This window comes from Petromyzon marinus, chromosome 22, assembly GCF_048934315.1.
Source record: "Petromyzon marinus isolate PM22_M1 ecotype Great Lakes invasive population chromosome 22, UKy_Petmar_22M1.pri1.0, whole genome shotgun sequence".
Lineage (NCBI taxonomy): Eukaryota > Metazoa > Chordata > Hyperoartia > Petromyzontiformes > Petromyzontidae > Petromyzon > Petromyzon marinus.
In genome coordinates this window covers 18,023,228-18,311,585 of record NC_133688.1, presented here as the reverse complement: position 1 = coordinate 18,311,585, position 288,358 = coordinate 18,023,228, and the positions used below count along the sequence as shown (strand labels likewise).

At 45.2% G+C, this 288,358-nt stretch overlaps 3 protein-coding genes across 6 annotated transcripts; 1 reads left to right on the top strand and 2 right to left on the bottom strand.

Annotated features, from left to right (window-relative positions):
- Positions 1–50,695: 50,695 nt before the first annotated feature.
- Positions 50,696–227,344, bottom strand: LOC116944881 (collagen alpha-1(XI) chain-like). 4 transcript variants are annotated; one of them, XM_076068804.1, is made up of 67 exons: positions 226,809–227,344; positions 204,127–204,339; positions 201,839–202,052; positions 194,836–194,998; positions 173,605–173,733; positions 171,407–171,529; positions 169,843–170,010; positions 167,313–167,540; positions 166,160–166,216; positions 165,931–165,972; positions 164,680–164,742; positions 158,708–158,782; positions 153,864–153,950; positions 153,396–153,452; positions 152,659–152,712; positions 152,071–152,124; positions 151,868–151,921; positions 149,920–149,973; positions 148,826–148,879; positions 147,888–147,932; positions 147,154–147,207; positions 146,971–147,015; positions 144,645–144,698; positions 142,941–142,985; positions 140,824–140,877; positions 140,031–140,075; positions 139,395–139,448; positions 137,486–137,530; positions 137,115–137,168; positions 130,260–130,367; positions 126,732–126,785; positions 125,976–126,029; positions 122,932–122,976; positions 121,769–121,822; positions 119,667–119,711; positions 117,133–117,186; positions 115,824–115,877; positions 113,062–113,115; positions 110,706–110,813; positions 107,947–108,036; positions 106,804–106,857; positions 106,572–106,679; positions 104,992–105,099; positions 103,068–103,121; positions 102,476–102,529; positions 100,213–100,320; positions 99,346–99,399; positions 96,132–96,185; positions 95,830–95,883; positions 94,435–94,488; positions 93,184–93,291; positions 91,093–91,146; positions 90,559–90,612; positions 90,067–90,120; positions 88,332–88,385; positions 86,464–86,571; positions 79,179–79,232; positions 78,697–78,750; positions 76,084–76,191; positions 72,489–72,542; positions 71,636–71,671; positions 71,395–71,448; positions 66,181–66,430; positions 65,523–65,635; positions 65,262–65,330; positions 62,957–63,190; positions 50,696–54,102 (listed from the first exon to the last, which is right to left on the bottom strand). In XM_076068804.1, exons 1-67 carry the CDS (start codon positions 226,912–226,914, stop codon positions 53,956–53,958), a joined length of 5,517 nt encoding a protein of 1,838 aa, XP_075924919.1. In that variant the 5' UTR covers positions 226,915–227,344; the 3' UTR covers positions 50,696–53,955. The 4 variants fall into 4 exon arrangements, with proteins under 4 accessions (XP_075924919.1, XP_032814628.2, XP_075924920.1 ...); XM_032958737.2 differs by having other exon boundaries at positions 204,172–204,339; XM_076068805.1 differs by lacking the exon at positions 171,407–171,529 and having other exon boundaries at positions 226,809–227,343.
- Positions 227,345–236,153: 8,809 nt separating this feature from the next.
- On the top strand, positions 236,154–275,428 carry LOC116944882 (uncharacterized protein C05D11.1-like). The gene is made up of 25 exons (XM_032958739.2): positions 236,154–236,352; positions 238,094–238,176; positions 238,856–239,014; positions 239,846–240,001; positions 240,102–240,155; positions 240,246–240,368; positions 241,009–241,149; positions 241,649–241,759; positions 246,835–246,926; positions 248,852–248,954; positions 252,501–252,575; positions 254,937–255,047; positions 256,231–256,374; positions 257,146–257,337; positions 259,660–259,762; positions 260,603–260,733; positions 262,966–263,146; positions 263,928–264,013; positions 265,126–265,289; positions 267,826–268,006; positions 268,252–268,301; positions 268,791–268,884; positions 271,038–271,189; positions 273,339–273,491; positions 274,160–275,428. Exons 1-25 carry the CDS (start codon positions 236,202–236,204, stop codon positions 274,209–274,211), a joined length of 3,042 nt encoding a protein of 1,013 aa, XP_032814630.1. The 5' UTR covers positions 236,154–236,201; the 3' UTR covers positions 274,212–275,428.
- Positions 275,429–275,636: 208 nt separating this feature from the next.
- On the bottom strand, positions 275,637–287,195 carry LOC116944883 (V-type proton ATPase subunit G 2-like). Its single transcript, XM_032958740.2, has 3 exons — positions 286,965–287,195; positions 276,589–276,689; positions 275,637–276,171 (listed from the first exon to the last, which is right to left on the bottom strand). Exons 1-3 carry the CDS (start codon positions 287,044–287,046, stop codon positions 276,004–276,006), a joined length of 351 nt encoding a protein of 116 aa, XP_032814631.1. The 5' UTR covers positions 287,047–287,195; the 3' UTR covers positions 275,637–276,003.
- Positions 287,196–288,358: the final 1,163 nt, after the last annotated feature.

Genomic DNA, 288,358 nt, shown 5'->3' with positions numbered 1-288,358 from the left:
TTGCATTATCGGTAACTAAATTTTTAAAAAACTGGTAAAACCGGTGATGGGTTTGACGCACATATGCAGATGTCTGTGGCAATACTCGTAAGAGTTTAACCATATCATAGGACCTTTTTGGCAGTATTAAAGTATGAAAACGAAGGATAGGTTTTAACCTTTCCAAATAGACACCTATCTGGTGTTTGAACATCTTAACACCTGTGTTATTGCCAGACAGGGTAAAACCTATTCTTATTTTCCATACTTTTGATTCTGGAAAAATAGGTCCCATGACATAGCTGCTCAACCCGAGCTGTAAATGCTCTGATACGTGCATTGTCTTTGTATTGTTTGCCTTTGGGCGTTCTGTGGTCTGACACTGGTAAGACGAGGCCATAAAGAACAAGGCTGTCTCTGGTGCAGGCCAATCAGTTTCAAAGACAATGTATATATTATCAGAGCGTGTTTGTTTACATGTTCACGTCTACGTGTGGTTAACGCAGACTCCGTTCCTTGCAAAAAGGTATCTATTTGGTGTTTGAACGTCTGAACGCCAGTTTTATTGCCGGAAAGGGTAAATGTATTTTTACGTTTCGTAATTATTATTTTTACGTTTCGTAATTATTATTTTTACCATTTTGACCGAGAAACGAACGGAGCCACCGTGATGCAATGGCGATCGCAATGGGCGTGCAGCGGTCACCCGTTCGCATCTATCTCCTGGCGCGGCAGTTGATACAATGGGCCAAGTTTTTTTTATTGTATTCAACGTATCCCGCCCCCTGCCATACTTCCCACTATAAATGGGTCCACCACAGTCGGCGAATCTGCACGTCGCGCGTGGTGGGCGTAACGTGTGAGTAAACTCCCGACAACTTCCAAGATGACTTGGTCAATGTGGAAGAGGAGACCGACGACCCCCTATAGTGGCCTGCGGTGGGCCGCACGTCCACCAGCAGTGGCATTGAGCCGGCAAAAAGAACTACCGCGGGGGTTGTTCATGTTTAGCCAAGCACGGCTCGTGCCATTTCACGCGGCAGCTTGGCACGCTCGTCGCTAAAATTCCGCAAAAAAATTCCCGTGACTTTCGGAGCCGCTAATCGATTCTCAAGTACGGTTACGAGCTTAACGGTTGTCATTTAACAACCCTTAACATGCACGATGCGTAAATAAAATGAAACAGAACATATCACGATGTGGGGCAAATAAACAAATACACGCCCTGCGCAACTCGCGACACCATCTTAACGTTTAATTCAGAATGAGTTGCATGCATTTGTATAAATCACACAGCTATTACTTAGCTCAATTTTAAAAAGCACTTCTCGATTCACTTAATTAGGCACAACGAAATTAATGTACTCGTGACGGCTCTGCGGCCATTAATAAATGGCTTGGCAGGCATGCATATTCATTAAGACCACGTAGCTCTGCTAAATGGCCCTAATAGAGAGTGCATATTGTGATCAATAAAACCTTCAGAGCGACGGAATAATTAAATGCTCGCAGGCAATTTTGTCGGAATATGGGAATCATCATTTTTTTCATGACTCGCATTGGCATGCCGCATGACGTAATGCGAGGAAGCCGTGCGGTTTACGATACTCCCTGAATCTGCCAGGTAGGCAGGACAAGAAGGTGAAAACAACTAAATAAAGATTTTTTGTATTTTATTTTACCAGGTAAGGTCACACTGAGCTATATAGTTGTTGTTTTTTTTCAGATGTCACCTACCAACAAATGATAGCTCAGCGAGAAGTGGCTTATGTGGATATTTATAGCAGTCAAACACTCTAAACGCATGTTGATTGTAAATGTGGAGAGAAAATCCGGAGGACTCGGGAAAAAAAAAATCCACGTGACCGCGGTGAGAGAGACAGCAAACTCCAAATACTGTATACAGGCGTCAGGATCGAATCTACGACCTCCTGTATACCAGGCGAGGTAGTTAACATCTCATAGCCACTGCGAAGCGGTGATGGGATGAGAGAATGGACTTCCTGGGGACGAACCGGACACGGAGTGTTTACGCTACTGCGAGAACGATAACAAAAAAAATACCCCGGGGGGGGGTGGGAGCCGAGTGAGCCCAATGGTGGCCCAGTCTAAATGCAGATCTCAGGCTGCTGTTAATGCACCGTCAGTTATTTCATTATTTTCTTGTGCTCGGCAGACGCTCAGTCATGGTCGCACGCTTGGATGTGTGATTATGATCACCTGTGGGCGAAGCGATGCACTGCAAACACGCGAGTGTATGCCAGCAGCTGTAACATTCGCATTGTAGTTGGTTCCAATGTGCAGGTTGTCGCTGTTGTGCTGTACGGCTCTCTCGCGCGGTTTTCTTTCCGCAGTTGTCCCCTGCGATGTCCCGACGTTTTGCGCCTCTTGCTGACAGCTCCAATCAAGCACACGTGGTTGCCACCGTGCTGAACAACACGTAGTAGTCGTAAGTCGTTGAGGCTGCAAACATCGTTTGCAAAACTGACCTGGGTCCAATAATTGACAAGAGTAAAAAAAAAACTTTACAATTACGTTAGAGGAGCAGTGGGCCAGCTGTTAAGTGTGTAGGCGGTGCAACTGCACCAGGTCCCAGGCTCGTGGGCTTTTAAGAGGGGGGTGTAAATTAGACAGAGGGGGTCCCCATTTCCCTTCCTTGCACAAGGACCCATGCCAAGCATACAGTAGGCATAGGTAGGGAGACGGCATGAACAACGCCATAGCAGAGCAAAGATAATAAAACGAGCTGACCCACCAGGTAATGGGGTTTGTGTTTTGTCCTTGGGGTGATTCTCACGGTGAGGGTCCACTCGGTAAGGTTTCACATCGATTCATTGTAAAGTCTGCGTAAAAAAATCTAAAAAAACGTAAGATGTGGGGAATTGAGGCAGCACACAAACCTCTATCTCGTCTCCATTAGACTTCCATTAATACAATTCCGCTTGTGGATAGACCACTCTCACGATGCTCATTCTTCACCGATGAAATAATTCTATATTATTTTATTTTAGAACGGTCAGGCTGGGTGGGCTTGGACAGCACAACATCGTTCGACAGGATGATGGAAAGAAGGTGAAGAGTCGTGCCGGAGTGGCTGCCAAGGAATGGAACGCGTCCGAGAGGACATCCACCACCCTCGCGATGAGCCACTGTACGTGCATCCACCAGGGCGATGGAACTCGTGCTCAGATTCGAGTTGAGCCGTGGCGAGGCCTGGAGAGACCACGAGGGGGGGGGGTGGGGGTATCTTAACGTACACAGCACCGCAGGGCGGCCGCTGGATTAGAACCAAGGGGCCTCTCTGTAACAGGTGAGGATTGCAGGTCCTCGGTGAGTATTGTAGCATTGCGAGATCGTGAGAGGCGACGGAGGCTTGGCGGAGACCTTCACTCTGCAGTGAATGTATCATGGCTTCTCTGCTTTTTACTTCTCCTGCGGGGAATACATCATATTCCGTTTTTGCGAATGATGGCACGATTTTCAGGAGCTCGATGCCAATGCGGAGGTCTCCTTGCCACGACGAGAGAGCTTCAGGAGAGTTATTGATTCGTTTTGCTCTTCCTCTGCTGTGTTTGAAGGAGCGCAGACTACAGTGCTTCACGATACGGTTCGTCATCGTGACTAAATATGGGTGAGAGACGGTCGCCTTCTCGTGGCCCACCTGTTACGTGTTTTTTAGTGTTACCTTGAACACAGCGAATACCACCATCGAGGCAAAATGGACGTCGTTAATTCGACTCCAGATCAACGGAGCTAAATGCCGATTTTTTTTTAAAATGCCATTAACGGGCAGACATTGACCGGACGAGGTGGTCGAGTGGACCATCTAAACTTGTGTTCTTCACTTCAAGGCCCCCGATGCCCTTCAGTGCGGCTCCTGACATGCCGCCCCCAACATTACATAACACATGGACACACTCCACCCATCACCGTGCTGCTGTCAAACCCCCAATGGTTTCAAATGTGTGGCGGCCCTCACGCTGATGAAGTCTTGTCGGGGAAAGTGCCTCCCCCCCCCCCCCCACAAATGGGAAGGGTTCCACACATCTGCGACATATCGTGCAGCAGCAGCGTGCATGTGTGCATGTGAACCCGGCGACCCGAGTTCGATTTCCGCTCACGGCCAACACCAGTGGCGATTATTTGAACCGGTCCTGGGCCACCCCTAGGTCAACTCGGCCCCAAATGAGTACCTGGTGCGGTGTGTAAAAGCATCGCCACTGGGGAGACAAAGGCGGTCGGGCGTGGTGCTGGGCACCCACCCCCCTCGTGTACCGTACAGGCCTTCATATGTGCCTACAAACAGCACTTGCCCCCAGAAGTATGTTAAGGCTATACCGGAGGGAAGGGGTCTTTGTCGTCGTGTGAGAAAGCCACATGGCCTCAAAGTGCACCTGGCCTGGCACAGGTGGGGGGGGGGGGGGCTGGAGACGTCAACACCACTTAGTGGCAAATGTTTTTTGTTGTTGTGTGCGAGAGTGGCAGACAATGGTTTTAAAAGGGGCCGTCCCTGGCGTAGCAGTAGTAGTCATTTAACATTCCGCCCCCATCTGCAGCCGTGGCCGCTGCATATTTGTGTATAAATTGCCGTCGTATGTTAGTGCGAGCGGTGGGGAATTCAGATTAATGCGACCGCTCATAGCAGCACCGAACGCGTTTGCGCCGAGCGTGGCTCGCACACCGCCGTTCATTAGGCTCTACTCCCTGCTTATTGATGGCAGCAAGGGGAGGGGTCGAGTGAGCCCTAATCAAAGCCAACCAAAACATGGTCCGGGATAGTCTCGCCCATGGGGTATATTAGGATGGACCAGGGTGTTGTTTCCCCCGAGATGGGAGTGCATTTGCACACGCAGTCGCTTAGAAGTGCGCGCGATGAATGTGTGTATCTACGGTGAATGTGTGTATCTACGGTGAATGTGTGTATCTATGGTGAATGTGTGTATCTACGGTGAATGTGTGTATCTACGGTGAATGTGTGTATCTACGGTGAAAGTGTGTATCTACGGTGAATGTGTGTATCTACGGTGAATGTGTGTATCTACGGTGAATGTGTGTATCTACGGTGAATGTGTGTATCTACGGTGAATGTGTGTATCTACGGTGAATGTGTGTATCTAGAGTGAATGTGTGTATCTACGGTGAATGTGTGTATCTACGGCGAATGTGTGTATCTACGGTGAAAGTGTGTATCTACGGTGAATGTGTGTATCTACGGTGAATGTGTGTATCTACGGTGAATGTGTGTATCTACGGTGAATGTGTGTATCTACGGTGAATGTGCGTATCTACAGTGAATGTGCGTATCTGCAGTGAATGTGCGCATCTACAGTGAATGTGTGTATCTACAGTGAATGTGTGTATCTACAGTGAATGTGTGTATCTGCGGTTAATGTGTGTATCTAGAGTGAATGTGTGTATCTGCAGTGAATGTGTGTATCTACGGTGAATGTGTGTATCTAGAGTGAAAGTGTGTATCTGCAGTGAATGTGTGTATCTACGGTGAATGTGTGTATCTACGGTGAATGTGTGTATCTAGAGTGAATGTGTGTATCTACGGTGAATGTGTGTATCTACAGTGAATGTGTGTATCTGCAGTGAATGTGCGCATCTACAGTGAATGTGTGTATCTACAGTGAATGTGTGTATCTACGGTGAATGTGTGTATCTACGGTGAATGTGTGTATCTACGGTGAATGTGTGTATCTAGAGTGAAAGTGTGTATCTGCAGTGAATGTGTGTATCTACGGTGAATGTGTGTATCTACGGTGAATGTGTGTATCTAGAGTGAATGTGTGTATCTACGGTGAATGTGTGTATCTACGGTGAATGTGTGTATCTACGGTGAATGTGTGTATCTACGGTGAATGTGTGTATCTACGGTGAATGTGTGTATCTACGGTGAATGTGTGTACGGCGAATGCGTGTATCTTCTTCTTTTTCGCACCGTACGTAGCCAACCCTGCTAATCGGAGGCGCAGGATTGTGCAGCAATTGCATGTAAGCTATCGAGTGTGCAGGCGGTTAGACTACTACGTGCAGCGGCGTAACCACATGATCATCTTGGTGGGGGGGGGGCAATCGGTCAGGTGGAGCCTCAATATTTGATTTGTCTCGCACGGTTGTACCCAGGCTATTACATATTGCGGGCTCCTCTTGCCTAATAACATCGTTACGCTCATGGTTTCGAAACATTTAATGCTGTAGGGGCCCTCCGTCTTGGCAAAATAAGTGCCGTTCTTTGACGCTGTTGTTGAAAATAAATCTCATGGTGGTTGTGAAGGGGGCCCCAACTCGTAGCTTGGGCCACCGGGCGGTGGGGGGGGGCAAAGCACCTCTCTGCCCCCACGCTCGTTGCACTATTGGTCATGTGGCCATCGCACCATCGCACATGTCCGCCGGGAGCCAGGCACTGGGCCAAGAAGATGGGGGGCCGGAATTGAAGAGGAGGGGAGCCCCCAATTCAGTTCTTGCACGAAGGTCCATGCCAACGGAGCGTCAACGCCTGTTGGCTTGCACATCAGCGCGTCCTGTTGGCTTGCACATCAGCGCGTCTTGTTGGCTTGCACATCAGCGCGTCCTGTTGGCTTGCACATCAGCGCGTCTTGTTGGCTTGCACATCAGCGCGTCTTGTTGGCTTGCACATCAGCGCGTCTTGTTGGCTTGCACATCAGCGCGTCCGTGTGCAGTCGTTCAACTGCGCGTTTTTTGTTTTGTTTTGGCCGGAGTTGAGTTGCGAGTGGCGTTGATCTCTGCAGCCGGTGACTGCTCCGGTCATTTCTCAATGTTAATTTCATTACATCTCGGTAATCGGGTCACGATCGATATGCAGTTGCTTTCCAGCGGAGCCGGCGCTGTTAATGAAACGCATCCATTGAATGGTAATGTTGGAACTGTGCAGAGTAAACTATTCGATTCACATTTCATTAACCCCATGACACGTTCAGAAGTCCGATAAATGGTTTGTACTTTTCGGGGTATAAGCATACATAGTGTACACTAATCACTGATTTGTTGATGCTGAATTGCCTGCTGGTATTGATTTCGATTAAATTTGGTGGTATACTGTATTTGAATTGTTTTGAAAGTGTGATTGCATCGAGGGAATATATACGCGTGCGTACAGACTAATTGTCGCTGTTAATTCAAATGGGAAAATAGTAAAAACGTGACTTTCGATTTTTGCGCTTGCTGTGTTCTGCTAATTGTAATAAAGGGGGGGGGGGAGGAAACAGCTTGTTTATTAATTTATTCTGCGTACGAGTTAATGGGAAGCGGACACTGAAAGTAAAGATCACACGGCGCGATGGAACAATCGCCGCGATGGTGTCAACACCAGCCTTCCGTTCTCACATCTCAGAATATTTAAAGGCAGCCCCGACTCCCTTTCATCTGCTGCTCCTCCGACGCGGTCAATCCCGCCCCCCGGCTTCTATTAACGATCTGTCTCATTCCCCTACGTTGTCCCGTTTTCGTTGGGGTTACAGAACAAACCCATTTCAAACGTGACGGTAAGTGCTCCTCCCTCCCCCTTATATATATAAATAACCAGGGAGACGAGAGGGCGAGAAAAAGTGCGGACAGAGTGTCCGAGCAATGCGCGCAGTGCTTTAAGGAGATGTCTTATGGTGCAGAATGTCACCCAAGGGGCTAAGCAGCTTACAGCCTCTCCTCTGTCACGGCCAGCCCTGCCGTTTGACAGCCGATGAACTGGGCTTGCGGATTAGGAGCGGGTTGGGTTGGGAGGGCTTCTACTTTTAGCCGTGCGAAACTGCAGCCAGCGGAGCGTGGCCATCGGTCGGACCGAGACCTCCCCAGGTGGCCTGGGGACATTTATTTACTGATAAAGGGCAGTGTCACCACCATGCGACTCCTGGGGTCCAGTGGAAGCCCGCAACGTCCCTGGGGCACTTCTATGCGGTGGGGGCGTCGCACGAGCCCCGTGGACTGCCCCGTTCGCCGGCGCGAGTGTTCTTTGCTGGTCCATCTCCACGCTTGCCTGCTTCTCGCAAATTTCTAAGCGCTGGCGATGAGTTTCTTCCGTCTGACGGGTTTCTTCTGTCAGTGCAATGCATTGCATTCGGAGGCGAAGGTGCCTGGATGACGTCGATTTGTTGACAGTGCCTTAATCCGCTGGGCTAGGGGGCGGGTAAAATATGGCAGTAGAGCAAGTGTGTTCTTGATTCGATCTGTTCTTGGAATCTACCACAGTGTGGTGATGCTCGGACAACCTCTACGACGTACGTGTGTTGAACTTCTTTCCCGCCGTACATAGCAAATCCTGGAGAGGCATACATCCAGCGGTACATTAGCACAGGGCATTTAATTACTGTCATTTAAATTACGTACGTTTTGCATTAACGTGTGCACATTTTTCAATTGTGATTATGACACGTAAATAATATTATTTTCACTGATGATTTTCACATAGCAAGAGTAATTATTTTTTTAATGCAGCTTCCATTGTCTCTCTTCTTGTTTGGGTGCTGTAAAGAGGGCAAGTAAACATGCAGCCGTGCTCGCTAACATCCCTGTTGGCAGAATCGGGCCTCCACTCGCGGGCTATTTGTCCACCTCTTCCATGCTGCCCAGACCTCATTGGAGAGGTGGGAGGCACCCACACTTCACTCCACCACACTTGACCTGCCCATCGGTTAACTGTGTGCCCATTTATACTGCTGGGTGGACAGAAGCGGAGGGGGGAGGGGAGTGTGAAACTTGCCCCATTGTTTGGTATCGTTCACCTCCTGGATTGCAAGTCCAGTGTGATGACTTTTACACCACGACAGAAATCCCCCACAGGAAGCACCATTTCACTAAAATATCAGTCATCAAGATGTGTCCTGCAAATGCAGTAATACCCTCGTGTACGTCGGGGACGCGATGCTTGAAAGGTGCAACGACGAATATCGAAACGACGTCAAACCAAAGCGATGTACGGGGGTAGTGGGTGATGGTGGTGGAGGCGACAGCTGAGAGCCGACGGATAACGAGAAATGATGGAAGATGCTGTCAGTGACGTAAGTGTGGGTGCGGGTTGAGGCGACGGAAAATCGAGTAGTGGCGTTAATAATAACGTTGACGACGTATTTGCGAAATGACGTGAAAGGGGCAGACGTAAATCAGTATCATCGGTATCACATTCTATTATGGCAGTGGTGATAATGGCATGCGCCGGGCCTGCATATTCACACTGGCTGTCAAGGGGATATGGAATACTCACACTCTGAATATAAAACTCCCTAAATAGTGGGACACTTATGAAATAAGGAGCTTATCAATCACCCTTATCGGTCCGAAACTGGTAGGCACACAAGGGGCGCTTCCCTTGGCAGCGCTAAACTTGTCAGCAAGGCAGCCCTCGCGTAATGGGGATGATAGTAAGAGACTCTTCACTGCTGAGAAGTGACAGCGCTCTGTCATATGTTAGGGGGGAGCTCAATGTGCTTCTTTTTTTTTATTTCCGCTTAGCTGGGCCGGCCCGGGGCTATGAACGAACTCAGTGTCACCGTCAGTGTCGGGGACAAACGGAGCGGAGATCGCCCGCCCGCCCGCCCGCCCGGTCATTGTGTCCGGTCAGTGTGTCCGGCCGGGGGTAAGTGACACCAGCGCTCCACAGGACATTCACTGGGAAGAAACTCGCCCCTTTTTTCTGCTTCGCTGTACCCTAGAAAATGATACGGATGGCAAATAGAATAATAAAGAGTACATTTTGGTATTCGTGCCATTCCTATCGCGCAAAGGCGCTTTGCTTTACAGACGAGTATTTATTTTGCCAGCAGTTGGTGATGTTACCGTGCAATTTTATCCAATCAAGGAATTTGCTGGCTCATTTTTCCAAATTTTGCCATTTTGGACCGTGACTCCGGCACACATTGGCCGCTGTTCTTTCGAACGACATTTTCCGTATGTTTGACGTCGACTGTCAAGCAGACGCTCGCGCCGTATTGATGGATAAATCAACCGCGGTATTAACCAGGGCCACCACTGGGATCGAACCGTGGACCTCCGCAACAAGCAGGGTATGCGCTACCGCCCGGCCATATCACCGCCCCGAGACGTTTGTGGCAGCTGTCCACCCGCAATAACCAGATGTGGTGTGGTTTGACCACATTGCGTTTAACCCAATGAGAATCGTTGCAAAACTTACAAACGCAGCTTACTAGTGCCCCGGATGTATACTTTTTGGGCAAGATTGGAATCAATACGGTACTTAAAAAAAACACATTTAAAAAGAACCCAACATGCTGTGCACCAGCAGGGATTACCTCCCTTAATATGTTTGTCTCGTCAGCTTCTTGTTATTATTTTCATGGCTGACAACAGATCGCTTCATACTGTACTTGAAAAAGTGTTGGTGGATTTTTATTTCATCATAGGTTCACACGTTTTTCACGTCGCTAGCACTCGGTACAATTTGACTGGCATTTTATCCCATATGCTGGCATCAGGGCTGCACAAATGTAGCAATTCAATTGCAAAGTTCTTCTGAGTGTGTCCTAATGCAAGTTTTTAATCGCTATACTTCACCTGCTATGATAGATGGAGCAGAAACATGGACATTGACAAAGTTAGTGGAACGTAAGCCGAAAAGTTCGCGAATGCGTTGATTTATTGAGCGAATGCTGCTACACGTGACTGCACAGTTACGTGGCATATATGAAGAAATGCCTTCTGAGTAGACGATAGCAACTCAGAGCCACATGACAGCCTCCTCCTCCTCCTCCCTGTTCCCTCCTCCCCCCTCCTCCTTCACAAAGAAGCGTGGAAAGGTTCATGCTGGGATCAGATGATACACGCAAGTTAGAGATGTCATTCTGACTGTTAAGGAAAGTATTGGGCTTTCGGTAAGGACATGTTGATAGGAGGGATGATGGCAAGTGGTTGACATTCAAGATGGAGTGGCAGCAAAGGGAGAAAACACGCTTGAGATTACGTCCACCACGGATGGAGCGATGAAATCAGCTGATGGAAAGGTGCGCTAGATGGGTGAGAGATGGAAAGGGATGACAATAGCTTGCAGATGCATTAATCCAACAGTGGATTGACCATGGCTGATGACAATGATGTGTTAGAACTATGCCAACATCGAATTGTAACACTCAAAACACAACCCAGAAGTACAATAATCCACCCATCTCTTCCTTCCAGGTCCCTGCCACATAAATACAAGTGGACACCAACATTTCCGAGCACAATAAACAGGACTTTACGATGTGGCAGAAACCCATTTACTGAGAGGAATTTACGGGGCTATCATTTTATTTCACATCAATGCTACATCGTATTGTTTTTTTATATATATGAAAAAGAAAACGCCGCAACATATATCAACACACACGATGATGATGCGAGAACCTGAACTCCACCAACCATTGTTCCATCACTTATCCAACGCAATTAAAATTAAATCTCTCACCGTTAATTCCTCATGTGTACCAAATAAGCGTTGTTATGGATTTGTGCAGAATTTCTTGTGTGGGATTATCCTGCCGTCAATTATTTCTAATTAAAAACAATTAAAGCTTCCCTTGTGCCACTTTGTGTGAAATATAACATCTCGTTGAGGCCGGCACTTTAGGGGATCGTGACCCCAAAGCGCGCGTTAAGATTGCGAAACTGCGATGCCTGTAAAAAGAATAACCCAGCGGACAGACTGCTGGTGCTCCTCCTTGAGTGGATTGTATTTAGGATGCAAGATGTGGGTGTTGGGAAGGCTTTCAGAAGGTGCTCGCTATGAATGTACAATTCTGCGGAGGCGGGATTGAATGCATTGGCGGAAGGGAAATCCCTCTTGCAATGGAAAGATGAATTGTTATAGACGATGGGAATGTCCTTCTGGCTCAGATTAATGACCTTAATATCACCCTTGTGTGTGACTTTGGGGAGTGGTGGAAATGACATTGAGTTTCCCACGCAAAGTGCTAAAATTAGATTTGGTGAGTCATTCATTATGACCTTTTATATTTCTATATACTGCATATATATTTTTTATGTTTTGTAGACATATACGTGTTGACAGAGACTGTTTTTTTTTGTAAAAAAAAATCGGCCAAAAATATGTCGCTAATGGCGTTGAGACTTTTCGAATCTGTAACGGGGACATGTCGTTGCGAGACTTGCGATTTGTGCTAAAAATGAGCATGCTTTACATTTGTGCGCTCGTATATAATTACCACTAATGGTGCTATTATCTCATCACCCAGAATGTCCATTCTTTTATATACATATGTAAAACAAATCAACATTTTGCGCCCCCACATTCTGTGTGGCTGCAAGTTATTGCACATGCAGACATCGTGTACTGTTTCTCATCGGGAATGCAATATCATTTTGTGGCGATATTTTTTTCCCATACGGCCGTGATGAAATAATTACATCTACATTTTTTTTTTTATAAAAGTCAGTTTAATTTATTACTTTGTCAAGACCTTTGTATAATCTCCAGGTGTCGTGAATAGCTTGGAAATTTAAAGATATGCATGTAACCCCATATGTACATCAAATGGAGCACTTAATTTCCATACTTGATTTCTACATTTTAAAACTGCAGCCCTTTGTCATTCAATTAAAAGCTGTGTTGCCGCGCAAATAAATGTCGCAGGGCTGAGCCTGGATAGTCTTTGAACGGGTGATTTCCAGGCATAAACGCGGGCATGTTGGGTGCTGTGGGGTAGATATGAGGTAATGCTTGAAATCTTATCGTCGTTCTAGCCTTCCCCAACCTTCACCAACTCACGTTGACCGGGGTGGTGAAGTATGGTCAAATATTCGTCACGGTCCGCCATACCTAAGGTGGGGCGGTGGGCGGGGAGGTTCCTGATCCAGCAGTGGATTGACCGAAACACATTATACGTGCGTCCCATTTTTTGCCTGCTTTCGGCGAACGAGGGATACGATATTTTCTTGCAGCGAGTTTTTTCATTATTTTATCTGCCCGAAGGCGTGAGTGCACTCCCACTGGGTGACTTGTGCTCTGGCATTTCTAAGTAAGGGTACATGCGCCAAACCCTTCGACTTTTTGATGTGGGATTTCGCTGTGGGCCCTGCTGGGAGAAGGCTAAGTGGTGGAACTTTTGTAGGCTGTCAGCTGACCTTCAGTGTAAAGGAAACATCTTTTGGCAGCCCGCTTTTGAAAACTGACATTTATCTCTGCGTGGCATTTTTTAAATATATAAAGGAAATACCACTTTGTGGCTGCTGTGTCTTGAGAAGCCTCCATGATAATGTATTTTGTTTATAAATACAACATAGTTAACTCATAACGGCAAGGCCCATCGCCTGTAGGCATACACGTGGGTGTGTTGTCGTGGGGCATTGTAAAAACAGCACAACATGCATCATCATACTATAATGGAGCAGGTGTGAGTTTGTCTGTTACTGTTTGTCTGTCTGTCTGGACTTTCTTGTGAAGCCCATTTTTCTGAGCGCATAGCATTTGTCAAACCTTTATTCAATTACATATTGACTATGTATTTTTAAATGTCAGTAAAAATGTTGACTTAAAACATTGGCAAACATTATATCCGTTTTGTGACAGCCAAATTTGCGACAAACGTTTACGATGTCTATATAAGGCCACCGTGGATAGATGCATGACACGGACAATTATTTTACGACCCATCTTCCAACACAACAGAACTCATTTGAACGCCAATGTTTCTACTTTGAAATGTTCTAGAAAGTCGGTGAGGGCTTTTCTTTCTCAAAAGGTCAAGCCACTTAACCAGAGGAAGGAGGAAGACGAGAAAATAAGTATTTTAAACATAAAAAAATGCGTTGTCAATTTTGGTATTAAAAACAATCATATTTATTACTGTACTACACACTTCACACTCTTGGCCTATCTCAATAGCAGGAAGGGATGGTTTATAACATGTTAAGAATGGTTAATACAATGTTTTTTTAATAGAATAGAAAAAAAATCTTAATGTTATTGTCTATTCGTTACTTACACTCTTGAGTAGTTTAGATTTGATTAATTCTAACCTAATGAAGACTAAACATAGGAGATGAGGGTCCCTTAGGTGTCCCTGTCGGGGGGGGGGGGGAGTGGCGCTGTTCAACCCTAGCACATGGGCGAGAAGCCGTGCATGTGTGACGAGTGCGGCAAGACGTTTCTTTTTTCTTTTCCGCTTGTGTGTAAATTTGTGTTTACCCCGGATATTTTAAAGATGGCAATTCTCCTGCTGTGTATCCTACTGCCAGCCATATCTAGTGCCACACTCAACTCTACAAACAGCTACCCTCGATACTTTGCGTCCATACTTGTTGCTCGATTTGCCACTACACCTGCTAATGAAACAGCTCATAGACACTTCTACACTCCATCATTGTATCCTTTTAAACCGTATCTTTGTCCCATTACTTCACCAGCACTCCTTCCAAACTTCATTCTGCTCTTAAAAATAACACCATCTGCGAGCTGCTGCTATTCGTCCAAAGTTCGCCGCTCTTCATCCTTTCACAGAAAATACTTGTGCAAACTATTAATTCTACTTTTCTTATTTCTGGGTGGTATTGAGCTTCATCCTGGCCCAAATGAAAATAATTCGTATAATTCTGTAGATTTTTCTGGCAGGAAAGGTGTTCGTGTTCTACATGTCAACATCAGAGGGCTTGTGATTAAATTAAGTCAACTAAAACTAGAAGTGGCAAATCTTGACCCGGACATTTTTTGCCTAACAGAAACATTTCTCACTCCTGCCGTCAATGACTTGCAGATTGCGATTGACAACTACAACCTTTTTCGGCTTGACCGAGGATCTAAAGGAGGTGGAATTGCCATCTATGTTCGTAATACTATTGCATGTTCACTAGCTCACTCCTAGTTTAAAAAATGTTGCTTTGAAGGTCTGGCTCTCAGAATAACTCTCCAAAATAATCAACAGATATTGGTAGTGTGCTGCTATCGACCGCCTAGTGGGAAGGATGTTGAAGCTGCATCTGCACTGAGAGAGCTTTTTCGGGGCCTCCCTAAAGGTGAAATAGTTTTAGTGGGTGATCTAAATTGGAATTGGCTAAACCCGCCGGTCGTGGCCACAAATTTTTGCAGATGAATTTAATCTGTTTCAATTAATAAATGTCCCCACAAGACCCAACCTAAAAAATCCGGGACAGTCATCTCTGCTTGGCGTCCTATTGACAAATGCCCCTCAAAATTTCACACTGACTGGTGTTCTGGGTAATATCCTTAGTGAGCACTCCTTCATTTTTGGGGTGAGATCATCAGCCAGACCCAAAGCCCCCCTAAATTGGTTGAGAAGCACTCTATGAGACACTTCACTTGGATATTGACAAGGTCTGTGATATCCCCAACCTGACTACGGCTTGGGAGACGTTCAGGTACACGTTTCTCCGAATTCTGAACAAACATGCTCCGTTGGTTAGATTTTAAACTAAAGGCAACCGCCCAACACGGTTTGATCCTTTGATTACAAAGCTCATGAAAACTAGGGACAAGGCTTGGGCATGTGCTCAGAAAAGTAATTTGGTCAATGACTGGCTAGAATACAGGATTTTAAGAAATAGATGCGTCAAAAAAATACGGCATGCAAAAAATACCTACTTTTCCTCCACTCTCCTGGAATCACATGGAAATGGCAGGATTTTCTGGAAAACAATCAAATGCATCGAAAAGGCATCCAAAACAGACAATCTGCCCGTTGAGCTTAACCGAAATGGGGAATATTTTTCAGATCCGAAAAAAATAGTTGACAATTTTAATCTTCCATTTTTCTGAAGCTGATAATCTTTTTGATAATGTATTGGGAGTCACCGCTGCTCATGCAATTCCTACACCCCTGTCCAAACATTAAACAAATTTAGTTTCCAGCGAATCCACGAAAGTAATGTTCTGAAACAACTGTCCTACCTCAAAGGGTCCTCCTCTACCGGAGCAGATAGTATTCCCGTCTTTGCTCTACAAACTGTTGGTCACCTAATATACAAACCTATAGCCCATATTTTCAACCTGTTCATCAAAGAAGCATCAGTTCCTCTAGAATGGAAACATTCCTATGTCCGTCCACTTCACAAAGGGGGCCCTAAAGATGATCCAACTATCGACCTATCTCAATTTTGTAACCCGTTGATGACATTTTTTGAAAAATTATTGACCTACCAAATTAGCAGTTTCCTGTCCACCAACAATCTACTACATCTAAAACAATCTGGGTTCTGAAAAGAATACAGCACCACATCTGCTGCATTAGACTCTCTGAATCACATTTACAGTAGCTTTGATAATAAGCAGTGCGGTGCCTGTCTTTTTCTAGACCTGTCCAAAGCTTTTGATACAGTAGACCACAACACCGTGCTTAGTAAACTAAGTTGCCTCGGTTTTTCCGAAAGCGCAGTAAAATGGTTACAAAATTACCTCTTTTCTCGTACCCAAACTGTATTCACAGATGGTTGGAGGTCAAACAGTGTTAAGATAACAAAAGGGGTTCCACAGGGTTCCATTCTCAGCCCCCTTTTGTTCTCTCTTTATGTCAATGACTTGGGCACTGACCTGGATCATTTCAGGGAACATCTTTTTGCAGATGACACGATACTGATTACTCCTGGCCGCTCTCCGTATGACGTGATTGCTAAGCTACAGAGTGATTTCAACAAACTACAACATCAGCTAGTTGCTCTTAAACTAGTCCTTAATACCTCCAAAACCAAGGTGCTATGCTTCTCACCAGGACCAAAGCAGGAAGTAATTTTTCCCCAAATAAATTCCTTAAATAATTATCAAATAGAGCAAGTCAAGATCTATAAGTATCTTGGGGTCATCCTGGATTCAAAACTGAATTTTGAAGATCACATTGATTATATTGGTTTTCTGTATCGACACAAGAACTGCATCCCCCCAATGTTCCGTTTGGAATTGATAAAAGCTACCATACTGCCTCTACTTGACTACTGTGACATCGTGTATAAATCAGCCCCAAGTACTGTACTGAAGAAGCCCATATAGGACTCACCACTGTGATCTCTATATTGGGTCAAACTTAACATCTCTTAATGTTCAACGGCTTGTGCACCAGATCTTATTTATTCACGATGTACTTACAAAAAAATCCGCAGGATACCTGCTGGATCTCCTCTCTGTTTCAAAGAACAAATTCGACCTCAGATCTTCGCTCATTTACCAGCTTCACATTCCCTATTGCCGTACAGAAACTGGAAGAAGGGCTTTTGCTATTGATGCCCCCAGGGTCTGGAATGCTATTGCCAATAAACTGCAACTTGAAACGCCACCAATGAGATCTTCTCTCAAAACTGCTCTAGAGGAGTTGTACACCCCTAACTGCCACTGCTATTCATTGGCGTCAAATAAAATAAAATGTTTCGCTCCGGATGACGCTGCAAAGTATTATCTGTATTTTGATTTAGCGTGCTGATCTTAAAAGGTGCATTCAAAAATTTGATACTCCGACTGATGCTTCTGTTGTTGTGGAGTAACTCATGCAGCCAGCTATGGCTCTAGGATTTGGTGTTACATGTTATTTATGTAGTTTATTTTTTAAAATTCTGTCACAGTCCCTGTGATCACTGTTACGTTGTTATATATGCCGGGTCTTGAAAATTTAATGAAAAAATAAAAATTTAATTAAATTTAAAAAAATGCGAAATGATCCTAAAGTATGTTATTTGGTGTAATTATGCGCATAAATTATGCTAATTTGGGAGGTGTAATCGTATTAAGTTATGCAATTGCATGCGGTTATGCTAATGTAAGCCATTATGATAATTAGGCCCTGCCTCGCTGACGAGGGTAGTATTATCAATCTGGATCGTACAATTAATTGTATGAAGTTATGCAGGTGTGCTGTAAGTATTCTAGATTAAGCTCAGCTTCGTTGTCTAGGTTTGTATTATCAATCGGTATAATACAATTATTCTCACTTTAACATTTACTGATTATGTATTAGTGTTTATGTCAGGTCTCCAAATTCAAATCTCATCGCAGGATACAGTTCTTATTATTAAGATTATTATGCATGAACTTAGGAAGGCACCACGCAGACACTTCTTGTGTTAAGCAATTTTAATTTCTAAACAAAACCTTAACACCCCAATATGCAAACTCTTACGCTTGGAATTGTAAACACAGTACTCCTGGAGATGTTCCCCTCATTGATCCATACATTTAACCTTCAATGATCACGTTTGTTAACTTGGTAACAGAAACAATCGATTATTCCTCAGAGTACGCGAGTAACATATGGCGATAGGAACGTGCCGATATTCATACGAAGGCAATAAAGAAACGTTTCCCGAAGACAAGAGTAGTTATCAATTAATTCATTGGTAAGATTATGCAATTAAAAAAACCGAACAACTAAAATACTTCTAAATGACCGTATCCACGTAACTCAATGGGCAGCAATGTTCTTCACGATCAGTTGATATTTAACGCACCACCTTGGAATGGCAACCCTTCTTGAAACACAAACATAACTTTTTGGAACACTATTATTTGTCCCGATATGCGTGTTGTGTGTCTCCTTTGCCACTTGTTCAATTCTTTGCGTAAAGCAGACGCCGGGCGATGCGTCGTGAGGCTGTGAGTGTGGGGGAGGGTCGTACAAACGGCTTCGTTCTCTCTCTTGCTCGGGGGCGGCCACAGTTTCTGTCCACAGCTGGCTGGAAGAGTCGGCACGACCCTCGCCGTCTGTGCGCGATGATCCCGTCGTCAGGTAGCGCCCGCAGCTCGTCCGCTGGCTGCAGTTCCTCACTCTTGTCATGGTTCCCAGCTGGTGCTGGTCGGTGCGAGTGTGGGTCGAACCCACGGCGCGCTCGCTGGCGCCGACACTCTTGCTCACGGGCGGCTGGTCAGGCTCTTTCCCCTGCTGGATGAGCCGAGTCGGCACAACGCTCGTCCGCTGGCAGCTGTCACCCTTGCTTGGTGGCGCTGGTGGCGCTGCCGGGATAATCGTCACCGGTGTTGGCCTGAGTGGGAATCAAACCCGGGGCCGCAGGGATTCGGAGCGCAGCGCGCTAACCGCTCCCCACATTATGTAAACACATTAGCGCAAGACAGGTCCCTGTGGCGTTCCTCCGTGCTTCACGATGGCGTCGAACCATTTGCAAGGCGACTCCGCGACAGCAGAGAAATTAGGGCAGCATGGAAAGGCACCGCTCCCCACGTGGCAATTGGCAGGCCGCATCCTTCACAGCTTCCCCCCCCCCCCCGTTGATCCATACAGAGACGCACACATATGTAGTGATGTACTACACTCTTAGCTTTTCTCCTGTGTTACTTTATTTACCTCGCATCCAGTGTGGATGCTCCTCACTTAAACTAGCACACATACACACCCTTGGTTCCGAACTTCTCGCTGTACTCAACTATCTTTCTCACTCTATACTCCACTTGCCTGTCCTGCTTCCCTCACACCTCCGCCCTCATCCCTGCCCCCCAGCAGGGGATCAGCCAACACCGCCGGGGAGGACGAGGTGAGGAGGGCGAGATCCCAGGCGTCTTCTCCCCGACTCTCATGTTCTTTACCCCTTGAGCACCAACCAACTCCCCGTGTTGCTCCGCACACTCCCTTGTATCTCCCTCCTCATTAGGGGTCCTCACCCCCAATTAAGCTGGCACCTCCAGCACGTGCTCTCTCACTCTTATCGCCTCCATCTCCCGCCTCTCCGGCGTCTACCCGTGTTCCCACGCGCTGCACCTGCTCGTCTCCAGATGCACCCGCTCGATTGATGCTTCTCCCCCTAATTGCTGCCACCTCTCCGGCGCCTACTTCATGTCTCGACGCTTGCACCTGTTCGTCCCCAATTGCACCCGCTCAATCGCTGCTTCTCCCCATAATTGCTGCCGCCTCTCCGACGCCAATCCATGTCTCCCCGCTTACACCTGCGCGACCTCAGTTGCACCCTCTCTTTGCTAACCCCGCGCGTTACGCCACTACTCATGTAATAACTAACCTTCTCCCGGGCGATCACCGTCGATCCGACGTGACATCCGTGGCACGCGAGCACGTACGTGCGCGCGTGCCACTGTGTGTATGTTGTGTTGTCCCATCGTGCTGCGTCGCTTGCCACTTCTGCGCAAAAGCCGTCCGCGGGTGATATCACGGGCTCCCCCATCCATTGCCCCCCCCCGCCGCCGCTTTTTGTAGTCGCCAGCAAAGGTGCGGGCGTCTCTTCGCTTTTCAATGACTTTATTTCCACACCGCTACCTCCCCTGCCTGTCTGCCTGCATGCATGCATCAACGACATCTCCCCCAGACAAGAGAATGCACGCTCCACCCGCTAACGAACTCTTGCCCACACCCGACACGCGTGTTCTCGGGACCGCGTGAATCTCACGCTTGGGTCGCACAGCAAACACCCTCCCACATAATAGACCGTAATATAGGTTTTTTTTGGGTTAAATCACGTAAATATATAAATGTGTCGTTAAAACCCGCCACCACTCGACACAGCCAACTAGTAAGGGTTGTCACGTAAACAGAACATGCCAATTCGTCACTAGTACAGCATTACACCGGTGTGTTGGAGTTGCGTGTAAACCTCGTGCCATTACAATCCCAGTCTTACTCCACTCGATATACGAATCCCGTATATCAACATTCATCATACAAACCAAATGCTATTCACTATATAATTTGTGTGCTATCTGCAACATGACCCCTAAACTGTTCACAACCCAAACCTTATTCGTCACACAACCATATACTATTTTTTTTTTACTTAAAACTTCAGTGACTGCAGGAATTCATATTCTTTGGTTCTTTCGGTAAAGTCACGTAGAAAGAAAAAATAATAATACTAAAAATAAAAACCACGACGTTTCGATCACAACACAAGTGATCGTCTTCTTGAAGATCACCATATACTATGTGCTACTCGCAACTTGTACGAGCAACGCATGGACTTTACTCGGGCTACACAAGTAATACTGACGCTAAGAGAATTCTACTCACGAACATGACCACGCGCGTGTGCCAGGAGACCTCTTGGCTGCAGCTGCTATTTATTATCCGCGGTGTACAAAATACATGAGCGTACATAAAATACGTATACAGACGTGTGATATAGCCATACAATGTGTGTGCCGGTTAGAGTGGTGGCGCAGTGGTTAGCACACTATCCACGGCCAACGTCAGTGACGAGTGATAGTTGAACTCCCTTCACCAACCGGCACTGACCAGTATGGCGAAGCATGGTCAAACAACATCTATGACTGACAAGGCCTTCATCCACAAGTGGTGTTATTGACAGAGGGTTGTAAGTGCTTGGGTTTATAAATGTTTACGCATTTAGCATTTTACGCGCTACAACATAAAACATTTTAGCACTCGGCAATGTAAGCCATTTTAAAGTGACAATGCATTTAAAAGTATTTATTTAAATAGTTCGCTCGTAAGATTAAGTTTATGTGGACACCGAAAAATAAGTAATTTCTTTAAAACATAATTCTAAAAGTATTTTTTCACGCATATATCAACAACAGCGATCTAATTACAGAATTGTATCGTTTTTAATGCACATGTACATTCGTTATCGTGTTTTCTGTCACTCTTTGAGGTACTATTAACATTGCTGCTGGAACGTTTAAGCATCACATTTTTCAAAGTAACATTTGAAAAATATAAGAGCGCCGCAAAACCAAGAGGCCGCACAATTGTCAGAGTACGTACAAAACGTAGATTTTGCTCACTTATCCTTCACAAGCCCGCTGTTGAGCCAGATCATTCAGTCGGGAGCAGTGGAGTGTATCGCCGAGATGATGCAACTCCGTTCTGTTTTTTTTTAATCGGGCGTAAGAGTCGTTTTGTATTCCATTAGTTATATTCTGGGTGACCACAGGCGCTTCACACTTCCAGAGGTTTTTTTTTTAATTTTCAATTTGTGCATCATCATCATCATCAAGCCATCCCACATCTGCTGCTGCTGCTGCCACGATTTGTGTCGATGCGGTTTTGGCCTGGCTGTTCTCCATGGGCGTGTATAGCGTATTAAAGCAGTTGTAAATTTAGCGAAAAAATGAAAATAAAAATGAAATAGTAAAGAAATGAAAATTCCCACACGCACGCACGCACGTACGCCTGCGATCGTTGTGGAAGGGTTTTATGAGCGTGACACATTCCATGCTATCAGGATAAAAAAAAAGTGTCACCTTGCTAGTACATCGATTTGTCAAGTGAACAATCTCGTAGCTTTATTAATCCCATTCCTTGCCTTCTTACCCTCCTAAGTATGTTAAAAAGGACAATCGATTCCTTTCTCACAGCAAAATCAATTTGCTCTCCCACTCCTGGCGCGTTCAAGCTAGAAAGTTTAGCCAGACATTGGCCTGCACCAAACAAAGCCTCCAGCAAAAAACCAACAGCATCATGTGTATCCACGCACGCGATACACCTGGATGTCCCAATTTTCGCAGTGTCAAGCGGCGAAGCTATGAACGCATCAAGGTTGCATCCAGCCAGGGGCAGGGCCTTTCTCGATGAACTAAAAGTTATTATAAAATAAGGGCTCGCCCGGGAAATTGTGAATAATCCAGTCCATGACAGGGCAAGCTGACGCGATGATCGATGCACTGGGCACATACTTGGAATAAAACTCGCAGTGCTAAAAGTTGTTTGGGGCGTCTTTGATGATGATAATGATGATGATGACCACCGCCACTACCGCCATCGTCACCGGTACTAACACCAATCACCATCGTCACCGGTACTAACACCAACCACAACTACCGTCGTCACCGGTACTAACACCAACCACAACTACCATCATCACCAGTACTAAGACCAACCACAACTACCATCGTCACCGGTACTAACACCAACCACAATCACCATCGTCACCGGTACTAACACCAATCACTACCGACATCGTTACCCGTACTAACACCGACCACTACCACCATGGCCAAGCAGCTTTGCCAGGGCCTCGCCGCTATCGCGAAGCTCTTTCATGATTGCCAGCAGAGAATCAAGAATTCCGAAAGCATCAGGGACAACCTAAGTCCGAGTCCCTTGATTTTACAGTCGAATTCCACCACCACGTCCACCACGACCAGCACCCCCACCACTTGGGGTTTATCTACACCCCCCTTTCGCCAAGGGGGAATGTTTACCCCCGCTAGAAATACATCATCCCTCTAAGACAGCTTAGGGGCGTGAATGCATTAAAATGATTGCATTTTGTTTCCAATTCTTGCACGCCACCCACCCACATTCAACGTTTTAAATCCTGGATAAAGCACTGACCTCCACCATTACCACCACCAATTCTCGATCCATTACCACCTTTTATAGCCTTAAAGACTGTTGGGGCAATTGCTCTTTGCGAGCACCTATGAAGGCCAGCACGGTACATGAGGGGGTGGGTAGCCAGCACCACTGATACAATAATGACAATCGCTGACGCCACCACCATCATCAACAACAACAGCAGCAGCCTCGCCAATTGCCTCGACGTGACGGTGGTGTCACACCACGGCGGTGTGCCAAGCGAGTTGCACATTGAGGCCACGTAGATACGCCAGCATTATCACCACCAATACCAACACAGCCGCCATTCGCCACTAAGTGACGGTGACGACACCACCGCGCCTGTGCCATGCCAGGTGCACTTTGAGACCACGTGAAGTGTCGAAGGTTCGCTGGCAGGAGGTCTTGGGAGAGACCCAGGTGCCGTGGGTTGACTGACTGAGATGTCTGGCAGATGCAGTCATCTCAGTCAAACTTTATCACCACCACCACCACCACTTCTCACGACCACCACAAGCACGGCACTAGGAGGGGCCCTGTTTCAGATGAGCAGATGTTAAACCTGAGATCTCACCACGCAGGTGGCTCTCACGTCACCAGCCCCACGGGGGCGTGAAGCTAAGTTGATGCGAATGGGGATTAAAATTTAGAATATTAACGATCGTAGCCCAACAGGTGCATCTTTGTCCCGACCTCATTATCACTCGCTTTTCTCAAATCAAATCTGTTTGATAATTTCTGAGTGCGATATTTAAATATTGTCACGCTCGTATGAGCTAGGCCCAATACAGCCAACAAAAAAACACATTCATTAAGTTTATAAATAATGGATGTTAATTCAGGATAAAAGCATGAGGCACACTTGACATTCGACTATGTGCCGAGTATTTGGCTGTGTATCACCGCGTGTTTCTGACACTTGGCGTGCAGGATGAGGAGGAGGGCGAGAAGACATTTTGTGGGAACACTCCGCTATGCATCTGGTCCAAAGATAAAATAATTGAGTGCTTGGACTTGCCTGAATGCCTGCTACAAATCATTGGGATTGGAGCCCACAAGCGGCCGAAACAAGGCAGATACTCCAGCCAACCGGAGCATTGATTGGTTCTGTAAAAAAAAAATCTACAGTTGATATATTGCATTCGCAAGGACATAGGTTCAGCCGGAGATGTATAAATGAATGACATCTACACAACTGCTTTATTACATTTTAAACCAGTGGAGAAAGACATCACGTTAGAGACTTTGCAAAGTGCCTGGGTGTCCAAATATGGAAAAAAAATGTTCTGGCCCTGCAAATGAGAGATTGGCGTCAAGATGCTAATTTCCGTCGCCGGTCAGAGTATGGGCTGCCAGCGTGCACGGTAATAATATAATTGAACAATAATTTCACGACAACCTTTGGAGTCAATTAAAGGCAACGTCTGGAGGAGTTACTGGGTTATAGGCATTTAATGTGACGTGTAAGTTTTATACCACACCGCCAGTGTCAATGCGGGTGCATGGGGGATAATGGCATTTAAAATAGAAAAAAAATCTCTATATGAAAGGTACGGAATCAAAAAAGCAGAGTGGACATGGACGCAATTTAAAATAGACCGGTGGAAGAAAGGGAAGTGGGGGTAAATAACAAATAAAGCAGGGCGAAAGGGGAGAAAATGAAATGGGTAAGAGTAATCGTGCGGAACCCTTTGTCAATCGACTGTGCTTGCTTTGAATTACACTGGGAGAGAGAGAGAGAGGAACGAATCGACCGGAGAGCATCACCAAGTTAGAGACATCGCATTGACTGTTTAGAAAAGTAAGCGGGCTTGTTGCAGGAGCACGTCGCGATAAGGGATGACGGCCACTTGCTCGAGACTGACCCACGAAGTGGCCACCCCCGCGAGGGAATTCGCTCGAGAGACGTCCACGTAGGGAGCGATGGCATCGGCCGGCGTGAAGGAGCTGGATGGACTGAGGGGAATGGCGATGACTTGGGAAGCTCTCCATGCAGCAATTTGTCGGGTCATCCTTTTTTGTTTCACTTTTTTCAGGCGATGGGGGTTGATGGTGTAGGGCGGCGAGGAGGGAGGGGGGGGGGTGTCGCGCAGTGGTTCACCTCCCGCCATACAAACTCGGCGTCCTGGGTTTAATTCCTCGCCGTGGCGAACGTGTCGATATGTGATCCGGGGGGCCAACCTACAACCGAACGGCAGAGAGCTGTCGGCACCGGCTCGAGTGCAGCCGCAGGGCGACGAATCGCCGTCGCGTTCACTGGGGCCAGGAAGCATCGGGCGGCGGATTTGTGGGACGCTTTCGTCCAGTGGCGGGTAGACCATGTCCGATGATTTCGACGAAACCGGAGGCGTCGCCCTTGCGCTCGGCGTGTCGGTGAGTGACCCGCAAAAAGCGCCCCCCCACCACCCCCCCCCCCCGCGCGTGCTCGGTGACCTTTCCCAGCGGAGGTCGTGGTCTATTCATAGCGGCAAGCTTCAGGCTGCGGCACGTGACCAAGGTGGTTAAAAAAAACACATTACAAGACGGATCGTCGTGGGTTCGCGCTCGTCCGATTGTTTGTTTAACACTCAGGTTTTCGGGTTTTTTTCTTAATGCATGCTAATTGTGCGATGGCTCACGTAAGCAGTTGCGGCGTACGCGGATTGAAGGCGCAATGGAAGCAGGTTTTGTTTGCTTGTTTTAATGCTCCTGGCACGTAGTGAAACAGGAAGATCACGAATGACAATTTGGCGAACTGGCCCACCTCTGCAAATGTTGAGGTTGACAGCACACACCGATTTGAAGAGTGCTCATAGAAACATGGAAAGATGCATACTTGAATTCCATTTAGAGACACAACTAAGAAAGCATGGACGAGTGAAAGTGCGCAGTTTAAAGACACAATTCAGCCTGTTAAATAAAAGCAAGTTGGTTTTTAGCAGAACACGTGACGGCTACAGGTGAATGATAACCGCTGTTCAGAAAACTGTTATAGAAAGGCAACCGAGAACACGTCCACTGAGGAGACAGTGGATTGTTAAATCACAGAAGCATGATATTTGACTCTGGCTTGAGGAGGCCTTCATCCAGCAGCTGATTGACGATGGTCGATAGTGATGATGACGTAGTCTAACATCGTTCTGCTTAACGTTTTTTTTATATCCACGAACTTAATTGGTTTTTAATCTCCCCCTTGCTTTAGTCTTTGTTCGGCAGCACTTGAATTGTCCTTTCAGTCGAGGCCCAATAAATTAAATCTTTAATCCTCCCGTCTCTTTTCATGTACGATTTGATCTTGCGTGTTTTTTTTTACATTTAATGATTTTTTTTTATTTTTTTTAGTTTTTATTTTATTTTGTTATGTTTTATTTTTATTATTGTATTATTTCCCTTCTACGTGACTTTACCGAAAGAACCAAGAAGATTCATTAAATTTGTTGTGCTTTTAAGAATTGCTGCAGTCTATAATTGTTATGTTCTCATTTGCTCCAGGTCTTCTTTGAAAGAATATAAATTTAGTCTCCAGGGGCTCTCACCTGGTCATAAATAAAGGATCTTACCGTATAATTAATATTAATTCTGAAAGTGGCCGCTGATATGATTGTGAAGCGATGTCGTGAAGCCACCACATTGTGTTCGTGTGTGCATCCTTTGTGAGATTGGGAAGGAGTGTGCCTCTTCTGTCGTAGCAACGTCTCCGTTTTTTTCCTTCCAAACGGCACAAATCCCTGCGGGTTTTGCTTAGTGGCTAGCCTGCCTTGCTGGAGAACAATCAGAGAAATCAATATGCTGCCGAGGTAAATAAATAATGTTACAATTTAATAAAAGGGCAAAATGAAAAAGCCCGTTCCAGAAGCCATCAACACAATTCAGGGGTCAAGATTTTCATTTAAGTCAACAATCAATTGCATATTTAATGTCTCGTTTGCGTCATTTTCAATTTCTTTCTTTTCTTTCATACAGTTTTTTCTCCTCTTATTTCTCTACTTCAGATTAGCATACGATGTGCATACATTTGCACGAAACCACGTAGAGTCGTGAGCGAAGCGTATGAGTCGGTCTCAATCCAGTTGAATCGATAAATCGACGCGCCGTTACAATCCTGTACGGGTAAGCCGGTGGCAGATGTTGGCTGCACTTTTTTTTTAACTGCGTGAAATATAATTTAAGGCATATGCCCAACTGTTTCATCCTTTTTCTGAGCGTTGTGGGCCCTCTTTCAAGCTTTATAGCACCGTGCTGAGCCGGGCATGCTAATTGGGCGAGATGAAACGGCCGTCAACGACACGTGGCATTTTCCTTCCGCGTTGCGTCTCGCCGTTAAACTCGTCAGATGTTAATTGGACTGCGCGTGCGCTCGCATGCAGACAGCTGAACTATTCCGGCGCCAACAGTCGTCTGCCTTTCAGCACCCTTCAGGATGGCTGCATGTGCAATTATTTCGAGGAACTGTTAACAGTGCGGAATACGTTGCTGCGATAGTTTGTTTTGAGGGTCGCTCGTTGGAGTGATATACAGTACAGGAAAAAAAAGATATATTAATTTGCAAATATAGACAATGTCAACGGATGAGATGGCAGATTTTTCACGGAAAATGTTTTATGACCAGAAAAAAATCAAATGTATATTTTGTTATGTTTGTGAAGCTCTCAGATGTTTTTTTTGGTTCGGGTTGGACAAGCGTTTTTTTCCGGCACGACGTCCTCTGCAGGAACTGAATTTGAAACATCGGACATCGTCACCACCTAACAACACGCGGTACAAACCGAAAACACATCGAAGAACCGCACAGCACAATCGCAATCGAAACAAATCCATGCAGTAGTCGTGCGTTTTCCCCATATCGGACACAGCTTTACCGCAGGCAACATTTACAGAAATAAAAAAAATCCCAATCATCAGAATATTTAGATTGGAGGAATCTGATGAGCTATGAAGCTCTTTTTCACAGATGTCCAGTATGGGCGGGTTGCTAACTTAAACTATAAACTATCCAAATGTTTTTTTCCCCCCAGTTAACGCAACACGTATCCGGTGAGGAACGTCTTCGGATTTGGCTTCGTGATTGGGATTCCTCGTTGGCTATTACGCGCAAGATACTGCAAATGCGATCGTGACAGAGAAGAATGGCTCCGATTCACAACGCTGATAATGCGAAGGTCCCCTTACTTGGCTGCAGAGGAAGGCTCACGGTGTGGCCAGCCTTACAAATAGCTACATCGGGAAGACAAATCATCCGAGTCCGGCACAGCTTCCTTTAAATAGATCGGCCCACTCTATGCCGCCCCTTCGTAAAAGCTTTCCATTCTCTCAAACTTCGCTGGGATTATTTGCTGCCCACCCCCAACCCAACGCATAGCTCCCCGCCCATGCCAACCCCTCTACTCGTTGGAAGACCTCTTTCAGGAGGGATTCTGCACTGCAGTGTCAATGTTTACGGATTAAGTCATCCCACGCCGACCGCTTGGTAATCGTAGACGGACAACAACAAAGACTGTCAAGTGCTACATTATGGTTGGCTGATTATAACCTGGGTTGGTGCGCGTGCCAATGTGGTTCTTGAGAGCTAAGGGGGGGGGATCCCTGGACTATGCGAAGACAACGTGATTTCCCGTTAAAATGCGCGTGGTGGTGGAGTGAATCTCTTGTTTTGCAGTCCTGAAGCAGTGATGGAAATTCCCACGTTCCCATGGCAAGGGGTGAGTCTATACATAGCACGGGCCACTGTTGACTTTCCCGCAAAAGCAGCGCTCATTTCGCGCAATTCTGGAGGCATGATGGGTCGAGTCAATTCCCAACCGCGATTTGAACTCGTGACCTTGTGATTGCTAGACGCTCGTTCTACCGCCGAGCCACCTGGCAAAATCTGGACTAGTGGGTGAGTAGCTATTAGTCCCCCCCCCCGCCTCAAGAATAAAAAACCAGTTTTTATATTCTTTGGTTCTTTCGGTAAAGTCACGTAGAATTAGGATAAATAATAAAATAAAATAAGACAATAAAATTCTCACGACGTTTCGGCCACAACACAAGCAGCCTTCATCAGGTGAAAGAACAGAACTGTCGGGACGACAGTGCTCCAATGAGCGTTGTTAAGATTTGTGGCCGAAACGTCGTGAGAATGTTTGTCTTATTTTGTTTTATTATTTTATTCTCATTCTACGTGACTTTACCGAAAGAACCAAAGAAGATTAATCCTTGCAGTCACGAAAGCTTTAAATCGAAACCTGTTTTTATTCCTATTTTTCATAGTTTTTTTATTATTATATTCATGGAGGAGGTACAAACATAGGGCCCGAACTCTGCTCCTGGGTTTAGAGGAGGGAGGAGATTTGGCTCACCGCCCCACCCAGGTGGGGAATCGCGAGCGGTGCGGGGGGGGGTATCTGTACTTTTATGTGGGGAAGGGGCAATATAAGGGAGGAAGAGGGAGCGGGGAGCAGGAGGGAGTGGGGAGAAGGGAAGTTGGGGGGGGGGAATGTAAAAATAAGGTGAGGAACACTTCGGAAGGAATAACTTACACACGCATGATGCACTTATCAACTCGTCGAAGGCCGGCAGAGCAGTGCTTAACTCCTGTCCATCCCCGGAGGAGGGGTACCTCTTGAACCAATCCCCGACCTCCTCGCGTGTGCGCCTCACATCAGTCGGACTGTAGGAATGGGGGTTGGGGGGGGGCATTTAATTGATGTATTTAAGAGTTGCCGATCACAGGCTCGACGGCGCACAATGCCAAGTGGCGAGCCCACAAACAGCACGGTTTGAATGCGCTTCACCCACGTGTCGTGTGGAGGGCTTCTCCGTGAGCTTCAGCAAACTGACGTCGCGTAGTGTAATCAACGTGTTGCTTTTACAAATAGCATCTAAGATTAGAACTGTTTGTGTTTTTTTGATGCGATATCCGTTACGTGGAGCTAACTTCAGCTCAGGTATGCGTTGCCTGTGGCCTGAATGTAAATGTGGGTTTATATTTTGACGGCATTTTAAAGAGCAATATGTACGGTTTTTTTTCATAGGGCAATGTTTATTTTTCTTTCCAAATAAGTAACATAACAATTAACCTCGTCCCCCAAAATACAATGCCATTTAATACGCATGAGAGTATACTGGGGAAACTCAGCCAGGTTCTAAATTTGCACCAGAACTGACTACGGTTCTATTGAAAATGTTCACTAACCTCTGAGTGGTGGCAATCGGTCACCTCCACCAATGGACTCGAGCGATGAGCTAGGAAACCCATTGACAGCGTGGCGAAGTACGCTCAGGCAATCTCCATTGCCAAAATGATGCGAGGAGATCTTCATCCAACAGTGCGTCGACAAAGGGATGTGAATTATACTTCATTTGTTTCATATTCGAACTGTGTAAAAGTATAGATTACTATGCTGTGGAATATTAATTGGTGACATCTGCTGATTCTTTTAAAAATATAAATAAGGAATAGATGTAAAACTGCCATACCTCCATAACCCCTTGGAAATTAAATAGGCGCAAGGGTTTATTCTGGCATGAAATAAGAATGCTAGAGAACTAAACAATGGACCATTTAAAAGCCAGATTTGAAGCTTTCGTGACAGCAAGGATTCATACTCTTTGTTTTTTTCGGTAAAGTCACGTAGGTAAAAAATATAATCGCGTGTCTCTAAACAGCTCTCTTTATTCACTACAGTGATTTTTGCTGTGGCGTGTTCCACCTGAAGATGGATGCTTGTGTTGCTTCCGAAACGTCGTGATTTAATTTAGTTTTCATTTATTTTATTTTATTTTTTACCTACGTGACTTTTACCGAATAAACCAAAGAGTATTTAAAAGCCAACCAACTGAGCCATCCGAACTCATTAAAAATGTTTTTCGACCATTAGCCACACGCCATCAATTAAATTCCATAAAATACGTATCAAAAACGCAACCAGAAATGTTTTTTTTTTTTAAATCCATGACATTGTCATGGATTGAAAGCACCAAAGCAGTGCTGTGGCACATTGGACACATTTTGAATCTCGTATTAACGAGTGATAAAGCTCCAATTAGCTATCACATTAATCCAAATCGTATCGTATCATTTCAAACCGCTCCTAAATGACGCATGCTGGTCTAATCGGTCTGACACCCTATTGCGATCACCTTCCCGACTGCTCTTCATTGCAAGGCCCGCGGGCCCCTGGTGGCCTTTAGTTGCACCTCCTGGCGTGCGGCCCCCGACAGTACGCAACGCGTGACAACACCCTCCCCCTTCTCCATCATCGTGCTGCTGTCAAACCCCCAATGGTTTCGAATGTGTGGCGGCCCTCACGCTGATGATGTCTTATCGACGAAAGAGTCACCCCCCCACACACACACACACAAACCCCCTCTGAAAATGAGTGCAGAGCACTGACCTAACCTTGATTTGAAGCTTTCGTGACTGCGGGAATCTATACTCTTTGGCTCTTTCGGTAAAGTCACAACGTGACTCTACCGAAATAACCAAAGAGTACTGACCTAACCGATCCCACTCAAAGAGTGGCCCTCGTGTAAGACGGAGACTCCCACGGCCTAAGATCGGCTCGGCAGAGAAACCTGTGACCCGAGGGGAGACACGGAGGCTGTTTTACCAAACAACACCTGTGCGGGCTCATCCCGACCGCCCTTATCACGGCACGCTCATTTACTATGCACACATCCCGTGTCGCCAATGCCGGTTCTGATTGCAATTGCCCAGCCGTATCCGCGGCGAAGAGCGTTGCCATTGTGGTTGCCGTTATATCGTAGATTACGGCCGTTTAGATATGCATGACCTTTAATATCTGGAGCACCGGTTATTACCCTACTTAAATATATTTAAATCCAGTGTTTGTAATAATTTTTTTTGCACCGGTGGGAATGGGGTTAATGTACAACGCTCTCACGCGCCAAGGCGCATACCTAGTGCCCTCGTCTAGCTTTGCATTATCAATGCAGATAACTAATTACGTACTGCAACGAATGAACGGTGTGAATATTGTACGCACGCTGATGTAGATTGTACTGCACCGTGTAGATATGCGTATACAATGTGAATTACAACAATGTCAAACGCGCATGTGCTTGATGTTCAGGTTCGGACCGGTGGTTCTGTGGTTCCGTGTATTGCGCTACGAACCCGGCAGTCCGAGTTCGATTCCCGCCTAAGGCTCACTTTAAGAGGTGATAGTGATGTCCGAATCGATCGTGAGCCTCTTCCTTTACAAATCCAAACTGACCTGCACGGTCAAGCGTGGTCAATCAACTGCCATGACCGACGGCAGCAGTGGGTCGACACAAGGGACACAAACACGGGCAAGTTCTGCTCGCGTGGACACATGGAGGTCTGTGTGGTGGGCTATGGGGTGGTGTGATGAACAAGCTCGCTCGCTCACACACACACACACACGCCCATTCATGGGTCCAATGCAAGACCCTCCTGTAAACGAGTATTGAGACTCGGTGAGACTTGCTTGGGTAAATTAAAATCTCGATTTAAAGAGTCACTAGCTAATCACTCAGTTATTTCAATGCTAAATTCGCCTAGTTATTTCAATGCTAAATTCTCCTGTTTGATTTGTACTAAGTGCCTCGGTGAATGTGTATGCTCTGACTTTAACGTAGCTATTTCTGTGACCAGTTACAAGCTAATCACTCAGCTATTTCAATGCTAAATTCTATGCTAATTCCCTTGTCAAGGGGTGCCTCTGCGGATGTGTATGCTTTAACGTAGCTATTTCAATGCTAAATTCTATGCTAATTCCTTTATCAAGGGGTGCCTCTGCGGATGTGTATGCTTTAACTTTTAACATAGCTATTTCTGTGACCAGTCACAAGCTAATCATTCAGCCATTTCAATGCTAAATTATATGCTAATTCCTTTGTCAAGGCGCTTTGTTTCCTCTCACACAGCTTAAAGGTCGTGATCTGAACGTGGCTCTTTCACTCCAGCGCTGTCCTACCAGACAGTCTCGTCCCTTCACCTGATGAAGGCCGCTTGTGTTGTGGCCGAAACGTCGTGAGAATATTATTGTGTTATGTTATTTTATTTTATCAATTTATTATTTTATTCTCATTCTACGTGACTTTACCGAAAGAACCAAAGAAGATAAATTAAAATCATTTCGCCATGCCACAGCATGCATATTACTCACTTTAAACAGAGACACATACAGTTTCAAATTCCAAATGGTTCACACGGCGGAGCCTAAACAGACTGAGAGTGGATTTCGGCAGATGCAACTCTCCTCATTAAATCATGGGGGGTGGGGGGGGAGACTTCTGCACAAGCGACCAACAATGTGTGCTTGGTCAGGAGAAGTGAACCTTGGACCATCTCCCGAGATGCCCTGCGGCACCACAATTCTGCAACTCCTCAACATTTGACAATGCCAACAGCAGAAGCGGTGGCCTGTGCAGAATATTTGGCAAAGCCCCGAGATGTTGGATGTAAGACACGATGAAAGCAGACAGGGCTCGGTGCACGTCATCGCCTTCCGCTCTCATCACCATCGATGCGCCTCTTCTTGTCGGGTCTTGGAAGCTAAGCAGGACATTTTTTTGAGCCTGGATAGAAATGCCCCGATCCATGGATGCGAAGGAGACGTCGCTGCGATGCACTCTCCGCTGCTCCTGACGACGTCGTCTGGCTTGTCCACCTGATTGTGAAATTGTAACTGTTGCTCTGCATCTCTACATCAGCCGTACGAAAGACGAAGAAGAGCAGCACTTGGATGGAACACTGTCTGGATATACCAGATCATTGTTAGTTTTGGCTGAGAGGAGGTCAGGGTTATGGCAGTACAGGAATGGATGTGTTAAGGTGTGGGCAATTTTGAGTGTTACCTCCCCCTCTCCTCTCATTCTGCAGTGTCCACCCCCCCCCCCCCAGACAAAGCCAACAACGCCCATTCATCGGTCCAATGCAAGACCCTCCTGTAAACGAGTATTGAGACTCGGTGAGACTTGCTTGGGTAAATTAAAATCATTTCGCCACCTTTGTCTCACCAATGCTGAGTTGACACCATGCCACAGCATGCACATTACTCACTTTAAACAGAGACACATACAGTTTTACACCAAGAGTATGCATGGCCTCTCGTGAATACAGCATGCATGCATTACATGAATATGTACATAACTATATGCGATTATTTGGCATACAGGGTCTGCACAGTACTCACTGTGTGTTTTTTTTTTAATCCACAATGTCAGCTCCCCCTCTATTCCCTCTGGGCACGATGTACTCGCCTACAGAGAGAGCGTTTACATGGGGCACAAGCCTAGCCCGCGTGGAAGACAACCCTCTCAATACTCGGCAGGAGCCTGCAGATGTTGACCTCTTGACGACATGCGATCGTGGCAGGGAGAGCTGTCGCACGAGTTGAGCGCTATCCGCGTCTACGTTCACTCTCTTTAACAATTGCGTTCGCTTTTCTTATCATTCAAGAGTTGGTACCAAAACGTTTGCCAACTAGAGACTTTTTTTGGTGTGATTTGGCTCAAATCTCACGGTATTCTGGTTGCATCCCATGTGATCCAACCGAGTGTGGGTTTCCAAGCTCGTTTGCACGTTGAACGTTTATTCCCTTCAGCTTTTGTTTTGTTTGCCACGCACTCTTGCGGGTATCTTGAGGAGTTAACTTGGGCAATCCGGCCGAGAGGTATAAGGGGCCGTCAATAAATGACGTCACGCACCTAGGGGGGGGGGGGGTCAGACATTTATGACGATGTGTGACGAGAGGGGGGGGGGTTTGAGAAATGTTACGTCACATCAAAATGCGCAACTTTAAATAAATATAGAATTGTTATAACAACACTAATTGTTATAACAACACTCCTACAACATCAGAGTGCAGCGCCACATTAAATACGCACTACAATGACAATAGTTTAAAGTGATTTGAAGCATATTTTATTTTCAAAATGGAATTTTTTTTTTTGGGGGGGGAAGGGGGCAGAGATTTGTGACGTCATATTTGAGGGGGGTGTCTGACTTTTTATGACGCCGTGTGACGAGGGGGGTCAAAAATCCTCCAAAATCGCGTGACGTAATTTATGAACAGTCCCTTACCAGAGCGTTTTTATACACGCGGCAGTGCTGTCCTCTCACCTCCGTTCAGCGCGGTTGGCATTGTACGGTGCGAACGAAGTTCAACAGACGTTCGTATATGGTGAGCGCACTGGACTTGCCATTCGGAGGTCACCCGATTCCATTTGATTTCCCGGAGCGACAGAAACATTGAGGAAAGTTTCGTAAATCCACCCCCCCCCCCCACCTCTCTTCAGCCAGCAGTATGGACACATTTACTCGATTGGAAACTCGTGTGCGGTGGGGTAAAGTGTGGGTACACTCATCCCCTCCCAAGATGTCCGGCCATCGTGGAAGAGTAGGACGGATAACCTCCATATGGGCTCTCTTGAGCTCCCTCTAGTTAGAGGCCCCTTCGCGCCAGCAGTGGTGCGAAGGGGCTGTGCCTTTACCTTCATCCCTTGGATGTGCAGACTTGGGAGGAATCGGAGTACATTTGCATACGAGTGCAGAGCACGTTTCGGAAGGGATGCAATTACCTGCCACGCACAATTATTGCAAGAGAATAGGACGCGCCCGAGAACGTCGCGATCTGGACACCGAGCGATATGGAGCACTTTTCGGTTGCACATTTGTTGAAACAGTTGTCTTGGGACGTGTGTGTCTGCACGGCACCTTTGTGTGTACGTCACCTTTGTTTGTCAAAATTGTCACGCGAAAATAACTGCACGCCCGAGACTCCCATTAAATATATAGCTGTTTTTTCATTATACCAGATAAGGCCCGCTGAGCTATGGAGATCTTTTTCAGAAGCGACCTGGCTATCACAAATGTTAGCTCAACGAAGCGGCTCATTGTGTGGAAATGTATAGCGGCCAAATATTCTCAGCGCATGTTTCTGCACATGGAGGGGAAACACCGGAGGACCCGGAGAAAATTCCCCGCGCCCACGGGGAGAGAGAGAACACACGCAGACTCAAAATATACAGCAGCAGCAGCAGGCGTCATGGTCGGGATCGAACCCACGACCTCCTGCATACCAGGCGATGTAGTTAACATATTTTAGCCACCGTGATGATGATGAGAGACACGCAGACTCAAAATATACAGCAGCAGCAGGCGTCATGGTCGGGATCGAACCCACGACCTCCTGCATACCAGGCGATGTAGTTAACATCTTGCCACCGCGGAGAATCATAATGGACAGGCAGCTAAAGGAGTAGAATGTGTCAGAAAGGACCTCGGACCGAGATGGCGGGATGATATCGGACTCTGGTGCAGGTGCCAGACGTAGCTAACCGGTGCTCATCGGAGGTACGGGGCTGAATGTCACACCGCAGGATCGCTAGAAGCGTGCAGCGGCTAGGCAGGGTGGGGAGGGGCAGGAAGCTTTCGTCCAGCAGTGGAGTGGCCACGGTTGAGGGTAATGATGATAATGACGACACGTTTAGAGCTCTGAACGTTGTTTAAACATCGCGCACGACTCCGCTATAGGAACATTGCATGCCCATTCCTTTTTATCGCGTATATAAAGTTGTATTGCGTGGGGAGGGGAGGGTGGGCAAAGTAATTTTTTTGTGGATGGGAAATCATTCAAGCGGCACCTTAATTAGGACTAACACAAATCTTATCTCGTATCGCGAGTAACAAACCTTCACCGGCTGTGAGAGCCCCATGCTCGTGATGGGTTTTAATTAGACGCATTTGCATTTCGTGCACAGCGTTTATGCGCGGTGTGCAATTACGCTGGCAGGGATCCTTGAATAATAATAACCTGCTGCCTCACCGCCCAGTGTGCGATGCCTGCGCTATATTCTGGACCTGACGTTTCGTTTTCTCGAGCGCAAAGCACTCTGGGTGTAATCAATGGGAAGAGTCACCGGTGGGTTTTTGCCGACTTGGGGAGTTTTATTGGGAGCGGCGGTGGGTGCAGGGTTTAGCGCGCTGCGCTCATGAGCCCGGCCGACCCGAGTTCGAATCCCGCTCACGGACAACGCCGGTGGACGGCACTCTGAACCGCCTCCCCTCGGTCGACTCAGCCTCAAATCAGTACCTGGTGCGGTGCGTAAACATCGTCACTCGGGAGACAAAGACGGCCGGGTATGGTGGTGGCCACCCACCTCCTCATGTACCGTGCCAGCCTTCGTAGGTGCTGTCTAACAGCATTTGCCCTAAAAAAGTCTGTTATGGCTATTAGGGAGGTCTTTGTCTTGTAGTTGTTTAGGTGCTGTCGAGCTTGACTGTTTCTATAAAGCAGAACAAATTTGGCATTCGGGTTCTTCCGTGTGTGTTGTGGGCCACGCCACGCATTGGTTGGCACGATGTCTGACGTTTCGCCCAACACCTTCAATTGCTGAAGAAGCTCTCCCAGCACGTGAAACTAGCTTGTCTATCGCCCTTGAGTTCGCATGCTTAAACAAATGCGGCTCAATAATTGTTTGTCTGGAAAGGCAAAAGCCCGATGGACTAAAACGTTCAACAAATTTGTATTTGGAAGTGAAAACAGAATGGAGTTCAGCTTAATGCTGATATATAATTGCATTCTTATTAGGACTCGTCGTCATTACCGACTGCCAAAACAAATAACAAGTATAAAATAATCACAGCCTTGAACGGAAGAGGTAAATTCAAGAGTTTGTGAAGGATTTGCGTGCAGCCCAGACACACATTAATTCATGAAACAAAGGTTCCTTTAACAGCGAACCATTTTGGGAACAACACGAATGTAATGATAATATCCATAATAGAGGTTTTTTGGTTAGCTCGCGTAAATGTATAAATGTGTCGTTAAAACCCGCCACCACCCGACACAGCCAGCTAATCAGGGTTGTCACGTAAACAGAACATGCAAATTCGTCACTAGTACAGCACACCGGTGTGTTGTAGAGCCAAGCAACAACATTTACAATTTGTATATATTTACGAGATATAACCCAAAAACCTCTATTATGGATGATATTGGCCGCGAAAGCCTACGTGTTATAATGATAATAATAATAATTACCACTTGCACAACATTTTCAAATACAGCATATTTGCAATAACAACGATAAACGCATTGCATTTAATTCACCTTCCAGTGATGCAGAATTTACCCCGGCGTGTTGTAGCGTTCGCGTGTTTACGTTTATGAACAAATTGTTGTATGTGTTATATATCCCGCCGAGAAGCAAGTATGTGTGTAGCGTGCATAATTTATGCATTTTTAAACAGCCTCGGGAAGAAAGCACGGCTACAAATTAATACTATTACAACCGCACGGTATATTTACGACAAGGTAAAATTGGATTTTGAGTCTGTTTCACCTCGCTCGGCATTAATGATGAAAGGGATGGCAGGGGAAACAATATATAAAGGCGATAAAGACGCCACCGTGAAGGCAGTCATTGTATTCTCAGTACAGCCAAATTAATAAGGTCATCAAACTTTTTTGATCAAAAGACACTTTAAAAAAATACGTCGCTATATAATTCTACATATCTTACAGCACGTGTACATGTTATGGGGATGCCATCGCTTGCTCCCGCAAGTGATCAAACACGGGTTGGTGGATCGCACAGAGATTTGTGAAACTCCCGTTCCCACAGGGCTGCAAGCTTGGCGAGGAGAAAGCTTTAAATCAAAGCAAGTGGGTTCTTGAATCTGTCTGTGCGCAGCTTTGAACTTTTTAATTTCGGACACGTGGGTTGTCTCTCAAACAAAGGCAAACACTCACGGATGGAATTGGCCACAACATCCCAATGTGGGACATTATAATCATCATTATCGTTCTCCAAAGTGTTTTCGGGTTGTTCCGTGCGATGGTCGGCACGATGTCCAACATTTCATCCCACGTGCTGGGAGCTTCTTCAGCAGCTGAATGATTTGGCCAATTCACTTGCGGAATGACGCTCCCAGCACCTGGAGCGAAACGTCGGACATCACGGCGAAGAAGGCGAAGTGCAGCCCGAATGAAACAGTGGAGGGAAAAGCCTTGAGCCTGGACTGGGGGCGGCCAGAGGAAGGGAATTCCAAGACGGCGAGAGTATCCACAGCAGAGAGAGAGAGTGGGCAATGTGGTGTGGTGGTTGTATGTGCTGGTGGTGGTGGTGGTGGAAAATGTCGCTGGGGAGTGTCAGTCGAAGTGATGGCAGTCGTGAAGCAGGAGGGCAGCGGAGCATGCACAGATTCATGTTGTTCTTCCATGGCATAATTTACTCCCCCCCCCAAAAAAAACCCAGCCTTGATTACACCAATAGATAAAAAAAAATTACATGAATAAAAGTCATCACTGTCAGTCATGCACAAATGAAACGTGCAAAAATAAAAACGAAACGTGCCGCAACATGTAATTTGCACCGTGTCACGGCTGCTGTAAATAGTTTTAGACGTAAATCACTCTCCGTGTCCGCACCTCCACTCTACCTTCTTCTCCTGCAGGTTCTACCGTTGTGCAATCTCGATTCGTGTTGCGGCTTGTGCGATTCAAAAGGCAGATCATATTAACGTAGCCCAACGTAATATTGGCTTTCTGTGACGCGTCGCTGTGGGTGAGAAAACCAACATTTTCTTAATACATATAAAGTTAAAACATAAAAATGATATGTGCTGCTCAGACCCAATACCCCTACGATCCCTCCCTTACTAAACAATGACGCTTCTGCGGCCATCTGGAACGCTCTTCCTTCCAATATTAAGAAGCCACTGGAGCTGTGCACTTTTAAATCATCGAGGTTGAAAACTCATTTCTTTAGAACTGCCTTTTAGTGTTTAGTTTGTTGTCCTTCCCCCGCACCTCCGATGAGCACGGTTGGCTACGTACGGTGCAAAAGAAGTTAAATGTACATTCATCCATGCCCCCCAACACCCTCCCCGCCGCCTACGTTCCCCGATAAGTTTACAACAATAGACTCTGAGATGAAATCAACGATACGAACGATGTTGTAATTTTGAGCAAAATTTTGATTGTCGGAAGTGTACCACGTGTTGGAAAATGTGAATTAAAAAAACTGAATTTTGCAAACAAAAATCTAAGATGTGGGGCGCCAATTTTGCGCTTTCACTTTTAATTCGCTTATTGCAAAAATGATCATTCGATGAATAACCCGTTAAGGCAAAATAAAATATTCCCGCTAGAATGGTTGCCTCTTTGAGTAATGATCAATTTAAAGCTTTGGGAAAAGGGAAGAAAACTATTTATAACAACTTGACAATAACGTAATTGGATCGTAATTTTTCATTTAATATTACCAACTTGTTTCCCCCACTCAGCAAAATAACATTTGCATTTTTTACCAATAGCTACACATTCATCCTCATTGCAACATCAACCAAAATAATGAAACATTTTTTATTAATTACTCACTGCACATGGAGTATATTAAGCATATTAATGCGTTCTTAATTATATTCAGTTTATTATTGCTTACCAAATGTGTTGTCCTTGTTATTATTTATTCCCGTGTTTTTTTTCCTGAGTGCGTAATGATGGCATCACATCGTGAGATGGAAAAATCATCCGGATCTCTTGCAAAGCGGTGCAGACCCTTCGTGCTGGACAGCCGCCCACGGAAGTGGATATCACAGAGCTACCACTGAGATCTCATCAAGTCACATCAGCTTCACCACAGTAGGAGGACAGCACTTTTCCACCCGGCATGTTATTACTATTTCAAATACACCCAACTCGCCACCTCTTCTCTCCTGCCCATTTTTCCCCTCCCTCTAACCCCTCCACTCTCCTCCATCCCTCCCCTATCCTTCTGTGATCCCTGAGTACCCTCTATTGCACACCCCTGACGTCAAAACCATTCCCTTCTGTCACCGCGTTTTAAACTATGTTCAGGTGCCTCGAGTGAAGGTGCTCTACAAATATGTAATTAGATTGTGCAATTATTCAACCCTTGACCTTCCCCTGAAATTTGAGTAATTGTCGCGAATCGTGGTGTTCATTCAATTCGGTCATAATAATATGTTCTCATATAGAGAGTGGGCGGAATAGTCCTGTCCACTCGTTTGTGGACCAGCAGTGACTTGAAAAAAGAGCTTCAAAGCTCATCGGATTCCTCCTCTAGTCGAAATGAAAATTCTTGATTCTGTGTGAGGAAAGGCTGCAATGGATACCCACCACTCATCGTCCTTCGTCTAGATGATGATCTGGTGGTGGGTGAGTCTTCAGCACCGGATTCATCCTCCTAACCCAAAACTATTTTATGATTAAGAATATTGGTCGTGGAAGCTTACGTGTTAAATCAGCATGGGGACTCTGTACCCTTTAGCCCCCCCCCCCCAACACTCGGGTGTTGGATGCAAGCCCCATGAGTTGCAACAGAAACTGCACAAAACGAACTTCCCAGATGCAAACTTCGAGCGGCTGGCAACCGACCTCAGCGCGTGGCTCGGCGCCGATAAAGCGAAGGGCGCAGGGGATAGAGGGGGGTGGTCCAAGATTTTGAAAGGCATCGCGTTGCGCAACTGGCGAAGCGGCGCCAGGAATTGAACGGCGCTCACCCCGCTCGGTCCAACCAGCAGAATGTCTCTGTGCATCCAACGTGGCCACCACGCTCTATCTACCCACCCACCCCACCCCACGTGTTGGTGTGTGGAGCCACGTGAAGAAGACCACCCAGGGGGGACAGCTGACGATTGTCGGCATCAACCTCGGACCCGACGGGTAGGAGAGGTCTTGAGCGTAAAAGTCAACGAATCGATTGTTTTGGTGCATTTCTGCACGGCTACAATTCGTGGTATTGTTTTGTTTTGCAAACAATCGCTGTAGAGTAGCGGTGCCCAACCTTTTTGGCACCAGGGGCCGGTTTCGTGGAAGACAATATTTTCACGGACCGGGTGGGGGGGGGGTCATCATTGGATCTTTCCCCCTTTTCAAAGACGCTATCCAGCGACGTTTGGTTTTTACTCATTTTGGCTAGGGTTAGCTTGTGGGCTTACCAAAACTGTGACTGAGACCAGTACCGGTCCGCGGCCCGGGGGTTGGGGACCCCTGCTATAGAGGACCACTCAAGAGGCAGACTCATAATATTGTCCTGCACGATGTCATGTTTTAATAAGATGATACCTTGGGCAGAAACAGCCCCAATGTTTATGCGTGGCACGTTGAAACCTTCATTAAGGCCGATTCCTGTCGAAAGTAACTCTCCACACCTCCACTGTCGTGCTCTTACGTTTTGGCCGTGATGACGAGGTGTGGTCAATTCCCGCAGCCCCCTGCGGCCGAGGAGGTGGATACACTGCGAGTGAAACCTCGTCGAAGATTAAATTAAAATTAACAAAAAATATTGAATATTTGAGCTTCCGTTCTCCGTCTGTGATTTGCATTTTCCCTCCGATTCGCGTGTTCCTCTTTGCTTTTGGTTTCATTCCGAAGCGTTCGTATCGCCACCCTCCTTCAAATGCGGTGGCGGCTACGCACATGGCCTGTAACCCAGCGCTGTGGAGGCAAGCGAGGGTTGGTGGATTACCGCACAGATGTTGTGAAACTCCCTTCCCCCTGGGGGTCTTCCAAAACGTCTGTCCAGCATGCATGAGTAGGATGAATGCTCTATCTTTCTCTCTCTCGAGGGGTCTCTCTAGGGCTCCCCTCCAGCGGAGGCCCTTCTGCCAGCAGTGTCCGTGACCATGCACTTTGCAGGGCTGCACCTTTACCAATTTCCTTGGCAATACGATGCAACGGTGTTTAAAAAAAACTTTTAAGAGGGGGGCCACTTTTGCCGATATTGTCCGGGGGTCGCACGTCAGGGGCCGCACTAAAGGCCACCAGAGGGCCGCCAGTCGTCCGCGGGCCTTGCAGTGAAGAACACAGCAGCACAGTGTACGTGACCAACACAGCACGGGGAAGACGCGAATCACATGGCACGTCGACGCTTGATCCTACGGCAACCGTTGAAGTTAAACTCAGAGCCTCGATGAGCTTTGTATCAACCGCAGACGTCGTTGCGTGGCAGCGGACAGCAGAGATGACGTGCACGCGGATCAATGCCCTTTGCGTGTGGATGCGAAGGGTAATTGCACAGCAAATATGAGATCAAATACTATTTGGAACATTTGCAAATACGGATATCTCCAGGGACGATAGGAACCTGTTAATGACATTATTAATTAAGCAGAACAACAATTAATGTGATGTGACTATTTGGACCAATTACGGTTCATGATTGCATTGGGCTGTAACGAATCTAATTGAAGGAGCTCACGAGTAACAAATTAACTCTCGTGTTTCATAATCAATGCTTGCATTAAAATAACACACAGAGGTCAAAGGGTGTTTTTTTTTACTTCGTTTGCCCTTTGAGGCGCGTCCATGCAAACATCATCGCGGTCGCCGCTGATGTTTGAGTGACATTTCCCAAAAGCCTGGTCTTGAATGCGGTTCGCATTATTCTCGTTCGTCCTTGTCTCCTGTCCCCACCCCCACCACCCCACCGCCACTTTGCCCTCCCACCCCTTCGCCGATGATGCATTCGGGTCCTTGTGGTGCGACGTGATATTAACACGGCCACATCCTCGCGTGACCCTCCCGTCAACGGCAACGTCAAGTCGACGTGAAAGCCCTCCTGGGCGCGTCCAATGCTTCTCTCCGTCGCGCGAGTCATCTCGATGCCGTCTGTATCCGTGGCCGTGAATCGAACCTGGGTCGCTGGGTTCAAAACGCAGTTGTGTCAACCGGGTTCCACCATCGGCGCCCCTCTTCGATGAATTTCGCGTTCCCCTAACATCCTCTCTCCGTCGGGGAGAGTAGTGCTGAACGATTAATCGATTTCAAATCGAAATCGCAAATTGAAACAATGCGATTACCAAATCGCAAAGGCTGCGATTTTTTGCGATTTGAAAAGTTCTATTACGTTCTTATTGGAATTGTTTTATTTTTAATTATCATAACTTTATTTTTTTAAGTTAACAATTGTTCTATGTTTGATTGTTCTATTTCCATTTTAATAAATACATATTGGAACCAATTAATATATATTTAAGTTCTCATCCTTGCATTAGAATGAAAAGAGCAATTCATATTTTGATGGTATCATGTGGTAATGCTCCGTCACATGTTTTAAATCTATTACACAGTGAATATTGAACTGAAGCTTGACTTAAAAAAAATGTAATCGCGAATCAAATCGCAATCGCAATATCTGTCAGAAAAATCGCAATTAGATGTTTTCCCCAAATCTAGCGGAGAGTATTCAGCTCTTGCACCGTGCGTTGTTCGGCAAGGGTTGGTCCGACGTTTCACTCCGTGTGCCTCGGGAGCTTCTGCGAGTGGCTGAGCTGCTCTCAATGGCTCCATCTTCCGTGGCGCACCTCCTCTCAAGGGAGCCCCCTCTTCTTACTCAACGCTCACGGACACCGAATGCGACGTTCGTGTGAGCGATACATTTCGAAGCCAATCTTAACCAACCCTAAATGAGAGTGTCATCATTTTCTGTTGAAAATTACTATGTAAGTGGTTCATCATGAAATGCAATGTTGCCATAAAATATTTCCACATTGACACAGACTGTTAAAAAGTGCTGAATATTATTTTCCTGCCTCCGCATTATGCATTAGTCGTATATATATCTGAATACTATGCAGCCTGCATGTGATATAAATTGATGGTTCTGTAAATTAATTTTAATGGATTTCTGGAGCGCCATAAAGTTACATTTAATGTTCCGGGCAATTCCAAGCTTGTGTTTGTTCCTGCATTTCTTTTGACACATACAGTGAGGGAAAAAAGTATTTGATCCCCTGCTGATTGTGTACGTTTGCCCACTGACAAAGAAATGATCAGTCTATAATTTTAATGGTAGGTTTATTTGAACAGTGTGAAACAGAATAACAACCAAAAAATCCAGAAAAACGCATGTCAAATATGTTATAAATGTATTTGCATTTTAATGAGGGAAATAAGTATTTGTCCCCCTCTCAATCAGAAAGATTTCTGTCTCCCAGGTGTCTTTTATACAGGTAACGAGCTGAGATTAGGAACACTCCCTTTTATACAGGTAACGAGCTGAGATTAGGAGCACACTCTTAAAGGGAGTGCTCCTAATCTCAGCTTGTTACCTGTATAAAAGACACCTGTCCACAGAAGCAATCAATCAATCAGATTCCAAACTCTCCACCATGGCCAAGACCAAAGAGCTCTCCAAGGATGTCAGGGACAAGATTGTAGACCTAGACAAGGCTGGAATGGGCTACAAGACCATTGCCAAGCAGCTTGGTGAGAAGGTGACAACAGTTGGTGCGATTATTCGCAAATGGAAGAAACACAAAAGAACTGTCAATCTCCCTCGGCCTGGGGCTCCATGCAAGATCTCACCTCGTGGAGTTGCAATAATCATGAGAACGATGAGGAATCAGCCCAGAACTACACGGGAGGATCTTGTCAATGATCTCAAGGCAGCTGGGACCATAGTCACCAAGAAAACAATTGGTAACACACTATGCCGTGAAGGACTGAAATCCTGCAGCGCCTGCAAGGTCCCCCTGCTCAAGAAAGCACATATACATGCCTGTCTGAAGTTTGCCAATGAACATCTGAATGATTCAGAGGACAACTGGGTGAAAGTGTTGTGGTCAGATGAGAACAAAATGGAGCTCTTTGGCATCAACTCAACTCGCCGTGTTTTGAGGAGGAGGAATGCTGCCTATGACCCCAAGAACACCATCCCCACCGTCAAACATGGAGGTGGAAACATTATGCTTTGGGGGTGTTTTTCTGCTAAGGGGATAGGACAACTTCACCGCATCAAAGGGACGATGGAAGGGGCCATTTACCGTCAAATCTTGGGTGAAAATCTCCTTCCCTCAGCCAGGGCATTGAAAATGGGTCGTGGATGGGTATTCCAACATGACAATGACCCAAAACACACGGCCAAGGCAACAAAGGAGTGGCTCAAGAAGAAGCACATTAAGGTCCTGGAGTGGCCTAGCCAGTCTCCAGACCTTAATTCCATAGAAAATCTGTGGAGGGAGCTGAAGGTTCGAGTTGCCAAACGTCAGCCTCGAAACCTTAATGACTTGGAGAAGATCTGCAAAGAGGAGTGAGACAAAATCCCTCCTGAGGTGTGTGCAAACCTGGTGGACAACTACAAGAAACGTCTGACCTCTGTGATTGCCAACAAGGGTTTTGCCACCAAGTACTATGTCATGTTTTGCAGAGAGGTCAAATACTCATTTACCTCATTGAAATGCAAATCAATTTATAACATTTTTGACATGCGTTTTTCTGGATTGTTTTGTTGTTAGTCTGTCTCTCACTGTTCAAATAAACCTACCATTAAAATTATAGACTGATCATTTCTTTGTCAGTGGGCAAACGTACAAAATCAGCAGAGAATCAAATACTTTTTTCCCTCACTGTAGATACACCAGCATAATCATATAATTATCAGCCGTGATCTCTCCACTGCTGGATGTGGTTATCCCCCCCCTCCCTCCAAGCTGTTATCATCCCTCGCAGTGTAGCGATGTCGTGGTCAATCAAGCTCCGGTACATGAGGTGATCTCATTACTCCATCTCTGCGGTGGACGTACTTTAAAACGTTGCCACCTCCCCTCTCCGTTTGGCTGCCACTGCATTGTTAGTCTGCGGCTTTCTGTCCCATACGGGATGAAGAGGATTAACTAACTAAGTTATTAGTTTCCACCAGTGGCCATCATCTCTTCCAGCCATGCGTCAATTTGACGTCTCTGCCTGGCACACATTCTTCCGATCAGCGTGTTCCTCCGTCTGCTACTTCGTGAGACTCCCGGGCGTGCGGCTCTCGGTGCTTCCACATCATCAACATCGCACGAAATTTGTCTTTAAATATACGTAATATATGTAACAAAAATTGGGAGAACATAATCTTCAGATGGGTATTAATACGGCATCTGATTATTGCATTGTATTCCCATAAAATATACGTCACAGTGCACCGGTGTCATGGTTCTAAATTTGGCAAGTAAAAAAAAACTTTGTAAATCCAATTTTCAGACCAGGTGCTGTGCCACCTTGCGCCCCCTACAAGCAGAGCTGAGAGTGGGGGTGTGCCCCCTTTCAAACGTGTCGAGGTGCGATGCGATGTCAGTTTGGAGAGCGATCTGAGACTCCCGAACAACCAAATCGTCGTTGCTAACATGAACGAGTCATGGCCGGGGCTTGCAGCAGTGACTTTGTCAAGCCACGCGGTGAGCGGACCTGGCAGGGGTGATATAATGGCAGGGTGCCAGATTCCCCAATCAGAAGGTCATTCATCCGCACGCTGGCAAGTGTCCCCCTCTCCTCAGGAAGATGTGTAAGGACATTGGGAGAAGTCAATAGTGGATGTTCTGTGGTCTACAGTACCTTGGCTCCTGCCATTGGATTGTGGAATTGTTATCACTCTCTCTCGATCTCCCAAGGGGGATAAGCACTGCCCCCCCCCCCCCCCCCGATGCACGCGTGGTCGTTTAGTGCAGAGTAAGTGTCGTTTCCTGAGATTCTTTGCCGAAAAACTAAATCTCCATTTTAATTTTGCAAAAAACGCAAAGTGAAGTCTACGTTTAACCGCTAACGGAAATGTATGTGTCTACATAAAACAAATTCTACTTGAAAAAAATCATAAGGTGTGAAGGTGCAGCCCTTGCTCATGCCACTTTGAGTGACAGTGCCAGAAAGATGCTACATGACTCGTGCCAATGCTGGCAGAAGGGCCTCCACAAGATGGAACTATACTGGTAGGAAACGTAGTGGACCGGAAGCCCAACCGGGATTAATTCACAGGAGGCAGGGGATTAATTGTGTATGTCTGTGGATATCTGTCCACGTGTATCCGTACACCCGGATAAAATGGGAGGGATGGGGCTGGGTGGAGAGGGGAGGGTGGGGAGGGGCTGGGTAGGGAGGGGAGGGTGGGGAGGGGCTGGGGAGGGTGGGGAGGGGAGGGTGGGGATGGGCTGGGTGGGGAGGGTGGGGAGGGGCTGGGTGGGGAGGGTGGGGCTGGGTGGGGGGTGGGGAGGGTGGGGCTGTGTGGGGGGTGGGAGGGGTGGGGCTGGGTGGGGAGGGGCTGGTCACCCCGTGGTGCCCTTATAAAACTCAACGTTTAACCTACTCACGCCGGCTTGTGCCCGCCCTCACAGTCGGGCATATTTGCGGAACACACCACGTGGTGCCGCCGTTGACCCTGGCCATTGACCGAGCAACCCAACGTTCCTCCCAGCTCCCTCCGCAGGAATGTGTTAGAGAGCCCCTCTATAAGTGGTAACGGTTAGATTTTGGCCCACACTTGGTCACACATCTTTGCAGTACCCGCACTTTAAACCACCGCAAACGATTGACTGTGGTGTACCCATTTATACTGCTGGGTGGACATGGGTTCAAACAGAAAGAAGAACCTTGCACCGTTGCTTCAAGTGCTCCAACGGTAGGTTGAATAACACCAGCGACCTCCGGATTGCAGATCCAGCGTGCTTACCATTACACTCTGGCAGAAAAAAATTGGGTAAATGCACCAATAAAATATTTGAGGGAAAGACATTGTACACAGTGTGACCGGCTGCCAGATGTGTGTGCCGTATGATATAAATTCAGCCCGAGGCAGAGTTTAAATAAATCGCGCTCTCCCTAGCGATTCAGGGATAAGGCTTGTGCTGCTGGACTTCAAGGAGGGTGGGCTTTTCTCAGGAGTGGGATGATTCGCGTCACACCTGGGGCGGTGACAGGTCAGCAGCACGGGCAGCTGCAGTGTGACCTTACCAGGGGGCCTCAAACGTCAACAGTCCCCGATAACCTTCGACGGGCTGAGCACATTATTGCCACCTTCTCAGCACGTAGAGAAACAATAACCTGAATCGTCAATGCATCGCGGCCACCGATGGGAACGGTAAAGGGTAGTGGCAAATGCGCAGCGCTGCATTTGCTTGCTCACGCGACCCATGGCGGAAGAGCCTCCGAAAGAGGGCCTCTCTAGAGGGGCATTTGGCCTATTCTTATGGGCTGGCCAGACCTCTTGGAGAGGTAGGAGTACCCACATTTCACCCCAGCACGGTCACTGCATCGCATGCTTTGAGATGGGCTTCAGCAGCCGTCTGGAACGCTCTTCCAATATTAGGAAGCCACTGGAGATATATATGCACGTTTTAATCTATATTGAAAACTCATTTTTGCAGAACTGTTTTTTTGTCTTTAGTTTGTTGTCCTTCCCCCGCACCGCCGATTATAATTTGAACATACATACACGCTACATGGCAATTGACTGCGGGAAAATAATTTTACACTGCTGGGTAGGAAACATATGGGGGGATTACAAAAAAAAGTGCGCATTGTTTCGACTGCCTAGCCCGGGAAATCAAATGCATTACCTCTCCATTGCAAGTCTCGTGTGCTAACCACCCCGCTATGGCAGCTTCCCCGACAATGAAACCAATACTGTGGTCTGCTATAGATCCGTGTTTGTTGAACAGGAAGATAAACATTCGCTTGAGAAAAGTGGGTGCGCTTGTGCAGGACATCTATCTCAAATGGACAATGGCCGATGGTGAAGAATTCTAACTGAGCGGCAGCGCCCGGAGAGAATACACCCACAAGGTCGTACACCACGGAGACGGAGCGATGAAGTCGAATCGTTGTGCAGGTGCTTAGATGCATTGTTGCATTGCGAGACTGTGGGCGATGGCAACGGCTTGGTGAGGCTTTCATGATGATGATGAGGAAGCTCCGTCAAGATGGTGATGCATTTGCACAGGAATTGTCAAGGTTGCTTGCAGGACAAATTCAGGAATATATTGCACAACATTTCATCTCATTTGGTGCTCCTTTGGGCCCAGAGCACTACGGTATCTTCATGAAATGGTTTGACTGAAAGCATATCTCTTGTATAGTGAAAAATCAATTACATGGGGGGAAAAACTCGGAGAAACAAAGCAAAGCACAAAGCAAAACCTGTTACGTTCATGTAACGTATTTCGTAACGGGATTATGAAGAAAAGAATACGCGAGCACAATCTGCGGATTGTAGATAAGTGATTAAAATTCTCATCTGAATTCCATAGACAAAGCTTTAATGATCATGGCAAGCTGTGGCAATGCGGTCGAAATAACGTATCGCGGATATTACAGCCGGGAGATTTCTGCAGGAATTGTAATTGATTCCCAGGACTTACAGTCTTACACCATGGACAATTCCTGCAAGAATCAATTATTTTGAAGGCGATTCCCTTGCAACTCCATTGCGAACTCAACTTAGCTGCGCTTCAACGGCACGGTGGACGGTGGAGTGAGCGTGTGATCGCAGGGCTGTGCCCTCGCCTTGTTTGGCGAGCACCATTGTCAAGAGATAGAATTCCTCAGCGACGACCATGAACCCAGGAGAAATAAAACGACGGGCCAACGTTTTGGTGCAACGGTTCCAACCACGTGCTACCCTTGGCCCTTCGTCGGCACATTCACTGGAGGCGTGTAGAGAACCACCTCACAAAACAAATGTCTGAGAAACCCAGGGCTCTCGGCCAGGACAAATAAGATTTGAAGCGCACGCCACGACCAACTAGGGAAGCCAGACAAGCACGCAGTGCATCTTTTTAATAATAATAACAAAATACATGCTTCAAATCAATAGAGCATGCACCATGTTCATGATGAAAAATGCCAGCATTGCATTTTTTTCCTTTTTTTCCCCCTACACCGCCGTTAAGGTTAAATTATATTATCGACTTGAAACTTATTTTTGTTGTTATTATTTTAGTTCCATCCAGAAACCGCAGTAACAGTAATACAATGTAAAATAACAAGTATTGTAATAGTAATTATAATATGGGTGGCTTTTACTTTCCTTTGCTTTCTAATTGATACAAAAAATAACCACGGTCTTTGAAAAAAAAGCCAGGATTGATGCTATGCATGAAATATTTTCACTGCAGATTATATTATCTTTGGTAAAGGTGCAGACCTGCGACTTCTGTTCTCACACCACCGCTGGTAGAAGGGACCAACGAAAGTGGGGAGCCGTAACGTGGCCCTGTTATAGAGGGTGTTTTTAGCCTACTCTTCCATGCTGGCCAGAAATCTTGGAAGAGGTCGGAGTTCCCCCACTTTACCCCACCATAGTCAAACTGCCGATTGACACTGCCAGGTGGGCCAGAGGCGGTGGAGGATTGAAGAAACTTGTGCCAATTGTTGCAACTGCCGTGCTGAGAGATCGAACTGAACCCGCGACCTCTAGATTGTCAGTCCAGTGCGCTGACTGTCAGATCACGGGCAGCATCCCCTCCTATTTTGGGTGACATTATCAATTAAATTCCACCCATTAATGACATTTAAAACCTTTTTTTTGTTTATTAGATGCATTAAAAGTATAGCGAGGATGGTTATAAATGTAAATTCCATTTTATTGGGTTCACAACTCCAAAAGTCACAGATTACACGTATTGCTCACCTGACACCAACCAAAAAAAAAAGTGGACCCCCTTTTAATCTCCAAAAGTGGAAGACAACTGCTTAAAGATGCTTAATCCGACTTTGCGAAACACGCCCGTTCGAGCATAACTTATCACGCGCCACGTTGGAGCACGTTGTTCAGCCGGGCGAAGGTGCGGGCGGGGGGGGGGAGGGTGAGAGGCACTCGGTGAAGTTGTGGAATAGGGTCTGAGACCGTGCATCTCGAAGAATTCACGCACGTAGCTTTTCCCGCAACGGAAATGCATCGTCTCACCTCGTTCTCCAAAGTCGCTATGAAATACTGTGGAGTGTAATTGAAGCACCTCGGGTATCTTTGATAGAAGAAAGGTTTTTATTTAAGTAGTTTGAATTTAATGCTTTATAACGTGCTTACAAGAAACACTTGTTGCAGTGAAACATCGGTGATGGTGGTCTCACGTCGAAAGTCCAAACCAAATTTTTTTTAAAAAGATATTTGGCTTCATAAAGGATTAAGCATCTTTATGGGAGAACAATGTTCGTGGTTCTCAAAGTTTACATTGCGATGTTGCAAAAATACAAACATTTTACAGAATACCCTTTCCGAATCACGTCACATTTATATACCAGTAATAAAAAATGTAAAAAAAAAGACGAAAAAAATGGCAAAAACGGGGAAATGCATGCTAGGCGGCACAACAATAAATCTAAAGTGTTTATTAAAAACACTTATTTTAAAAGCAAAAAATTGCATGCAGGTTTATGCAGCTCAGAATTAGACGAAATGAAACACTTTAAATATTAAGCATTAAAGACTTCTGAGCACCATGATAATCAGTTGAACAGACAGCACCATCAAGTTTTATTTTAATGAGTTTAAAATACAATGCACAGTAAATATTAAAATGCGTATGATCAAGTAATTGCAGTGATATTATTATTATTCATATTCCAGCAAAGATACATGCATGTGCTTTGAACCCAGTGACCTGAGTTCGACTTCTGGTCATGGCTAACACTGGCAGATAGGGTTATTATAACCAGCCTAACCACACTGCACTGACCGGCATGGTGAAGTATGGTCAAACAACCCCCCTCCCCCCACCCCTCCCCCCCCTCCGGACCAACAGTCAGTGGCGAGGATTTCACACAACAGCGGATTGGAAACGTAAATTACGACTTTATATTTTTTTATATATAGTTGCTGGATTATTGTGTAAAGGACTCTGTTCGGCCATTCCCTTAAATGGTATGTTAATCTTCTTACAGAAATTATATATCGTCTTTAAAATGCCATGCACACTAAACTGTGCTCTATAATACATCAGATCACCACATTGTGAGAAAAATATTAGTTTCACCCAGCTTGCATAGCAATAACTATTGTGCCATGTCAAACGATGCCTGCTTTATTGCAAAGCTCTCCCTCCAATAAGTTTTTATAGCTTTGTCATTCGGTTTCAAACTGGTGTAACAGCCGTTTAGATTACATTACAGATTATGTCTTTCAAAGTGTACTGAAGCGATATATAAACTGCAATATCAGCTACTTTAAGAATAAAATTAAAAAAATCATTCCAGAAAAATGCGTACTGTATTAGGCTCGGACGCTTTAATAAAAATCGAATATTTCAGCGGTTCGATTGAACTGTGGCACTGACTATGTGGCCGTCATAGAGACCTTTAACGTTGGGGGGGAGGCATTTACACAACGCAGCTTCCACGTTGCTCAAATACCGCAACGCTTGCTCAACATCACATCCCACAGCTCATGGCCCAACAGACTGAAGCACCAACAAGTTTCACAGACCGAAAACATAAAAAATGACCAGAACATTGTAATGTATTTCCCAACGTCACAATGACTATTCTCCTTCCTGCTTATGGCTAATATGCCTTTTGGAGAGACACCAAAATCGTCACCTTTCAGGGAAGCTGTTCGTGATTCGGGATTTTATTTTAACTTTGGAATGTCAAAGGTAGGTCCATTTAACGTGCCCTAGCAATTTTAGTTGAGCCTGATTTTACTTGTAACATCTTTTGAAAAGAAAATATCACTCTGTGCTAATTCCAGCAACAAAACAGACGCATGTCATGGGAACTGTTCACAGGATTATTTTTGTACGTATTTATCGGAGCCACTATTTAATTCACTACAAAGAGCCCACAGTTGTGGTCAATCACTTGCGCTCACCGTTTTGTTAATCTCTGAAACCGCCTCACCACGACACGACCTGCAGTGTAAAGCCACACGGCTGCTTCGCCCCTTCGACCTCGAGAGATGACAGCGCACAACGACATTTTTATATTTGCTCGTTAGTTTTTTGTTTTTTTTTGGAATCTTTCTGTCGCTGGTGGGTCAACAGTTCAGTGTGTTCGGCGCTTGCTAAGGAGCAGGTGGGTGGGTCACCTCAGCCCTTGAAGCAGACTGGGCCCACCTCAAAGCCAAACTTCTGGTGGGGATCCCCAAAGTCACTCACCAGGACGTCCACAATTGGCATCTGCTGCACCTTGTGCGTGTGAATTTCAAGTACGGTCTTCTCGTAACCTCTCCTCATCTGGAAAAAAAGAAGAAGTTTAGTTTCATTTAGAATGTAGAGGTTTTCCCAGCAACTTACAATGTCAGTGTGGTCTTCTTGGTTAGGCCGTGTGTGGCCTACATACATACAAGTCTTCATCACGCACTACTGCAGGCACCTTCTGGAAGATGTCCGCAGTAGTGCAAGGTGAAAAGGCTCTAAGAGAATTATTTTTCTTGGGAAAATCTACATGCTCCAGCATACTTTTCTACCATGATAAATGGTGATAGTGGGGTTGTGAAGATGCATTGAGTCGTTGCTTAATATCGATTCTCAGGTTCGCGATACAATTGTCAAATCTCGTGCGGTAGAATACACATTTTATTCAATTCGTAAATGTCGAATCTGAGAGTTAGTGACAGCTTGGTGAGGCCTTCACCCAGTAGAAGATAGAACACGGCTGATCATGATCATATGCTTCGTCTCAAAGAGATGGCGACGGATTGGGGAGGCCTTCATCCAGCAGTGGATAGTTCGTGGACGATGACGATGATCACATGTTGAATGTAATGGGCTCACGTTACCCCTGCAGCAACTAGAGGCACTACCATTCACAACAATGCAAAGCATACGATGCTTGGAGCAAAGCGCGACATTGAATCGTGACTTTCATCAAACGCTGGGAAGAAGAAAGTAATTGATACACCACGAGTTGCGTGCGTACCAGCAAGGCCCATGTGCTTTGTTGTATACATTTACACACAGCACCTCCGTTGTGCTTAAAATAAAAAAATGTCGTTGCGACCAGATGACGCCAGGTGACGGATTCATGCAGACATGAATCCTTGTAAAAAAGGTTTCAGTTTTGTTGCCAGAAAAAAGGGGAAAAACCCTATTATTACATTTTGGTACTGGCAAAGGAGGTCTAATGATGTAGATGCTCACCCCGAGCCCTCATTACTTTGATAGTGCATTGTCTTTGAGCTGTACGCTTTTTGGCGTCATCTGGTCGAGCACCAATTGGGTCGAGGCTCAAAAGAAAGCCGTTCCTTGGTGTGGACCAATCAGTTTCAAGGACAATGCATACATTATCATAATGTTTTTTGTTTGCATTTTGACTGCAGGTATTGTGGTTAATGCAGACATGAATCCTTGTAAAAAAAAGGTTTCAGTTTTGTTGCCAGAAAAAAAGGGGAAATACCCTATTATTACATTTTGGTACTGTCAAAGGAGGTCTAATGAAGTGTAAGTTTTATAGAAAATCTTTACACAAGGTAGCTTCATTGTGCTGTATTGCATTCCATTGTGTCTATTTGTGTCCCGAAAGCACCCTAATTTATAGGTTGGTCCATTTTGCCAAAGCAGAGATGTATAACCGCACAGCCTCGTAAGCCATTCTTAAAGCATCACGTGATTTTAATGTGACCGCAAACAGAGCCAGCAAAAGGGTTGCACATGGTATTACAAGGCAATGTAAGATATTTGAAGCAATTTTTGGAGGCTGATGGTGATCATGCAAAAAAATGTGAAATATAATGTAACTTTCTGTTCTTTTCTGTCAGCCTTATGGGAACGGTGGTGTGGAGGTTTGCGAACTGCACTATGAATTAGGCGGCCTGATTTAATTCCGCACCACGGCCAACATCAATGCCGAGTGATGGTCAGCTGAACCAGCCTGGGGGAACCCCCTCCTTCACAAACCCGCACTGCCCAGCGTGGCTGGCACAGGGAAGGCCTTCATCCAGCAGTGGATTTGTTCTAAATATTCCATTTATTTAACAGTTACACGTCATTCACGTGCGTGGGGGAATGCAACATTGTCGTTTATATTATTTGCGTAAACATCTGATAGACAACAATTTCTAGTGCTGAACCGATGCTCAATCTGACACAAATTTTGAAATAAATTTCGCAATATTGTTAGTTACTGTCTCTGTTATTAATGCTGCATTAGACCAGTGACTGAGACATTTCATGTGAGACAGACATTACACGTTACATTGTGTTGGAATTAAATCTTCCCAGCAACTATTATAATGAACAGCTCAAAAAAATAATGGCAATACAATTCGTATTTATACTTCACATTACTGCAACTGCACCTAAAGAGACGCTGCACAGAAGCAGTGGGGATGATTTTGTTTTATAATTGTTTGTGTACAGACAGAGGCAGTCGGTCATAGGCAGAGGTCACAAAAAACGTCTTGAGTGTGGAATGGAACAATGGGCAGGTAATTGATGGCTGTTGATCACGGGTGAAGGGAAGTTCTCGACTGTCGGGGGCAGCATAAGGGGAATGAGAATCAACTATTATCGTAGCTGTTTCTGCATCGGGGCAAGAAAAATTGTGTCTTTGCGGGACCACGTGTTGCTGTCTTCAGCTCTCTCCCTGCTGCCCGACTCAAATGCAATCATTGTTGAGACACATTTGACATTTTTTTTATTTTAATTTAACAAACCGTCCCGCCACCGCCCCCCATCCGTGTGCCGTCTGTGGGTCCCCTGCAGGGTGCTGCGATAATTTTTATTCAGGGTACAAGTTGTGCGAGCCGACCATATCTTTGTTCGCCGCTGCACAACTGCTCCGTGAGAAGGGGTGGGGGGGGAGAAATGATGTGCAACGCCACGTAATTTTATGCGTTCCATTATTCAGTGGCTTGCAGGTGAATGAATTAAATTACTAAAAAGGGCAGAGGGATGGGAAAAAAATGGAAGGTGATTATTAATGTGAAATAAAAAATAAATAAAGATATGGGGAGTCGGGCAACCGGTGCGGAGCGGGGGGGGGGGGAAGCGTTGCACAAAAGATTGCCTGACAGCAGGCAAGCCAGATTTGTCATTAAATCATAATCAAGTTTACAGTACCCCACGCTGCTAGACAAAAAATACCGTGCCGATATTGGAAAGAGGCACTTTAAAAAAAGCATCGACATGAAAGCATCGCGCAACTGCAAAGGCCTCTGACTGTGATAAGCGGGTGCAATGGCTTTTCCAACCCCTCCGCCCCTCCTTGATTTGCCCCACACTACGGTGCGGGGCCGAAGATCCCACTCAAGATTCTTTAGGCAATTCGTGGCGAAGTGCGACCTTTGCCACGTTGAAATGCCCGACCGCAAGGCAAAATGCGTGCCTGCGTTGCCAGTTCATGATCGACACTAGCTTGCGCGCAGGAGCTGTCCGTCAATGCCTGCTCACATCCGACGAATGAACGCCACAAGTGCAGTATCTGACGATGAAACCGCTGCATCTGTGGGTTGACCTCATTCCGCGCAGGGAATGAAACAGGGGGTGGGAAGGGAAGAATGAATGGAAGCACAAGTGCAGTATTTGACGATGGCACAGCTGTATCTGGGGGTTGATCTCCTTCCTTGCAGGGAATGAAAAAGGGTGGGGGGAAGAATGAATGAAAGCACAAGTGCAGTATTTTATGATGAAACCGCTCTATCTGAGGGTTGACCTCTCGCAGGGGAATGAAACGGGGGGAAAAAATGTAACCGCGGGTGTGACTGAAAATCGTATGTTTCAAAAATAAGAATGCATATTCATAGGGTGTAGCTTTTTTTTGTAACTTTTACTTTGCCCGCTTCTGGGGCTAATTTACAACAAAAAAACCGTGCTAATTATACGAACGGGCTAATTACAGTAATATCACCGGTTTATGTTGGTGCACAACCACTTTGTTGATGCGGACAGTAATGAATTAAAGCCCCACGATGATGAATGCAAATGCGGTGATATTCCGCTGTTGTGAGCTGGCGTGAAAATATGTGTACCCGCTGTGCATACGAAGAGGGTGATTAAGCAGTAGATAAGTTCTGGTGTTCGTTAGCTGTGATTATATTTTCGTGAGTATTGTGAGTTATTGTGGCATTTGGAAAGAGAATAGTTTACGCGCCACGTGGCACGGGGGAAAACAAAAGGGGCGCCACGGTGGAGAGATGTGAACTACCCCGGCTGGTATACAAGTGGTCGTGGTTTCGATCCCGACCCAGACGCCTGCCTATTCGGAGTTTGCTTTTTCTCCCCGTGGTCGCATGGATTTTACTCCGGGTCCTCCGTTTTTTTCCCTCCACATTTAGAAACATGCGTTTAGAGTATTTGGCTGCAATACATTTCCACGTGATAAACCACTTATTTGAGCTTATCATTTGTGGCCAGGTCGCTTCTGATAAAGAGCTACATTGCCCAGTGGGCCATACCTAGTAAAGTAAACTAAAACAATTGAAATGAATGGAAAAAATTAAATGATAAAAAAGAAGAAGAGGTCACATCAGAGAGTACATCGCAAGACCACGAGTGGTGGGCAGGATGCGTCAGAGGTCAGAGTACGAAGCCAGTACTTTGGTGAGATCCTGCGTAACAAAATACACGGGCAACCCTCTGTGGCAAAACGAGGTTCTCAAGTGCAGCGAGTTAATAGTCTCATCCTGAAATTTTGATTTAAAGCTTTCGTGACTGCAGTAATTTATATTATTAGCTCTTTCGGTAAAGTCACGTTGAAGGGAAACAATAAAATAATAAAATAGATATAAAACAATAAAAATTCTCACGACGTTTCGACCATAACACAAACGGTCGTCATCAGGTTTTTTGCACACCTGATGACGACCGTTTGTGTTATGGTCGAAACGTCGTGAGATTTTTTATTGTTTTATATATATTTTATTATTTTATTGTTTCCCTTCAACGTGACTTTACCGAAAGAGCTAAGAATAGTCTCATCCTGGTCACCAACGACTGCACAAAAACCAGGCGCGTTAAATGTTCCCTCTTGACTGAATTTCGTTAATTTGAGCTATGAAAATGTAAAGGGGGGGGGGGGGAGATGGGTTTCACTGCCACGTGATGAACATGTGGCAGTGTGTGTGGGTGTGTGGCAAAGTGTGGGTCGCATAGTGCGCGGACACAAATAGTCACTTGAAGGGGTTTTGGAAGCAGTTGCATACAAATCCACTTCTCTGGGCTGTTCTTTCACACTTGCGGTGACGGTAATGACAAAAGTATTTTACTTTTGTCACTTCATGTTCAGAAAGTGCCAAGCTTCAACATTTTTTAGTTTTTTCCACCAGAAGCAAGGTACTCATAAACCACAGATTCGCCCCACCCTGTAATACCGCTCAGCCTCAGTCATCGTGATTTTTTGTTGACCTCAAGCGAGTGGTGTTAGCACAACCGCGAAGCTGTGCCAGGCTCAGGCGAAGCCAACACGTGGATTTCTTTGCTGGCACCGTAGTCAAGGTAGAGAGGGCAGGTCGGAACAGGTTGTATTTGGCTGTTTGCACCAGAGATGAAACAATTGCCAGTGAATAATGAAACGAGATGGCAGCACGCTCCTCTCAGCGATGCTTAGCGGGGCTGGCAGGGGAAGTTCATTTTAAGTGGCATACTGTGCCTCGAACTTAAGCATCGGACACTGGTGTAGAACCTTTGTCTCACCTCCAACTTTACATATCCTCATGTACATGTAACTCTTTGTCAATGCACGGCAGGATGAATGTCGCCATGTCGCCATGTCTTGTCTATCACGGGGGGTTGTTTGAACATACTTCACCACGCTTGTTTGAACATACTTCACCACGCTCGTCAGCGTGCGTTGAAGGTTGGGAGTGGTGGAGGGGGGGGGCAGATCTGGTTCAAATATCACCCTGCACTAATTTTAGCCATGGTCTGGAATCGAACTTGGAACTCGGGCCGCTGGGTCCGTGCCGCTGTGCGCTAATCACCGCACCAACACTTGCATTCCCTCTCCGCAATCAATCCCTCCAATTGCCTAACTCCCAGGAACAATGCGTCGGAGCGTGTGCTCTTGACGGCACGAGTGGAGCGGCAATCAGCGGGCGTAAAACATGCTAAATGAATTGTGCTCCGTAAGTGCATTCGCAACGGCGCATAAACCCGCTACGCAAATTAATTGGCTGTAAATTGTTAAGTGCTTGCTATCCACGCGCGTGTGCCCGGCAACCGATGGCCCACCACGGCCAGCCGGGCCCGTCCCCAGGTGAGACAACGCACACGTGGGCTACATCCCGCTCGCTGTAAGGATCGACGAAGGGAGTGAGGGTTGGGGGGGGGGGGGGGTACGGGGAGTGGTTTGGCCCTCTGAGTTCGTACGTTTTGTTGTTTCGAATGAGCCAGTTATTTGCCCTACGTCCGAGTGAAATCCCAGGATACGTTAATGTGTGGCTATCCTGATGCTCGTACGCAGTAAAGGTCCAAGCTGTGGAAAGCTGTGGAAAGTGCAGCCAGTGCTTGCCCCCGTGGCAAGCACAGGCACTTGTCCCTGCCATAGAAATATGGAATTTACACCATTGGCTCATGGCTGCAAACAGGAAATGCACTCTGCCCATAGTAAATTTTACATATAAAAAATAATAATATTAATGGGAGTCCAGCACAAATTCTTTCAGATTTTTGTAATATTTCTATTTTTTCATCCCGATTGCGCAAACGGTATCCTGGCATGAGACGAAGTATTCGTTTGGATACCTGCCAGAGCAGTTTAACCCTGTTGCTCCACGGCAAACCATCGCTGAAGCGGATATCACAGAGACACCTCTGATGAGATCCCTTCTAGTGACCTCTGGTCCACATGTAGTAGAGGATGTCACTTTCCCAACGGCCCTGCCACATGTTTGTCACGTGACAGTGAAAGTTACATTTCATTACTCTTTGGTTATTTCGTTAAAGTCACGTAGGTAGAATACATAATAGATCACGACGTTTCGATCGTCACACAAGCAATCGTCTTCACGTGGGATAGTATGGATTCCTGCAGTTGCGAAAGCTTCAAATCAAGATTGATATATACTTTTTGGAGCTGGAACTTTAGCCAAATTAGATCCTGAACCAATTTGAAGGGATGTTGCTTTGATTGTTTGTTTTGTGTGCAGTCATTGGCGACTGGCCTGAGACCATCAACTCACTGCGATTGAGAAGCCCCGGTTTGTGGATTTACTTTGAGGAGAACTTGAAACCATGCACAACCATCAGCAACATACTCTTATGTAGCCCCCCCTTGACAATGATGGAATGCTTTTCTCAGTGCCTTGGGACGGAGAAAAGAACTGGGCCAAAAGCATGTTTATTTATTAAACCTCAGGAGCTCACCAAATAATACCTATGTGTAAATAAATATCCGATTAAAATACATGAGCATCGTTGTTTAGTGGTTAGCGCACCGCTCCGTGAATCTGGCGAACCTGAGTTCGTTTCTTGACCATGATGAACCTTAAGTGATGATCTGAATCGGTCCCTTGACTGACTAATAATGACCAGCATGGTGACGTATGGTTGAACAAACCCCACAAACTGACACAGAATAGGAGAACCTCGTCCAGCAGTGCATTGCCAACGGCTGAAATGTATTGTATATATATTTTTAAGGAATATGCCTTTAAAATTAGGCTCGGAAAATGTTTATGCATGAGTCTTTACGGCCATTCCCTTTGGCAAAAAGAAAACTATTGTTGATTCTGAATTCAATGCAATGCATTTTATGGATATTCCCTATTTTATTTTATCATCATTTTATTATCGTACTCTTTCGCATTATGTAGTTTTACAGTATTTGCCTTAGTGGTTTTATATCCAATACACTGTCTCTTATATGGCATGTCTGGTTTAATACACAGACACATGTAAACTTGTTTCTGGTGGTGTGTACGTCGAGAACCCTCGTTGTAAATTACGCGTTGGAAATAAAGGTGATGGTGATGATGATGATGATGTTGGCGATGGCCTTTCTAAATTTAGGCTGCCGGTGAGTGGGCCGATAGCTTGGGCAGAATCAATGTCATGCCACTTCCCTATTTGTGTTCATGTCGGTTGTGCATTGAGACTCATTGTCAACAGAGAATTATAAATGAAAGCCGACGATGACCCTTTACATCGTGATATATTTTTGTTCGTATGTGGAGACAAGAAAAAACAACAACTTCCCTTTGAATGTGCGATACCCATGTTGCTCCACGGCAAACCATCGATTTGTGAACAGCATTACGTTTTGCATTGAAAGGGGTCCCTAAGTGATATGGAGTGCTCTTGCCAATAACATATGGTAACCCAGCAGCATTTTTAACAAACCTGACTGCTGAAGAGACCCATAAGGACAAAACCTGTCCATAGTTTTCTTGCTTATACAAATGCAGGTTCATAATATTAGTCTGAAAGCCAATAGGCTGACGGATTCATAAATACTGCCAATAATGCTGTATTTGTATTTGCATGTAGACATAGAACTAAGTTATTTTTATATATTTTTATATGCTTCGTAAATTAATGGTGAGTAGGCTGATACATTGGGCAGAGGGGCAAGGCTCACAACAACGAGCATAGCACTGAGTGGGTAAACACAGTCACGTGGCACAGTGGAGAGCACAGGTGGTGCATCTGTCAGTCTTAGTCAACCCAGAAGGTCTGAGTCTGCCCTGTGACCTCCTACCAGCAAGCCTCGACACTTAACATAGCTTCAAAGCGAACCTAGCCTGGCACGAGTGGCGTTACTTAATGGCAGATGGAGGATGCTGTCTTTGTTGTTGACACGGTGGGCAGAATTCTTCGCATGGATCTTCCCTATTTATGTTTTCTATTGAATGCATGTTGATACCTGCTTTTTGCGATTTACCCAATCGTGATTACACGTAGCCGAGACTATATGCGTCCGTGAAACGTCTCGCCTGAGTAATATCCCTGCGCTATAAGAATGGCGCGAATACCAAACGTACAACATAATTACTGCGATCATTATTAACAAAAAAAAATGTTTTTCAAGGTGACGATGACAACCATGAAGACCTTTTTAAATTTACGTTGCCCACACGCGGCCGAGTGAGTTCACAGAGTGGACGGGTTGGGCGGGCGGGCGGGTGACCACGCACGCGGGCCGGTGGCTTACCGAGCACCCGTCATAAAGTGCGCGGATGTGCGGCGATCCGCCTCGCTCCATCTCCTGCTCGTTCGCTCCCATGAAGCGCAGCGCACGGGCGTAGCTGCCCTCTGCCTCGTCCAGCCAGCCCACCGAGTGGTGGCAGTTGTACGTGAAGTTCTGGCGCGCCGCCGAGCTCAGCAGCCGCAGGAAGGTCATCTGCACTGTGCCGATCCCCTGCCCGTCCAGGTCGACGTAGGAGAACTGCGATCGATGCGGACAAGAGACGGTTACACGGGACGCACACGCTGCTCGGTGAGCCTGCGACCTGCGACCTTTACACGCCGCCGCCGCTGCCTAACGGTCAGCGCACTGGACTCGCGATACTGAGGTCGCCGGTTCGAATTGATTCGATCTCCCGGCGCGGCAGTTGAAACAACGTACGTGTGCGTACGTTTAACTTCTTTCGCACCGTACGTTGCCAACCGTGCTAGCTGGAGGTTGGTTTTCTTAATTGCCCGCCGCCTCTTTCCACCCAGCAGTCTTAATGGCTTCACTGAGATTAAGTCGATCGGCAGGTCGCCGCGTGTGGTGGCGTAAGGTGTGGGTACTCCCACCTCTTCCGCGATGTCTAGCTGGCGTGGAAGAGTAGGCCTGCGGAGAGATCCCTGCAGGCTCTCCAGAGCTCCATCTATCGGAGGCCCTGCCACCACCAGCAGTGGTGGTGTTTGCAAGCATTTCCATGGCTGCGCCTTTGCTTTTACTTGAAGCGTATATAACTAGGCCCAAAGGCCTCTCTGATGCAGTGTGGCTATCAAATGGAGACGTCGTGGGATAGTGCAGCGGACAGGAGTTTTACACGTTTCTTGAATTTGGCAAGGCTGCGGGAACTTTGGAAAAGAGACGGCGGGAGGGAGTTTTGTTGGAAGTGGAGCAGTGCAATTAAAGGGGTACGAGGAACATAGCCTGCAACACGGTGATTGAATGCTGTGTGTATGAGGGGAAACGGGCAAATATTCGATATTCTTTATTAAACCGGAATAAACCCTCGAGAGTCGCATCTTATGTACAACTGGATGCTGGGTAAGATGACAGTAATTTGTCAGTTCTGCGTGAAATGTACCGCAAACATAACAAGACAATATTGCACACCAGAGTAATCCATCATTCGATAAATTAGTAATTTAATACGCTAAAATACAATACATTTTAAAAAATTGCATAGGATGGTATAATATAATTTAATGTGACTACTGTTTTAAAATGAAGTACACACAACGAATGTATGTGATGGAATGGATACACTTTGATGCTTGTAAAAATATACCCTTTGAACTAACCATTAATAACATCAGACCCCAGGGCCGGCCCAGGACACGCTGGGGGGATGGCGTTGCTCGGCTAGCCTGGAAGAGCTAAAGTCTGTGTATAGTAGTTTATAGTGTAGTGTATAGTGTATCGTAGTGTATAGTAGTGCAGTGTATAGAAGTGTATAGTGTATAATAGTGTAGTGAATAGTAGTGTAGAGTAGTGTATAGTGTAGTGTATAATAGTGTAGTGTATAGCATTGTACAGTGTACAATAGTGTAGTGTATAGTGTATAATAGTGTAGTGTACAGTAGTGTAGTGTATAGTAGTGTATAGTGTATAGTAGTGTAGTGTATAGTAGTGTAGTGCTAGAGTCTGTCGCCAGGGAAAGTGAGGTCTGGACCGTCCTACTCAACATGCTGCTGCCGCGACCCTCACCAGGACAAGTGGATTGAAAAACGAACGCACGAACGAACATCAGCTGCCTCAATTCTGTCTCACATTGGGACCTACAGTGGCTTAGAAGATGGAAAACGGTGGTGCAATTGTAAAAAGCGCACTGCACCACGAGGCCTGTGACCCCGGGATCTGATTCCCAGCCACCGATTATTGTATAGTTAAATATGCTCGCCAGTATTAACCGGGGCGGCCGGGAACTTGAACCGCGAACTTCTGCAACAAGCAGCAAACACGCTTCTGCACGTCCCGTGTCAGTTCTCCGTAACTCGCTGACGCTGTACCCCTGACAAGGACGCCTGTGACAAAGAGCTTCCACGGCTTATGGGAATGCCTCCTTCAAATCTCAATAAATATCATGATTATCTGCCTGTTCATTTTTTTTTTTAAACCTCATGCAGCGTACAATTAACTTATCCGGTACAATGTCAAATATCCTCCCTCACAAATTAACCGCCCGCACTCCCAGTGCAGCATTTGCGTGTCCGGTGTGAGGAATTTTGTGTAGATGTTCACAAATCCAAATAAATATTCTGATTCTAAACCGGCCGTTGTGGCTTGCTCCTCTCACCTGCTTGCCGCGTTTGTATTCGCTGTACCAGGTCCCCGGCGTCTCCTTGGACCAGGCCGATAATCGGGCCTGTAAGAACAACACGTGACAAACGCAGAGGTTGTTGAACTCCTTACTTCGTTTAAGTCGCAGCCCCCTTAAATTAACTGTCTCATTTTGCGGGTCAACCACGGTGAAGAATTGGATTTTGTTGTTGTTGTTGTTGACATCCCCCTGGGATGCTATGGGATAGCTTTAAGGAGTTAAGCACTGCTGACTCACCCCCTCTGATTTCTTGTCAGGGTAGATGCAGGTCTCTCCGCCGGCCGTGAAGTTGCAGTAAACGCGGAACGAGTCTGCACTGCAGCCCTGATTGGGGTCGATGTAGTATTCACCTGGTAAAAAAAAATCAGCCATTTGATTCACGAGTGAATTAGAACATAGGCCGTCTCAATCTTACTACCTACGACTGCTGTCAGGATACATTTCATTGTGCGATAAAAAAAGGGAGGCATTTACTCTCAAATCTTTCCATATGTACCAGACATCCAAATGCCGTGGGGCTGATTTAATATTTAAAAAAAACATGGTTTAGATATAAAGAGCAATTTTTTAGACGAGTGCGGGATTAAATGAAATAAAATTAAATAACGCTCGTATCTGGGACACTTTTAGTTTTTATTTCAAGCCGACTTGGGAGACGAGCTAACGTCCAGCCTAATCTGTTTCAGCGAGATTACAAATGCATCGAGGTTAACGCTGTGGGGACGGAACTGGGCGGTGTTCATCGGCGCGCACATTGCGTGTCTGAATTTGTGTACCGCGCGCGCTCGGTCACAGCCGATGGGGGAGATTCGGTTATGAATAATTGATGGTGGAGGGGGGGGCGGCAGTTTCGGTCTGCGAGGTGTGCTTTGCGTGATTGCACCGCGACCCCCACCATCGGGGAGGTCATGTTGGCTGAGCTGCAGGTCCTTGCAGGTGCGGCCCGGGCTGCTCTGCGCGCCCGTCGGGTGCTTGATGAGCTCGATCTCCCGCTTGAGCGAGCTGATGGAGCCGAAGATCTCCTCCATGCCGTCCGGGTAGTCCACGGCGTTTTCCCCCTCGTCCGCCTGCATGCCGTCGATCTGCCGCCGGCTCTTCCGCGGCGTTTGAATCGGAAAGGGCTGGATGACGTCGCCCGGAGGGCCCTGCAAATAAATCAATGAATGCTGTTACGAAGGCCTCTCAGATCCATCGCCATCTCTTCCGAGACAGAGCAAATCATCATCGGCCATGCTCCATCCGCTCCTGGGTGAAGGCCTCGCCGATCTGTCGCGCCGCCTCTTGGATTCGACAAATCTGAATAAATAATAAATGTCTATTCTACCGCGTGTGATGTGACAGTTGTATCGCGAGCCTGAGAATCGATATTAAGCAACGCACAACCCGACAGTCACAATTAATCGTACGCGCGTGTGTGTATGTATGTATGTATGTTGAACTTCTTTCGCACTGTACGTATCTAAAAAAAAGAGTTTTCAATCCAGATTATTTAAAATTCCATAGCTCCAGTGGTTTGCTCATAAAGCATGGGGGGGGGGGGCGGGGGGCATGTCGGGGTTGGGGGGGTTAGCAAGTGAGAGGGCCGAAGCGTAAACATTTGGCATAAATCATGGAACGGCTTTCATTGGTCGAGCCTCCTTCCTCGTCTCGATCGACGTGAAAATAAGGAGCTGAGTGCACACGCGCGATGCTGTTCCCTGCCCTGGCAGAGTCGGCAGCTGGAAGGGCACTCGTGGCCCAAGGGGCGGACAGCACACAGGAAAAACATTTTTAATCTCCTTCAGAATCAGAACTATTTCGTATTCATACCGGAGGAATCCGATGAGCCGTAAAGCTCTTTTTCACAGATGTCCAGTAGGGCCGGGTAAGAACGTTACAACAACAAACAGTACTAAGACGCGGTAGAAGAGCAAAGTGCAAGAGAGGCAGCAGCACCGCGCGTCAAGAGGGAGGATGTGGGATGTGAGACGGCAGGCGTGGGTTCAGTCGTCGCTGCAGCTGCGATGCCGTCCGTGTCCCACGTACAGGCATGGATTGTGCCATCCTATTCGCTTTCAGGTTTCGCCGCTTTGTCTTTAACCCCCCCCCCCCCCCCCCACTGCTACGGCATTGTTAGTGGATTGGCGGGTCACGTGCGGTTGGCGGGATGAAGTGTGGGTACCCCCCCCCCCACCTTATTCGAGATACCTGGACAGTATGGAAGTGTGTATTCATTAACCGGACTTGTACACCAGTCACGTGGTTAATGGCGACTCGGTTGAGGATTTCTGCGTGTGACACACGTGCTGTTGCATTTAACAGATTTACCAAGTAATCTGCAGAGATGCTCGCTGGAGCTCCCTCTTACGGAAGGCCCCTTCCGCTAGCAGTGGCGTGAGCGGGCAATTGCAGGGGCTGCACCATCACCTCTGTTACCATCGTACTCATCGTGCCAATGCAGCACGAGCTTTTTCACCCCGCTTGGCACGGAAAGTTGAACTGAATTGCGATGGGATGCAAACATTCATCATCTCTCGAAAGGATGAAGCCAACCCCTTGAATGTCATTGCTGCGGTGGTGAGGGCCAAAACAAACGATACTAAGAGGCAATGCCATGCTTTTTTTTTACTCTACGGAGGCTAAAAAATGTACCGCAGAGCACCATCATTCGAATTAATGGGACTCGTTTAGCAGCGCAAATAAAGGGCACTCTATCGCGATGTCTTGCGCCCCACGCAAATTTGCGTCGCGTCGAATTCACGCGCAGCGCTGGTTCTACTGGGTTAAAGAAAAGGCGCTTGCAGAATTCCCCCAAGCCGAGCGAGAATTGGGGATTACACTTTTGTTTAGGTGGAGCGCCTACTGGGGGAGAAATGCAAGGCCCTCCCGGTGGCCCCGACATTCCCCGTGGCCTTGGGAATATCGATTTGTTGCTCATCAGAGGAGGAATAAAGAAAAGCACACCCTCAGCTGTGACACAGAAATGCAATTGCCTGCGGACATTTTTTAGAGTTATGAAGGCCGATTGGCAGAAATGTCAATTACGTACCATTTCCCCGCGATTAGCATCACGCGTCGTGTGTTTGTGGCGAAAGGCCAAAGGGATTTCTAAAACGCCACTGCCGTCAGTTTTAATTACGTCATTTACATTTTTTTGTTGGGGGTGGGGGGGTTCCTCCTGACAGTGTTGATGTTTACATTTGACTTAATAAGCCTGGGCCAAATTTGTTTTGTGTTGGCTGTGTTTTTTCTATTCCCCGCCCCAGTGAAATGGCTATCTGGGCTAAGCGTGTGCACGTAGGGTAATGCCATCAAGATGCGCACACCTGGGGCCCTGTTGGCCATGGGTTGCATCGAGCCAGTAAAATCGGTGGTGGCTGGATATCTCAGCGGCCAACGTGATTGCCATTGAGCCATTTTTTATTATATGGATTCCAAGGTTCAAACCTCACGGTAGTCTGATAACATCCTTGGGTTATTACCAGAGCGCCATTATCTACTATGTACGCTGCCACGGTGTAATGGTTAGCACACTGGGCTTGCAATCAGAAATCGCCAGTTCGATTTGATCTCCTGGCATGGAAGCTGAAACTGCTCCCCGTCTGTCCTTCCCACAGCATAAATGGATCCACCATAGTCGATCAATGGGTGGCGTACGGTGGGGTAAAGTGTTGGTACTCCCACCTCTTCCAAGATGTCTGGCCACCATGGAAGCGTAGGCCAAACACTGTTCAGAGGGCCTCTCTACAACTCCCGCTAGTGGAGGTCCTTTCGCCAGCAGTGACAAAACAAAGACATTGCAGCGCTGCACTTTTACCACTTATTGTATCGACTACGACGTGGATATTCAACATCCATAATATATACATCTTGCAAAAGTAGTACATTATGTGCCAGCCCCAACGCTGCAGCGTAAAATATATTCCTTTCAAATTATGTGGATGGAGTGTATCGATGCTGCCAGATTACAGAGAGCCGACTCCATTGGCCCAGTTAGGAGGTGGGAGCATCAATGCATGGGGTGAAATGTGCACTGTAAACGTGATTGCTTTGGTTTAAAACAAATATAGAAAAAAAGTTTTCAACTTTTCGACATTTATCAGTTTGGCTAAAAGCGAAGCGAAATTAAAAAAAATCCATCCTCGTGCATTTTATTTGCTCTGGCCAGACACTCCATTTGTGTGGTGCATATCCATGCATTATAGAATTTCCACATCTGTGGCTGAACTGCGAAAATGACCTGGAGCAGCATAGTGCTAAATATATGGAGAAAAAAAGTCAACTGATGCTAATTCTCATATTATCCGATGGAATGGGCCTCTATTTGCACGTGTATGTTTTACATGCTTCCACATAATATTGGTGATATTTATGCTTCATTTATTTGACAATTTGAGCAATATTTTTTATTCACAAAGCTCAAAGTTGGGAAATGAAAGCTTTATCAGCTTAATGAACTATGCATAATTCCATTTATTATTTAGATGGAGGAGGGAGGTTAACTTTTAAAGCTAGAGAGACCTAATTATCCATACAAAAGGAAGGGCCATTTTATTATTTTTAAATAATCTTGCCGCCCGGAAATGTTTGATTTAGTAAATGAGCCATGAACCCCGGTACACCCCGGCCTTCCTTTTTGAAAATTGGTGATACTCCAGAGTCTTTCAATATTTAAAGTTAACTTCACGTTATATATGTAAAATATTCTAAAAGCCCCGTAATTTTCACCAGCAAGTAATAGATATATAATAGTTCTCCCTGCAAGTGAGTGTGTTAATCACGAGGCTATGTGGCCACATGAGAGAAATTACAGCCCTTTATCAAGCCGCTACTGATTGGTCAGCAGTTAAAATATATAAATTATACATACAAATTACCACTCTATATGCTTCTGTTTTGTACGTATTGCTTATATCCGATCATGATCACTACATTTGTTGATATATTGAATACCAGTTGTGCTGGATGGTCATGGTCGGTTATTTGACCACATTTCACCATGCTGGTCATAGCAGGTTAGTGAAAGGGTGAGTCGAGACCCAGCCAGGATTGATGTAGATATCTCTCACCGCTGATGTGAGTTGTGGCCAGGAATCAAACACGGGTTTGCTGGGTTCACAGTGCGATACGCTAACCGCGGTGTCACTACTCCGTCCAAGCTATGATTGTGAAATGTAAATGGAAAAATTTCACAGGTGCACATCCAAACTGTAGCCACAGATGCACAGAGACAATGGCAATCCAACCAAACTGTCAGCATCATTGTCTAGGTATGACAATGCCAAGAGCTGTGGACAAGTTAGAAAAGGTGGTACCATAATTTCTCTATCAGTGATACATCTTAAACGTTCAACAACAACAAAAATACTAATTTTATTGAAAGTGTCCCCTCCGATTAATAATGCAGTGGGAAAAATAAGCTGCTCAACATATTAATTCCCACTCTAAATGTTTAAGTCTAAGTTTTGTACGAATTGCTTATCTACAATAAAGTTGTTTGAATTTGTTTCAATTTTAATAGCTTCTGTGCAATATCACTTTTTATACAATATGTCTTACACCCTTCACCTCTCCTTTTCCCGTCTCTCGTTCTCTCTATATATATGGTGATTGGTGGACATTAAGGAGACAGGGCATGAGTGAGGGCATCTATTGCATGGCAGTCGTGTTCCCAACGGAGTTCAGCTCCTTGTATCGCCCTTCTTATAACCAGGTGAGAAAGAGCTCTGTGATAGATTGTTATTCTATCACAGAGATGCAGGCAAAATGAAACGGTATTATTTGTCTGGCGTCCTACTTGTACTGAAATAAAAATTTCGGGTGAGGCCACGTAATGCTCTGGCCATATTTCTGTTGTAAGTTCCCTCCACCACCCAATAGAGCTAACAACATTAAGGTGTCATGTATAAAAAAATTAAATTCGCCAATTATAATTGTTTCAACTCTGACTTCCCAGATTTGATTCGGATAAATGCACCACTTGTGATAGGGATGTGATTTTTTTTTAATAGAATTTGGGGTGCATGGGTGGGTTGATGGCTGGGTGGGTGAGTGGCTGGCTGGGTGGGTGGCTAGCTGGGTGGGTGGCTGGGTGGCTTGGTGGGTGGGTGGCTGGGTACAGTGCACTTACAGGAGGGCCAGGGGTGCCTGGGGGTCCCATATCTCCCTTGGGTCCTCCAGGGCCCTGTCATGACAGACACACACACACACAGAGATGCACACACACGTACACACAATCTCACGAGGGGCATCGCCAATAAGAAAGAAATGTCATTAACGCAAGTCAAGCTTTCCAACCGGCAGCAGCAGGCTTGTGTAAATAAAAACAAGCCCGTCAATTGCAGTGCTTTATTGGCAAAATGAGCAATTACCATGGAACCTTTTGATCCCTTGGGGCCTTGGGGACCCTGTGTGGAGAAGTAGTCGAGCGGTGGTTAGCGCTTGCCATCACATTTTATCACTCACACTGTGCAACACGCACACTTTGCTCAACACTTAATGCACATTTCTGTGAGTATTGTCTTAGCATCATCCACGACTCAATATGTAAATTGTAAGGCGAGAAATATGCATAATACATCTGAATATATTATAATTATTGTAGGTGAACTTATTTAACAATCATTTGATTTTTTAATTGTAAGATTTTTAAGGACACTTTCGGACTTTGTTTCAGATTTTTGGATCATTTCTGTGATGTAATGCTAATAAAAGTGACCTTAACCAATGCAATGTGACACCACCTTTGGTGGAAAAAAAACACACGGATGTGACATAGTATGGCATCATTTGCCGTGATGTCATACTTTGGGATTAAATGTAACAATTTTTTTTTAAAGATTTATAATAACGTTGTATCAAAGCCTGACTTTGGTGTCAAACAAAAAATTATGAACACGTAATTAATATACAAACAAGGCGTTCATATAAATGTTGTCCATATTAAATTACATGCTTTATTGCCGCTTGTCATGCACGTTCACGAAACATTTTTTTACAAAACTCTGCAATTAAACATTACGTAACCATAATCCCAGATTGTCTGATGAGCTGGCAATTAGATATGAGGACGTTTTAAAATGCAAGCGAGGTCATTTCAGTTATTTACGCAGGTGGAAACGTTAACGTTTTAAATGTGCAGTGATTTAGCTCTTAATATGATTATTATTATTTTAACAAGATAAAAAAACACTAAATGAAGCAATTAAAGGCTCTGCAACTCACTGGGAGACCAGGAGGACCAGCTGGTCCATAAGGGCCAGACGGCCCATTGATGCCCTGTTGGAAAACAAAGAACGAACGTTATTGATAGTTTTTTTTTTTTACACCTGCCAGAGACGTTGCCTAGATAGCACACCAGACTTGCAACCTGGAGGCTGCCAGTTGGCTTTGTTCGATCTCCAGGCATGGCAGTGGAAACAATGGTACAATATTCTTATGTCACTCCGCACCCCCCCCCCCCCCCGCCCACATACTGACTCTGTCTACCCAGCAGTTAGTTGATCGGCAGGTCACGGTCTGGTCCCTCAATACAAGATTTGGGGGCGCCACAGTGGCGAGATGTTAACTACCTCGCCTGGTATACAGGAGGTTGTGGGTTCGATCCTGACCCTGACGCCGGCTGCTGTATATTTGGAGTTTGCGTGTTCTCCCCGTAGTCGCGTTGATTTTTCTCTGTGTCCTTCAGTTTTTCCCTCCACAATTAGGAACGTGCGTTCAGAGTATTTGGCTGCTTTGAATTTCCACGTGATAAGCCACTTCGTTGAGCTATAATTTGTGGCTAGGTCGCTTCTGAAAAAGAGATAACAAGCACAGTGGGCCTTACCTGACCCACTGTGCTAGTTGGTGGCACGAGGAAGCAATTGTAGGGCCACACCTTCACCTTTTACGCTTGGCCATCCCCTACTTGATCTTTCACAATAAAAACACAACGTTAAGCAGGAGTGGAGGTGGTACGTGAGCATGGAGGACAAAGCCTTATGGAAACTATATAAAGTGCTCTTAGATATTTGTGTTCCTGTTATTATGATGCTGATCACTATGTTTTCATATGGCCAACGAAGAGTAACTATTCAATATTAAATATAACTCAACACATTTAAAACATATATTTTATGTGTTCTGAACAAGGGTCATTGCCAGAAATGTTGCCTTTTATACAATTGTTTTCTTCTTAAAGCCGCATTGTTACTGAAGAATGTCTTGCGTTTTGTTGTTGTTGTTGTGTCTACTTATGTACCATGTGTCCAATGCGGCATCACCCAATAACGTTTTTATTTTATTCCAAATTCAGTCGTGCAAAGTGCCGTGTTTATCTTTTGCCCTTCAAACTGGTACACAGCAGAATTCCCTTAACTAACAGTGACATTTAATAATGTGCTGGGAAGAGAGAACCTGGGAAATGTAATTAAGGTCTCTGCTGGACAATTTATCAGAGTGAGTGGGGGGTCCTTTATGCCCATCAGCATAAATAACATTTAAAAAGGCAATATGCAATTACTGACGTTAATGCGATACAGATCTTATCTCCTGCCATTGCCACACTTGATACAACATTAACTTTAACGCTCAGTGACCCAATTCCGATCACATCTTCTTTTTATTTTTTAATTTAACAGCACTTTGTCAACAACGATACTTTACCGTGCCGGTTAGAGCTGGTTGGTGAACGAGGGTGGTGCTGGGGGGGGGGGGGAAGACTGGTTCAGATATCACTCTCCGCTGACGTTCAGCTTGAGGCCGGCAATTCAAACTCGAGGGCGACTGGGTTGGCAGTGCAGTTGCGCTAAGTGCTCCGCCATCACTATCGCATTTCAGACTGTCACGTAAAATGCGAGCACGCACACGCACGGCCCATTCGTCGCTCCGCTGCTGGATGAGTGGCCGCCCCAGGCCGCACATGCAGTCAGGTGAATTTGACTAGAATTCACCACGCTGGTCGGTTAATGAATATGGGTGGGGGGGGGGGATGGGTGAGTATGGACTTTGCTGTGTTGCCCTCTTAATGCCGAGAGAGAAAGCCTACTACACCGGCCTTATGTGCACGGTGGACACCCATCCAAGCACTATGCTGGCACGAACCAGACTCGAGCCTGCTTACTTCCTGAGGTCCAACAAGATGGAGAACATTCCGGGTGCCTTCGTCATTGAGCATAAACAATCATGCAAACTCCGGTCATCCTCGCAGCAGATTGTGGCAGGCCATCGAACAAGGACGGTCACCGCATCGCGCGCTTTCAGATGCGCTTCTGCCATCGTCTGGCATGCTCTTCCTCCCGATATTAGGATGCCACCGAAGCTATGCAATTTAAAATCTAGGTTGAAAACTAATTCCATTAGAACTTTTTTTGTGTTTAGTTTTTTTCATCCTTCCCCCGCACCTCCATTTAGCATGGTGGGCTGTGTACGGTATGAAAGAAATTCAACATACGTACACATAAAATGAAAACATTTTCACTAAATTTTTGCCACGAACAAATCGTTTCCCCCGGAGAAAAGGCTTCAGATTTGCACAAAACTGACGCAATGTAGATATTTAATACTGCAGTTATTTTGGGTAATTTGCGACAGCGAGTCGACATTGGAGTGAGGTCCTCCCCGCACCGTGCGGAAGATAATGCCTTCAAACCCGAAATGTCTCCAAGTACTCTAATTGCAGTAATGGGCTTTTGGGAAAATTAATTTGCAAATCACACAAGGCGGCACTCATTGTAAAAGTTAATAAGACACGTTATTAAGTCAAGACACCACTTAATATATATTCTTTATCTTGGTATTATTTCTAAGAAAAAAATAGGATCATGCGCAATTAAATGCGTCATATTTTAAAGTCTGGTGTCTCATAACTGCGTGATTTAAAAAAAAATCACTTGTGTCTTCTCAAAACCAATCGTATCCAAAACCACCCACTGATGAGTAAGATTTGTTACCCAGGTTATATTGTTAGAAGGCCTTAAATACAAAGTCAAAGTGAGTCCCTGCTGTAATGAGCATTGAGGCATCGATGCTCATCTCTTGTTTATAGCCCTGCAGAGCCAGTGGCAAAGACAAATCTACATTACTATGGCAGGGGTTTAGATGATAAGAATCAGGAGATTTATTTATACCGGAGGAATCCGATGAGCCATACAGCTCATTTTCACAGACGTCCAGTAGTTTCACAGATGTCAAATAGAAAACCACTGTTATCCATTGACCTCCTCACAAAGTGGAACTTTATTTTTACTTTATACTCAGTGCACGTTAAATAGATACACACCCTCGGCTTCACAGTGCCTTATTCAAGACCCTGTGATGTAATCTGAAAGAAAGATGGCTACGTGTGCCGGCATGACGGTCCAACTTAGTCAAATTCGATTAATCGCTCGCAAATTATTTGACCCGGGGAGGTGGTGGGAGGGGGTGAAGAAATGCCACCTACTGCAGGCTAACACCCAGTTGCAGGCCACTGCTTCGTTCGTCTTTGCCGCACAGGGACAGCTGCAACTGGGGGTTCTCTTGGATTAGACTGCAGCAGGAGGAGCGGAATAGTTGAGGTGAGATGTGGTGCTAGGCACACTGGGCTGCTGATGAGCCACTGAAGCACCGTGTTAATGATAATCGTAAATCCTCAAAAGCTAATGCCATGAATAAGTGATTCACTTCTCGGGGATGGGGAAACCTCGAGTGCCCAGAAAAAATACACGCAATATGAGAAACTAACACCCAAACTTCCGCACAGCTAGAATCAACGCACAAGACAGCATGGCCACATGGAGTTGAGACAGAAGCATTGTGTAAATATAGGTAATGAATTAAAATATATTGTGAGAAACCGTACTTGGTCACCCTTTGGCCCGAAGGATCCCGGGGGGCCTGGGAGGCCACGGTCCCCCTTTTCTCCCTGCTCTCCAGGAGGCCCGATCAGGCCAATGAGGCCCGGGTGGCCCTAGAGACAGACGGGACAGCCACAGCGATATCACAATGCCCACAATAAAAAAAAAAATATGATTTCCATTTATTTCCATATGAAAGCAGTCCATGTGTATTTACACATGAAAGTTATTCATTTTCTAAATGCATATATATATAGTCTTTACATCAATCAGTTTATGTTACATAGTGTATTTAATTAATGCAAACAAGTACATTTGCACAGATGTTTTATTTATATTTGCAAGGACTTGCAATTTCAGAGGTTGCCAGTTCGGGTCCATCTCCCGGCGCAGCAATAATAATAACCTCTATTTGACGATACGCCTTTCATGTTGAAGTATTTCAGAGCGCTAACACATACATATAAAACTACATTCACAAGTATAGATTAAATCTAAGCATCAGTTGAACCAAAGGTCCACATTTCTTCACCCCCCCCCCATTCCGCTCTCTTCTGTCCGCCGAGCAGCGTAAATACGATATGAGTACCACATTTAGTCGATCGGCATGTTGCGTGTGGTGTGGTAAAGTGTGGGTAATCCTTAATAAATGTTTAGCTTGAGAGTCCTGTGTTATAGAGGAGACCAAAATGCCCTCTGGATGGGGCTCTCTAGAGTTCCCTCGTGTGGAGGTCGCTTCTGGCAGCAGTGGTGTGAGCAAGCAATTGCAGGGCTGCACCTTTAACCATATTTGAGGGGTGATGAAAAAAAATTATCCCGTGGATTTGAATTGCAGTGGGAAATCGGTAGCTTCCTAGAGATTAACACGACTAACACCTCGAACAAAAAAAAGTGTTACATTTCTCAGGATTACGCGGCGTTATATTTAATTTCTGAGGATTTAGCGGAAATACGTTCTGCCGTTACGACGGTAAAATAAAACCCTTGTATTTAAGCATAATACAAAACAATACATTTCCGAGAAGTGCAACCAGAATGCCGAAGTGACAAATTAAGCATTCGGTGGCTTTAAAATTGACACGACTGTTACACCGCTACGCCGCAGCTAGAGCAAAGTGCGAGTGAGCACCGTGCCCTTGACGTTCGTTCATATACAATATATGTTTGTGCATTTTTGTAATTTTCACCAGAAATTTGTCACGTCACGTCATGGGATGACAAATCCATTCGGAAATCGTGCACACCGGTGTAACCCTTCTGCGTAAGTGAATGGGCCCCGTGGATATGGAGATCCCTTCCAGTCACATCTGTTCCACACGGTAGGGGGCGGCACTTTCCCACCTGTTCTGCATACGAGAACATTTCTCTTGACATCATAGTCAAACGGGTTTTTCTTTCTTTCTAATAACCCAAAGCTGCTGTTTATCCGAACATTTAATCTGATGGGTTTTTTTTTTCTTCACAGCAGTCATTGGTGGCCAGACAGAGACCGACAATTTGCTGACCCGCCCCGACTGGACATCTGTGAAAAAAAGAGCTTCATAACTCATCTGATTCCTCGAGGAAAAATATAGATTCTGATTCTGAACTAACTATACTCAACGACCTCGTTGACTCACAGGTGATTGCCTGGATTCGAACCCAGAATCTTGAGAGTTGGTATTTGAGGTGGCAGCACTGCCTTTGAGGTCAACGTGTGGGTTTAAATGCTCCCACCCTGTCCACTCACCACAGTTGGTCAACCAGGAGGTCGCATGTGATGGAATTCTAAGTTTGGATACTCCCACCTCTACCAAAAACATCCGACCAGTGTGAAAGAGTAGGCCAAAATGCGCTCTTAGAGGGGCGCCCTAGGGCTCCATGGGCCTTTCCGCCAGCACCTGTGCAGCAAAAAAGTGCAGGGCTGCACTGTTACCGTCATCTCACGCTGCAGAAAGTGCCCAAAAGTGTCCCCACAGTGTCTCGTAGCAGTTAATGGAACGGCAACATTGACCTGAAATCCAATTCACCGGCGAGAGGCCACCCCTTCAGATGCAACGTCGCGTTTGTCTGTGCGCGCGCGCGCCAACTCAGAAAAATGGCGCACAAGGGCAAAGGAAAGCCAAATGTGGCAGGTGGTTAAACAAGCCAACCAATCAACCCCTACAACTTCTGCCCCCCTCCCCCCTCCTCCTCCTGCGTTGGCAGAGCTCACCCACGGAACATGTGGTCGTGCAGGGCTCCAGGATGTGGATAGCGATGAGTCTGAGCTTTAATTGGTTTATTGTGTGTATATTTTATTAATTAGATAAATGGGTGAGTTTGATAAAAGATGGGTCCAGATTGCATGCTTGCTGGAGACTCGGAAACTCGCGAGCGCTCGCATTTCACCCCACAGCCCTGCGGTGCTTTCCGTGTCCTCATTGGATATTTGATGTTGGGAATTTAATGCACTGAGATGGCTTCAACGCCAGTACATTTGCGTACTCTACAGTTACTTTGATGACCGAATTGATCTTCTGAATCACCTGGCCTCTACCATTATGAAAATTAGATATAATCAACGTTTTGGAAAATCTGGAAAAAAATACATATTTTTTTTCAATGAGTAATAGTTGTGTATTTCAGATGAGGCCCACCTTGTCTCCTTTCGGACCAGGATCTCCCTTCAACCCAGGTAAACCTGGAGGTCCCTAAAGCGAGAAACAGATTAGCTTAATATTTTAGTTTCACAAATTAATTTGCATAATAGCCGTCGTTCGTAATAATCACACATTTTAAATTTAACAATTATACACGACCACGTCTCAGGTATCACTGAATGCTGCCATTTAATCCACAGTGTTGTTCTTAAGAAACCGCACACATGTGTATATATAATAAAAATACATTTAATATATTGTTATACTGGGTTGTTTTATATACTTCCAAAACAGGTGTGTTGGTATTAGTTTGAAGTATCTTTCAGAGTGCATGCACATTTATATGACAAAATATACATCTTTAAACATTTATGTCATTGCCCTTACAGTCTAACCTTATACAAAGTGTATATATAAAAAATATCGCCAAGGCAAAGTTGGTCATAATTAGTCCCAGTGAAATTAACTAGTGGACTTACCATGGGTCCAGGAGGGCCAACCTCCCCAGGAGATCCTGGCATACCTTGATCACCCTGGGGGTGAGATAGAAACACATTCACGGGTTCATTTCAACTATCCTGAGAACAAGAATTGGAAAACGTGACAGAGCCTTGTGCCCGTTGCAGCACCAACATTTTGGAGCGACCTTGTTTCCTCCCTTAACCTTGTAAGTCTCCCTTGGAAAAATATCCTTCAGTAGCAGACGTGTGCCGGATACGGCAACCACATTTTCAAATCTGATCCGTAACGATGAACCTTACCCATGTATCAATCATATCCTTGGTTCTTTCGGTAAAGTCACGTGGAAGGGAAGCAATAAAACAATAAAAATATAAAACAATAAAATTCTCACGACGTTTCGACTGCAACACAAGCAATCATGATCAGGTGTGAAAACCACAGCAAGAAGATTTGAAAAAAGTGGCGGTTATTTTTAACGTTAGCACCACGGAGAGCAATTTGACAGTTTGTTCAGATGGACGAGTCCATCTATGTTCGGAAAAGAGGAGGGGGGAGACGAAAATAATGGATGCGGTCTGAAAGCCACCGTAAGCGTGAACAATCAATTAAGACCCGAAATGGTTTATCAAATCCTTCCAATGATTGCTAAGCCAGAATCCATCTTCTCGGTTGAAATTGTCTCTGTGTTGGTATATGTGGATAGCCTCATGAACGAATCTCTCATGGTAGTCAGATGGCTTGCAAAGAACCTCTGTCTTGTAGAAGTCAATGTTATGTGAGCCTACTGAATTAGAACAGTGATCTACCACGGCCGAGGTGTTGGTCCTACCATGTTTTAGGTCTGCTTTGTGTTCACGAATGCGGTCCGAGACATGTCGTTTGGTTTCTCCATTGTAACTACTACCACAGAGGCAACTTAGTTTGTAGACGCCAGGGTACTGTATGTCCGGAATCACATCTTTTAGAGACGGAACCAGATCACGGACTTTATGTAATGTGTTGAATCGGACCTGGATCTTGTGTTTATTAAAGATTTTGGAGATCTTTTTTGTAATCCCCGCAATGTAGGGTAAAGTGATGGTTTTGAAATGCTACTCAAGATGGTCCTTCTTCACGGTTAGAGTGATAGCTTTGCGGATTGTGTAGTCGGAGTAACCATTAGCCTTAAGAGCTTGGTGTACGTGCTTGAGTTCACTGGCTATGTGTTTCTGGTCGGATATGCATTGGGCTCTATGGTGCAGAGTCTTGATGAGGGAATTCTTCTGGGATGGATGGTGGTAGGAATCCGGTTTCAGGTAAGCATCCGTATGGGTAGCTTTCCTGTACACAGAGTGGCTCATTGAACCATCAAGTCTCTTTGTTATTAGGACATCCAAAAAAGGTAGCTTGCCATCTTTTTCAACTTCCATGGTAAATCTGATGGCTGGGTGTATGGAATTGATGTGGTCGAAGAATTGGTCTAGAGCAGGCCGACCATGTGGCCAGATGACAAAAGTGTCATCCACGTACCTCTTCCATAAGGTTGGATGTAGAGTGGCAGTCTGGATGGCGTCAGTCTCAAATTTCTCCATGAAAATGTTGGCTACAACCGGAGATAGGGGGGAGCCCATTGGAGTGCCCTCAGTTTGTTTGTAGAAAGTTCCATTCCAAGTGAAGTATGTATTAGTTAAGCAGTGTATCACCAGGGGGGTACCTCGGTGTTTAGTCCTTGATGAACCAAGTCTTCAATGATTGCGATGGTGTCAGGTACAGGAACTTTGGTGAATAAGGAAACTACACCAAAACTGACAAGCAGGTCGTCTGGGGACAGGGAAATACCCTTGATTGTCGATACCAGGTGAGTAGAATTTTGTACCGCAGAGGTGGTTTTTCCAGTGAAAGGCCGCAGGATTTCAGACAGAAAACGAGTCAGTTTGTAGGTGGGGGAATTGATAGTAGAGACGATGGGACGAAGGGGTGTATCTATGTATTTTTGGTAAGCCGTATGATCTTGGTGGCCTGGCAGCAGAAGGTTTCAACGAAAACTGTTTGGTTTGATCAATTAATGCGGTTGAATCGGAAATGATTTTGTTGTGTTGTGTGACGAGGCTGTTGGTGGGATCTCTTTTTATTTTTGTATAGCTGCCATCATTGAATAATTGTTGAATTTCGTTGTTATATTCTATTTTATCCATGATGACAGTGGCATTGCGCTTGTCAGCTAAGAGAATGACAATGTCATCCCTCTTTTTTAAATAATAAACAACAACAAAAACGGACCCACACACCAAAAAGCTAGACGTTACAAAGTCGTAATTAATCGCAGTAACAGTTCTATTTCTGATGGTCTGAAAACCGTTTTAGCTAAAGGGCTAAACTTTGCAGTCACACCTAAACACAACCCAGTTAATGATATAATTGCCCAAGTAAACGTGGCTCTCAAGGGCCTGGGGTCACATCGCCGCAGACATAGCAACATCTGAAATCGCTGCAACCCTAAAAAACGCTAAGATGCCAGCTAGCAAGCTCAGAAAAGATGAGCGTTTTGAATTATATAAATTAAAAAAGAGGGATGACATTGTAATCCTCTCGGCTGACAAGGGCAATGCCACTGTCATCATGGATAAAATAGAATATAACAACAAAATCCAAGAATTACTCAACGATGGCAGCTATACAAAAATAAAGAGATCCCGCCAACAGCCTCGTCATACAAACCAACAAAATCATTTCTTATTCAACCGCATTAATTGATCAAACCAAACAGTTTTCGTTGAAACCTTCTGCTGCCAGGCCACAAAGATTATACGGCTTACCAAAAATACATAAAGTAGATACACCCCTTTGTCCCATAGTCTCTACTATCAACTCCCCCCCTCTCCCCCCTACAAACTGGCTCGTTTACTGTCTGAAATCCTGCGGCCTTTCACTGGAAAAAACACCTCTGCGGTACAAAATTCTACTCACCATGGTATCGACAATCAAGGGTATTTCCCTGTCCCCAGACGACCTGCTTGTCAGTTTTGATGTAGTTTCCTTATTCACCAAAGTTCCTGTACCTGACACCATCGCAATCATTGAAGACTTGGTTCATCAAGGACTAAACACTGAGGTACCCCCCCCCTGGTGATACACAGCTTAACCAATACATACTTCACTTGGAATGGAACTTTCTACAAACAAACTGAGGGCACCCCAATGGGCCCCCCCCCTGTCTCCGGTTGTAGCCAACATTTTCATGGAGAAATTTGAGACTGACGCCATCCAGACTGCCACTCTACGCCCAACCTTATGAAAGAGGTACGTGGATGACACTTTTCTCATCTGGCCACATGGCCGGCCTGCTCTAGACCAATTCTTCGACCACATCAATTCCATACACCCAGCCATTAGATTTGCCATGGAAGTCGAAAAAGATGGCAAGCTACCTTTTTTTGGATGTCCTAATAACAAAGGGACCTGATGGTTCAATGAGCCACTCTGTCTACAGGAAAGCTACCCATATGGATGCTGACCTGAAACCGGATTCCCACCACCATCCGTCCCAGAAGAATTCCCTCATCAAGACTCTGCACCATACAGCCCAATGCATATCCGACCAGAAACACATAGCCAGTGAACTCAAGCACGTACACCAAGCTCTTAAGGCTAATGGTTACTCCGACTACACAATCCGCAAAGCTATCACTCCAACCGTGAAGAAAGACCATCTTGAGGAGCCTTTCAAAACCATCACTTTACCCTACATTGCGGGAATTACAAAAAAGATCTCCAAAATCTTTAATAAACACAAGATCCAGGTCCGATTCAACACATTACATAAAATCTGTGATCTGGTTCCGTCTGTAAAAGATGTGATTCTGGACATACAGTACCCTGGCGTCTACAAACTAAGTTGCCTCTGTGGTAGTAGTTACATTGTAGAAACCTATCGACATGTCTCGGACTGCATTCGTGAACACAAAGCAGACCTAAAACATGGTAGGACCAACACCTCGGCCATGGCAGATCACTGTTATAATTCAGTAGGCTTACATGACATTGACTTCTCCAAGACAGAGGTTCTTTGCAAGCCATCTGGCTACCATGAGAGATTCGTTAATGAGGTTATCCACATATACCAACACAGAGACAATTTCAACCGAGAAGATGGATTCTGGCTTAGCAATCATTGGAAGGATTTGATAAACCATTTCGGGTCTTAATTGATTGTTCACACTTACGGTGGCTTTCAGACCGCATCCATTATTTTCGTCTCCCCCCTCCTCTTTTCCGAACATAGATGGACTCGTCCATCTGAACAAACTGTCAAATCGCTATCTGTGGTGCTAATGTTAAAAATAACCGCCACTTTTTTCAAATCTTTTTGCTGTGGTTTTCACACCTGATGATGATTGCTTATGTTACAGTCGAAACGCCGTGAGAATTTTAGTGTTTTATATTTTTATTATTTTATTGTTTCCCTTCTACGTGACTTTACCGAAAGAACCAAGAATATGAATCCCTACAGTCACGAAAGCTTTAAATCTAAATTCATGTATCAATTGTTCAATTTTAATGTGCAATGTCATCAAGGGACTGTGTTGTCTTGGTGTGGTCTGGGACTGGTGTTGTTGTTTTGCTGCCTTGCCCAAGCTTGCATTTGGTGTTGACAAATCGGCAGGAATTAAGTACTTGAGAAATGTGTACTTGGATACTTAATTTATATTTTAGATTTTTTGTTAACGACTTGCTTGCCTTTTCTCTATCTTGTTCTTACATATTTTTTTTCGTATTATTTGCTGTTGTAACTTGCTGCCCCGCCCCTACTGGACATCTGTGAAAAAAGAGCTTCACAGCTCATCGGATGCCTCTTCCTGTCTAAATATTCTGATTGTTCACAGTTTTTTGTACTTCATGGGACCTCCTTTGCCAGTACCAAGATATGATCATAGGTTTTCCCCTATTTTTTGGCAACAAAATAGGTGTTAAGACGTTAAAACACCAAACTGAAACCTTTTACAAGGAATCATATCTGCATTAACCACAATACTTGTGGTCAGAATGCAAACAAAAAAACATACTCTGATAATGTGTGCATTGTCCTTGAAACTGATTGGCCCACACAAGATACAGCTTTCTTTAGTCTCAAAACGGTGTTAGACCAGAGGACGCCAACACCATTTTGAGACTAAAGAAAGCTGTCTCTGGTGTGGACCAATCAGTTTCAAAGCAAATGCGTATACTATCAGAGTATGTTTTTTGTTTGCATTCTGACCACAAGTATTGTTGTTAATGCAGACATGATTCCTTGTAAACGGTTTCAGTTTGGTGTTTAAAATCTTAACACAGCTGTTTTGTTGCCAGAAAAAAGGGGAAAACCTATTCTCAGTTTTTTTTTCACTGCTTTATGTTCGTTTAAATTCTCTGCTTTTTAAAATTTTTGTTCATGTATCTGATCTTTCTGCGTAACTGCCTATACCTCGGTAACAAGTCTAGGTGACGTTGCACTGTCTGTTTTTGGTCCTTGTAAACTCTTGTCATTACTGCAATTCTCTCAGTTTTTGAATGGAAGAACCTTGGGCACTGTTGTCTATTTCACTTTTGTGCGCATTTGTCCCGCTGACTGGGTTTCCAATTGGTTATTTTAAAAATCAAACGAATGTAGGACAGATACAAACCAATGTATATCTCACTCAACGTCCATGAATGAAGGTGTTCATCAAGCTACGTTATTCATCCTGTGTATTATTGTAAAACCTAGCAACAAGACAGCCTTGTGCTTCGCATACAATAACTGTACATTGTCAGTGTAAATTTAGATGGAGTGTCTAATTTGATTTGACATCAAAACCTGAGCGATCGTTTGCTCACTCTGAAATGCAGCACTCGTAGTGGGGTGAAGATATTCTACCCTCGAATATAGCAACTAGCGCAGAAAAATACGTCGTTGTACTGTACCATGATCCAACGTCTATGGTCCCAACCTTTACCAAACTCGCGTTTACAATCCAGATAAAGTATGGATCATATAACCCGACATGGGGAGGCCTTTTCATCCAGCAGTGGATAAATGAAAGGGCTGAACAGTACCTGTGAATATGGCATCGATGGGGGGGAGGGGGGAAGGGGGGTTGCCTAACAGATATTCCAGATCATCGATTAACTCAATTGAATTTAGCGTGGAAACAGACGTGGGGCTGCATTCCACTTCGGGTTGAGCTGCAGCGTTTGCACTGGGAAAGCTGCCCTGAGGATCCATGGATGGGACCTGTGACCCTTTGCCAAATGGGCGCACGCGTGCATAGTCTAAGGGGCCCTAATCGGATTCCAAAGAATCAATTTCCCACCCTTTCCATGTAAACCTGATTTGTTCCTTTTAGCTCGATATCGGCCGCATGTAAATGCTGCACGTGCAATCTCTGGATTCAAGAGCATCGGTTCCAAGGGGATCGATGCCCTGTGTGTGCAAACATTACACATGCCCTCTGCTGCCAGCGAAAGTGCTCTATTGTCCTACAGAAGGGGGGGGGATAAGCAGAGAAGCAAATATTAATAACCGGAGAATGGGGATTTGTGTTTGTTTGATGGAAAACCTTGGAATAATTTACTTATACCAGAGTGGTAAGAGACACGCCAATATAAACGTTTATATTGCTCGTGTCAAATGAATGCATCATTTTTGTTTGTACGTATGTTGAACTTCTTTTGCGCCATACGTAGCCAACCATGCTAATCGGAGATGCATCAGACCTCGGAAGCCAAGCAGATTTATGCCTGGTTTACACTTTGATCGGAGACTTCCTGGGAATACGAGGTGCTGTAGGTTTGGGCTGCGTGATGGCCAGGAGGTGATGGAACAGCAATGTATTCTTGAATATGTGTTACGCTTTGAGTGTTAACCCCCTTGAATGTGTAGGGGATTTTCCTCTGGGTAGTCCCGGCTACTTCCCACATGAAGCCAAAGGCTCATTAACGGCATTGGCCAAACAACCCAATGCAGCAGGGACCCCTCCTGACAGGAGTCTTGAGACTCGGCGAGGCTCTCCCTGGGTAATTGGAATTATTTTTACTCCAACAGCGCATGAGTGCGATGCAACTTGACATTGTGCTTGCCTTGCTTTGAGTTTCCATCCGAAACATCACTTGTAACTTTTTTGACTCTGTTATTGTAAACAGCTGTTTGGCCAGGAACATCATTTTGACGCTTTTGTGTTGTCCATATCTTTTTTTTCATAACATGGTCGCCATATAATACAGTCGCTGTCCATACAGTGTACATTTTTTTAAGGTGGCAACCCTAGTAGGGCCCATATAGTCGGCACAAGCACGGTGGGCACTCACCACAGACCCTGGGATGCCGCGCAGTCCCTCCGATCCAGGTTTTCCCGGAAGCCCTTGGGCACCGACTGGGCCTGTTTTTCCGGCTGGCCCTTCCATACCGTGGTCGCCCTTAAAAGAGGGAGATGGCATTCACCAAGACGCGGCTTTATTTTTTTAATATATTAAATCTTTTTCACAATCAAGGTTTTTCGGTGAGGTCGCGTAAGTATAAATGTGTCGTAACCCTCCACCATACGACAGCCAGTAAGGTTTGTCACGTAAACAACGCGCCAATAGCTCAGATGCTCCACTGCTGAGATTGGGCCTAATGAATGCAACCATTGAGTATGGTAGGAGCCTCGGCTTTATTAACACGATCGCATTTCACATAACACCGACGTATATACCCCTGAAGGACGTGATGACATATGAGGAGGTATGTCAACGGACAAACCGGCCGTTCATTTTATCATCCATCAAAGAAGACCACCTTCAGCTGGCTGGGCCACGTGCATTCACCGCATCGGTGAGAAAAGGGTGCAGCAAGTGCTCGTGTGGGTCCCAGGAAGTGGTAAATGGAGATGAGAATGGCCGTTGATGAGCTGTAACCAAAACAGTGCAGTAAGATGTAGCAATCTACAGGTGTTACTGATAGCGCGAGACCATGTGACAAGTGGGAGGCATTGGGTTGCCTGATTTGTCAGTGACATCGCACGGACCAAGTGGATAACATTTCACAGATTGTTGCACCATTAGGCTGTGTTCAGAGGATTTTTAGATGTTAGTGATAATTTGGGCATAGTTTAGGCCTTTATTAAGGCGACAGTTTCAGCGACACATGCAGTCCGCGTGACACAAACATTTATGCAGCCACAACAAAATATAAGTACGTACGATAGGGCCAAGCTATCATTACAAATTACTTTTAAATGCATAGTTATCACTCACATATTAGAAATTTCACTCGAAAAAATGCATTATTATAATAAACTTACCAGGCCCAGGCTTCAAACTCCAGCTAATCTCACCCACCCCAGACCCAAAGAACACATTTAAAACGAACTTCAGATTTGACATTTTGACATAAGTAATCCCTCAGGAATTTATTTTTCCATCTTATGTCCCTGACATCAGGCCTTGTTTCGTGGTATAGCCAAGGAAATGCCCTCACTTTGCTCAATAATCACTTACCACTGTCCACCAGCGGCATTTAATCACGCTGATGTTGCACCTCCTATGTCATCACTTAATTGGGTCTGAAAGTCGGCCATCATGTATCGTTGCACACGGTTTAAGGGACCCCATGTGAACCCAGCCTAAAATATAAAACGTGGAGGCGGCCCATTGGGGTGAAAATGACGATTGAATAAAGATGTGGATGACAGCAGGACAGAGTGCTTTCGGAAAGCCGATTTTATCAATGACAAGCGGTGTGCCAATGTGCCCGAAGAGGTTACGTTCACATTGCCAGACAGGACGTATGGATCGGAAATGCGAACCCGGTGACGAATGTGAACAAAACAGCTGCTCGGAATTTACAATGAGAGACGGAAGGAGGAGCGCGTGGATGAGGAAACAAAACACAAATCAGAGATATCGACTTTAAAAGCAGCGAATGGGCTTGGCCAGGACAACAACAACAATGCGTGTGAATATGGAGTCGAAATGCAATGCACATTGACCCATGGACAAGGTGACCGCACTACGTAACAAATCAAAAACTATATAAATTGATACATAAATAACAAGAAAAAAATACACAACACGAAAATTATCATCACAAATTAATGAAAATAAATAAATCCGTTTGGTCTTCACATAATATGGCATACAATTTGAGATGAAAATGGCTTAATCTCCTCCATCACGGAGTGAAGGCGGGTCATTACCTTTGCTCCCTTCTCTCCTTGTCTTCCTTCCGGTCCTCGTTGTCCAGCTTGCCCCTGACGCGATCAAGTGACATCGTCGTTATACAACGTGACATGGGTTATGCAACAGCCACGGAAAGACGAGTCGGTTTGATCACAGGTCAACAAACAGAATTCTGCAACTGTGTATTTCACTACATTTGTGTTTCGTTCGAATGCTTTTATTGGGCAAGGTCAAACAATGATGGGCAAGGTTAAACAATGATGAGATGTAATATGCTAATGCGAGAGAAACAAATATGTTCGTGCGACAAAGGGATCTTTTTTATGGTATTTCACATTGTAACGTTATATAATGTTGTTTAAAATCATACATGGAGGTTGTGGTGGCACTGTGGCTGGTTGCATTGTAGAATTGCCATCTGTCGTGATTTAATCAAGATCACCCTTATTTTGATTATGCTTTCCTGGGAAACGTCAATTTTCCGAGAACGTTAAAAGTCTCAGTTTTTGTCAGTTGCGTAATAATGTTGATACACCACTCAAGGCGATGCATGTGCGTGCAGTTCTCCCCTCGTGCTATGTCCCGTGCTATGAACCCAGTGACCTGAGTTCATTTCCCGCCCGTGACTAACGTTAAGAACATCATGACATCAGTGGTAAGTGACATCCAAACTGGTACTATCCCTCGCCTTCACCACCATCGCCTTACCAAGCCACACTGGGGGTGGGGGGGGGGGGTGGGGGCAGGGTCTTCATTCGGCAATGGATCGACAAAGGGCGCAAACCGTTGTCATTTAACTTACAACTGTGGAATTGTTTCTCTGATGCCAGCATGCGATGGGCCCTGCTTCGTAAAACAAAAAAAAACGATGCCCCACAAAGGTGGATCGCGGCGCAGTTTTTTTGGCAGCTGCAGTGCTCAAAAGTGCCAGCCCCATTCAGACTGGCTCTGTGTGGTGCGGCACGCTGACCGCCGGGCGATTCGCCCGTTGTTGAATGCTAATGAACAAGTATCGTATGGCGAGAAAAAAGCTAAGGCTGCAGAGAAAGCGGTACTCCCAGTGGCAACTGGTGGGCTTTATGTGGATCTTGGCGGTGTAAATTGGGGCATTATTAAATGTCCCCTCTGCACGCGTGCAGCTTTAGGGATTTAGGTTCCCACCATGCCCTCCGACGTCAGTAAGACATATTCCGACGTTCCAACGTTCCACTGTTAAAAATATATGCATATTCAATTATCATATTCCCCTGACAATATGCAGTTAGGGTCTTACTTACCGGAGGTTCGGTAATAAACATGCATGATACTTAAACACAGCCTTAAACATGTAGTGGTGTCATAAAATGCAAAAACGTAAAAAAATCGTAAAACAGCATAATCTGTCCGATTTATATCACGCAGCATTACAACGCTGCTATATATTTTCCTTTCCTAATCACCACTCACTCCCCTACCACACACTGACGTGCTGACCCTATTGCGCATTGCCTTGAGATTGAACTATACCTTAGACGCATCGTGAATCCCAAACGTGTCATATTTAATCCACCAGATACTAATAATTATACCATATACAGCGCCCATTATGTAACAGCGCATCTCAGAATGCAGTTTCAATATTTTCTGTGAAGATGAACATATTATGCGTGAAATATTGAGATGGGTGCCATTGGGAGCTGTGTTATCCTTGTGCGAGGTATCTCGTAAGATATGATGACGAGGATGATGATGATGATGATGATTGGCACTTACCCTCTTTCCTGGTGGTCCTGGGGGTCCAACTTCACCAACTGGTCCAGGCGATCCCTGGCCAAATACATCACTCAGTTGACAAACGTACGCACACACACAAAGACAAAGACAGAGATCCCCCGCATAGCCTTGAACAGACTGTTGGGGCAAGTGCCGTTAGCGAGTACCTATGAAGGCCGGAACAATACACGAGGGGGTGGGTGGCCAGCACCACGCCCGACCGCCTTTGTCTCTCTCGTGGCGATGTTTACACACCGCACCGTACTCATTCGAGGCTGAGTCGACCAGGGGGGAGCCCAGGACCGGTTCAGATATTTGTGACTGGTGTTGTGCCATGAGCGGGGGTCTAACTGGGGTCGCCAGGTTTGTAGCGCAGCGCGCTAACCGCTACACTACCGCTCCCTACACACACAAGTACACAGACACTCGTAATTCATTCCTAAGAGTTGAATAGTGTGGACGGGGCATGCGTCATCGACGTTGAGAACTCACAGCTGTTCCAGCTTCCCCATCTTCACCTTTGTCACCGGGAGATCCGTCCTGGCCCTGGAACAAACACAAGCAGTGGTTGAGGGTCCTCGGCTCAATGCGAGGGGGTCGGACCATTCTGAAGGGGGTTGTGGAGGCAGGGAAGATGTTTTTGCGTGGTGTATGTGTGTGTATGTATGTTAAACTTCTTTCGTACCATAGCCAACCGTGCTAATCGGAGGCGAGAAATGGTTTGCACGCTGGACTTGCAGTCCAGAGGTCGCCGGATTGATTCCATTTCTTGCCGCGGGAGGCAGGTTGTCAACTCAGAGGCAGGCAGGTTGCCTGTGGTGAGGTTAAATGTGGGTATACTCCTACCTCTTCCAAGAGGTCTGGCCAGCATAGAAGGCCAAATACCCTCTAGACAGGGTTCGCTACAGTTATCTCCGTTGGAAGTCCATCTGCTGATAGTGGTGTGATCAAGAAATTGCAGGGCTGCATCTTTACCTCTTCACCGTTGAAGTGAACTAAAATCGCAAAAGTCAGGAAAATACTTACGGATGGACCAGCCTCGCCGGGAGGTCCTGGGTCACCAGGAAATCCAACAGGGCCCTGAAGGAAACAAAAGAAAGTTCCTTACAAATGAAACCCAAATATTTGGCGACGCTGCGTTGGCAGTGGCGCACAGATACGAAGAAGGCGCCTTTGGCCCAAAAAGTCGCCAATTTTCATGTTTTTTCTTTCCTTTCAAGGCAGTGTCATTGACACATTTCCTTAAGAAACCTGGGCACGAAAAAGTTAAACAGCAAGTTAGTCGCTGGAAAAAAAAACAACTGAAATTGCGTAATTCATGACCTCAGCCCATCGCATTCATCTTATTATTAATCCATCAGCACCTGCAGCTAGGAGTTCACAATTTTCAAACGGATTTTCCAATACCTCTAGTCCGTCATGTTTTATTACGTGCTCACGATCACCGGGGGGGGGGGGGGGGATATACTTTTTGAACACCTGCACCCCGAGTTCACAGCACACGTGTGTGAAAAAGAAATCCACCACTAAGAGCGAACATTTATAAACACAAACGTGCTATATATGCAAGCCATTACAAAACATGTCAGCGAAGCACTGGGTAAGTGGAATGTGTGTTTGTGTGCTATAGGGGGGAGCGGTGGCGCAGCAGTTAGCGCACTGCACTACGAACCCTGCGTGACAAGTTCGATTCCCGCTCATGGCCAACACCAGTGACGACTGTCTGAACTGGTCCTGGGCCTTCCCTATGTTAACTCAGCCTTAAATGAGTACCTGGTGCAATGTGAAAACATCGCCACTGGGGGAGACAAAGGCGGCCGGGCGTAGTGCTGGCCACCCACCCCCACATGTGCCATGCCGGCCTTCATAGGTACTTGCTAACAGCACATGTCCCAACAGCCTGTTAAGGCTACATGGGGGGCATTTCTCTTTGTATATATGTCGTATTACCATTCCTGAAGAAGGTGCTTTTTGGTGAAATCATAAACACCATCATTGCCAATATGCCATTCGCAGGGCATTTAGAATGGTTGAGTTGAGATGTGATTGTAAGGTGCTTTGAGGTACTGCGGCATCTAAGCCCCCTATGAATGCAAATTCCCATCCATAATCATCTGCTGTTACTACAGCTATAAATGTTCAGTGCTGATAATGACCGTTTGTTTCCATTTCGAGTGTTTATCCAATAATTGTATCGGTCAAAGACATGAGACCCGTAAGGCAAGGGAAATTTACATACTTTACATACGTTTTAGATTTTATTGAATCTGCTGAATTTGTATTTTTGGGAATATTCTATGGGGAATATATAAGCCATTCCGAACGTAAATTGAATGTAAACGGATTTCTCTCCCATAAAAATTGACCAAGAAACTTTTAGTCTATTTTAATTTTGCAAAACAGCTAATTCACTGATATATTATACTGAAGACAAAGGATAACACCTTTGGCAATGGAAAAATATAAAACCTAAAAAGCAATTTATTGAAAGGACCATCTTATTAAAAAAATACACACATTGTACAAAATAACCACAGGCTTCATCCGGGAGGAGAGCTTAATCCCTATATCGCGAAGTTGCAAGAAGTGAGAAAATGTGAACTAATTACAAACATTAAACATCTATTTTCCCATACAGGCTACTGGGTTCACTTTTTCGATTGCTACCTGTCTGGGTTTGACCCGGACAATCCGGGAACTGGCATCAGAATTCGACAGGCAGGTATTAATCTGCACCAAAATCTGGCGGTATTGAGTTGAACTTTATTTAGGTACACGGCACAGTTTTGACAGACAAAAGCTGAATGGGAAATATGTCCGGGTTTGATCTGTGGAACAGTTCGCAACCCTAGTTCATGAACTACCATCAGCAGCAGCCCTCCAAAGTTGGTATTATCGGCACCATCACCGTCATTTGTCGCTGAAATTTCTGCGTTACTCCTCCCTGCTAAAGTACTTCCTCCTCCTCAACTCCATCGGCCCATCTTTTCCTCACTCATCCTGCCTCTCTCTGTCGCCTTCCACTATTGTCACATTTGCTTTTGCCAGATTGCTGTTTGTTGTCGCTCTTCTCACGCCACTGTACGTTTAATCGAACAACATAACTAAATAACTCACAGGGTTTCCCTTTGGTCCATCTTCTCCCACGGGTCCCTTGGCACCGGCAGGGCCGGCCGTTCCTGGAGGCCCCGACTCTCCCTTCTCCCCGTGCTCTCCTTTCGGGCCCTGTTTCAATTTAACGAAGATTAAAACGGAACACGGCTCAACACACTGGCTTAACCTCTGCTTGACCTTTGCTCGATTTAAAGACACGTATTCACTCGTGCTGTCTTACGCATGCAAAGGTGCTGGTCGTGGCTGGCCGTTCGGAATTTTGGGCCTGTGCTCGGCAACTGTGATTTAAAACAATGTGGCCGTCAGACCTCTGAGCACAGACAACAAGTCTTACCAGACATTTTATTGGGCTTAGTTTTCATTCGTAGTCACTTTAAATGCCCTCTGGATTATTTGCATTACTCTTCCCACACTCTGCATTGTTTTAATAACCATAATTTTGGATATTTACAGGGTGATCCATTTATAGGCACGACACTGATTTGCAATGACCCTCTTATTTCTCAACTGGTGACTGAATATTGTGAAAGTGATGTCACCACAACTTACAGAAGAGACAGTCAAATGATTGAGATGGGTGGGAGACATGTAGAGGCTTTGAAATAAAATGTTTGTTTTCCCCTATCATGTCCCCATATTTTGATTTAAAGCTTTCGTGACGGATGATGACCGTTTGTGTTATGGTCGAAACGTTGTGATAATTTTTATTGTTTTATATATATTTTATTATTTTATTGTTTCCCTTCAACGTGACTTTACCGAAAGAGCTAAGGATATGTCCCCATATTATTTTAGTGAGGGTATCACTCTATGGATCGCCCTCCGCATTGCATAAACATCACGAAACATTGTACAAGACAAAGGGTGTGCATGTTTAAACTCCGCATTTTAAATTAAAAACAAGTTTTACAAACCAATTGTCAATTCACACTATTGTCGTGATATCAAAACCCAGGTCGATTAAACATAACAAAAACAACAGCCACAGAAACGTTCTTTAATGCAGCGGTTTTATAGAATGTGCAGCTGAATTCGAGCGGATCCTCGAGTCAATTAAACTTGTCATAGTGTTGCCCTGTGCACGCGACCTCTGCACAGTGTACGCCCAATTCGTGCAGCACAGCTCAGCAAACACTCTGGCCGGTACACCATTAACTCAACGTTCCCATCCACATCTCAGCAAACACTCTGGCTGGTACAACATTAACTCAACGTCCCTATCCACAGCTCAGCCACTCTTTCCACGTTGCTCACCCCAGGGCCTGGCTCTCCGGGAAACCCAGGGTCGCCTGCCTCTCCAGAGTCACCCTAGATATAAAAAAACGCAAAGCAAAACAACGGAATCATTATTGATGGCCTTGAGGGCCGACGGGGGGCAGCTGCTGCTTGCCTTTTGGTGCACAGTGCCGTGGCCACCTTAATTGTTCCTTCCCCCGGCACGAGTGGGCCCTTTGGAAATTAATTTCAAGCTACGTCAAGCCTCCCCCAGATGGCTTGAGCAGGGTGCGCGGTGCAACCGGGCAGCGAGGTTACAAGAGAATTCCTCTCATCTGCCATGGCACCTATGACCCCATGGCTCCTTATTATATGCACGGGAGATGTACGGCCCTATTGTTTATATTCGTTTTGCGATTTTCCGCGGCTTTTGCCCGCTCAGCATTTGCGGAATGGATGCCGACTTTTCAGAATTTTGCTTCACAAATAAAGAGGAATTGCGTGGGAAGTTCGTCCTATTAGCCACGATTGAGCGTGTTTGCCTTCTGACGAGCGTGGGTAAGTTCACGGATAACCCCCCAGACAATAGGATCCATGATGCTCATCCCAATACATCACGGCAGACAGGAGCAGTCCTCGTGTACGGTGATTTTATTTCACGTCAATATTGTTGTGCTCATTTTCAGAGTTTATGGCTTTTGCTTTGTTGATTTTTTATATTGTTTTCACGATTGACCAAGTAAAACTATCGTCAAATGTCAGTTGGGCTTTTTTTGTGTACTCCTCCACTTCAGCTGAACAATCATCGGCCCCTGTAGATTTTCTGTGGGCTTGCAGAGGGGGGCATAAGCCCTCCCCTAGCCCTTTAACGCTGCTGTAGCCTCAGCACCTGCTTCTAAATTCCCATCGAGTCCAAGTGGGACAATGCTGCTACAATATTTAAAACCAGTCCGTGGGATTTCTTCAAAGTTTCCCAAATCTGCTGCGGTTTCCTTTTAACTTGCAAGCTTTAATTTGACAGACGAACTGTCTGCAATAGTTGGAGGGGTGGCATTGTGGCCTTGAACAAACAAAAACACTGACAAATTAGTATAATTATGCGATAGACACTGCAGCCGTTCCTCGTATTCACAAAGGAAGAGAGAGAGGGAGCAGAACGCACGACAGACAATATCAGATCGTATCGTTACTCACACTGTGAAGCATTTAACATTTGTCTTAAGTTCACTTAACATTTACTGTGTCGTGTCCCCACTGAGTTCTTGTACGTGACCCCCCCCCCCCTCGCCGCCTTTAAACAAGGTCACGCTACAGGGTTTACCATCATGTCCAATAATAATAATACGGGCCCAATATGACATTTAAGGAGTGGACAGTATTTCAGACTGATCCAAGACCACTTGAGATTCACGTCAGGTGACGGCTGATGCTGACCTTTTCTCCGACCGCGCCAAGCGAGCCGATCGATCCAGGAGAACCTTGTGGGCCCTGCGTCAAGACACACAAGCCCACGTTTCTTAAAATAACAAAACAAACACGCCGGCAGACCCAACCACAACATCTCTTTTGAATACTTAAATCGCTAGGAAGCGAGCGAGCGAGCTCCATACAATGCTAATATGCGTGTATATAGATTTTCTTTCTTTCTTTCTTTAATTCAATAAAAAAAACCATTGCAGCGAAGACGGCATGTCCTCCAATGTGACACAGGATGTATCATTCGCTGGGGTACTTACATCGGCGCCGCTTGCGCCAGGAGGACCTCTGGGCCCTGGAGGACCTGGTGGACCCTGAGACAGAAAACAACCATGACGTGGAAAATCATAATTAGCAACATCATCATCATCAGCAGCAGCAGCTATGGTCTATTCATTGCAGGATGAAGGCCTTCAAAAGCCTTAGCCATTTTTTTTATGGTCTCACGGTGCAAGATTCCACCCAACTCCTGCACACGAGCAAGTTCCCTCCTTTGGCTGCCATTCTTACACTAGTCTCAACCACCGGCTATCATCCCTTCTCGTGATGTTGTCCTGCCCACAAGCCCGATCATTTTCCTTAACCGCCGATACGATGTCGAATTTAGGCAGCTGTTCACTCATCCATGCGTTCCGTAATCTGTTTCTCAGTGGAATTCCCAACCACGCATCTCTCCATGCTTTCTCTGCGCAACCATTCAGCCCTTTTCACCTTTCTTTTGTCACCGTCCACGTATCTGGTCAGTATGTCATAGCGGATTGAACACCCTTATTGGCACATTGGTAAGGTAGATTGCTTTGCATTATAATTGTTCTCCCCAAAGACACCCCCATCCTGCGTTTTCTCACCTTTTTTACGCTATAATTCTGACCATAATCTGCCTTTGTTAATTGTACTAGGGCGGGGGTGTATATATATATGTTTTTATTAAATTATATTGCTAAATGGTCGTTTGCACGAGTGCGAGATTTGGGGGCTTCTTAAAGAAATGAGATAACAGGAATGTCTTTTAACCTGTACTTTAACAGGGCAGGGGAGTCGGCAGCATGGATGGCTGGGTGGTGGAGAGATAGTTCAAGACTCTGGGGACGATAGAGAAGAAGTCGCCGACTGATCTTCAACTCACATCTAGCTCACACTTATGCACGTTTTACCCTTTGGGAAGCACTCTGTCAACTCGGGTCTGTGAAGCTGTTGTGCTACAATGGCCACTCGCATATGTCAGTAAGGAGCACTTGCCATGGCATACACAGCATGATTAAAGGCAGCTCCCAGGAGCAGTCAGAAGCTCGTCGTCAGTCTCCCAAGCCGGTGGGAGAGTTTCCGAATGAAGCCCAACGTGTTCTTGGGATCCAGCTCAGGGGATCAGTTACGTACGGCGACGCAAGCACACAATTCCCCTAGCTCCGACTAAAATCAGTGTCGATAAAGGGATATTTTTCCTTTCACGTAAGAAGTTTTATAAACGAAACATTTGTATTTTATTTCGCCAGCTAAGGCCCACTGAGCTATTTAGCTTTTTTCAGAAGTGACCTAGCCACAAATGATAGCTCAACGAAGTGGATTACCATGTGGAAATTGAAAGCAGTAGCCAAATACTCTAAACGCGTGTTTGTAAATGTAAAAGGAAAAACCGGAGGACCCGGGGAAAAATCCACGTGACCACGAGAAGAGAGACATGCAAACTCAAAATAAACAGGCGTCAGGGTCGGGATCAAAACCATGGCCTCCTGCATACCAAGGCGAGGGAGTAAACATCTCGCCACCGTGGTGATGCGCAGAGAGAAGTGGAAAGAGCGCCGCAAGGACAGATTCTGTGGTGGCTCCGTCTCTCTTTTGGCCAAGGGACTAAGAAAAAGGGTATATGTCACCAGGAACCAAATCGCCGTGAGTTGGCCCAATCACAGCTGGCCGCAATGCCAAAATTCCAAATCGTGTCAAGGGCTCTTCCGAAACCGCTCGCATTTTCAACAGCCTCAATTTATACACAACTCCAGCCAATCGGAAGCTCCCTTCCTTGTAACGCTCGCGCGAGCACTCAAAAATCGCAGCTCTCGAGGAGCGCCACGAGCCGCGGGGCGCGCGTCATCCCTCCTCGCCGCGTCCCTCGAGCGTGCCGGGGGGGGGCGTTATATTTCACGGGGCTAACGAGAAGACGGCCGGCAGTTTGTCTGCAGGCGCGGACGGGGCGCGTGGAGGGCCGCGCGCCCCGTGTGCACGCGCGCGCATGAACGAGCGTTGCTCGAGAATGAACTCTGCAATCAGCCGGCTCAGCTGCAGGCGCAATCGCGTCCATCCATCCTCCGCCCTAAAGTGTCTCCCACTCGGCAGAGCCGGCCCGGTGATAGAGACACGGTCTATTGACACCACACGGGGTGGCGGTCTCTTTACGCGGGGACCGTACGGTGGTTAACGTGACACGCAAGAGCCCTCCGTTGTCCCCGAGCATGCCGGGTCTGGTGACTGATGACTCTCTGGGGGGTGGGTGGGGGGAGACCTCCAACCCGGCCGCCCGAGCTGACCTGCTCATGGTCTCGTCGTGGTATGCGCTCACACCGAGCTTGTATGTCTTTTCGCTTTTTTTTCAATCTCCTGCCTGCTTCAATGTTTTATGGTAATTGAGCCGCTGCTATTGTCTGTACTACGAACACGTACGGGTGCAGCCCTTGTCAATCAGCAGCCAAATGAGGGTCTCCCAATGCCGTACGGGCCATAGGAGGGGGTGGAGGTTGTTTGACTATACTCCCCACACAGGTCAGTGTGGGTTGGTGAAGACCTGGGGCATAGACGGTATCATCAGCATCAACACTGGCCGTGATCATTCCACTGCTGGATGAAGGCCACTCCAAGCCGTCTCCGTCCATTCCGATAATGCGATGTAATAGTGCACCGAGCAAGTACGGTGTTACATTGAGATATGACGGGATCGAGCATCTTCGGATTGGTCATCGGGGCAATTTGAAAGAGCCAAATTAAAATGGAAATGACGGGGAAAGGTGGGGAGTCGGGGGAAAATTCCAGAACGGACGAAGAAGAGGATACAAGGAGCAAAAAAAAGGGGTGAGGGGTGGTGTCTGGTCGGAGTAATCCCCTTCTATGTATGTGTGTTTGTATGCTGAACGCCGTACATAGCCAACAGTGTTAATCAGAGGTGCGGGGGCAAGGACAACAAACTAAACACAAAAAAGCAGTTCTAAAGAAAATGAGTTTTCAATCGAGATTTAAAAGTGTGTAGCTCCAGTGGCTTCCGATATATCGGAAGGGAGAGCAATTCCAGACGGCCGCAGACGCGCGCGCCTGAAAAAGCGCGACACCACGGTGACCACCGTTGTTGGCCGTCTTCGTTCGGTGGCGAGCCTTTCGCGTGACGTGCTGCGCGGAGGACGTAATGAGGAGTTACCCGGGCCGGATCGCCTTCACACAAGGACAACTACGAAGCAAGGGCGGGTGTGCAGGTGTGACGGCTGTGCTTACCATGGGGCCACCATCTCCCGTTTCACCTTTCTCTCCAGGAGTGCCGGGCAGACCCTGCAAACAACGACCACATGCGTCTCAATCAGCGGAGGCGCAAAGGTCCGGCTCGCATGTCAACCCATCGCGTGATTAATCGTCATAATTGCAGCAGCCATACCCTCACGGTGTGTTTGCTTGGCCTGATAATAATTGCGTCGTACCAAACAGTATCATTATATAATGTGCGTGAGGAGTGGAAGGGCAGCGATTAGCGCACTGCGCTACCAACCCGGCGGTGCGAGTTCGATTCCCGCTCACAGCCAACCAACACCAGTGACGATTATCTGACCAAATCCTGGGCCTCCCCTGCAGAATTCTGTTGTGTGTAAACTGGCCTTTACCCCGTGATTCTGGCCGTGTTACCTGCAGGTTCTGTTTCCTGCTTTCTATACATGGTGGTGCATTGAGATCAATGGATAAAATACGCCACTTTACAAATGTAAATGATGATTATCCCTCTTCCGTTCTGAGACGACCACAATTTGCAGGGTGGGTCCCGTTCACTGCAGAACATTGGAACGCGCAAGAGGTTCAGCGTTAACTTTATTTGGAGAGGCGTAGTGCCGGTGTTTTTAAAGACATTGTACTCGCCGCAGGAGAACTGCAGCGACACGACCACGCTCTACGATACCTGGTGCCAAACTGTGCCACACACCCTCCCGCATGGCCTTGTGGGAGCCTCAGTACCGATAACGGTTATTTTACTATCGTTTTTCTTCCAGTTCTGGTCCGATGATGTACACACGCCACGACGTACACGTATGTCATCAGAACGGGAAAGAGTTATGATTATTGTTAGTTGAACACGTAGGCTTTTATTATTGTTACCTGCAGGCCGATGGGGCCGCTGGATCCGGGGAAGCCGCGCGTCCCATCGTCGCCCTTGGGTCCATACATGCCCTGCTGCCCACGTGGCCCAGGCTCACCATCGGCACCCTGGACAAAACGGAGAAACGCCGTCAACAGCGGTTTCCACCTGGCCCTGTCGTTGAATGTCGACGTTGCTCATCTGTCAAAAAGAAAAAGGGTGGCGTCGCAGAGGCTTGCCTTTCCTTGGCAAGCCAAAGCCGTCTTTAGCTCGGAAACAAGCGCCACCGCCATACGGAGCACATATGCGCATGTTGTTGATCTACATAACGACACGTTGCTGATATTAACTATGTTTCCCTATTTGTATTTTTAAATTATATCTTAAAGCTATTTTATATTCGATATTTATTTAATTTTATATACTTCAGCCCCTTAGTGTTAGACTTTTAACCCTTATTATAGTAAGACTTGTTTAAAACTTATTTAAGATTTTAGATTCCTATATGTTGAATGTATGCACCATCCTGCCAAAGTAAATTCCGTGTCGGTGTGAACTTACATGGCGAATAAAACCCTTTCTGATTCTGATTACCGTTGTCATGTCTGGAGTTCAGCAACCCATTTCCTACTTTTACTCCTGCACTTGATAGAATCCACCGTGAAGCGGTCAGCCTCCATGATTGATGATCGAGAAACCACGGATTCACTCCGGTCACTCGCTCACCTGCGGTCAATTGCCTCACTATCACTCTTCTATCGCTACGACCTTTCCCGTGAACTCAGCTCGCTGATTCCTCCACCCGTGTTGAGGACCCGGTCTACCAGGCTGTGTTCAACCACCGCACTGTGTTCAACGTATGTATGTATGCACATGTTTGTATGTTGACCTTGTGTCGCACCGTACGTAGCCAACCGTGCTAATTGGAGGTGCACAATGCTTCTCTTTCAGCTTTTTTCCTTCCCGCTGCTCCACTTTGGAATTCTCTCCCATCGTCCCTTTTTTATTTTACCGATTTCGTACAACGTCGCTCAGTTTGAACAAACGTATTATTTGTTATCTATTGTACTTTCAATCACGCTGTTTTTTTTGCCTTTCGCCTGGGCGTTTCTGCGCCTTCGGGCCCTGTGCTCAAGAGGCCTGGTAATAAATGAATAAATAAATCCGGAAGCAGACGAGCGTGACAAAATGTCATCAGCTGAAATTTTGATTACTGTCTTTACGCTTTCTAACATTATTTAAATACCCTTGTAGTTGTTGTGTTGTTTTTATTTCAGCTATTAAAGAAAGCCAATGCAGCAATGCGAAATAATGTTTTTTATACTGCCCAGCGGGAGATGGGATTACAGCCATGAATTAAAAAGCAATTACCCGACCAAATTCAATGCACACACATCGCAAGCGCTCTGTTATTTTGAGCAGGTAATGATCAAGGTCTTTAAAACTAAAGCCCACTGGCTTACAAACAGAAAATATTGGCTGCAGCATCCTCTCATTTTGTACAAGCATAGTTTGGTTATGCCATACCACATTGCATTAAGTAATAATAATCATAATGCCCTGTTATTTATCTAGCGGAAAAAATGCATCTAGTCTAAATCCTCCGTTTTCATAGAGCCCCTAGAAATTGGGATGTCTGGCCATTATTGAGTTTTTGGAATTCATTATTATCATTTTTATTATTAAGCTTGTTTGCCCTGGAAAGCCTCGCTGAGTCGTGGAAGGAAAGGAAAGTGGAATATCTTAAGTAAACCCATGCATACACTCGGTTAACACTCAATCTCCACACCAGATAGATTCAACAATCCACTGCAGCACTGCCACTTTCTAGCGACTTTCACAGACGAAGCCTACAAACCCCCGGCATTCCCACTCAGTCCCCAATCCAAATAGTAAGCAGGCTCCACGCCACGATCACGCGAACTCCGGTCATCCTCGCAGCGGCGCCTTTTGGTGAACCGTCGAACAAGGATGGTCACCGCGTCATGCGCTCTCTTGATGCACTTCTGCGGCCGTCTGGAACGCTCTTCCCTCCGATACTCGGAAACCACTCGAGCTGTGCACTTTGATATCTGAATTGAAAACTAATTTATTTGGAACTGCTTTTGAAATTAGTTTGTTGTCCTTCACCGGCACCTCCGATTAACACAGTTGACTACGTACGGTGTGAAAGAAGTTCAACATACATACATGCATACATACTTAGTGACTGCTAGACAAGCTGATGAATTGGTCCACTCTCATTGTGTGTGGCATCATAACGGAGGTGGTTGGGGTACTCACAGGAGGGCCTGGCTGTCCGATGGGACCCTGTGGTCCAGGGGGCCCTGATGGACCCTGAAAAAACAAAAGCAAACAGCTTCAATCAGAGACCTTACAGATGTAGATGTGACACAAATCCATTGCGCTGAACGGGGAGTGTTCTTGCCCGATAATGCAGCAGCATTTGTTTCACAAGTCTAACTCTGCTGATGAGACCCAGAAGGTCGAAACTGGTTCAGAGTTTGATTGCTTAAATAATGCTGCTGGATAATATTGGTCTGGAAAGCCAATATTCCAATGGACTACAACCTATATATATATTTTAAATTTATCTTTTGAGACAAAGAACAGAGTTTTGCTTTATTATATATAGTAAACATTGATAGGATTCTATACATAACTGCCATTAAATTATCAGAGTTTAATATCTTCACTTTGAAGGGTAGACATTCATAAGATGCACTTGCCGTTTATTAAAAAAAGCAGGAGTTTAGAGTGTAATGTAAAGCAGCATGTGGACATACTGGCAGTGGCCACTTCATTCTACATTAATGCAATTACGCATTCAGCAGCATAGCCATCATATGTCAAGACGGGGAAATCAATTGCTTACATGTTCTCCCTTGTCACCTTTGCTGCCCTTCTGACCAGGCAGGCCACCTTCACCCTTTGGAGAGATAAAAACGATTTAAAAATTAATAGCGTAATTCACCCATTGCATCTCTGTGGATAGCAAAACAGAACGTAAAAAAAAAAAACACCGGTTCATATTTTCACAAAATATGCACCGAATGAAAACACCTTATCGGCACCAGGGTGAGATGCATTTGTAATGTTTGGACCGGGTAAGGTCCATATAACACACCAGTGACTTTGAGTGTTTAACAGTGCAAGGGGTGAATGCGTGCCAGCTATGGAAGGGCTGTAGTGCAAACGCACTGCATGACTCAGAACGCTTGCAAACCTCTTTTAACTTATCTGTATATCTGGACACGCATTATTAATTTTTAACTCTCCAATGAAGTTAAAATTACACGGGGCGTCGATGTCGATCAGCAAAAATATATACGCATCACGCGTGCACACAAACACTCGCACTATTAATATTTTATCTGACAAGTCTCATCCATCGAAGCCTTGACATGTCAGCAAAGACAAAGATGCCCCACATAACCTTAGCAGACTGTTGGGGCAAGTGCTATTAGCGAGCGCCTATGAAGGTTGGAACAGCACGCATGGCAATGGGTGGCCAGCACCATGCCGGGCCGCCTTTGTCTCTCCCCATTGGCGATGTTTACACATTTCACACCAGGTACTCAATTGAGGCTAATGTCGACCTCGGGGAGGCCCAGGACCGGTTCAGATAATCGTCACTGGTGTTTGCCATGAGCGGGAATCGAACTCGGGTCGCCAGGTTTTATAGGGCAGCGTAGCGCTAACCTCTACGGTACCCCCCCCCCCCTCCCCACCAGACATGTCCACAGCGGCGATTGGCGACACGTCGAAGCAAGATTCCAGAGAGTGCCGTTCGTTCGCCAACGTCTCGGCCGTGATTGTCTCGAATGCTTCTGTTGTTGGACGATCGCTCAAGCTTTGAGTAGCTACGCAAACGATGTGTTGCCAACATTTCAACCGCACCAGTTCAAACTGCTGTCTAATTATAACTCGTTAATAATGGATGGTAGCAGCACAAACGCCCTGTACATTATTTAACATCACGTGTTTGCCCTCCCAGTGGACTATTGGATTTCTGTTAGATGCTTCCACGAGGGCATCTAAATAATTGTGGGTGTTTGGGACAAGTGCTGTTAGGGAGCACCAAATAAGGCCGGAACGGCGCACAATTGGATGGTGAGGCCAGCACCACGTCCGGTCACATTTCCCCTTACACACTGCACTGGGTACTCATTTAAGTCTGAGTTTACCTAGAGGAGGCCCAGGAAAGGCTCAGAAAACACTCACCAAAGATTTTAACCATGTGTGGGAATCGAAGCCGTGTTGTCTGGTTCTTGGCACATTTTGTTAAAAGCAGGATATTTGATAACACAACACTTAACATTTGCTAGTGCACCAAGCTGCTGATGTAAGATACACGGCCGTGTGTTTGGTGTCGAGAACATTTGAAATAAGCGAGTGTTGAAGTGTGATAATTGCACATTCATCTACAGCCCTTTTGCCAATTCACTGCTAAATGAGGGCATCCCTATGCCACATGAGCTTTAGGGGTTATTTGACCATAATTTACTACTCTAGTCAGTGCGTGTTCATGAAGGCAGGAAGTATAGACACGGGAGCATAGAAGTACAGTACAGTAAATTCATTGTCGCTGTACTGCATTCAGCCCCGCAAGTGTCCTGTGACAACCTGTCTGGCCGTCACGATCACCCTTTAAATCACTACCCATACTTCAAAATGCCCGCTTGGCTTCCGACACCTGTCGAGATTTGGAACATTCCGGGTGACTGAGGAGGGGTCATAGGGCGATCTCGCACACAACGCTGTCGGCTAAAAGCCGCGACGCAGCGACCCCAGGGTACCTTGTCACCATCCTCTCCGGGAGCACCTGGGGGCCCACCTGGCCCAGGTAATCCCACGGGCCCTTGGATGCCATCTCGGCCCGACGGACCCTGCACTCCTTTCTCGCCCTAGGCGCACGAAGCACAACACACACACGCACGCGCGTGTGCACGCAGAGGAAAAAAAAGCACGACTCAGCCAAGGCGTTGGGGGGGAAATGAAGAAAGATGCAAATTCTCCAGACGGATGACCTTTGCGGCTTAATGCACAGAGAAAATGTGTGACACATAACGGATGTGGGACTTGTGAAAACTGATAGCATCGCTGTGCCATTTAATACCGATGTTTCAAACTGTTCAGTAACGGTGCGTCTTCTCCAGCAGCGATAATCAAAGTGCTACCTTGCTGCATCCTGTTTTGGTAGAATAAAATTTAAAAAAACTGGATCTCCAACAGTGGCCGAGATTTGGTAAATACAACATGTGGAAACTTAAGTTTGTAAGTACTCAATCTTGAAGATGTTCCTTCTCCTGTGATAATCCTTGGACGTCTAACAATATTGCAAATCTGCCACGTCTGAAACCGATTCACTCTCATTCAAATGGACTCGGGTGCTTCGGAAATTACCTCCTATGTAAATGAATAATTATTTGATATTTTCACATCTGTTTAAACTTTATTCTCCATAATTGCTTTTTTATTGCTTATTATACGCAATGTAATGGCGTTCTGTCTGGGTTAATATTTACGCCAATTGTATACTGCTGCTTTTGAACTCGTAATCACACACACACATATATATATGTTGGGTTTTTCACCCAGGTTTCCCTTGAAAGAGGGATGTTTACTTCTCCGATGTTTTTTTCGGGTTGTGCAACGCGACGTTTGAGTTCATCTGATTTGCTACACGGACGATCCCGTTCAGCATGTACCCTGGCGTATTTTACTGGCGGGATCCGTGAGCACAGCAACAACAAAAGACAACAATAACAACATTGCAAGGGAACCAGTGCAGAGTCCTTTAGGATTTTTTGCACAACTAACAAACGAGGTATTCGATGGTCATAAACGAAACACAAACGAATGAATTAAAAAAAGTGCAAATAAAGCATGACAGCAAGAGGCGCCAGAAAAAGCTGAGTACGGGTGCAAATAAGCACTACATTTTAGTCTACCAGTGACGTATAGACACCCGAATCGAAACTCAATCTGAAAAAAATCTCCACCTCTTGAAATAAAGATTTCTGATGAATTGAAAACTGTGACCATATTACATTTCCATTTCAGGATAACTTACGAAATTAATCTCTTTTTACCCAGCCTGGTGGCTCAGCGACGGAGCAAGGGGTTCGCAATCGGAACGTCCGCGGATTAAAATCCTCGTTGGGGTGGGTTGACTCAATCCATCATCTCTGCGGGGCCGCTAAAGTGAGCGCCAACTATGCAACGACATCAACAGTTGTTGCCGTTTGAATAGCCTCGCCCCCACCGCAGGAACGAGGAATTCCCACCACTGTCTTAAGGCTTGTAAACTGACGATGAGCACCACCAGCCACATCGACGGGCACGCACGTGAGCGGGAAAACACGAGGGTACTTACAGGGGCACCCTTTTCCCCAGCCGCGCCAGGGGGCCCCTGTGGACCCGGTCTTCCAGGCAATCCGACAGGACCGGCCGTCCCCTGGATTCCTCTCTCGCCTGGCGAACCCTGCGCGAAAATGAGCGCGAACAGCGGCCGGTTCATTCGCGGACTCGCAATCGCTCCGGCGCACATGAAAGACACGTTGGCGAAATTGCATTTGGAGAGGTGTGATCGGTGAGTCATTACTCACCGCTGGGCCAGGGACACCAGCCGGCCCTTCGTTGCCTTTCAAGCCGGCTGCTCCCTTTTGAAAGAACAAACACACAACAGCGCAAGCATTCACGGGATGCACTGGTATCATCAATGAGCTTATACAATGGGCATTGCTAATTATAGTGACAATGTCCTTTACTTCGTAAAATTAGCTTTTTTATATTTATGTGAATTACCTATAATAATAATGATGTTCCTTATGCAATAAATTAGCTTACTGAAATTATTATTTATAATTACTAATCATAATAATTACTAATATGGACTATGTAGTAAACCACTTTAGCCTGTGCTACTTAAATGGAGGTGGAGTAGCAAGACCACACGAACTTGCTCCTGAAGTCCTCTCGTGGCTGACAGTCCTCGACATTGGCATTTAAGCTCATGAATCACGTTGCCATCACACGCAAGAATATAACCACAATGATACGAACAATAATGGCCTTCATTTACCCAGCCAAGTGTTTCACCAAGTCCGTTCCTAAGGAGGGTCCTGCATTTGGGATGTTTGGCGAATTCCATCAGAGAGTGTTTGGATTCGTGTGTGAGAAGAGCAGGGTACGATTGGGGAACCAAATTAAAAGCTCTGCACCGATGGAGTAAAGAATCCAATGCGTGCACTGCCATCTCCTGGTAACCTCGCAGCCCAAGTCTACAATACCTACTATTTCCCCCGGTTAATCTCTCAATCAAGTACGAACAAGGTTCACTTCTGTTTAACTTCGAAGGTCTGGGCCCATTCACGGTGACTTGACCATCGGCAGGACTCGCTGTATACTATTCATTGGTGGATATGTAATGACGACTTCCGTGGCCACAAGTCCACTCACATCGTAGGTTGACTCTACTGTCATTACAGATATATGTTGATGACGATAATGCTTCTGTTGACAATGACGACGTGAACGATGACAATGATGCAGCTTATGATGAAGATATGTGAAAATAATGCATCTGATGATGATGATGGTTATTGTTGATAATGTGGATAATGGTCATGATGCTGGCGACAATGACGATGATGATGATGGTGATTTTAACAGTGAGAACATGGACGGTGATTAGAATACAATTCGGTGAAGAGAATCCTTTGAAATTAAAGTGCATATAGTGGGCTTACGGCTGGTCCTGGCATGCCTCTCTCTCCGGGGAATCCACGCAGACCAGGAGGACCATCTTTGCCCGCCGAGCCTGCAGGTCCAGGGTCTCCCTAAGGTTCCACAAAAAGACAGCACAACTTGACGTGAATGGCATTTGAATGCGAGTTTTTTTTTACTCCAGCTCAGCATAAACTGGGCTTAATTTGTCACTGAATATTTGTTACACGTCAACTGGTAGACTGGAGCAGGTGGCGCTGGGACTAGTAGCCATAGCCCGGAGCGAGAAATATACTGGATGTGGTTTTGCTGGGCACAAATATATATTTTTTAATTTTACCAGGTAAGGTCGACTGAGCTATGTAGCCCATTTTTCAGAAGCCACCTGCCCACAAATAATTATCTCAACGAAGCGGCTTATCATCACGTGGAAATGTATAGCAGTCAAACATTCCAAACGAATGTTGATTCTAAATGTGGAGGTAGAAACAAGAGGAACCCCAGAAAAATCCATGCGAACACGGTGAGAACATGCAAACTCCAAATATACAAGTATTAGGTTCGGGATCGAACTCACGACCTCTTGCATACATCTCACCACCGTGGCACCCACCCGGCCAGAACCAGCTGAAATTCAGCCTTGATTGCACCCACATTTTGTATGATAAGTTTGTAACAGTCACTTGGTGTTTAGTAAAAAAAATATGAAAAATATTGTTTTCAAAGCAAAATTATAATAATATACTTTTATTAAGCAACTTTCTACAAGGACCTCAAAGCATCCACCAAAAATGTATTCTATCAAGTTGAGTAAATTACTGTTTTCCAATATGGATTCGGTTCTTTCTCTAACAGCTACCACTGATGTCATGGTGATTTATGTGCTGTGTTTATGGTAGCATCCTGATTAGAACGATCTCTGATGGATGGAATCCGTCATGTGTAGCTCATTTCAAATTAAAAGTTATTCACTGTATCGTACATCAATGTATTGCAAAAACTAAAAAGGACGTATGCATTTGCCTTGTGCTTACATGTAGAATGCAAATTTTTGGAGGACTGTAAACAAATTTAGCCATCCCATCAAGATTCTCAAGTACTTGTTTTGGAATAAACAATCACTCAAATAAATACATTAATTGGAAACCTGGTATTTGAGTGAACTTTCATATTGTCCTTAACTACCATACGTATATAATATATAATGTACAGCCCTTTATGAATCCACTGCTGGATGAAGGCCTCCCCAACCCATGTCGATCATAAGGGTTGTGCCAACATACTTCACCAAGTAGGCAAGTGTGGTTTGGTAACAGTGTGAGGGTTTGGGGGGGGCGGTGATGTTAGCCATGGCCGGGAATCAATCAGAATCTTCATTAATGTTGGAAGAATCTGACGAGCTATGAAGCCATTTTTCACAGATGTCCAGCAGGACATGAGTTAACCATTGTGCCAGCACTACCCCCCTCCACAACTTAATATGTGTAACATAACAACAACAACAAATATTAAAATACTCTTTGGTTCTATTCGGTAAAGTCACGTAGGTAAAAATAAAATAACAAAAATCACGAAGTTTCGGCCACAACACAAGTGGCCTTCATTCATTAAAATGTTCAACAAAACTTTGCTCCAATTATTGCATCCATATCAAGTGGCACGTGGCCAACATTTCCATCGCAAACATCCGCATTGGGCATGCATTCACTACACGGTTGTTATTTTTTCGATTAATTCATTTCAAGTATTCATTTTAAAGCGCTCAGATGCATCGCGTGCAAAAGTTAAGCCAGGAACGAAGGAATCGCTTCTTTGACGAGACCCGGGATTGAATGGCCGTGTCATCGGCAGTTCCGTGATATTTGCTTTTTGTTGTTGCTGTTGCCACCAATAGAAATGCCTCTTCACTCCGCACAACAGCGGACGCGAGGCTGTGATGCGCGTGAGGCAGCGCAGTGGCGCGACTTCACGTCAAACAGAGGCCTCGCGAAATACAAATGACGATCAAACAAATCAACCCCCGTCGCTTGTCGCGGAAATACTCACGCGAGGTTACGCGGACACCCAGGGCACTCTCTGAAAATAAATCCCCCTTAAGTCTTTCACCCTAGGAAACCTGTCCTTTATGCTACAACTTGGTGGGCATTGTGTAAAGCTCTGAAAATTAAACATGAATGGGTGGATAATAGAAACCTAATAGTTTAGTGCAGATCCCTTTAAAGCCGCCACACTTGCAGCTAAACCTCGTGATGGAGAATTATGGAATTAACTGAAAGAATCCCAGGGATTCATTGTTCATTATACACATGCTCTGCTTTAATTGCGTCACATTGCTGCCATTGTGCTGGTGGTACTGTGGGTACGGCTGAAGCTATTTTGCGTAAACTGGACTGCTGTTAACGACGTGCGGAAGGGTCCGCACCCATCACCAAATCGTTCTTGATATCGCGCAACCTAATCTCCTGCAACTGCTTTGTTCCACATCTGAGCGAGCAGTTGATCAACAGGGACAGGAAACATCGCGTCATTTCGGATCCGGATCATGGGAAAGGATCGTGGGAAACGATCGTGGTTCGCAAATGTGTCACGCGATTAAATACCTTGACTCCATTGTGAGCAACAACCGGTTGCTACAACTGCTCAAAAGCGGTTGCGGGGTCGTCCGCATACAACAAAACAGAGTCGGCCGCACGCAACCAAGTTACGCAACTCATCGCTCAGGTGTGGACCCAGCTTAAAAGACGAGGTGGCTCGGTGTCTGACGAAAAAGAGAGGGCCTTACCTTTGCTCCTTCTTTGCCGGCTGACCCAGGCAAACCCTGTTCACCGGGTGGTCCTGGAGACCCTGGGTGCCCTCGCTCCCCCACGGGCCCCGTCTCGCCCGTGGGGCCCTGTGAAAGAGACAGGGGGGGGGGGGGTCACTAAAACATCACAAACATATTGAATGCACGTCCTATTCACTTTGTCGTGCGCGGGATGGCTGCTGTCAGGATCAAAAAGCCGCGACGCTCAAGAGTCAAAGTGAGGGTTGGGTTTTTTTTAGACCGTCGAGTGAGGTCACGACGCCCAGTGCCACTGATGCCACCGTTGCTTCTGCCCTGCCGCCAGGGCCCATAGTTGCTGCGAGGTTGGCACCTGAACTTCCACGGTCGGCTCTCGATTCATGCCACCATCTGCCATGAGGGCTTCCTCATGGTTGTCAACTAGGGTGGGTACCGCTTCAATCCCAATCTCGGTAACCTACACCCCTCTGCCCTGCATACATCTCCCACCCAACACTGATTACACCTACAATATATTGTAATGTATGTTGAACTTCCTTCGCACTGTACACAGCCAACCGTGCTAAATCGGAGTTGCGGAGGAAGGACAACGAACTAAACACAAACATCAGTTGTGACATGTAAATAGCCCAAAAAAAACAAAGGCACAATAATACAGATCCTACGCATAGCCTACACGCGTTGTTGGGGCAAGTGAGTTTAGCCGATGCCTGTGAAGGGCAGTATTGCACACAAGCGGGTGGGGTGGGCAGCATCACACCAGGCTGCTCTTTAGAGTTCCCAGTGCTGGTATGTTCACACTCTGCTGGGTACTTATTTAAGGCTGCGTTGGCTTAGGGGAGATCCAGGACAGTTTGAGGAATATTCCACTGATATTGTCCATGCGAATCGAACCCGGGGGTCTTGGGCTCGTAGCGCAGTCCGTTATCCACCGCATTCAGAGTAAACACACCCAAATGCAATTAAATAATTTGCCGACTTGCAAAGTTGCAAACTTTAGTTTAAAACAAATAAAACTCATTCTTCATTGGGTAAAACATTCTCAGTGACTCCACGTTGCCTTTGCTGCCTTTGACCTGTGCCCTTCAAGTCACGCGTTGGCAGAAGCAGCTTCTCACAAGCAGAGAGCAAGAGCAGATGCTGTGGGAGCTCACAGCTGCTTGGGAACAGCCACGGAGGAGGCACAGGCCACGACACGCACACACACACACACACGAACGCACGCAAAACACATGCACGCACACATGTGCACGGACAAAGACAATGAGCTCCCATTTGCTCATACACGCTGTTGGGGCAAGTGTCATTAGCTCGCTTAGATTCGTGGGGGGGAGGGACAACCTTTGTCTCCCAAAAGCCGAGTCCTCATTCAGGATGAGCGCGCTACAGTAAACACAGTTGTACAAAGACAAAGTCCCCCATATAGCCTTTAACAGTGTTGGAACAAGTGCTGTTAGCGTGCTCCTATGAAGGCCAGCAAGGCGCACGAGGGGCTGGGAGGTCAGGACTACGCCCGACCCCGCCTTTGTCTTCCCAGTGGCGATGTTTACACATCGCACCGGGTGCTCGTGCGACGCCGAGTCGGATCAGGACCGGTTCAGAGAATCGTCACTGGGGTTGGACGTGAGCGGGAATCGAACCTGGGTCGCCGGATTCAGAGTGCAGCGCGCTAAAGGCTGCACTACCGCTCCCCGTATTCACACAGGCACGCATAGACACACACGGGGATGTGTTCCCGATTTTTAGGTTAATCAGAAACATCGCAAGATTGTGTCGAGGAATTAAATTTGGAACATCCGAAAAAGAAAATAAACGTGTTTTGGATTTTAATCTGAAAATGTGAAATTGTAGAAAGTGATTTCACTCCCATGATGTCATTTCAATGCTTTCCCATGATAAGAACCATCCATCACCTGATGTAATTTTCACAATAGTCTTGCTGATATATAAAATGCAATATTTACAATCATCAAAAGATTCATATTCGTGCGTAAACGAAACAAAAGCTGTTCACATTTAAAGCATCTACATCCCCAAAAAACCCACCAAAAAACGTAAAAATAAGAGCCAAACCAAAAAATAATCCGACATCTGAAAAGCGAAATAGGAAACTCATCACGGGCGCTCGCTCACTCGCTCGCTCTCTCGCTCTCTCGCAACAAACAAAAAAACACAGCGGCAGGATTTTTGGAGACTGCCTGGACCGGATTAAAGGCTGCGCATCAGGGCACAAGCTGTCGTGTGCCGGCTGCAGGAACAGCAGCAGCGGCGGCGGCGAGCGGCGTCGAGCGGTGTTGTCGTTGCCACGGCAGCAAGCGAGCGAGTGAGCGAGCGAGTGTCGTGCTGCAAAGCCAACCTGAGGTCCCACAACGCCGGCTGGCCCGGGAGGGCCGGTCTTCCCTTGAAAGCCCTGCGAAGGGAAGCGCAATGGGGGGGTGGTAAACGACAACAAGCGGCGGTGGCGGCTTCAAAGTGCACGTGCGCGTGCGACGAGATCTCACCAACGCGAGCCTCGTCATGGTCACCGTTTTGTTTTGGAACGCCGCGAAGCGATCGTGACACAACAAGGCGCGTGTCACGTCCACCCCGGCGTCGTCAACGCCGGGGTGGACGTGAGCAACTCCGTTTTAATTTTTATTACCCGATTTACGTGCAACGTGGACACGATGGCGTGTCGCGTCCAAACATGCCGATTACGAATGTAGATTATTCCCAGTTAACATCGTTGGACACGCTACGCCAAAGTGAAACATAGCTGCTGGGTTTTCTTTTTTTCTTTTCAGAATAGACTGCAACGCGTCTCTGGCACACGCATGAATAATTGTTGCGCCGTGACTTCCGTGACGCTGCAATTTGCATGCACGCTGATGCACATGCAAATTAAGCGTAGGTCCAATTTACACCGCTGTCTGCTGGCAAGGTGGGGCATGTGTGATATAATCCGACAAAAAAACATTCGAAGCGACTTCCTACTCAAAAGGGCATGGGTCAGCACTTATCTCACATTCAAAGCCCTGAGCCATTGGTGGAAATTCCCTATTCCTCTGGCGGGGAGGCAGGTGTACGAGTTTTCCATAGACAAACCTCTGTTGACTTCCCCTATAAAGTGGTACTCGTTTTGATTCATAAATAATTTTTGGGGTCAGGCCACGCAATAATCTGGCCGGATTTGTGCCGTAAGACACAGCCAAACAAACGGTACTCATTTTTGTTTTATCGACCCCCAGAGGGACAAAGTTCTGAGTCGACTCCTGACTGGGGTTTGAACTTGAGCCCGAGCACTCAACCAACTTCGTCGTCTGGCCAAATATACCATGTGATGTGTCGTATGACAATAGTTTTTTTTTTTTAAACATATATAATGTTCTTATTGGGGTACGCGCGCAAGTCCGGTAAAACGCGCCGGGGGTTATTCATGTGACATTTATACAGTGAGGGAAAAAAGTATTTGATCCCCTGCTGATTTTGTATGTTTGCCCACTGACAAAGAACAACTTCACCGCATCAAAGGGACGATGGACGGGGGGCCATGTACCGTCAAATCTTGGGTGAGAACCTCCTTCCCTCAGCCAGGGCATTGAAAATGGGTCGTGGATGGGTATTCCAGCATGACAATGACCCAAAACACACGGCCAAGGCAACAAAGGAGTGGCTCAAGAAGAAGCACATTAAGGTCCTGGAGTGGCCTAGCCAGTCTCCAGACCTTAATTCCATAGAAAATATGTGGAGGGAGCTGAAGGTTCGAGTTGCCAAACGTCAGCCTCGAAACCTTAATGACTTGGAGAAGATCTGCAAAGAGGAGTGGGACAAAATCCCTCCTGAGATGTGTACAAACCTGGTGGCCAACTACAAGAAACGTCTGACCTCTGTGGTTGCCAATAAGGGTTTAGCCACCAAGTACTAAGTCATGTTTTGCAGAGGGGTCAAATACTTATTTCCCTCATTAAAATGCAAATCAATTCATAACATTTTTGACATGCGTTTTTCTGGATTTTTGTTGTTGTTATTGTCTCTCACTGTTCAAATCAACCTACCATTAAAATTATAGACTGATCATTTCTTTGTCAGTGGGCAAACGTACAAAATCAGCAGGGGATCAAATACTTTTTTCCCCTCACTGTATATAATTAGGTTTCCTTTCAATCGTGTGGGTCGGTGAAACTGCCAGGATTTCTGAAAATGTCGAAGTAAAATCGCGACGTTCAGCTGTGGAATATGTGGAGCAACCGCAACGGAAGGAAACCACAGCCATATACGACGCAACCTTAAACACAAGCCTCTTAGCACTGACATAGATAAGCCCACTTCCATTAAAAAAAATATGATTGGGCCAATTGTTTAAGTGTATACAGAATATATAATGTTTTAAACCCCACGCATTTTTATTCCGGGTGGATAGGAGGTAAAACCCCACATTGGTATTTGGCTTCGAACCCCAAAATAGCATGCGCACTGTGAGGTGTGATATTAGTATCTGGAGGAGAATCCCCGCACGCGAGTACATAATCTGAAGCTGGGGTTGAAGCGCAGAAAGGTGTCGAATGTGCAAGGTGTATTAGGGTTAGAACCGAACGAGCTGACACCAGGATTACAAAGCAATGTGAATGAGGCTTTACTGTGGCATTTGTACACACCTCCTGCACCTGCGATCATCTCAGCTGCGTGGATTTGTTTTTCCTCCGGGTCCTCCGGGTTTTCCCTCCACATTTAGAAACATGCGTTTAGACTATTTAGATGATTTTGCTGATATAAATGCCAAAACGATAGGCCACTTTTGTTGAGCTATCATTTGTGGCCAGGTTGCTTTAGAAAAAATAAGTTAATGCCTCAGTCGGCTTTGTCTGGTAGGTTTGGGATGGTTCAGTTTAATTTTGTTCGTGTTTCGGTGAATTGTTTACCTTTCATATTTTGCATTGTATTTTCTTGTAACGTTCTTACCCGCCCCGACTGGACATTTGTGAAAAAGAGCTTTATAGCTCATCGGATTCCTCCACTATAAATACATATTCTGAATCTGATTCAGAAGGCCACTCTGGCTCATGTGACCAATGGGCAGAGGGAACCTCCTTGTAGGGACATTAGACAATAACCAAATTAGGCATTGCCCTTGATACTCACAGTTTCTCCTCTTTGACCAGGATGTCCCGGCAAGCCGTCTTTGCCAGAAGGACCCTGAACAAATCATAGCAATATATTATTAAGCAACGCAACCAATACTACTTGATGAGCATAAGTATGTGTGTTGAACTTCTTTCGCAGTGTACGTAAGCTAACCATGCGTCTGTTAAACGCTATACGGGGAATAATTGTCATACAATAATCAACATGTGCTTCATGCTTCCGGTTTCGCATTGAATGCCCATTATTAATGCAGGGAAGCTCAGGATCAATGCGAAGTATTGTTATTCTGCATTAAGACGTTGGAACAATTCCATCAATGAGTGACTGCCTAAATATTGAAGGAAACTGGTGAAAACTCGTGGATAGGTGGAGGTAACACTGAACGCAGCCATCTCCTGGCCACAGCACGTGGTCTCACACCTACAATAGCTGGAAAGCCCTTGTGGTCACCCATTCAAGTACTAACCAGGCTCAAACCTTCTCAGTTCATGAGATCTGCTATCATTGGGCCAACTCATGGCGATTTGGTTCCTGGCGACATATACCCCTTTTTCTTAGTCCCTTGGCCTTTTTGGCCAGGGCCGTTTCCTTCACCAGTATCTGTCCTTACGGCGCTCTTTCCACTTCTCTCTGTGCATCACCACGGTGGTGAGATGTTAACTCCCTCGCCTGGTATGCAGGAGGCCATGGTTTTAATCCCGACCCTGACGCCTGCTGTATATTTGGAGTTTGCATGTCTCTCTCTCTTCCCGTGGTGGTGTGGATTTTTATTCGGGTCCTACGGTTTGTCCCTTTACATTTACAAACATGCTTTTAGAGTATTCGGCTGTTATACATTTGCACGTGATAAGCCACTTCGTTGAGCTATCATTTGTGGCCAGGTCACTTCTAAAGAAAGAGCTATACAGCTCAGTGGGCTTTACACGGTATATATATATAAAAAAATGTTTTATAACCGCGACGGCTTCCATCGCGTCCGGCATTTGATGTCCGATATCCGGTTAGATTGCAGGCTTCTCCTCTTCCCCCAGCACCTTCCAGTGGCGCCCTCCATCCCAGTCTGTTGCAGCTGGGCACATTGGCTACGTCTGTGTAATATTGTAGTTTCTTGACCTGTCGTGGAAGCCTTGATTCTTTGTCTCTGATTCTGTCCAAGGTTTGCTTGTTTTGTTGCCTGCACTTGGTTTGTGTTGTTTTGTTTTTAAGAAGTCTTTGGGATTCTCTGGAAGGCTTTCATTTGGTGGAAATTGAATTGTCATTTTTGTACCAATGAGCGTGCACAATGCCAGGAGAAAACGGTACTCACGGCTGGTCCTTTAGGTCCAAGGAATCCATTAGGTCCTTGTGCTCCTTGTAAACCCTGAATGGCATAAAAATAATCATCCTACATCAAAAATCCACACCGGCGGCTATCAATATATTCCTTCATGCAAGATATATATTTTGTAAAAGTCGTCAAAAAATAGTTTTAATAAAGCATAAAGAGGTGCACCCTAATTGCACAGCGAGTTGGTAGATAGGACCGTGAATGAAATAAACAATTTTAAGAGATGTTCGTGCAAGAACAAATAAAGTTACGAGGACATACACAACGAATGTTTTATATATATGCAACAGACAACAAATAAAATAAAGCAAATCGATGTGTGCGTAAATATTTTACGTGAATAGTCCTCACATAAACGAACGAGGAAAATGATATTCATTTCGTACGTTAACGAAGAGCGTATTGACATTCTAAAGCCAGCGTGGCTGTGGGGTGGGAATTCATCAATATTTCGTGCACCTGTTATTTCTCATGTCTGCCAAGCATATTTCTACGTGCAAATCACTCTTTGGATTTACATAAAGGGATTCGACGAATTAAACCGGGCTCTGGAATCAAGTCAACCAGAACTCAAAATATTAATCATGTTTTGGCGTGCCACTTTATTATCTAAATGGAAAATTCTGCCAGCCAAAAACATTCGCTGCTTCGGTGGAGTTCAACTTCCAGAAATGAATCTTGATTTTATTTTATTTTTTATACTACTCTACCTGCTCCATTTTATACAAAAAAAAACAGAAATTTCGATTTAATGGGCTCCCGCCTATTTTTCGGGTCCGATAAGACCCCGAGAATTCGTCAGAGCGGAACTGATATAAATTTCACGCCCCAAATGCAATGGCACAAGAGGGTGACGCTGTCGCAATGTGTCAGAATTGTAAATGACTCGGCAGCGTGGGTCACAAATTCAGAAATAAAACACTTCTACAACTGCAAGCGCAAAATGCTACTTAAATGGTTTTAACATTTCTATTGCATGTTTCATTGCGAATGGCAAAGCCTGACATTAATTCAAACATTAATTCCAGATCAAGTCCCACAAAACTTGTGAGAGTTTTGTCATCTGCTCGTTCATATTCATATGCTTTATAAAGTTATGAAACAACTATTTTTAGCGCCGTGCCATCGCGAAAATGCATGGGGCTCGGCTAACCAGACTTCATTTATCTTTGTTGTTGTGAAAGATATAAAACCGCATGTACTTTTCACAACTTATGTACCACAAAACAAGAAGCCAGATGCGAATCCTCAGCACTGTTGCATCTTGACTAACCCCTGTGATTGCATCAAAGCAGATGCCACAACTTCGCATGCACACCAATCAAATAGCGCTGCCAATGTACACAATATAATTTGCACTGAAAATGAATTACACGGCAATTCAAATATATATATCTCCACGTATTCTCTACCTACTCTGCTGCATGTGACTATTTCCTCATGGTCATCAAGAGCTAAATATGAACACGTGTAACACATATTATTGGTTCTTTCGGTAAAGTCACGTTGAAGGGAAACAATAAAATAATAAAATATATATAAAACAATAAAATTCTCACGACGTTTCGACTACAACACACGCAGTCATCATCAGGTGTGAAAACCAACGGCAAGAACATTTGAAAGAAGTGTCGGTTCGCATCTATTTATTTATTTATACACGTTAGCGCCACGGATAGCGATTTGACAGTTTGTTTAGATGGGCGAGTCCATATATGTTCGGAAAAGAGGAGGGGGGGAGTCGAAAAATTAATGTATGCTGTCTGAAAGCCACCGTAAGCGTGAACAATCAATTAAGACCCGAAATGGTTTATCAAATCCTTCCAATGATTGATAAGCCAGAATCCATCTTCTCGGTTGAAATTGTCTCTGTGTTTATATATGTGGATAGCCTCATGAACGAATCTCTCATGGTAGCCAGATGGCTTGCAAAGAACCTCCGTCTTGGAGAAGTCAATGTCATGTGAGCCTACTGAATTATAACAGTGATCTGCCACGGCCGAGGCGTTGGTCCTACCGTGTTGAAGGTCTGCTTTGTGTTCACGAATGCAGTTACTGATCTAAGTGTTAAATATTAGTCCAAATAATTCCCTCTTATTAGAGGGGCTTTCTCGAACTCTCTGTAATCGAGGCCCTTGCTCCATCAATAGAGTGAGCAAGCAATTGCAAGCCTGGCCATCTGCCATCTTTTACTGAACAAGCATTCACAGCAACATTAATGGTTAGTGTCAGATATAAAACAACCTCCACAAAAAACGTCCATGAGCCACACAATGTTGCTTGGTTCTCTGTTTTTTTTTTACTTTAATTCTTTCTGCCAGCAAAGTGAACATGGTTATTGAGTTTTGCTCAGAATAAATTCTTATGAGCGCACAAAGAGAATTTTGTTGACTTAAAATGAAAGTGTGGATTCCCTTTCCCACTTTGTCTCCGTAGCTACGATAATGCCGACACAGGCGATTTGTAGCAAATTGCTACCTCTCTCGAATAAAGTGGTGTCAGACTGTTCTTACCCTCTCACCAGGTGGTCCTGGTGGTCCATCTCCACCAGAGCTGCCCTGTGTAGCAAGACAAATAAGTAAAGTAAGAACAAAAATATCTAAGGCACACGCTTTTGGTAACTCACATTTAATTAAATTCAACCCTGAAAATCGCGAGCGGAGTATTGTCCCACCTTCAACGTCACGGCAGTTGGGAAACCGGTATTATGGCTTTATTGTGTGCCACCTCAATTTCATAATGCTTCGCTTAAAGAAATGAAGGCAGACAGAAAAAAATGCCTTTTACGCCGATGGCATCGCGCTTATTGAACATGGGCCCATTTGTATTACTCCAGATCGAAATGCACAATCATGTGTGCAGCGATATGAGAGTGCATTTTGTGAACATAATAATAAAATCAGTAATATAAAACGATGAAACTTTGTATGTATGACACGTACAGGGGGAAAAAAAATAAAACGAAATCTAAAAGTACCGCGTAACCACAGAATGAAAGCAACGTTCGCAGACTGAGACGAGGAAATATTCGGTACGGTCGTATCGAATGCCTACTTTTAACACTGTAGAAGGGCAAGTGAAGCATCATCATCTCAGGCAATGAAAATTCAACTAATTCAATTTATATATCATTTGGTTTCAAATCCTTACCACAGAAACCAAACCGATGTATGTAAAAAAAATCAATCTTTGCATGGAAAGATAACAGGACGCTGCAGAGCATACGTACACATTTAGAACATTTGCAATCCCACTACTCTATTTAGCCTGCACAGTGATATTTTAGCTGACACTTTCCCAATTTACGACGAGTCATTTAACAATCACGCAACTGACGGCGTCAACACAACAGCGTGTTCATTCCCCACGTTGGTCACCATGCAGTCGCAAATATTTAACTGCATGTCAAACTAAGACGCCAATCGTAAGAAAGTGCTCGAACGAATCCAACTTAGCATTTTAGCATATTACAGCGTCCTTAAAGCATCCGGGTGGTTAGTGGGTTTCCAGAGTGCCCTACTCACAACCAGAATTAAATATATATATGTTTTGGCCTTTTTCCCAAATGTATTCCAATCGAGCCATCAGAGTCCTGTCACAAGACAAAGGAGGCATCTGTAACTCTCGCAGAGCAGAGTATCACCCCGTGTGTTAGCGAATGGCTCATGGAAGAAACACAGCCGAGGTGGCTTCAAGTGACCATCATTATTTACACATTAGGCCACATTACTTACCTACAAGCTCTGCTACAGAAAGATGTCCGTAGCATTGTAATGTATCGATATTAAGTAACAAAAAAAATTCCTGTGTAATGTGATTTTATTTTCGTGCTTGAAGGCAACGCAAATATCGAAGTATTTTGACGTTCTCCAGTCTAACACTGGTGAGACAAGGCCATAAAGGAGTAGGATGTCTCTGGTGTAGCCCAATCAGTTTCAGGGACAATGCATACATTATCAAAGCACATTTTATTCGCATGTTTTACCACAAGCACGTGTGGTTAATGTGTGTATGTATGTTGAACTTCTTTTGCACCGTACGTTTCCAACCGTGCTAATCGGAAGTGCAGACTTGATTCCTTGCAATAGTGTGTCTTTTTGGTGTTTGGACACCTGCATTATTGCCAGAAATGGCAAAGCCTGTGTTTTCTCGATGAGTCAGACTTTTTTAAACACATGTTGCTGGGATTCATGCATCGTTGTTGAGCATTATGGGTCAAAACAGTAGGTCGAACCTGGTCAGGAGTTTGCTTGCTTAAACAAATGCTGCTGGATAATATTGAACTGGAAAGCCACTGGGCTGATGGATTAAAGCTCGTTTTTTTATTTACTTACCTATTAAGAGATGGGAAAGTAGGTCTGCTTATATATGCTTTTTTCGGACTGATTTTTGTGTTGAGTTTGTTGTCCTTACCCCGCACCTCCGATTAGCACGGTTGGCTACGCACGGTGTGAAAGAAGTTCAACGTACGTACGTTTCAACATAGCACACGTAAAGCAAAAGGAGCGATCCCATTAGCCGGGGGGCATATTTGGGTGACGATGGTTCCAAGCTTTGCTCGCGTTTAAAAAGATGTGGGGGCGCTTTTATACGCGGCGACGTCTTCTCTTCTAACCTTGGGGCCGGCCTTCCCCGTCGGTCCTCTTTGTCCTCTCTCACCCCTGGGTCCCTTGAAAAAGAAAAATCGTCTCAAAAACAGGGTTCAAAAGACAAAGCACCGTTCCCACCGAGGCTCTCGCAACAGCGTCGGAGTTTTATCTTAATAGCAGGTTATCTCCAACACGGACAATTTGCTAACGTGCTGCATTGAGAAACACGAATGATAACCCCATTCAACAGATACCACAGGATAGTGATTTCAACTGCTGTGCAAATTAATAATAAAAAAACGTATCTCCGGACAATGCACATTTACTGTATTCTGCTGCGTGGCACCGCAAACAGATACAAGTCAAGTTTTTGGCTCGTATCTGATTAATAATATCGGTGCAATAGTGTGTATAACAAAATAATACAAGTGGCCATAGTGACCTTATCGGCTCGAGCAGACACATTATTTTTCTTACCCAGAATAGTTTCTAATTTAACATTTTTTTGTTTGTTTTGGCCAAATGTATTCGTCAGGATTGATATGCAGTCACGGTTTACGCACGCGCTGCCATTCATTTATAAAACGCAAATGTCAATAAGCTTGCGGGTAATTTATGAAACACATTCAAATATAAATATGATGGGGTAGAGTGGTCGTGCAGTGGGTAGCGGTCTGTGCTATGGACCTGGAAAGCCTGATTTAAATTCCCAGCCACAGCTAATATTTGTAAGATCGCCCTTCACTCATCCACAATGGCCAGCATGGTGAAGTATGGTCAATACGGAATTGTGGTAATTTAGTACGTACAAGAGTCAAAACGGGCCAGTGTACGACATTATGGCACATCGACACTTGTTGGAACAGCACAGTTTCTATTCCCGCTCTAGGATGTTTCTGCAGAGGGGAAACGGCAGTTACCATGGGCTGCAGGACAAATAGGTTTCATGCCGGAACTTCCACATTAACATTTCGCTAACTGGTAACTGTATATAAGTATATATACGCGGACTACTATGCATATTTTTCGTGGTTGTGGTCGTTGTGCTGTATAGCTGTCTGAGAGAGAGAGAGAGAACGAGCTCAGAGAGCTGTAAAAAGACAAATTGGTTTAAGCTTGGAGAGGCCTTCATCCAGCAGTAGATTCATCATCAATTATATTGATAATGAGAATGTTATATTCAACTTACTCCAGGTCCTCGTTGTCCACCCAGTCCTAGTTTTCCTGCTGGGCCCTATATGAAAATAATATGACATTAATTAGTACACAAGACAATGTAATATATGGGTTAGACAGTTTAACAAGTAGGCTTTCGTGACCAATATCATCCATAACAGAGGTTTTTTGGGGTTAGATCGCGTAAATATATAAATGTGTAGAAATTTAAAACGTTTAAAATACCGTACATTGCGGGAGTAACTGATAAACTAGCCAGATGTTTGTAAAAAACAAAACATCCGAGTCAGATTTGGCACGGTACATAAAATACAAAAAATAATTTCTGCTACAAAAGATGTATTACCGAAGCTTTCAACAGCTGGTGTGTACAAGATTAAGTGCGCGTGTGGTAAATGTTATGTTGGGCAAACAGGACGAATGATCAGCACGAGACTAAAAGAACATCAGAGAAATATTAAATTCTCCCAAATACAACTGTCAGCAGTAGCAGAACACGCGTGTCAACAAGGACATTCAATTGATTTTGATCATAGTGAAGTGTTGTGCAAAACGAGCTACTACTGGCCAAGACTAATTAGATAACCTATCGAAATTGAAATAAATAAATAAAATTTACAGTTCGGATAGCTACCGCCTTAGTGCTGCTTGGAAGCGAATCAACAAATCATACATTATTTAAATGCATGCCTACAAAGGGCAGCGTACTTCAATAGGGATTACCGTTGGTACGGGCTATTTTAATACACACAATAGACAGGAAGAACAAGTTCAAAGGGCCTGCATAATGCACATGCATAATGTACGTTGCCTCAGTAATCCCCCCCCCCCCCCACATTGTGCAAGAGCACAGAAGCGTGGTTACCACATCTACGCCTCTATATAAGGAACGAAACAGGTGGACTTCTCCACAAATCTGGCTGTCGCCTGATGAAGCTAGTTGTAATTACTGGCGAAACGTCGTACTCAGATTGTAAATTTTGTGGCTTGGCTCTCCAACACACCGGTGTGCTGTACTAGTGACGAATTGGCCACGTTCTGTTTACGTGACAACCCCTTACTAGTTGGCTGTGTCGGGTGGTGGCGGGTTTTAACGAAACATTTATATATTTACGCGATCTAACCCAAAAAACCTCTATCATGAACGTTATATATATAGATACACACATGTTATATCGCTACAAAAAATGTTTAACTAAAATATTATAATGCTCAAGTACCAAAAACATATTCCTCAGCAGACACGGAACAGCTTGTGAAAGTTTTGACCGGTTTTAAATTCAGAACGGAGCCACCTCCCGTACCTTGTAAATTCTCAGAGACTTACGAGACTCCTCTCAATAATAACTCAGCTAATGTCATCACGTGCGCTGGCAGAGGATTTCCCAACAGACCGGACATGCCAAGACGATGGTTCAGACAGTTTCAACCAAGTTCTGGTCGACCTTCACGCTAGGATAGTTTCCACAGAGTGGCTCGTTTTTCATATGCATAGTCCACAACACCCAATGGCTTTTTCAGGTTTAGATATTTTATTGTAAAAAAAAAAACTCTTTGATGCCTTGTAAATCCTACGTTGGCAAACCAGGACATTGGAGAAGTCGCAACTGTTGAATGTTATTCCATCACAACCTGAAGGGGTTATTCCATCTCACAATAAAATTATGTTTTTTGGACTTAAAGTGGGCTTTGCGGTATATGATGCTGCCTGCCTTGGCGTCACGCTTAGCAGACTGGACTGAGGTTGCCAGTTCGATTTGATTTCCTGGCACGCGGGCTGAAACGATGGACACGTTTCTTAAATCGCCCGTCAAGCCAGCAACATGAAAGTGTACAGGTGCAGCCCCTGCAAGTTTTGCTTATGTCACTGCTGGTAGAAGGGCCTCCAGTAGAAGGAGCTTAGGGGAGCACCTCTAGCAGATAGATCGCCTCCTCTTCCATGCCACCCATAAGTTGCTCATAATCCCCACACTTTCCCCCACCATATGCAACCTGCCCACTGACCTACTGTGTACCAATATATAATGCCGGGTATACAGAGCCCGGGGGGATTTGAAAAGACCACCCTATGCTGAATATAAAATGACTTACAAAGTTTACTGAGTTCAAGGATTGGCTGACCTGATAATGCTGGGTGTGGCGAATTTCCCTGCCATCACTTAAAAAATAAGAATGACTAAATTCATTGCTCCTGTTGTCGACTACACTCAGAAAATGACAGACTAGGCCTTGTATTTGAAGTCGACGAGACTAAGACGGTGAATGAACTCAAATACAATTTTAAACAATCTGACTCCATTTACACTGGCGACAACGTTTTGACGAGCGCGAGCGGGACCTAGAAATTCAACTCTGCCCACCGAGAACGCACGCAGAGCACGGCTGCCCGCTGTTTATTATTGAGCGTTGTTTATTGAGCATTATTTATGAAGCGTTGTTTATTGTTCAGCATTCTTCATGAAGCGCTGCACATGCAGCGGCTGAAGTGCTCAATTTGAAAGTGTGCCGTTTCCTTCCTTATGCTGACTCCTACTTTTAGGGGGGGGGGTCTGTCAACGCCAACACAGAGGCTAATAAATCAATAGACGTCGGGTAAAAATATACAAACATCGGGATCCTCACTGCTTTTTCTAAATTTAGAGGCGTTTAGTAACTGTCAAGAAAGTTTTATTCAATAAACAGCCCGCATCTTCATGTCCTAAAGGACAAATCAAAGATTTACGAGCATGCTATTGTTCACATTTCACTTCGTTTTATGATTGAAATGATGGCAGCATTTTCATACAAAGTCCCAGTAATGATTAATTGATTCCATCAGAGATTGAAGGTCACATAAATATACAATGGCACTGCACGCAAAATTGCTTACATGCCGTGGTAAGGCATTGGCTAATCCATTACGACTCTGCCGAGTGTGTGTACAGGACAAAATGCGGCATGTTCTATGGCTTTAAAGTGATTAGTCATCTGTAAGTGCAATGTTGGTCGCGTATGTTTGACAATCAGCCAGCAGTGATAAGACCGGGCGAGGCTCATGATTGCTTTTACATCTCTTACCCTGGCACCCTTCTCTCCGTTCGCCCCAGGGAATCCTGGGAAACCGGTGGAGCCCTGACCAAAACAAACATCAAATTTTTCAGAAAATTGAACATCGGCCGAAAGGTTTCTCGTTGATTTAGACACGTGAATCCTTTACGAGCAATGCAGCAGACACCGACAATTTATTTTAGAGCAAATTATCGTAGTTGTGCCGTACGGCTCTCCAACCATGTGTTTTCATCTTGTACCGCGTGTTGTCCGGCGTAAATGTCCAACGTTTCCCTCGACGTGCCAGGAAGCTTCTTCAGGAACCAGCAGAGCACGTGTAGCGAAACGTCGGACATCGTGCCGGACGACACGCGGCATAAGCCGAAAGCACTGGAGAATCTTTTGAGCTGCTCATTTTGGCATTGTTCGAAGGGACCTTTTTATTGGGGGCAGGTATTTCATCGCGACAGCTTTAGTATGCATCTTACTTTTTGACATCGATTGCAAGCAAAGATTAAACAAATGAAAGGAAGATACGTTATTGACGTTCATAATGTTAGCTGAAACAAATGCAAACATTCAATTACATTTTGTTTTGCAATGAAAACGTATATTATACGGGATAAAATCAATGGTTTACATGCATATTGACCACATATCCCGAGACATTAACCAACAAAATAAGTAATCGTCTTAATGTTAAACTGTTCTTTCGATGTGTTCAGTATACGTACGCTCTGTGCGAGTGTGTGTATGTAAAGACATAATTAATATTGATTTCCATACCTTTGGCCCTTGCCTGCCAGGATAGCCTGGTAATCCGGGTACTCCAAGCTTACCCTGATGAAAAAATAAAACATATCAGTGGATGCAAAGATCCCCCGTATAACCTTAACAGGCTGTTGGGGCATGTGCTGTTAGTGAGCACCTATGAAGGCCGGCACGGCGCACGATGGATGCACACACAAATACACACACACACCACACACACGAATCAACCTGTTCAACACCGTGCATTACGTAACCCAAGCGAAGCACTACCTATTCCGCCTATACATGATGAAATGCAGCGGCACATATTTAGCTTGAGTGAGCTGTAAATTACAAGTACAACAAATGAAATATTATTCGGTAAGAGAATTATTATATCCCACCAATCCATAGCGTCATGCATCAGAGGGGAGGCAGCAAGGACTGGGTAGTAAATTAGACATTTAATAGATTAATTATTGGGTCTAGAGGCCGGAGTACGTGAACATGCATGGGACATATTCCTAGAAGAAGGGCGTAAGACATGGTGACAAGACCTGATAGAATGACACCGCATACAAGTTACTAGTAGTGACCTTTGCTTTCTTCACACTGGGTTTTTTTTTCGTATGATGCTCAACAGGGAAGCAAATTACTTTCGTTAGTTGATTGTTCGGGATCATATACAGTATATTTTTGAAAGTGCTTATCGTGAGACTTAAAACAAGATAAAACTTTAGGCTGAATTTGCTCTACGAGTGAAACCAGTCGCCCTCTTGGGTCACACGGGTATGGCCACCACGTGGATCACGTGGACACATGGGCACAGACACCACACGGGCCACGTGGGCACACGGGCACCACACTGGTCATGTGGACACACGGCCACCATAGGGGTCACGTGGACACACGGGCATGGGCCGGTGGACATGGCCCAGTGGTAGCACGCTCGCCACTTGCTGCAGGTGCTCTTGGTTCATATAGCGGGAGGCTGCCCTGGTTCTATGGGGGCGTTTGAGACGAGGCTGAAGCATGCCATATATCTGCCAGGAACAACGGCCCCCAGGTATTATTGCCCATGAGGAGGAGGAGCCTTAGATAATCTATAGGATACATGGTGCTGCAAACCTCATTTTGGGGCTCAAATAAAGAAAACAAACATGAGTTTTCAAGGTGTGCAGTCAAAATCCCACGCAAGGCACGAAAGGCACGATGAAGACCGACAACAGAGGTGATCTGGCTTGCGTAGGGCAGATCACGGGAAGGGATGATGCGCAGTAGCTGTCAGAGGAGTGAAGATGCCCCAGAGGATATGCCTACCATGGAGACGGAGTGATGACATCGGATCGCGCGTACACAAACGAGTGATGGATGACCATGGCTTTGAGAGGCATTGGTCCAGCAGTAGGAAGAACTCGGCTGATGGTAATGACGAAGCTTTTGTCGGAATCTATCATTTACACCAAGTTCCAGCCATTCGAAAGCACCAATAGAATCCCCCATCGGTCACTCGCGCGCTCAATCAGTTGCGATCACCTGCACGTGCTTTGATGCGTGTTTCCACTATTCGTTTCCGATGGAATTTGCCGTGAACTTAGAAAGAAAATAAATAAATAAAACGATGCGTGCCTAGACATGTTACGTAATGACCAGCTCAACAGTGAGAGCTAATGGTGTGTGAACCCAGGCACTGAACCCAGCAGTGAGCGGCAGTTCGGTGGCGAGGTCAGGTGGAGGTCATGGCATTCCCTCCCCAGGTGTATATTGGACCATCTGTATTTTTTGGCAGTTGGGGGTGATTATATTCAGCAATGGCACTTCTTACTTTCACAACCGTGGGACAGCGCCTCGCCAGGCCGAACTGACACTGAAGTATGGTCAAACAATTCCCTCCCCCATGACTGATGGTATGAAGAGGGGGGGGGGGGGTTCATCCAGCAGTAGATAGATAATGGGTGAAACATCTGTTTTTTTGTAATCTATATCTCATTTTGAGAGTTTATGGCATCTGCAGCACATTGAAATACATCTCTTAATCCCGACAAGGTTAGGATGTTTTCAAAATGTTATATTACCAGCACACACAAGAAGGAAAGCCCTATTATTATAAAGACAGGAGCTTTAATAGCCTGGTCTCCTCTGAAAATGTTAATTGTAATTCAATATTAGTTGCTGACTAGCCCATTCTCATATGTATACGGGTTAATGTAGCATATAATTTTATTTATACCAACACATTAACGGGGTTTTTTTCACGGGAGATTATTATAACTGTTGCATTTTTACAACACAGATGGCTTTTTATGGACCCAAAACAGAGACCATTAAGTATAAAAATTGCACGAAATCTCTGGAATATTGGTTTGGGTTTTTTTTCTTCCCCTGTGTTCTTCTCAATGTGCGTTATTGTATAAAAACAAAACAAGAGAGAAACAAAGCATGAAATCTCTCGCAACGGTAGACATTAAAGCTCTGAGAAAGAGTTCCATTAGAGCACAGCGGAGGGAGCGTGGAGGCAGGTTTTGCAGCTGTAATAAATTAGCTGTCAAACTTAAAGAAAAATAATGCAACTTCTGGCCAATGAGATCATAGAAATCGTTTTAAAAGCTAATGGCAATATGGTACGACAGGAGACATTTTCCCAATCGCTATAACAATTTGTGATGAAGATTAAGAACAAAATTTAAAGATTGTTAAGATGAAAATAAGCCATTTATGCAGTGCCTTTCAACATTGGAAGTGGTGATAAAGGTGGCGGCGGAGATGGCGATGAGCATTATTGTGTTATTTTATTTTATCAATTTATTATTTTATTCTCATTCTACGTGACGTTACCGAAAGAACCAAAGAAGAGGTGAGTGGTGTGTTGCTGGGGAGCGATGAAGTGGAGGGAGATCATGACAATTGCGGTCACTATGATGATAATAATAATGTTGGTGATGCTCAGGTCAACAAATTAAGCAGCGTAACATGGGTACAAACACTGGCTAGCATGATCAAATGTAAAATGGTATGTTGCTCTCAAGGTAAAACGAGGGCCCTTCCCGCATTTATGACGACGGAAAAACACTTTTTTTTTTAGACGAGAAGAAACGATATCTTTTGCAATACATTTCCCACGCCGCGTAGCAACGAAAGCCAAACAGATAAGCAGCCTCCACGCGGACGAGAGCACACACTCTGTATAATCAAATATCCACGTATGCAGTAAAGTGCGTTGAAATCATTCGCAGGGACGAAGCCGATCACAATTAGAAATGAAGAAAACTGCTGCCTCTTCGTTAATTACAGCGGACCAGAGCTCTGAGTGTTAGCACGGCACATGCTTACATTCCTGTTATCAGGAAGCAGTGTCGATGATGACGGTGGTGAGGGTATTTTTTGAAGGCCGCGCTAATATAATGAGAAGCTATAAAAGTGGAGTGTATTGATTTGTGCAATGCAGCAGTGATGGAGGGGGGATGGGGGGGGGGGCTGGGGGGGCGGGGCAGAGCGGGGGGAGAGGGGGGGGCGATGCCGTTTTTTTAGCAAGCCGGCAAAACACGATGAGCAGACTGGGGTCACCTTCTCGCCAGATGGGCCCCCGGGCCCATGGTCTCCCGTGGGCCCAATGCGCCCCTTGGGGCCCTCTGGCCCATCTTCTCCGCGAGGGCCCGCTGGTCCGTTCTCGCCCTGCACGCACGCAAACACACACACGCGACCTCATTCATCACAGATGAAAGACATTTTTTTCTGCCCCAGTTCTTCTAGTGATCGCAAAATGCAGGGCTGGTTGTAGCACATGGAGTGGCACTGGGTGGGGCTGCGCCAAACCGAGCCACCTTTGTCTTTGCGTTGCTGCTGAGGATAACATCAATTTTTTTCGTTAAGTTATCAAAGCAAAGGGCAGGTTCATGGCTCTATCCCATCTGGTCCCACTTTCCACAGCCTACACTGTTTACACTTATTATTCTACCAACGTAAAGCCCACCGAGCCATATCGCTCTTTTTTCAGAAGCGACTTCGCCACAAATATTAGCTCAACAAAGTGGTTTATCACCTGACAATTTATAGTAGCAGCCAAATAATCTAAACGTACGTTTTTACATGTGGAGAGGGAAATCGGAAGGACCCGGAGAAAAATTCCACGCGACCACGGGAACAGAGAGATGCAAACGACAAGCACACAGGCGTCAGGGTCGGGATCGAACCCACGACCTCCTGCATACCAGACGAGGGAGATAACATCTCATCCCTGTGACGCTTCGTATCGTAGACCTGCACCCAATACCACTCAACCTGTGGCAAAGCTCCGCACATGGAGGTGCATGCGCAGTCTAATTTTTTATGTCTCTGCTCAAGAGCAAGCTCATGGGCCGCGCTTCCCTCCGTTCCATCGCATCTCGCTCCTACCCTTCACCTCGCCCTTGTGTTCTTGAGTCACGACTAAGCGAGGACAACTCAGGTGGTTCCACCTTGCCGTCCACGTAAGCGTGTTTAGGTGACACCATTGCCGGTTGCAGTTTCACTTCATACCCAGAACAGGTCACCGTACGACACAGGTCAATACGCAAACTTTTAAGCCCGCGTCCACCTAAGGGCGGCAAAGTTTCCGAGAACTATATTTTACGATTTTTTCTTGGTCAGGAATTGAACCGAGGTTGCCGAGATTGTAGTGCACTGCGCTAGCCGTCATGCAGTCTTTTGCCACGCACTGTAAAAAGTATTTGCAAAGACAGAGAGATAGAGATATGCCTGTGCTGCCTGCATTGGCAGTCGCGATGAATGCTGTTAGCGACCACCATGGAGACACACGCACGCGGACGCCCGCGAGCACCCCACACGAGATTTACCAACACGCAACCAAGAAACGGGTATACAATTATCTGAGCCGAAGCGATGTCGCCAGCCTTCGGAACATCACGGTTATTTAACACCCTTAAGCGCCAGTAGATATTTTGGACAGTGTACATAGATAGTCCTTCAACATGATCAGCGTCCCTTGCAAAAAAATCATATCACATTATTCTTTAATCCAATAACTTTCCATCGCCTAAATGCTTTACTTCGCACCATTGAGTTTTCACGCAGAAGAGTTAAATCACTCTCCGCGGACTCTTCCAACGAGGCAGCGCCCGTTAGTGCTACGACCACTGGTGGCATAATTCTCTTCGGAACTTTTACCCAATTTGAAACTGGCTTCGCGACGATACATTTTATTTTCAGGAGCGAGCGCCCGGGCCCGAGTATTTTTCATCTCCTTGCAGCAGCTTATTAGGTTTTTTCTTTTTTACCGAAAGCATACGGGGAGTTGCTCGTCGCGGTATTTATGCGCGGCTCCGCTTGGAATTCTAAGGAGGGCGATGATTTACGGCGCCGTTTGCCGTGAGCGCACGCCCGAATCGCCTTCACGAGTAACGAGGTACGGGGCTCGCTGAGCCGCCTTGAATTCCACCACCCCCCCCCCCCCCCGACTACAAGTGCCGGCGTTAATCGGCCACCTGCACCTACGAGGTGCGAGTGAGAGAAGCGCCCCTCGCTAATTGCATTGCCCATCGGTGGGGGGGGGGGGACCACGTGATTTGTAGCCGAGGGGGGCATCAAGCTGGCTGAGACCTCGGACGAGTGGCGATGGCATGCAGGCTGTGAGTAGATCTACGGAGGAAGGGCCGTTTTAACCAACCGCAATCGCCCGAGCGGACGCATCCGGAGCGAAGTCCCAGTGAAAAATGCGAAGTCCAGGTCGGCGCAGCGGCGGAGCGAGCGGCTCGCAATCGGAAGGCCCCCCGCGAGTTCGAATCCTGGTTGGAGGTTGGCTCATCATTCCGTCATCCCTATGGGTAGGTTCAATGGGGACCGCTTCGTGGCGAAGTCCACAGTGTGATTGTGCTGTGGGCAGACTCGCACCTGAAATTTGGAATTTTCACCACTGGCTCAGGGCTGTAAACGGGAGATGAAAACTGCCTCGGTGCTCATTTGAGCAGCAAATCACTTTGATTTTGACTCATCATAAAATATGTAGAAAATAGATGAAAGAATAAATTGCAGCTCTGCAATTGCTTGCTCACGCAGCTGCTGACGGAAGGGCCCTCCACTGCAGGGAGCCCTAGAGAGGCCTTCTGGAGGTTTTTTTGGCCTACTCTTCCATAGCTGGCCAAACGCCTGGGAAGAGGTGGGAATACCCACATTTTACCCCACCACACGCGACCCTGGTGAACTCAATGTATCCCGCTTGGGTGGACGGGGTCCATTGTTTTAACTGCCGGGCCCGGACATCGAGCCAGCGACTTTCCAATTGCAAATATAAGGTGGTAACCGCGACACAATGGCGACGTCCGTGTATGATTAATCTGTCATGAATATCCTAGGGAAATCTTTCACTGTGCTACTGCCCCACCGATAACAAAAATCTAACGGTGACTTTATTTCCCCATGAGGACAATAAGGCGCGGATCTAATATCATTCATAAGCACAATTAACATTTTGTCAATAATTCTGGTTAGTTTAGATTAGTTTTTTTTGTAGCGAAAAAGCCACAGTGATAATTCCTTCACACCTCATTTCCTTATTGCAGCCCTCCTCAAACGATATCGGGTAACATGTATTGAAATGAGAAATATAATGTCAATTAACAATTAATTATTATCGACCCATACATGGACCCTGGGCACTGTGCAAATCATTGCTGAGTCAGTCTCGGGACTTCTGCTTACAGTGAGGGAAAAAGTATTTGATCCCCTGCTGATTTTGTACGTTTGCCCACTGACAAAGAAATTATCAGTCTATAATTTTAATGGTAGGTTTATTTGAACAGTGAGAGACAGAATAACAACAAAATCCAGAAAAACGCATGTCAAAAATGTTATAAATTGATTTGCATTTTAATGAGGGAAATAAGTATTTGACTCTCTGCAAAACATGACTTAGTACTTGGTGGCAAAACCCTTGTTGGCAATCACAGAGGTCAGACGTTTCTTGTAGTTGGCCACCAGGTTTGTACACATCTCAGGAGGGATTTTGTCCCACTCCTCTTTGCTGATCTTCTCCAAGTCAATAACGTTTCGAGGCTGACGTTTGGCAACTCGAACCTTCAGCTCCCTCCACAGATTTTCTATGGGATTAAGGTCAGGAGACTGGCTAGACCACTCCAGGACCTTAATGTGCTTCTTATTGAGCCACTCCTTTGTTGCCTTGGCCGTGTGTTTTGGGTCATTGTCATGCTGGAATACCCATCCACGACCCATTTTCAATGCCCTGGCTGAGGGAAGAAGGTTCTCACCCAAGATTTGATGGTACATGGTCCCGTCCATCGTCCTTTTGATGTGGTGAAGTTGTCCTGTCCCCTTATCAGAAAAACACCCCCAAAGAATAATGTTTCCACCTCCATGTTTGACGGTGGGGATGGTGTTCTTGGGGTCATAGGCAGCATTCCTCCTCCTCCAAACACGGCGAGTTGAGTTGATGCCAAAGAGCTCCATTTTGGTCTCATCTGACCACAACACTTTCACCCAGTTGTCCTCTGAATCATTCAGATGTTCATTGGCAAACTTCAGAAGGGCATGTATATGTGATTTCATGAGCAGGGGGACCTTGCAGGCGCTGCAGGATTTCAGTCCTTCACGGTGTAGTGTGTTACCAATTGTTTTCTTGGTGACTATGGTCCCAGCTGCCTTGAGATCATTGACAAGATCCTCCCGTGTAGTTCTGGGCTGATTTCTCACCGTTCTCATGATCATTGCAACTCCACGGGGTGAGATCTTGCATGGAGCCCCAGGCCTAGGGAGATTGACAGTTCTTTTGTGTTTCTTCCATTTGCGAATAATCACACCAACTGTTTGTCACCTTCTCACCAAGCTGCTTGGCAATGGTCTTGTAGCCTATTCCAGCCTTGTGTAGGTCTACAATCTTGTCCCTGACATCCTTGGAGAGCTCTTTGGTCTTGGCCATGGTGGAGAGTTTTGAATCTGATTGATTGATTGCTTCTGTGGACAGGTGCCTTTTATACAGGTAACAAGCTGAGATTAGGAGCACTCCCATTAAGAATGTGCTCCTAATCTCAGCTCGTTACCTGTATAAAAGAAACCTGGGAGCCAGAAATCTTTCTGATTGAGAGGGGGTAAAATACTTATTTCCCTCATTAAAGCATTTTGACATGCGTTTTTCCGGATTTTATTGTTGCTGTCTGTCTCTCACTGTTCAAATAAACCTACCATTAAAATTATAGACTGATCATTTCTTTGTCAGTGGGCAAACGTACAAAATCAGCAGGGGATCAAATACTTTTTTCCCTCACTGTACCCTAATGTTCATTGATCGCAGCACATGGGGACAGTGCATCAGATGTCATCGTTTGCACAACCCTGATTCGGGTTCCTTCATATTATTTTCTCAGCTCCGGCTACACCAGCCATGTCCTCAGAGCTCATCCCCACCATTCCTCCCGAGTAGTTTTCAAACAGAATCAAGTCACCTTCATCATAGCCTGCTTATACATCACCATCTTTAAATTTAGTAGTAATTATATTATTGGTTCTTTCAGTAAAGTCACGTAGAAGGGAAACAATAAAATAATAAAAATATAAAACAATAAAATTATCACGACGTTTCGACTGCAACACAAGCAATCATGATCAGGTGTGAAAACCACAGCAAGAAAATTTAAAAAGTGGCGTTTTTTATGTTAGCACCACGGAGAGCGATTTGGCAGTTATTCAGATGGACGAGTCCATCTATGTTTGGAAAAGAGGAGGGGGGAGACGAAAATAATGGATGCGGTCTGAAAGCCACCGTAAGCGTGAACAATCAATTAAGACCCGAAATGGTTTATCAAATCCTTCCAATGATTGCTAAGCCAGAATCCATCTTCTCGGTTGAAATTGTCTCTGTGTTTGTATATGTGGATAGCCTCATGAACAAATCTCTCATGGCAGCCAGATGGCTTGCAAAGAACCTGTCTTGGAGAAGTCAATGTCATGTGAGCCTACTGCTGTGGTTTTCACAAATGATGATGATTGCTTGTGTTGCAGTCGAATCGTCGTGAGAATTTTATTGTTTTATATTTGTATTATTTTATTGTTTCCCTTCTACGTGACTTTACCGAAATAGCCAATAATATGAATCCCTGCAGTCACGAAAGCTTTAAATCAAAATTTAGTAGTAATTACTTCACCGGCACGGGTTCAGAAGGGGATGCCCTCTACTCTACTGGCGCGATACGTCGTTCAGTGCGCCGTAGATGCTCCGTATTTTGGACCGTTTCTCGGCATCTCCTTCTCGCACCAGTCACGAAGCGTGGTGAAGTATGGTCAAACAACTGTCATGGCTCACGGGAGGGGGGGTGGGGCTTAATCCAGCAGTAGATGCAGTAGATTGGCAGGGGGCTGTGCATTCTGCATGTTTTTTACTCCACGGTGTGGATCACGTAAACAGAGATTCAACATGCTCACGTTGGTGAAAGAAAATTAAATGAATTATTGAAGCGAACCGTGACCCGGATCGTGAGCATTCATAGAATGGGGAATCATTTAGATGTCTATGAAATATCTATATTGATTTACATATACGATGCAATGCATGTCAAATGCTTTATTAATGTATGTCGTGGGTAATATGTTACGGATTGATTGATAGGTAAGAGGTCACGCAGTCCAGAGGTCTCTACTTCAAGCAAAAAAAAAACGTATCTGGTGCCGAGCAAAACCAAATGCAAACAATTCAGACCAAATGTTACGGGAGCGGTAAAATAAAAATAAACGTACCTGTACCAAGTAATACAAATACAGATGTAAACATGTCATCAAGAACACGGGTATACACATGTTTACACGATGTAGAATAGAGACGCCGCACGTTAATACAATTTACAATTTACAAAAGATGGCAAGTTAAGATTCGGTTATATCAAATTTGAGTGCCGTTACATTTCTTCAGTAATAATACTAATATCGCCAGGTTTATGCTCACACGTGTCTGCAACCTTCTCTCGCGTTGTCCTTACATTGTGTGTGCCTCTGAGGTCACACGTCATTCTTATCCATTCTCATATACAATACGTCACATAGCAGCCAGCCATCCGCCTGAAAACGGTTTTCCTTTCCATCTCAGCGGGAACTACTACCAGAATTTACGTGTTTTTATTAATTTTATTCAATCTTCCATTGCAGTATCTGACCCGAGAATTCCATCAAAGTACGAATGATAAACAGTCGAGGTGACGGCACGTCACCTTGTTTGACCCCGGTATTTGCTAAGAGCCAGTTGCTGAGGTCTCCGTATGATAAAAATAGCCTCCTTTGCTGTCCTTGTATAAACTTTTATGCTCCTAGGACATCCACTAATTCCATATTCTGCTATACCTTCCTATAACTTGCTCCTGAGGACTCGATCGTAAGCTTATTTCAGATTTATATATATAAAGTACACAATAATATCTCACTCACCCTGTCACCTTTAATCCCAATGTCCCCTTTAAATCCTGGGAATCCATCTTCTCCCTGCAAGTAAAATTTAATAGAGAAAAATGAATCGCAATACTTTAAAATGTCAAAATAAAATATGTGGCAGCAAAGCAACAAAAAAAACCCCAACACAACAGGTCGGCCGTTCTCGTTACAGTCGCCTGTCGTGGCCTGCAAAAAAACATTTGTAGCCACTCCCCCCCCCCGCCATGACCTCCAATTTCAGGATAAGGCATGCGGCTTGAAAGAGGAACAAAGAAACGCGTCGTTTTCTGTAGCGTAATCGGGGATACGCGCCGGGTGAAGTACGGATGTCTGTCGACGTCTGCGGAGAGGAAGGAGGGAGAGGGTACCTTTTCGCCTTTGCCTCCTTTGAGTCCACGCGAGCCGTCCGCACCCTTTCATAACAACGGGCGAGAGAACAACACAAGAAGAAGAAGAGGCGCCAGGAATTTAGTCGTGCGAGCGCGAGCGAGCGTGTGCGTGGAGTAAGGAGTGATTTTTTTTGGGCCCCCCCCGCTGTGTCCCCTGCGTGCGCGTACACGGTTATCGCTTAACATTTTTTGCGTGTGTTTTGTTTTGCAAAAATCCGTAGCTTTTTCGTATTTCGCGTCGAAATCAGATCTAGGGACACGCTGAGAAAATTAGACAAAGGCCGGCGGGGGGGGGGAGTGGGGTGATGGCCACGTGTACAAACAGACTGGGGATGATGGAGTTGCGTTCCTTCAATTAAGCGGCCAACGCAGAGGACGTTCGGGCTATTGCAAGCGTTTTAGAAGTAACAATAACCTTTGTAAAATAACTATGGGAGGGGAAAAAATGTCAATGAACGCTCGAGTAAACAAACCATGTGACCTCGCCGATTGAAAATGTGATTGACCATTGGAGAATTATAGGCCAATTTAGGCTGCAACATCTTTGTTTTCACCTTGAAAACCACATTACTCTACATTATGGTTTTTTTTCTCAATCTTCTGCCATGCAATAAAGACACATCATTGTGAAGAAAACAATTTTCCATTTTGGCAAAAAAAAAACACATAATTGGATTCCTAAAATAAAGGTACCAGAGGCTACTAAAAGGATAACGGGAAAAATGCTCACGCATTTGCTGAAAATTGAAATTTAATACCACTGCAAGGTCTGCACGTTCTTGATCCCACTATGGCCTTCAAAAAACACATCGCCATCTGTAATGGGCGTATTATATTTTAGCCGCCGTAAATAACAGTCATCACATTTAACATATTGGCAGTTTCCATGTGGCTTACAAACCTCCCGTGCATATAAGCGCACGCAAGAGCGTTCATCAGTGCATACCGTGCCCGTGATGCAAAAGTTAATGAAGAAAAGTTATACATTCACAGCTGACCGGTATAAAGGTAGAGGCAATAAACGCAGTCGATTAAAACATGATCTACACTTCCCTCAGCATGAACTGATTGCCACGTGCCAATGTGCTGCCCATAATACACCTGGCAAAACACGAAGTATCCTTACTGCGCGATGAGCGTCACGAACTCCCGATTCATGCCTCAAGCGCGCGTTCCCCGGCGCTCCGCGAATTGAGCGGGACCGCCGAAACGAGCTCCCTGGCCACGCGAGTGCCGTCGTCGCAGATCGACATTTGCAGACGAGGCTCGTCGGGGAAATTAACTTTGGGGCGAGATCGCGGCGAAACGCTTCAAGCGCATTTTCCAAAAGAGGACTGCCCTGAAGTTTACCGGGACTGTGCCGCTCAGTGGCTCTTGCAGCATCGTTTCTCCAAAGAAGCTCCCCGCTGGCACGCGCGACGTGCCGGCGGAAACAATCACCGACACACCACTTTGGCGCTACCCGAATTCTGCTCGCCAGCAAGCCTCGGCCGCTTTCCACGCACGGACGGGAAACGTTCTCCCGATCAGCGTGTCACGGTGCCGACGTCAGGCAGGTTTCTGGAAACATGCCACGCTGCCGGAAACGTTCACTTCATCGAGTTCTGTACTTGCTCTGCCATGGTCTACACAGTCTGTGCCGGGCTCTGTACCGGCTGTGCGGTGCTCTGTGGCCGCTGTGCCGTGCTCTGTACCAGCTTTGCTGTCACGTGAAACCGTCGTTCAGTTCATCAGGTGGCCACTCGGGGTGTGCAAAGGACGCTGCTCAGAGTCACGCGACTTTCGTGTGCGGTGCAGGATCAGCTTCCAAACGGCGCAATGCAGCCATGGGTAAACACGTCCCATTTCAGGAATCCTTAAACTTTACCTCTCTCGATACCCCACTCACCTTTGAACCTCGCGGACCGGGATAGCCTATTGGACCCTGAGGACCGGCAGGACCCTGAAAAGAAGAACAAATTGGACTTTTACACACGACTACAACACCTAGCCATCAACTAGCAATGAGAGATGTAATTTTTTTGTCGTCATTTCTCCACAATTTTATCCTGAATGCTCTATCGACGTCACGTCCCGAGAGGAAGCATCCATTTGAACACCTTGCAGAGCAGTGAGACTTTTCGTGCGAGGGAACGGACCATGGAAGCGGACACCACAGAGCTACCTCTGAGACTACCCCTCCACGTGACCTCTGGTCCACACACAGTAGAGGGAAGCACTTTAACAATCACTCTGTGGCGGAGGGAAATGCCCATCGCATGGGAGTCAGAGCTGGAATTTAGACAAATTAAGCGCAAAACCCAACGCGAAATGATGGGGGTTTTATTTTTTGTGCAGTCGTTTGTGACCGGGCTGATACCATCAACTCACTGCTATTGAGAGCCCAGTTTAATCGCAGGTGGTGCCAACTCAACGCTCCGACCACTGAGCCACACTGCTACACCCATAAAAAGATACATTTACTTCAAATTATGAAAATAAGTGCGACATTGGTGCAGAGGAAAAGAGAGGGTCCGCGTTGTACCGGAGTTCCCTTCTCGCCGGGCTGGCCTTCTTTCCCTGGGTGACCCTGCGCACGAGAAAACGAGCGAGAGAGGAGCTGTTTGCAGAGGCATGCAACGTCAGGCGGAACCTGGGCTCCTCGTCCGCAGCCTGCATCGAAGGGCCATCGGCAAATGCGCCGCATCCGGGATTCCGAAAGCTCATCTTTCGCGCGACATGTTTCGGCTGCAGTAAACGCAAGACAAATGTGCGTGGCCATCGGCCGGAAAGCTGCCGGTTTTTTTTTTGGCTTTCACAATTATTCAGCACAAAGGGTAAAGGTGCAACCGCGAACGTTTTTTCTCTCTCTCGTGCTACTGAAGAGCGTCCAGCAGAGGGAGCAATTGTCGGGAGCCCCTCTAAAGTGTATTTTTGGCCTACTCTTCCACGCCGGTCAGACCTCTTCGAAGAGGTCAGAGTACCCACACTTTACCACACCGCACACGACCTGCTGATAGACTTTACCACGGTGCACCCATTTATTCTGCTGGATCCTGGGTGGACAGAGGCGGGGGTGGTGGGGGGGGGGGGTTTAAAAACTTTGTTTCAATTGTCACACCAGGAGCTGGCATCAAACTTGCTCCCTCTGGATTGCAACTACAGTGCGCTGACCATTACACCACCGCGGTCATCGACAGCCTTTATCCAGCACAAACAGGGAAGGTTAACCCGCAGGGACCCTTGCGTGTTGTCTCTTGAGCAAAGTTAAGCATCGAGATAAGAGTTTTCATCATAAGATGCTTATTTTTTTCTCGTCTTAAAAGCTAAGACCTCACCGGAGGTCCGTCAGCCCCAGGGAGACCCGATAGTCCTGGCTTGCCCTGTGGGCCCTGCAAACACAAGCGAGGAGGAGATTGGTATCTCTGCGGAGAAAGCGTTAATCATCTCAGATTTGCCACCGATGCAGTTGTCGTGACGACCGGTGAAAACTGACCGCAGGAAGCGATCGACCCAAACTTCACGAACGAAGGCCACAAAGTTGGCCTCAGGATAAATACGAGCAAAACGGAAGTCAAGTTCCATAGTTCCATAGTTCCATTTATTTTGGTATAGCCCTGTGAGCCATTCGGCTCTTGAATCGGGTGCAACCTCAACAAACAAAAAACATGAACAAGAAAACATCTTAAAGTGACTATGTTACTGTGCAAACAGAAAATCCAGGAAAAAAAACAGCTAAATATTCCTGAAATAGCACCGTACACCAACGCTGTGTGCAAAAATCCCAGTGGGATGCAAGTCAAACAACAACAACCACAAGACAACTAAGATTAAGGCCATCAGTCTAACTCCGTACTACAATAAACAAAAACATAACCAAATAAAAAAAACGTTTTCGAAATCACCAAAATAAAAGCCATAAATGCAATGTAACGGTGATCATAGGGACTGTGACCGAATTTTTTACAATAAACTACATAAATAACATGTAACACCAAACCCTAGAGCCATATTTTAGGCCACTGAAGGAAGAAAAATGCAGTAAAATTATCGTTGCAAAGACACATGAATGGAACGCACAGCTATATATATACACACATGCTTAGGACATTTGTTGAAGGTGGACCATGATCAAAACAATGAAACATAGGTGTGAACAAATGGAGGACAAGAGTGCTTTGGTAATGAAAAGCAACATACCAATATGCCCGAATAAGAAATATTTTCAGTGAGTAGATATTTCTAGCTAAGGCAACGCTGATCAGAAACATCGCCTCTGACAAAGAATATGGAACAACATCTGTTGTCATTGCAACAGATGTTGGGAATATACACCGAGTGACAGGAAGAAGAGCACACGGATCAGAGAACGAACAGAAATCGAAGACATCACACTGACTGTTCAGAAGAGGTGTAATTTGGGCGTGGGTAGGACACACCGCGAGAAGGGATGATGACCGATCGTTTAGTCAAGTGACAGAATGGTAGCCAAATGAGAGAAGCAACCAATAAAATAACCACGGTGAAGATGCAGCAATGAGATACTTTCATGAGCACGAGTGCGTTAAGATCGTGGCATCCTAGATCCATGAGTTGTGGTGATACTATTAAACCACTATACGTATGTATATATTTTTTTTACCAGGTAAGGCCCACTGAGCCATATTTCTCTTTTTTCAGAAGCGACCTCGCCATAAATAATAGCTCAACGAAGTGGTTTATCACCTGACAATTTAAAGTAGCAGCCAAATAATCTAAACATACATTTTTAAATGTGGAGGGGGAATTCGGAGGACCCGTAGAAAAATCTACGCGGCCACGGGGAGAACATGCAAACTCCAAATATATAGTTTAACAGGCGTCAGTGTCAGATGATAACATAGGGGAAGCCCTCATCCAGCAGTGGATAGGCAAAGGCTATTGATGATGATCATGGTGATGATGAATATCTCAATAATTGTCTTCTAATGGCTTTACAGTGCACTGAGCACAAACACATTTTGTTCATATTTACTTTGCATTCATGTTCTGTCCTTCCTAGGATGCACAATCTTAAATATTCCTTGCCAAATATAGAGCGGGTGCACTGAACAAAACACTGTCATTATTGCCATGTTGAATGTGGCACTTGGTACATCGAATTAAATTGTCTCAGGAAAATAGAACGATTGCCGTTTTAATGCACGGAGATCGTGAATGCCAATTCGCGCTACAGTAGGGGTAGCAAAGGGTTTGTTGTTCTTTTGAATGACACTGTGGTTTAAAAAACAAAACCGTAACATTTAAATATATCTTTCCATGCCCTTCAAGGTTCTAAAATGAAACATTGCAGTTTGCGCTGTAATAATCTTTTGGTGGCACAGTGGCATTTTGTGTTTGCCTGAAAAAAAGTCAAAACTCCTTTTTCTCTCAAATTTCCAACGGAAACTTTCACGGTTATTAATTCGCGACTCACTTTTTCTCCCGGAGGTCCGATAGGGCCTTGTGGCCCAGGCAAGCCCTTCAAGAAAAAAATGGAAGAAAAAAAACATCACAGCACAAAAAAGATTGTAAACATTTGAGCACCATGGGGCATGAGGAATTATTTTAACAAACTGAAATGCACTCTTGGTTTCAAACAACTTGCTGAATGAACAGTGGCAATGAATTGTTGATGCATTATCTGATCTGCTTTTATAAAAGTTGCCCTAAATCGATCAAATCCAGATGACTATATTTTTTTCACATTCAGCACTCGTATAAGTTTTTTTTATCCATGTAATAACTATGAAAGCATCAACATTGTCCACAAGCACACACATATGTTTGCACGTAAACTCCACACACATTGTTTTTACATTACCGCTAGTGCTTACTCTATTGTGTAAAATAACAGGTTCATAATAATAAATTATGTTCACTGTCGCCAAGAGGAAAGAAAGAGCCTTGACATTTCAGCCGATGTTCAGATGCCACAATGACAAAGTTCACCGTCTGACATTGCTCACCACCCAATGCCCCCTGCTCTTTGCCACAACTCCGATTCGCACGGTTGGCTACGTATGGTGCAAAATAAGTTCAGCTTGCATACGCAAGTATATATAAGACTTGCTCGTAAAAACCACAATGCTTCCTTGAAGTTCAGCGGACCGAAATGTTGAGATATTGTTTTTATTTCAGTGATACTTAAAAACAGAGCTCCCCTGTTGTTATTTTCAATTTACCGGTAATTTTACTCGCGCGATCAGTGAAGCAGCAATGTGGAAACTCGCAGTGCTGTGTACATAAATTTACATACATAACACATGTTCTCCCACTTGAAGATACAATACATTAACAATACACCCCATATCCCTGCTACAGATGCTGCTTTTAGCTTTTCACTGCACGTCTGATTTATTGTAAACATTTGCAGCTGGCAAAGACAAATCAAGGAGAGATGGCACTCAATTCGTTTTTTATAGGTCGGTGAAGAATCGCTTTTGGGTTGGTGGTGTTCTGAGCAAGTTGTATTTTACAGCGGCGTAGTTATCAAGTGTGCAGGCGGCGCAAATACTCATCGGTCCATGGGCCACAGGGGCCCCAGATGGCAGGCTATCATGAGGGGTGGAAATTGGACAGGAGGGTGGGAGTGGGGTAGTTAATTTGTTGCACCAGGGCCCGTGCCAACCACGCTTGGCCACTCCGCACAAATGCTGTTGGGCGACCAGTAGGCACTCGAGTGGTGACTATTCGTGGCCATAACAACAATGACCGAGATGCTCAGACCGATCATCGTGCTCTGTTGATGGTTTTGAAGGGCTCAACTCTGGAACGTCTCTCAAGAAGAATGCATTCGTGGTGTCGAGAATGTGACTGCAAGCAGGACAATTACCAGGCATTTATTCACAGGGATTAGCGCACTGCACTATAAACTTTGCGACGTGAGTTCGATTCCTGGCCATGGCGAAGTGCAGTTGAAGCGTGGGAACCAAACCGTTGCTGAGCACCCCTTCACCAAAGTACGGTCAAATAACCTCCAAATTAGACATGGCATGGAGGGATCTTTATTCAGCAGTGGATTTACAAAGGCTGTACATTATTATTTATACTGTATCACGCAGGTTTGTGCGATTGCACGATGATTATTAATGTTTGTATGGATGATGATGATGACGATGACGATGACACCAGTTCTTACCTGGGTACCTGGGTTCCCTTGCTGTCCATTGGGCCCAGGTTCACCCTGTGGACCCTGCAGAGAGAAAGAGAAAATACACACACGGCATCCCTTTGAACCATCACCCCTTGTTAGGTTTGCACAGTGCAACTCCACCGATGCCGAGCGATGTTCGGTGCTACGTCCCGTGTTTCGCACCGTGCCCTGGGAGCTTCTTGAGAAACTGCTCGGCTTCCTGAAGAAGCTCCCGGCCCGTGCAGTGAATGTCGTACATTGTAGCAAACACCACCACCACCACCATGGTAAAAACCAAAAAAACACACCAGAGACAGATATCGACAGTTGTTACCGAATAAGTTATTTTACTGGCCTTCCTTTCTGCAATGTGCAGGACCGAGCAGGGTGCTGTGCGAGCTCAGATAAGCTCAAACAGAACACTCGCGCACCCTCGCTATCCATATTTGCCCGGACATGATGAACTCACCAAAGGTGCCGGGGTCCGCTCGGCTGTTCCCGAGGGCAGCGCGAGCAGTTGGGCAAAGATTGGAAAAGGGGTTTTCGTGTTTGCTCAACCGAAGGCAAGTGGACGGCAAGCACACACGCGGGCGACACAAACGGGAGCGCGGTCACGCGGCAGCGATGACGACGCGCGGACGGCAAGTGACAGGGCTGGCACGTGCACAGGGCGTTTGCAACAGCTGGAAGGGCCGAGTAAAAACAATCTGCTTGGAACAAAGCCCCTTTAGAGACACTCGTGCGGAAGGGCATTTTTTTTGGGGGGGGGGGGTCGCGACGCGTTTGTTGTTGTTGTCGTTCGGCATGAAGTCCGACGTTTCGCTCTGCGTGCTAGAGGCAGCTTCCTCGGGAATTGGACAACACGTCGTGCAATTCGATAAGCTGCACCTTAGGAGAGTTTACCAAGAAGCATTTTTTTGGGGGGGCGGGAAATTAAATGAATAAATAAAACAAAGAAATAGGCATCCCGTATGTATTTGCGCGCATACATGAATACGTAATGTGTTCTAGTTTGTCTGTTATTGGCATGCCGGGCTTATTTTAGCTCACGGCATCATTTTTTCCCAATCAGAAAACTCGACACCGGTTTCAACATTTCGAGTCTCATCAGTAGAGACAGGTCGGTTAAAAATGACTAATGTTTCGCCAGAGATTATTGACTGGAGCACTCCATCTCGAACCAGCGGGCGGGGGTGGAGGCGCTCATCAGAAACAGAAAGCAATATTGTAAAATAACTCGTGACGCACTTATGTGGAAGATTCTGGGTAATTATATAAATAAGTCGGAATCCATTCTATATTTACAACGTAAACATGAAATGTGTTATTCTGTAAGCCGACTGGCCTTGCGCTAACTAGCAGCAATTGTTTAACGAGCCTGATTATGCGGATGAGATGTGACATGTCAACACCGGTCCAGAGTTTTCTTGATTGCAATTATACGATTCAAGATATTTGTTTTGGTACCAATGTATTAATGCTAAAAAACAATGCACGCGAATATAAGAGCCAAGTGCAGGCGTGCTGCCACAAACGAATTTAACGCACCAAATAGAAATGAAACACACCTAATACTTTTGACTTAAATACATCTAATACCTAATACTCTACCCCAGCAACGTTCATCAATAACACACTGCCCTGAATGGATTTTTTTTCCTTATAGATTACGTTTCAGGCAATGGCCCTTCTACATAGCACTCGATCATCACTGCCAACACGGTATCACAAAAAAAATGTCTTAATACTGTACAGCTATACAAAAGTGCACGCACCACTGCATTGTGAATTCACATCACATGATCCGCGCGGCTTATTATCAGCCTGGATATTGAGCACCTTGAGGGACCCCCAACAAATCCAATGCAAGCTATAAAATTACACTGTGATTCCTGCATTGTTGCACAGGGATGCCTCTGCTTGCTCATAAAATGCAAATTCACACTCGTGGCATTTCTGCTGGAGAGTGAGACGGTGCCTTCTGGGTAAAAGTTGCGAGGATCGGTGAAACCAATGCAAACACTTGGCAATATCAATAAGGAGCATGTGTATCTCTTGTCACGGGCTGACATAGCGGAGATAACCAAACAAAAATAAGTGCTCGCACTCTCTCGGACGTGTCAATCTGAATGTGTCTTTCGTGTTGCGGAAAAAAAATGCACGATTCATTGGAAGCGTGTCAAGCGCTGTCTATCGCGTAAAACCCCTCCCCCACGTGTTTATTGTCTTTTAATGCACTGCTGAAACGTAATCTGTATTAGCGCACGGATATTTTATTGGCAGAAATGTTATTGGCTATTCGCGTACGATGGGAGATAAAAATCGGGCCTACCAAATTTCCTTTCGCTCCTGGAGGGCCGTCAGTCCCACGGGGACCCTGTTGGAAACAGCAATCAAGTTACGTTGCAATGATATTAATGGCCTAAGCATGACTGTCATTTATTTTCTAGATAACGGATCTTCGAGCGAGTTTTATGTCACGTCTGGTAACGTTGACTTGACGGATGATACTCACGGGCAACCCCGACACCCCTGGAGGTCCCCTGGGTCCTAACAGACCCCGCGGTCCCTGGAAAAATAATAATAATAATAATAACAATGATATAACAATTAAGCAACAGTTTGGAGAAGCATGTCCCGGTATTATGGCATCATTTTGCACCGTTGAGAAAGTCAGTGGGGCATGGGCAGGAGACACGTCGCTGCTAGGTTGACGCCGGACGGTCAAGGATAATGATGGGAGCGGCAGTCAAGGAATGAAACCGCGTCGGCGAGGACGAGATGATGGAGCGATTCGATGGGCTCGCTGTGCAGACGCCGGGCGGACTATTACATCGCAGGATTGTGAGAATTGGCGGCAGCTTGAGGCGGCCCTTAAATCCAGCAGTGGAATGACAATGGCCGATGACGACGATGATGATGATGATCACGATGATGATGATGATTATGATGAAGTGTTCACTACAACGCTGAGGTAAAGAATGAGATTCAGCCTTTTCTGTCCGGGTCAGCGGCCCAGAAATTATCCCCACACCCGTCACACCACATCCACTCTACCTCTCGCCATGACGGCGGTAGTTCAACGGTCTACCAGTGACCCAGAAAATATCCAGTTGGAAATTAAGTCCTTGCATTGAGGTTAAACATACTGTGGGATAACATAAGCCACTGAAACTCACAGACCGTAATATCAAGGTTGTGCACGTGTTTGTTACGTGCGGACAGCTGCACACTTTACTTTATACTTACAGGTTCCCCTGGCATCCCTCGTGGTCCAACTTCACCATCCGAGCCCTACATTTAGAAAATGTTGGGGGGGGGGGGGGTGAAATTAGGTTCGGTTAGTTTGCTTAACCAGGTGACAACTCAAGAGACCAGGTTAAGTCTCATTTGCAAGAGCGACCTGGGGCATTCGTCTGTCAGTCAGAGGGTGTAAAATCCAAATTGAGTAATTTAGGGGTCATTTTTGAAAGTGGCAAAATGTGGACCCTGACGATGGCACACAATGGCCTACTCTTGCGAATGGCGTCAGGGGGATCTATTAACGTCCGCTGTGGGGCAGACGACGAACATTACCATGGTTATTACGAGGGACGCGGGGGGGGGGGATGTTGAACTTCTTTCACACCGTATGTAGCCAACCACGTGAATCGGAGGGGTGGGGTTAAACAAATTACAGAGCAATAAAACGTCGGTTATTTTTTTTCTAGTTTCTTCAAGAAAGCAACACTTAAACCTAGACGTTGATTGCGCTGTGTAACACGGGTTGAATCTGGGGATGGGACAAGTGGCACAGCGGTTAGCGCACTGCCCTTATGAACCCGGTCACTGAGTTCCATTCCCAGCCGCGAGTAACATCAGCTGTGAGTGATAACGGAAACGGCCACGGGTTCCTACTTCACGAAACCCACGCCGGCGAATGTGGTGAAGTATGGTTGAAAGAAAAAAGCAACCGCTGTGTGACCGACATGGCGATTGGCACGGTTGGCTACGTACGGTGCCAAATTATTTCAACGTGCAGGCATACATGGCGAGGGGAGGCCTTCATCCAGCAATTGACCGACAGAGAGTTGTAAGTTACTTTAATATTTTTAATAGCATTATTATAAATATATCTGAGCTTGCGCAACTAAAAGCAATCACAAATTGAGAATCGATATTATTTGTCCCAATCGAATGTTTATTACCTTCTCGCCATCCTCTCCAGCTATTCCCAGAGGTCCGGGTGGGCCCACGTCTCCCTGATGACAGACAGAGTCCATTCATCAACATAAACAAGGCAGGAGCCATTTGGGTGGGGGGAGGGTAGGGGTGGGTGGGCAAAAGTTTTTCAGAGGTGGGGGGAGGGGTGGTGGGTGCAGGCTGCTGCATGGATACCGTGCAGGCGAAATTATGAATGTGTGCGGGGAACATGAGCACCGTGCTGGGGTGACAAAACACACCGATACACAATGTGAAACCGATGCCATATCAACTCATGCAGCCAGCTATGGCTCTAGGATTTGGTGTTACATGTTATTTATGTAGTTTATTGAAAAAATTCGGTCACAGTCCCTATGATCACTGTTACGTTGCAATTATGGATTTATTTTTTAGTGATTTCGAAAACGTTTTTTGGTTTGGACATGTTTATTTTGTTATAGTACGGAGTTAGACTGATGGCCTTAATCTAAGTTTTCTTGTGGTTGTTGTTGTTGTTTGACTTGCATCCCACTGGGATTTTTTTGCACACAGCGTTGGTGTACGGTGCTTTTTTCAGGAATATTTTGCTGTTTTTTTCCATGGATTTTCTGTTTGCACAGTCACATAGTTTTCTTGTTCGTGTGTTTTTGTTTGTTGTGGTTGCACCCGATTCAAGAGCCGAATGGCTCACAGGGCTATACCAAAATAAATAAACTGAAACTGAAGCTAAACACAATTGCACTGGTACACAACGTGAAACAAATGCCGTACGGACACTGTGCTGACTCGAGGCATGGACATGTGATCTCTCTCTGTGCAATGTGGCATTTTTTTGGTGGAGGCGGGGGGGTGGCAATGGAGCTGGGTGGGGGGCCAGGGGCATGGGAATTAGAGGTGTTGATTGGTGGGCGAGTTGGGGGGGGGGCGGGGGGAGGCACCATCAGAAAAATCTTACCAACGCCCCCTACTGCACAAGGGGACATCCTTCATTGACCGTAATGGTACATATGTTAGAATCAAGCACCGTTACCTCGTTTGAAATGTAAACAGAACGACAATGCTATGTGTATCGAGTTGTGAAGCTTGCTATGATACCCACTCGGTTGCCCTTTTCTCCAGGAAGCCCGGGCAGGCCATCGAATCCTCGGTCGCCCTGATCACAAACAAACAAGGTGGGGGGAGGGGGGTGGATCTCGCACATGCGCGGATACTGGAGACACTTGCCAACATGCGATTGTCCTCTGAAGTATTTAACGAGTGATGATAACGGTAGTGTTTGTTGCCAGGTGCACAGGAAGCAGCACGGGGCTCAGATAGCGGCTCTGACAGGGGAGGGCACGAGCAATCTTTTTAGTCAATGTGGCCGGCTTTCTGTTGGGCAAGTCCCAAATAGCAACACCACTTTCGAACTAAAGTTTTGCTCGTGCAGTATTGGATCATCTCTAAAAGTGTTATCACGATCCCTCCATTACAGACAGACATATAATCGCGTTTAACCTTAGCCGGACAACCTTGAAAATAACATCTATATATTAAAAAAAGCATGACGACAGTGAACAAACAAGCACAATTAACAATATCGCAGTGGTTAGTGCACTAACCCAGTTTCACGCACGGCTATGCACGCAGCGCAAGGGGAAATTGGCCTGTTGTGAAAGTGCGACGTGGTGGTGTTGGTTCCTACAACCCTCTTGCATGCTGTTGTTGGTCTTAATAGCTGCCTGGTAATAGAATGTAACACACCATTTTCCAGTTTATGAAGCGTAACCATTACATCTTTGTTAATTCTATTCAGGTATTGATGGAGCAGCAGCATCTTGACGGGTCATAGGCCTGGCACCTCCACTTTATCTATCATTGGATTGACAAAGGGCTGTAAATAATTGCTAAATAATACTGTATATTCAAAAACACGTACACGTGTAACGTAGTCATCTCATAAAATCTGTATCGTTTTATTATTGTAAATAATACTTTGTTACACGACGTAAGTAAAACTATGTCCTGTGATGTCACGTTTTTTTGGGTCAATCTGAAACAAAAACAAAAAACGTCTCTAATCGTCCAAAAATTCATATATACGCCCGATTTTATCATTCTTCAGGGATAATCCCAATCTGGGAACGTATCGTTGATACGTGTGTAGAAATGTTAAATATTTGAGAAGCTTCACAGATGTGATACAGACATTGATAGAAGGGAAGATGTAGGTTGTATGTGTATAGTCGTTGACCTAGAATACATTTAAAAAACCTGCAACTATTAATTGCAGTGTTCTGAACAACAATCAAATTATATTGTGGCTTCGTCATATGGCCCAGGGCTAGTTAGGGGGCCACTGGCAGGCTATGGGTTCAAACGGTGGTCACGACTTTGCATCCATAAATAAACGCGATGTTCGTTCATCCTACAAAGAGTTCGGTGGTATTTTTGCAACGCTATTGGAATGTGATTCGTAGCTTCACGTAGAGTTACTCATGCATTTCCTCCTCCTGATTTTAAAGTATACAAACTTGCTCACGTTTAGCAATCACACAAATGGCAGTGTTGAATAGCCCTCGTACCAAACACACGTGGACTTTTATATCACATGAAAATAATCTGCAGGTCTTAAATATTGTATTTAATACTTTTTTTATCACTATTCTATCACTATTACCGTGGCCACTACGGCCACGAACTCCACTCGTCGATTCCTCCCCCTATGGTGAGGACTCAATCTAAGAGACCCGGACCGTTTTGTCTCATCCATCACACTCCGTTTAACCACCACACTGCAGGTCACAACAATTCTCCCCTCTGCTTATTCCCTCGGCACTGCTCGACTTAGGAATTCCAAACCGATTGTCTCTCTCTCTCTTTTTTTCTAAGTTCTTCAAATAATCTTGCTAAATTCAAGAAAGACATTAACTCTATTACACCTCCAAGTAGTAATGTCTGTGAATGGTTGCTTGGCGTTTTTGGGCCTTCGGGCCTGTGATATATACATAAAGCAAAATATAAATATATATGTACCCATATATATTACATGATAACAGTTGTGTCACCTTAATGCCATTTTCTCCAGGAAGGCCTCTTGATCCATCAGCACCTGCTCGGCCCTGAAGACGAAAAAAATGGAACAGATGGTGCGAGCATTGGTAGGTCCCAAATAAATGACAACGCTCTTTGGCAAATGCCCTGTGTTACTGTATTTATCATGTAGCAGCGCACGTAATATTCCTTGATTAAAATCACGATATCTCCTCACCCTCTTTCCAGCTTTTCCTGCAGGTCCTGGTGAACCCTGTGATCCTCTTGGGCCCTGAATTATGAAGCACATTTACAGCAGACAACTGTCATTGCACGAAGACATTAAACGCCGTGCCAATTGTCATTTGCGAATTCAACATTGCAAACATTTTTTATTTCTCCAGCAACAACATTAATTTGTGGACAGATAAACTCGGTTTTCTATAGCGCAATTCGCGCGAGGCCTCAAAGCTCTTTGCATGAGAAGAAAGTCTGCAGCAAAAACAGGTGAGTTTTAAGATGTGGTTTAAAGAAAGTGTAACATGGACTGAGGAAGGGGATTCCACAATCGTGGAGCCTGGCTGCAAAAAAGCCTCCGTCTCCCATCGGACAACAAAGCCTGGTCTTCGGAATTATAATGAGTAGACCAGAATAAACAGATCTAAAGTTTCCACAGTGGAATATAAAACGTAAGCAGAGTGGTGAAATATTAAGGAGTCAACTCATTCAAGGCCTTAAACATGTAAAAGGAGAATTTTTGAGTCGTTTCAGTATTTTATTTTTGCAAGAGCAAAGCTGTTTGGTTCTGTGAACTGCGGTCATTCACCTGAGGTCCATGATCTCCAGCTTCTCCCTTCAATCCCGACCCACCTGGCAAACCCTACAAACGAAATGACGATGCATTTAATCCACCAACCAGGTGACTCAGCTGTCTCAGCTGTAGAGGCAGTGGCCTACAGTCGGAAGGTTGCCGGTTCAAATCCAGGTTGGGAGCCCATCACCACGATTCGTTGGATAAAATAAATATAACTTTGTGGGGAATTTAACCGCGGTCATTGTATGGATACACTTTCCCCTGCCATAAGAATGAGGTTTTTTTTTTGCTTTTATTATTTTAAATTTATTTTTATTTAAAATTGTAATTTTATTTTACTATTTTTTATCGTGGGTTTTTGCTTTTATTATTTTCTATTTATTTTTATAAATATTTTATTTTATTATTACTTATTTTATTTTCTATCTACGTGACTTTACCAAAATAACCAAGAATATGAATAAGAATGAGGGATTGGCACCACTGGCTCAGGGCTGTAAATGGGAAATAATTACCAGCTCATTGCTCATCAGTGCAAAAATTCATTTTTTTTACTTTTAAAATAACATATCGGATATAATATGAGTAAAACTAACTTTTGTACTAATCCAAAAATAACACAAAGACTGTGCATAACTCTAGTCCCGTTAAATCAAATGCAAACTAAAACTTACTTCTTCAACAAGTACCACACTTCGTCACAATCGTCTGATTAATGAAAAAAGTGGCATAATGTTTATGTTACTCACCACAGGGCCTGTCCTTCCCGTCAAGCCCATTGGACCAGGAGAGCCACGCATGGCAAGCTGAACGTGACGGAAAGCACACACACACGCGCGCACCTTAATTATCCTCAGGGTTCCTTCACTCTCTCACTCAGGCGCCGAAAGCTCGAATCTTTGGTGGTCCTTTATTAGAGCAACAAGGGCGAAAAGAAAAGAGAGAACTCGTCGACAAGTACGACACGGCGTTACGTCTCCGGATTCCGCACGTGCGATTCGCGCAAACATGGTGCCCATATCCAGGTGGCACCCGTAGCTCACCAACACCGTGCGACTCCGTTTGCTTCTGACATCTTCTGACAAACAAGGCCACCTGCACTCCGTCACATCACGTCACACCGCCCCCCTCCCCGCTCCCTCCCCCCCCCCCCAACATCTCACAGAGGCTTTAATTTTTCCAATCGCACGCAATGGGAATGGTGCAGCAGAGCTTACCCGTGCCTGCTGCAAGATCGCCTGGGCTTGAGCTTCTTGGGCTGAGACAGCCGGCCCTTTGCCATCTGGGTCGCTGCCAAAACGAAACTGGGAGAAAACAAAACGCAAGTTGGTTTTGAGTTTCGGAAACTTATAAGTCAAGCTTGAATTTCTTGATCGCCCAGGCGGTGGTCGTTTCCCCTTTTTACAGCCCTGATCTGGTAGTGGAAATTCCACATTCCTCTGGCGTGGGTGTTGAGTCTATCCACATGACCTCGAAGTGTAATTCAGTAAAAGATTCAAGCTCTGAGAATGCAAAAATACGACTGTGATTGTGACTCAATGAGCGTTACTCTGTGGCATGCCTTGGAGTAGATAAGTGCTGCCCCCCTAAGTGTTGACCAGAAATCAGAGGTAACTCTGTGATATCTACTTCCATGGGCCTTTCTCGTGTACGAAGGGTTGAACAACTCTGCGAAATATCCAAATGGATTCGAATCTACGTTCAATGAGTGGCTGGGCCTCTTTACGTCTTATCCCCCCCCCCACCCCAAGCTGTGGAACTAACTTCCATCAAATATTTGATCTGCTAAGTCCCTCGGTTTATTTAAGTGAAGCGCTTCCACGCGCTTCCACGCGCTTCCTATTTGCTTCCCACGTGCTTCCCACTCGCTTCCCACTCCACTTGTTTTCTCATTCATTCATACCTGATGACGGTCGCTTGTGTTGCGATCGAAACGTCGTATTCTATTATTGAATGTATTTTCTTTCTACGTGACTTTACCGAAAGAACCAAAGAGTAAGTGCAAAATTTGTATTATTGTTAATCAAATTAAACAGGATGCTGTCGTGGACAAAGTCGTGGTAGCTTTAACAATGGGGCAAATATAATAAATCCCTCGCCCCCTACCCCATCCCACCGCCTCTGTCCACCCAGCTTCATAACGACATAAGTTGTCGACTGGTAGGTCCTGTGCGGTGGGGTAAAGTGTGGTCGTGTGGATTTTTATCCGGGTCCTCCGGTTTTCCCCCTCTACGTTTAGACTCAACGTCACGCGCTTTGAGTGTTTTGGCTGTTGTGAACGTCCACAAGATTAGCTACTTCGTTGAAGCTCTCATATATGGCCAGACCGCTTCTGATAAAACAGAGGAGTAGCTCAGTGGGCCCTTAACTGGTAAAATAAAAAAAAAAGTTTGTAGTTTTAGTTTGGGTACTTCCACCACTTCCATGATGTGTGTGACCAGCGTGGAAGGGGAGGCACAAATGCCCTCTGGCGTCTGGATGGGCTCTCAGGAACTCAGGAACCATTTTAGGCACTTCCTGCACCATTGGTATGAGCAAAGCAATGTCAGTTCACTTCTTAAACAGCACCAATCCCAAGAAAAGAGTGAACTGGAAACCAAGTGGCAGACTGTGGACTCCCAAATACGTCAAAAGGCCGCCAGACAATTACAGACTCCTTCTGATCCTCGGCTGCAAGCTGGTTAAACCCTCGCTTCACTTAGAAAATCAAATTAAATCAGCTTCATTCTGGCTGACTTGGTCATAGTCCATCACTTGAGGAAAATGATCCCCGTGACATTATGAGACTTTTTTCGAAGCCATTGATGGTATTCCACGGGATAAGGGAAGTTCAAAATTACGCCCTTTAAAACTGGTCGAGCGTGATAATGGATGAAATACACTTATTGCTGACAAGTCACAAAAAAAAAACGCAATGCGTTTGTCAATAACACTGTCCTAAAAATGTTTTTTTTTTAAACGGCATTTTCCAGATTATAAAACAGAATTTCCCAGTGATATCCACGTTTGTGGGCCGTTAAAGCTATAGGCGCGTGCACGTGCAAATCACGTCACGGGACCCTTAACATTCAGAGCGAGCCGGCGGAACGTCACATTTGTACGTTCGAACGCATTCGTTAGCGCTTGGCTCCGTCCGGAAAGGAAACCGGAGTACTACGGAGAAACCCCACGAATCGATTCAAAGTATTGCTGTACTGTGCTGTCATCTCCTACCACCAAGCCTACCAGAAACACGTGTTATTCCCGGGCAGTCTCCCATCCAGGTACAAGCCATGCTCAACCCTGCTAATGAAGAGGGTTGGAACCAGTGGCGTCACTCGGGCTGGTGTCACCCAGTGCGTTCACTCATTGGTGTCACCGCTCATGGATCTACGCCTGTACCAGACCATACAGAATACTTAGTAATGTTTTTTTGTTGTGCTAATGTTACTCGTAAATCGTAATTCCCGTAAATCACTGAATGTAATAGTAGTGACATGAACAACTAGCAACATTTTAATTACACCTTTAAATTATATTTCCTTTAATTACTTCATTCTCAAAAAGGTTATTGATATAGGTTCACAAATACTAATTACCACAATATTGTAGCTAAAACACCAGAAAATTAGACAAAATCAGCGACTATAAAAACACGAGCAGCAACGAAAACAACAGCGCGTGCCCGTAGCGCGTGCAGACGAAACCACGTGACTCGAAAGTGTCATCAAAATTGGGTAATAATGACAGCTCTGACCGGAGCGCATTAGAAGGTTCAAAAAGTAAATTAGCACAGAGTTTTAGCCTTGTAGGAATATTGATACAGAACATGTAAGCTGGGCTTACGAAACGTGTTTTGTTGTTATAACTAACTACAGGGATATTTGTTTTTATATAAAATTATACATTTCTGCTGAAACACTACACAAAAAAATGTTATAGACAGTCATTTTGGTGTCACCCCCCTCTGATGATGTCACAAGGTGTGGTCCGCACCCCCCGCAACCCGCCCCCCCGTGACGCCACTGATTGGAACAACTCTCCCTTCTGATGATTTGATGAATTGTCAAAAACCTGGGTCACAATTTGATTTAAGAATCGATTCCGTTTTTTTGTTCTCTCTCCTAACATTTATTGCAGTGAATGGTAGCGCCTACAGTGGCTTGCGGGGGTAATGTGAACCCCTGCTTAAATAATGATTATCCATGTGATTGCACGCATGCATCGTGAGCTTACGAAATCAGAATATGAATGGGTGAATTGACCCAGCACTCCACCCATTCGCTCCGCACCTCCAGATGTGTACGGTTGGCCGTGTGCGGTGCGAAAGAAGTTCAAAATATGTACATGCAAACTGCTATTTTGGGTTGTCATCTCTAACGTTCAAATAACTGGGACAGACTGAGGGAATAAGATTATCTCACAATACATGTGCATGCATTTTCTTGAGTTGTGTATTAATAGACAGTTGACAACAACAGGGATGTTCAACATCCCTTGGAGGATCTACAGATGTTCCATAACTGCTTCGCTTCGGAGATCTGATGAGGTCAGGCAAATTGATTAAATCATTCAGAGTATTTTGGCTTTGGATCATTGAGAACATTGCACATGTGAAGAATGAGCAAAACCCTAAATTTTGTTTTGTCTGTGTAACTTTGGATTCCGTATAATGTTTACATGAACAAAAATAATGTTGTATATTCTGCGAAAATTGTCATATTAATAATAATAGGGGTTTTCCCCTTTTTTCTGCCGACAAAACTGAAACCTTTTACAAGGAATAATGTTGACATTAACCACAATACTTGCAGTCAGAATGCAAATAAAAAACAACACTCTCATACTATATACATTGTCCCTGAAACTGATTGGTCCACACCAGAGACAGCTTTCCTTAGAGCCTCGTCTCATTCGGTGTTCGACCAGATGACGCCAAAAGGCACACAGTTCAAAGACAATGCCACTATCAGAGTAATGAGGGCTCGGGGTAAACATCTACATCATGAGGCCTCCTTTGCCAGTACCAAAATATGATAATAGGGGTTTTCCACTTTTTTTCTGGCAACAAAACTGAAACTTTTTGCATTAACCTTTGGATTTATTGCATTTCAGATAGAAAAAGGGGAACAAATATGTATTTCCAATTTAAGAAGGGATTTTTGTTCAATCTGTTCCATTCCTGTATTTTCTTTGCATCCAGCGCAGTATGAATTAGAGAAAATATAAAAAAGGGTTTAACATGTATGCTGTTTTATAAAGAACAAAAAATATCCACAAAGTGATATCCACAGGATCCCAACATATCTTCCGATTAAATTATCGATTTCAGGTTTGGGAAATCATGATGGGAAAATCATTGTAAATCTGAAGCCTTGGTATGGTGTAATAGCATTTGTATATCATAGGTTGTCCGTAGCATCATAATATAATTACTATATTTGGACATTCTATAGCCATGGTAAGACAAAATAATAATGGAAAGCAAACAGCAAATGAGGATCGTACGCATAATGTACACGGTTATTGAATAAGTTGTGTGTCTGATATGTACACATGAATAGAGGATACCCCTGAACATACTTCACTATGCTGGTCAGTGCAGATTTGTGAAGGCAAGGATCATAGACATGGGAGCACCGTCGTACAGTGCAACAATGGGATTTGCTGCACTGATTCCCTCTGCTGCTCGCAACGTAACCACGCAGCTACGTACATACACAACCTTTGTTACGCACGGTAACAGTACATCCAAGCACTATCCAGGCTCAAACCTGCTTGACTTCCGAAAAATGTCAGTTTTGGGCACATCCAGGGCGATCAACCGCATAACCGGTGTGTGCAAGCAAAACATAAAAAGTCCACACACAAATCATCAACGAGAGGGAGTGAGGGTTTTCAGTGGGCCTGTACTGAGCAAGAGTACTGACAGCAAGAAGAGGGTGCATTGCATATTGTGGGGAAGAGTGCAGCAAAGGAGAAGGAGTGATCTCCCACGCAGCAAATGCTGTGGGAGAATGCGGCGCGTGCTGGAGAGAGGGAGACAAAACGAGGTTGGTGATGGAGTCTGCGTACAACTCACGGGCAGCATGAGCATCGTTCCAGGGGGCCCAGGTAACCCGTCAGCTCCCGGCAGACCTGGTCGACCAGAGGGCCCCTATGTAAGGCACAGACACACACACACCAGACAGCACAAACGGTCACCACGTCAGAAATCTGGTACGTCACTGAAGCGTTAAAGATCAAATATATTTTACACACAAAAATTTGCAACAATGCAATCGCGCTTTAGCCTCAGCTTTCATGGCAAGCTTACCTATGGTATTATGAGGGAGCTAAGGCCAATACAATTTTGCAGAGATTAATATAAATCCACCACCCCACCACCACCGTCCAATTCAAGCGGTGCTCACGCATGGGTGAGCGGAGGCCAGGATGTGGTGCTGATTAATGACTGCACAACCAGTCGCGTGTCCAAATCTGATGAGCCAGGCTTTTCCGCCCACCCCTTCCGTGAAATGTACCTTTAGCGAACATATATGCACACGCGCGCACGCACGCCGCATCTACCAGGACGCGTTTAAAGTATCACACACTCTTCTACACGCCTTAAACGGGACCACATCTACACACTTTCAAAAGATGTATTGAGCGTCGAGGGCACTTTAAAATCTCGATTTCAAAATTCATTTCTTGAGCGCTGCTTTAGTTTCTTGGCCCTCCCTCCCGCACCTCCGATTGGCATGGTTGGCTACGTACGGTGTGAACGAAGTTCAACGTACACAGATGTCAAGTGACATACTAGGTTACAGCATCAGGAGGTGGGGGTGGGGGGGTGTGGCATCAATAATCTGCAGGAGAAAAAGTAATCTTCAGATACGAATGCGCATCTTAAATGAGCCCCGTCTCACACCGCTGCTGAATTTCATTACCAGCCGAGAAAAAACTGAGATGCAATGAAAAATAGAAAAATTACGTTTTACATGTTTTAACGTCTCCAAAAATATGGTGACCAAAAAATACCACGTACGGTTCTGTCAAAGCAATGTGAGACCGTGCACAATGCCGGGTAAAATGTGAAAGGTTTATTAAAAAATATATATCACGTTATAATTTATGCATTCAACAGAAAGAAATAGTTTTGTGCAGTTCAATGCATTTAAGAGTGTTAAAATGTGCCACATTAATGGAAAACAACTTAGTAATTTATAATACATGATCTTGATGAAGCAAGTATATTACGTGCCAGTGTGAATTGCCACAAAATTGTTTGCAATTACAGTGCTAGGCATGGCATCAGCAATATATTCATTGGGGAAGCAGGGAATGAAATTCTCTCTCTCAACCACTAGGTAGCAGTGCCACACTGCCCAATAACGAATATTAAACCGCTGCTGTGGGGGAATAAACCTGACGGCGATGTTTGCAATTCGGTGACCCCTCGTTCCAAATAATTCTCAATACGTTTTGATGATTGTTTAAATGTCGTGAATGGGTGGGGATTTTCACTCCGAATCAAACCCATCGTCCGTCGTGAGCTTAGACGACTCCATGACTGCCGCACGATAATAATTTAACCAATCCTACGCAGATCATTTACCATTGGAGCCCCCCCCCCCCCCGCCGTCCGTACATTTGATAATCGTGCCATAGGGAGTCGAGGCGTAAGGTGAAGTAGTGCCAATTCTGGCAACTCGAGAATCGGCAGAGCGTCACCTCGTTTTGCGAAGAGACAATTTAGACGAAATTCTCCGATGTAGCTTCTACAGCAGCTGCCAGAAAATGCTCGTTCAAGCTGGGAAGAGTGACCCTCGGGGAAAGACTTAATTCTACGAGCATGCATCACACACACAGGGCTTCATTTCCCACTCGATATTTCCCAGAACGCTGCGGGGCTGCCTTGAAGCAGGGATCACTGGCGGAAGGCACGACCACTAACTATAATGCAAGAGATCACAGTCTATGATAATCCTATACGATTGTACCCTATATTACCATAATCCTATAATTAGGTTGAAGAAGAAGGAGGAGAAAAATAATAATAATAGATGCATCGATTCACCGATGTTGCCAGAGTGGCTTTCTTTGCCAAAAACTAAAATAGGTGCCAAAATAATTCCCGTAACAGCTTTTCCAAACTCTTCCGGCTGAAGTTTAGCTCAGCATACGTGGTGTAATGTGAATACGCAACGAATTGGGCTGGTACGTACGGCATTGGCAGCACTTTTCCGAACGGTTCCTATTCCCTATGCTCTCTCTACGCCGCTGTTTAAACAGGAGGTGAAACGGCACGGCAATTACCGTGAGCTGCAGGATGAATAGGTTTTCGAACGGGCATTTATAAGTATACATTTCAGCCACTCGTAACAGCCCTCTGTCAACCCAACGCTGTGCCAAGGGCTGCCCCCACAAACCACGTCGGTCATGGGGAGCTGTTGGACCACACTTTATCATTGCTGCTCAGGACAGGTTTGGCTGGTGAAGGGAGGTGTTGCACCCAGGATGTGTTTTGGATATCACTCACCAGCGATTATTAGCCGTGGATGGGTCGTCGTCTTCAATTGCGCTAACAGCTTGCACCACTGCCCCCCCCTCCCCACCCCGCTCCCCCATGATGTAATTATTATAATATGGGACTCACAATTGTTTTTTCCAAATGCAGTTCCCACAGGTGAATTTGGTTCCGTGAGGAGGACGACTGCTTTGTGGATATCTTAAGGTTAAATTGTACCGAATGAGTAAGAAGTGGGTGAAGGAGACAAGAGGGTTGTTGGAACTGACTTGGCTAGCCGTTTATTGCAGCGGATGAAATTTCCGAAATTTCCCCCACAAAATAACTGAAGTTATTATCGCGGGACAGGAGGCCAGTCGGCCTGACAGAGAGGCACATTGTGCTAACCTTGGCAACAACAACAACAATAACAACAACAAAAAACGACGGATAAATAAATCTCAAGATATAAAATAAACTAAGGGGACTGTTTTTTGTTTCTTCCTTTACGTGCAACAACGGCGGCCGTGACATCAGAAAGTGCAAATGAGACAGAGAAATTGAGCGCGCACACCGACGATGAACGGAAGCGCGAGATGCCGCTCGGCGAGGCACTTGGCAATGTCCTTTCACCTCGGCGCATCGTTTTCAAAGAAATGATCCCGTGACGGAAAAAAAAAACATGTTTCGAAGGATAGCGGTGCAGATTTTGTCACGAGATTAAAAAAATGACGACGGAAATACCATGGCGCACGTGAAGCAATGAATGATTCTTCAGCACCGCCTCATACTTTGAAGTGTGAAGGTTTTGTTTTAGGGAATTGCAAAAGAGATGTGTGGGGAATATCTGATTGTAGACATTTGTAGGCAGCATTTTTTTGCCGTGTCATTTTAAGGTCACGTCCGGGTTTTTTGTGACTTTTTTTCTTCTTGTTTCAAAAACGAGGAATTGCCACTAATGTTTTATTACGTTTCGTCTGGAAACCCCTCGCGGCCGTGGTGGCTACAATTTGAAAATGGGGCACAATGATTAAAGACCCGCTGAAGGGGTAATTGCAACCTCATTACGCTGTAATTACTGAGAGGCAAAGCACTCATTTGTAAAAATCTTGACTAATAAATACAAGGCCGCTGTATCCAACGCATTGTCTTTTGTTTAATCAGCCAGTTATAAATGAAGTCCCTTAATCTATTCATTACGTTTACAATTTTCCATGCAGATAACACTGCCGATGCGAGGGCGAGGATGCCGATGGTGCAGTGGTCTATGCACCGCACTGTGAATGCAACAACCTGAGTTAAACTCATAGCCATGGCCAACAACAGTCCTCACTCCTACTCACACTGATCAGCGTGGTGAAATATGGCCAAACAATCCTCGCAAATGATTTGGAGTGGGGAGGCCTTCTTCCAGCAGTAAATTTAAAGAGCGTTGTGAATCCGTATTGTTATTAACACGAAAGCATGAGGGTTTGCTTCTTGTAAATTATACCCGCAGGGTCATTCATGTCAAATTTGCAAGATAAGACGTTGCTAATTGGTAATTTTTGCGTGAAATTACAGGGCAGCAGTGGATGTCCAATTAATGATTTATCTATTCCAACTAACCTAGTGGTGGGGATTGCCATGTCAGGGAACATAAGTTACGTGTTCCATTTTGATTTAAATTTTGTTCCAGCCAAATTTTTATTTTCCAAGTGATGAATTGTCATTCTCCCTATGAATAAATATCCAGGCATATCGGTTCCCCTTCGCTCAACGTCAACCTTATCTTTTCCGTAACAAAATAATATGAATTTGCACGTGAATTTATATCCATGCATTATCAATGAAACCGTAATCTTAAGCCAACTTTTTAAACGTATCTGTGTCAACGGATGCTCTATTGTGTATTTTCCAATGGAACAAAAGTAACGTAACCTAACCCTAACTCTATCCTAACCCAAACCTAACTTTAAACTATACATAACCCTAACTCTAACCGTAACCTAACTATTATCTAACCCTAATCCAAACCTAACCCTCACTCTAATCTTACCGAAATGGATATATTCTGCTGAGACCAGTGACAAAATGGCATCTAAATTAGGAGAGGAAAGGCCTGAGAGGAAAGGCCTGAGAGGACAATCACTGCTGAGATGGAGCATCAAGATCTGTTTATGTCCAGAACCTCAATGGATCGTGTCATAGAGGGCATCAGAGATGGCGATGGCATGGTGAGGCCTTCATTCAACAGTGGATATTTAGATAATGGCTGATGATGATAATTCGTTATCAGCTTTTAAAATATTTTTCATGAGAGTCCTTTGGCTTTGAATCGTGGTATATTTACCTCGCAAAAAAGTTTTCATTGTTATCGTAATCATAAAGAAATGTAATAACTGCTAGAATTATTTATGGAGGAATGTGAAAAATGCCATTAGTCTTGGCCAAATGTGCACAGGAGGACAATTTTAGTCAGCTGTGTCTCCCCGACTGCTCATTCCACAAGTTAGCATCCCATAATAAGATGCCAGCTGTGGTAAGTAAAACATTTTTTATATAAAAATTTGTATATTTAAATATTCATCCAGTGTCTATTTCTGTCTTCTTACCACTGCTCAGCTTTACACTCACAAAGCACGGAGAGAGATTGCTTGATGGCAAACCGGTGAATCGCAATTCGCTTTCCCAACCTCTTGCACACTGCACCACGGCCCCCCTCCAGGAAATCCCAGGGCTAAATTCGTCGCAGGCACAATATACAAGTCAACATTTTGTGGCAATTTTTTTTTTTAAACGCAAAATCGCAGCAATGAACGTTGCTGCGATAACATTATGAGAATTTTCGCCCTGGGCACAACGCATGTTAGTGCCTGCGCGCGCACGCGCGTGCCTCATTATGTCGGGCGCTGACAAACACCACAGGGACACCACCTGCAGATCGTACCGACGCCTTCAGTGAACGCAATAAGCGTTAGACCGGCGCGGCTGACAAAGCGATGCCTTCGCGATAAATTACCAACATTTAAAGGCCACAATCGTAATGGGCAAACAAAATGTTCTCATTTGTTCCACTCTCACGTACGTGCGCACATAGATTGGTCTAGCATATTGACTTTCACCTCGCCAAAACTGTGCTCAGCCACCGCCGTACTGCTATTTCACTCTGCATCTGCTTGTCCACGGCATTCCCTCCCTTCGTCTTTGGTCGCAAGTTCACGCCTCTTCCGATTAGCACGGTTGGCTACGTACGGTGCGAAAGAAGTTCAACATGCGCACGTGCATACGTAACCTTGCTCACTTTAAGAAACGTGTTACACTCGTATCTACCGCGACCTTTACAGTGCTATTTGTTGCTGGCAACTTGGTGACTTATTTTACTGTTGGGGGGTGGGGGGGGGCGGAGGGGGGGGGGGGCTGGTGCTCAACAACCGTGATTAAAAAAAAACAATGTACAACGCACTCAGCGTATGTTACAGAGAGGCGACAAAATCGCACATCGCACGCACGTTGGTCATTCGATACGACCGCCAACGACGGTGACGAGGGACTTTGTTGCAAATCAGCGGCGCGAAGCTTACCCTTTCACCGGGGTCGCCTCTGGGGCCTGAAGGTCCTTGAAGCCCAGGTGGGCCGGCCGGTCCCTGACAGAAGGGAACATTTAAAATCAATGTACGTTTACACGTCATAAGCCACTTCGTTGAGCTATCATTTTTGGCCAGGTCGCTTCTGAAAAAGAGCTAGTGGGCCTTTCATGGTAGTAAAATAAAAACATTGTTTATAGCTTTAGTTGTATTTTTCGTGGTCACCGAATGGTAGCGTGACTCACAGTGATAGGTACAAGGGCCAGACGACACATTGTCACAGTGGGGATGTTAAAAGCATGTATGTTGACATTCTTTCGCACCGTACGTTGCCAACCATGCTAATCGGAGGTGCAGAATTCCGCTCATGACTTCAGCTCTCCACGCAATTGCCCCTTTTGAGTAAATGACCGTTGTGAATATATACACACACACAAGTATGTGATGTGGATAAGGGCTTTTAAATGTATATTTACTTTGGGTTAGCGTGAATGTTTATTTACATCGTTGCAATAATACTTTGAGCACGTGTATTATGGTGTCATTTAAAGGCAAACGTCTTTTTTATCGTTATTCAAATAAAAACTGAAATGCTAGAATCCCTACTGATTAACTCTAAACTGATAAATAATATGTTAACATGTCAAACAAATTTAACGGCAAGTTTTTTGGCATTGTACAATTTTTTTCTGCCATGAAATTCGCTGAAGCTTGCATGGGAAACGTGTTATGTAAAATAAACATTGATGATTGTCATCGTCATGTCACACGAGACTTGGCACAGGAATAAAACCTCACCCATGTCAAGTTTCACACCTACCGAGATCCAGTGGCCAAACTGAATCATAATAAATAGTTGGTTAATTTCCCAGAAAAAAAAACGAGACGCAGTCCGAGGAATATGGCCAACACCAATTATATTGCTTTTAGTTTTTGGGAGGAAACCGGAGAACCTGGAGACAACCTTTGCGGAAAAGTGGGAGCACACACAATTCCCACAAATAAAACGCGCCCAGGTCAGGAGTCGAACCCAGGTGCCCCGTGCCGTGAGGCACAAGCGTTACCGCTGTGCCACCCTATCGACCCCCGCGAACATTTTGCCCATCATGTACGCCGCGGTGAGGTGAACCGTCGACGCAGCAACCCCGTGCAGAGCGGAGGCTTCGCTAACTTTTAATTCTCTGAGAATAGAACTCAACAGCAACAACAACAACAACAACGACAGAGAGAGGTGTTGGCAGCACTCACGGCAGGGCCTTCGTAGCCGGGGGGCCCCATCAGCAACATGCCCTGCGGAAGAGAAATGCACAAACGGGGCCGAGGGCAAATCAATTGGGTTCATGATGCGCTCATCACCTTTGCCTTGTTGCTCTTCCTTGTCGCCGATCGGCAAAACAAAACGGACGTTGGAGCTGTGGTAGCGACGCAGCCCAACAGCAGAAATAACAAAAAAAAGTTGAAAAAAAACCGCACTTACTGGCTCAATGATGGCAGGCTCGCCTTTCTCTCCCTTCTCACCCTTGATTCCACCGCCCTTCATTGTAAAAATAAACAGAGGCAAAATGTCAGTCCGCCGACAACAGGTGTTGCATTCTCTGTGCACGGCTTACGCTGTCAAAGTCTAACTGTGCCTTGCCGGTAGTGACCAAAAAAGTTGGCTTTTTTTTTCTTTCACCACAAGCAGATCTCGGATCCTTTGAACGTTTGTTCAAACGGCGGATACCGGTATTTTTTGTGGATTACTTTGGCGCACAGACACACGCACACAATTTCAGGTTAAATTCCCAGAAGCGCGGTGGGGTCAAGTGTGGGTATTCCCAGCTCTTCAAAGACATCTGGCCAGCATGGAAGAGTAGGCCAAAGAGCTGGTAGAGTGCGGCTCTCTGGAACTCCATGGAATCCCGGCACTTGCACCGGCAGTGGCGTAAGCAAGGAATTGTAGGGATGCACCTTTAACTTTTACTTATGTCCAGGGAGGAGCACATTTGAATTGTGAATAATCCGCAGCTGCTAGAAATAGAGTTAGCGATGTTATCTTTGGAAGTTCACGCGTAACTTTGTCTTCGGGCAAACGAGCTAATCTCAGGATAATGTTACGTAAAACTACCGCGAACACTTGCCGAGAGAGTGGCAATCACATAGTCAATGCTTATTAACATTCTGTAAAAAAAACCCTGTTCCAAAATGGGCAACTTTTTCAAAGGATCTAATACAAGAAAAACTAATGCACGAACGATGGCAGCCATAACAGACTTTTGGGGCAAGTGCTGTTAGCGAGCAACAATGAAGGCCTGCACGGCACACGAGGGGGTGGGTGGCCAGCACCACGCCCGGCTGCCTTTGTCTCCCTTGTGCCGATGTTTACACATCGCACCAGGTGCTCATTTGATGCTGAGTCTATTTAGGGGAGTCCCAGGACCGGTTCAAATATTCGTCACTGTTATTGGTCGTGAGCGGGAACCGAACGCGGCCCCGCCAGGTTCACAGAGCAGCGCGCTAACCGCTAGACTCCCGAAACACACGTAAGCATCTGTGCCTTCCAAAATCCTGTTAACATTCAGCGATTAAACATAATCCCCACGCTGATTACTTTCCATTGCTCCTTTATGCCGGGATACAATTCTAGTTACCCCTGAGTTGGCGTCTCCGGAAAGGGCTGGGCCGTATTCTCGGCTCTGCGCTCCCTCTCTCTCCCCCTCGCCGCGCTCTTCCGACCCGGCCCCCCCGGCCGCCCCGGCTGCCGACTTGTCCTCATAATCGTAGTCCAGGTACTCCTTGTCCCCGTAGTCCTGCGTCTCCTTGTCCAGGAAGTTGTCCTCGCCCGTCACGTACTCTTCGGTGAACTCGTCATTGTCGCCCTGCGGAATCGATCGAGCGCACCAAAAAAGCAAACGTCCACGTTTCTGTACGTCCTGCGAATCCGACGGGGGGGGGGGGGGGGGAGGGGGGGCCTCCCCGATTGCGGCTCCGTGGCTGTACCGCGTGCGGCTCCGACCACGACCGAATTGACTGTTGAAGGATCCGAAGACGCCGCCCCAAGCACGTGCAGCGAAACGTCGTACATCGTGCCGAACAACACGATAGTATAATCACACATCGGGGAGCTGCATAGCATCAAAAATGTGAAAACCTAACCCATAGCTGATCAAAAATGTTGTTTTGTCCCATCAGCCTATTGGCTTTGCACGCCAACATTATCAAGCACCATTTATTTAAGCAAGCAACTTCGGGACCAGTTTCAACCTTCTGGGTCTCATTGGCAAGGTCAGGCTTGTTACTCTTACTGCTGCACATCAAACCATCACGAGCTTGCGTGTCGTACAGATAGATCCCTGTCCACAGCTACTGGCTAATAAAAACGGACAAGTTTAACACGTAGGCTTCGCGACCAATATCATCCATAATAGAGGGGGGTTTTTTGGGTTAGATCACGTAAATATAGATGTGTCGTTAAACCCGCCACTACCCGACACAGCCAATTAGTAAGGTTTGTCACGTAAACAGAACATGCCAATTCGTCACTAGTACAGCAACACCGGTGTGTTGGAGAGCAAATCCACAACATTTACAATCTGAGTATGACGTTACTCCAGTAATTACACTTAGCTTCATCAGGTGACAGCCAGATCTGTGGAGAAATCCTCCTGTTTCGGACGAATGTGCCACTAGCACCATCAGTGGCGGCCAACGACACTTAAACTCGCGCAGCCTAAGGGACCTCACCAGCGACGTGCTCGTCACCTGCCACATGACCACCGCACTGCAAATTCAGGAGGCTCTGTGGCCTGTTGTACACTGTTGCTCGAGTACCACTGGCTGCCAGTTAGCACGAAACACGGCTTAATCGTTTGTCGTTGCATCAAGAGCTAAAGTAAAAGAAAATGTAACCTCAAAGGAAATAAAAGCTTGAAGCTTTACATGTGATCATGGCATACACATCCGGTTCCAAACGAAGTACTTGGTAGAAAACGACGGGTACATTTCGAAAGTATTTTTTATCATTATTCCTCGTAAAAAAACAACAGGGCCATCGGTCAAATAATTTACGGTGCACAGGCCGAAACAATTAAAATCCGAGAGAGTGGGAAATTAGGGCTAAGTGTCCATGACCCAGAGTTCAAAAATTCTGCAATATGCTGCACTTTGCAATTATGGAAAAGATGGTGGGATTATGTTTGGGAGGTAGAGAAAACCAGTAAGGTGTTGTTATTTTTTTTACATCTCAATTGTATTATCGTAGTCATGTCATAGGCTAACATATACATCCTTCTGGAACTCATCCAGTCAACTGAGCAATTACATGCCCTCGAATGGCTCCAGAAATTGACACTACCGAACTACCACCGAAGTCACTTCAATAGACCTTTTTCTCTGAATGCTTGACAGCATTCCTCCAAGCTCTGCAAATCGTCCCATGCAAACGTACAGTCCTTTTGTCAATCTACTGCTGGATGAGGGCGTCTGCACACCAGGTGGGTCGTGGGGATTTATCTGACCATACTTCACCATGCCGGTCAGTGCGAACCGGTAGAAGCGGGCAGTATAGACGCACGTGCGAGTATCATACAGTACAGCAAAGGGCCTTGCGGCACTGCCCTACGCTCCCTCGCACCACGGTCTGCAACACCTGCTATGTTTAACACGTAGGCTTTTGCGACCAATATTATGTTTGCTGATTAACTGTGAATAACCTAACCAATGATAGGTATGGCATATTCTCTAATTAACGTGATCCATTGTAACGTATATGACTATTCTGTATTAACCCCTCTCTGGTCTTCGCACCTGATAGACCCAGAGAGGTGACATCACTTTTACCCCCTCTATTTAAGACCGAAACAGGAGGATTTATTCACAATTCTGGCCGTCGCCTGATGAAGCTGGTTGTAATTACCGGTGAAATGTCATGCTCGAAATGTAAATCTTGTGGGCTTACTCTCCAACACACCGGTGTGCTGACAAACCTTACCCATCGGCTATGTTGGGTGGTGAGGAGTTTAACGACATATTTATATATATATGCCATCTAACCCCCCCAAAATATAACCTTTATTATGGACACCTGCCATGCATGGCATTACCCATCCAACTCTATCCAGGTTCAACCCTGATAGTGAATGGCAAAGGGGGCGGTGTCGGGGTGGGGGAGTTGGGGGCCACCTCTGTGAAGTTGCTGTCCACGGCGTAGACCGTTGACACGGAGGGCTCGGGGCTCTCCGGCACCACGTCCTCGGTCAGGGTGTTGTCATAGTCCGTCATCGTGTAGTACTTCGAGGGGTCCTCCTTCTCGCCCTCGCTCGGGCCTTCCGCCTCCGCGCCGGTGGGCTCCTAGGGCAAGCGCGTCCGCGCGTCAACGTCAACGGCGTTCGGCGGAAGTCGCCACGAAGGGTGGGTGCCGCTTGTGGCTTTCGCGCTATGTGCCGGCGGGAGCTCGTTCGGGGACCGAGTCGACGCGGCCGGACGGGCGACACGTGGTATGATCGGGCGACACTTCGGAACCGTCCGCCGCACGCCAATGGGGAGTGAACCCCACGACAGTGAATGTGTCGCATTCAACTTTCAGCAGGTGCCGATTAAGAAAACAATTGCGAAAAGCCAGCGCGATGTGGACACGGCTTGGACTGTAAACGAGTGGTGAGGCGACGGAATGCGGCGGCCAGGCAAACGGCCTGGAATCGTACAAAATGCACCCACGGACAAACGACACGTGCATTTACTGTCGGCATTTGGGTTTATTTTACATCAAAAACGTATATAACTTAGAAATGAAAATAACGTAAAAATTTATCAAATGAGATGTAAACCGAAAAAAGTTGCTAACTTATGACAAATGTAAGGAGAAAGCATCATTAATCAAATTAACGTATATTGGTGCATACCTGTACCTGAATTTGAAAATGCAGTAATTATTTATCCAGCAAATCCTTCGTGAGTCTGAAGACTTTTATATGAGGGTTCTGCTTTTGAAACGCCTGGCCAACGCTATTTGTGGCAATTCAGCGTCTCAATTCGATCCAACAATCTATGCTTTTTGTTTTCTGTTGCAGTGAATTATAACGCCTCTTGTGGCTGGAAGGGTGACACAAATCCTGTTAAACGCAATGCTGTAGACCGCCTGCAAAAGACATTGATTCTTGCACGCGTGCATGTACGGTGAACAATGCTAACCGACGAATTCATAGACCGTTCTACCCCTACCGATGCTTCGTTTGATTACCACTGAGAGTATAAAAATCTACCTGCGACGATCCATTCGCCATCACGCAGCGCGGCTGGCACTCCTCAGAGCTTACTGTTTTCAACTACGCCGTTCTTGCCACGACAGCCAGAGTGGCACTTCAGCAGAGTTACACTCCAATCGCTGTGCAATTCATGGCGAATTCAAAGGTGTTCTCTTGTGCCGGGCAGAAAGTCAATTCGTAAATACGTCAGACAATTCCGTGAAAGTGGAAGTTTTACAGAGAGCCTAAAGCTGGGTCCAACACCTCAACGACGCGTCGTGCCAGCGGACTTCGCTCGAAATCATGCAGCTGCACGACACGGAACGACACAGTAACGTGGTGGCGTACCCTCAGTTATTGTAAGCCCTGAGTTGACCAGTTGCCAATAGTAGCTGTTATACGTTAGAAGCGATAGAATTTCGTAATGGTGGCAAATTAACCAAAACACCCCCAGCAAATGAAACATTCAGGTCAACACCTGTGCGAGCTGTTATTGTGTTTACCTGTCCAGGCCCGCTTGGGCTGCCTGCCGAAGGTTGTAGGCCCTCCGGCGGCCCAAACCCGGTGTGGTTATTGAGCGAGTGTGTGTAATCATAGTCATAGGCGGGCGACCCTCCATCGCTGTACTACAGGTCAGGAGGACAGTGAGAGAAACAGAGCAGTGGAAAGGTTGCAGCCAACGAGAACATCACCCAATAAAGAATCCGGAAAACCCGCTCAACACGGACATCGGGCAACGCGAGAGGTAGACCACTCGTGATCTTATTCATGAGAACCAGTGCTTACATTCTAAGCAATACAACTGCATGATGTACGGGGTGGGTTTTTATTTTATACCTTGAGCTCACTCTTCCCCATACAACGACTCTTAATAATACAACTTGCAAGAAATACTTTGGCGGGGATTTTTATTTATTGCTCTGAAAAATATAAAACCCCCACCGAACTGCATTATTAAAGGTGGAGCTCCCTGCGTTCGGCTCGGTGCACGCCACTGCTGGCCGAAAGGCCTCCCAAATAGAATGACCGCTCGGGAATGTTTGGTATAAATATTCCACGTTCACCGGACGTGTCGGAAGAGGTGTGCGTCCCCACGCTTAACCCCACCGCGTGCGGCTTGCCGATCGACCAAACTGTGGCTGCACCCATTCGCTCCCACGGCTGGGTGGACAGCAGTGGGAAGATTTGAGAAACTTGCGCCGTTGTTTCGACCGCCGCACTGGAAGATGGAATCGAACCGCGTGAGCTCGGGATTGCAAGTCCAGTGAGCTGACCGTCACTCCACAGCTCCGAAATGCATCGTGCTGACAGTTTATTAGTCAAGAATGTAAGCATTGATGAAACCCACGCAGCAAGAGCAGAAATGTTCAGGATTGCCCCCAGCGTACCTTGCAAGAGCACTGAATCGTTCATATGAATCAGCATGATTATAGGCAGTCGGGCACATGCCAAGATTTCATTGAAAAAAATGTTTTGTTGTTGTTATTCAGCTTGACTAAATGATGTGTCAAGGTTAATATAAAATGCACCCTCAACATTTTCACCACTAATTTTGGTTGTTCCCGTTTACAACACATTCCCCGGTTAGATGGATGGGTTATCGTTCACCATTGAGGCATTGGCTCAGTCGTGGTGCTGTGTAAATCCGGTCGCCCAATGTTCTCAAGACGATAAAGGGTTATGTTGTGGACATGGCCCACTTGTGTTGGATGCCATGTCTAAAGTGCATATGCGGTGACCATAACACACGTATAACACAGTTAGAAATGAGAGATAGGGTGCATTTGGCATGCTACTATGATGACACGACGCAGGATGATCAATAATCGCTGACGAAATGCTACTTTGGAGCGAGAGAGGCAAAATAAGACACTCATCATGAAGTTGCACCAATCCTAAGGCTTTTTTGTGTTCAACGTATATTAATAATTTCGAGTTTAAGTCGAAGCCAAAGTGATTTCCTGCTCGATTGAGCATTGATGCCCTGAGCCAGTGACGGAAATCCCCAATTTCGATATGGGGGTGCGAATATACCTTTAGGACAACCAAGGTTGACATCCCCCTTATTAACCCCGGAGGAATGATAGGCTGAGTCCACCCACTAAACAGGGTTTGAACTATATTCTTGGTTCTTTCGATAAAGTAACGTAGAAGGGAAACAATAAAATAAAATAAAAAATATAAAACAAAAAAAATCATTATTGTTTTATATCTACTTTTTTATTATTATTATTTTATTGTTTCTCCCTTCTACGTGAATTTACCGAAAGAACCAAGAATATGAATCCCTGCAGTCAGGAAAGCTTTAAATCATGGTTTGAACTCTCAACCTTTGGTTGAGAGCCCCTCCCTCTCACACTAAGCTACCACCTGGCCGATTATTCTCATTTGTTGTGTAAATTGCCTGTGTTGCATTACGTTGAACACAGTGCCATATTCGGCCTGCTGTCACTTCCCTGCTGAGCAATTACCTCAAATACCCATTTGTTCTAGTGCCTCGAGATGTTGTACCGCATGGAAGGCAGTGAGATTTAGCAGCAGGAGAGAGGCCCACGACCACAGCCGCAAAAACAAACAAAAATTTCCGCTGCGATGAGATTTTCCCACCGTTCACAGATTTGAATTGCGTACGGGAGGCGCGGTATGAACGATAAATGACGGCGACGTTGATTACGAGATGAGCAAGCGTCCGAAGGCTGACCTCGTCAAGGTCTGGATCCTGGGACTGGGGCAGCTCTGGCAGGGGCTGGTCGCAGTCCGGGCTGTAGTGACTACAGTAGTCGAAGGCGGCGCGTGGGTCGGCCACAAACAGCAGCTGTTGGATGTCTCCCTGTGGGGGTCACAACACACACACACGTGCACGCACATACATGAACACATGAACAGAGACAAAGAACCCGCCCCCCCTACAGCTTCAACAGACTGTTGGGGCAAGTGCTGTTAGCGAGCACTTATGAAGGACAACACAGTACACGAGGGTGCGGTTTCGGTAGCACCACACCTGGCCGCCTTTGTCTCCCCAATGTTTACAATATTTCAGCAAGTACTCATTTCAGGCTGAGTCGATCTAGGACTGGCCACAACTCAAAGAGGTCTTTCTCGCTAACAATTGCACATTCTTTTTGGATTGTCAATAGCAATTGGATGCAATTTCACTTTTTCAAAAAACGAGCCCAAGTCATATATTTGACAAAGCACAGTTGTTGACTTTGTGAAAACTGACGTTGGAGTGAGGCTCTGGCATACCGATTCAACTATTGTACATTCGTTTGCAGTTAAGAGTAAAGCTGTGGGGGATTATTGAAACATGCGTTTTGATTCATTTACATTATTTGCTGCTCTAAATTGACACGTGGTAAGCGACTCCGTTGAGCTATCATTAGTGGCCAGGTAGCTTCCGACAAAGAAGCTGATAGCTCAGTGGGCTTTACCTGGTAAGATAAAAAAGAAATTGTTTACTTTTATTACAGGATTTTTGCTAAGTGATTTGTTTACCTTTCCTATACTTTGCACTCCGGTCGTGTTTTTAAATTGTTTATTGTAGTAACGTTCTGACCCGCCCCTACTGGACATGTGTGGGAAAAGCTTTATAGCTCATCAGATTCCTCGAGTCGAAATAAAGATTCTGATATTGAAGAAACTGCTGTTGTAACTGTACGAACCTTAGGTGGATCCACTGGTTAATACGCCGCACAGGTGCGTGAAATTTGGCCGAAGCTTTCAAAAGCTACGCTACTCTTGGAGGATAAAACAAAAAATGGGGGAGAACCGCGAAGCCCCGCAGACCGTGATCCCTGACGACACGTGGCAGCTGCCTTTCTGGGAAGACACTCACTTCTCAAAGTGTCTGGGAAGACAGTCACTTCTCAAAGTGTCTGGGAAGACACTCACTTCTCACAGTGTCTGGGAAGACACTCACTTCTCAGAGTGTCTGGGAAGACACTCACTTCTCAAAGTGTCTGGGAAGACACTCACTTCTCAAAGTGTCTGGGAGGACACTTTGAGAAGTGTCTGGAAAGACACTTCTCAAAGTGTCTGGGAAGACACTCACTTCTCAAAGTGTCTGGGAAGACACTCACTTTGAGAAGTGTCTGGGAGGACACTCACTTCTCAAAGTGTCTGGGAAGACACTCACTTCTCAAAGTGGCTGGGAAGACATTCACTTCTCACAGTGTCTGGGAAGACACTCACTTCTCAGAGTGTCTGGGAAGACACTCACTTCTCAGAGTGTCTGGGAAGACATTCACTTCTCACAGTGTCTGGGAAGACACTCACTTCTCAAAGTGTCTGGGAAGACACTCACTTCTCAAAGTGTCTGGGAAGACACTCACTGCTCACAGTGTCTGGGAAGACACTCACTTCTCACAGTGTCTGGGAAGACCCTCACTTCTCACATTGTCTGGGAAGACACTCACTTCTCAAAGTGTCTGGGAAGACACTCACTTCTCAAAGTGTCTGGGAAGACACTCACTTCTCACAGTGTCTGGGAAGACACTCACTTCTCAAAGTGTCTGGGAAGACACTCACTTCTCAAAGTGTCTGGGAAGACACTCACTTCTCAAAGTGTCTGGGAAGACACTCACTTCTCAGAGTGTCTGGGAAGACACTCACTTCTCACAGTGTCTGGGAAGACACTCACTTCTCACAGTGTCTGGGAAGACACTCACTTCTCACAGTGTCTGGGAAGACACTCACTTCTCACAGTGTCTGGGAAGACACTCACTTCTCAGAGTGTCTGGGAAGACACTCACTTCTCACAGTGTCTGGGAAGACACTCACTTCTCACAGTGTCTGGGAAGACACTCACTTATCAAAGTGTCTGGGAAGACACTCACTTATCAAAGTGTCTGGGAAGACACTCACTTCTCACAGTGTCTGGGAAGACACTCACTTCTCAAAGTGTCTGGGAAGACACTCACTTCTCAAAGTGTCTGGGAAGACACTCACTTCTCACAGTGTCTGGGAAGACACTCACTTCTCAAAGTGTCTGGGAAGACACTCACTTCTCACAGTGTCTGGGAAGACACTCACTTCTCACAGTGTCTGGGAAGACACTCACTTCTCACAGAGTCTGGGAAGACACTCACTTCTCAAAGTGTCTGGGAAGACACTCACTTCTCAAAGTGTCTGGGAAGACACTCACATCTCAAAGGGTCTGGGAAGACACTCACTTCTCACAGAGTCTGGGAAGACACTCACTTCTCACAGTGTCTGGGAAGACACTCACTTCTCACAGTGTCTGGGAAGACATTCACTTCTCAAAGTGTCTGTGAAGACACTCACTTCTCACAGTGTCTGGGAAGACACTCACTTCTAAAAGTGTCTGGGAAGACACTCACTTCTCAAAGTGTCTGGGAAGACACTCACTTCTCAGAGTGTCTGGGAAGACACTCACTTCTCAGAGTGTCTGGGAAGACACTCACTTCTCGAAGTGTCTGGGAAGGCACTCACTTCTCAAAGTGTCTGGGAGGACACTTTGAGAAGTGTCTGGAAAGACACTCACTTCTCAAAGTGTCTGGGAAGACACTCACTTCTCAAAGTGTCTGGGAAGACACTCACTTTGAGAAGTGTCTGGGAGGACACTCACTTCTCAAAGTGTCTGGGAAGACACTCACTTCTCAAAGTGGCTGGGAAGACATTCACTTCTCACAGTGTCTGGGAAGACACTCACTTCTCAGAGTGTCTGGGAAGACACTCACTTCTCAGAGTGTCTGGGAAGACATTCACTTCTCACAGTGTCTGGGAAGACACTCACTTCTCAAAGTGTCTGGGAAGACACTCACTTCTCAAAGTGTCTGGGAAGACACTCACTGCTCACAGTGTCTGGGAAGACACTCACTTCTCACAGTGTCTGGGAAGACACTCACTTCTCACATTGTCTGGGAAGACACTCACTTCTCAAAGTGTCTGGGAAGACACTCACTTCTCAAAGTGTCTGGGAAGACACTCACTTCTCACAGTGTCTGGGAAGACACTCACTTCTCAAAGTGTCTGGGAAGACACTCACTTCTCAAAGTGTCTGGGAAGACACTCACTTCTCAAAGTGTCTGGGAAGACACTCACTTCTCAGAGTGTCTGGGAAGACACTCACTTCTCAAAGTGTCTGGGAAGACACTCACTTCTCACAGTGTCTGGGAAGACACTCACTTCTCACAGTGTCTGGGAAGACACTCACTTCTCAGAGTGTCTGGGAAGACACTCACTTCTCAAAGTGTCTGGGAAGACACTCACTTCTCAAAGTGTCTGGGAAGACACTCACTTCTCACAGTGTCTGGGAAGACACTCACTTATCAAAGTGTCTGGGAAGACACTCACTTATCAAAGTGTCTGGGAAGACACTCACTTCTCACAGTGTCTGGGAAGACACTCACTTCTCAAAGTGTCTGGGAAGACACTCACTTCTCAAAGTGCCTGGGAAGACACTCACTTCTCAAAGTGTCTGGGAAGACACTCACTTCTCACAGTGTCTGGGAAGACACTCACTTCTCAAAGTGTCTGGGAAGACACTCACTTCTCACAGTGTCTGGGAAGACACTCACTTCTCAAAGTGTCTGGGAAGACACTCACTTCTCACAGTGTCTGGGAAGACACTCACTTCTCAAAGTGTCTGGGAAGACACTCACTTCTCACAGTGTCTGGGAAGACACTCACTTCTCACAGTGTCTGGGAAGACACTCACTTCTCAAAGTGTATGGGAAGACACTCACATCTCAAAGGGTCTGGGAAGACACTCACTTCTCACAGAGTCTGGGAAGACACTCACTTCTCACAGTGTCTGGGAAGACACTCACTTCTCACAGTGTCTGGGAAGACATTCACTTCTCAAAGTGTCTGGGAAGACACTCACTTCTCACAGTGTCTGGGAAGACACTCACTTCTAAAAGTGTCTGGGAAGACACTCACTTCTCAAAGTGTCTGGGAAGACACTCACTTCTCAGAGTGTCTGGGAAGACACTCACTTCTCAGAGTGTCTGGGAAGACACTCACTTCTCAGAGTGTCTGGGAAGACACTCACTTCTCACAGTGTCTGGGAAGACACTCACTTCTCAGAGTGTCTGGGAAGACACTCACTTCTCAGAGTGTCTGGGAAGACACTCACTTCTAAAAGTGTCTGGGAAGACACTCACTTCTCAAAGTGTCTGGGAAGACACTCACTTCTCAAAGTGTCTGGGAAGACACTCACTTCTCAGAGTGTCTGGGAAGACACTCACTTCTCAGAGTGTCTGGGAAGACACTCACTTCTCACAGTGTCTGGGAAGACACTCACTTCTCAGAGTGTCTGGGAAGACACTCACTTCTCAGAGTGTCTGGGAAGACACTCACTTCTCACAGTCTCTGGGAAGACATTCACTTCTCACAGTGTCTGGGAAGACACTCACTTCTCAAAGTGTCTGGGAAGACACTCACTTCTCACAGTGTCTGGGAAGACACTCACTTCTCAAAGTGTCTGGGAAGACACTCACTTCTCACAGTGTCTGGGAAGACACTCACTTCTCAGAGTGTCTGGGAAGACACTCACTTCTCAGAGTGTCTGGGAAGACACTCACTTCTCACAGTGTCTGGGAAGACATTCACTTCTCACAGTGTCTGGGAAGACACTCACTTCTCACAGTGTCTGGGAAGACACTCACTTCTCAAAGTGTCTGGGAAGACACTCACTTCTCAAACGGCCGGTCTCCCGTGCCGAGCGCCCAAGCCACCCAACCCGCGCGCTGATTTCACTGCGGCTCACGAGTGGACAGGTTCGGATAATTCTTTGTTTTCTCTCGCTCGCGAAATCTCCGGGTTTAAGTGCTCTATTGTGGCACGATCGAAGATGTAAAAGAACATCTCTGCGCCTGTCAAATACAGAGGCTAGTCGAGTATCAATTAGAAATGTTTGTTTCAATACCACTTTCTGTATATACTGTAATCGGGGAATAGGGAACAGTGACGCTTTGGATAGCACACTACTATATAAACCCAGAGACGACTGAGTTTGACGCCCAGCCACAGCTAATATCAGATATATGAACTAGCCCTGGACATCCCCCCCTTTGCCAACCTGCATTGACCGGCATGGTGAAGTATGGTCAAACAAACCCCATGACCGACACGGTGTGTTGTTGTATATATAGGCCTTTTTCCAAAATTGAAATTAATAATAATTTTGCCAATATTTTTTTAAAATAATAATCGATCAAATAAATAAATAAAACACCCTGAAGCCCGCTACCTCCCACAAGCACCAAGCATCTGGAGGTCGTAAAAGGCGATTACATAATAAACTCCGGGGCAAAGGGAGGTTAACGACGATCTGCAAAATCTCCAGGTTGCCAAAGGTCCGCATGCCATAACCTGCTTGGCGCTTTGGACAGTTCACAAACAAATATCCAGAATCACAGGCACGGACACAGAACACAGGGCAAACGGACATTATAACTGATATTTTTTTGTCCAGAAAAAGTTGAAGCTTGGCTATAAGAATAAGTCGACATGATAGACTGCAGTCTATATTAGTGGCTTTATTGTTACTTATTTTATTTCACCATTATTCAACTCATATATTGTTTCTTATTGTATATTTCTATCTATGTAACTTCACCAAGAGAACCAAGGAATGTGAATTCTGGTAGTCAAGAAAGTGAGGGCTTGGTTATATCTCCAGCCTCGGGATATCAAAATATAACTCGAGAATAAAACAACGATGCCTGGTGACACAGACTTATAACAAAGCTTGGCAAACCCTTGAAATACCGGAGGTAACATCTAATGGTACATTACAAATCTTGGCTAAACATAAAACAAATAATAATTACAAGAGATTAGACCTGGGGTAACTCATTAGAGGTACAAGAAAATAGGTCAAACACACAAGACCAGATAAATGTATTCCATGAAATCAGAGCCTCCCCGGCCGCCTTTGTCTTCCAACAATTTGACACAAACACATGGTAGCCATAAATACGTATGAAAGGTGCGTCCCCTCCCTTAGCAGACACCACGAAGAGAGGGGTTGGGAGTTCAAACAAACATCAATTTGATGTAAAGCAGCCCGCCCGGGGTCACCGAGAGGGGAGGGGGGCAATCAGGCGCGGCCGCGGGGGGAGAAGAGCATGACGGAGTAAGCATCTGGTTTCTTTTTCTCTCGCAGGAGACGCGCAGAGGGGAGATTTTTCGGATATAAACAGCAACACGACACACGCAGTTCAGCTCGGCAAGGGACAGCTCGGCAAGGGACAGCTCGGCGAGCGACAGAAGAGGGATGAGACTCTGCAGTCAACCATCGATGGGGAGACTTGCCGAGTAGCGACGTGTCACCCAAACGCGAGTTTAGAGCTGACAGATGAAGTATCGCTCAAAGTCATTCTACCCTGAGTGCCAGCTCCCGCCACCAGCTACAGTCGAGCGATAGAATAACGAGCAACGACGAGCAAGCATCCGGGAGAAAGGGTGGAAAGGCCAAGCATCGACCAAGCCAGCATCACAGAGAACCAGCGAGCAAGGGTGTCTGCCACCAGCGAACGAACTGCACGCGCAATCGGGCATCGACAAAGAGCATGGGGCAGGAGGGAGCGCGTGCGGCGCAGCTCCTCCAGCAGTGGAATGAGCCTGAATCTGCCAGCGGACGGGCAGCTAAGTCGACGCTCCGAGCAAGAAAAAGCAACGAGGCCGTTGTAAGACACGCCCACCGTTGTAAGACACGCCCACCGTTGTAAGACACGCCCACCGTTGTAAGACACGCCCACCCTCACTCCATCACCGCTCCGCAGGGGACAAACACAATTTTTGATATAAGGGATGCCCAACCTCGGCGTTTGCTTAACGCAAGAAGATCAACACCACTCACACATCAACACGTACAGTAAGACTCATGATAAGTGCATCAACTAATAGCTGATAACGAAGAAAATTACGGCCCATTGGGTTACGTGGATACAGTCATTTAGAAGTATTTTAGTCGTTATTTTTTTCTCTTTCTTTTTAATTGCATAACTATTACCAATTAATTCATTGATGAAACTAAACGTTTAGAAACCCACGCTACGAATCTACACACTCACAGGGAGAATATTGTGTTGAAAGCTTTCTTTTGATCACAGAATCTTGCCCGCGAATCAATTAAAGCTGAAAACAGGCACACTGTCGCACACCATTGTTCCAAGACATTTCGTAATTACACAATCTTCCCAATGAATCCATTGCCGTCCCTTCGGGACATGTTTCTTTATTGCTCTTCGTATGAATATCGTTGCATGAATTTTTAAGGACTTTTTCCGATCACCGTGTATGCTCGCGTTACTCTAAGGAATGAATCAATTATTCTGTTACCCAGTTTAACAACGTGATCATTGAGGGTTAAATGTATGGATCGATGAGGAGGACATCTCCAGGAGTACTGTGTTGACAATTCCAAGCATAAGAGTTCGCATATTAGAGTGTTAAGGTTTTGTTTAGAAATTAAAATTGCTTAACACAGAAGTGTCTGAGTGGTGCCTTTCTAAGTTCATGCATAATAATCTTAATTATAATAACTGTATCCTGCGCTGAGATTTCAAATTGCAGACCTGATATAAAAACACTAAGACATAATCAATAAATGTTAAAGCGAGAATAATTGTATTATACCGATTGATAATACAAACCTAGACAACGAAGCCGAACTTAATCTTGCATACTTACAGCACACCTGCATAACTTCATACAATTAATTGTACGATCCCGATTGATAATACTACCCTCGTCAGCGAGTCAGGGCCTAATTATCATACCGGCTAACATTAGCATAATTGAATGCATGTGCATAACTTAATACAATTGCATCTCCATAATTAGCATAATTTATGCGCATAATTACATCAATTTACATAATTTTGGACAATTACACATTCTATTTTTTTTTTATTTTCATTTAATTTTCAATACCCGGAATATACAACAATGTGGAGAGTCGATCATCGAGTGGTGGGTTTAAAAAAGGTGAGTAAAATGTTAATTATTCATCTACATTGGAAAGTATTTTATCACGTGAGGTTACGTATTTTATATACACGTGGGCTATATTATTCAACACTTAAAGCAGTTCACACACACACACGCATTAAGAAAGGCTCTCAGACGCACACATACCCACAATAGCCTACCCAGCATGCCGTTGTAAAGAGGCCGTGATGAATGCGTCACATTGACCAGACAGGGCAGTGGCCGGAATATATCATGATGATTCACTTCATGCGACACCGACAATCATTGTTTGACGTGCCGCTCGTCATTCTGTAGAGTCACAATAATGCCTCATTCATCGCGCGGGGCTTTCGCTGCCCTCCGCTCTGCTCCAGTGCCCGGGTTTGTTCATCACCCGGTTCAAGGTTCAACTGCTGAGAGGAGTTTTTGCCCTCCGCGCAAAAATCAAAGGCAATTGCCTTCTTTTGGCTCGTGGACATTTAGCAAAGGCTTCATGGAACTGCGGAACAACTGGGTTTTTTATTCTTTCCGCAGTGTCCAAACCAAGCACCTGTAACAACAGTAAAGTAATAAATTAATAAAATAAAATAACACAATAAAATTCTCACGACGTTTTCGGCCACAACACAAGTGGCCTTCATTGTTGTGGCCGAAACGTCGTGAGAATTTGATTGTGTTATTTTATTTTATTAATTTATTATTTTATTCTCATTCTACGTGACTTTACCGAAAGAACCAAAAAAGATGAATCCTTGCAGTCACGAAAGCTTTAAATCGAAATTTAACAGTAAAGTACTCTTAATGAGACGGCAAAGACTTTCCAATGAACGTGACTTTTCTGTTTTGCAAAGAAATCGACTTGAAAAAAATGTGGACGGTACAATGAAACCAAAAATGACGATTACTAAGTGCCTGCAAGAATACATTTTTTATGAGTAGCACAATTTTTTTTGTTTTATCGTGGATAACACGAAAACCCCATAGTAAACATGAGACCTACATAATGTAAGTCATAATACGAAAGGCCTGTGTAGAGTGGTGATGCACTGGTTATCCCATGGACCATTATATATTATTATTCATAATTAATTAACATTTGTTCATGCTTTTGCTCTGATAGTTCCATGGAAAAGCCTTCTTAGCATGCACCTCCACTAAGAACGATGTCAGTATGCATGATGCCGTTATTACTGCTAAATAAATACATCCGAGGACAAACGTTTGTTGCAAAGCATGAGAGAATCCGCCGCTGGCATTATTACAGGGGGAAAAAAAAACGTCGATACCGCGTGTCTTCAACTCCCTACGCAGATGATATCTCACGGCTCAAATATAGATCGCATCACAATAGAAGTCTGGCTCACCGAGCATCCAATAACTACACGTGTACACATTAAAATGGTGCCAATTGCTTAACTCCAACAATAACTACAGGCTGCTGTTTGGTCCCAACAAATCATAGCAACGTAACATTCTTTTGGGATGGAAATCTAAACGGGCACTCCTCTCGCTCAGAAGACGGTAGACGCTTCCATGTGGAGCGATCTCCCAAACACCCGTAATGTGCCACCGGACTCGACGTATTTAAAATATTTTGTTGAAACTGTCACAGCCCGAAGAAATATCCTACGTGATATGGTGGTGTGCTCCAGGGTGTTTATCGGTGCGTTCGACTGGGTGTGATGTTAACTCCATACAGTAAACACGTGCTGTGTAAGTTATAGACGAAAAATGTTTGTACGTGCGTGTTGCTGTTTACGTATCAGTCGACACCCTAGACACCCTTGCAAATCAATTGTTCCATCAGCGGATTATTCAGAAGAAGCATTTCAATACTAATAATTGAACCATGCATATTCATGGTTTTTATTCCTTGTTAGTATTTCATTCTATATATGTCTTCACCATGCCCTCCGTGCATGATTATTTTTACAAATAGTCAATTACATGACTAGATGTTTTTTTTTAAATTACGCTCAAACTATTCCAAACATGTGTTGGCAAACGACTGCTGGCACACATCGCAGATACGCGCACATGTTTGCAGAAGGCAATCCCAGTGACATCTGCAGTAGTGGTTGCTACAGGGAGGCTTAGTTGGCCTTTATTCCAGATTACATTTCACCCTCACGCGCTGCAAAGAGGCAGCCGGCCAGCTGGAATGCTCCACTGACGGCTCACACTTGCCAAACACATCACAGTAACCTGTCCTTACCAGCAACCTGAAATTACCTACGGGGATAAAAAAAAAAACAATTGTAACACCACTGCCTAGGTTTATGCTGTGTTGCTGTATCAGCTATCCGTTGTTTTTTTCGGTTTGCACCGCGTGCTGTTACACGTGCTGTTTCACGTGCTGTTCGCTCAGTCTTCTGGGAGCTTTTTTAGGAACTGAATATTTAACTGAATATTTAACTGAATATTTCCTCAATAAACTTCCGTGTTGGTTTTGGGTAGAACCACGTGCTGTTGGGCACGTTGTCCGACGTTTCGCTCCATATGCTGGGAATTTCTTCAATTCAGCTCCCATGGAAGCTTCCAGCACTGCACTGCAAAAACCTGCCAGTGCATGGAGCGAAATGTCGAACATCACGCTGAACAAGACGCAATACAACCCCAAAACTCATCTGAGAGCTACTTAATGATATATGGCGATTACGCTACAGTACCTGGAACACAACACAATTGACTTCATACGTTACATGGATGTTAGTGGGAAGCTGCTGTGGTGGAATGGTCAGCACACTGCACTTGCAATCCAGAGGTCACCGGCGAGATCTTCCGCCGTGGCAGTTAAAACAAAGGGCAACGTTTCTAAAATCAGCCACCCAGCTCCGTTAACACAACCGACGTATACATGTGGAGTCTACGCCACCGTTAGTCGATTGGCAGGTCGTGTGTGTTGGGGTAAAGTGTTGGCACTACTCCCTCTTCCTACCTCTTCCAAGACCTCTGGCCAGCATGGAGGAGTAGGCTAAAAAAATACCCTCTAAAGGGGCTATAAGTAAACTAAAAACTAAATTACGTTTATTTTATCAGGAAAGACCCACTGAGCTACAGAGCGCTTTTTCAGAAGTGGCTTGGCCACAAATGATAGCTCAACGAAGCGGCTTATCATGTTGACATTCATTGCAGCCAAATGCTCTAAACGCGTGACGTTGATTCTAAATGTGGAGGGGAAAACCAGAGGACCTGGAGAAAAATTCCGCACGACCACGGGGGAGAACATGCAAACTCCAAATATATAAGCGTCAAAGTCGGGATCGAACCCATGACCTCCTGCATACAAGGCGAGGTATTTTAACATCTGGCTACTGTGGCATTCTTGGAGAGGCTGTTCTGCCGGTAGCGGTGTGAGCTAAATATTGCAGGGCTGCACTTTTAACATCAATTACTTTACGTAACCATGATGCTGCAGAACCTGGAATATATCACAATCACCTTCCTTTTTTTTACGTTGCTATACTTAGAAAGAATTGGCACCGTGTTAGAAAAAACACATTTATACTCAAGACAGAAATTCATACCCAGACATGTTCTTTGGGCAATCAGAGTATACTCAGTGCATATCAATCCCCTCCGGCATCTATCTCTCTGTAATCATAAGTTCCCTCTGACACTTTTATAACGATACCGGCTGCACTATCAAGTACAAGATCCGTGGATTGCAGTCCTGCAGATGCTTCGAGTGGGCATTACATGCCACGTGGATTGAAGATAAGTGTTGCAACAGCTGACTTTTTTTTACGTACATTATGTAAAAGAGGAAAACTGCTCATGCCCCTTCACGTGGTGATTTTCGCCTACCCGTCCACGCTGTACAGTTGTCTTTGGGACTTACCCATTGACTAACAGTGGTGCACACGTTTGTGGTGCATCCACTGCTTTCAGTTTCAGTTTCATTTATTAGGTATAACCCTGTGAGCCATGCGGCTATTGACTCGGGTGCAACTGCAACAAAACAAAAACATGAACAAAAAACATCTTTAAGTGTCTACACGCAACAGAAAAATCCTAGAAAAACAGCAAAGTCTTGCTTCAGCTGCCGTGCCGGGATATTGAATTGAACCGACAACCTCTGGTATTGCAATTATGTATTTAACACTGATTAGGTCAGCTGAACGCTGGACATTTTGATTGCCTTTCTTCGAACGTATTTTTGGAACAATATCAAACATCTTATTGCCATTCATACGGTCACAGAAATTCCAGGTAAGTTGGCAGCAAAGCGGACCTCCATTAAATCGTAATGGATATTCCTTTCTCGTTTGTTTCATCCCCACACACAACTCTAAACAGATAAGATAGACATCGATAAAGACACAGGAACCTAATTGAAACCGTGGACTGCTTTAACCGTAGCATCAAATCGATCAAATGTGAACACTCAGTGGATTGCGACTGAAGCAGCAGCGGTATTGCAGGCACGCATCGTGGCCAACTCATAACGGGCTGCAGCATAAACAAATAAATGTTGCCTTCTTTGGTTCTTTCGGTAAAGTCACGTAGAATGAGAATAAAATAATAAATTGATAAAATAAAATAACACAATAATATTATTGTATTATTTTAATAATATTATTGTGTTATTAAAATAACACAATAATATTATTGTGTTATTTTATTTTATCAATTTATTATTTTATTCTCATTCTACGTGACTTTACCGAAATAATAAAATAAAATAACACAATAATAATATTATTGTGTTATTTTATTTTATCAATTTATTATTTTATTCTCATTCTACGTGACTTTACCGAAAGAACCAAAGAAGATGAATCATTGCAGTCACGAAAGCTTTAAATCGAAATTTAAATAAATGTTGCGTTTACATTCATCAGCAAGGTGCGGTGCTACGATGCCGCTCACTAGACTGCTCTTCCAATAAGAATCACGCCGTGCTGAATCCTGTCGAATTGGAACTTGGCTCAGGGGAAACATTTTGTGGGGTGGGGGAAAAAAAAACTAACTAAATTTGTATTACGCAACAAAAGAAATTGGCATCGTCTGTCTCGTTCGGCCAATTGCCTCGTGACGGTTTCCCACAACGTTCACTTCCCCCCCCCCCCCCCCCCAATTCTCCCCTGATTTTTTGGGTTTTTTATCTTCCTCCGCACAAACACCCCGACCCAGCTCAGCTCACTCGAAGCAGGAGCAACATAAATCGCATTAATTACATCGTTTGTAACCAAAGCGGGAGCCGTTGCTCTGCCTGCCCAGCGCCCCCCCCCCCCCCCTCCAAGACCATAGAGAGAGAGAGAGAGAAACGAGAAGTTTGCGGCACTGCGAGATCTCTGGGGCCGACGGCTTACACGTAATAAATAAATAAACAACACGCCAAAAAATACAAAACCGAGGAATTTTTAAGAGCGTGTTTCAACACGCGCCGCCACACACTCGAGCGAGGCCTCGGGAGACGCTATCATGGGACCGCGCAAAATTATAAAAAAAATAAACGGGGCCAATGCCAAAATACGTGGATCAAATTGCCACGTTATGGACATCCAAGCTCTGCTTAAAAGCCTCTGAAGGCCCGCCCTTCCCACACTATTTCAAGCCAGCCTGCCCTTTGTTTCTTTAAAAAAAAAGCCCTTTCTGTGTGTTCACGTCCGGCGCTATTCACCGCGCTCTAACAATTCTGGTTAACGTGCAATCCAGCATCAGGGGGTGGAGGAGAGCAGGATGATGGGTTGAACGTTGGTTTGGTTTCTCTCTCTCTATCTCTCCCTCTGTGTATATTTTCCTCTATGCCTGACACCTTAAAAAAATACTCAAATCACAGAAAATCAGTATGAGCCTTAAATGTCCAAAAGCCACCAGACGGCTGAATGCCCTGCCCAGCTGTTGGCGCATGTGCGCAGTGTGGCAGTAAAATCACTTGGGGTGTCGCCATTCACCTATCCCCCCCTGCCCCCCCCCCCCCCCCAGACCGCCACCCCTTCCAGGAATAGATTCCTATTTTGTTTGATGTTGTGGCAAACGTAGCAGCCTCTAGCGGCTGCAAAGTCACGTGAAACCCATCACAAACAACGTCGAAAAAATCCTTAAGATTTCTATTTTTTAAGATCCTTAGATTATTTTACACAACTCACTGCATGCATGTATTGGGAACTCAAAATGAATATGAATTGACGAGCCGACGGAACCGTCACACGCATAATCGTTACCAATGCTGAGGCTGAACCGTCAAAGCCATAGGAATTATTCTCAAACAATGAAAAGACATTGAACTTTGGAATCATCGTCATCATCAATCATCATCATTATCATCATCATCATCTATCATCATCATCGGCGGCCATGGATGACGGCCTCCCCCAAGCCGTCGCCATTCCTCACGGTCCTGCAATGCAACAATCCACTGAACACCTGCACGCGAGATAATTTAACCACGTGTTTACCATGAGAAATGTCTAATTTGATCAAAAGGCAGCGGTGGAAATTGGGGCAAAATACAATCGGAAGAAAGTTACACATCGCGGTCCAGCCAAATATATTACAACTCTCATAATTGCAACTCAGCTCATTCTATGCAAAATATAGCGTAACATTTGACAGAAAATTACTACTTTTGATGGTCTATATTAATGTATGATGTCACGGAGGCCTGTAAATAACAATTACCTCGATTAATATACCAGTTAATAGTACGCAGACTCACAATGGGTTGCTCTGACGCTTTGTTGGTAAAAAAACAGGTATTTTCCTGATCTCAGCCCTGGACGGCTCCAGCTGAAATTGAACCCCCTGTTCCTTCTCTGTGGACGCCCCTGTGGGAGCAGCCATCACGTCGCTACTTCTAAAGGCTGCCCACACTGCAGAGGCTTCACAGTAGCCCTCTGTCTGATGGGGAAATCAAGCACAGAAGGGGGCCTGTAGCGCCAGCCACCCTAATGAAGCAGTCTTAGCCTGGGTGCAACGGAGCCAGGGGCAGAAAGCAATCTGGAAGCTGTGCCGATGTTGGGGCGTCTTGTGCGCCGCACGCTACAACACGCCGCGCCTGGAGTAATGGGAAATCTGGGATTGACATGGACAAAGCAGCGGAAGTAACTTTGTTTAATGTTTGCGCCATTCTCATCGTGCAGAAACGATCGCGAAGGTGCTACGCTATGCCTCTGTGAACTTTACAGAGTGGCCGTTTCGTCTCATCCCACATTGTCCAACCACCCTAATGCGTCACAACAACACGCTCACTCACTCACCCACTCACCCACTCACTCACTTACCCACTCACTCACCCACTCAATCACTCACTCACCCACTCACTCACCCACCCACTCACTCACCCACTCACTCACTCACCCACTCACTCACTCACCCACTCACTCACCCACTTAATCACCCACTCACCACGCTGCAAGACACAATGATTCTCTCTCCGCTTCTCCCCTCACACCGCTCCACTTTTGGAATTCCCTCGAGTCTTCTCTGTTGCCAAGTTATCAGAATCACTTCGCTCAATTTCAAGGAGCGCACGTTGCACTCTCACCTGTTACAACTTGGACAGTCGCTGTTTGTTGCTGGTCCTCTTGACGTTTCGAATCTTTTGGGGGCCCTGTGCTCAGCAACGGTGATTAAAAGAAAATTCAGTGCGACGCCGAGCTGCAGGCAGATGCCTTCGCATCGCCACCTGCCCAACGATGTTTGCTTGTTGTCTAGACAAGTTTAAGAACCAGCATGGAGGAATGCATGCCCTCGGGGTGCCAATCTTGGGGGCTACCTTGCTGAGCTCAGCACTTACAGCAACACCAGGAGCAGCAGTGGGGGCACAGCGAGAACACGGTTGCCACCTCGACACTAAAAGTAAACTAATCTTTATTTTTCCAGGTATGGATGTATGTTGAAATTATTTCGCACCTTACGGAGCTAATCGGAGGTGCAGGTAAGGTCCACTGAGCTATATACAGTAGCTCTTTTTTCAGAAGCGACCTGACCACAAATGATAGCTCAACGAAGTGGCTTATCACGTGGAAATATATTGCAGTCAGATACTCTAAACGCACGTTGATTTTAAATGTGGAGGGAAAAACCGGAGGATCCGGAGAAGAATCCACGCGACCACGGGGAGAACATGCAAACTACAAATATACAGCAGCAGGCGTCAGTGCTCACCCACGTCACTCTGCCGCAAATCCATCGTGAAACAGCGGCCGTCGGGGAGTACCAAAAAATTCCCGTCAACCGGCACCGTCCAATACATCAACCAAGTTCCGCCTGTTTGCCTGAAATCACGGCACCCCTTCTGCATCACAGCAGCCTCACTCCGTGCTACAAATACAAATGAAAGGCGAGAGATGGAGGCAAGTCTGGACTGCAGCCCACGTCAAACATAAACATCTCATCGAGGACCCTACCATCGAACCTCCCGGTTTCAACCTTCCACGCTGCCAGTGGTCGACCATCTACCGAATCGGGACCAGGCCGCGTGGCCGATGCGGCCACCTTATGATGCACAAATTTGCGCATCAAAGATTCGGTGGCCTGCGAGTGCAGCCACGAATCCCAAACCATCGAGCGGCATCGTGAAAACTCCGCTGCTGTCGCTGTCTTCACTCCTTTAAAGGAGGAACGGACGAGAACCACTCTGCATCTGAACAGACAATTGAGTGGATAGCAAATCTAATGTTACATCTTGAATCTGCTGCTATTAATCCATACAAAAGAAGAAGACAGGGGTCAGGGTTGAAATCGAACCCACGACCTCCTGTATGCCAGGCGAGTGAGTTAACATCTCACCACCGTGGCATCATCCCTAAGGTGTCATGGGAAGAAGAATATCTCACACTATCAGAAGAGGGGCGAGCCACATGCAAATGCATCGTCTTGAGTGGTTTAGTACCGTGGTTATTATTACACAACTGGCAAAAGCATGGGACTTTTAACGTCTCCCAAAGGATCATAGATTTCCCAGGAGAGCTTTCTCGGAAATGGGACGATCTAGGAAAATCAGGATGTGTGGTAAGCCCACTTGAGAAACTGCACGATGGCTGCTTCTTGCAGTAACTGCTGGCTCGGATGTGATTTTTTGTTTTAAGATTTGGTCAAATTAATCACCTCCTGGGCCATTTCTCAAACACCAAACTGAGACAAATGAAAAATATTGCCTCTAATAATAAAAAAGCCTAGCAGCAATGCATTCAAATCAATATGGTGATTTATTGAATCTGAAATGTTAATTCATAAAAAAGGAATGTGCCAAGCTATAAAAACTGACAAAGATCGCTATTCATCGGTGTATTGTGCTCACATCAGCTGCACCAAACAGCAAAGCGGCAATACGCACACCGCCAATGTTAATTACGAAGACGTTAACCCAGCCAGACATTGCATTCCCCTCCACTACAGCAGCTCTGATGCACGTACGGGGTAATATTATTTTATATTCTATCATCAGCAATGATCTATCCACTGTTGGATGAAGGTGTTCACAAGCTGCCGCTGCCGTCCATCCCTCGCGGACGCGCTATGTAGCAAGCCGTTTAGATTCTGCCCACCACCACCTGATTTCATCGCTCCATCTCTCCCATCACCATCCTTCTTGAGCGTGTTCCTTCCTTTGGCTGCCACTTCACTGTTAGTGTGAAGTTTTCGCGACTGCAAGGATCCATATTCTTTGGTTCTTTCGGTAAAGTCACGTAGGTGGAAAAAAATAAACTAAATAACATGATTTATTTTATTTATTATTCATTATTATTTTCATTTACTATGTTTTATTTATTTTACCAGGTAAGGCCCATTGCGCTATTTATCTCCTTTTGAGATGCGACCTGGCCACAAATACTAGCTCAATGAAGTTGATTATCATCCCGTGAAAATGTATAGCAGCAGCCAAAAACTCCAAGGCGTATTGATTCTAAATGTGGAAGGAAAAGCCGGAGGACCCTTAAAAAAAATCAACGCGACCACGGGAAGAGAGACATGAAAACTCCAAATATACAGGCGGTCACCATCCCTTCGAGCGACGTGTCCTGTCCCAAGCCCACTTACTTTGCTTCACAGCCAAAGTAATGGATCTTTAGCTGCACATGCTTTCTAATCGACGTGTTCCAATTTCTGTTTCCCAATGTTATTCCAATAGTATTGTTTCTAGAGTACTTAGCAAGCACATTCACGCTTGCACATCGCAAACATCGGCATTGGTAACACAAGGGAGTGATAACTGAAAATAATATCCATACGGGTGTTGTTTCTTTTGATTTGTTGAATACGAATCATATTTAAAAATTCTAAAGCTGGCAGTCAAACTGTGGCGAATTGAATTTTCCAAGTATGAGCGGCATTCACAAATATGTACGTATTTACTTTTAAATGTTTTACACTGAACTTGAAAACATTACTTATCAAATACCTATATATATAATTATGCATGCATTGGTTTTCATAAATAAGTTTGTTTTTAAGAATCCGATTCGATAAAAAATATGTACATATGTGAATATTCATCAGAATAATTTTTCAGAGAGTGCTCGCCTTCAATTTTCACCTCACATTGTACAATCATTGAAAAGCAAATGCTAATTGAACAAAAATATATAACAGAGCATCCACCCTTCAACCGAACATTGCCACTGACAGGGCACATGTGGCAATGAGCTATTGCAAACCGCGACAGTGGATTATGTAACGCTTCTTCCCCTGACCCCACTAACTCCCAGCGTCTTACAAAAAGCAGAGCCAGGCCAATGCGGGTTACCCCACGAGGTCAACAGACTCAGCACCTGTCACAATCAATGAGGGTCGAAACGAGCCACGGTTGCGTTGAACGAGTCTCGCACGAGGCTTTGGCAAAGGGGTGGCTCGGAGTCATGACCAGCTCTTTTTTTTTGGCAACTCCTTAAAAGCGGAGAAAGTCGGTCGACAAGGGAGAAAAGTCGCGAGACAGAACCCGTCAATTGCAGCTGTCAAAAAATGCCACTGATCGACAAGTCCATGAGTATTATACGTCTAAAATTTGCCAAGGGTCCTTCATACGACCCTGGAATCGCTTCTGAATCCGTATTGTTTCCCTCACCCTGGTAAGTCGCTAGATTTGTCGCGAGTCACTTTGGGACAAATTCTGTCCCGAAAGGAATCCTTAGAAAGGTCAACATCGCTGGGTTGGCAGCACAGTGCTGTGACTGGGCACTCCAAACCCCCCACCATCCCACAACCACGTCCTGCATGTACGGATCAGGTGGACACATAAATAAAAAAAAAACACACTGGACAGGTCACATCATATATATTTTTTTTCCTTACAGTAGTGTGTAAATTGAGTATCCATCTCAGCTGGAGGAGAAGCTCAAACAATGGTGTAAAGTAACGGATAAACTGAATAAAACTAATATTTTATATTGTTTATTTTTATATTTTGTAAATATGTAATGTGGTACAGATATATATATTAATGCAAAGGCAAAGGTGAAGTGCCGAAATTCCACGCATGTGCCACTGCTGACGGATAGGCCTCTGCTGGCGGGAGCTATCGAAAGCCCCTCTAGACGGGATCTCGGCATTACACTTACAGCCAGGCCAGACATCTTGGAAGAGGTGGGTGTACCCACACTTCACCCCACAAGACGCGACCTGCAAGTCAACTAGCTGGAGTTGAACTTCTTGCGTGGACAGAGGAGCGGGGGTTTACATTATCGTTGTAACCGCCTTGGCGGGGAACAAATCCGGCAAGCTTTGAACGTGTAACGTCACATCGAATCCAGACGTACAGTCATATTATTTGTTACATCTGTAGCGTCAACGAATCAGAGACAGAGTTTCTAGGAGGCACTTCTTTATGAACAACTTTGAAGGTCTTGTCCGCACACTCTCCACTGTAGCTCAGCCAAGCCGGTACATAACGCTAGCCGTCTAACACTGATGGCGCTGACTGAGATATCCAACTGCTCTCCTTCGTAGCACAATATCTAGCGGAGACGTTTAGCGACGACGGCGACGAGAAGACAGCGACGACGACATGAGACCAATCCCAGAACCGGCAGCCCCGAGCCCCCGCTCTCGGCTCCTTTTATGCTCCCAGCGCGGCCTGGCTCTGCCCTGACCGCGCCTCCCTTCTCGAACCCGCTAGCAGGTTCGCGAGCACCTATAAAGGCCGGCACGGCACACGAGGGGGTGGGTGGCCAACACCACGCCCGGCCGCCTTTGTCTCCCTAGCGGCGATGTTTACACATCGCACCAGGTACTAATTTGAGGCTAAGTCGACCTAGGGGAGGCCCAGGACCTGTTCAGATAATCGTCACTGGTGTTCGCCGTGAGCGGGAATCGAACCCGGGTCGCCAGGTTCGTAGCGCGGCGCGCTAACCGCTACACCACCGCTCCCCATCCTCCCCTCTGCCCACACACCGTGCACACCCTCACCGGCGTGTGCACTATCTGTAGTTGCCGCTGCTGTCCACCAGCCGGCACTATTACACTATACATCTGTAATATATTGGCGCTCCTGCTCACATGCCCCACTGAGCTACACAGCTCTTTTTCAGCAGCGACGTGGCCACAAATGATCGCTCAACGAAGTGGCTTATCTCGTGGAAATGTATCGCAGCCAAATACTCTAAACGCGTGACGTTGATTCTAAATGTGGAGAGAAAAACCGGAGGATCTGGAGAAAAATCCACGTGGGGAGAGAGAACATGCAAACTCGAAATATACAGCAGGCATCAGGGTCGGGGTCGAAAACACAACCTCCTCTATACAAGGCGATGCAGCTAACGTCTCGCCACCGTGGTGCCCCTAAGATTTAATGGAAAGAAGAACATCTCACACTACCAGAGGGGGGAAGAACCAGATGTAAATGCATTGTCGTCAGTGGCTTATTCCCGTAATTTTCATTACGCAAGTGACAAAAAACATGGGACTTTAAAAGTCTCGGCAATGATTTATCGAACCCACAACCTCCTGCACACAAGGCGAGGCGGGAGACATCTCCCCACCGCTGATATGAGACATGTTGGCCCCCACTCTGTACTCCCCGCGCGCGAGTCGGCCGTCTCACCTCGAAGACCTCGTCGTCGGCAAGGCGCGTCCCGAACACGGTGATGCCGTTGACGTCGATGACGGGGTTGTCGCTCCGCGGGAGTGGCCGTGTCATCTTGCGCTTGCAGTCCAGGATGAGCGTGACGCTCTTCCCTTCCACGCTCAGAGCGACGCGGTGCCACCTGCACGGGAGGGGCACAGCCGCCGACGGCTGTTAAGCCGCCCCCTTCGCGAGGCTAAAGGGGCGAGGGATGAAGGGCGCCTGGTCGTCCAAAAGATGGATTGGGACTTTCTGTCTCTCCGTTTAATATAAACATAATTTCTTTATCGGCGGCAGGTTTTTTTTGTTTTAACAAGTGCAGCAATGAACAAAAAGACTCAAAGGTGATTGTGATATATACCAAAGACAAAGATCCCCCGTATAGCCTTCAGATACTTTTTGGGGCAAGTGCTGTTCGCGAGCACCTATGAAGGCCGGCACAGCACACAAGGGGGTGGGTGAGCAGCACCACGCCCGACCGCCTTTGTCTCCCCACTGGCGATGTTTACGCACCACACCAGGTACTCATTTGAAGCTGAGTCGACCAAGGCGAGGCTCAGGACCGGTTCAGATACTCGTCACTGGCACTAGTGGCCATGAGCTGGAATCGAACTCGGGTCAGCGAGTTCATAGCGCAGGTAAAGCTGAAAGGTAAAGGTGCCGACCTACGGGTGATTGCTCATGCCACTGCTGGCAGAAGGGCCTCCTTCTGGTCTCGGTGAAAATTCGGTGACTGACACCCAATGGCCGCCACATGACTGACATATTTTTACAGCACTCAGTCAATCCGGTGCTGGGTACATGAGGGCCTTGCCATTCCTTGTCAGTCATGGGAGATGTTTGACCACACTTCATCACACTGGTAGTGCGGGTGAGTGAAGGTGGGTTGCCCAGGGACGAGTTTCGATATCATTGGGCACCACGTGGATTTGCATTTATTTATTTATTACACGGTAGTGGCCGGGCCTTGCACCGCGGGCGTATAGCGCGAAGGGGATAGAAACCAACAGTACTAATTACGGCAAAAGCAACGAAGGCGTTCATTTCATTTGGCGAGGTCAGAGGAGATTGGAGAATTCGGCTTGCCGGCTTTGTCTGGGCGATCGAACTCAGTTTGCTGAGATTGATTCCAAGTAAAGGCCACGGGAATTTGGGGAAGGAGACAACGGGGGAGCGAGTTCCAAGAGTGGAGGAGCATGAGGAACGAAGGGGTCAAGAGAAATGCTGCAACACAGCACGTGAACACGTTGTGGATGAAGTCAAAAGACAACTAAGCACGCACGGCTTTCTGACCGCCCGCTAATGTTTCTTCAGCGCAAACTTGTTCCGGCCAAACTGTCAAATTTTAAACGCGAACTTTTAACCGCCTTTTCCTTTCCCAATCACTGCTGAAAGTTTTTTTTTGTTTAAGCTCGCCCCACGCAAACTTAAACCCGACACCGTGCGCTTGATGCGTGCACATATTTTCAACTTCTTTCGCACCGTACATAGCCAACCGCGCTAATAGGATGCGAATGTAAGTACGCTTGTAGTGAAAGTGGTTCCAACAGCCTCGTCCGTACCTTCTTGTCACGTGTAAAGAGATGCTGCCAGGTCATTGTCTGAACACGCCAGGCTACAAGTCGTGCCGGTTACCCCGTCATCGCGCCGAATCAGGCAAATCAATGCCTCCTCCTCAGCGGGAGTACACGTTCTGCTCTGAGGTTGAAGTGCGATCCAATCGAGTGAGACAAATTATTTTTTTTAGTGGACGTTTTTGTTTTCCATTCCTGAGTGACTAAGCCAGGAGCACTGGATGCAGTGCACTTAAGAATGTGTCGCCATAGCGAGCAGACTATCGATTAATTACTCTTTGGTTCTTTTGGTAAAGTCACGTAGGTAGAAAAAATAATAGATCACGCCGTTTCGATCGAAACACAAGCAACCGACTGCTGTCAGCAGTCCTCCTGCTGTGTTTGTTTAGAAACGTCGTGATTTATTATTTTTTATACCGACGTGACTTTGCAGTCACGAAAGCTTCAAATCAAGATATAAATGAATTAGTCTGACTTTTACAGTGTGCAGTCACTGCTTAGAGGACCTCTACAGAGTCCTCTTAGTCTGGGGTTCTCCGGTTTCCTCCCAGACGAAGCAAATAAATAAGTTCGGACAGCCTACGACATCAGAACACGACCAGTAGCTGGCAAACGCTGTATAACATTTGAGGACAATGGTGAAATCCTTAAATTTGCTTCCGAAACGTCGGACATCATGCCGAACCACATGCAGTGCAACCCGGAAACACATCGGAGAGATGTCAATTAGTCACGTGGCTTAATGCGGTGCACAAATGCCAATTTTGGAAGTTATGGTGAACAAAAAAAAGGCCAATTAAAATCATATGCCGCATTTGTATGCAGTGATACAGAAATTAAGCATCGCTGAAATTTGTTTTGGCTCCAACCGATGTGAAGATGAATTCTTAACAACAGGTTAAAACCGCATTTACCTTTTGAAACTGAGCGCATGTCATCTAATGTGTACAAAAGTAACACACGTTGTTGTGTTGGGCTACGAGACAGAGTGCATGCTTTACTTCATCTGCACATGACAGATTTAATTCAAGGCTCAGCTTGCTTTGTTAAAAGAACAAAAGGTCGCACAACAGGCAACGGCACAGCCAATTCTTAGCCGGTGCACGCAGTCGCATGCTTTGTTCATCATCATCATCACCTTTAATTATAATTATTTTTATTATATTCCATGGGTATTTCGGTAAAGCCACGTAGATAGAAAACTAATAATAAAAATATCACGACGTTTTCGATGGCAACACAAGCAGCCGTCTTCTCCTCTCACCTGAAGACGATTGCTTGTGTTGCGATCGAAACGTCGTGATATTTTTTTAAAATTAGTTTTCTATCTACGTGGCTTTACCGAAATACCCATGGAATATATTATTATTATTTTATCTCTGGGTCATGTTCACCCCGGATCGCTCTGGAAGGGCGGTGGCGATGCGCCCGCTGCTCCCGTCACGGTGGCAGGCACAAGGCGATCAGTGCCATCAGTCGAAAGGGAAATTAGCTGCAGGGTCCAATGCAGCAGAACGCTCCCCAAGCCCAGCCGCATTCATGCCTGGGTGACTACCACAGCCTCTTCTTCCCTCCCTCTCGGGCCCCTGCGGTTTGGGGTTTGGCCGCCTCCACCGGCTCCAGCGGCAGGCTCTAGATTTTGGTGTTATAATTTATTTGCGTAGTTTATTGTTAAAAATTCGGTCACAGTCCCTGTGATCGCTGTTACATTGCAATTATGGCTTTTATTTTGGTGATTTCGAAAACGTTTTTTTTAGTTTTGGCCATGTTAGTACGGAGTTAGACTGATGGCCTTAATCTTAGTTGTCTTGTAGTTGTTGTTGTTGTTGTTTGACATGCATCCCACTGGGATTTTTGCACACAGCGTTGGTGTACGGTGCTATTTCAGGAATATTTTGATTGTTTTTTTTCCTGGATTTTCTGTTTGCACAGTCACATAGTCACTTTAAGATGTTTTCTTGTTCATGTTTTTTGTTTGTTGAGGTTGCACCAGATTCAAGAGCCGAATGGCTCACAGGGCTATACCAAAAAAATAAAACTACGAACTATGATGAGGTCCCTGCGCTTTGCATGTCGCGTAGCGCGTCCCAGAAATGTCGCGAACGGGGATTAGGGGCCATTAGCGGGGAGGGGGGGGGGGGCGCCCAGGCGCTTTCACGCCGTGCCCCCTGCCACGCTTCGCTACGCGCGCAATGCCACCGTGATCACGGCCGCCGCTGTCGTCATCGGCGCCACGCGTGCGGGTTCGATTTTAAAACTGCGGCGGGTTTTTCGCTACGAACAGAAAATGTGAACGCGCTCGCGCGTGCGCCCGGTTCGTTGCGCCAAATGTGCCGCGCGCCTTTAATAGGATGCCTACTAAATATCGCGCGGAGAGAGGAGGGCGGCGCGCGGTGGCAATGCGTGCTGTGTTTTCGAAATTAGTTCAATGCCAAGCCCCGGGAAACCCCCGGAAAGTTATTATTTTTCAAAGCAAGACCATCTGCGAAGAATCGCATGATCTCCAGGCAATATGGTTTTGGCTTTGCCGAGGTTTGTTATCAATAAAGCGATCCTTGTTACTTGCGCTAATGTGTCAGCACCAGCTGTTAAACTGTAGAGCCATATGCAGTGTACGACATGCGAAGTAATGTAGGGAATTGCAGATCCTAGCAACATTTTCAGGTGCCCACCGTCGAATTAAACAACGGAAAGAATAGCGTGAGATACTTACCCACTGAACCCGAGGGTTTACTTTGCCTGTCACTTTTACGACCATCCCGAGAGACAGAGAAGAGATATAATTCAAGACGCATTCTTAACAAGTTATGCGGTGAAAAGTGTTGCAGATGCTCAATCAGGTCACGCTAAAATACGTGCGATCTAACCAGAACTTGGAAGCGCAGCAGGTTTTGGGCCTGGATATTGCTTGGATATGGCGACCACCATGCACAACAGGTTGTTACAGACTAAAGAGCTGCGTGGTAGGCCGCAAGAGGCAGCGCAGCAAACATTCATGAATGTGCTGACCGGCATGGCGAAGTGTGGTCAAGTAAACCCCATGATCCACACGGCATGGGCAGGTCCTCATACAGCAGTGAATTGACCAATGGCTGTCCGGTGTATTTTGTTCCCTGTAACTGAAGAGAAATGATGCCTCGCGAACGCTAATGCATGCCACCTTTAAACGAGGCTGTGTGTTAATGACTGCGTTGACTGAGCCAAACAGGAATTTAATGACGACCCCTGCTGAAAGTCATATTTTTGCTGCTTTTGTCATTAAAGTTAACTCTGGCATGTGTGTGTGTATATATATTTGTATATATCTGAGAGCCAAATATGTGTAGCCCATTCTAGAGCCTCAGTGGCAAACAGAATATTGCACTAAATTGCATTCATAGCACAGGTTCACGTGGGTCAGAGATTAAAGAAATTAAGAAAATAGATGCCGAAAATAGCTGAGGCAGCGAGAGAACAAATGATGGGGAAATAGCTACAGGTAGACGCTGAGGTAAGATGACAGATGAACGGACACACATACAGATGGACAGACAAGCAGACATACAGACAGACAAAGACAGACAGAGGGACAGACAGATGACGCACACAACAAAGACAAAGATCCCCGGTATAGCCTGAACCGACGGTTGGGGCAAGTGCTGCTATTGAACACCGATGAAAGCCAGCACAGCACACAAGGGGGTGGGTGGCCAGCACCACGCCAGACAGACAGGCATTCATACAGACACAAAGAAAAACACACAAGGATGGACAAACACAGACATAAATCGCCAAAAATGTACAGTTGTCTGTTTCAAGCTGCAATTGTAAGAACAAAACGTTTATGTACCGAACGTTGGAGTGAACATTTTGTAAATGTATTCCGTACAACACTCAAGGGCAGGCAAAGGGGATTTGCGACTGCTGTGTTGATTGGGATCTCTTGCTTCAGAGTTAGATTGATGTCTGCCTATGCCTCTGAATCTGAACGCCACAGAAATGGAGCGAAAAGATTCACTGAAGCCCCGTGGACCACTGCATTGTGCGGTCGTGGGGGATGGTGGTGACTTAGGGAGGCCTTCATCCAGCAGTGGATAGGTCATGTCTGCTGATGACAATGATGATGATGATGTTGATTGGATCTAAAAATAAATTCTGCTTCGAGCATAGCTATCTCAAAGCTGTTATGCGCAACTAATGCATAGTCTATGTGTATGGTAATGTACATATAATTCATAACGATGTGGACAATGTGCATGTCTCTTTCTACGGGTGTTTGTTCTTCACGTCGCATCCACAGAAACGTGTGTCATGTTGCTCACCTAGCATAGTGTGATCTTCTGAAAACGCTACATTCCTGTGATAACATATTTCCAACGAGAGGGCATTTCCATTAGGAGCAGCCAATGCCGCTCAAAAACCCAAAAGAGGAAAAATGTGACTCAGCCTGTATCGTGACTTTTTTTTGTCACCAGATTGATGGGCTCAATGCTCTTGTCTCAGTTTTGTACAGATCCGAGATCAAAGCCCGATGTTGAGAATTTGTGTGCCGCAAATATTCTAGTGGAAGATGAAGCAGTTAAGCCCTGCAATGCAAATTGATACGAAAAAAATACTTTCTGCGGTGTTGGACATTCACTGTGTCGCCGCGCTCAGCTATAAGTATCGGCAGCTCTCTTGTGGAATGCAGACCCCTAACTGAAGAGACCGCATGGCCTTTTCAAACACGCGTGACGCACCGCTGCAACGGGCAGCCAGTCACAAAATTAATCGAGCACTGTCGAGGGGAAACCTGAAGCCGCTTATTCAGGACCAGTGGCTTGAAACTTATTTCTAAGACACCCCGTTTACAGAGCCCTTTTGTGGGGCGAAATTAGTTTGTTCGGAGGCTTCCCTGGAACAGCTAATAATTTGCATTGTTTTAATTTTCCAGTACAGTTAATGTTACGCAAGTACTGTAGCGAAAACATGGCTTCATAGTTTGTAAAGGGTTTTTTTTGGTATTGAGTGGTTAAATAATAAATACATATTTTAGAAGAGCCTTCACAACAATTCGGTAACCACCGTGGTGTTATTATTATTAGTGCACTGGTCTTGCAATCCAGAAGTCGCTGACAAGTCTATCAGCAGGTCGCGTATGGTAGGGTAAAGTCTGGGTACTTCCGCCTCTGATTAAACATCTGATGAGCATGAAAGGGGAGAACAAATGCCCACTACAGCTGCCTCTGATTGAAGGCCCCCCCCCCCTTTGCCAAGCATTGGGAGTGAATCGCAGGGCCGCACCCTTTTCCAACTTGACCATTCTCAAGCAATTCACCCTCTTGCCACGCTCGAGTCTCCCGGAACCAGCAGGTCCATTAAAACAAACAAAAAAATAATGACACCCGCTGTCTTTGCACCCGCATGCGCACGAGCAATCCAGGACTCACTTTCCGTCGGCGAGATTGATGCCCTTGAAGAGTGGGTATTCCTCTGGAACGGGCTTTCCCGTGTGGTCCTCATACAGAAAGACGGGAGAGCGTCCGACCTCGAAGCCCAGCTGTTGCATGCCCTGCTCGTTGTAGACGGACATCAGGAAGGCCTGCAGACCCTTCCTGGGCTTTACCGTGGCCAGGATGGAGAAGTCTTGGGGAAACTGGCCGTCTGTAACAGAGCCGGCGCAACAAGGGCTGTTAGAGGCACGGGCACAATCACGCTCTTGTTATCCCGCGCGAGCTAAGAGCACTAAGCCATCCACACAGCGTACTTACGTTACAGGATGGATGTCTCTTAACTGCGGTGTAATCACAACAAGCTTTATGTTTGGATCAACTATACTGCGACGCTGTACAAGTTTGCCCTATTTTCCGAATTTCACGAGTATCTGTTCCAAATGAAAACGTGTCTGTTGCTGGAAGATGGCGTTTTATTGTTATGCCATTCAATTGATTTTAACCTAAAGTTCACAACGTTGGAATCGGTTATATAGTGCGGGCAAGTAACTTAAGAAATGCAAAGGTAAAAGTGCAGCCCTGCCATTGCTGGCTCATGCCACCGTGTTGGCAGAAGGCCCTCCACTATAGGGAGCTCTCGAGAGCTCCTCCGAAGTGTGTTTTTTGCCTACTCTTCCACACTAGCCAGAAGTTGTGGAAGAGGTACCCACACTTTACCGCACCACATGTGACCTCCCAATGGGCTCACCTATTTCTACTACGAGGTGAACAGAGGTGGTGAGGGGGGGGGAGTGACGGGGAAGGGGCAGCCCTCTGTTTAAACTGAAGTGCACTGTGGTCGTTACACCACACAGCAGCACCTCCACAGCAAGTAACTGTAACATCGAAAGATTGATTACAATCTTAGTATTATACCCGTACGTGCATAGCATTCTGAACGTTAGAATGAGTTGTTTATTAATTATTAAATGTGTAAGCGTGTGATGTGCAAATGTTACATTTAGGATAATGAGGCTGACAAAACTGCCCAAAGAAAAACTTAATATATGAGAGGAAGAAGAAGAAGAAAACTCGATACGTTTGTTAATAGCATTGCAGCCTTCAAGAAAAAAACAAAGGTGATGTTTCGGCCAAACACCCTTCCTCGTAGCAAGTAAATAGTGATGTGTAGAGGAGACTGAAATAAATAAATCCTTGAATCCGATCGCAATCTTGAGTTATGACAATTCAGTGAATCGCTGGAGGAAACGCATTGTTAGCAGGGCTCACTGTTTTTTTTCATCTCGTGCGCATCGCTGTCAAAAACGCCACATCGGGACAAAGTCTCGACAAGCCACGCTTCTCACCGCTGTGCATTCGACTGACAGCCTCAGGCACAGCAAGGGCAGCAGCAGCAGCAGAGATATTGCATTCGGGCAAAAAAACCGTATAAAAACGTCTACCTTGACGTAGATATTAACCTTATGGCAACGCGGGCTCGCCGGCTTTTATGCAATGATCACAAGACACTATGTCTGAGATCAAACTGTGATGTTGGAGCCTTTTAATCGTTGAACCCGAGACAAGAACGCGTGTCTGTGTGTCAACCCAATGGCAAGCAGATCTCCCTGATACAATGTGGTCAGCCGCTGGTTAGCAGACTCCTGCTGTGAGATGACCCGTAAAGTTACCTTTCCATCACAAAGCATTTGCCAAATTGGTTATTCTGCTTCGAAGATTAAAGCTCACAAAAGCGATTGCAGCCTCTCAAATGCATTAACATCGTACACGCCTGCGATTATTGAAAGCCCCGCTCCTGGGCTACCGAGCGAGGCGTACACTGTTAACCTCACAGATCCAAAGCAAGCGTCATGATTTCTCTAGCATGTGCTGTAATGCATTTGACGAAAAAATGCACACCGGACAGATTGTGTATTTAATATATGTGCGCCGAGCACCAAACCTTGAAAAAAACGCACAATCGAGAGATGTATTTAGAATAAAATAGCGTGCTGTCGTGGAGCATTATGGGTTTGGCCTTTTGAGTCTCATAAACAGAATAGTGAAAGATTGCTGATGAGGCTTAGAGTTTGCTTTATTGAGCCGCTACTGGATAACATTAGTCTGGCATCACGGAGTATAGTCTTACTTACACGTGTGTGGTGATAAAAGGATAGTCCAGGTAGAATGTTGAGGGTACCTGTATCATGGCAGAATCTTGAAGCATTGTCACTGCCGTATCTCTAACGAAATGCCCCTTAAAGACGAGTGAATGAACGCACGCCACATTTTGTGTGGAGTGGTACCTGGGAAGAGCTGTCGGGTAGGTACACTGATCCATGGTGTGGTACCTGGGAAGAGCTGTCGGGTGGGCGCGCTGATCTGGGCCATCTTGGCGATGCGGAAGGCGACGTCTCCCCGCTCGGAGCGCGGGCGGCTTGTGCAGAGCCCCGCTGTTTTGGCGACTCCCTCCTGGGCGTTGTGCAGATCCAGCACTCGCAGCACGTCCACCGTGTCCGCTGCGGCGACACCGAGCAGACAGAACGATGCTCAAGGCGCTCGACGATCGTTTGCCTGCGTCCGCTGCTTCTAAATGGCCGGGCGACTTGGCCGTTCTGAGGTCAGGATACTGAGCTGGCACAGCTCGATATGTTGAGTGTGGCTAACAATAACTTACATTTACGAAGTGCAATTCATCCAGACATCTCAGTGCGCCACGCACGAAGTTAGGGAATATAAAATGCTGCAAAGGCCATCGTCCAGTGGCCGAACGTGGAAAGTGTAGGCCAGGGGAAACGGGTGAGTCTTTAGAGAAGACCTGAACATGTCGAGTGACTTCGCCTCTCTCGCCACTGGTGGCACATGGATCGGTACATGGATCCAGGCAGCAAAGCCGCCTGTGATGATACTGGATGCTCAAGAGTAAAGTGGGTCGATGGTCGTTGCTCTGGCACGAATGACTGCACGCAAAAAAAGGCCCCATCACGTAAAATGTGGTTTTTCACTAAATTTGGATGCATTCGAACTATAAGAATACAACATATTGGCTTGACTATCAGATACCGAGCGTTGCTCTCAGTCGCAGGGCAGATGGAAAGGTGCTGCCCTCTACGGTTCGCACCAGAGGTTCACCTTGAAGAGACCTCGGAGGTAGCTCCATGATATTCGCTTCCGTGGGCTGTTTCTCTTCGTGAAGTTTACACTGCTCTGCGAACGATCGAAGTGGGTGCCTTTTCTCGTGACGCGATGCCGATAGCACGATCGGCGATAACGTCGCGAAAAAAGACGAAAGGTTTACTTTCACACTCTTTGGTCCTTTGGGTAATGTCACGTTGGTAGAAATTAAATTAAATAAATCACGACGTTTCGAACGCAACACAAGCGCCCGTCTTCAGGTGAAAATCGCGACAGCTGCGCTGTTTTGCTGCGAGCAGCAACGATGTCTGCTCCCTTTTTTTTTGTTTAGACCGAACCGGGCACTGCCCGATGTGCATGGGGGGCACCACCAATGACGGAGGAGAGAGAGAGAGAGAGGGGGGCCAGGGGACTGGGCTGCGCCAACGCCGCAGATGTTGAGTAGGGAATGCAAATCGGAGTCTTCGAGTGTATTTATTTTAGTAACCAGGTGAAAACTCAAGGGTGCCAGGAGGAGTCTCAATCGCAAGAGTGACCTGGATCACCACGGTGGCAAAAGCAAAACAACAACAACAACAAAAGTGTATCAGTTGAAGAGAATGGAAATTTAGAGCAAAAGCAACTGCGTCGTGATGTGAGAAATCGAATTATTGCACAAACATAAATCGATGTTAAATAATAAATATATTGCTTGAAGTGTAGGTCAGCTCGGGCAGATATATATTTTTTAATAATGATAGTACAATTACAATTAAGTTACAGAAACATTAAAACATATTTAGGGTGACTCTTCTCCAGTAGTAACATGTAAACGGACACCGTTAAATTTTAGGAAAGCAAATATTATCAAGTATGCACTTTTAAATCACCAATTTACAACTCATTTCTTTCGAACTGCTTTTTGTCTTTAGTTTATTTTCCTTCCCGGTACCTCTGATTAGCGCGGTTGGCTACGTACGGTGCGAAAGAAGTTCAACATACATACGTTAAGCGTGGGGGCGCTGTGACTCATGGGCAGGATGTGAGATGGATTAATTTAATTTGCAAATGACATAGGTCCCAATCCCTGTTTGAAGGATACTATTCGTGACATTATTTGTTTCATTTGTTTAGCTAGTTGTGACCTCAAGAGACCAGGATAGTGCTCATTTGCACGAGCAACCTGGGTTACCAAATCGACAAAGCAAACAAATAAAAAACAAAGCACAGCAATTAATCAAACAGAAATCAGTGTTGCACATGGACAGCGCTTTTATCAATCCACTGCTAGATGAGAGCCTCCCAACGCCATGCGGGACGTGAGGGTTATACGGCCATACTTCATCACGTCGGTCAGTGAGGCATGGTGATGGCAAGGGACCATAGACATTGGAGGATAGTACAGTCCCACAAAGGATTTTGCTGTACTGTTGACCATGCAGTTGTTCTGGAATATGGAGTATTAATGATCTATACTCTTCAATTGTATGCGCTCCTCCCAGTCTGTTAAGTGGAGGAGTGTTTGCCCCCAATTCGCCCCCAGAATCTGTGCAACTCTCTGCCCAAACGCGTCACAGATCATAACCACAGTGGCTACTTTTAAATCAAGGTTAAGGCCTATATGTATCATTAAGCCTCCTGATATCATTTGGCCACCTCATGAATTATTATGGCATTTTTTAAATTATTTTTATCCCCCCCCCCCCTCAGCTTCTTTTTACGTAATTTTTAATTAGTTTTTTTTACATATTTCTTTGCAAATGCGTCGGTTTTATTTAATCTTAAAACTTGCGTGAAGCGCCGTTCGCACACGTTCCTGCTGTGGTAGGCGTTCTATAAATAAAGACTCGTGTCATCGTGATCATAATCGCAACCTCACCCAGTGCGGCACCGCCTACGCCGAAAGGGTTTTTCATGCGCTCGTTGTTTCACAGGCGGGGACGTTGGGCGAGGTGGTGGGGGGGGGGGAGAGGGTCGCGCATGGCACTGACCGTGCATTGCACGAGATCCCTGTTGGCAGAAGTGTGGCATTTGTCTCGTTAAATTTCGGCGGTGGCGTGCGTGCGGGCGGGCGTGCGGGCGTGCGGGCGGGCGGGCTCCAGGTGTCGCCGTGCTTCTCGAGGGTTGCGGTGGTGACACGAGGACACCGTCGATGCGAATTCGAGGCACCCCCTCTGGGTTGCCAATGTCATTTTTTTGCCGGCGATTAACACGACTCGCAACATTTTAAACGTCATTAATTGCTGTAAACTGTCCTCTGAAGGCATTGACCCGACTCTTGTCTCAATTAAATCTTCTCCGCTATCATTTAATGTCACCAAACACCCCCGTAACCTCAATTACCGTCGCGGGGAGGAAGTATAATGACAGGGGGCCACCCCCGTTGTGCTTCTGCTGCAACACAGAAAATTGGCAAGAACGGAGGGCACCGCCATTAAGGCAAGAGAAGCGCTGCTAATGGAAGAAAATATCATTAATAAGGGCACCTTAATTAAAGGAAAATGTTGCAATTAAAGCGAGGAGCACGGCAATTATGGCAGGGATGGGTGGAGTGTAGCCCCCCACGGAGCTGGGAAGGGCCACGCGTTCCACAAGGCTCACTCTTATGGGCATCTGTAAAAATAAAAAAAAGCTTTATAGCTCATCGGATTCGTCCAGTATAAGTACATTTTCTGATGATTTTGAATGAACTGGAGGCTACGCCATGGACTCCGCTTCGAATGTGCAACACATTTTCTCCTTTTAAACGTGTGCCTACTTTTGAATTCCATTTCCAGCCAACAGCGCATCCCTTGCATCGCGAGCGGTGCGTTTGCACCACTCTGTAGAAAGGGCATGTGGGTCCCCTGCCACTAAAGTACTTGCGAAGAGCTGTGCTCCTTGTCTATTACGGCACAAGCAATAATCATAATTTAAAGCCATGTTTCAATTCCCTGCGAGATAAAGGGATGTCCTCGCCACGTCAGTCATGGGGATTTATTTGACCATACTTCATCGTGTTGGTCAGTGTGGGTTGGTGAAGGGTGGGGAGGGCGGTGTCCAGGACCAGTTCGGACATCACTCGCCACTGATATTAGTCGTGGTTGGGAATCGAACTGATGTCGCCGGGTTTATAGTGCAGTCCGCTTAAACACTGCATCATCACTCTACCCTGTATGGAAAAAAATATTTCACTGCTATAAATGTACAGGTGATAAGCCACTTTGTTGGGCTATCATTGGTGGCCAGGTTGAAGTTAATACTTTAGTGGGCTTTACCTGGTAGGATAGGGATGGTTCAATTTCGATTTAAAGCTTTCGTGACTGCAATGATTCATCTTCTTTGGTTCTTTCGGTAAAGTCACGTAGAATGAGAATAAAATAATAAATTGATAAAATAAAATAACACAATAATATTCTCACGACGTTTCGGCCACAACACAAGCGGCCTTCATCAGGTGAAGGGGGCGAGACTGTCTGGTAGGACAGCGCTGTCTGGTAGGACAGACTGTCTGGTAGGACAGCGCTGTCTGGTAGGACAGCGCTGTCTGGTAGGACAGCGCTGTCCTACCAGACAGTCTCGCCCCCTTCACCTGATGAAGGCCGCTTGTGTTGTGGCCGAAACGTCGTGAGAATATTATTGTGTTATTTTATTTTATCAATTCATTATTTTATTCTCATTCTACGTGACTTTACCGAAAGAACCAAAGAAGAGGGATGGTTCAGTTTGGCGTGATTTGATTAACTCTCTTGTTATTTGCACTGCGACCGTGTTTTATAGTGTTTATTGTTGTAACGTTCTTACCCCGTGCCCAGACTGAAGATCTGTCTTAAAGAGCTTTATAGCTCGTGGAATTCCTTCAATATATAGATAAATATTCTGATCTGAATCTGATCTAATTTATTCAGGGCTGATCAGAGGAGCGCCACCAATTTTAAGTGTTGCACCACTTTACAATCTTATCAAGAAACTGAAAATTGCATGTAGAACGACATCGATTGTAGATGAAGGGCAAAAGCCTATGGTCTCCGCAGTCCGCGAGGACCAACAGGGGACGCGGCGATCCTAGCGGACGCTTGCTTTGAGCCCTCAATAGACGGAGGAGGGCACGGGCACACGAGAGCACACACTTGTGTTTCCATCATCTCGGATCTACGGCATAAACACGCGGCATCGACGGCCCTGTGAGGTCATTCAACTGAGGATGAGCGTGAAAAACACTCGGCTCGAGAAAACGCCATCAACTGGCTGAATACTCCGGGCCTAAGTATTGCAACTCGCTTATAATTCACCGGTACGCAAGAGGGTGAAGTACACAGGACGTGTAACCGTTCATCCCTCAGCGATTGCTTCAACACTCAACTCCCAGCCGCTATCCAAGTCCAGGCTCAAGGCTCTCCCCCCCCCCCCCCTCTTTGCCTTGCACTGGCTCTCTCTCTCTATATAAGACAAATACGACCTGTGTTTCCGTACAGTATCGTGAGATGCGGTCACCTTTGTACGCCGTGAAAAATCCAAAATTGTATTGAATCGCCACGATTTGAGCTCGTGAGTCCGTTCGGCAGTCGGCGATTTTTGTTGTAAAATTTAAATTTTGTAATTTTCCTCCGTAATTTTTACAGTTTTGTCTTCTCCATTCGACTAAATGAGAACGTTAGCATGTAAATGGCACCTACTTCTGCGCAGGTGTTCACCTGCTGTCCCGTACACACCCCCGTGACGCGTGTTTGGAGTGTTCAGCGTGTCGTTCGGCACGGGGTCCGACGTTTCGTTCCGCGTGCTGGGAGACTTGCTCGGGAGGATGGCTTAGGTGGTGCCCACCACCGGATACAGAGTGCAGCGGCCAAATAAATTATTCATTCCCCCACTCACCCCCAGCCGTGCCCCAACGAGGTTTGGATCAACACCAAAAGTTATCCGGCGTGAAGGAAAAGTGTGTGAACCGCACGGACAGGAAATTACTTGTCTGTAAACTGTCGACAATTTTTCGCAGGTTACGTTGACGATGCAAGAGGATTAACACCGCGGTTAAATGGTAATGAAGGCGTCAAGAAGACTCCCTCACATCTGGCCGCCCGACTCGATGGGACGACTCGTGCTTAAGTGCAGAACGATGTTTTACGGTGGTAGGGCGTGGGAGCATTTTCGGTGTGTTGCAAATTCGTTTGCAGGGCTGAAGAGGCAGTGAAACTTCGATGCACTAGAAGAACTATCGCCGCAGATAGCACGGGGCTGGCAAAGCAAAAACAAAGCAACAGAAGCCGCAGAAATTGTCGCTTACTGTATTCTCCCCCCCCCCCAACCACTTGCTTCTGGGCCAAGCCGCGTGAAATCCACACCAACTGAGAGCGAGCGAGCTGCTGAGAGAGCGCGAAACTATATACAGCCCCACGGAAAACGCGGCCAACGTGAATCGGGGAGAGAGAGAGGGTTGGGAGGAAAACGTTAATTTGCGGAGACAACGTGAGCTACCTCCGATTAGCGCGGTTGGCTGCGTATGGTGCAAAAAGAAGTTAAACAAACGGTGAGGGAAAAAAGTATTTGATCACCTGCTGATTTTGTACGTTTGCCCACTGACAAAGAAATGATCAGTCTACAATTTTAATGGTAGGTTTATTTGAACAGTGAGATACAGAATAACAACAACAAATCCAGAAAAACGCATGTCAAAAATGTTATAAATTGATTTGCATTTTAATGAGGGAAATAAGTATTTGACCCCCTCTCAATCATAGAGATTTCTGGCTCCCAGGTGTCTTTTATACAGGTAACGAGCTGAGATTAGGAGCACACTCTTAAAGGGAGTGCTCCTAATCTCAGCTTGTTTCCTGTATAAAAGACACCAGTCCACAGAAGCAATCAATCAATCAGATTCCACACTCTCCACCATGGCCAAGACCAAAGAGCTCACCAAGGATGTCAGGGACAATATTGTGGACCTACACAAGGCTGGAATGGGCTACAAGACCATTGCCAAGCAGCTTTGTGAGAAGGTGACAACAGTTGGTGCGATTATTCGCAAATGTAAGAAACACAAGAACTGTCAATTTCCCTCGGCCTGGGGCTCCATGCAAGATCTCACCTCGTGGAGTTGCAATGATCATGAAAACGGTGAGGAATCAGCCCAGAACTACACGGGAGGATCTTGTCAATGATCTCAAGGCAGCTGGGACCATAGTCACCAAGAAAACAATTGGTAACACACTATGCCGTGAAGGACTGAAATCCTGCAGCGCCCGCAAGGTCCCCCTGCTCAAGAAAGCACATATACATGCCCGTCTGAAGTTTGCTAATTAACATCTGAATGATTCAGAGGACAACTGGGTAAAAGTGTTGTGGTCAGATGAGACCAAAATGGAGCTCTTTGGCATCAACTCAACTCGCCGTGTTTGGAGGAGGAGGAATGCTGCCTATGACCCCAAGAACACCATCCCCACCGTCAAACATGGAGGTGGAAACATTATGCTTTGGGAGTGTTTTTCTGCTAAGAAGCACATTAAGGTCCTGGAGTGGCCTAGCCAGTCTCCAGACCTTAATCCCATAGAAAATCTGTGGAGGGAGCTGAAGGTTCGAGTTGCCAAATGTCAGCCTCGAAACCTTAATGACTTGGAGAAGATCTGCAAGGAGGAGTGGGACAAAATCCCTCCTGAGATGTGTGCAAACCTGGTGGCCAACTACAAGAAACGTCTGACCTCTGTGATTGCCAACAAGGGTTTTGCCACCAAGTACTAAGCCATATTTTGCAGAGGGGTCAAATACTCATTTCCCTCATTAAAATGCAAATCAATTTATACAATTTTTGACATGCGTTTTTCTGGATGTTGTTGTTGTTGTTATTCTGTCTCTCACTGTTCAAATAAACCTACCATTAAAATTATAGACTGATTATTTCTTTGTCAGTGGGCAAACGTACAAAATCAGCAGGGGATCAAATACTTTTTTCCCTCACTGTACATACGTACAATAATGTAAAGTATTTCATGTTGCCATTGCTTATTTTCAGCATTAATAAATCGTGTGCAAAGAGTTTGCATGCAATTGGCGTTGACTTAAATTGCGCGAGTGTTTTTGTGACAAGGCAAAAAAAATCCGTTACTTAAAAAAAAAACATCTTGTAAATTGCACATCCTTTAATTGTTGAGTGTTTCAAGACTAGTGTGAGGTGATTATAATAAACGATCCGATGGTAGTTTTACTTAATAATGTAAAAGTATATATATATTTTACATATTTTCTTTCTAACGATCGTTAGTGTTGTTTTTTTGTTAACATTACTCTAGACAAATGTATTTTTTTTTTATTTCGCGGTCATTACAGAGACTCGCTTTGCAGCAACAACAACAACAACAACTAAAAGACCGCACAGAAAACCGCGCCGCATCCGTGGAGGGTGGAGCAAACCGCGTGCTTCCTCGTGAACGTCCTCGTGCACGCGACAGTCGTCGAGAGCCCGCGTCGCGCAGGGAGAAGCTGCCGTGACGACGGGCATGCGGCATCACTCGAAACAATGGCATTCCTTGCGACACTTTCATTATTACCACCTGCCAAAGAGGTAAGCAAGGTCGCGCAGGGGCCTGTCAGCAGTCAATTTTAAAACTATTACCCGCACCGTCCCAGACTTTTGCCGGCCGCAATAAATTCCTTCAATCCTTCAACGATATGAAAAGAGGAGCTGCCAGACATTCATTATTTGGTTAATCCTTTGATCACTTGATCTACTTTAATAAAAGTAGGGGCACCCGTACGTGTGTGTTTTAGGGGACTATTAACAGCTCTGTGGCACGGGGATCAAAGACGTCTAAGGCGCCGCCGGACCCGTGCGGAGAGAGTGAGAGGGCATCACGATAGGCAGTGGCAGTGATGGCAAATAGAAGGCTACGTTTGTTAGCTTAACACTGGATCCTTTACGTTATCCACTTTTATTATCTTAAAATAGAGGACCTTGACAAAAATTCATAATAAACTCACTTACCATTTTCAGGAAATATAAATAAATGGCAAGGTGTCCCCATTTTTTTTTTCGTGAAATGTTACACTTTTTTTTACGCTTCAATGTTATTGGTATGGATTAGTAAATATATATCAGTGAAATGAAACCGTACAATCTAAGCACTTGCACGGGAGTAAGTGCGTTATTTGTTTTAGCAGCTGAAACATCAGATAGCGGCTAACTTTCAGGTCAGCCGAGGCAGCGTGCTTGGCATGTTAATGCGCTAATCTGGCCTCACATCTCCACAGAAACCCAACGCTCTGAACCAGGAATCCTACACACACAATGCCACTGTTAGTCTTCTACGGCAGTGGAGGCATAGAAGAAGAAGAATAAAAAAGGCATCGCCTCTAACCCCACCTCTGCCTCACCCAAAACTCATCGAAGTTCGTCCTCACTCGAAACTTCTCAAAAATATCACGAACATCGCTGCCACGTGTTAGATCATTCTCTTTTTTCTTAGAAGTACTATATTTCCACCCGGGCTAAAGATGTTGATGTAAAAAATATATCCAAAGAGGGGGGGGGGTGGCTTTTGGTCTGGGTACACGTCAAGTGAAGGGCACCTCCATTCAACGTCCGATTAGCCCACAGTTGGGACATTACGTTCCACCAGTTGCTAATCGCATTGTGAAGCCGCTGAAAAGTCCTGCAGCAACAGCAGCAGGAGCAGGAGCGGCAGCAGTGGGGATGGGCAGAGAGAGAGAGAGACAGTGGCTTCTTATAGGAGTCATAGTTAACAAATATAAACACAGTAATAATATGTAGATGCATGGATGAATAATGAACTGGGTTGGAATGGTGGGACAGTGGTTAGCGCACCGTGATATGAATGCGCCGAACTGAGTTTGACCATGGCTAACGATAGTAACGAGTGATATCTGAGCCAGTCCTGAGGCCTCCACCTTCACTGACCTGCATTGACCAGCATGGTGAAGTATGGTCAAACGACCCCAGTGACCAATCTGACTTGAGAGGAGCCTTAATTTCACAGCGGATTCACAAAGGCCTGAACACGAATTATTATTTGTAATAAATAACATCAGTTCAGCTTTTTTCATTTAGAAAAAAATACCATAGCCAATAAAAAAAAATCACGCATCAGTCCATGAGAAAACGGTTTTTTGAGATTCATGTTTGTTACATTGTGTATACAGTGTGTAATACATACACGTGATTTAAATTCCATTATAAAAGATGAACGTTGTCCGAATGACCATCCTATTGGCTGCATAAAGAAAATTAAAAAAACATTTTTGAATGAGACTCTCAAGTGACGATTAGTGAACTCGTAAGCCACGTTAAAGTCCGTATTGGGCACACAAGCAGTGGCACTACAGTTTTCATTTAAATCCATCAGAAATGTTTGAAAAACGGACAGCAAATACAACACACAAGGAGATTAGCAACGCTGGCTTTTTGTGCCATTGTGAACGACTGCAATGGCTGAGTGAGTCTTGAGGGGTGGAGGGTTGTAAAGGGGGAGGAGAGGGGGTGGAGGCAGTGTGGGCGGGGGGGGGATGATTCGGTGATGGAGGGTGGAGTTGGGATAAATGGGCGGGGGGGGGGGCAGGTGAGGATGGTTTTTGTCTCGATCAACCCCCATTCTAATAACTGGGCTGTGGGTCTGTAAGTGTGCAACCAGGGTGGGGATGATGATGATGTGGGGGATTGCGGGGAGGTGAGGATTATGTGCATGCCACGGATTACCCAATATAAAACTAGCCCCGCGCACTAACACCGCTCCCCTGCCAGGAGGACAAAGTGGCCCGGACTTCAAAAAGGGCCCAGCTTCCAGAAGCGAAAACCTCTCCCCGCCGAGGATTCTGGGCTCTCCATCGTGTGACAAAAGGGTTCAAGAGGGCTCTTCGGGGTTAACACCCGACTGCCGGACAAATACAACTCCCTACTTCGTTTGAATCATTCCGTGAAAGTACATACAGAATTCCGTTCTGCGCCGCCACGTATAAATAAGTATCGTCCGTTGGCCTCTTAGCTTTCCGGAGCAATATTATCCAGCAGCGTGTGCTTAACAAGCCATATAAACTATGGAGCCCTATTGAATACACAAAAAGCAATATTTTAAACAAACTTATTTTGCCTAGTTGTAGAGCATTATGGATAAAATAAATATAAGCAGAACTCCACTCTGTGTGCTTCCGCATATGCATTCGTTTTTAGACTATGAGCATATTGTCCATTAAAATGCAATTAAAGAAATACGACATATTGGACGAATGTATTGCATTATGGTGGCGCGTGTTGAACAATTTCGCTCTGGCACATGGTAATAGTCCTGGTTTCACACTGTACAAAATATTTCATAGCAGACATGTGTTAATTAAAAGGCGAAAGTGTTTTAATAGTCAAGCTATGCACATTTGAAATGTGGAAACAATAACATTGGAAAGGCAAAACACGCTCAAGTGAACATCCTTCCCTTGTGTTAGTTATTAGCAAAGCAGTAATTATTAACAAAATAAATTCAGCACAGGAGGTGCTTGTTAGCGATGCTAAGCAGAATGGTCTAAAGAAAATGGACAAAAGCTCAAATGTAAATCCGAATATTTCAATGAAATATCAACCCACGAAGGTGCATTTAATTAACTACAAGATCTTAACGTCCCTGATAATATTCTTGGTTCTTTCGGTAAAGTCACGTAGAAGGGAAACAATAAAATAATACAAATATAAAACAATACAATTCTCACGACATTTCGACTTTTTTTAAAATTTTCTTGTTGTGGTTTTCACACCTGATGATGATTGCTTGTGTTGCAGTCGAAACGTCGTGAGAATTTTATTGTTTTATATTTTTATCATTTTATTGTTTCCCTTCTACGTGACTTTACCGAAAGAACCAAGAATATGAATCCCTGCAGTCACGAAAGCTTTAAATCAAAAAGTCCCTGATAATATTCACTGTATTTTTTCAGATCATCATAATCGACTTTGTTATTTCCTTCCATCGTTTATTTTTCGAAGTTCCTATAACCTGCTCGACTCGAGGAACGCATTAACTTTTTATCTATTTACACATTCAATAGGTACTGGTTGTTGTTGGCTGCTTGACATGCGGGCTTTTGGGCCTGCACTCAAACCATGGCCTACTGTTGGACTGGTCCCCATCACATCGTGCTCCTGCATGCTACAATCCACCTCACTCCTGCACATGAACCAATCGCTCCATCTCTGTTGGAGGTCATCATCTCAGGCACGCCCATGCCTTTGGTTGCTATTCCTTCATCAGCCTCATCCACCATGCCTTCAAGTCATGAAATTTTGTCCAATCCTGCTTACTCTTCTTCACAGTTAATGTAATGCCGTTTTTTGTTTTCATAGGGAGCCCTTGTAACCAAGTAAGAATGGTGAAGGCAAAAGATACTTTTTCAAGGGAGATCTTTCAAAAGTCAATTTATTATTTGATAAAAATATATATAAAAATAAAATTATTTCGACTCAAATCAGTGGCATGGAATTTGCATTTAAATTAGTTTGGTGCAAAACACACAAAACATTTTCAGTGATAACGAGTTGACTTAATGAGCTTTTTCTCACATCATTAAACGGTTCGAGTGCAATGCTTTAATGCATTTCCCACTGCCGGACAAAGGCCTCTCCACGTCAAGTGGGTCGTGGGAGGCTGTTTGACCATACTTCACTCCGTTGATCAGTGCGAGTTGGTGAAGACATGGGGAAGAGACGCTGGGGCATAGAGGATAAAGTACAACGGTGTATTTCTATGCGCAGCATTCTACCGTCCAAGTCGTGGCCTGTAACACACGTTTAGTGCATGGTGGCCATGCACTACCCGAGCTCAATCCCGCTTAGCTCCAAATATCTGATGAGATTGGGTGCATTCCGTGCAATTTGGTCACAGTTCATAGTTAGTTAATGCTGAACTTTTGAAGACAAACATTCACACAACTGCAAGTGTTCAAAGCGAGATGTGGTCCAATGCTAATTACGTGACAAGTGGCATCCTGCATCAAGAGGATTGTGCAGAATTAGCAGAGCAAGCCGCAGCTTGGCCACACTTCTCGACAAACTCCAATTGCTCTAACAACCCTCCAGAGAGCCACCTCGTTAACTTCATTAAGGCCAGCAAATTTACACAAGCCACTGCCATTCGGTTGTGAGCTCTCACCCCCACTTTGCCTCCCCCTGGGGACCAAATTTCCCCCCCCCCCCCAATTCTCCCTTCGCCACGGCCTACTCGAGTCTAGCTCCCCCCATCCCATGCCCCCCCCCCCCCACTTCCCCAACCAAAGCCACCATCAACCCCCTCACTTCCTCCCCTGTCTCCTTCACAAGCCCCAGTGCTCATTCAAATATCACGGAACCAATTAACGAGGCCATTTTGAAGAAAAATAATGCATGCATGCAATTTCTCAAACCGTGGCAGCTCGCGACAAACAAATTAAATATCTCTTTCCTCCTCAAGTGCCGTCGAAGCCACTGCTCGGCTGGGCGTGTCGGGAAAGTTGCCGAAACCCCTTGCCACTATGTGGCCTCCGTTGTTTGCGTGTGCCACTACTTATTCTTTCGTTTAAACGGGTGTAAAAAAAAATTATGACCCTGCGCTACAGTTGCCCACTTTCAAAAAAATACCGCAGCAGCTAATCATCCCGCTTGCCGCCCCTTACCCCGTTTTTAGCCGTGTCAAGACAAGACGAATGCCGTTAACTTGCTGGGAGCAGGTGGTGAGACCAGCGCCAAGTGTCAGAGCGCATGCAGGACAGGTGGCGGCCACTTATTTTAAGCACCGCGTATGCAGTTGAAGGCAATGCTCTCGGCGACGTTTTTTTTCCTGCGAAATGGTTGGTGTATCATAACTTTGATGGCTCATTGTCACTTGTAACCTATTCCCGTCTCCAAGACATCCGCAAGTTGCAGGGTGGGGTGTCCCGTTCACCACTGAATCACGGAACGCGCAATCGGTTACTCACCGCAGAGAACTGCAGCGACACGACCACACTCTACGATAGCTGATGCTAAACTGTGCCGCACTCCCTCCCGCATGGCCTTCCGATGACTTACATTGTACGTCATCGGAATGGGAATGGGTTAAGGTCAGTTTTCCAAAGATGGTGAACACTGCTCTCGTGAGCATTAACAGGCAGAAATAGAACAGCACAAAACGTCTTAAGAAATGCATCTTGGAAGGATGTCTCTAGTGTTAAAAACAAAAATGGCAATATTTCCAACAGACATAAATCATGTCACTTCAATGCTTGTTCCACACTGTCAACTTTAATCTGTCAGAATGCAGGGGTATTTTCTCAATTTCATTGAAATCCAATGCTCGGTAAGAATACAACAATTTCAGAAATTATAGGAATAAATCCGGGTGCATTCTCTCTTAAGGAATGTGGCTTTTCTAAAACAGTCCCCTGTCGGCCAACTGTTGGCCAACGGTGACTGGGTTCGTCTGTTTATTTTTCTCACTGTCACCCGCGCGCAAGAAGACTAGTAAAACAAGCCCAAAGCATTCCCAGCTTTCCAAACAGGCAATTCCCAAATCGCTGAAACTCTGAGGGATGGAGCAGGATCTCTAAAAGCACACACCGCCAACTTTAAATTAAACGCAAACCTAAAGTCTTAAATCCAACACATTGTTTCCAAAAACAAATCTAAGGGCCCGTGGTTCGAAATCCTGGGTTTGATGAACGCAGCCTTTGTTGGTGATGTCAAGGGGTTGAAAGTAAGGTGCGTGATTGATGAGTAATGCACCCATATTAGAGATATGTTAAAATTCCAAAATACTAAATGAATAACACTGCCTGAAAATGTAAACTATATTATAGGTGACGTTTTGGGTAATGGCCCTTCTTCATAACATAAAGAGGGTCAGGAGGGCGAGAGAGCTCACAAGTACACCTTCAATACGATGTTTTTTGCTCACGTGAAAAAAAATGCGTTTGAAATATTAACTTACTTTTTAAATATTCCCAATTTAGTATTATTTTCACGCTCCAATAAAAACGAAAGTTAAATGAAAATGCCTTAACGATGCAGAAATTAAAACTCTTTAAACAATTCATACATCATTCTGTGGTGAACAATCATTTAGATTATATTACCATATCTTGTGGCATCCCACAATTATCAGACCCATAACCTTTTTAGCAAAAACCACGAACGCACTTGCGGGCAACTGGTCTTTCCACTCCATGGGCCCCCAAAAGCCGGTACCCAAACTCCATCCGGAACACACACACACACACTCAGTTCCAGTCCATTAGGCTCAAAAAGCAAAGTTAGCCTCGCATGGCCTTTGATTAATGTTTATTTGGTTTCCTTAAAGAAAAAAAAACCTCATAATCATTTGAACAGCTAAATTGCCTCGACAGGAGATTCAAAATGGGTATAAGTGCTTTATTTCATAATTTGTCTTTTAAATTATTTTCTGGGTCTTTCCAGGAATTCTGAATTGAAACTAATTCCCCCCCTGAGGCTGAGTTACTCACTGCATTCACGTTAAAAGCAACAGTCGCACATTTTGAACTTCTTTCGGACCGTACGTAGTCAACCGTGGCAATCGGTTGTCTACGTACACAAACACGTGCACGAACACACGTGCACGCGGAATCACATACACACACGCGCACATGCGCACAATCACATACACAAACGTGCGCACACACACAAGGTGGCTCTTCAGCAACTGCTAAGCATCTCAGAGGCATTACATATCTCCAGCAGATTGTACATTCTGGAGTATTAGGTTTCAGATTCTTCATTAAACATAACCATTGCTGCATTGTAATTATTTCTTAAGAATCCATTCGGCAGGCCAAGTCAATGCCGTACCTGTGTTTTTTTTGTGTCCCCTGGCTCCATGTCTGTGGAAGTCTATAACAATAAGATTCTCACTGCAATGAAATAAAACAAACCTGTATGCTCTCATTATTTATACAAAATACGAAAAAATATTCATGCGTCAGCGGGTGAAGAGTCACTCCTTCGACGGTGTGGCCAACTCCTGAAAGCGCACAGACGTCCAAACGAACGTCAAAAAGGCGCGATATTTCATGCCATGAAACAATTGACCGAGCATTAAATATTAAACTGAGACATGGCCCTCAAGACATTTCTGAGATCGCTCTGAGATCTGCATCATGTCCTCATCCCAGAAATCCGCTAGATGTTGTCGCTAGTTGCTTTGACAACAAACAAAAAATATTGTTGTCCCGAGGGAAAGCCAAGAAGTCGCCAGATCCTGCAATAAAATCACCGAGTTGGCAACTCTGATTTTCCGCTGCATGGGAAAGTGATCCCAACCACCGCATATGCAGTTTATCTCGTTACAAAGATGGGAAAGTGCACTCCTAGTGTGTGGCAAAAAAGGTCACTTGAAGGAACTTCACAAGCAATTCTGAGAAATCTCTCACTGCGGAACATGTTCTGTAAGAGTTCCGAATGGATGCTTTGTCTCATAACATGACATCAACGACACAACTTTAAAAACCAAAAAAACATTGGTGGAAAAAGACGAGAAAAAAGCGACACAACCATACAATGCCTTGTGTGACCTCGTCAGCACGCAGCACAATGTACCTGGCTGTACCTGATTACCATTTAAACCTGAGCCGCTGCCAGGCCCGATATCAGCAGAATGTCAGACAAAAGCCCTCCAGGCAACTAGGTGGAAGGGAGGTGGGGGTGGGTGGGGAAGGCAGTAGTTGGATGAGTTTTGGAAAGGTGGGGGGGGGGGTGTGTGAGAGGAATGGTGGAAAGGGGGCGTGGAGGTGGCCAGGCGTGAGGACGTCTTAGTGGCGGCTGCAGACAACTCGCACTGCGAGCGCAGCGCACAGAACCGTCTCCTTATTGTCCCTCGCTTCGGCCTGAAATGTGCCGCAGGGACCCACGGGACCCCGCCCCCCGGGGACCCCCCCCACGGGACCCACCCCCCCCCCCCACGGGACCCACCCGAACAAGTGCGCCGAGACTCTCTCACGGGCAGAACAACAACAAACAACAACAACAAACAATACAAACAAATGGAAACGGGCCAGGCTACAGCTGACGACTTCACAATCGTTGCGTTGCTGTAATCGGAGCGCGCGGCGCTTGCTCCGTGGAGCTCCGCGTCCGCCAAGTGAATGGAGGAGGGAGAGTGAAGGGCCGGTTTAATGCTTCAGCGAGCACGTGATAGCCAACAATATAGTCTGTGAAGCGTCGTCGATTGAACGTAAACCTTCGCGCACGGAGCTTATATATATTTTAAAAACTTCCCGCTGGCAATGCTCGCAGACATAATACGGCCGCAGTTCAAAACGATTCTGGGCCTCAAACAGCGCTAACTAGACTCAACACGTTGTTTTGGGGGGGGAAATTGTGCGGGGTGGTTATTTAGAGATCGTCCATCATTTCTTAATGATAATGAGCGGTTTGAATGGTGAAGTTGAAATGTTGGCAACATTTCCTCGAAGTTGTCTATTTAGTTATCATTTTTTTACCGAAAAACGTAAGAAAAGTTCCATTGCACAGGAGGCGTATGATGAAGCAAAGCTGATGTTGATGAATACCTGGGACTCTGCAATCCCGTTAAGATGTGTGCCACCAACACTGCTGCAGACATGTGAGGGTTTAGAGGGAAGAAACTTGTACGATACAATCTGCATTCTTCCAATCGCGAGAAGTGTGTATTACTAAGCCATCTCAAACTGGATATGTCATTTTTAATAATGGAAAATAAATAAATTTATTGACAACCTGTGGTTTATTAATGAACAACACAGACGTTACGAGAGGAATATATTTTACTGGAAAAAAGTGATGATTTTAACATTCATAACTTCGTTGAGCACTGAAGGATTTCTGTTTAGTTATCAGGTATCTCATGGTTGTTTGAATACACTCATGCTTATACAGCTCTATTACTGGTAGGAACGAAGTTGTAAACTGAGTGTACCAGCCTGCAATAGATTAATGTGTCTGTCCGTCCGTCCCCTTTCAATACTTTAACGAAGTGAAATCTCGTGCTGTTGGGTGTAAAATCAGCAATAGACAGCGCAGAGACGTGATCTGTCTTATTGCACCCAACATTTGGAAGTCACATTATCTGATTTGCGAACTTCGCTTTTGGGGATGTGGCAAATTCACACACAGCCCACAGCCGAATACCATTTGCGAGGCGAAGTTCGAAGGCACCGTGACGTTACTTTGCCAATGTTCCTACCAGCCCACCCTGCAGGGACCTGTTAATCTATAGTCATTTACAGCCCTTTGTCATTCAACTGATGGATGAAGGCCCCCCCATAGCGTGTCGTTCCTGTGGGTTTTATATGGCCATATTTACCCTCACTGGTCAGTACAGGTTGGTGGAGGGAGAATGGGACCCCAGGCTGGTTCCCATATCACTCGCCACTGATGTTAGCCTTGGCTGGCATTTGAACTCGGCTCCCTGGGCTCGTTATGCAGTACGCTAACCACTGCACCGCCGGTCCACCAATGTCTAAATTACTTCTTAAAATTCAGTGGCATTAACCATGTGGTGAATAGAGCACAGACTTTCACAGCGCAATGGGATGTAACATAATTGTAAAGTAAAGCCATCAACTGCATTGAAAGGGAATAAACACGAGCTCCAAACATACAATCAACTTTTTTATTTATTTTGAAGCTCTTTACAATTCCATTGTATAAATATATTAAATCAGGTGCAGCACAGACTCTTACTGAATGAATAGCATACTGAAGTATGGTTAAATAACTCCCATGTCTGACACGGTGTGGGAAGACTTTCATCCAGCAGTGGATTGACCAAGGGGTGTACATTATTTATTCAGTATTCGTGGCATCCAACTAATACCCCTTTGTCAATCCACTGCTGGATGAAGGCTTCTGTATGCTGCAGAAGTAGAATGAGATCGAGGACTGGTTCGGATAACGCTCGCCAGTCTTTAACCGTCGCCGGGAATCGAACTTAGGTCATCGGGTTCAGGGCAGAGTGCATTAACCACTGCGCCACTGCCCCGCCAGTGCCGTATAATCAAGTACTTACACATAACAGGCAGGCGCAACTGCAAGAGTGACTTAGGGAGGAGGGTTTCACTTGCATTGCAGACCCTTGGGGCCAAATCCTTCGACAGTCATTGTGCATTAGACTTTTTGAAGAAAGTGACATCTGACTGGGAGCTGTCATTGACGGGGGGGGGGGGGGGGGTGGAGGATCAAACCCCCACATTTCGCTTGCGGTTGATGTGGAAAGCATTGCATTTTCCAGCGTAAAGTTTCGCTAAGTAAGTGGGCCGCAACATAAAACTCAACAATGTCCATTACTGCCGGCGTAGCTACTGGGTGTATAGGCGGTGCGATTGCATTGGGGCCCACAGATTTGGGGGGGGGGGGGGGGCATGCGCTAGACTACACGAAGGTGTAAATTGGATAGGGGACCCTCATTTAATATCCTGCACCAGAGCCCATGCCAGCCACGCCACTGACTGGAAACAATACCATATATATGTACACCGCAAGAACAATTAGTATTATACTTGCACAGGTTATATGTAAAATTAATTTGAAGAAGCATTTGTCATATTACATGTCTGCACCAGCAGTATTAAAGCATTAAACCAAATGGTGCGTGATCACTCCGACACCCGTATTCGCTACTGCATACTGCTTGGATGGCCAACATTTAAATGAGAGGAGTTGCTTTATCACAGCACATGCGTACAAACACGCCTCCTTCGAACATGCACATGCAAACGACTGCACATTAAACAAAATTTACAGGCGTAAACAAACTAAAAACCAATCAATGTCAAGTCGAGCTGGGATAATCATTCGAATAGTCCGTAAAAATGTCTAATCTACTCCTGTACTTGGTTGGGGTCGATTACTCGGTCCCTTTTAAAAGCGGTGACCAACACAATGTCCTGCTTTCTCAAGGTAGGAAACCCCCTACAAGCCACGCCCAGCATGATGCAGCTGATGATGACGTCACAAAGCCCCACCCACTACCTCCCAACCAGCGGCACTTGTGGGAACAGAGGTGAGACTACTTTTTTAAAATATATTTTTTGTGTTATTCGATGAGCAAAAAACATCGATGATTTAAATAATCGGATAAGCCCAGCTATAGAATAAAGATGGTGGGTGCAGTGGTAACGCTTGCTTGTATCTCATGGCAAGACGGATCAGAGTTCGACTCCTGACTCGGGCACCTTTCGTGCATGTCCCCCTGTTCTCCAGTCGTTTCCTCTGGGTTCTCTGTGTTTGCTGCCACAGCACTCTCTTTGGTTGGCCACAAATCCCAATTGAGAATCCTCCCGAAGAAGGGCCTTCGGTCACGATGTGGCTTTCCTGGGTAAACGGGTAACAATCATTATTAATCTCAAGCACACCTCGGCAAAAATGACGTGCATATGGCCAAGACGCATGGCTATGCGGTGAAAGTCATCGATTTTTTTTTTGCCACAAACGGTGAGTGCAAACAAAAATGTAAACCGCCGGTAATGTATATCTCTAAACAGTGTCTGGCATGGCCTCACGCATTGAGGACAAGAATGACACCCACCACATTAAGCTGTCACTTGCACCATCCCTCCTACTGTGTGCATACTATTTTTCCACAACCCCCCCCCCCCCAACTCCTGTTTGGCGGCAAGAACTAAACTCTTTTTGTTGAGATTTCTTTCTTGATATAAATTTTCCTCACCATTACAGTAATCTGCTACTGGTTGAACAAAAACAAAAGGCCCTGGCTACCACGTTATTCGTACAATATGCACGTATTTTAACAGTGGTTGTCCTGAGGATAGACTTGCTCCCTGTCATAGGATTGTGGAATTTTCCACCCCTGGGCTCAGGGCTCATTTGAGCAGGAAATTACGTTGACTTTAGACTATTGTGCGTTTCATGAATGTAAGGTTTCTTTTGTGCATGGTGAGTTTAAGTTGATAATGGACAGGTGTGAGCGAGTGTGGTTAGTTGAACACAAGCTTTGTGGTTTTAATTTGCAACGTGGTGGGTTTCATGGGGGTGGGTGTACCTTGTGGGTTTATGTTATTTAAGATGGCTGTATTCGTTGTGTTATGCTTTTTAAAACGATTGTGCGATATGCCTAGTCCTTGGTTTGGCTCTTTGTGGTGGCTTGGGTCATGACGAGGGACAGCCATGCAGTTCATTGTAACTATCCATTTGTTTTGCATTAGCTACTCCATTAAGCCAATTAGTGTCTCCCGTTTCGCATTCTTTCATGCCAAGTAATTGAGAATCACTACAGCTGTGCAACGCATGCTAGCAATCCACGTATTCATAATCTGAATCTTTATTCAACTCGGCCCAAAGGCGGCTCCCCTAAACTTCAATCATATAACTGGACACACACTATACTCACCTGATAAAGCACACTCACCAGACACTCACCTGCCACTTTACACCACTGACCACTCACCAGTGATCTGACACACTGCACAGACACCACCCCTGACCAGGTGCTCACCAGACACTAGCCACAGATTATACAAAGACATAACAGACCTTAATGCGCTGTTTCCGATACTTGTTTGATTACATTGGCGAGCTATGCATCCGTGTCAAGCTGTTGGCGTGCGTACAAATTGCTAATGAAAGACACTCTTGCATCTTTACACACACACAGCATACTAGAGCGTGCAAAATTCAGACTCCAGTAATGTTCAAGTCTGATAAAACACGCGCTTGCATGTAACAAGCATGATAAACTACCTTTATTGTATAAAACTCTTTATGAACCCGGTAACCTGAGTTCGATTCCTAGACGCGGCCAACATCAGCCGCGAGCGGTATCTGGAACAGGTTCCCTGAGAGCCTCCACTCGTCACCAGCCCGCTTCACTGACCAGTGTGGTGAAGTATGGTCAAACAACCCCCCCCTCCCCCATGATAGACACGATTTTGTGAGGCCTTCGTCCAGCAGTGGATTCACAAAGAGTTGTATTTGTCATCTAAAATAAGTTCACTCTGTACACTCACGACTCACACGAGCTGCTTTCTGTTAAAGCATGCACACTTGAGATTAACGTAACTTTACCGAAAGAACCAAGAATATGAATCACTGCAGTCACGAAAGCTTTAAATCTCAAAAATGTATGTGGCAAGTGTTCAACAACGTGCATTTGGAAAGCCAAGCGCTGTCAATCATCTCTCTCTATATATATATTTAGTGCAAGCCCCTGCAGAACACAGACACCCAAAGCCAATATCCCGTTTGCTATAAATACCACATTGTGTTCCGTATATACAGAGCGATCCATTTATAGACGCCCCCACTGATTTCTGTCCACCACTTTATTATCACAGGTCGATTGATTAGCGTGAGAGCGACGGCTCCGTATCTTACAGAGGAGGGAGTTGAACGGTTTAAGACGTGTGGTGAGACCGGTGGGAGACGTCAAGAGGCCTTGAAATAAAAATGTAATTTCCTCCATACTGAAAAGTTATTTCGATGGGGTATCTATAAATGGATCAGCCCTGTATACGCCGTTTTCTGCCGATTATAAGACGCTCCAGAGAGTAAGACGCAACCCAAACAAGTAATTGGCACCGGTCGGTGTCAATAAAGCTTCAAATCTAGAATCTAGAATTGAAAGTTAGACATCTTTGGGTCGCGGACACGCACACACGCACACACACGCGCACATATACAACGGATCACAAAACGCAACCCCCAAACTTTTCATTGAAAGTAACAGGACAAACATCGGGGACAATGCAGCCAAGGTTCATGCGCAGCTCAGGGCGATTGAGCGTCGTCGTGCATGGTTAGACGCTCGGTGAACTTGATCTCAACGGCATTACAGCAGCGGCAATGGTCAGCGGCAAGATACAGACACATCGTCGCACAATTAAAAACTAAAAAAAATTAAAAGTGGCTAAAAAGTCTCGTTCACGCATCGCCTTTGCGCGCACTCACCTGCATGTGCCGGCCACGCGTGTTGCAGGACGCACATCGCCGAGATCAAACTCAAAGCCGAGTCCCATCTTTTAGTCTTCCACTTCACTGTCGCGTGCCAGCCCATACTCGCTGTGATAACGCAAACGTTGCCCTGCCGTGCGCACCTATGTTTCTGCTTTGTGAAATCTTGCACGTGGATCGTCTGGCGTGTCGGCTTGCTCACTTACTGGCTTGCCGACACAACAACAAATAACAACTAAATCACCGTTAGTGGAACTTTAAAGGCTGCATTGGTCTACACGTTTCATATGAAGCTCCGCAGACGGGACCTGATGGGGACTGGGTTATTTGAAAGCCAATGTTTATCCGCGTGTCGGTTCTGCACCCAGCCGGGGAATGTTCGCCACTTGTTACCGGTCGTGTGGGTTGCAGTGCAAGACCAATGACTGCCAGGTCGCTTTTCCCTCTCAATGGCCAGAGAGAGGGAGAGAGAGAGAGCCACCCACCCAACCCACTTACAAGTCGGTAGTGACTATCCACTCACCACTCAGCCAACCACCCACCCATCCAGAACTCTCCCTCCCTCTCACTCCACCTCCAGCATAGCCACGCACAGGCATTCAACACTCCACTCATTCAAGCACCCACCCAACCCAACCAACTCGTACGCACATACACACACCTACCAGAGACTCCCTCTATCTAACGCACATTCACGTGCTCATTCACTCACTCGCTTACGCATCCATCCATTCCACAAGCAAAGACAAAGGTCACCCGTTAAAGCCTTAACGGATTGTAGGAGCAAGTGCTGTTAGCGAGCACCTGCGAAGGCCGGCACGGAACACCGCACCAAGTTCTCGTTTGAGGCTGAGTCGACCTAAGCGAGGCCCACGACCGGTTCCAGATAATCGTCACTTGTGTCAAACCTGGGTTCGAAGCACAGCGCGCTAACCGCTGCACTACCGCTCCCCGCCACACACACGCACATTCACTTACACCCAATCACCCAGGACTCTCTAACTCACATTCACTCACTCACTCACCATCGCACACATTCACGCACTCACACCCACTCACCCAAGACTCTCTCTAACTCATTCACAAATGCCCCCATCCACTCTCACACGCACAGACACACCTACAAACACGAACTCTCATTCAGTCCCACAAACAAAGATCTCCCAAGATCTTTAGGGCAAGTGTTGTCAGCGAGCACCTATGATGACCGGCACGGCTCACAAAAGGCCAACACCACGCTCAGCCGCCTTTGTCTCTCCAGTGCTGATGTTTACTCATTTGAGGAGTCGACGTAGTGGGAGGCCCAGGACCGATTAAAATATCCACCACTGTTATTGAAAATCGAACTCTGGTGGCCGGGTTCGCAGCACAATACGCTAACTACTAGACTACTGCCTCCCTCTTTGACACGTTCGGTGAATCCACCCACACCCCCTCCAACCCACACCTCCCCACCCACACACAGACACCCCCTTCACACTCAAACGTATACCCCTCCCCCCACCTCGCCTTATATACACCCCCCTCAATCCCACCCCCCCAAACACACACGCACCACACCAACAACCCCACTCAGCCGGGTCACTTCCCTACCTCGCAATGCGTCCCAGCACGCAGCCGCCCACTCACCTTTCACTGCATTAAACGGACTGCATAAATTGTAAGCAGGGGGGGGGGGTCGTGTGGGCTATTGTCAGAGCAAGAGAGAGCCGGGGCGATCCATTCATCTCGAAAATGACCCTAACTCAACGAAAACAATGTCCTGTGTTTTTTTTTTTGGTGTAAACGGAAGGTTTGTTGCCAAAACAGGGCCGGCTGTATCTTCGCTGGAGCCTTAGCGATGTTGGTAATTTTGATTAGTTTTGCAGACTATGCATCCCGTTAGGGGTAAAGAGTGGTGCTACATATATGGTAAAAAAGAGATCCCTTCGTCGATCTACTGCTGGATGGAGACCTCCCCACGTTGTGTCAGTCGTGCGGGTTGTTTGACCATACTTCACCATACACTGGTCAGTACTAGTTGGAAAAGTGGTAACCGGGGAGCTCAGGACCGGTTCAGATATGACTCACCATTAATGTTATCCGTGGGTTTAAATATTCCAAGTTAATTTACAAAAGAAATACAAAAAAATACGCTGTGATAGCGACATGACAACAGAAACGGTTCTGAAAAATGTGTCGTTATAAATCAACACGCCTTTGAAGTTTGCAGTCCAGTGTTGAGGACAAAAATACTTTTGTCGGAGGAATGCCGTTCACGTATCCCATCTCCAGCGATTCCATTTACAGACGCCACTGGACACCCAGGAAAATTACCACTAACTCTTGTGAGAGACAACAGCCACACTTTGTGCCACGAAAGGACAACGTTGTAAAAAAAACAGTTTAAAAACACCAAACAATGCAACGCATTCCGCGGTTATTAGAACGTGTCAAGAACAACATTTACAATATCTGACACGTATAATGGCAGCCCGAGGCTTGCTTCCTTGACCTTTTAGGTTAACCCATAAGGCTATCACCTCAATACATCTGGTAGGAATTTTCTTTGCTGAAATCAGTGAACTGAGCCAATTTGAAGTCTTAACCTGTCTGCTGTCGGCAACACTTTCTTAAAACACCATGAAGCAAACGGATTCCCAAAACTCCAGCCCATGCGACCCAGCAGCATCGATTGTGGATTTCGACATATGCAAACGAAGCAAGGGGTCGCAAGCGACTCGTGAAAAAAAATAGGGGTGAGCCAAATATCAGTTCCAATTAAAATCCTAATAAACATACAAGAAGTGCATTAACATAACGAGAACATGAAGTGTAACGAGAAAATTAATATAACATCGTAATGCGTTCATCCCTTTCCTATCTGTAATCTGTCTTCCCTCATTTAACTCCATCTTTGTATCTTGTCTACATCTCTTATTTCACTACATCTGTCTCAACTCTGTCTCTTCTTTAGTCCTCACTTCAGCTCTGTATTTTGTCTAAGCCCATCAGATGTCCAGTAGATGTCAATTTATTGCCTATATCTCACATCATATTGGTCATTTGCAAATGGGGAGGCCGAAATATGATTTCTGCTTTGGGCCCCCAATGGGCCAGCACCACCACTGCCCAGAATTCAGGATTACATTTGTGATCTTCTTGGTTAATACTGTACATATGTAATCAATTAACACACTGCACGCACCTTATGATTGCTCAACACATACCACGTGGCGTATAGTGCACACACACTTACACGTACACACGTATGCGTACCATATTTCTTAGTTTAAATTAAATCAGCAATCAATACATGCGAGGTACACACACGATTTCTATGTTAATCGATGCTTTCTGCATCACGTGGTGCATACACACGCAATAATATATAACGAAAGGGTTTGAATCAATGGCAAGGTCGTGTGGTGGGGTAAAGTGTGGGTACTTTCCATCACCAATACACATCTTTCAAGACTTCTGGACAGCAGGCAGTAGGCCAAAATTCCCTCGAGAGGGGCTCTCTAGATCTATCTAAATTGAAGGTACTTCCACCTATGAGCAATTGCAGGGCTGTGCCTTCATCTATATATGAAAGGGAAATTTGTGAATGTGTCTGTTCAAAATGTTTAGCGTTCTTCCCGACATGCAACAAACTTGAAATTTGCCATGTGGGTACTTTCCAGACTGTACACCATGCAAGAATTATAAAAATAGACTTTTGTTTATATTTTTTTTGGGGGGGGGCCCAATAATGAATATATTTTGCACGACAAGTGAGCTGTGACGTCCCATCTGTCATGTGACCCGCGCATGTGGAAGCGTCACGGAGTGTGCCTGCTCATGTCACGCACCCCCCCACCAACCCTCCACGAGAAAAGTGCCATACAAATGTGTTGCAGGTCTAAGGCGTTCTTCGCGCAGCATTGCTTTATTATTTCAGTCGTTTACTGCCGAACGCACCCTGAAAGTTGTGTGTGTGTCTGCAGCAAGCGCGTGTTTATGTGTACCTATGGACGCGCACGCAAGTGAGATACACAGATATCAGATACACAATCTACACGTCAGATACACAGATCTCAGATACACAATCTACAAGTCAGATACACAGATCTCAGATACACAATCTACAAGTCAGATACACAGATCACAGATATACAACTACAAGTGAGATACACAGATATCAGATACACAATCTACAAGTCAGATACACAGGTCTCAGATACACAATCTACACGTCAGATACACAGATATCAGATACACAATCTACACGTCAGATACACAGATCTCAGATACACAATCTACAAGTCAGATACACAGATCTCAGATACACAATCTACAAGTCAGATACACAGATCACAGATACACAATCTACAAGTCAGATACACAGATCTCAGATACACAACCTACACGTCAGATACACAGATCTCAGATACGCAACCTACACGTCAGATACACAGATCTCAGATACACAATCTACACGTCAGATACACAGATCACAGATACACAACTACACGTCAGATATCAGATACACAATCTACACGTCAGATACACAGATCTCACATACACAATCTACAAGTCAGATACACAGATCTCAGATATACAATCTACACGTCAGATACACAGATCACAGATACACAATCTACAAGTCAGATACACAGATCTCAGATACACAATCTACACGTCAGATACACAGATCACAGCTACACAATCTACAAGTGAGATACACAGATCTCAGATACACAATCTACAAGTCAGATACACAGATCTCAGATACACAACTACAACTCAGATACACAAATCACAGATACACAATCTACACGTCAGATACACAGATCACAGATACACAACTACAAGTGAGATACACAGATATCAGATACACAATCTACAAGTCAGATACACAGATCTCAGATACACAATCTACACATCAGATACACAGATCACAGATACACAACTACACGTCAGATACACAGATATCAGATACACAATCTACAACTCAGATACACAGATCACAGATACACAATCTACAAGTGAGATACACAGATCACAGACACACAACTACAAGTGAGATACACAGATATCAGATACACAATCTACAAGTCAGATACACAGATCTCAGATACACAATCTACATGTCAGATACACAGATCACAGATACACAACTACACGTCAGATACACAGATATCAGATACACAATCTACAAGTCAGATACACAGATCTCAGATACACAATCTACACGTCAGATACACACATCACAGATACACAACTACAAGTCAGATACACAGATCTCAGATACACAATCTACAAGTCAGATACACAGATCTCAGATACACAATCTACACGTCAGATACACAGATCACAGATACACAACTACACGTCAGATACACAGATATCAGATACACAATCTACAAGTCAGATACACAGATCTCAGATACACAATCTACACGTCAGATATACAGATATCAGATACACAACTACACGTCAGATACACAGATATCAGATACACAACTATATGTCAGATACACAGATCACAGATACACAATCTACAAGTGAGATACACAGATACACAATCTACAAGTCAGATACACAGATCACAGATACACAACTACACGTCAGATACACAGATCACAGATACACAATCTACACGTCAGATACACAGATCACAGATACACAACTACACGTCAGATACACAGATCTCAGATACACAATCTACACGTCAGATACACAGATACACAATCTACACGTCAGATACACAGATCACAGATATACAACTACAAGTGAGATACACAGATATCAGATACACAATCTACAAGTCAGATACACAGATCTCAGATACACAATCTACACGTCAGATACACAGATCTCAGATACACAATCTACACGTCAGATACACAGATCACAGATACACAATCTACAAGTCAGATACACAGATCTCAGATACACAATCTACACGTCAGATACACAGATCACAGCTACACAATCTACAAGTGAGATACACAGATCTCAGATACACAATCTACAAGTCAGATACACAGATCTCAGATACACAACTACAACTCAGATACACAAATCACAGATACACAATCTACACGTCAGATACACAGATCACAGATACACAACTACAAGTGAGATACACAGATATCAGATACACAATCTACAAGTCAGATACACAGATCTCAGATACACAATCTACACATCAGATACACAGATCACAGATACACAACTACACGTCAGATACACAGATATCAGATACACAATCTACAACTCAGATACACAGATCACAGATACACAATCTACAAGTGAGATACACAGATCACAGACACACAACTACAAGTGAGATACACAGATATCAGATACACAATCTACAAGTCAGATACACAGATCTCAGATACACAATCTACACGTCAGATACACAGATCACAGATACACAACTACACGTCAGATACACAGATATCAGATACACAATCTACAAGTCAGATACACAGATCTCAGATACACAATCTACACGTCAGATACACACATCACAGATACACAACTACAAGTGAGATACACAGATCTCAGATACACAATCTACACGTCAGATACACAGATCACAGATACACAACTACACGTCAGATACACAGATCTCAGATACACAATCTACACGTCAGATACACAGATACACAATCTACACGTCAGATACACAGATATCAGATACACAACTACACGTCAGATACACAGATATCAGATACACAACTACACGTCAGATACACAGATCACAGATACACAATCTACAAGTCAGATACACATATCACAGATACACAATCTACACGTCAGATACACAGATCTCAGATACACAACTACAACTCAGATACACAGATCACAGATACACAATCTACAAGTGAGATACACAGATACACAATCTACAAGTCAGATACACAGATCTCAGATACATAATCTACACGTCAGATACACAGATCACAGATACACAATCTACAAGTGAGATACACAGATACACAATCTACAAGTCAGATACACAGATCTCAGATACACAATCTACACGTCAGATACACAGATCACAGATACACAATCTACAACTCAGATACACAGATCACAGATACACAATCTACAAGTCAGATACACGGATATCAGTTACACAACTACACGTCAGATACACAGATATCAGATACACAACTACACGTCAGATACACAGATCACAGATACACAATCTACAAGTCAGATACACAGATCTCAGACACACAATCTACAAGTCAGATACACAGATCACAGATACACAATCTACAAGTGAGATACACAGATACACATTCTACAAGTCAGATACACAGATCTCATATACATAATCTACACGTCAGATACACAGATCACAGATACACAATCTACAACTCAGATACACAGATCTCAGATACACAATCTACACGTCAGATACACAGATCACAGATACACAATCTACAAGTCAGATACACAGATCTCAGATACACAATCTACATGTCAGATACACAGATCTCAGATACACAATCTACACGTCAGATACACAGATCACAGATACACAATCTACAAGTGAGATACACAGATCACAGATACACAATCTACAAGTCAGATACACAGATCTCAGATCCATATCTACAAGTTTCCCAGCAAAAATGCAACTTTGGTTCAAAGTTGCACGTTTACTGGTCTGTGTACCAGTACTTAGTTTTGCATCGAGGTTTGCGTCTCTCTTTGTAAGAAACATAAAAATAACTTCAGTGGTTAAAATATGACCTGTCCTCGTTTTACGGGACAGTCCGTGAATTGGCATCCCCGTTCAGGCGGTAACAGCTGATCTCTGCACGGCGATACGGTGCTCAGCTTGATCATGGTATACTGCAACAGTTTTGACAGACCTAACGTGAAAATTTAGATTTAAAGCTTTCGTGACTGCAGGGATTCATATTCTTGGTTCTTTCGGTAAAGTCACGTAGAAGGGAAACAATAAAATAATAAAAATATAAAACAATAAAATTCTCACGACGTTTCGACTGCAACACAATCAATCATCATCAGGTGATGAAAATAATAAAAATATAAAACAATAAAATTCTCACGACATTTCGACTGCAACACAAGCAATCATCATCAGGTGACACAAGCAATCATCATCATCAGGTGATGATGATTGCTTGTGTTGCAGTCGAAACATCATCACCTGATGACGATTGCTTGTGTTGCAGTCGAAACGTCGTGAGAATTTTATTGTTTTATATTTTTATTATTTTATTGTTTCCCTTCTACGTGACTTTACCGAAAGAACCAAGAATGAGACCTAACGTGGCTTGAGAAATGTGTCCGGGTTTGTCCTATTACTCTAGTCCATATTTAAAACCCCGTACACATTTAAAACCCCGTACACCTGGTCTTGACACAGCTGGAAACCCATACGGTGAACTCGTTTTATAGTACAGGGGAAATTTAGTTTTAAGGTCCATACGGCGTCCAGACGTTTCAATACTGTACAACTAAACATGTCTATGTGTTTGCGTTTCTCCCTTGTGATTTGGACTTTGTAGTGTGAAGGTTGAGATGTACAAGGACACGGGATGACCAATACGGTCTGAATTTGTCTGTTAATAAGGTCGGCACTGATCAGGGGCTGACAGGTATGCTACGAACTACTATACACTGCACTAAACACTACTAAACATTACACTACTATACACTACTATACCTGTTAACCCAGTTTACCCCGTATTCTTGTACAGGGAAATTTTGAGTTTTCAGGTCCATACGGCGTACAGCCGTTTCAATACGTGCAAATAAAGTATATTTGTGTTTCTTCCTTGTGATTGGACTTTGTAGGATGAACGTTGATATTTATGAGCACGGGGTGACCAATACGGTGTGAAGTGATCTGTAATAAGTTAGGGTACTGATAAGGGGTTGAGGTCGATGTTTACACACACGTGGCATTGGAACCTAAGAATTCGGCGCAACTATTACGTGGCGAAAATAGTGCAATATCGCATTATTGAACGCACGCGGTAATCCCCGTGCCTTGTTAATGTAAAAACAAAATAAGTAACTTTGAGATTTGTTTTCTGTGCGATTGTCAACACACGCGTCGGTGAGTTAAACAATGTCCATCGTGAAGCATGGCACACGATAACAGCCCGCTCAGTACTTCTCACCACATTCACCCACCGCCGATTCCACACCGATACAAAAAAAACATTCATGAAGTAAATGACGCACAGACAAACCCATACTGTAAATATAACTTTCTTGATTAACACAAAAACAAACGAACAAAAATTGTCTCTGTTATTCGCTTTATTGACGTATTTTCCCCCTTATTATTATTATATCCTTCTGCTACGAAAGCGCAACAACGCAATTAACCGCCAAGTCTTTCCGTCGTCGTGGTAGCGGGGCAGCATGGCGCCCTACACCGGCAACTTTGACTTGGAGAGCGAGGTGTGCGCCACGGGAAACATCTCCGTGAAGAAGTTCCGCTCAAGGGAGTCGGGCCTCACCGTCTGCCTGGCCGACGTCGAGGGCCCACTGGTCGGCGGACACTTCTGCCTGGGTGAGGCTCGCGCCAGCCGTGCCGAATTACGTCGGGCCTGGCGGGGCCCCGCTTTTCTGGTTTGCGGCCTAAATCGGTGGCGGTGGTTGTGGCGGTGGTGGTGGCTGTGGCGGTGGTGGTGGCGGTGGCGGCGGTTGTGGCGGTGGTGGTGGTGGCGGTGGTGGTTGTGGCGGTGGTGGTTGTGGCGGTGGTGGCGCGCTGTGAATGTATGCTGATGGGTGTTGGTGATCATGTTGTTGCTGGTGGTGATGGTGGTGTTGTTTGTGGTGGTGATGGTGGTGGTGGTGTTGATGTTGCTGGTGATTGTTGTGATGGTGGAGATGTTGCTGATGGTGGTCATGTTGGTGGTGCTGGTGTTGATGTTGCTGGTGATTGTGGTGATGTTGGTGGTGATTGTGATGATGGTGATGATGCTCTTTGATCATGGTGGTAGTCATTGCACTGTTGTTGATGGTGATGTTGCTGGTGATAGTGATGCTGTTGGTGGCGTTGATGATAGTGTTGACGATTATGCTGGTTGATGATGATGGTGTTGGTGATCTTGATGTTGATGATAGTTGCTAAGTAACTGATGATGGTGGTGATGCTGCCAGTTATGTTGGTGGTAATGATGATGATGATGGTGGTGGTGGTGGTGATGATAATGATGGTGCTGGTGGTATGTCTGATGATGATTGTTGTGCTATTCTTGCTGGTGGTGATGATTAGGATGCCAATGATGGTGCTCATGCTAATGTTCATGATCATGATGGTTGTGATTTTGGTGCTCATGTTGCTAATGGTGCTAGTGCTGACACTGCTGCTACTGTTGTTTTGTTGTTGATGATGTTGGTGATGATGTTGGTGATAATAATGTCGGTGCTCTTGTTACTGATGATGGTGGCCATGCACTTCCTGATTATGATTATTATGGTAGTTATGGTGCTGAGGATGTTAATTGTGATAGTAGTGATGTTAGTATCGGTGTTACTCCTGCTGGTGGTGCTGGTTATGTTACTGGTGGTAATGATGCTGATAATGGTGGTGGTGATGCTGTTCCTGATGATGGTGGTCATGGACTTCCTTCCTGATGATGGTGGTGATGGTCCTGAGGATGTTAATGGTGATAGTAGTGATGCTGGATGTAATTACCAGCGAAACGTTCGTATTCAAATTATGAATGTTGTAGATTTACTCTCCAACACACCGGTGGGCTGAAGTAGTAACTAATTGGCGCGTTGTTTTTATGACAAACCTTACTCGCTGCATCGGTTGGTGGAGGTTACGACACATTTCATATATAATATTGAATAATATTGGTGGCAAAAGCCTACGTGTTATACTGAGTAGTGATGTTAATATCGGTGTTACTCCTGCTGGAGGTGCTGATGCTAATGTTCCTGATGGTGATGTTGATTATTGTGGTGAACGGTCTTGCCACAGAAATTTGGCTCGATTGCTATTTGGCCTAATCCAAAATTGAATTATTGTTAATAAATGGAAATGTTGTGTTGGATGAGAACTATAACCGATTCCAGAGGTTGACAAACATCAGCATTGTGTCAAACTATTAGGATTCCAGCAAATTTCCCAAAAACTATGCCATGCCCCACCACTCAGTGACCACTCACAAAATGACTTCATTATCCAAATGAAGTCCTCTTTTTTATTTCACGCACTTATTCGTGGAATTGTTTGCTATTTTTTACGGACTTAATTTTTTCCCTCTAATTCTGAATTAAGACGTGCACTTGTGTTTCAGCAACGGAGGCTTATGATGATGATGGCCTGCCCCACACCTTGGAGCACCTTGTCTTCATGGGCAGCGAGGAATACCCGTACAAAGTTAGAGAACACTGACACTGCGCTTACTGAATTCTTTGTCATATTGCAATCTTCAGGGCTTTGCAAATCTATTGCTGGATGAAGGCATCTCCACCCCACATTGGTTGGGTTTGTTTGGCGATATTGGCACCATGCTGGTCAGCGCACATTCGGGAATAGAGTATACCAGGATCCGGTTCATATTTTATCGCCACTAAAGTTATCCTTGACAAGGAGTCAAACTGAGGTCACCAGCTTCATAGCACTTTGTAGGAACTAATGCACCATCATGACCCACCCAGCACTCATATTTAATCTTAAAATGATCATTGAAGAGTTCAGTTTTAACTAAAAAAATATATGTATGAAATTGACATACCATGATAAAACTATTGTAGTGGTAATTGAGGAATATCCACATTGATGGTCCTGCATAACCTAACATAAAAACACATGTATCAAAATGTGTCTGAGATAGCTGCCATTTCTACCATTTAGCGAAGTTGTGAAATGTAATGCAAAGGAGTGAACTTTATGACATTTGTCATAACATAACACACCGTAATAGTGTGTGTCGTTTTATTTTACACACAGTACATATACATGCATTTTGTTGCATTTTCTGACACTTGAATGCAATACGTATCCCATGTTGGTTTTGAAGGCACTGCGATAACGTTTTCCTGTTCGTGTGCTGTAGGGTGTTTTGGATCTCCTAGCAAATCGGTGTCTGGCGCAAGGAACAAATGCATGGACAGACACCGATCACACGTGTTACACCATCACGACGGCTGGGAGTGAAGGTTTTCTCAACCTGCTGCCCATTTACCTGGACCACATTCTTTACCCGACACTGACGGTAACCAGCTACACGTGGACATCTTCGTAATTCGAAACGTCATTTGTCTCATTCAGCCTGTGAGTCACATTACGCGTGTTATTTTATGGCATAACAAGTCAAGTAAAGACTCGTTATTACCAGAAGGCACCAGGAACCTATTGTATCCATGATTAATTATGTGCAACTTATGACATTTAACCGAGGTAAAATAATACAACTCCAATGTTTTTTTGTCAAAATAGTAATATATATACGTCTATATAGGTGATGTGAATATTTGTGGTGACTGGTTGTTGGAGGGAAAATCCCAATAAGGCTTCATACCACTCATGCCTTGCAGTCTCTTTGAGAATTGTAGATGAAAAAAATATTCTCCCCGTCTTAAGGATGAACTGGTGCTAGCTCAGTAACATTATGTATAGTCCATGCACATATGTAAAGAAATACAATGTTGTCAATCCACTGCTGGATGATGGCCTTCCCACTCCGCGTGGGTCGTTGGAGTTACTTTACCCTACTTCACTGGTTGGTGCTGGTTGGTGAAGCCTGGGAATGCATACGTGGGGGAATGAAATTATAGTAAAGTATTCAAATGTTCTGCAGTACCCTCTGCTACCCACCATGTAGCCCCACAACCTTTAGCAGCCTGTTTGTGCATGGTGGTCACCCATCCACGCACTATCCAGGTGTAATTCTGCTTAGCTTGCGAGCTCTGCCAAGATTGGGAACATTGTGTTGGATTTGGTCAAAACAGCTTGCTTACACCTATCAAATAAATGTACGAAAAAGGAAATAATAGTACCTTGCGTCTGATTTTGTTTCTTTTACATTTGCCGTTGTGGTGCGCAGGAATCCAGCTACATCACGGAAGTGCATCACATTAATGGCGATGGGGAGAATGCTGGCGTAGTTTACTGTGAAATGCAGGCTCGGGAGAACACGGGAGAGAGCCGCACACATCGTGCCATGCTTAATGCCATGTACTCCGGTCGCTGTGGGTACAAAGTGAGAAGCGCACATATTTGCTTGGATTCACCGGAATGTTGGCATTTTCCTTTTCGTCTGTTTGGTGTTAATTCGTGGCCACATGATTGTGTCCTTGCAGTCAGAAACCGGCGGGATGCTAGAGAACCTCAGGACGAGCACTTCACATAAAAAGGTCAGCGTGCGACATGCAACGTTCCATTCATGTCACTTTTATTCCTGAGGCCCATGTGGAAGTGGTGATATTTCTAATAATGCTTGGCAGGTATGCGACTACCACCGCACGTTTTATCGGCCCGAGAATCTTTGCCTCATCATCACGGGCCAGGTGGACCCTGAAGAAGTTTTCCGGGCTTTGGATCTCACCGAACAGAAAATAAAATCAAAGGTGACTTCTTACCACTTCCTACGTCATGTATGAAGACACATACAGTTGTGACGAATGCACATTTTAATGATGTTCTAGAAGGCCTAGATAGCTTAGGTCTGGTACAATTTTTTTCCAGTATATTCGTATTACGGGAAATGTTTGTAAATTAAAACATGTTTTTGTGCCCCGCAAAAAAATCTTAAACAAATTTGGGATTTTTTGGGGGGTTTTAACCTAAATCTACAAAACTTTCTATTTTGGAGTGTTTTGAATGGTGTTGAATGAATATATGAAGTCAGGTAATGGATAATTTTATTTGGTACTTTTCTTTTTGAAAGGTACTGATAACATTCAGGGGGTGGGAGAGAAATAACGTATTGTTGTTGAACCAAGGCCATCGCAACTATGTGGGTTGGAGTGTGCAAGCAGGATTGTGAATCTATGTTTATCAAATCTTCAATAACGCATCATTAGTGAACCAAACAATTCGCTCCTGTGGAGTGTGACACTAAAACTGATAGAAAGCAGGTGAAGCCCATTACTGGATACTTATTTTAAACCAATGTCTATTTTAACTTTTTTTTTAAGACTACTAGATGTTGTTTTTCGACAAATGTATTATCGTTGCTGATTTGAGCAATTTCTGTTGATGTTCCAGGACCCCCTGCCACCTCACGTGCGTCCTTGGCAGTCCTCTGTTCCTGAGTTTACAGACTTAACAGAGTCTGTGGTTCAATACCCAAGTGATGATGAGACAACCGGCATGGTCACTGTAGCCTGGCGAGGTCCAAGCGCCAAGGTGAAAATCTTGCGTCCTCATAAACACTTGAGATTGACACTGTAAATTGACGTTGGCAATTGTATCCTGAAGGAAGACAAACCCCAAATTAGTCATGCAAATAATCCTTTTGTAGAAATGTCATAGGTTGTTTGAATTTTGCTATCAAATGTAGATTTGAAGCTTTGTTGATGAGAGAAAAAAAAAAACGCTGCAAAGTTTCAGTCAAGAATGTCATTATGCAACCGATGTTTGAATGTAACATCAATGCAGAGATTGCTACGACTCGGCCCCTGGTTGTGAACGTAACGTTTTGTCTCTCTACCTAAGTGTCGTCTGTGCTTCGAACAGTGTAGAAAATATAGCCTTGGTACATTTCGACAAGATAAGAGCTATTGGTTTTTTTCGCGTTGCCTGTATGCTTCATTGCACATGTACTCGGTGAACACATTGGACGAGGTGTAGAGAGGCCGCATGTTTAACGGCCACTCGCTTGTTTTCCCACGCACGTACAATGTAGGATCTGTACAAGATGACTGCCATCGGAACGCTTCTGGAGTATTTGAGCGATACGGCCATATCTCCACTCCAGCGGGACTTGGTGGAGATCTCGGACCCGTACTGCAACAAGGTACCTTACCTTAGACCTTTGACCTTATCCGTTCTTGCACTCGACAGAGCATCGGGCAAAACAGCTTAGAATACAACTTGTGGTTTTTCAACCAACTAAGCTGTGTTGTCCCATGATATTCCTGTGACCTCTTATCACGTTATTGTATGGCCAAATTTGTTTCCTTAATGGCCTCCACCACCCGACATGTGTTTAACGAGCCAATTATTACTTTTTGGCTCACGGGTAAGTTGAAGATTAATTCTCAAAACCAAATTTCGCACTTGGATACAACATTTTGCTGGACGCCACATCACCCATCAGGATAAGATTCCGGAATTCAGAATTATAATATAGGTAGTCAGACTAATGATGTTACCTGAAACCGGCTTCTTAAATAGGCTTCTTAAACAGGTGTCTTTACCACACTGGAACAACCTATCATATTCACATTGGATAGTAACCATTAAATATTCATTCCAATTCTTTGGGTCTTTCGGTAAAGCCACTTAGATAGAAAAAAATATCATAATAACAATATTATTTTTTCTATCTACGTGGCTTTACCGAAAGACCCAAAGAATATGAATTCCTGCAGTCACGAAAGTTTTAAGTCATTTATTCTAGTGTTATTCCAATTTACACTCTTTAATTATAATACAGTGAATTTATTCATAATAAATTCACTGTATTATAATTAATACAGTGAATTTATTGTGTTAAACTGACAGTGAATTTAATTTGTGAAAACCTACTTGTTAAGTTGTCGATTTTCTCTCGCCAATTCTCGCTTGGTCTTCCTCTTTTTCCGTCGTTGAAACATTACTCGCTGTGTTTATTGACAGTCAGATTCTACAACCTTTTAACTTCCCAGTAGATAACTGAACTTATGACCGTAACAAAGCATTTCAGCCCGAGGTACGGTATTGACAAATTTGCCCCAAAGGCACTGCAAATGCATCGGGGTGTTTTTGTACACGCTGTCTGAATTTTTCATGTTATAGCCAAAAGCTATATGCTGGCGGAGGCTGCATCGTAGTACAGCAGCAGTGTGGTGCATTGTCATGAAGTCACTAATGGGGTGTATGGAGTGATGGCCTCCGTGGTTAGTCGACTGTTCAGTGAAGCTGGTGGCCTTAGTTTGATTCCTGGCCACGGCTAACATGAGTGGCGAAGGATATTTGACCTGGTGCTGGACCTCTTCCCCCCCCCCCCAACTCCCTTTCACCAACCCACACTGGCCAATGTGGGGAGGTATGCTCAAACAACCTCCGTGACTTGCGTCACAGTAAATTTATATTATTTAAAGCGAGGTACTTTTTTTTTTAAAGAGTAAAATCTCACACACGCTGGAAACTAATTCAGTCTTGGTACAGTGTGCATTAATGGGTGTAACGATTCTGCCACCTTGTGCTTCAACGAATTGCCTTGATTCATGGCTGGGGTTCAATGCATTTTTTTCGTACAATGTGGTGCGGGAGAGCCCATCGCATACGACATGCACACATTTCAACAACGTCGAGTCTTCCACATGCGCTTTGATGCTTGTGTCGTGAGGTTTAGATTTAACATAAGTTGACGCATTGTAATACCCCCCAAAATTCTCGATAAAAGTCATAATATCTGGGGTTCCTCCTGCAGGTCACCCAAAACAAAACACGTTTGGACACATTCGCATTCTGCCTCGGTCTGCTGGTAAAGATTCTGTGATTGTCAGTGCCAGTATTTGAGGGTTTAGCTTAAATCACCTATCAGTCTTTGTCTGGCGTCTGGCGTTTTGCCAAACTGCATTTACAAATGTGCAGGAATGTACACTCTCACTGTAATGTGAGCCCGTATGTGCCTTTAAATACCCAACGGTCACAATTATCACTGCACATGATGACTGGATCTAACAACTCCGGTAATTCACAGTTGAAAAATCCACAGTCGTGCATTTGTAACTTCTGGATGAAAGCATTTGTCATTTTCAAAGGTGTCATATTCACGGAGTATGCTTTACATTTTAAATCAGTAATTAAAACTCTTAATTAAAACAGTTGTGATAATGTAATTAGGCACTCTCCTGAGAAACGTAATAAACCCTGATTTTATGGACCTTGAAAGTGTCGCTTGCTGGCATGTGTAAGTCACTTTCATAGATGTGTGGCAGGTTTTAGGTAAAGGGTGGTCAGCTCCGAGATGTATCAGTAACTGGACACGCCTACATGCATCTGGAGGGGTTATATGCTCTATTCTGACACTGATGATGCACTGTATACCCCGAGGATAGTGGACATTCCATCGTCTTTTGGTTATTTCTTTTGTACGTTAACTTGTTAAACATTTGCAGGTAAAAAAAAAACTCTGGTGTCAACCGTTCATGCGATAAAACTATTTACGCGAGCTTTATATGCAGCTTCCATTCATTCCTGCTGAACGTTATTTTGCCATTGTGAAAGTTATTGGAATTGTAAACATAGCGAGTGTCAGTGTCGAATGTCACGTGAGTGTCCAACGTTTGACTTAGTTCGGTTAACGTAAACAAGGAGTCAGATCGGATACGAAAGTCGTTTTCAAGAGGGGGGGGGAGGCTAAAAGTTGTGATGACTGTTAGTTTTCTTTGGTGATGAAATGTTATTTTGTTTTCTTTCACCGGCACAGGTGGTCCTTGTGTACTCGCGGCTGCCCGCAGTAGGGAGAAAATCCTCTTAGATTTTCACTGTAGGTGATTTATTTGATGCCGCGGTAACAAAGTGATGAATGTCAGCACCGGTTGGCTTGCGGCCATTGGCTTGACATAGCACGGCGAGAGGTGGAAGGGACATCAATCACATAATCAGCATTGGTAGCGGTTGCACGTTCCAGTCTTTGGGGCATTTTTCACTCGCGCCCCCTTGCCGTCCTCCTCGTCTTCAAAGTTGGGACAATCGGCGCCCTTCCGCGAGCGGTTTATCTCTCGAGGTGGGGGTTTCCCGAGCGCTGCGGCGATCTCGAGTCGTGTGTTTTTTTTTGTAATTCTGCAGCTGAAGAACACGACTTTTGCCTTTTTATATAGGATTACCGACGGGGCGATCTCGGCAAAGATAAGTGCTGATTGAGGATTTACAGTGTACAGTATTTGCGTTCGCTTTTCACCCGAGGGCCATTCCTGAGCCTCGCACGATCGCACGACGAACACCGAGCACGGCAAAGGTTACACGCTAGGTCACAGATGCGGTGCTTCTCCCTCGTGGGAACCCAATGCAATCACGGCGCGTTTGTTTTTTCGTGTCGCAGTTTTGACTTGAGTGACCTACGTGCGAAAAGATGAAAAAATTACAAATCTATTTTTTTTTATTGCCCAATGAAAGACAAAAAAAGATATATCTGAATCACAGTACAGTAGCAGTTGCTCGTATTGTTTGAGATTTTTGTGATGTTAAACTTATGGAGACCGCGTAGGTTTTTAGGGTTGTGCTGTACGGCCCGACTCAGGCCGTATAGCATGTCATTCGGCGCAATGACCGACGTTTTGCTCCATGTCCTTGGAGCACCTCCAGGAACCGAATATTCAGAAACAAAAATTTGGAGAGCTATGTTTTTGGCTGTATCCCCAACATGATAGATACATTTGAAAAAAATGCACTCATTATTTTTTTACATGTTTAACTACTAAATTACCTGCTCTGTAATCTAAGATGCTATTCATGTACCACAACTAAATTGATTATCCAATTTGTCCAATCTTAATTGAGGCATTTCATGAACTCCGTACTAAACTTTGTATGGAATCACTCATTAAATAATTTTCACTTGCATATACATCACCAAAAATGTCCTCCTCTTTGGCGATGTAAAGCTATAATCAGGCTAAATTTCGATTTAAAGCTTTCGTGACTGCAGGGATTCATCTTCTTGGTTCTTGCGGTAAAGTCACGTAAAAGAAACAATAAAATAATACAAATATATAACAATAAAATTATCACGACGTTTCGACTGCAATACAAGCAATCATCAGGTGTGAAAACCACTGGGAAATAATGAAATAATAAAAATAAAACACTAAAATTCTTATAATCAGGCTGTTATAATTTTACTGTATTTGCATTTGAACGTTTGCATTATGCCTGTAAATTACTCTGTGTTGTGTTTAGCGGGTTTTTTTCCCCACAATATTAATGGCACTCAAGTGACCGAATAAATACAGTCTAGGCAAGTGAAAATCCATAGGCACTTGATGATTTTTCAGAAAAGAACCATGACAATGAGGGCTTTTATATGACATGAATATTATTCGTTAAACACCCCCATTGCAGGTGTGTGTTGCAGTACAATTCTACATCTGCTTGGACTTGGCCAAATTGTCACTTTTATTAAATGTTACTACTTACTATTCAGTGTTAACGTTTACTTGGCCCTTGGGCATTAAACAGTCTTAATGTGCTGTCCTTGCCTAAGTATGCCTCACATTTGTGTGTATTGTCAAACGTGATTTTGGATATTTTTTCAATACGATAATGAACGTTAGGAGAAAGTAATTGTCTGCTTACATGTTGTATGGACAGCCCTTTTGTCAATTTACCAAGCCGTGCCGATCGTAGCGGCTATTCGACCATACTTCACCGCGTTGGTCATTGTGCGTTGGTGAAGGCGAGGGGCATAGACGTGGGATCGTATTTTTGTGCCAGAGTGGATATTACTGTAGTGCCCTCCACTGCCTGCCATGCAGCCTTGCAGTTTATATAAAAAAAAACCTCAATTGTGCATGATCACTTATACCAAGCGATATCCGGGCTCAGCCCTGAACAGCTTTCTCACCCTCATGAGGTCGGGCGCACTCCCGGGGTGATTTGGTCACGGACGTTATCTTGTGCAATTAATTTATATTTTACGTGAAGTTTATTTCACTCGACCGTTTGCCCCGTTGCATTTCAGGCACGTGTTTTCACGTTATCAGGATAAACCCACAGTGTAAACGGTGATACTGTCTATAAGCTTAATATGTCGTGCACGCGGATACGTAAAATGGACAAGTGTTGAAGTTGCACGTGAATTGATCGCCCGTTTAGCTTCGGAGCTCACGCGGTGTCCTACGAGTGTTTTAAAATCACTGTTTCCCTCGTCTGTTGGCACAGGTGGGGTGCAGTATCCTCGAGAACAGTGTTGGCTGTGTCTACATAAAATGCTGCAATGTGCCTTTCCCCAAACTGAGCGACGTGAAGGAAAAGTAAGTGCCTTGTCATAAATGCATACCTATCTCCATGGCAATCGTGTGTGTGTGTGTGTGCTGTGCGCGTATTCAAGCGCCACTGTGTATCAAATCCTGTCTTCTAGGAACACTCTTTCGAAACAATTCTGTGAAAGCTGTTAAATTAAATTTCCACTCTTTGTAGCGAACAGGTGAGCGGTGAACAAGATGCGAGACTGAAGCATTGCCGTTGCGCCATCGCCGAATTAGGTTTAGTGTTCCAACCGGAGCCCGTGGCTCTACGTCCCACGCGGTGGTCTTTGAACGGCGCTTATGCAATTAGTCTTTGCGGCGTGTTTACGGTAAATAATGACTGCTCCGTACAGGAGAGACGGCTAAGGCTTAAGCATTGAGCGCTTGTGTACGGGCAGAAGCCTGCTGATGTTGACACTTGTGAGACTGCTGGCGTAATCACATTCTTTTAAAGCTCAAACCGTTTCATTATTGTTTTTTAAGACCGAATTTAGTCTTAATGTTATCAATTACTTTATAGTGGTGTAGGGGCATAGTGGTTTGGACACCGTTCACACTATGAGCAAAGCCACCCGAGTTTAATTCCCAGTGATGGCTATTGTCAGTCAGGAGTGATATCTTAAGCGGTGCTGGGTATCCTGCCCTGACACAAAACCGCACTGACTGGTGTGAAGTGTAGTCAAATCTCCCCTGTGGCTGACCCAATGTGGAGAGAGCTTCATCCAGCAGTGGATTAACAAAGGGCTTTGATTTCATCTGAGTTTTCTTTGAAGTGAGGAAGTTTAAATAAATCCTATTGTGGAATTACCTGCAGGCAGGAGCTCATTAAAACTTACTTTAATCAGTTACTATATTTTATATAAGTGCATCTTTTAACACCAGCCAGTTTTGGCCACCTTATGGGATTTATCACACTGCTGAGCCTGGTCGATTGTGGAAATGTTTGAGTTAAAGACAAAGCTATTAATTTCTCAAACATCTCATTGTCTTTAATCAATATTGTGTTCTTCATTTAATCTACTAACAACGTGTTATTGAGCGCACTACCACAATGTGTGGGTTTTAATCTCACAATTTTCATTCGCGATTAATTAAACGTCACATTCCTCGCCTACTGTGCATGGAATGGATGTGTAGAATGTACCGCTTGTTGCTATAAATTGTAAACAAGTCCTTGTTCTTTTTTTGGGATAATAAAAAAACAACAAATTATTGATTGGAGCAAATGTGAAAGTTGTTTATAAATTAGTGGTTATCATTGATGGCCCCTACAGCGTCCATAATCAGTGTTGGGCGATGACGTGACACATTTGCCTCTTGTTTGCAGAGGTTGACGGTTAAAATTCAGCCGCCCAGATTAATACTGCGGGTGCATTAACTATAAAAATGTTACAAGCCGTCTGCTGCACGGTGGACATTAAAGATCCCGTAATGTCGTTCCCAAGAGTAGGCCATTGTGTACTGGCATCATGGTCCAAATTTTAAAAATAACCCAAAAATTACTAATATCGAATATATATTGCTAGAAATACTTAGCGGTGCCCATCTTGAAAATGGCCGTGATAGTCGGTTAGGCTTCTTCGACAATGTGTGTTTATGGCCGCATGTGTGCGAATGCACGTGTGTCTATGTGATGTGTACATGCAGGGGAGTGTTTGTGTAGGGGTTAGCACTCTGTGCTATGAATCCGGCGACCCGATTCCTGCTCGAGGCCAACAACACCAGAGATAATTATTAACTGAATCCAGTCCTGGGCCTCCCCTAGGTCGATTCAGCCTCAAATGAGTACCTGGGCGGCAAGCGTGGTGCCGACCACCAAACCCCGTCATATGCCGTTCCGGCTTTAACAGGCGCTCCTCGCTAACGGCATTTACCCTCAAAAGTTTAAGACTATAAGGGGGATCGTTGTCTTGTCTTGTGCTTGCTGCTAGGCTCTTGGCCACGCTGCGGAGGATCGGGGACGGCACGGAGGCTCTTGACATGCCCCGTATGCAAACCGTCATCGCCCGGCAGATTCTGGAGGCACTCAACCATGTGAGTGGCCCGCGGCCCCACCCAGAGTCCTGGCCCGCACAGCTTCCACGGTCACCTGCCAGTCACTGGAAACCACCAAAAATGCATTCAGGCCATTCAGTAACATTTTTTTCTGTTTTTCTTTCAAACATTGTTATGAAGAAGCAGTGAACGTGATAAAACAGGTCATTTTTTATTATATATTACAGACGCTGCTAATGCATTATATGTTTACTCATTTATATAACTTCTATGCTACCCGCTCACATTTTTCTCTGCAAGTTGTAGCTTCTGTGCAATGCAGCAAACATCATAGTTGAGTAAAATTAGCTTTTATTTTTTTATTATACATAGTCCAGTTAGAATATTTGTATTTTCTTTACATTTAAAGTGAGCTTGGTACAAGTCAGGGGAAACATCCAAACATCACTGCCTGGGCACCTTGAAGGGCTTTGTGCATATGTTGCCTTTCGATAGCATGAACCGTAAGGTCTGGCGATTATCCGCTATGAACACAATTGTGGTACCGTCCGTGTGACGCAATGGCCCGAGATGAGAACCTTTCCCAAGGCATCTGCTTCGCCATGGCCATTGCCTGATTATATATATTATTATTCTCACCCACCTCACTGCCATTTTTTTAAGGTGCACAAAATGTCACTACGGCGAAAAAGACAATATCTTTCATCGCAACGGGCGAACTTGGAAAGTCGTTGCCGTTTGGCAGTTGTGCATACCAGTCGAAAACCGCAGACATGTCATGCTTGCTCGTAACGTTTATGTTTAGTGTAAATCTTGAGATGGACTTTATAACCATTATCATGCATTGGCTTCCTGGAATAATATTTGTATTGTTCCTTTTACATAGCTGGATGACAGATGTAGAGTTTGTGAATATGGACTCAAGAGACTTCTGTGTAAATGTTTTCTTTCCATGCCGTATCAGGCAGGTGTACCATTACAGTACCCTTCACAAGCGTAGTTCAAAAGTCTCGTCAATTTTGTTATGGAATGCAGGTATGTGTAGCCCCCATGTACAAAGGTCTTCGCTGCATTCCACTTGTCAGACATTTATTGAATTGGAGTTAAAGTGATGGTGTGAAAATATTGCCAATTTGTTACCCGTTTACTTCAGAACATATCGAGTTTGGTCTCTCTGATGTCTGGTTAATATATTCTCTAATGCTGTACAACAATGTTGATTAGCAAACTCTTTATTTTGACGAAGAAAGTTAAATCTAATTGAAACGAGGTACAAGTGCACACATCACATTTCTGATTTTCGTAAATACATTTTCATTCGTGATGGAGTTTTTGTTTTAGTTTCCAGCATTACGGAGCGTGAAGTTGATTCTAATCATGAAATACTCATTACGTACATTAGTTGTGACCGTCTTCAAAGGAACTACATCTTTCAAAAATAAAAACATCTTCCCCAATTTTAACTCGATTGTGCCATTTGGCGTCATTCCACGACACAAAGAATGTGCATGACCCCCGTGTTGGAGAACATCTCTTGGAATGAGATATGACAACTGCTTCTGAAAATTTCTACAATCGCCTCTTAGAAACACGATGGGGAAACACTTTCCCACTCGCCCTGCCACAGAGAGAAATGCGCATTGCACGACAATCGAACTGATGCACTTAATTTTGAGAAGTGGAAATTGAGCCAAATTAAATTGTAAAATTGTATTTAATACATGTTTTTTTTATTTTTTGCCGCCATTGTTGAACCAGGTGGAGACCATGATTATGCTGTTAATATTTTCAGGATAGCATAATCATATTTAACTTTAACACGTAGTCTTTCGCGACCAATATTATATTTATAATAAAGGTTACGGCGCATTTATAAATAACGCAATCTGACCCAAAAACCTTTTATTATGAATTATATTTAAGTCCCAGTCCGTCACATATTGTGAATGCCAGAAAGTGAAAATGTATAGCAAAGCTTCTTAAAAAAATTTTTGAAAAGTAATAGAATCACTTAGCACGCGCTGAAACTGGCTGCCTAAGATAATAACGGCTGCTCGTCGAGAATACAGCTCAAAATGCAGCACTGTCGCCAATTCATTGCAGGCATTGGGGATGGAATCATGGCTGCGTATTCGAGGATGATTATAAACTTGTGAAAATAACAATGCAAATGCCATCACACTCGCTGGAAAACTTCCAAAGTAAATTATCTCGAGAAAGGGAAAAAAAAACCTGTTCACAAAATCACTGTGCATGCTGCTCGTGAGAAATCTGCGTGTGCACTTGAATCGCTACTTAAAATTGTTGTGGTGCGGGGGGGGGGGGTTGGGTGGGGGGGGGCAGAGGGTTGGGTGGGGGGGGTCAGAGGCAGGAGGGGGCGTTGTGGTGGAGGTTGTGGGTGGCGAGCAGACAGGGAGTTGGTGGGAGGTGGGGTGGGTGTTCGCTCTAGCTGTTATGAACGTCCAGTCCAATTTTACAATTGGCTCTCGCCTCTGTGCAGCAACCCAACCCAGCCTGTTTCTTTTGTGCTCGAGGCGGCGACGCACTGAAAGACGAGCGTCTTGTCACCGCCGCGTCTCCGCAAAGCCGAGGGAGGGGGGCGGCTTTTTCCGCCATCGCCAACCTTTGGGGCTTTTCACGCGTACAGACGTCGTCCCTTGAGTGCTCCCAACGCGCAGGTCGGGGCTGCCAGGATAACTGGGCCTCTCTGGTGCATGTGTCAGGGCTTTACACGTGTATATTTCTATTATTAGGCTTCATTAAACCGCTGAATGCCGTGAATGAACGCGCTCTCGATGAGCCATGCCATAAAACCCGGAACGGCACGCTCTTTGCAGTTAGCCATTTATTCTTTTGCCGCATCGCCGATGGATTTCGCATGCTGCGATTCTTAAGTAGACGATGCCTCAACACCCAAGTATCCTGCTTGTTCGTTTTGGAGAGCCCTTTAAAAACACACTTCAGTAAGACGTCGGCCTATTAGTGAAGAAGGGAACGCAATTTTAAAATGCATTACCAGTGCTTAAAATGTCCCTGGTTTTCCCCTCTAATCATCACACCTTCCCCCCCCCCCCAAACTATCGGAAATCAAAACTTTAATGTAACTGCTACAATACAATATACGCGGGTGGTTTAAACGCACGCTTCATGTAGCGTTTGTACAAATCGTGTTGAATATTTGGTGAGACATATATAATTGGAATGTCTCCAGGTGTAAATTAGCAGTGGGGGAAGTGAGTATGGTAGGAGGCCTGGCGTTGCCATTGATGGAAAGTTGGTTTAACGATTGATCACCTCGGTAGATGGGAAGTGCGCTGTGTAGTCTGCGGATTTAAAAAAATGTTGAATCCTTCATCAGACGCAGGCAACGTTTGTCAGCAGCAGTTTTCATCCGACTCATGTGCCATTAAACTCAGTCGCTGTGGTTTGCTATTACAAACAGTGCAACGGCCTTGCCCGAAGAAAATAAATCTCTTGTTTTATTAAGTGTTGGGTCAGTCAAAGTACTATAACAAATCTTGTTGGATTTATGGTATGCGTGAATGACTACTCTTCAACCTTTCGTTTTTTTTGTTTTTCTTTCAGGCTGAAGATCACCCACACGAAGCCATCGCTTTTTCCTGCATCGGACACTTCCTCTACGGCGATACCGAGGAGGAGGTATTGGGAAGCTCTGCCCGACGGAACGTTTTCGGCATGACGTGCTAAAGAGGGGGGGTCGCTGCCTTCGCAGATGCGGCAGAGACGGGGGGAACCCGTGAATCTCTCCCCCTTTGCTACTTAACGCTTTGTTAATTATTATTTCAATTTGTCACGTGCCGAACAGTATTGCCTCAGCCAGGCGGTGAGCCGGCACCAACAATTGCCCCAGCTCTGCAGTCCTCTGTACATTAAGATGTTCTCTGCCAATTAACGAGCGTTATACATGTGGGAGGAAACCCGAAGGAAACCCACGGGTGTGAGGGGGCCAGACGCTCCATGCCATACAGATGGAACACACGGAGATTAGTCCACAATTTAGCCGTACCACCGTCTTCCGGCGATCCAGGGTATGGCGTCTCGGCCTCCCCTGGGCAGGGAGTTTGACGACATTTGTCTGATCCACGAGCCCTCACGCCGTCGACACTGCTGGATGGATCACAGGCCACGTGGATATCCACCGCCACCGAGCAGTAACGTAGCCAAGCGGCAGTGGGGTTGCCGCTTGTTGTAATCTTTTTTCGGTTTGAATCCAGCAGGCCACCCTGGTTATCACTGCCGGTGTATGAAACCATAAATATGCGCCGCCTGCTTCACAATGCCGGCGTCATGAAAAATTAACCCACGAATTACTCAATTGGGATTGGACTTAGCAATTACTACTCCCTACTGGTACATTAATGCTCATTTGCAGGCCGGTGCCGAGTCATTTTATGCCACACAGGGACATCTGTCACTGGGGGTGCCCTTGGAATTTTTCTTAGCTGAGATGTGTGGTGTAAGGCGCTTTGAGTTGCTGATTAATATTTAAGAGCCATATAAACGCATAGATTTATATTATTAAACTCCTTTAGCTGAGTTGATACTGAGTCAGACCTTTCTGGATCATATGTCAAGGCCAAGTGTATATCATCAATACGTGCCCACAGGTGGGCCCACAGATGGGGCAACTGGTACCCTTGCCACCCATACATTGAGCAGAATTGGGTGGGCAAACAATAATAGGCTTTCAAAGTCTGTGGACAGGCAATAAAAGCCAATTGACTTTAACTTTAACAGCAAAAGGTCAACACATTCTTCAATAAGAATGCCTTGGAAGAGATAAAAAAATATATATCTATAATGGTGACCTTTCGGGCAGTGGCTCTTCGTAATAGCACATGAGTGCAATGAAGGAGGGCCATTGCCCAAAACGTTGCCTATTTTATTTTATTTCTGACTGCACTGTTATTGACGAATGGGAGGTTTTTTTTCTCATTGTGCTTGTGTACCATTGCCAACGCAGTATCAATGTTTTTTTTGCACACTTTTATTGTGATATAACACCATCTGTGACAAATAACAAACTTTAAGGAGATTAAAATGTGGCATCGTCTGTGGGGGAACAGACGCTGTGGCCGAGGGTGGGGGGGGGGCAGAAATCAGAATCTGAGGACGACATTCGAACCCTGCGTGGTTTGGGTGTTAAATGAAGTTGTGTTCGGTGGCGGTGCTGCCCCCTAAACAGATTCCTCCCCCCTCAATACCTTCACGTCTCCCCCCCAATGTGAGGAGGGAGTTACCCCCCCCCCCCCACTTATTATTTGGCTGCTGTAAGTCTCCACATGAGACGCCACTTCGTTGAGCTATCATTTGTAGCCAGGTCACTTCTGATAAAGAGCTATGTCGCTCAGTGGGACTTACCTGCTAAAATAAAAAATAGTTTAGTTTTCAGGGTTTTTTTTAAATATATAAAATGGATTTTCAGCCCTTGATACGTGGTTTTATCATGAAGCACATTCGAGTACCTTTTGACACTTGGATTGAACAATTGATAATATGAGTTTAATTTGTGGCCCTACACAAAGCCCATGCTAGTCATCTGATTGTTGTTAAGCGACCTGAAGTGTGTGTTTGCATTGTCTTTACGAAGTGATTTTCTCAATAAAAAAAATCTCAAAGTTTATCGGCGATATATTAAAACAAACATGACAGTCTGTAAAAAAAAAAGTCACCTTTTGATGATGGAAAACATTCCAACATGTCTTTTTCCATAAATTTTTCCCACCTTGCTTAAAGTATTAGTTATGCTGCCCACTTGTGATAAGGTGTGACAGTGGTGCATGCTTGTTAGCCATGGGAATTGCATGCTTTTTTTCAGGAATTTGGAGAACCGTGTTATGGGGTGACTTTTATATGTGTTGTAAAACCTATCCAGCTGTACAAAATGGAAAACCACCTTAAAAAAAATAAAACCTAACCAACACAGTCATTCAGAATTGTAGATGTGACTAGGTTGGGTAATATGAGAGCCAAGGACACGTGGATACGTTTTATTTCCAGTTGCGCAAGCGGCTGAACCAGGTGGAGGCGTTCAAGAAGCTGGCGGAGGAGCCGGTGGAGTATTGGCTGGACCTCCTCAACTTCTACTTTGTTGATAAGCCCTGTGTCACGGTACACTTGCCCACACGACGACCGCAAAGCAGCGGCCCAGCAGTGTCGTGGCCTCGCCCTACCATGTAGACTGTTTTGTCTTATCCATGCTGTGATCAACTGCCATGCGCATTCAAAAGACTAAAATATTAATGCTTCTTTCCTCCTACTGCTGAGCTATGTTGAACAAAAATATTTGATTATTGAACTCCGTAGACCCCGAGTCCACCTGTCTTAGTCACCACTTTGAGCTGAATTACTCATGAAGGTGTTCTCAATTTCTCCACACTGCAGGTCACAACACTTCTTTGTCTGTTTCTTCCCTCGCATTACTCAACTTTGAAATCCCCTCCTTTTGTTTTATTTCTTATCACCTTGCTCATTCAAATATACATGTTAGCTCTTATCTGTTACATCTTCGGCTGCGCCGTTTGTCGCTGGCTGCTTGGCATTTTGAGCCTTTGGGCCTGTGTTCAGAAACCGTGGTAAAATAAATAAATCATCACCATGCTGCAAGCCACGGGGTTAATCGTGATGGGTGTAACGATCCTGGGCATTCTGTGAGTTTCCACGATTCAGGGTCACGATTCCATTCGAGGATGAAAATTTCAAGTGGTCTTTCGTGACTGAAGGGGCCGAAGTATGAATAAAAAACAATGATTCGTACACTTGTTGCCCAGGCTTAAGAATCCATATTGGTCGATTAATTGATACGTATTGCTACACCCATAGTTTTAAACGTTATGACCTTATCTTCAAGTCTTAAAAAAAATATTTTTAGAAGGATGACCAAATTAATGTATTTTGTTCCGTAAAATAATGCATTCGACCAATCTTTATGTCTTTGATGCTGCAGAACTTGGTTAATAATGTCTCGAGAATTCGGCAGCCGTCGATCAAGCTTAATGGTCATGCAGGCATGGCGCAGTCGTTATTGCACTACGCTAACGACTAATACCAGTGACGGTAATCTGAACTGGTCCTGGGCCTCCCCTAGGCCGACTGGGCCTCTCCTAGGCCGACTCGGCCTCCAACGAGTACCTGGTGCAGTATGTAAACATCGCCACGAGGGAGACAAAAGCGACCAGGCGTGATGCTGACCACCCACCCCCTAGTGCGCCGTGTCGACCTTCATAGGTGTTCGCTAACAGCGCTTGCCCCAACAGTCTGTTACGGCTATACGGGGGATCTCTGTCTGCTGCAGGTTGTCGGGGAGCCCAGCCATGCGCTGCAGGTGGAAATGGAAGCAGCGGAGAGCGGGAGAGTGGAGCGCCAGCGAGAGACGCTGGGAGAGGAGGGGCTGCTGAAGTGCGCCAAGATCATAGAGAATGCGCTACAGCAAAACGAGGTGCGACCCGCACTAGACCCAAACTTACGGGTGGCACGATGGCGAGATGTTAACTCCCTCGCCTAGGATATGCATGAGGTCGTGGATTCGATCCCAACCCAAACACTTGTATATTTGGAGTTTGCATGTTCTCTCCGTGGTCGCATGGATTTTTATTTAAATTTATTATACGCATTGTGGTGAAGATTCTTATTGCATTCACTGAAATGTTAAACGTTTATTTACTTTTTCTTTTCTCACGTGATATTTGTTTTACTTATTCCATAAACTACTCGCATTATGGGATTGAGGTGCCATACCCAGGTTCACAATGTGATTAATTGTCATGATTATGCAATTCTTTTCAAGATTAAATCATTGTTTAGCATGGTTGCATGGCGTCACATTAACTAATTATATTCAACATATGCAGATGGAAGGCCATCAATTCTTACACGTATGATAGCACGCTTATGTCATGAGCAAACGATTTGATTTTAGTTGTTGAATCAATGCAGCGTTACATCTCCGCTGTTCACAACCTTCGTGGGAACGCGCAATAAATCAATGGATTTTGGTACATTGTCCTTTGCTGCCCCAAGCACATAGCGCTGAGGTCTATAACAACCCTGTTTGTGAATGGTGGTCACGCATCGAAGCGCTTGTGCAAATTCAACCCTGCTGGGTGTCTGAGATGTCAGTTTGTGATTCACCCCTTGTGTATATATATACACACACACATCCACTACCTGCTCTGTAACGACTGTAACATCGTTTCGCAACCAACCATAGAAAGAGCCGCCGGAGGAAATTGTGAGCCGCCTGCGCATCCCGAGCACGGACAGCATCCACTTCCACCCCATAAAACCTATCTCCAACGTATCGGTCTGCCACGTGGCGGGCCTCGGCGAAGACGGGCGCTTCCCGTTGAACGAGATCTGCTTCCCTTTCCAGCTCGACCACGTTCACTCCAACTTTGTCCGGGTGAGAGCGAGCGTGACGTGTGTGTGTGTGTGCGTGTGCGCGTGCGTGCGTGCGACGCTCCCTCAGTGCAATGCAATGCCGCGCGCTACCAAACATTCTTGTGCATGAGCGTGAAGTTGTGTTATGATCGGGGGCTGTTGTTGACGAGCCGAATTGCGCTTCATGTATAGTTTTATCGCGGTTTTGACGAGCACAGGCTCTCATGGCACCAAACGGCCAGCAACAAACGCCACTCTTGAAGGGATGGTAGATTAAAGCCGACGCGTAAATAATAATTGGGAATGGAGAGGATAATAGAGAAAGTCGAGCAGCATTGAGCAAAAAGCAGAAAGTACTTTTAACCCACAGTGTGTTGAAGAAGCATGTTCCGGATGAGATGGTAGAAAACATGGGTGGATGAATTTACGGGAGGCGCTCTTGGGAGCGTTGGCCATGGTAGTAGAGGCAGTGTTAGCAAAAGGCATTGTCCAGTGTTTTCTCTTTTCCTGCTTTTTTTGTTACGATACACACGTTGACAGTCTTTCCGACACCTTGAGAAATTGCAGGAAGGGAATAATTGGCCCCTCCCATTATCTTTGTCATTATAATCATTACCTTCGTTCGTGCCGAATGCGTTGCGGTCCCGTGGCGTTCACGTTGCCTTCTCAAAGTACGCCTCGCTGGTATTCACATGGGGGAGGGGGTGGGGGTTGCGTTTAACGATCGACAGATTCTGTACGAAATCGCAACAACAACAAAAAATAAAAATTCAAAACACCTTTCCATTTGACCTGTCGCCGCCAGCAAGTACATGTGCCACAGCCACCGTGTCCCGCCCAACGGCTACAGCACACCAGGGCATTGTTTGAGGATTTCTGTGGACCATCTGATACAAGCAGCGTGTGCGACGGGGCGACAGAGAGCGCGCCGTGCCCTGGAGGAAATTTTTTCCGCATTCTTCCCACTGTGTTGATTGACAAAAGGAATTCGGGAGCGCTCTCTTCTACAGGGCCAGGCAGGTTTTTTTTTTTGTATTTTAGCGGTGCAAGCCTGGGCGAGGCCTTTGCTGTTAAAAAATCTAACGAGCCTTTTTTTTTGGGTGGGGGGGTTCGGGGGGAAGATGGAGGGGGCTGTTATTGAAGGCGTAGCAAAAAATAAAGCGTTCCGTGCATGGGTTTTGTTCGTTTAAAAATAAGATTTTAATTCACGCGAATGTAATTCATGTTTACACTGCGACAAAGGATTACAACTTTTGAGTTGCCTGTAGGTTCTAAAGAATAGTTTGCCTTAAATTTGACAGCAGAGAATAAAAAAATACCATTATAAAGGCATCAATTCATGGAAAGTATTAGCCTTACACTTAGATCCCCACGGTGAAGAATGTAACACTAATTATTCTTAGTGGCACCATTTATATTAAAAGTTTAATCTCAACGGCCAGTGCTGTTGAGAAAATCATAACACGGTAATTTTATGTTAGCGAAGTTTTTTCTTTTACAGTGGTTCCACTTAATGTTAGCAATTGCGCCGTCTGCTGGATTTCTCTGGTATAACGCGTGTTGAATAATTATCAAGCTAGTGTGTGGCATTGTCTTGTGGCTGTTAAGCCAACATGTCCACGATTGTCATGCGTTTGGATCTTGATAGGAAGAGAAAATGTCAGTTTAAAATGCAATCCTAATGTTTTGAAGCACACACCTTATTATAAAGTTTAAATATATTCGTGAATAGTTTTGTTGACCTTCCTCCGCACCTCCAATTATCACGGTTGGCGACGTACGGTGCGAAAGAAGTTCAACATACGTGCATACAATGTATATTTGCCAGTGTAACACAAGGCTCATCTGTCGTCCGGGAGTGTAATTAAATCTTTTCACTTTGAATTGAGGACTGCACCTGACATAATTATCATATCGAGTCAATTTCATGTGTGTACTTCCCATTATAGGCTGATTGTATAAATAAGTACCCAGTGTTTCGGTCAGCCAACATGTAATATAGGAGCAAAAACTAAAAAATTACAAGTTTTATAATCATGGTCCTCTGTTCTTAAGAGAAGTCCTTCATCTAGCAGTGACCAATGATGTTGATCGTTGTGCAAGTAAAGGTTTTAATTCATAATGCCTATAAAAAAATAAAACATGCAAGAGCAATAATCTGCACGGCTGGTATCATGTTGAGTTACATCAATGTTTAGCTTGAGAATCATTGCGCGGACAGCAAAACAATACTAGGCCACTCCATTTATAGTTTTTGATTTCTTGCGATGTTTGGGCAAAGGTGACATGAAAAATGTATGCATTGTAAGTAATGTTATTCCCTTTGATCTGCTTGGTTTCACAGTACATAGTTATGCTGGACACCACCCCGGTGCCACAAGAGCTCAAACCTTACCTCGGCCTGTACTCGGAGATAATATTCGAGTCACCATTGATGCGTGATGGAGGTGGGTCAAGATGCTGAAACTGCCACGCTCACTTTGCTTTCGGAGCACACTGTGCTTGCTTTACAATTATCGTGCTCACATTTTGTCCATTTTGACTACCTGTCTTAAAGTATTGTACTTATGTACGTTATTACGAGATGTTTCAGAGCAATTCCATATGTGGCAAATGTTTGATGTGTTTATTAGGAAGTTCCAATGTCGCTTTTAATTTGTCAGTGGAATGTTTATCGTTTGAAAGTGCACACTCATAGTAAATGCTGCACATGTAATTTCTCCCCCTGATGCAAATGCATATTTAATTGAAAATCCAACTATGATCAGTTCTTGCTGAAAATTATGCCTTTTAGGTTAAGGTGCAGCCTTGCAATTGCTTGTTCACACTGCTTCTGGCAGAAGGGGCTCCACTAAATGGAGCTCTAGATAACAATTCTATAAATATTTGGCCTACTCTTCCAATACGGGCAGGTGTCTTGGAAGAACAGCAGCACATTTATTCTTGTATTTTACAATTTAACAAACTGGCACCATTTTGTCAGCTGTCGCACCGGGATATCAAGTTGAAACGGTGACCTCTGGATCGCGAGTTCAGCGTGCCAGCCATCACACCATGACAGCATCCCAATGCATATTAATGGCTAGCACACATATATACAGTACTATACAGCGGAGCTAGTATTACGCCGTCAGCATCTTTATATGCATTGCTGAACAACAAAAGGTGGTGAGTCTGCATCTTACGGCTGTGAACCAATAGGGACCATAACCCAGGCTGCCTTCTAAGCCGCTTACACTGTAGTCATTTCATACTTCACTGTGCATTCACATTTGCATGGTGTTTAGTTCTGGTGCCCCATGAGGAGGTGATTAAACAGCTGGCAGAGGACACTGTGAAGAACGATGCCACGCTGGGCATGAAGGGCTGCCGATTCTTCTGTGGAAGCTACGCACACCTCCTGTGCATCATGCTCAAGGTGACATCAAAAATAAACATGAGCAGAGAGCTCCAAAACTTCCATGGCACTGGGAAAAAAATAGGCTCTTTGCAGTTATATTAATTACAGTGTCTGAGCCTCAGTAATTAGATACAGCGGTGATATTGCAAAGCTGAGAGGGAAAAAAGACACTTTCATTATGAACTTTAATATACTGTAGTTTATTAAAAAAAAACTGACTTTTGGTGGACTTTTTTTGGCAGGCATGATAAAATGAACTCGCTATTTATGATCATGGCACACAAGCACTGGCAGTTTTTAATCAGTGTGTACTATCTGCATTGACATACGGCGGTTTAAAAACACCGTGGTCGTTAAGGAAAACATTGAACTAAAGCTGAAAACTGAACAGACATGCATGCTTGGAATTACATTGAGATCTAAAAACAGCAACGCATGGATTCGAGAACACGCACACATTAACTGCGTGAATTAAATTGAATAAAATTAGGTGGTCTTGGGTAGGACACGCCACTGAAAGAGTTGATGACCGATGGTCAGGATAGTGATTGGGTGGGAGCCAAGGAAGAGATGGAGCATTGAAATCAGCTGATGCGCAGGTGCTCGATAGATTGTTGCATCGCAGACGTGTAAGGGATGACGACGACTCGGGAAGGCTTTTATCCAGCAGTGGATTGATCATGGCTGATGATGATGCCTTACAGTATGATGAGCATCGCAATCCCGTAGCTCTGCACATAATTATGATATGGCGATAAATGCCGTTATCAGTCGTGTGCGATTGAAGCTAGCAGCATTTCCGGGTGCTTGGCTCGCATACTCTTTAACTCCAATGACAGTGGTCTTTTATCTGTGATGGAGGGGAAGAAAAATACATGGCATGTTTCTAAAATGTAGGTAGAAGTTTTAAACATGCTCAATTTTTTCTCTCCAAATACGCATGCTTTCTTCAGCTTTCATGATGGGCCTCTATGCGTGCCATTAATTCACTGGAGTTAACCTTTGAACATATCAGTCACCTATTTGATGTTGCACATTACTACTGCTATGATTCCTTTCATTTACAACTTTCAAATGTGTAGTTTTAAATTGTACTTTATCAGTATTCATTGATTTTTAGATCGCTTATAAGTTGTACTTCCACCGCATGCTTCCCTTGAGTCTCAAAGCCGTTTTCTCGAGCCAGTTTAATGATTTGTTTACCGTGTCTCTCGCTTATAATTTGGTACATGCCAACCTTCATCACATGCAGCTCATTTCGTTCTAAAGAGCCCTAATTTCTGGTGACAATACTGCATTGTGACAGTTTACTAGGCCCCGTGTAAATCACTCTTCCCCACCCCACTCCCTACCCCTTCTCCTTTACACTTGCCTGGGAATTTTTTTATTGGAAATCTCACCCCTCTTAAAATTCTCGTTGCCAGGCATCCAGAATTAAACCTCCGGGAAAATAATTTATGTCTGTGGTAATGTTTGTGGGTTTTTTCAGTTTCTCCCCCGCAGAGAGATACTTATTCAGTTGGAGTATTCGCCCCGATCTTCCTTTGTTCGCAGATGGTCGACACATGTCATGTTTAGTCCGAACAGAAGTTATTGACCTCTTTGAGCGGCACGTGATCAAAATGACAACCCTTGCCCGCATGTATAAAATCGGGATTTGAAAATTATGGTTTTAGGCACAAGGGAAAAAAAAGTGGAATTTTTTTCCCGGTGGCATAACGGTGGTACGTGAGAGTGCAGGACACGTTGAGCATGAACCTAGCGCATGCACCTGCTAAGACTTGAACACGTGAACAATACTACGAATTATAATTACAGTGGATGTTGGCTATATGCACGGTATATATGAGCACAGTTCACAAAACATTCTTACATTACACTCGTGGGGGAAGGCAAAGGATATCATTTGATACCAATGTATGTCAGTTGAATGTATGTATGATACAAGCACACTTGCCTAGCTTAAACGTGTGATTATGTTCAGCTTCTGCATTTGTTTTGGCTGAAGAAACTGAAAAAAACTATCTTCACAACAAGTGTATTTAAGAATTGGGTTGGTTAAAGTTGACTTAGTCACACAGGACCATGTTTGGGGTTCTTAAAATTCCGTGTACATGCCAAAGCTAACGCAACTTATCGACGATGTTAAGAGTAGGGGGAGAATCCGTCCCAAGTCGTACTGAACAGCTGCCTTTGTTTTTTTTTTTTTACTCAAGCACCGTCTTCTTTGCCATGTCCCCTGTGGCGTAGGTGGACAGGCAGAAATATCGCAAAGGTGTGCAGTGGATTAGGGAGCTGATGCACCAGGTGGTCTTCACCCCCGAGCGAATCCAGATCGTGGCCACCAAGATCCTGAACGAAGTGCCGCGACACAAGCGCGACGGTTCGACGGTCGTCACAGCAATTTTGAAAGAGCTCAACTTCCCATCGGGTGAGGAAGCTCGATCGTGAGGCTTGCCCAAGGGAAAAATGGAGAGGAACGCTTCACGTAGTGGTTTCCTGTCTCAAGTGGAGAATGAACATTTTTTTTTGCCTCCGCCTGGGACTGCCACAAATTACCGCTTGGGGAATTTAAACATATCAGGTTATGTGTGTGTGTGTGTGCGCAGTCGGGGCAATTGCGCTACGGTGAAAGGCAAAAGAACGTTTTAACGAATGGTTGGCCTTTCTGCCTCGTCTGTAATACGAAGGGATCTTATTGCAAAAGCACATAAATTTTGTCACCAGACAATGGAAAATCACTGGCTCCAGAGGTCACTCTTAATGAGAAACTCCCACGCTATGGTTCACTTTTGGCCCGTTGATGCATTGGCTCTTGTCTAATGGGTGAAGAACTCTGCAGTTGCCACACGTCGAACATTTTAGGGAAGTATTTTTTTCTTGCTGCACAAAGAATTTCTTAAGACTGTTTTCCGTATTCTGGGACATATTTTGTTAATGTTTAAGCGGTTTCAATACTTTATGAAGTTGTGTTAACTCTGTCACATTCTGATACAGCCGAGCCTTCCGCTTTGAACACATAGTTAAAACTCTCATGACGGACAGCCACGGGATTCCTACATCTAGCAGTGGGTAGAAACTGGCCGACCGATGATGATGATGATGATGGCGGTGGTGCTGATAAAACTATTGCTGTTTAAAGGTGGCGGGCGTGTGTAGTTGAAGTTGTTTGATGATGCGAATGGTTTTTATTTCCTAATGTTTTTTGACAGAAAGCAACCACACCAAGATGAACATGATCAGACAGCAGAGGTTTCTCACCGACCTGCTCAAACGGCTCGAGACAGACCCAAAACAGGTGCCGTGATAATGTCCTAGTCCTGTGGATGTGTTAAACGAAACATTATGCAAACTCGACAAAATCCCATAATAATTAACCACAGTTTCAAATTGTGCTTTTCAGAAATAACAGCAGATGAGCAATTTTACATAAATAAGAAGGGAACTATGTTTATAAGCTTCCTCGTGTTTCTGCATGCCTGTGCAACATTTAATACATTTTGGAAGTCACTGATCAATATGTAAATCTGGCGAATAACAATTTCAGAAAAGTTTTCTCTGTAGTCCCTTGTCACCGGGTGTCCTCTGTTTCCCCAAAAATACGCTGAGACCACCGATAAATATTCCTTTAAAAATCTGTTACGTTGTAAACAAAAAAATCCAACTTCACCTGAGCCCATGAGAATTCGATACGTCGTTGTGTCCTGTGGTAAGATGGTTGGTGACTGAAAGGACACTGCCAGCCACTCTTCTCTCACAGCGTTTGTCATTGGATTGCTGGCACCTCACCTGCCTTTGGTAGTCACACTACATGAGGGGTCCCGCGAGAAGCGGTGGAACGGTGTGTCGATTCGGCCGTTGTTATCGATTTTTAAACTCACGATACGGGCATAAGCATCATATGTGTAAGGATGTTTTCCCTTTTCATTCTTGTATGTTGCACGCCTTGGGTACGGATCACTTCTGTGGCCACGAAAGACACTATCATTCACTGCATTCTTCCGAATGCATTTGATTATTGAATCCGCTCCTACCCACAATCATTGACCCTGAGGCCGTTGCCACTTAACCACCACTTTCAGACAATTCCTTCTCTGAAAGCGTTGCCAACTTCCCCGTAACGCAGGTCAAAACTCTTCTCTTTCTGCTTCTATCCTCGCACTGCCAGTCTCCCCCCGCCTCGATCTCTTATAACCTTGCTCATTTCAAGTAGCTTTTTATGACCTTAAAGTGCTATTTTCTTCTGGCCGCTTGGCGTTGTAGGCCTTTGGGCCCTCTGCTCAACAATTCTACAACAACAAATGATATGCTAGGGTGGCGAACAATGTCGTTCGGTTTGCAGAGGAGAGAGAGAGAGAGAGAGTGCGTAGTAACGCTGTCGTGTTGTCATGTGCCCGCTCGCGATCCAAGGTGATCGCGGACATGGAGCGAGTGGCCGAGGTGGTGATGTCTGCCGAGAATCTCCGCGTGCACGTGTCGGCCGATGTGGGCTGGCTGGCAGCCGAGTTCCCGCAGCCCCAGCAGCCCTGGCTCGATGGCTCTCTCTTCCCGCAAGCCGAGATAACGGCAACACGGTCTGCATCCCAGGGCACCACCGCCACCGCCGCCACCGCCGCCACCGCACTGCGCACGCGCACTGTTTGTTGCGCCCAAGATCGTGCCACCGATTTGGGTCAGAAAAAAATGTGCTTTCAACGACCGGCTCTTGCAAATGGTTGGTCCAAAGGAAAGTTGATTTGGTCCCTTTTAATGATTTTAAAACATCAGAAGGTCAGGGATTTCCTTTTGAAGCCCAGTATAAGCTTTTATTTTATTTTTGTTTACTGTTACACTTAGCCTGATGTTTGGTAGAAGGGTTCCTATTCATGCCAGTTTTGTTTATTGCAAGCAATAGAACTGCTTTGTAAAAAAAATGAATGCATATTTCAAGGATACAAAATTCCGGTGATGTCTTGGCTGTAAACAATTATGGATATCAAAACGTCTTCCCGGTATGTTACGTAACAAACAACGGGAGCCAATAATGTGACTGATGAAACGTATTCGATCAAGGTGAATTATGTATTCCATAAACATAAAACCATTTTGTAAATTACTTTAATCATTTTTACACGCAGTGAGCTACTGCTCATTTGAATTCACGCAATGGTTACATTTAAAACATGAGAGTGTTAAAAAAGGAAGTTTAATCCAATCAGACAACAGCATTTTCAAGTGTATCATTTCTAATTTTTCTTCCTCCCACTTTTGGAACATTGTTAAACAAGTTAAGAGTTTGGTAATTATTTGTAATTTGCAATCCCATCAACATCTTACATTTATTATTGAGCATTATCATCATCATCATCTACCTGGTTTATTATAGCCGTCTAAATTATTAACGACCGCACACTTAGCATTTTGAAGCGTAACAAATTTGCTCATGAAAACTTTAGCGTCCAGTCCCCTGCGCCTTCTCCTTTCACTTGGTGAAGAGACGCGTGTGTTTACAATCACGCCACATGAACCCCCCCCCCCCAACAAAAAAATACGTTGCGATTAATCGCGGCTTCTGGTTGTAAACACGTGTGGTCGCTTTTTTTTAATTTTGCATAACCACCATGTGCTACCACTGGCTATCTGCTTTCTTGTAGGGTCATGGGTTGAGGGTTTCCCACACAATAGCTTCCTGTTTTAAGTGAACCACCAGTGGCTAAGAAATCAACACTGCCCGTTAAACGCACGCCATAAATTGAGCTGTTGGACTTTAAAGCCTTGCGGGTGTATTTCCCCAAAGCTAATTAAATGGCTAAGTGCAGTATACAAAACAAGTGGGGCAGAAAATTGGGAGAGTTTACAGGAGGCATGTTTGGGCACAGTGGACACAATTATGCGAGTAACATTTTGTTTTGCATCCTTAACCAGTTTCATTGATTTTGGTTCCCTAACTGTACTACCACTTCCTCACATTTTTATGAAGTCATAAATATGCAACCCAGAGTCTTTAACTTCAACTTGTCCATTGAAAGCTGATTGACGTTACCTTCTTCGTTTTTGTGCACTGGCATGGCATTGGCACAGCAGGCTCATTGCTGGCCAAGATTCGTTTTATCTTCACATAGAGTATGGATTGCGGAGAGCTGTGGCACCACACTACGAACCCGGCGATCCGAGTTAGATTACCGGCCATGGCTAACATCAGTGGGGAGCGATAACTTGAACAACTGGTCCTGGGTGTGCCACCCTTCAACCAACCCGCAATATGACCAGCATGGTGAAGTATGGTCAAGCGGCCCCCATGACTCACATGGCATATTCCCAACATTGGATTGATCTCCATGAGGCTCTACACAAACAGCCTTCCGTATAGAGCAGTGGTCATCACCATTAAAAGTGACCAGAGGCTACCCGTTTTGTGTCATCGCAAAGTCTGTTCTGTGTTACGTTGATGGGATTTATGTTTTGAATTAATGGTAGCTGTCCGTGGCTATCTTTAATTCAATTCAAAGAATAGCTTCATCTCATTTTCATCATGTCATTCATATTTTTTCGCTATTTTTCAGCCTCATACAATTTGGTTCTCTCCTTTCGTCTAAACGTAACATCATTTACTTTGACCTTACATTAATCGTAAGGGACATACATTTTGATACGTAATATTAGCCAACAAATCGATTTAGATCGACAAATCAGTGCACCGTCGCATAGCTGCTATCCGCGCAACTGCCGTTAACACTTACCGGGTTGGCGATGGGACCAACCTGGAATCTTGATTTAAAGCTTTCGTGACTGCACGGATTAATATACTTGTTTCTTTCGGTAAAGTCACGTAGAAGGGAAACAATAAAATAATACAAATATATAACAATAAAATTATCACGACGTTTCGACTGCAACACAAGCAATCATCATCAGGTGTGAAAACCACAGCAATAAATTATTGTTTCCCTTCTACGTGACTTTACCGAAAGAACCAAGAATATTAACCTGGAATCTGTCGCGCTCTTTGTTTAGATATCCCACGCCTAATGCAGCAGCAGCAGCGGACACTGTGATGATGGTTTATGCGGTGCGGGCATTGGGAATTCAACATGCAGCGTCGTGCTGTGTGTGTGTGTGTGTGTCGCGCAGCCTACTGGAAATGACGCAGGGTCACGAGCACCTTCTGCCAATGGGACAGACCGGGATTCTCATCGGAGTGGGATCCGTGGAGTCCAGCTATGTTATGGAGTCCACTCCATGCATTACCGACTACACCCACCCAGACCTGCCGGCAATTATGGTGTTTATAGAATACCTTACCGCTCTGGAGGTGAGAGACAAGTGGCCCATGTGTTATATGTACATGTGGCAGCACACATAGCCGTAATTATCTATTGAGCTGTAATAATGTTGTCGCACATGCTGCTATTTATAGGTTAGATGTTGAAATTCCAATTACTGTGTAATGGGCAAAATCACAAGTAAGTTGAAAAAAAACTAAGTTTGCTTCTTTTTTTTAAGGCTGTGAAATGAAGTTGTGAATTGTTTTCTAATTCTCATTGCGTGACTGTGCAGGGCCCCATGTGGAGGCAACTGAGAGGGCTCGGTCTAGCGTACCACTACAGGTGACAAACACACTTTTTATATATTTATATTTTAAAAGTATCATTACTAGAACAGTGGGAGGCGAGCCCGAGTGTTCCACAAAATGTTTACACAGAATTTGCAGAAAAGTGTGTGATCTGAATCCGTGCATGTGCGTGTCTGTGTATGTGTGTATAGCTTGTGAAGAACAGTAGCGCGTGTAGTGGTTAGCGCATTGCGCTGCAAATCTGGCAAGCCGAGTTCCATTCCTGCTCACGGCTAACATCGATGTAAAATACCTGAATTGGTCCTGGGCCTCCTCTATGTCAACTCAGGCTTAAATACATACTTGGTGCAGTGTCTATACAGCAGCACTGGGCGGCCAGGCATGGTGGTAGCCACACCAGCCTCTCGTATGCCATTCCGGCCTTCATAGGAGTTCGCCAACAGGGCTTGCCTCAACACACTTGTTAACGCTGTACGGGGGATCTTTGTCTTTGTGCCTACCACTGTGTTTGTGGTCCGTGCAGCATGCTTGCCGTACCCAGCCAGGGCCTCCTTTTCTTCTCGCTGTACAAGTCGAGCCACCCAGTCAGCGCTTATAAGCACGCCAAGGAGATCCTGGTGAGAGCTCTGCAATATAAATTCGCCTGTCCATTTATTTTTGTTACAATTGTTTGTCTTTTTTTCTCCAATTGTGCTGTCGGTGTCACATAATGACACGTGACATTTCGACTGTGCTATCCGTGCAATGTTACGAGACGAAGGATCCAAGAGGATAGCTCCGAAAGCGGTGCTACCTGTGAACAAAAACGGCCCGTGGAAGGAGATATCACTGAACTATTGCCGAGGTCCCTTCAAGTGACCTCTGGTCCACACTGCAGTGAGTGGCACACTTTGCCACCTGCCCTGATACAGAGTAATGTTCATCGCGTAAACACTCCAACGATGAGCGATCAGAGCTGGAATTTAGCCAAATTACTTCAAGAACCAAATTTAATAGGATGTTTTTGTGCGCAGTCATCGGTGAGGAGGTTTAAACCAGGGGCGGAGCCAGGATTTCAAGCCGGGGTGACATTCAACACATTTTTATTTCAAGAATGATTAGAGAGTCAGGCTGTTGAAACTAGACGCCATCGGTTGGCGACACACTCTGACAATGCAGTTGCACGGAGCCCGCCAGACCGAGTGTCGTACACTTATACGCAGAATGTCACCCCTGTCACCCCCCCTGGCTCCGCCCCTGGTTTAGACGATCACATTTGAGAACCCGGTTTAAGCACAAGCAGCTGCATGGATTCCAACCCAGAATCTCAGTGGTGCAAGCTCAGGGCTCTGTCCTCGGAGCAACTCGGCCATCTTGCGCATTGATTTAGACTCGTAACGCACGTGCACTCAACCTTTTAAGAAGAATTGTCAACGCTTCCCCACTTCTCCACGCGTGCACACGTTGCATGAATAGTCTGCTGCCCTGGCCACCATTCTGCTTCTTGTCGGAACGTTGTGGGCCGCCTTGTTGTGAATGTTTTATGCCATAGCCCATTGGGGTTCCTCAATTTGTAATTGATTTTGCATATCTTCTTACTTAAGTTATAATTGTCATAAACAACCTGAATCTTCTATTGTACAATGTAATTTCTACTCGTATAGCCACTGAAGTGTAACAGCATGTCACGACTAAATTTGTAAGTTTGATTTAAACAAAAAATGTTTGTCGTTTTATAACCATTGTGTGTTGTGCATCCTCATGCTAGTACCACAAGAATCAAACTGGAATAAGCTAACTATGCATTGCTTATAATTGCATATGTTATATTTATATATGCCATGTAACGAATGGACAGATAGTCCAGCTTAATATGTACGTTTTTTCAATTTAAATATAGTGGGCGGGCGTGAAATGAAAGAAAAATAATATACAGCCCTTTGTAAATCCAGTGTTGGTTGAACACCTGCCCACAGTATTTGTGGCGAGGAGGGGTTGTTCGTTCCACAAGGGTTATTTGATCATACTTCGCGCTGGCCCGTAAGGCCTGGTGAAGGGTGAGCCCGGGACCAGTTCAGATGTCATTCACCGTTGAGCGATCGCCATGGTCAGGAATAGAACGCAGGTTTGCCGGGTTCGTAGCGTAATGTGATAACCACAGCGCTACCACCCACCCGTGCCTTGAGGTTTAATCGCCAACAAAAAACTGTTGGGGAATTTGATGCGACTGTGGCCAGGAGGTGGAGCAGTCATCACATTCATTGTTGGCAAGCTCACCAAGCCTAACCGCCCTTTGCTGCGCTATCAGGGGTATCCAGTATCCTTCTCATGTACAAATAGCAGAGTGGAGGGAATTACTTAAAAAACTTTAATTACAAAAGAAATTCAAAGCAAATCACATTCCATGGGATTGCCGCCATCTTAAAGCGGTTGACTAGTGCGACTGCTTCTGAACTAAATGTCAGTTCTATGAATTTAGCTTCTTCCTAGGCCATTCAAATGCTAATGTTAAATGCTAATAACTATAGCCACGGCAAACTTTTTGTTTGTTTTACTCTTCGAGGCCTCGTGTTGTTTCACCGGAGTGTGGCGACAAACCGTAACGCGACCTGCTCAAATAAAACTTGACACCTGCCGCACAAAAAAAAACCCCTCGCACACTCGAATCCCACCGAACGGCACGCGCCTAGATTGCGGGCAAGTAGAACGGGCGCGGTGACCACGCGGCCTGATTTTGTTTAACTCCCCGAGGTTGCGCGTCCCCCCCTCCCCGTGCGCCTCTCGCCGTCAGGATGAGTTTGTGTTGGGTGCTACTCCCTGGGACCCTGTGATATTGGAGTCGTCCATCTCGAGTGTCATTTTCGAGATCATCGAGCGCGAGACGACCGTCTCCGAGGCCTCCCTGCAGTCCCTCCTGTCCAGCTTCCGCAAAATGGACAACAAGTACGTGGCTTCACGTGGTGTCAAAGCGCCGCGGGGTTGGGCTTTTTTCTGTCCGTGTTAGCAAATTTTGTAAACTGCGCGCGTGTAATGATTCACACCCCCCCCACCCGGCCACCCCATCTTCCTCCCCGCCAGCACAGCCGACAATTCTAGTCATGATTTAGGGTCTCGATTCAACTCTTTTTTTCACTTTTACCATCTCGTTGGTTTTGTCTTTTTTTACTTGTACGGTTTTGTTTGCTCCCATTAGCCTACGTGTAAGTTCAACATTCCAGTTACATATTGTCGGCACTGCTGGATGAAGGCGTCCTTAAGTCGTCGCCTTCTCTCATCGTCTCACAATGTCATAATCCATCGAGCTTCTGTGCACGAGATAGAGTTGATCTCATTGCTCCATCTCCTCGGTGTTGCCTCCTTGGGCTAACATTTCATCGTTAGTCTCAAACAGCCGTTATCATCCCTTCTCGTGATCTATGCTGCCCAAGACCAGTTTAACCGTCAATATGTCCTCAAACCTGCTTTTGTTCTCTCATTTATGTGTTCCACTTGATGTCTCTCAACCGAAGTCCAAACGGCACCAACCCTTGCTTCTTTGCACGTGTTTGTCAGCTTTTGCCGTATGGCCGCATCAACCAAATATTGGTTATTGTCTTTGCTATGAAAAACCTACATTTATAAAGGCTTTTTTTTCTATTTCCTTTGCCGGTGTTAATGTTTCTGATTTCACGTCTCATAGCCGATGATATTCACCGGTTAAATACTTTCTTCCTTGGATGCGTTGCGCTGTCGCTTTTCATTGTCAACGTTTCCCAAAAGCACCCCAACCTGCTCTCGCCCCCCCCCCCATCTCTTTATGCCATCACTTTGATCCTGGTCTGCCTTCAATAATCGCCTTCAGTGGTTCAATAGTTTGATCTGCTTTACAGTTATCCCCCCCCCCTTTGCCCCAGTTATATAGCACGCAAGTTGTACGTGACTTTTGGTTCCTCAAATTTGTCTTCGTGTTCAACTTTGCAGATTGCTGTATCTAGTTCTTCAGTCATTTCCTGTAATGCAATGGATTCGGGGAGATAAAAGCGTAAACCATGTATGGAGAACATCATGAACTATCCCATAAATTATTATTAGTCGTTGTAACCAGCAGTGGCAAATATTTGCAAGTAATTTACAGAATTTTTTTTTTTTAAGATACATCATTGCGTACATGTATCGTGGGCATAAGAATGGATATTAAGCGATGAATCGATGCGTGCCTAAATGGGAATTCATGGCCAATAATTGTCTGCTCGCAATTAAACGTTGATATCGTTTACGCTTGTTGCGATGTTTATTAAAGTGATGTTTGATGTGTAATCTCTTTAAGAAGCTAAATATACTTTTTTTCAAATCATGAAGATCGCGATGGCTTGATAATGCGCGTGCGGGCAAGGGGTCTGCCCGCCGCAAGTTTGGCATCGTGCCCACAGATCCAGCACTCGTCTTGACTCGTCGCCTGAGTCGTTCCCTGGCAATCGAGATGACCTTTAAATAATTTCGGAACCTACCCATAGTTTGCCATATATTGCGCACATGCAAACACGACTTGCCTTAAGTGAAATTAAATACAAATTTAAGTAAATATGTGAGATAATGCAGAATGAAAGGTGCGCAGCTGATGTCTGGTAATAATGTGAGATGGAGCTCACAGAGTTATTCACCTCGTGCATTATACAGTCTGCTCGAAGGAGATATGTAGATTCGAAGCATAATTACACAATGGGGGGAAAAAAGAATGACGACGTTTTTAAAAAAGTACGGTACCTTGAAATGACCGACACACAGGGTAGGTACTATATTTGTAAAAAAAAACTCGGTGGCACAGCTACTGAGTGTGCAGGCGGTGCAACTGCACCAGGGTCCACGTTCCAGAGGGGCACGGGTGATGGGCTACGAAGACAGAGGGCCAATTGGACAGGGATCCTCTCATATAATTTATTACACCACGGCCCACGCCAACCCACGTAGTTTTTGCGGTTGTGCTTTCCTGAATAGGCCTCCGATGAGCCGTATCGCGCGTGCTGGTCACCCCAAAGTCCGACGTTTCGCACCGCGCGCCCGGGAGCTTTCTTCGTGAAATGGGAATTTCCCCCGCCGTGGTTCTTGCCGCCAGGACGCTGCTCGGGAAGGTGGCGCGCGTGACGGCGGAGGATCTGCGGCGCGTTGGCCGCGAGTATTTCACGCGGCTGTTCGACCCGACTCACTCGCGGTGCGCCGTGGTGTGCAGCCCAGCCAAGGTCGAAGAGATCAGCCAGGGCTTCAGAGGGTGAGTGCTGGGGCACACCGCTAATGCGTCGAGGAGGAAACTGGGCACGCGTTCGGGCCGCGCTGCGTTCATTCTAAAATACGCTCTTGGGTGTGGCACGCATTGGAATGAATTAGGTGCGTGCAATGGTTTTGCGTTGCTCTTCGAGATGATGTTGTGTGTGATGACACGTGACACGATGTGCCGTTGTGTAATGTGTGACATTCCCGGCAGTGAATAAGGGAGTACGCGGTGTCGTGGTTAATGCGCTGCGCTAATGAACCCAGCTACCAGCTTTGATAGTATCACTTGCGAGTGATTTCCAAACTTATCCTGGGCCTCCCCTTGGTCTGCCCGGCTGTAAATGATTACCTGATGCATTGTGTTAACATCAGCACTGGAGAGACAAAGGTGGCTGGGGCTTGGTTTTAGACAGACTCCAACCTCTGGTGTGTTGTGCCGGCATTCATAGGCACTCGCCAACAGCACTTTTCCCAACAGCTTTCATAGGATATACAGGCTATCCTCGGCTTTTGTTACATTCGTTTTATTTCTTATTTTTTGTTCATGAATGATTTGACATTTGCATTACAGCTATAGGTGACTTGTCGTTTTATACTTGGTGATTTTTTTTCTATATTGCCTTCTATAGTTTATTGTCCGTGTGATTGTTTTCTTCTCCCCCACAGGCTGGGGAGAGAGCTGACAATCTGGTCATCTCTGGAAGACAACTTCCCTTGAGTGAATGCATGAAAATATGTTGGTGATAAACAATACGGTAAAATCTTGATTTGAAACCGAAGAATATGCTATTTTCACAGTTAAAAATGTTTTTTTCTGAACAATGACCTTTTTGATTTAAATGGGCGCATGAATTTAGCTCGAACAGGCATGGGGAAAATGGCACAATAAAAAAAGGTTATTTTTTTTTCAAGTTTCAGTGTTACATTCTGCCCTCGTGGCACTGGCATTGGATATTTTATGAATGAGCAAAACATGTAACTTTCCAAAAACAAATTCAGCCATCATCGACATAACTAAGTTTATATTGTCATGATGTGACCAAACAATATCTTCACCAAGGGTGACCCAGGGAAATTTACAATAAAAGGGACCGTTAATCCGGTTTGTTGAAGTTCATCTTAGTGCATCATGATGATGACACCATTTGCAATTATTTGACAGGGTCAGTAACGTCCACCGTGCAACAGTCCACACTCTTGGCGAAAATACCTTAAGGTACTGAGTCGGTGTGGGGTCTCCGCCATTTACTCTTGAACTCGTGGAGTTTGTACCGTTAACCGGATTACCCTTGTCTTATAATTAGCATTCTAAAAAAAAACTTAATCTTGACAACATGAAAAGTGTTACGCATTTTCCCTTTGCAATTTTGTGGAAAGTTATTGTCTATTGGTCATAGACTTGACATTTAATTTGGCGATTACAAATTTAGCGTTATCAAGGAATATATTACTGATGTAACCACCCTTAGATTTTTTTTTTCAAATTATAAATGAGTCATACTTCTTCAATGAAGGAATTGCATTTTTTATGTAGAAAATGAAGGAGCAATCTTTGCCATCAATAACACTACCTGTTATTTAATTGGTAACTTATGTTTTAACTATACATAACCATGGCGCAATATTTTACAGCAAATAAATGTTTTTGTCATGAAGTGGTCGATATGATTAACTGTGGCCTAAATTTCAATTGTGCACCTTCAGTCTTAATTTTTCAAAATGCCAACTGAATTGAAACTAATTTTTCCATTTTTGGTATGAACGGTGTTTGATACCACATGCATTAATCCATCTCCATGTTATAGTCATCGATTTAACTTCAGCTGCTGTGATTCATTCTCTGGCATGTTTTATTGTTTTGTTAAAAACGTTCTTCTGTTGTCATTGTTACATTTATAGCATGTACCCAGTTGCCTAATAAACATCGAAAGAAAATGTTTGCGTATTTTTTTGTTTGTTTTGCGATTATGATATTCAGGTGTATTTAATACAATGAGACGTCCTATAATAATTACTCTGCGCTATTACGCTTCTTGAGATTATTGGGAGAGGTAAAAAAGGCTACTTATGGCAAGCAATGGCATTCATATTCACAATTGTGGTTTGGTTACGCGTAATGTAATAAATAAGATGAAAAAAGATGTTTGGAATACGTGGACATTCGTTTAATGACGACGCTTTATCAACCACCACACGCATTTATACAATAATTCACACAAATCATCACCTGTATTTATCCAACACCAGTAATTTTAAATTAAATATAAATTACACAACCAGGTTCTTATGGTAAAGGTGTATGTGCATATCTCTTAATGATAAGTGTTATCAAGTTATTTGGAGAGGAAATATAACCTAGTTTTAATTTTAGCAAGCTATACTTAAATAGGTTATCTGCTTTGACACTATTAGCTGGGTTGGTGTTTACACGCTGCGTGCGATGGTCGAGCTGAATTTCCTGCAACGATTCTACACGGTTCCATCTTGCCCCGTGAGTCGCACGCCACTGTTCAGCTGTGATAATTCTGGTGTATCTCGGGCTTGATGTCGCTGATGATGGCGAGCAGCTGCTTTAGAACCATCTCCCGGTTGGTCTGGTAGTTCCCGCGTACGGTTTGGATGCGGGTCCGCGTCTCCTCATCGATCTTGGTCGACATGTTACCCTGCGAGCCCATTATCTGCAAGCGGAAGGGGAGAACACCCTCGATCAGAACGTCTCGCCACTTCGACCTGACGCTATGATTGCGAGTGTCACGTACAGCCGTATCCAGCGGCGTTGTAACTTGACGTGCGTTATCTCGGGCACACGGGGGAGTGTTCGTGCATCACATTGTCCCAGAGGGGATGCGATGCTCGATTGAGCTATTTTTCCTAAATTCCATAACGCGCGAGCATCATCAAAACAAACATGTTGTGCTCACTCCATTGCCATTACTGCATTTTCAAGTGCTGACGAAAGTGCTGAAGCTGCCATGAAATGGCAATTTGAGTTACGTCAGAAATTTTGCAAGGGTGAAAAAAAACCCTAATAGTAACAATAATGCGGGCCATTACATTTGAACATCTGCCCAAGCCACGTGGTTCAGGATACTTACGGAGTCCTGTTTCTTGCGGAATTCGTTCTCGCGCTGGAGCCGGTACTGATCGATCTCTGCCTGTGCCTCCTCCTTGGCTTGTTTTAGACGGCGTGTCTTGCCTGCATGGCCAAGCAAAGTAGGAAATGTGTCATCGCAACGAAATGTGAGGGGGAATTTGTGTCCGCAGGGCGCACTTCCCCAAAGGGGCACTTCCCCAAAGGGGCACTGAAAGGACCCGGCGGGGCATGGGCATAAATGGGCAAAATACATTCACATTACAAATTACTCGAGTCAATGTACTGTAACAACATTTTGTTGTGGCATTGCATTGGCAGTGGTGCACAAGCACGAATGACAAAAATTTTACATTCAATATTTCTGCCCTTTAGGGGAAATGAATATGGATTTTGTGACTTTTTCGGGCAATGGTCCGTTTTCAGAGCAGAGGACTATTGGCCGAATTGTCATCTATCATAGACGTTTTTTTTATATTTAGAGAAGTGTTATTGACGATTTAATTACCAATTATCATTAACTATGTATCGTGTAATTCGAATATAAATGGCGCATTAATTTGAGGTGTATAATTAGATACGGATTACAAATTAATGTCGTGAAATTGCACGTTTCAATTAAGGGAAGTGTCGAAACCCGCTATCTGCCTGAAGCTCCGTCTGTATGGCAGCAAAGTCCACTGTTGTACTGTACTCTTATACTCGCCACTGATGTTAGCCGTGGCCGGGAAGCTAACTTACGAGGATGTTGGATTCATGGCACAGGGCCACCCACCGATTCTGCAATCCTTTAAAGTTACGGTGCAATGAGCTACAGAATTATGATCGCTAACTCGGGTACAATTCCACATTGGAGTGAATGATTTACACATGCATTCTGTGCGAGATAACATTACGTGACGTGGCATATCGTATCCAGTGTGAGAGGAGGGGCAGTCATACATCGGCGCATTGACGTGAGTGCAAATGTAACATTTTAGCCACACAATGAGAAAACCAACTAAGTGCATAACTCAATACTGCATTAATACAACACAACAACAGGGATGGAGCCGTAACGCAGTGGACAGCACACTGCGTTACGAACCTGCTCGCCTGAGTTATGCGCCCGGGCACGGCTAACATCAGTGGCAAAGTGACAATCTGAACCTGTCCTCGGGGCAATATTTCGCCAATCCGTGCTGCTGCTCACAGGTGGTGAAGTATGGTCAACCCCCCCCCCCTCCGCTATGACTGACATGGCATGGGAGTGCCTTCATCCCAAGTTGACTGGCAAAGGAATGCACATCGTCACTTAATATCGAACCGACGGTGCACCGTCTTGCAGTGTTCAAGTATTTATCACTAATAGGTGTACTTATTTTACTCAATGACTTGGTCAAACATATGTAGAAAATCTATACGGATAACGTAATAATACATTAAACATTTTAACACGTATCGTTTCGCATAAAAAAAAAACATTCGTTAGCAGTATATGGCAAATGAATAACAGGCATGTTAACATGTAACGAAATGTACAAGGTGGGCATTCATTTAATGTCGGCCAATTTATATTTCATAAAGTTGGACAATTTTAATAAACATTACAGAAGCAAATGTGTTGCTAATGAAATGTTTTCATTAGCCTTCTTTTTTTCCTGAAACCTTCAATCTAAAAATGTATTTACCCACGAGAGAGATCTTCTTGCAAACGCAAATGAAACATTACTTTTTTGTTAATTATATATGCCGTAATGTATAATTAAGTCTATAAAGTAACACTTCATTAGTAGAGGATTGGTATCTCTATCAGCCCGCTCTTATATAGCCTTTCGACATTTTCAGATATTGTGCGATGCATTTCGCCACTGCTTATAGATGATGATAGGCAACAGAATTAACAATGTCCCCGCAAAGAAACAAACAGTATAATATAGTGGTCGAACCTGAGAGTGTAACATAGTACACGCGAGCTTCACGCGTGTGTTTAATTAACATGTTAATCGATACATTCAGAATCAGAATATTTATTTCGACTGGAGGTGGAATCCGATGAGCTATGAAGCTCTTTTTTTTCTCTCACAGTTGTCGAGTCGGGGCGGGTCAGCGTGTTACATCAGCTAGCAGCACAAAAACAACTGTATCTAAGTGCAAAATATAGAGAAAGGTAAGCAAACCGCTGAAAATCTGGAAGTACAAAAAGTACCGTACATTAAGCCCTGCCGATTTGTCAACACCAAATGCAAACGTGGGCAAAGCAGCAAACCATTACCACATTCCGAGACCACGGCATTCAACATTGGTGACTGTAGCCTGCTCGGAGACGAGTGTGAGCTCGTGCGTCCACTACCCCCAAAGATCCAAGCACGACTATGAGACGAAATTAACCACTCTGGTCTGAATGGATACTGCAAACTAAGATTATTCAGTGAACGTTATTCGACGTTGCAGTGCCACCAGGAAAAAAAGAACTGAATATTACACATTTACCGAGTTCCCTGATTGGCTGACCTGAAATGTTGCCTGTTGTATATATATTTCCTTATGGGGGTAGTGATATTGACCAATGTGTCGACCTTTTGTTTGTTATTTCTGCTTCTCTACCACTGCCAACGCAGCAGCATCATTAAAAACGCTGATAATACTGGGTTTAGAGAAATCGCACACCACTCACGCCACCATTTCATAAGTACCGGTACTGACTGCTTCAGTAGACTAGGCAATGAAAACGATTAAATAAAATCCACGGACTCCGACTCGACTGGAATTCCCCACGTTTGTCGTCCACTCGAATAACGAATGCCCTCTAAATTGGCACTGCTATTGTCCCAAAATCCATAGCCCATCTCATTACAAAAATAAATGACCCCCCTCCTATAGCCTTAACAGACTGTTGGGGCAAGTGCAATTAGCTAGCAACCAACGAGGGTCGACACGGCACACGAGGCGGTGGGTGGCCAGCACCACGCCCGGCCGCCTTTGTCTCTCTGGTCGCGATTATTACACATCGCACCAGCTACTCATTTGAGGCCGAGTCGACCTAGGGGAGGCCTCAGGACCGATTAAGATAATCGTCACCTGTGTTGGTGGCCGTGAGCGGGACTCGAACTCGGGTCGCCGGGTCCGTACCGCTGCACGACTTTCCCCAACAATTTAAAACAACGACACGCAACACTCACATACTCCAGCCTTGTTGTTGTTGTTTTAAACCAAGTACCTGTATAAAGGAAGCCAGTGGGTTTTTGTTATTGCGGCTGGAGGCTCATGGCCGTTTATAAACCCGTGAATCAGCAAAGCCTGCGTTGAAAGAGCACGTGTTTCTTTAATTATGGTTCACATGAGAATATAACCTGACAACATGGAAAAAAAATACTCGAGTAATAATACATCTTTAAATGTATTGAGTGGTCAGTGTTGGGAAACAAGGATATGATTCGTGTTAGTAGCAAGGATCGTGTTAGTCGCATGGTTTGTGTTTATGCTTAGGATAGTACGTGATGGGGTTAGACATGGGGTAGGGTTGTGGTTTCGGTCTTCAAGGAATTATCAAAAAGACCATCAGGTTTAGCGTTGCGTGGAAATCTCACATCCTTGTGCAATTCTCATCCTGACGAGGAAATGCAACTTGAATAAAGGCAACAACAAAAACGCACTCCGAGTAGGAAGTGCGAGAACCACCGCGCGGGCGGCTCGTGTTGAGGAAGACGCGGAGAAGGATAAAAAATGTTGGTAGCAAAGCAGAGCCGTGCTAGGGCATGACGGAATGAAGGGTGACCGCCCCGGGCCCCGCGATTTGGGGGGGCGCGCTTCGATGTCATGGTGTTAGATGTAATAATCCCGGTTTTGTTTGCAGGCGGCGGTGGGGGGGGCGCACCCCGCCCCTTCCTCCGCTGCCCCCACCTCCCCACACCCCCAACTGTGGACAGCTCCGGTAGCAAGGTTGGTGGCGTTTAGAGTCGAGATCTGTGTTATTGATAGGCTTAGGCTTATCGGCAAGCAAAGTGGTTCACATCGGCGTAAGATTTGGTTCGTGGATTTAGCTAGGAATAGTCATTGATGATTAGGGGATAGCGCTTTACACGTTCACGTCCGATGTTAGGCGCACAGCAACTTGTTTAGATTAACAGCGAAAGCTTGACGCAATCACCTCCTTATTCTGGGTTCATGGAATTAAATAAACGTGACCACACCAAAAAAAAACATTTAATATGAAGTCTGAAAATCACCAAGTAAACGTTTTAAAGGCCAAACCTGTGAGCCGTATCTCGTCAGCTGTTTCTGTGCTTGGAGTGAGTGGATTATAGGTTCTGAGTGGTTCCGTCAAAATCAGCCCATCTTTCCTTCCTGGGTCGATACAATTAACCACCACTTTGTGTCAAGTCAACAGCATTGGTGCTGAGGACACACTGCACCCGTCGTGGTAATGTGGAATTTCTCCTTCCTGTCTGGCTGGGGTCCTCAATGGAGACTACCACTAACCAATGACCCTTTGAGTAAATGGGGTTTTTGACTAAATCTAAAACCACGTTTGTGTAAAAAAGTGCATATCTTGCGATGTCTTGCTCATGCCACTGCTGGCTGAAGGTCCTCCACTAGGCAGAGCTCTGGAGAGCTCGTCTTAGAAAGCATATTGGCCTACTGTTCCACACTGGCCTAGACGTCCCAAAGAGGTGGGAGTTCACCATGCTTCGCCCCGCCAATACGCGACTCGGCGGTCGACGGCAGTGCAGACAGCCCGATTATTTGCGGTTAAAACAAAATGCCCCGCCGGCAGATGGAACCGGCGTTCCACTGGATAACGATCCCAATGTTGCTCATCAACAGCCATCGTCAGCGCACGTCATCTCTCGCCAAGGAGCACAAAGCCCCACGCCAACTGCGGTCAGCATCCTCGCAGCGGGAGGGCTTTTTGGCTGACCATCGCACAAAGACGGGGGCCGCAGCGTCGCGCGCTTTCAGATGCGCTTCTGCGGCCGTCTGGAACGCTCTTCTTAGCGACGTTAGGAATACACTGGGAGCTGTGCACTTTTAAGTCATCATCTCGAATGAAAACTCATTTCTTTAGAACTGCTTTTTTTGTGCTGTTTAATATGTTGTCCCACCTCTGCACCTCCGGGTAGCACGGTTGACTACGTTGACTACTAGGAGCTTGTTTGTGTAGAGCAAGGGTTGGGAACGTCCTTCCCGCGGGCCGTATAAGGCACGCGAAATCATTTGGTGTGGCCCTGCCAAGGCAACCGCAGACGGGACTCGAAATTCAATAAATCTAGGAGCAAACCTGGAAAAGCAGTTGCGAGTAGCAACATCATCAATACCAGCTAACATCACACGCCTCACCAAAGAGAAGCAGTTCCAACCATCACATTAGGGGTGAGTTAATTAAATGTTTGACCAAATATAACAGGCTAATTTTTAAGTTGATAACTTTCTATGGCCCACGAATGATGTTATACATATCCAAATGGCCCTTGGCAGAAAAAAATGTTCCCCACCCCTGGTGTGGAGTCTAGAAATTAGACATTCGGACGGGCCGTAGTTTATTTATTTACTGTCACATTTCTGCCCAAAGCCGGATAAGTGCGTGCGGGGGGGCTATGTGCGTCCTTGTGGGTGACCGGTAACCAACAAAACGCCCGGTTCGACCAAACAATAAACCACCCGGCTCCGGTTCATGGTTTGGGGAGTGACTTACCCACGCCGGCGCGATCTAGCGAGCTCACACGCTTTTGTTGTGTTTTGCAAACACAACTAAAACAAAGATACCTGCAAGCTTTAAGGAACAGATGGGCGCTGGTCCGATTACTTACAATCCCCACCTCAAGGACAAACGTAAGGGCACATGACAGGTATAATAGATAAACTATGTATATAAAGGTGCAGTCCCTGCAATTGCTTGGCCACGCCACTGCTCGCTGAAATGTCTCCAACTAAAGGCACCTCTGGAGAGCTCCTTCTCAAAGGGCGTTGGGCCCTCTCTCCTCCCACGATGTTACTTCACACATTAATGCCATTCACTTTTATCCAAGGAAAGCCTCACTGAGTCTCAAGACTATTTCAAAGAGGGGTGCTGCCGCATTGGGATGCATGGCCACATTTCATTTAAAACCAAGTGTGATTTCCTGCCTTCATGTTAGAAACAATATCATAGGGTCATCAGAAGATATCCCTCAAAGCATACTCGGGGAAAATACTCGGATTTGCCATATCCAGACTGCACAGCAGCCTCAGCTGGGCTTGTGGGATTCACAGATCTCTACGTGATCCACCAACCCGTGTCTCCTAAAAGATGGATCACAGGTGTGCCAACATACACGTGGCTTAATGAAGCACGTACTTTAATAGTACTGCTACAGTACTACTGTGCTTCTATGTGCAATGAAGAAGGGCCATTGCCCGAAACGTCGTCTGTCATATACGTTCATTTTAAGGCCACAGTGTTATTGACGAATGTTTTTGTATTCATTTTCTTAGCTCTTTCGGTAAAGTCACGTTGAAGGGAAACAATAAAATAATAAAATATATATAAAACAATAAAAATTCTCACGACGTGACAATTTTGTTGTTGTTGTTGTTTTCATATTACGGCACCAGAGTGATCCGTTTATAGATACCACGCCATTTGGGAAAATTGTACAGAAAGCAACATCACTGCAAAACGTTCGCCACATTAAATCACCTGTTGAGGACGAAGTAATACAATCATGAAATCTATATCTCAGTGAGGTCGTTGCCTGATGAAGCTAGTGCGGGGCCTGTAACATGATGTTATAAAGGGGCCCTAAAGTAAAAAAAAAATCACAAATATTAAAACACGTAATTTTTTTACTTGCATAGCAAAGTAATTGTATTTTTTCATTTGTTATACAGCCAGATAATACGACAAATCGCTAACCTTAATCACCCAGTCGTTCATAAAAGTTGAATGCGGTATAGTACTATAGTAATAGAGCAAGTGCACAGTCATTGGACCGGAATTGATAGCTTGAAAGCGTTTAGCGCGGGGCCCTTGAAAGTGCGGGGCCCGTAGCTACTACATATGTAGTACATATGTAGTAGCTACTACATATGTAGCTACTTTTGCTACGAGGATAATCCGGTACTGAGTGAGATACGGTATCTATAAGTGGATAACCCTGAACAGTATTCCACTTGTATATGCATAGCTGTGAATTGCGCACGCATTTTGGATGTCGTCTGGCAATCAAAATCGTTGAGTAAACATCGCGTTTTTGCTTCAGTGTGCACAAAAAAAACCTTGAACGTTGGACTTTTAATTACTGTAATCTCGACCAACGCCTGTGAACTATTAATGCACGATACCAGTTTTCCGAGTTTGTCATTTGCCCTTGATGGAATCGCAAAGGGCGAGTGGGCCCTTCGAGTTTGCCAAACGCGAGGCAGTTCACGTCAGAGCCTATCCAGTACTGTTTCTGCATCATTATCATTGGCTATCCACTGCTGGCTTAATGCTTACACACACACACAACCACCCCGCACCAAGCAGTACCAATACCATGCATCTCGACTCGCTGGAGCTGCACATGAACCCCCGTGGATCTCATAGCTACACCCAGATCACTCTCGCGAATAAAGACTGCGACCGGTGACACCACCATTATACACTTCTATACACTACCATCAGTGCCGGATTTTCCTGGTATCAAAAGTAGCTACATATGTAGTAGTAGCTACGGGCCCCGCACTTTCAAGGGCCCCGCGCTTAACGCTTTCAAGCTATCAATTCCGGTTCAGTGATTCTGCACTTGCTCTATTACTATAGTACTATACCGCCATCAACTTTTATGAACGACTGAGTGTTTAAGGTTAGCGATTTGTCGTATTATCTGGCCGTATAGCAAATGCAAAAAAAAATGCAATTACTTTACTATGCTGGGTAAACATTTATGTGTTTTAATATTTACGTGGTTATTTTTGTTCAACTTAGGGTCCCTTTATATCAACATATGCTACAGGCCCCGCACGAGCTTAATCCGGCAGTGACTGCCATAGACAGACTCTAGCCTCTCCAGCTCTCGCCTGGTTAGAGACATTCAACTTGAAACTTATAACGGCAGTCACCTTCAGAGTGGGGTGGGGGGGGAACCTGCGGCCGTTATTTATTTATTAAGGACCACCACCATCACCACCGTTTCGTATTCACATTGCATTGCGGCTCTTGAAACATTGAAGGCGGGGGGGGGGGGGGTTACCGAATTCCAACAAAAAAAGCCTCATCGTTAATTTTGGTTGCTGGCCCTTGTCTTAGATGAACCTCTACAGTAGGCTGCAGCCCTTTGGTTCTCAATCGAAAACAAAAAAAAATGATGTTAATACATAGCTTTGATGAAACAAAGTGGGTTGTATTCTTAGCTCTTTCAACGTGACGTTACCGAAAGAAAGAGCTAAGAATATGAATTGTTGCAGTCACGAAAGCTTTAAATCAAAAGTGGGTTGTGTTTACGTGCTCGTGCTGAATTTTAGTTTCGATGTCTTACCTTCTAAACAAATCTGGCCATGCCTCGCACCCCCCAGAAAGGGGCATCTAGCGCCCCCGGTTAATAAGAACTACTGGCTTAGACGTATTCTCGTATTTATCTCTTCAGTTACGATATCTTGAGTATACATCGTACAGGACTAAATAAATACGGGGTGACCCAAAAATGAGTACTGGGCGAAGACCAGCACTCATTTTGTTCGGCTGGCCTCGGCTGGCCTGGGAACGCCTGGGAATTCCCCAGGGAGAGCTGGAGTCTGTGTATAGTAGTGTATAGTGTAGTGTATAGTAGTGTATAGAAATGTATCTGCATATATAAAAGGCAAAGTTGTGAATATGTGTGTCTGTTCAAAATGTTTAGCGTACTTACCGACATTCAACAAACTTCAAATTTGCCATGTGGGCACTTTCCAGACTGTACACCATGCAAAAAATATAAAAATACACTTTTTTTTTGGGGGGGGGGGGGGGAGCTCAATAATGCGTTTATTTTTTGCACGCCAAGTGAGCTGTGACGTCAAATCTGTCACGTGACCCGCGCATGTGAAAGCGTAACGCATTGTAGTGTAGTGGTTAGCGCGCTGCACTACAAACCCGGCGACCCGAGTTCGATTCCTGCTCACGGCCACCACCGGTGATGATTATTTAAACCGCTTATGGGCCTCCCCTAGGTCGACTCAGCCTCAAACGACTAACTGCTGTGGTGTGTGAACATCGCCACTGGGGAGAGAAAGGCGGCCGGGCGTCGTGGATCTAAGTCCCGGGCGAAGCCGGGTAGTACAGCTAGTAGTGTATACTAGTGTATCTTCATCATTAGACCTCTTTTGCCAGTACCAAAATATAATAATAGGGTTTTTTCCATTTTTTTCTGGCAACAAAACTGAAACCCTTTTACAAGGAATCATGTGTGCAATTAACCACAATACTTGTGGTCAAAAGTCAAACAAAAAACACACCGATAATATATGCATTGTCCTTGAAGCCTTTTGGCGTCATCTGGTCTAGCACCTATTGAGACGAGGCTCAAAAGAAAGCCGTCTCTGGTGTGAACCAATCAATTTCAAGGACAATGCATATATTATCATAGAATGTTTTTTGTTTGCATTTTGACCACAAGTATTGTGGTTAATGCAGACATGATTCCTTGTAAAAAGATTTCAGTTTCGTTGCCAGAAAAAAAGGAGAAAAACCCTATTATACTAGTGTAGTTTATAGGAGTGTAGTGTGTATCGTAGTGTATAGTATGTATAGTGTATAGTAGTGTAGTGCATAGTAGTGTAGTGTATAGTAGTGTAGTTTATAGAAAAAAAAAGTAGCTCTTTGTTTCAAGCCAATAGCGGTCATCTGATGTAACACTCAGCCCTACCATAATAACGTGGTGTTCCCCCCACCCTGATTAGGTACCACGTTGTCAGCAGAAGGTCTTGCAGTCAATGCCATCGTGCTCCCAGCCTTCACCAAACATCACTTACCAGCGTGGTGAAGTATGGTAAAAAAAATAATCCGCACTACCCTCATCCAGCAATCAATTGACATCAGGGCTCACGGTTAAGAGTCAGCTATTTAAACATGAGCTCATTGCCATGCAATACCTATCGAGAAGTACGTATATAACCCAGTCATAGCATACATCAGTGCATCAAGACTTGGATTTTTCAAATCTCCATGACTTATTTGACCAGGAATTGACTCTGAATAAGTATATGCATACGTGCATGCCACACTGAATACTGTGAGAAGACCTGCGTCTACCAAAACGCAGCATAACTTGAAGACCACACATAGCCAGATGAATGTATACGACCCACGTGTGCAAGATGCACATACGAATACATACCCACGTGAGCATCGCAAGACAACAACAAGAAAAACGCGTGTCGGTGCCACACGGAGTGGCGACTTACGTTTTCTCGCCTCTGACACCTTTTCAGAAGCTCGCTTCTCAGCCTGCAGGAGTTGTTGAATCCCCTGGGACTGACTCGTCATGGTGGACTCGAAACCAAACCAGAGACGCACCGCGTACGTCAAAGACGGCGCAGACAAGCGGACGGCGCTGAGACGGACAGACCGTGTGGGACACGCGTGTCTGTCGGCAGGGCAGGGCAGGGCTTCGAGTGAACCTGTGTCTGCAGCTCACGCGTGGTCTAGGCCCACCCACAGGGGCGCACGACACGCCCCTACCGTTTGCTCTACCTGCTGGGACAGGTATGAGCCGGGATTTCAGCTGGCTTCATCCAGACGGTGACCGGGCGGCGGGTGACTTCGCTTGAAAGTCACAACGCTTTTGTGTACAGTGTTCTTGAACACCGAGATGACGGGGGGGGGGCGGGGCGAAACAAATACAAATACACTTGGTCATGCGCATGACTGAAACATCACAACTGCCATCCCATAGATCCCTGTTCGCCTGCGGACTGGCATAACAACAGCTGTTTGCGAACCTCTATTTAGAGCCACGTGGTGCACGACAGGGGTTGGTGGAGACAACACCGTATCGCCTGGCTGTCTTTGTCTTCCCTCCGCTGATGTTCAACACGCCGTGACAGACACTCATTTTTAGGCTGAGTTGAACCGAGGGCAATTCATATTGCAATAGCGAGAAATTAAATGAGGAATCATTATTATTCGACTGGGGTGAAGAGGTGATGCAGTGGTTAACACAGTGACTATGAACGTGGCAATCTGTTACATTTGAAAACATGCATTTAGAGTCTTAGGCTGCTATATATGTCCACGTGAAAATCATCTTCGTCGGGCTATCATCAGTGGGCCTTACCTGGTAAAATAAAAAATAAAAAGTTTATTTAGTTCGTTTTCTTTTTACGTGACTTTGCCGAAAGAACCGCAGAGTAATTTAGTTAGTTTATTCCATTATAACCATCATCATTCCGCATTGATTGGGAATTGTCTGAACAGTGTGGAAGTGCAGGCCAAAAGGGATTCAGGAACTTCCGCCAGTGATGGTGTGAGAAAGCCACTGCATTTTTACCTTTTAACCTTCACCCGAAACACTTATACGTTACGATATATTAATTCGAAGTGCTGTAAAAGCTTTTTATTAGCAGAGTTTTCCTTCGCTTAATTCGATCATTCGCGATTTTATATTTGCATGCCAGTTGAATATGTTGCGCCTTTTTGTGGATAAACTAATGCAACATGTACGAATCGTCCGGATCAGGGGTGGGCAACCGAAATAACAAGAGCCATTTTTTTGTAGAATTGTGTAAAAAAAACCCTCAACATTTCAAGAGCCGCAAATCAATGTAAAATACGAGACGGTGGTGGTCACAAATAAATA

Bases quoted from the DNA above. Each gene is read 5' to 3' on its own strand.
- LOC116944881 (XM_076068804.1), bottom strand. From the start codon at position 226,914: ATGGGCTGGCACGCGACAGTGAAGTGGAAGACTAAAAGATGGGACTCG. The intron at 137,531-139,394 runs GTGAGTGGGGTA...TTGTTATGAAAG, and splicing joins CCGGTCCGCGAGGTTCAAAG to GGTGCGGACGGCTCGCGTGG. The intron at 94,489-95,829 runs GTCAGCATCAGC...TTTTATATCTAG, and splicing joins TTGGCGCGGTCGGAGAAAAG to GGTGACTCTGGAGAGGCAGG.
- LOC116944882 (XM_032958739.2), top strand. From the start codon at position 236,202: ATGGCGCCCTACACCGGCAACTTTGACTTGGAGAGCGAGGTGTGCGCC. The intron at 259,763-260,602 runs GTGGGTCAAGAT...CATGGTGTTTAG, and splicing joins ACCATTGATGCGTGATGGAG to TTCTGGTGCCCCATGAGGAG. The intron at 263,147-263,927 runs GTGAGGAAGCTC...GTTTTTTGACAG, and splicing joins AGAGCTCAACTTCCCATCGG to AAAGCAACCACACCAAGATG.
- LOC116944883 (XM_032958740.2), bottom strand. From the start codon at position 287,046: ATGACGAGTCAGTCCCAGGGGATTCAACAACTCCTGCAGGCTGAGAAG. The intron at 276,690-286,964 runs GTAAGTCGCCAC...TTGGCCATGCAG, and splicing joins GGTGTCAGAGGCGAGAAAAC to GCAAGACACGCCGTCTAAAA. The intron at 276,172-276,588 runs GTAAGTATCCTG...TTCCGCTTGCAG, and splicing joins TCCGCAAGAAACAGGACTCC to ATAATGGGCTCGCAGGGTAA.